This window comes from Schistocerca cancellata, chromosome 1, assembly GCF_023864275.1.
Source record: "Schistocerca cancellata isolate TAMUIC-IGC-003103 chromosome 1, iqSchCanc2.1, whole genome shotgun sequence".
In the NCBI taxonomy this organism is placed as follows: Eukaryota; Metazoa; Arthropoda; class Insecta; order Orthoptera; family Acrididae; genus Schistocerca; species Schistocerca cancellata.
The window spans coordinates 649,237,892-649,526,249 of record NC_064626.1 but is presented as its reverse complement, the minus strand read 5'-3'; positions in this window follow the sequence as shown (position 1 = coordinate 649,526,249).

Here is a 288,358-nt window from a genome sequence, read left to right as displayed (position 1 = left end):
ACAATCTTTGCATTAGTCAGGATAACAAATGATGTACAATTATAACAGATAAGTAAACACAATTGAAAGGAGCATTTAAATCGTTAAGACACCATTACAGACAACTAGTAACATTTGGCTGGAAAAAACAAGGGCGATGCCAATTATACATGGTTAAGCACACAAGACTTAAAATGCGAAGTAGATTGTGAAAACTTTTAAAAGGTTAAAGTAGAATTTAAATAAAAGGTAGTTGTGGTTAAGTTCTGTTAAAACAATTTTCTGCGTTGACGCTCCTTAAGTTATCACACTAACTTAAAAAAAAAAGTTATTAAGGGCCCCCAGACTAGATAATAAGATAAAAACACTAAACACGGTACTTAGCTGATAGTAACTGACCGAGGGAAAGGTATTTCGTTTGCAGCAAATATCAGTAAAATGTTATCAATCGCAATGACGTTTAAATGATGCCCGCATCTCGTGGTCGTGCGGTAGCGTTCTCGCTTCCCACGCCCGGGTTCCCGGGTTCGATTCCCGGCGGGGTCAGGGATTTTCTCTGCCTCGTGATGGCTGGGTGTTGTGTGCTGTCTTTAGGTTAGTTAGGTTCAAGTAGTTCTAAGTTCTAGGGGACTGATGACCATAGATGTTAAGTCCCATAGTGCTCAGAGCCATTTTTTTTGTTTAAATGATAAACATAGAAGCACATTGACCAGAGCAAGCAGAAGAGGTAAATTTTCAATGTCAGATCCCAATGTCAGATCAATGTGAGATCCCAAGCGATGACAGAGACAAGTTTAACTTAAAGCTGTCACCGTACAATTTTTCTTTATGATCATCCTGCAGTAACGGATTTGTATCCTTCAACCCGATGAGCCAGATTAAGGTTAACTTCCTTCACAAGGCACTTCACCAACAGCCAGGCCTGGACCTCAGGAATACACCGGAAAGTATTTTAGAAAGGCCCCCTGAAGTACTTCACCGCTCGGCCACGTTATTGAGTAATATGGTGAAGTATCGCCGCCTGTCTATCACCGGCGATAACGTCACGACTCACTCCAGCACTCGATTCAACGGCTTATATCAGTGCCGTGCGTACCGCCCCCTGGGGACGTTGAAAGTAAACATATCCCCACCGGGCCGGCCGGAGTGGCCGTGCGGTTCTAGGCGCTACAGTCTGGAACCGAGCGACCGCTACGGTCGAATCCTGCCTCGGGAATGGATGTGTGTGATGTCCTTAGGTTAGTTACGTTTAATTAGTTCTACGTTATAGGCAACTGATGACCTCAGAAGTTAAGTCGCATAGTGCTCAGAGCCATTTGAACCATTTGAACCCCACCGGCTAAGAAAAGATACACTGACACATATTATGCACCTCGCGCATTCGTACGTTTCAGTTACATCTTACTGAAGTGAACTTGCGGGTTTTGCTAGTGGTACGAGTCTTCGTAGATCTAAAGATAGCAGACTCTGAGGCGTAATGCGATATCCTCCTTCTGACGTCGTTTTGCTGATTCGATCGCAAGAGCCATTTGCTAGGCCAGGCCGAACTGTGACGCAACACGCCTAATTACAGGCAGTTGGAATTAAACTGTCATCGCTGGTAGCAGTGGTCGTGAGAGGTGGGAGAAGAACAGAATGAGAAACACGTCACGTCACGGCTACCAAAGAGGTTGAGAAAAAAAAAGCGTGACTTACTGAGAAACGAAAAGAGAAAACAACGTATCTGCGACAAGAGATCAGTGTGCTTGAGAGCTACATACAAGGCGGCCGAGGAAGAATGGTCAATATTTAGCGATATCACAGGAACGATCATTCGAAACAATAGACATTGGCTCTGAAATGCGCTATGAGCAGTTGTTCAGTAGAAAAGACGTCTTTCACTGTAGCGAAGATGAACAAGTGCTCATAGCACTTAAGATATGCACTGCACTTTAGAGCCATTGTTTACTGGACTTTTTCTTATTTTGGTCCTACTGCCACCCCCAAACTTAAGGAAGCAAAGAGCTTGCAGTAGATGAGGTTTGTTTTACGGTAGTACTCTTGATTCTTAAGTTAAACACAGGTTTAGAGCCCGTGTTTACTAGATTATTTTGTTTAGAATGATCGTTCCTGTCATATGCCTGGATATTGACCACTCATCCTAAGATATCCCGTATTGGTGTATATGTAAGTTTTCGAGGGAAAAGCCACGAAGTTGACAAAAGAAAGTCTTTTATCTTTTCTCAAGTACAGCAAGATGCTAAATTATGGGCAGAATGCAAGGTAGCCTGTTCTAGAAGCGTACATCATCTTTGAAGAAGATCGGACTCTTTTTTTTATTGTTCGGCACACATGTCATAGTACAGTAAATAAGAGAGACTGTCTATTACAAAATATTCTTTGTAAATAGTGCTGTACAGCGTCAATGTGTTCAAAAAGCAGCATCATTTAACCACCAGGAGTGTTCATTTACGGACAACTAGCTTCGTTCAAATAATTGTTCTTTGGTGCATGATGCCACACATATACCATACTTTACAATTTATCTTGCGAGTTTGATAGGTAATTGTTCTTTGATGAGTGACACTGGAGTGCGTTCTGTAATGTTATAAAGCGAATTTTTACGGATAACTTTATTTTATAATGTTAATGTAAATTAGTTTGTGATAAATGTTCATCTGATAATCGACTTTGTTTATGAACTTGAGGCAACAACTTCGACTGTAATCGTATTGTTCCGACACTACGAAGGCTAATAGTAGATCCCAGCATAAGACGAATGTACTTTCATCTAGAACAACAGCACTTTTTCCGTCCGTGGACTTGCAGACTGCTGTTTGCGATAAGGTATAGGAAACAAGGTTTCCTCTGCCAAAGTTTTCCTCCGACAATGCGGGCAAAAGTTCTCGAGGACAACTCACGATAACATCAAGGCTTCCTTCGCAACAAACAGCACTGGCTGCTCTTTCGTTGCTGACCGTACCGACGGCAGGGCCCTCCCTCCTCCCCTTCTTTTCTGCCTATGATAAGGAAGCGTCCACTCCTCGTGAGGCCGCACACGCTGCGCCTTTTATCCCTAAGTTGTGATTTAATAGATCTTTTTAACCAACTAAATGTGTGTGAATCCCTAAGGGGCCAAACTGCTGAGGTCATCGGCCGCTAGACATACACATTACTTAAACTAACTTAGACTACCTTATGATAAGAACAACACTCACACCCATGCCCGAGGGAGGACTCGAACCTCCGGCGGGAGGGGCCGCGCAATCCGTGATATGGCGCCTCAAACCGTGCGGACACACCTGGCGGCTAATAGACCTTTATTAGTACTACTTGCATTGATCGCTTGATGAAAAAGAACGGTGTGGTCGATATCATTCACGATAAAACTCGTTAACCAGGGAAGCTGACGTCAGCTACACATTACGGAGCCGCGTGAAGTGTGAGCGTTTGGCGATTGTCTCCTACTGACAGTAGGGTAGCTATTTTCGCGAACATGTTTGATGAAAACAATACCTTTTGGACTCTACATTCAAGAAATTACCAAGCGTTGCAACTTACCGGACAGGCAGATGAGGGTCTTTTAGTTCTTATATCGCACACTGACAGATATAAAGGAACGGGTGAAAGTTTCGGGTTGGTAATCTCATTGGTTTTACTCACCTAAAAGTATAAATACAGTACATGGTACAGGTTACGGAATGTTAATCGTGCATCAATGAAACACTACTGATTGGCTGGAGAGACTTTCATGCGTATAAACTAATACCATCGCTCATTTACGATATCTTGCGTCCATTCTCTTCATCAACACATCGAGTCTCGTCCCTATTTCTACTTGACGCTGTGGCGCTTCTGTAATACACTACGACACGGATTCCTGAGAAGTCGGTTATACACTAGCCATGTCACCTGGAATAGATTGAAGCTCTGATACGGTTGTTAATATCACCCGAAACGTAGTGTAGATAGCTGATGATCTCTGTCACACAAACCAATACATAAAATCAGTACTCACTTATGTTATATTCACTACATCAGTTTATTTGTGAGCCAGATAACGCTAATAGGTAACCTGTTGTTGAAAACATTAACATAGTCTTTCCTAATAGCCGACTTCATAGCGAATCACTTTAAAGCGAAACACCTTGTAACTTTCCTGACCCTTGATATTTTCTCCATATTCGGTTATATGCATGGATGATTGTGTGTGAAATCCCACCAAGACACTCACGTGGTCTTCAGCCGATATTGTATGTCATGACATTGAATTGTCGTGTATGTACCAGTCTGGTAGTTTGGATACAGTGCAGTGGTGTAGGTCGACGTGTAAATTTTAAACAATGACGGAAAATGTGTTTAAGGAGTGTCCGTGATCACAATGCGAACGTAGTTGCATGATTTGTTGATATATCAACCAATAACACAACGCAAGAGTAGTGATTACGAAAAGTTACTACGAGGAGCCGGAGATGAGTATCCCGTCTTTCCATTGACAATTGGTTTCAAACACGACAGCAGTTGCATACGATACGTATTGGGGGTCTGGGCGCACAGGCTCACGAGGGTATTGCCTGCCATGACTGTGAGAAGGGTGCAGCGGAACATGTTATTACGCTCTGTTGGGGCATATCTAACCACTCCTGGGTTTTTTATTATTGGTCGTAATGGGGCTGTGTCCATTAGATATTAAGATCCGGGAACAGGTAGCTTGGTACTGGGTAACTAAAGGGAAAATTGAAACAACTAGGGATATCATGGGGGTAAAGGTAGGTGATAAATTTGCAATCAGAAGAAGGGGTTGGGGAGGAGCTATGGCAAGAATCTCGGGAAAATGGAGAAACGGGCAGAAGGGTATTTCGTCTGCTGCCCAATATCAGGGAAAGATTAGAGATGGGGTACTTGAAGCCAAGGCAGGGGTCTGCTGCACTTCCTCACAGGCCACGGACCATATCAAATGTTCAAATGTGTGTGAAATCTTATGGGACTTAACTGCTAAGGTCATCAGTCTCTAAGCTTACACACTACTTAACCTAAATTATCCTAAGGACAAACAAATACACCCATACCCGAGGGAGGACTCGAAACTCCGCCGGGACCAGCTGCACAGTCCATGACTGCAGCGCCTGAGACCGCTCGGCTAATCCCGCGCGGCCGTGGACCATATCCAACAAATCTATGTCGATTTGGTAAGCGGACTACAACAGCGTGCGACTGTGGTGCTCAAGACGGCACATTGCCCATTGTACGATGACGTGGCGAATGAACTGAGAGTTCAACTACCCAATAGCAATACCTATGCCTTAATACGATGTGCTGACACCTTTCAAGTATTAAACTGTTTGGCTAACGAGGTATCACTACAAGATTACGAGGGAATTTATTAGGAACCAAAATGGTTAGTAAATAAATAATCGATAAAGGCCAAGGTGTACCTGCCCAATACCGCTGGGCGCGGAATGGCCGATCGCCGTCACGACCAAGATCCGCCGCGCTCCAGTACCAGGTAGGCAAGTGTATCAGAATTCCCTAACTGTTACAGCACTTACGACCTGACAGTAGATATTGATAGTAGTATAAGCTAGAACATAGACAACTAAATATACTAACAAGACTAGGGTCTGCAGCGATTTTAAGTAACTCGGCCAGCCCTGTGCCAGGGGCACACCTGTAACTCTGCAGAGTAGATTAACATTAGTGTAGCTTAATAGAGTAGGTTAAACTTGTCCACAGAATTGTGCCATTAAAAAATTAATTAAGTAGAAGCTGCATTCTTTGTCATTGTATTAACTAAAGACCCACTAATTAATTAAGGTGGTGGATTATTATTGTATAGTTATTATTGAATTGTATTAATAAAGAATTTTAAAAATAAAAATAAAAATACCTGAACAAACTTGTAGGCACCATTCTTCGTCAACTGAGGCCGCTATCAGGGGTAGAGATATTATACGCTATTAGAGAGATTTCTTCTGAGAGGTAACCAATTTTTGTCCTGTTTGCTTACTGTTTCTGTTCCAGTGTAGGATTTGCTCTGTAACAGCTGGAGCTATTTCATCAAAACGTTTTCCACGCAAGGCGTAGTATTATTGGAGAATTTCTGTGGCTGTATGCATCCATAACTCTTGGACTCGCATTTGTGGGAGTGGAGAAGTGGACACACATGATCTTAACTCTGGGAGGCCTGAAGCAGTTTACCCGAACTTAGCACAAGTGCCACGTTTCTGTGGTCTGTTATCTGATTGGTATGGTGCGGCTCCCCACATATTGCTCTCATATGCCAGGCTCTAAATATCAAAGTAGCATTTACGCACAACTTCCTCTTCAAAGGAAGCACTTGAGAGTTCAGACCTCGAAAAACGGACGGCTCCAGTATGTCAATATCGATAATTTTTGAGACGTGCGTATGGGGCCTGAAAATGGCATATTGAACTGGCGAAAACTGTGGCGAAATTAAAATAACTTCTCAATTTGCACGGCTGTTTGGCGAATTTTTCTGTCCGACGTCCACAACTGACCAACAAAGTCGTGAATTACTTGTTGGATATTTTCCAATTGGCGTCTTCCTTTATGGTTTTTACAGTCTAAAATTCTCTCTACTATACTGGAAGTTATACGCTCATGTCTTAAGACATGTCCTATTGCCACCTGCCTCTTTCTTGGTTGATTTATCATCATTCCATTTGAGTATCAATAGACAGTTAGAATCTCTAGCTTTACGGTTATTTCACAGTGCACGATTCACTTTCATAATATACTTTGTTCGAAAAGTACATACTCAGAAATATCTTCTCAAATTAAGGCCTGTGTGTAACATTAGTAGACTTCTTTGGGCAGATATACCCTCTCTGCCTTTGCGAGTGAGTTTTTTACTTCCTCTTTGCTTCGTACGACGTCTGTTATTTTCTTCACAAAGTAGCAGAATTTATTTCCTCCATCTGTTAGTTAAAAATTTTGATAGCTTTCGCTATTCTGATTTGCGCTACTTCTCATTACTTTCTTAAGCTGAAGCCCGCATCTCGTGGTCGTGCGGTAGCTTTCTCGCTTCCCACGCCCGGGTTCCGGGTTCGATTCCCGGCGGGATCAGGGATTTTCTCTGCCTCGTGATGGCTGGGTGTTGTGTGCTGTCCTTAGGTTAGTTCGGTTTAAGTAGTTCTAAGTTCTAGGGGACTTATGACCACAGTAGTTGAGTCCCATAGTGCTCAGAGCCATTTGAACCATTTGAATCTTAAGCTGAAGAGTCAAAGGAACTGGTACACCTACTTAATATCGTGTAGGGCCTCCGCGAGCATGCAGAAGTGCAACAACACGACGTGGCATGGACTCGACTAACTAATGAAGCAAGGCTGTTCATGAATCCGTTAGAGTACGAGGGGTTGGAAATCTCTTCTGAACAGCACATTACAAGGAATACCAGGTACGCTCCGTAATGTTCATGGTTGCGAAGTTTGGTGGCCAGCGGAAGTGTTTAAACTTAGAAAAGTGTTCCTGCAGCCACTCGGTAGCAATTCTGAACGTGTGGGGTGTCGCATTGTCCTGATGGAACTGCTCAAGTCCGTCGAAATGCGCAATGATCATGAATGGATGCAGGTGATCAGACAGGATGCTTACGTACGTGTCACTTGTCAGAGTCGTATCTAGACGTATCAAGGGTACCATATGGCTGCAGCTGCACACGCCCCAGATCTTTACACAACCTCGCCAACTTGAACAGTACCCTGCTGACATGCAGGGTCCATGGATTAATGAGGTTGTCTCCATACCCGTTCATGTTCATTCGCTCGATAAAATTTTAAACGAGCCTCGTCCGACCAAGCAACAAGTTTCCATTCATAAACAGTCCAATGTTGTGTTTACGGACCCAGGCAAGGCGTAAAGCTTTGTGTGGTGCAATCATTAAGGGTACAACACGAGTGAGCCTTTAGCTCCAAAATCCCATACCAGTGACGTTTCGTTGAATGGTTCGCACGCTCACACTTGTTGAAGGCCCAGCACTGAAACCTGCAGCAATTTGCAGAAGGGTTGCACTTCTGTCACGTTGAAACATTCTCTTCAGTCCTCGTTCTTGCAGGATCTTTCTCCGGCAGCAGCGATGTCGGAGATTTGATGTTTTACCAGATTCCTGATATTCACGGCACACTTGTGAAATGGTCATACGGGAAAGTGTTCACTTCATCGATACCTCGAAGATGCTGTTTCTCAGCGTTGTGCGTCTACAGTAACACTAGATTCAAACTCACTTAAAACTTAACAACCTGCCATTGTAGCAGCAGTAACTGATCTAACACCTGCGTCAGACACTTGTTCTTCTAAATAGGCGTTGCCGACCGAAGCGCCGTATGCTGTCTGTTTACATATCCCGTATCTGAATGAGCATGCGTGTACTTTCCTCTGGCGCTTCAGTGTATTTCTTTGGTTTATCTTCAGTTCATATTCTCTGCTCATTAAACTGTTCTTTCCATAGAGATTGTCGTGTTAACCTGCCGTGTAATTCTTCCTCTTATTCACTGAGGATAACAAAGCTTATGATATCCTTTGAGACTGAATTTCAATACCATCCTTGATTTTTTAATTACGGTCATTGCTTGTTTTCTTTCTGAACTGTAAGGGGTAAGAGATTACATCTTCGACTTACACCCATTTTCAACCGAGTACTTCTTTCTTGTTCCGATCTTTTTGTTTGCGTGATTCTTGATGTTGTATATTTTGTGTATCCTGATAACTTCTATATATATTCCTACGAGTTTCGAATGCCTTGTATAACTTTGTAATGTGTAACTACTTGCCTACGTGTTTCTTCTGTTATTACGAAATATGATGCCTGAACTGCTTCTCTGGAGACTTTGCTTTGGGGAATGTCAAACTGATCGTCTTCTAACAAATCCTCAAATTTCTTTTCCACTCTTTTGTATGTTATTCTCGTCAAAAACTTGAATGTATGAGACATTAATGTGATTTTGCTATAGCTATCATATTTATCTGCCCTTGATATCTTCGGGATTGTGGGGATGGAATTTTTGTGAAAGTGAAACGTTATGTCTCCAGGGTCATAGATCCCACACACCAGTGCATAGTTGTTTAGTTATCACTTCCCCCAACGATTTTAGAAATTCCAAAGGAATATTATCTTACTGACAGGAAAAATACACTGTTGAAGTAGCCCACTTAATCACCATGGGAGGTGGAGTGCAGGTGAAACGAACAAATAGTCGAAAATATTAATTAAGTTCAAAATTTTGGAACAGCTGCAAGTAGGACATAACTGTGCTTTATTGACATTTATCACTCGCCAGACACGAATATCTTCAGAAATTTAGTAGCTAATGGCCGCTTGATCAATATATCTTTCGGCTGTGTATAGTGCCAAGCTATATGCGGTTAGTGGCTGTTTCATAATTTTAAATCGTAAGGGTCGCTTTTCCTCCTGAAGGAGATGGCTGCGCTCGCTGAAAATCCACGGTTAGTAGCGAATATGCAGATCCTGGGGTCGATGGGCAACCTACTGACGTTGAACAGCTTGGTGGCGAGAGTCGTGTGTACTAAAATATATTAATAAAATGTCATTATTATGTAGATACTACAGCTCAGTTTAGTATAGTTGAGAGAAAAAATATTCCGCCTCCCTGGATGAGTGGTCAGTGCGTGTGACTGCTAATGCAGTGCGCCAGGGCTCAATTCCTCGGCGGGTGGAAGATTTTCTCTACTCGGGGACTGGGTGTTGTGTTGTCCTTATCATCATTTCATCATCATCGACACGCAAGTCACCCATTGTGGCAAACTAAAAGACTTGCAACTCGGTGCCCGAACTTCTCCACGTGGGGACTCCCGGCAATCTTCTGACTGGTTTGACGCAGTCCACCGTGAATTCTTCTCCTGTTTCAGCTTCTTCAGCTCAGAATTGCACTTGCAGCCTACGTCCTCAGTTATTTACTGGATGTATTCCAATCTCTGTCTCCTCTACAGTTCTACACTCTACAATCTCCTCTAGAACCACAGAAAATAATCCCTGTTGTTTTGACACACGTCCTACCATCCTGTACCTTATCTTGTCAATGTTTTTCATACGTTCCTTTTATCGGCGATTCCGCAGTGAACCTTTCCATTCCTTGCCTTACAAATTCACCTAATTTTCATCATTCTTCTGTAGCAACACATCAAATACTTTCACTCTCTTCCGTTCCCATTTTAACACAGCCCATGTTTCAGTACCATACAACACTGTACTCCATGTTGTCAGTAGTTTTCGCCTGAAACCCTCATACTGGAATATGAGTTAGTTCGCTGTCTGTTTCATCTGCTTATTGGTTACGAATTTTGACGTTTAAGTCTCTCTCATTTCTGCCATTTCTACTACTTTGATCTTTCTTCAGTCTCAATCCATGTTCTGTACTAGTTTCACTGTTGATTCCATTCAGCGTTGGTCAGATAGTGAGTGATAAAATACCCACCGGGATGTAGGGCTGTGGCTGCGGTGGCGGCGAGGTGCTAGGTGGCGGTGTGGCAGCTGCTGGGACCTGCAGCCGGGGCGGCGCAGTGGGAGCGGCTGCCTGCGCCCGGAGCCCTCAGTGAGCGCGCTGGGCCGCGCTGCGGTGCGGTGCCGCCGCCTAATTGAGGTGCGCCGGTCGCTTCCATTAGGCGCCACTCGTGTAATTGGCCGACCGGCCGGCAGGCGGCGCGTCCGCTGCGGTCCGGGGGGAAGTCTGCGCGACAGGGCCGCCAGCGCCACCTTCCGGCAGCCTAACGCACTCCTGTCGCCAAACACTATTACCTGACGTCGCAGTACCCAATTAACACATGCTTCTGAGTAACTAGAGGACGGTCATGTTCTCGCTCAAGTTTTACTGCTTATTAATTACGTATAAAATGTAGGGTATTAGAACTGTAATACTATGACGGTGTCACTCAACAAATGTTAAAATCTGATGGGGAGCACATTTTCGAATTAAAATTTGTACCATGGCGAGGACTTGAACGTGGATCTGCTTGTCACTAGGCAGATGTGCTAACCGCTACACAACCATGACACTCAGATAGCTCTGAGCACTATGGGACTTAACTTCTGAGGTCATCAGTCTCCTAGAACTTAGAACTACTTAAACCTAACTAACCTAAAGACATCACACACATCCATGCCCGAGACCGGATTCGAACCTGCGACCGTAGTGGTGGCGCGGTTCCAGACTGTAGCGCCTAGAACCGTTCGGCAACTCCGGGCGGCGACACTCAGATACCTGCCTCCACCACCCTACTCCAAAACCCTCGCTAACTCAAACCTCAAATCATTTCCACTTCTTAAATTGTAAGTATTTTGGAGGCTCTCCTGTCGCCTAAACCTGAGGTACAGGCAGGATTTTTTCATTATTTACAAAGCTGGGGCGCTATTCCATTACTGGAGAGCCTCGGCAATACCAACGATTTAAAAATGGGCTGAAGATGTGAACGCAGGTTTGTATTACGGAGGGCACTGGCCTAGGCTAGTTCATGCAGCTCTTCGAGTCACAATACAGCTGTGGTATTGTGGTTAGCAATCTGCCGACTAAGAAGAAGACCTATTTTAACGTCCCAGCATTGCAACAAATTTTAAATGATTACTTCAGTTTGTATACTTGTTGAAAATGTCGAAATGGCTGGAAGTTTACAACATACTTCTATTTGCAGCTCAATGTGTATATATAAAAAAAAATACTCTGCAGCAGGGTTGCGATTCAGAAATCGCATTCTAATGTAGGTTCATCTTTAGAAGAACATGTTATTCCTTGCTTGACGAAGAAGAAACGTCTACTAGCTCATGTCGAAACTGGATAACACGTCAGTCAGTATGTTACTGCTGTTTCACGAACATGGAGTGAGTGGACGGAGCGGGGATGTACTCAGCGCTATGTAGTCTCAACTGCCCCATGTGGTTAGCTCCCAAGAAGAAAGATATATTGTTCATTTCTCAGTGCAGGCTCCTACAACGTCGTCAGTTCACTCGAGTCAGGAATTGGTCTTACATGTATATGAAGAGTTATCCACTCTGGAAGTGTTACGGCGACTGGAGCACCCCACATTGCGAGCACAGCGGCCATTTTGGTGGCTGCCCTACGAGGTAGCAGAGACGTGTTGATAAAGTTTCTACCAACAACAACAGTGGAAGAAGGAGTACAACTGTGGAGACTTACTATGTATGATAAATGCCACATTTCTTCTTAGATGTTCTGATAATGAGCTAATCTCGAAATGCAAAGACAAATGCGAATTACTGAACACTAAGGGGAAAAAGTTAGTGACTTATCAGCAGTATTACAAGTTTTAAAAGAATTGTTAGACGATGATCACAATCCTGCTACGTGACTTCATGTCACACATAAAGAAAAGGAAACACGATCACCTCTCGTTGTTATTGCCGGTAATTTATAGACATTATACTTCTTATTTGTTACGGTCGGTGGCTCTGTTTTGTCTTCTAGTTTCTCAAAAATGTTCAAATGTGTGTGAAATCTTATGGGACTTAACTGCTAAGGTCATCAATCCCTAAACTTACACACTACTTCACCTAAATTATCCTAAGGACAAACACACACACCCATGCCCGAGGAAGGAATCGAACCTCCGCCGGGTCCAGCCGCACAGTCCGTGACTGCAGCGCCCCAGACCGCTCGGCTAATCCCGCGCGGCTCTCGTTCCTCGTCACCTTATCTTTCAATAAGGCAACCCCAATACTGCATGTTGCCCGTGCTCTCCCAAACTACTTTGATAAGGAGGGTGTTTTCCAGATCTCAGCCAACATGAGTTGCCGCAGTACTGGTCGAGAAAATGCTATGTCGCTAACCGCCAGCTGTTAAGTTATCTGTAATATAACATAAATTGTAGAGTGCAGCAACCTATCTTACTTTTTCAGATTTTACTACGCAAATCCAGATTTCGGCTAGTAGCTAGCCATTCTCAATGCACTATTTTCTATTCTCAATGTATGTAAGTCCCTGTTGTTCGAGCGTCAGCCACAATTCTTTGAACAGTGATAAACTGAAATGAAATGATGTACTCATACGTCTCAATCAAGCCAATATCTCTTCGATACTCGATTACATCTTGTTCCCGAAGACGGTACTTCTGCGTTGTATTCTCCTCGCTCTGTCTACCCCCAAAGCACAAATGCAGAAAAACGTACTCTTCCTACTGTACTGTACACGTACACACGTTAAAGTTCGTTATTTGCTACCCTTCTCGGAGCTGCAATTTTAATGGCTTATGTATTCCACAAGCCACCGAAAAAAGTACGAAAGTGGTTCTTTGTACCAATACCCAACATTATGACAGCCTCGTTTCATTTGCGATTCTATTAACGTGTGATTATCGAGACATTTCCGGTTAGAATTACAGACGTATGTAACGATGGTTTACAGCTGAACTCTAAATTCTGTTTCTGCAGACGTCATAGCCTAAATGTAAAAGCGGGTGGTTGCCGAAACTGAACAGTCTCTTAAACTTCTCTTCAGAATTTTCTGTTAAGACGTATGTGTAAAATAAATGTGTATTGCACTGCAATTGAATGCAACTTGCGCCAAGATTTCTGCATTGGGGATCGCTCGAACACATGAAATCAGGTGGCTAACGTTGGGAACGCTGCAAATTTCAAACGTCAAAGTGACGGAAATCGTAGAAAACCGTGTCTATTATCATGTGACTGTTTCCCTTGCGAATATACCCCGCTAAATTAACGAATATGCATTTCATTCGCAAACATATTGTACAATAACGCATGGATTCTTACAAACTGAATGACATGTAAAAATACTCTCTTTTAATAGACTCAGTAATTAGTCACAAGTGATTACTAGTTTCGATCGCTTATGATCTTGAAATGAAATTTAGACTTGTGAAAATTCTATTATTTTTGTAAAGAAAGCAGTCAGAATCTGTAAAATGTCTGAGTTCTTTTATAAATAAATTTGACTTAAAAGGACCCGTGATTAATCAGATATGAAGATATGCATTAAGTGACGAAAACTGTAAGATGGAATCAAAGAGTTTCCGTTCGAAGCCCACACTGAACTCATGCCTGCAATATGTGGGTGCTTATATACCCGCGCCGGTGTCACACTTAGTTGCACGCACGCTGCAGGAACGCTCACATACGAAAACTTTCTGATCGCCCTTTAGAGCAATCATTTGTGACTGCAACTGGGGCTGTTAAACTAAATATTTTTAAAAATATACAGTTGCAGCAACTCTCATGACAATGCATATCCTAGTTTTTCGAATGACGTATTAAATACAGCGTGGTGACGCGATGTTACCTTCAAATTTTCAAGGAACAACAGTCTGAAAGTGAAATGTCACAAATGGAGACTTTGTAGTGCAGAGTTAATTAGAAGTTCGTTCTTTAATGATTTATTGTGTTTTAATTTACAATTCGTCTTAAAAAATATAATTCCTATCTTCATGGGATTTTATAGGTCTAGTTGATAGATGAAGTTTTGCTAAGGAGAGCCGCACATAATATATTGGTTATCATAATTAGATATTAATAGAAAATTGTTCGCCCTGTTTACTTTTGTTTGCAGTCCATGTTTATGGACAATATGCTAAACGTCGATAGTTTAAAACAGCTGTATGTGGGATAGAGCTGAAGGAAGCATATGGCGTTTGTTGCTTTTATGTCATAATACATACATTAGGAAGAGGTCAATGCTACATATGAAACTTTCACGATTCCCACTTCTCTTTCAAATCACACAGAAAAGTCATCTTTCACTAGATAGTACACAATGTTTTCTTAATTACCTGTCATAAAATGCTTTAAAGGCCGGGGATGGATGACTCCTATGGTAGGTGATCAGAATCTGTTGTTAGTGTTAAGAAGTCGGTAGTTCTACTCCCGGGAAGGGGTAGCAGTGTGGCGTAGAGTGGTTGTTTTCTTGACTATATGTCAGCCTGCTACCAGACGTCATCGAATGTACATATCTTTTATTATTGAACACACTACCAGAATCTTAACATCACTCTGCAATGGCCTTTGATGAACGCGGCTGGTATGGAGGCGCTGAAGAAAGCAGGCGGCCTGTGGCAACGCCAGCCGATCTGCAGGAAGGACGGTGCGAGGTGCTTGTGGCGAGTACCGACAGGAAGCTGCACCGGAAGGCGCGGAATACCAACGTGGACCCCATAGAGCAGGCTGTTCCAACCGAGCTCCAGGGAACCGGAGCACTCCGGAGCGCTCACGGCGGCAGCTCGGAGCCCGCGAGAGGGGGAAAGCGAAGTCACTGCCCCCTGGCCGCATGCAGCCGCAACTGACGCAATAATCCGTGTTCAATGACAGCTATGATTAGCTGTGGGAGCCCTGTACCTCTATTGGAGGATACCTTTCTATTCATTGAGAGGGATGGTCGTCCGCAGTGTCTTGTATGTCATAAAGTAATTAATTCTGCGAAGAGGCACAATATACAACGACATTATACACGTCTTCACGCAGTGCACTACGATCAGGTAGAAGGCGTTGCACGCAGAGAACTGGTGGCCAGGCTTAAGAACGACATACCAGGAGACGTTAAGTTTAAAAACGGTTTCGTAATACGGAGGGTATCAAAAAATGCAACATAGTTCGTGATCTGTAATGCGTTTATAATTTTCAGGTGAATGAGAGCGGAGAAAACACTACTGAGTCTGCAATTCGAGCAAGCTGCAGGGTGGCTCACATCATTGCGACGAGTGGCAACCCGTTTTCGGTGGGACCACTCGTAAAATCGTGCATGGTAGCCGTTTCAGAATGTTTGTTTCCAAGGGAGGTGCAGGCAATTGAAGGGGTTTTCCTGTCGAAGCAAACAATGTCTCGTCGAATCCTAGACATGGCAGCGGATTTAGAGACACAGCTCAGGAAAAAGGCGGAGAGCTTTGTTGCATTTTCGCTAGTGCTTGACGAAAGCACCGACATATCGGACTGTGCTCAGCTTGCAGTTTTTGTGCGTGGAGCTGCAAGTAACTGAAGAACTCTTGGATGTGGTACCACTCGATTACACCGCAACAGGACGTGACATTTTTGAAGCTGTTTGTGAATCAGTGGACAATATGAATTTGCCGTGGAATAGGCTCCATTCTGTAGCGACAGACGGTGCACCACAAACGATCGGGTGTGACCAAGGTTATGCTTCTCGTTTGAAAAATAAACTTGGGGACGAATTCGGGAAAGACATTTTGACTCTTCATTGTTTTACTCACCAAGAGGCACTGTGAGCTGAAACAATAGAGCTAGGTGGCGTAATGAAAGATGTCGTGAAGTGTGTGAATTTTGTGCGGCGTCACGGTATGAATCATCGCCAATTCAAAGGATTCCTGAAAGATGTGGAAGCGGAGTAAGGGGATATACCTTACCACAGTACAGTTCGTTGGCTGAGTCGGGGAAAATTTCTTGATGTTTTCTTTGCCATTCGTGAGGAAATAACCCTTTTTCTCGAAATGAAAGGGGAAGAAATGCGTTTTCTGAAAGATACAAAATGGATATCAGAGCTGGCGTTCCTAGCTGACATAACTATGCATCCAAATAATGTAAATCTGTCATTGCAGGGCAAAGGGCAGCTAATAGTTGACATGCACGACCAGATCAAAGCGTTCATGCAAAAGTTACGTTTATTTGAGAGGCATATGAATAATGGACATTTAACGTTCTTCAATCGTCTTGCTTCTTTAAAACTACCTGAAGGTACTACTTTCGGCGATTACCAAGCAAAGTTAAAGCAGCTCATCACGTCGTTTGAAACACGATTCCGAGACCTCACTAGTTTTGAAATGGAACTTAAGGTGTTCAGCATTCCTTTTTTAGTTTCCCCCGATGACTTGTCATCATCCTTCATTTGGAGATTATTGATTAGCAAAATTCAACTTTGTTGAAAGACAGGTGCTACAACACGTTGGATTTGTCATGATGGTATCGTTCATTACAGCAAAAAACATTTCCCAAGCTTCACAACAATGCTGCTCAGATCATGGGCATGTTTGGATCTACGTATTGTTGTGAGCAGCTTTTCTCAGCAATGAAAAGAGTAAAAAGTAAGGAACGATCGTTTCTTCAGGATGCAACAATGAAGGCCATCCTCCGCATTACCGCTGTGAACACTTTGACGCCTGATATTTTCGATCTTGTAATGAAAAGAAAAGTCAAGCTACAGAGGCCCAATAAATTTAGTATGCAATTTCTTATAAAACAGTTGTTTCTTATTTATTTCCTGAACATCGTATTTCCTGGTGTAGCATGTCACCACGTCTTAGGAGCTAAAAGTATGAGGTTGTCGATCTTGTAAGACGCAACTGGCACATCAAAACGCTTGCCTTGCCGCCTGCCTCAGCCTGCCGTGCCACCTGCCGGCGTGCGGGCCCACTTGAATGGTCACAGCGAGCGACACGGCTCCCTGGAGCAGGGAGCGCTCCGCGGCTCACAACGGAGCCGACGAGCTGGAACAGCCTGCCAGACGGCTCTCAGCAGTAGTGCCTGCAGGCGGAGATGGACAGTGACAGCATGTCCACACAGGCGAAGGTGACTGAAGGATTGCCCGTCAAAATCTTGGACGGTAGTCCTGCATGTTATCACGTTGGAAGTGGCTGGAAGTAGACCCAGAAGTAGCCCACTGTCTGGAAGGCGCGAAGTCCACAACATTGGACTCGGAGCAGGCAGCAGGCCAAGTCTCATGGTGGCAGCTCGTAGATCCATGTCGACTGGTAGACTGACGTGGATCTCTGCACTAAATTTGAGGCTGTCAAACTCAATGCATCTGTCTAAATATGAGGGGTGTTATATGGCCTTGGTGTGTGCTTGTTTTGCCAAGACACCAATTTACGGAATGATGCTGTAACCTCCCACTCACTTATCGACCTTAATGACGGTGAAAAATTAAACTGCGTGTACCTAATGGAAATTTGGGAAAAGCAATCGTCACTGAAGTTAATCTGTCGGTAAAGAAGGAGGAAAGGGTTACATCTAAATGAAAGGAAAAATGCAAATGCAATTGGTGGAAATTAATTTTGAAAAGGGGTAAAGTTAATAAAGAAAGTAGATGTGCGGCCGTTACGTTAACAACTAACTGGCATTAATTAGATAGCTGCAGTCACAGGTAAGCTAAAATATGGTAACAAAACTCCCACTCTTAATTTGTGCTTGTGTAATCTAAATATTGTAGCCAGCTATGAATACTTTAACTGAACTTTGAAATTAAAGCAGTGAAATGGAATGATATTACTTTGATGCTGGCGTTTGAATTTCAATGACACTCGGGTTCATTCCAGAAAAGGAAGGAACCCTGCTTGGTAATGCAATTGGGACAATGAGCAACGAAGGTTCATCCTAAGTTGCTGTATTTTGCTAATGGAATAGTTTGAAAAGCTGAGGTCTGCCATACAGTTCTAAAACTTTACGTGCTTCCGTTCTTCCTTGTAGGTTGATTGAAGGTCTGAAGTCGTCGGTCGAGGAGGTGGCGACAGTCACTCATTGTCGGCCGTCGCTGTCGCAGAAGCTGGATGTTGGCGCGCCTTCTTCTCGACATGGTCACCAGGCGAAACGGGCTGTTGATGTGCGCCAGTCAATGCTTCCCGTCTGCGACACCGTGTCAGAAACTATCATAGCAAGTCGAGCGCAATTAATATGCTGCCAAACCCCGAAAGCGCGGCAACTCGCGGGAACGTCACACAACACACCTGCTCCACCGCCCTACTCCGGCCAGACTCCCCCTGCCCGCGCTCCACGCGGCAGGGTTAACACTCCCCAAGATCCTAAGCACTTTGGTTCTCCACACGACCTATCGATGTAATCGTTCGATAGCATAGTTTTCCCTAGGCAAGACCAGCGTAAAAATACAAATAATATTTACAAAACAAAGCAATTATACATCGACGTATATATACACTCCTGGAAATGGAAAAAAGGAACACATTGACACCGGTGTGTCAGACCCACCATACTTGCTCCGGACACTGCGAGAGGGCTGTACAAGCAATGATACACGCACGGCACAGCGGACACACCAGGAACCGCGGTGTTGGCCGTCGAATGGCGCTAGCTGCGCAGCATTTGTGCACCGCCGCCGTCAGTGTCAGCCAGTTTGCCGTGGCATACGGAGCTCCATCGCAGTCTTTAACACTGGTACCATGCCGCGACAGCGTGGACGTGAACCGTATGTGCAGTTGACGGACTTTGAGCGAGGGCGTATAGTGGGCATGCGGGAGGCCGGGTGGACGTACCGCCGAATTGCTCAACACGTGGGGCGTGAGGTCTCCACAGTACATCGATGTTGTCGCCGGTGGTCGGCGGAAGGTGCACGTGCCCGTCGACCTGGGACCGGACGGCAGCGACGCACGGATGCACGCCAATACCGTAGGATCCTACGCAGTGCCGTAGGGGACCGCACCGCCACTTCCCAGCAAATTAGGGACACTGTTGCTCCTGGGGTATCGGCGAGGACCATTCGCAACCGTTTCCATGAAGCTGGGCTATGGTCCCGCACACCGTTAGGCCGTCTTCCGCTCACGCCCCAACATCGTGCAGCCCGCCTCCAGTGGTGTCGCGACAGGCGTGAATGGAGGGACGAATGGAGACGTGTCGTCTTCAGCGATGAGAGTCGCTTCTGCCTTGGTGCCAATGATGGTCGTATGCGTGTTTGGCGCCGTGCAGGTGAGCGCCACAATCAGGACTGCATACGACCGAGGCACACAGGGCCAACACCCGGCATCATGGTGTGGGGAGCGATCTCCTACACTGGCCGTACACCACTGGTGATCGTCGAGGGGACACTGAATAGTGCACGGTACATCCAAACCGTCATCGAACCCATCGTTCTACCATTCCTAGACCGGCAAGGGAACTTGCTGTTCCAACAGGACAATGCACGTCCGCATGTATCCCGTGCCACCCAACGTGCTCTAGAAGGTGTAAGTCAACTACCCTGGCCAGCAAGATCTCCGGATCTGTCCCCCATTGAGCATGTTTGGGACTGGATGAAGCGTCGTCTCACGCGGTGTGCACGTCCAGCACGAACGCTGGTCCAACTGAGGCGCCAGGTGGAAATGGCATGGCAAGCCGTTCCACAGGACTACATCCAGCATCTCTACGATCGATCGTCTCCATGGGAGAATAGCAGCCTGCATTGCTGCGAAAGGTGGATATACACTGTACTAGTGCCGACATTGTGCATGCTCTGTTGCCTGTGTCTATGTGCCTGTGGTTCTGTCAGTGTGATCATGTGATGTATCTGACCCCAGGAATGTGTCAATAAAGTTTCCCCTTCCTGGGACAATGAATTCACGGTGTTCTTATTTCAATTTCCAGGAGTATATATATATATATATATATATATATATATATATATATATATATATATATATATATAAACAATTACAATATATAATGACACAGAAATGTCATATCTTCAGGTAACAAAATAAGGGAAAATTTATATTACAATAGATGGAAATAGGAGGATATGCATTTCCGGCGTTACAATGCCTAAACAAAGCCTATAGCTCGGGTGTGAAGTACGTATGCAGACTGTCGTGCTGCAACGGCTTTCTACTGTCTCAGTGTTATTACGACGCTGGTCCCTCACCTGGCCCAGCAATGTGATAATCGCCCGACGTCATGGTGACAGTTTCTTTCACTTCAGCCAGTAGCCCCTAACGTAACTGTGTTTCTTTGGGTCCAGCCTGATCTGCTTCCATGTCCTCTTTCATCAGCGTGGCAGCATTGTTATTTTACTCAGTCGCACAAAGAATTAGCTATGGCGCTACAGTACACAAAGGGCGATACAAATGTTTCCGTTAGGAAGCTGTACAGTCCGGAATCGGTGTGCCAATCAAGCAAGATCACCGCAGGCCCCGAGGCAATCATCCCACCGACCCATCAGGTTGAAGACACCCGTTTCGTAAAACGCCATGAAGAAGACCGAAACTGCATCCTGCACATCGTCCGACAGGGATCTTCGACCCTTAAAAGCCCTCAAGGGACCGGGGGACGTACGTACCGTGAAGCAGCTGCGGCCCTTGCGTGCGAGACACATGCTGCCCCACAGACTTGCTTCATTCTCCGATGGATGTCTACTGGTGTTTGTCATTCAGCATCCAAGAAAAGGATAACGTATCGTGGTACTGTTTGGGACTATTTCGTAAAAACATTGCCATAGTTCACGCTTGCGTATTTACCACACGGACTTCGGAAAGACACGAACGCCACGCTAACCCGTTTCCTACATGACAGTGTTTATACACCCACATCGAAGTCGCGCTACTTTGCACAAGCGCTGCAGCAACGGCCTGAGACGGAAACTTTTCGATCGCCCCGTATTCTAGCTCTCAGGTGTACTGATGTTAATGACAACAGAATAATGGTAAAGATTAAATGAATAGATAAAGTACGATATTAAGAGGCACTTGGAAGAACTGACCAGGAAAAATGTTTGTAGAAAACAAATAATCGGACGAAATAAAATGGTGATAGTCGCCAACAAAAGTTACAGTGGAGCAACAGTGAGAAATAAAGATGTACGTAATGCTAGAGATATTATATAGTATCGAATATCTTAGGTGTAGAGAAAAAGAAAATATTCGAAGTTTTTAAAATTTGACTTTGTGCAAAGATACTGAAAATTATGTGCACTGATATGATAAGAAGCGACGAGGTGCTCCGAAAAATCGAAGAAAGGAATGTGAGCAAAGCACTGACTGGAAGGGGCACGACGATAGGGCACGTGTTAAGACACCAGGAAACACCTTCCTTGGTGACGGAGGGAGCAGAAGAGAGCAAAACGTCTAGGGGAAGACAGAAATTTTAATGTAACCCACAAATAATTGAAGTAGATGGGCGTAAATGCTACTCTGAAATGAAGATGTCGGAACAGGAATTGCGAGCCACATGAATCCGGCCACAATGTTGATGGGCACCCTTTCACTTCCAAAAGAAGACTATGTGCAGAAATGAGGTAAACACAAGAAGCGTTTATTCCATTCTCACAAGTATTTACAAACGCCAAATTCATAACAATATCCAGACCTATAGTTCGTAATGAAATTCAGCATCTATTATGAGGGAAGGCTGCTACCGCTGGGCCACCTAAAGAAAATATAACAAACACTTAAGTCATAAATATTCACAGTTAAGGAATATGTGAAAAATAAAAACATTTGTCATCGGCTTAGGCTTTCTTCATTAGGCCAGGCAATTTCCCTAAATAGGATATAGGTAATAGCTGTTAAACACTATTCACACCCAATTATGTGTCATTTAAATTCTTTCATTTTTAAGTTTTTTTAACTGGTGTCTAGAACCGAATAACTTATATTCGAAATCAAGAAGCCTAAAAGTAGAAACGTCACCATCGAGAAGAAAAAAGACTGATTATCAAAACACTCACAAACTGGGGTGCGGATAGAAGTTGAAGTAATGAATTTATATTGGTGCCAAGGTTATCACTTGAACCTGGCTGTCCTGCTTACTACGCAGATGTAACCAACCTGGCATTGTAGCTAACGCAGCTGCACAAATAACCCTAGCCCAGTACCCATCATACAACAAACTTCAATCCACGCTTCAGCCCACCTTGATTTTTCCCCCTCTTAGATCGTCAGTTTTGTCGAGGCTCTCTGATACTGGAATAACGCCCTGGCTGTGTGAGTAATGTGGAAATCCTGCCCGTACCATACGTGTAGGTGATCTGTTGATCTGATGAATTAAATTTTCCTAAAAAGGTATTGAATCACAACTTGATCTTCGATAATGATAGTAGCTGAGGGAATGAATTAAAATTTGTGTCGAGGTCAGGACTTGATCCCAGGTCTCCTGCTTCTTAGGCAGATGTGTTATCTACTACGCCACTCGGGCACAACCCAATACACTCCCTTACACAAATTTCAATTTCCACACCAACCCACCTTGATTTTTTCCGCTCTTAAATCCTTAAGGAGGACATTGGACTAGGTAATCGATGCAGCTGTGTTAGCCACAGTACCAGGGTGGTGTAATGAATTGTATATCTGCCGAATAAGCAGGAAACCGGGGTTCAAGTTCTAACATAGACCAAAATTTTAATTCATTACTTCAGCTATCACTATCGAAGATAAAGTTGAGATTCAGTATGTCTCCAGAAAAATGAATCCCACTTGCAACCTATTAGAAAACGTATAATTTAAACCATTACCTAAATTTTGTTTATAGTAGCCTACTTTGGCGAAGAGTTAGACAAAATTAACTGTTGCCTTATTAAAGCAACTCACTGTGCATCGCTTAACTACACCTATGTCCCGCACGCTAAAATTAACTTTATATTGTGAATGTGATAAAATGGCGTGAATTGCTCGTACTTTCCAGTGATGGATACAGAAGTTTAATCACTGTTACCACATCACTACGACGTTTCATTCATTAATACTAGTCAATTACAAGAACGCAGAGCAAATTTTTTCTTTTTTCACAGATGTTTCATCTTCGTGGAAGAACTCACCACTATGATGGCGAAACTTTTGCAAAACACGGGGTGCTGGTAATGACCGCCAGACTGTTCCTATTGTCAAAGTCCACAGAGAAATCGTGCTGGCCTATCGGCGCTTCGGTCCATGGACAGCAACCTTCCCCTACATCAAATCAGTAATAAAACTGATCGCTCGATTTAAAAAAAAAAACTGATTTGTACATCGTAAGTGGACCGATATACTAAGTAAAGGCTACAAAAAAAAAAAAAAAAAAAAAAACTCTTTAAATGGACTGAGGTGACAAAAGTCATGGGATACAATTAATATCGTGTCGGACCTCCATCTTCCCGGCGTAGTGTAGCAACTCGACTAGACGTAGACTCAACAAGTCATTGGAAGGCACCTGGAGAAATATTAAACCATGCTGCCTCAGTAGCCGTCCCTAATTGTGAAACTGTTCCGTTGCAGGATTTTGTGCTGGAACGGACCTCTCGATTTAACTCATCTAACCAGGTCACGGTTTTCCAGTCGTGTAGGGTCCAACCGATATGGTTGCGATCCCAAGAGAGGCGTTCCAGGTGATGTCGTGCTGTTAGAAAAGGCATTCGCATCGTTCGGCTGCTGCCCTAGTCCATAAACGCCAAATTTCCCTGCACTGTCCTAACGTATACGTTCGTCTTATTCCCACAGCGATTTCTGAGGTTATTTCACTCGGTGTTGCTTGTATATTAGTACTGACAACTCTACGCAAACGCCGTCGCCTTCAATAGTCAAGTGATGGTCGTCGGTCACTGCTTTGTCCGTGTTGAGACTACTATGCCAGAAACTGGTACTCTCGGCGCAGTCTTAAACTGTGGATCTCGGAATATTGAATTCCCTAAGAAGTTCCTAGACGGAATGTCCGATGTGTTTATCTCCAACTACCATTCCGCCTTCATAGTCTGTTAATTTCTATCGTGCAGCAATAATGACATCGGGAACCTTTTCACGTGGATCACCAGATTAGAAATGACAGCTCCGCCAACAAACTACTCTTTTACATCTCGTGTACGCGATCCTACCGCCTTCTGTATGTGTACATATCGCTATCCCATGACTTTTGTCTCCTCGTGGCATTAATGACACTAGGATAATATAATACAAATCAGCCGCACCAGATACTTATGTCGAGCAGATACCAGGAGTACATAGCTGCTCGAACGAAGGCGCGGCCTGTGCGTGGAGGGTGTGGCGGGGGGCCGGCCGTGGCTGCTGTTTTTGCTGGCGGTGCGTCGCCCAGGCCGCACCATTGTGCGCTCGCACGAGGCGGCGCGGCGCGTCGGCTTTTGTGAGGTGTGGGGCCATTAATATGTTTCCGGCCACCAACACCCCCGTCCCTATTTACCCACTGACGATGATTGATTTTTAAGCGGTATCACAAATTAGTGCGGAAACTCTCTCGATTGAAAATGTTCCGTATCGCGCCGTGCGCCTGTGTGTCGTACGCCGGAAGGCAGCTATCGCTTTAGCATTTTTTCACCGCCACAGGAACTAAAACATGTAGTATAAGTTTTAAAGAAATAATCTCTGATTAAATTTATCATCTGATTAAAATTTATCACGCGATTAATTTATTTTCCATTTAAACAGTTCGGCTACTTCCCGCGCATAAAGTTATTTATCAAAGAACAACAATAAAACATTTTGTGAACGTGTATGTGTCTGTGGATTACTGAAACATTTTTATGTCTGGCTGCCTAACGAGATAGAGTTTTGCACTGCGGTTGCATCGTGCAAAATAAAAGAGAGGCAGGAATGAGAGAGGGATGTAGCCTATTTCCGACGTTATTCAGTATGTACATTGAACAAGTAGTGGAGGAAACCAAGGAGAAATCGGGAAACGGAATTAAAATTCAGTGCAAAGAAACAATAAATAAGGTTGTCGATGAAAGAGTTGACGAAGGACTTGGAAGATCAGTAGAACGGAATGGCTAGTGTCTTGAAAAGAGGTTATGAGAGGGTTACCAATAAAACATTGGTAAAGGAATGTAGGCGGATTAAATCAGACTATGGGTCGGTTGTTCAACTTCTGAATGAATCCAGTAACAGCAACCGAGGATAGGTTAACCACGGTATAATTTGGAGTGCTCATTCTACGGCGCTATTTTATCCCCTGGTTAGTTATTGCTGGAATATTGTTAATGTACAGTTAAGTTGGCAACAACAGTGGAGCACGCCGCATACTTTCGCACACTTCATTCATATTTATTTTGTCGTCTTCTATAGAAATAGCTTGATGAACATGAGCGATAGGCATTGCAAATCGCTTGTGAATACTCTGAGATCTACCTAAGCTCGTAATGTAGTTCTATGCACGGAAAAGGAAGCAGAGGCTACAGACTGAGCCTATTGCATGAAATGACGCTGATTGGTTCTTACATAAAAGAGCAAATGTTTTGAGGAAACTTAGCTAATAAATCGATTATCAGGAGTCTCGCAAGTACAACTATGATAATTACTACGCCCTCCAAACTGGTATAACCATGTAAATATTTACGTGAGTTTTGACTATAACAAAGTCATTATTGAAAAATGTGATTGCTGCTGCTATCTGCCTAATAAGAGAGACAAGAAGAAACTACCAGTACCTTTGATCACGATGTCAACGTGAGGTGGCATGGACTCCACGAGACGCCAGAAGAGTTCATCCTAATTTACGCCCCCCCAAAATGTCGCAAAAGGTTCGTCGTAGGAGGGGCACCTAAGTCAAAATGGCTATGAGCACTATGCGACTCAACTTCTGAGGTCATCAGTCGCCTAGAACTTAGAACTAATTAAACCTAACTAACCTAAGGACATCACACACATCCATGCCCGAGGCAGGATTCGAACCTGCGACCGTAGCGGTCGCCCGGCTCCAGATTGTAGCGCCAGAACCGCACGGCCACTCCGACTGGCCACCTAAGTCCAAACCATGCATATAGTGCACGCCCACGTACATAATGGACTCAGCAGAATTGAGTCATACTCCATATCAATGGAGTATTCCTTAATCCATTTTGATAAACTCACTACCTTACGTGGTTACCAAAATATAACGCAACTCACCAGTCAGACGACTTGGGTTCACGCTCCTAAGGTCCAGTAGCAGCCGGCCGCTATGGCCGAGCGGTTCTAGGCGCTTCAGACTGGAACCGCGGACCTGCCTCGGGCATGGATGTGTGTGATGTCCTTAGGTTAGTTAGGTTTAAGCAGTTCCAAGTTATAGGGGACTGATGATCTCAGAAGTTAAGTCCCATAGTGCTCAGAGCCATTTGAACCATTTGGTCCAGTAGCGATGCTGTGGCGCTTGGCTAATTTTGAGATCTGTGACGTGTGTTGAACAGAGGTAGATATGGAGAGCATGGGGTTGGATGGGTTGTGTACCCCGTACCGGGGAGGTACTTACGTCTAGAGAAGCCCATCGATTAGTGGTTCAAATGGCTCTGAGCACTATGGGACTCAACTGCTGTGGTCATCAGTCCCCTAGAACTTAGAACTACTTAAACCTAACTAAACTAAGGACATCACACACACCCATGCCCGAGGCAGGATTCGAACCTGCGACCGTAGCAGCAGCGCGGCTCCGGACTGGAGCGCCTAGAACCGCATGGCCACCGCGGCCGGCTCCATCGATTAGTATTACAAAGATTTACTGCACCAGTGCCAGTCTCCTCTCTGTTATATCTCCACCATAGCCTATGTGGAACACCGTCCTCAACATGCTACTGCAGGTAAGTCTGGTATGGTTGTTCACTCACCTCATCCGCCTCTCCCTCCGCCCCCCTTCCCCTTCCCCACCATCAGAGTCAAGGTTTTCATCGGCATCTTTTGCAGACTGCGTGTAATGTTTTGTATAATTGCGTTTATGTTATAATTACACTGGTGGAACTGAAATACGTTACAGCACGAACAACCTTATCGAACGCTACGAAAGTTATACTCCAATCATGAATGTATTTGGAAACTGCATAAGCGGGACCACCACAACTATTCAATTTACAGAAAAGAAATGAAAATTTGTGCTGGGCTGGGACACGAACCCGAATTTCCTGCTTTACGTGAGCGTTCGCCTTAACGGCTTCGGTTGCCTAACCACGCTTCACGGACAGACCCAAACTTCGATGTGTGCCAGTGATTGCTAGCTATAGTGCCCGTACAGTTCTGCGATTCCCACACGGAGAGAGAGCCATTTACTTTTCTCATCAGAGTGCAGTGTCTTTATTTGACACTGTAAAGTTCGATGCAGTATTCCTTTTGACGTACATGCATGAGTGGCCAAAGGAAAACTGCATCGAACTTTATAGACACTGTCAATAACATAGACACGGTTAATAAAATTCTTATGAGCTGTTGACCGCTTTGTCAATGTGTAAAATTGTACAACGTTTCGGCCTCTTTTACAAACGACCTTCCTCAGAGCTAGATTGTTGAGTGAGAGAGACTCACAGTGATAGACTAGCTCAACACAAAGCCCTGAGGAACGCCATTTGCAATAGTGGTCACAACGTCAGACAATTACATATATTGACAATGCAGTCAACATCCCAGAAGAATTTTATTTACAGACACTATTAAATACAGATACTACTCTAATGTGTTATAGTACAGTATTTTCATGCGTTTAAAATACGTTCGTTAACGAATTTTTCTCTAAGCGAACATTTTCACCACTGAAAAAAGGCGTTCCTGCAGCTTAAGAATCGTGTGAGTACATGATGGACTGTGCGGCTGGTCCTGGCGGAGGTTCGAGTCCTCCCTCGGGCATGGGTGTGTGTGTGTTTGTCCTTACGATAATTTGGGTCAAGTAGTGTGTAAGCTTGGACTGACGACCTTAGCAGTTAAGTCCCATAAGATTTCACACACATTTGAACACTTTTGAGTACATGATGGCTGTTAGGTGTGTCTTGCGTTACTGGAACTTTTCAGCTGGAGATTACAACACAACACGCATAGAGGATGAGCATGTGCGGCTTATAGTCTTCTTTAGGACCTTAATAAATGTCGAATGATTGACACATATCGGAGAGACACGAGGAATGATAAACGCTTATGAAGAAAATCAAAGTAATAATAGCGAAAATTCTTTTATAGTTGTAATACGTGGGAACAAATCAATGACGTAGGGCTGGGGCTATGTGCCGGAAGCAGTGTAGCAGCATTCGGTCTACACCGAGCCTCTACACAAGGAAACGTCAGGCATGATGTTTCACGCAGAACCCTAACACGTTTGAAAGGAAAATGTGTTGTCACACCTGTCTCCAGTGCTACCGCTGGCTGGGCCACTGTCACGGCACCTATCTATGCCGCCGTGTCAAGGGAAGCTGCAATAATCATTGCTGTGCTGACAGACTGTCGTCGTACCGTGTGGATACTTGTCTTGCTGCCACCCAGAGCATTTCCCTTCCCTAGGCGCGTGAAGTGTCTGTACTATTCTTCATGGCTGAGCGAAATCGACGTCTGTTCTATCGGGTGATAGTCGCGTGTTCAGCATACTCCTCCTGAAACGTCGATACCATATTTTCATACCAGTAGCGGGATCCTTACTGACGCCAGGAAAGCGCGAGATGATAAACTGCATTCTCGGTAATGCACGATCATGCTGCTATCGAAATGCTGATAAGTGGTACTAGACATTTCTCCTTATTACACACGGCATAAAATAGTCTGCTTACCTTAACGAACATCAATAAGTGTTTTCTTTATAGGAAACCAGTGCACAATCATTCCTTATGTACAGAATTTGCAAGGTGTTTAAAAGTCTTTGCATCAAACGTCTAAGGGTGATATATCACGTACTTTTGAATTACTTAGCCCTTATAAGACAGCAGGGCGTAGTCACTCTGCAGCGTGCGTTTGTGGTGCCTGTAATCCAGTCACCTGCTAAATATGAAAGGGGGTATGCCAAGAAAAATCAAAATTTCTTATTCGCTCCTAAGATACTACCAATTTCGGACAAATCTCGGTCAGTGATACTAAAAGGATGCCCAGTGTAGCCAGAAAGCATCGGCGAACGTTTCGACTAACGTATGTTGCTCCCTGTAATGTGATCTATCACTACTAGACGTTTGATGCAAAGACTTTGAAACACCTGTATGTGGTATTACTCCTATCTATTCTGCGCAATTCCACTGAAGTGCTATTTGCTTATCTAATACCAGCTATGGAACAGCCCCTTGAAGGTGTTCCATTATTGATTGGCAGAAAAATTAGAAGCGATGTGCCAAATTTTTATTCGCCTAGAATGCGTTGGGCAACGAAACAGTCATATGTTTTCATCCTGAAGTAAAGATGACGCTGACGCGCGAAACGAAATGGGGAAGTTGAATTGGAGTCCAATAGAAACTCAATCTCTTTACGAGATGCGGGAAGAATGAACAAGAGGCTGTTGCTGGAGTGCGTGCAGTAGACATTGCGCTGCGGGCAGCCTAACCTGCAGGTGCGGCGTCAGCGGCGGCGGCGGCTGCGCGGAAATCGATATGGCGGTGCGCGACACGCTGCGGCCCGCATCCCTGTACACACGGCACCGCCGGTCTGGGCCGAGGACTCGCCGCAGGCCAAACAGCTAGCTGACACTGTACTCGCTGCTGTCGGCTTAAGTACCTGGGAAATGGGTACCGTAAACGACGACGAGGCCGAAACAAGGTAGCGGGGTAGTGGGCAGAGGGCTGCGAGTCAAGCAGCGTTTCCCAGATAGCCACAGGTCGGCAAGGTGCTTCGACAGTAAAATGATAGCCTACGCACGCCAAGTGCGTGGAACTGTACAATTTAAAATTTTCCCAGTTACTTATGTATAATAAACAGAGCAGCTACTAATTAATTTAGTTGAAGATCATCGTTTCAGCTGAATGTTCAAAGCTAGCAAACTTAAAATTTCTACCCGTGGCTGGTTGTCTTAGATGTGAACTATTTGTGATATTTGTGGGGTAGCATGTGCACTGATTCAGCTAATCTAAAAGTAATGTCATTAATTCGTTAAGTGTCAAAGTTGTACTGCAGTACTACATAGTGATGGTAGACACGTGGTACTGTAAGAAGGTATGCTATCGATAACTCAGCTTCCAGTACAGCACTTGTGGCTGCCGCATCGCGGTCGCGAAGTGGGACCGAGGCAGTTCCAGATAAGTTTCACAGTCTGACGATAATTTATGGATTTGTAGTTTTAGCTTGACGATGTCCACTATGGACAAACTGTAGTTACTGTTATTCTGAAGAAGGTTGTGTTATTCCGAGTGAAACTTGGGTAAATTTCTAGGTAAACGGTGCAACTGAGGCTGTTGATTATTAAAATTACAATTAATATTTATACAGTTGCTGACAGGGCCGCGAAATGTTGGAGACATCATGGATTCATTTATTTACTTATATTTTTCAAGATACACTATTTTCTAAATGACATTTCATGTCCTACTGTGTTAATGTACATTAAGAAAGAGTTCACTGTTGTATTAAAATTAGACTATGGAACTATACATTACTGATACTTACTTGCTCAAGAATGGCGTCTGCATTTCTTCCTTGTCTTTTAACGTGGAGAATGAGATTGCGATTCACTTTCTGCTGCTCAGTAACATTCAAATGCTTTGAGAATTGCCACTAATGTGGTTTACCCAGCATGAGGTAACACAAAAGTTAATTTTCTTGGGGAGCTGGTACGCACACAACAATCTCATTTCACTGCCTTGTGACTGCTGGGAGTAAAGAAGCCAAAATTACTTTCTTCTCTTGGTGGAGGACTCTCATACAAGTTCATTACATTGAGAAAATATGCTGCTGTGGTAGAAAGAGGAACTTAAATGAAATTACTTTTTACAATGTTTCCTCCGCAAACGTTTTAAGGAAGAGTGATTTGAAACCTTCTGTATATTACTTCTGCGTTCTATCAGAGCATCTGACTAATACTTTTCATGGCTACAAGGCCTTGTAAATATTACTTAAATTACAGAAATTAATATTCCTGATATTGACTGCCAGTAAGGTCAAGAGAGAGAGGAAAGAATATGGAGTTCCTCGAACGAATGTTATAAACCAACATCACCCAGGCTATCAAAAGAGCATAAAAACGAAAGCTATGGTAACGTAGATACCGAGGAACAAACACAGGTGATTCATCGATGCTGGGTGACTACTTATGGGCAACGACCGTCTGTTATGGAAGAATTCCCAGTAGCTTCATATTTTACAGGAATATGTCACCTATTTCATACAGACTGTTTATAATCCCAACAGAGAAACACGTTACAAATTAATTGAACACAGTCTCTCTCCATGAGCTGAAGAGGAATAGTGCAGTTTGTGAGACATTATGAATTGTTGCCAGCGTAGGCTTCTAGCTCTTAACGATCGCAATTTTAATTACCTACCAAAAATAAACAACATGAAACCCGGTAGTCAAGGGAAGGCAGGATTCGCTTACGATTGTAGACGGGGCCGTAATCAGTTACTGTTGGTTGCCTTTTATAGTTACACACATTTATTTTTAAAACAGTAATTCCGGACTCAACAATAACTGAAAAAACCGCACGTTATTAATGAAGCAATAAAAAACTGTGTAAATAATAGCTTTTTCAGTGCGTTACAGTTTAGCAAATCACCATAAAATACAGATAAAGATAATGTATCTTCTTTAAAAAAAAGAAAAAAAAAGAAAAAAAAACAAGCCACTGTGATCACAGCTGAAGCCCTTCACACCAAGAATGCCAATAAATTATGAATGTTTAACAACTTACAGGTATTGAAATATTAAAAAGTAAGTGGCCACCAACACAGCCGAAGGTATCAGACGCCAGGAATGGCAGTAAACAAGATTTTACGACTTACTGCTAAAATACAAATATCGAATTACTTTTTAAAGCAAATGACAACAATCACGGCTGAAGGCCTTTCACGCCAGGAAAGGTAAATGTATAAAAACTTTAGAAACCTGCTGTAAAACAGTAAATACAAGCAAGAAACAAGCAACAGACCACCAAACCTGTGAAATAAAATGATGGTAACCTTGCAGAACAACCCTTACACTGATAGATTTATTCCAGAAGGTGGCCGGAACTATTAACTAGACATACATAACCTTTAATGTAGGCATTTCAAGGCATGGTAATAAATAATACAATAATAAAACACAAGGACCAGGAGCCACCGACGGTGCTCCAGGACTCGGCCTCCGAGAAAGTCCGGCAACAAACACTTTCGCGATCGTTGAGATAGGCAGCCAAGGATTGCATTCACTTCACAAGATGGTAACTCAGACTAGTGGCAGTCTAACGAATGACTAATGATAATCTTGCTGAAGCTACCTGACGTCCAATAAACCAAATGCAAGAATGAAACAACACGTCACTACCACCAGACTAGAAGAATCACAAACGGCCTAAAATCAAGAAAGCTATGAAAATTACATGCCTTGCCGGACAGCAGCGGCAAGGCGAGGAAACGTACACTGCCGTTACATACACTAACCCCCAGGGCAAGTAACCGGGATGTTAGCGGCCACCAGCTAAGAAAAATTACCGCTGGTTTAACTTAACAAATTGTAACAAGTTGAACGCAGTAAATAGTAATAGGACGTCGAGGAAAGCTAATCAGACCCGCTTTCCCCAAGCACTTCACTCGCTGCTCTTCGCCTCGGTGACACTACAAACAGCAACACGAACCCAAGTCACTGGAGAGTCTTGAGATGTCACAATGGTGGAGGTTTCTCTACTTGAACTGAAATGCACTCATCTTAAAGCCTGCAGGATCCGGTTTACGACGAGGTCGTGCACCCTCGTCACCACAGCCCTTCCATCCGGCAGTCCATGCATGCCGCCAGCGGTCCTGCCATGTTTTTTCGCACTGCGTGGACCTGGCTCCTCCTGAGTCCTCAACCGAACTGCCAGACTCACAGGACCCTGAAAAACAACGACGTCGCCCCGAAGATAGGGCAACAGTTACTACATATCGATAACCGCCGCTGCTGCCAATAGCGGACAGGAAACGCTTTGCGAAACAAGTGGCGCCAGTCAAGACGAGAAGAAGACCAACAACCGCAACCAACTAAAGGGTACGGTCTGGCCTCCAACAGAGGGCGGAAACCTACAAATACACCAACGCGAGCCGCAGCACGTCTCACAACATATATGTGTTTATTTTTATCGTAAAGCATTTTTCAAGAAGGATCGTATTAAATTTTAATGCAACACTGGAGTATGCGGACGGCTGGTATAAAAGCAGTGGTATCCCTCAGTGGAGTGTCCAAATTTTTTGGCATTAGCACGAATTTAGCGAAAATTTAATTGTCCTTTATTTCCCTGGCAAACTCTGTCCAAATATCTCATCAAATCTGTTGATTGTTCTCAGCAATCCAGCTATGTAAGTAACGTTATCTCAGACATCCTTATTCCTGGAGAGACACTATGGTAAAGAGCACGAGTCGTCACCCAATGGCTCACGGGGTGCAGGATCCGATCCGCAATTAGTTTCAGTACAGCCCGCGAAAGAAATTCGTGAGAGAAAGTAAATCACTCCCATTCTACTACGTTCGGGACGCATATTTGGACATTTCAGCCTTCGCTCGGCTTGCCTCCAGTTTACAGCTCATGACGCAGACCATTAAGTTTCGCTTACTCCGCTCATGCACAATGCCATTTCGCCGCCGTTGGATAGGTAGTGTGAGCGTGAAGTTGTGATCCGTGTACTCATGTGCATGTGGAGAGTGGGAGAAACAGCTCACTACCTTAAAGGCGTGCAGGGAGAAGTATTTTTGGCTCTGGATCAGAGCTGTCAACACACACATGTTATTTACTGCTTATTTTCTATCTTTGTGCTACTGACTGACTGACAGCAAACGTTGATCGTAGTCGACATTGGCACGAAAATTAGCGACTACGCGCGGGATGTGCGATTTGAATATAAAGGAGTAGTGTTCATGATACGTAAATAAGTGTGAACATTAACATCATGGACTCTATAACTAAGGAGCGCTACTGTAGGAGCACGTGACGCGACCCTAAGTAAGTATGTAAGTGAAATAGGCTAGCTGGTCACCAAAGGATGCCCGTGCCCCTGGATGAGAGGCGTGGCCCGGCCCCTGCACTGGGTGTTAAACTCGTCTTTCGACCAATGCCTAGATGTCCGTCGGCTGACCACGGCTTTCAACACAGCCGTAGCAGAACTACTATTCCTATAAGAGCGCCCAAAACTGGCGCCGGCAGTACGTTACAGCTGTGTCGTTTAATCTTCGAGGAAGGGATTTTACACGTTACAGAGTGAAGACGTAGTCTGTACCCCCTGGTGAAGAATTACTAAGACACTCCATGGGGTTACGAATAGGAGTCTGAACTTGCAAACGCAGAAATTGGATAGATTTTCTTGAAGCAAGACATTATAAGTAACTATAGATAAAAGATCCAGTTCTAAACTGTTTCCATTATTTACGAGACAGCAACATACTATCAAACGCCAACGTTTGTTTGCCCTTCGACAAATAAATATTGATGAAAATGCCCAAAAAGTGAAAAAAGATCCAGATCATCTCACCACTGCCTCTGAATTTCCATGTCGTCACAATTAATTTTGGTTTAACAGGCATCTACTATGTTCAAGTACGCTCTGTGAGCTACATATGTCGTAGCATGACTCATTATGCTGAAAAATGTGCCTTATTTAAATGTGCCTGATTTTTATAAATCCGATAAGGCTAACGCAGATATGGTTCCTTTGAAAGGTGAGACATGACGTAATGGTGGACGTTCCGAATTAGTAAGCGGAGGTGAGTGTGTGGCTGTCTAGCCCAGCGCAGCGGTTACAAACTTCAGTGTCGATGGCTAGGGACACTGAGCAAGCGAACCAGCAATAGCCAAGCGTGCTTCGGTCTGTGCAACCAGTGGCGTTCCCGGGCATTTGATGTCCAAAACAAACAACAAATCGTAACAGAAACCAATAGAATACCGCAGAGAGTAGTAACATTAAACATTGCGTACATATCAAATATTAGGGTAATGCTTTTATTCTACTACTATGCAGACTTTAAGGTATAATTAATGTGTTAATTTATAAACTTGGTATGGCAACCTCTAACGAATGGATCATAATCAGTGGCAAGAAAGGATCTATGATTGGACACCAACTGGATGAATGAAAAGTGGAAGACCGCCTGGAAGACGGATGCAAAACGGCGATGAATTCTAGGAGCCTTCAGAGCGACTATAGGACCGACAGGAAACTATTTGAAATAGAGCCTGAAGACTCTTGAGAGGAACATCCGGTACATAAAGTTATAAGTATAAATATAACAATATTCGCTGCTAGCTGTACAGCCATTGTACTGATATACAATAATCGTCATAAGGTCTGAATACAAGCTTTAAATTCGTGTGCGGGTCCTGTGATCTCACCCCAGAATTCGCTGTCTGCATACCCTCGCAGACTTGACTCATCAGTTTCCTGAGCTCCCCATTTAACTGAACACTCCTCACTTGAGTCTGTTGTCGGGTACAAGTGGATTATACCAGCGTAGAAAGGAGCACGAGTACAGAAATTTGCAAGTATAGCCAAGAACTCACGGCTACATAAGCAACCGTTGTGCGTGACGATTATTGCGTATCAATACAATGACTGTACAGTTAGCAGTGAATATTGTTATATTTATACATATAATTTTACTGGACGGCAGCGCGGAGTGTCCCCGCGGTTAGTGGCGCCATGTCACGGATCGGCAGGCCACTCCCGTCGGAGGTTCGAGTCCTCCCTCTGGCATGGATGTGTGTGTTGTCTTTAGCGTAAGTTAGTTTGTGTGTAAGTCTTGGGACCGATGACCTCTGGACTTTGGTCCCATAGGAATTCACACATTTGAACTTTTTTTTTTTTTTTTTTTTTTTTTTTACACCGGACGATCCTCTCAAGAGTCGTTAGACGCAATTTCTTTAGTGTTTCCTCAGATATCTGAAATTCCATTTATGTAATGTATAGTAGGAGTCAGCCCAAAGAAATGCTGCTCATCACTTCTTTCATGCGAGGCCAAGTGTTGTTCCCGTTACAAACAAAACCATTTTGAAAGCGGAATTTTACGATCCCACTCGATAGAGCAATCCCAAATTCGTCTAGTGATGTATTCCTTCAACGACATGGATTGACAGGGACAGTAACGAAATAACGAGCAAGGGGCAGAGCGGTGCTGTTTCTGTTGGGGTACTAGCTATTCTTCTTGTTTTACTGCTCCTGTTCTAACATATCGATTAAACTAAAATCGCACTGAACTAATTTGGGACTGATGGGTCGAATGGACACACAAAATGCCGCTTTAAAAAGATTTTGTTTATAGGGGCAAACAGAGTGAAATTCCCTCGCACGAGAGACATGATGAGCAGTATTTATTTAGCATGACTCCAGCTACACATTGCGGAAACCAAATGGTAAATAGTAGAGATCTGCTGAAACACCAAAGACCATGTGCCTGTAAAATTTATGTTAAAATTTAATTCTTTATTCGGAGTAGGTCTGACAACAACACAGACATATACACGCTTACAAGAGATTACACAAGAAAAGTAGACACGAGACTGAAGTGTATTCCCTAACTGGTGGTTTATTATTTAAATATATGTAAAGTTGTCTGCGAAAATGTTTCAGAGGTGAATGATAAGCTACGCAACTCGCTATTAGGCCATAAACGCAAATTTCATTGACCAAAAGAACACAAAAATAGCGCGCCTTTCGTCGCAAGGACATAACAGTAACCTTGGTTGTGCCCCATTTTCGTTTAATGGAGTACATACACTGATCAGCCAGCACATTATAACCACCTAGTTAATCGCCAGTGTGTCCACGTTTGGCACAGATAACAGCAGCGATACGTCGTGCCATGGAAGCAATGAGGCCTTGGTAGTGGTCGCTGGAGGGAGATGATACCGCAGCTGCACATACAAGCTACCTACGTAAATCCTGGGGAGGGGGGGCGATGAGCTCTTATGCCATGTTGAACCACACCATAGATGTGTTCGGTCGGATTCAGATCTGGCGACTTGGGCGGCCAGCACATCAACTGGAACTCACCTCTGTGTTCCGCGAAACACTCCATCCCGTACCTCGCCTTCTGACATGGCACATTATCTTGTTGAAAAATGCCAGTACCGTCGGGAAACGTGATCGTCATGAAGGGGTATACATGGTCTGAAATTAGTGCACGATACTCCTTGGCCGTCATGATACCCTGCACGAGCTCCATTGGACCCATGGACGCCCACGTTAATGTTCCCCAGAGCATAATGGAGCCGCCACCAGCTTATCTCCGTGCCGCTGTACAGATATCAAGACGTTCCCCTCGAAGACGACGGGTTCGCGCCCACCCGTCGGCACGATGAAGAAGATATCGTGATTTATCAGACCTGCAACACTCTGCCACTGTACCAACGACCAATGTCGAAGGTGACGTGCCCATTTCAGCCATACGTGACGATGCCGTGGTGGTCACATTGCTACAGACACCCATTTAGGAGTGTTCGGTGCATTATGTGTTCAGACTCACTTCTAATCAGCACAGCTTTAAAGTCTGATGTCAGTTCCGCCACAGTTCGCCGCCTGTCCTGTTTTACCAGTCTGTCCAGTCTACGAGGTCCGACATTTGTAATGACGGGTAGCAGCCCAAGCCCAGCACGTATACATGTGGTTTCACTTGGTTTCCCCCGAGTTGAAGACACTCATCACAGCAGTCCTCGAACACCCGACAAGTCGTTCAGTTTCCGAAATGCTTTTCCCTAATCTCCAGACTATATCTGCCCTCTGTCAAATTGAGATAGATCACGCTCCTTCCACATTCTACACACGGCTAGAATGCTCACTGATACTACATGCGCCGTGCTTGTGTCTGGCTAGCAGTCATTCCTCTTCATGCGACGCTGCTATCGCCTGAACGATAGTAGGTCGGCTGTCATAATGTTCTAGCTGTGTGTCTTCTCACGGTGAAGGAATAAGAAAGAGGTATCCTACTTTTTTGTTAGCTATGGACGAACTATGCTGATTGTTCTCCTGAAGCGTAGACTATGCATCGAACTCTTTCCACACATCACTCTTTATCTTAAGGAACATATTTGAAATTGTATACACTATGTCACCTAATTTTCGTCTTACACCGTCCACAGTCTCGAAAACACAATTTCTTCAGAGTCTATCTGTTGCCTCCAAAGGGACATTTCGCCTTGCCATTGCTGCTTTACGACAGCGGCACCATCCACTGTTCTTTCTTACTTGGTCACGACTGGTCTTACACTCCTGCGCGCTTTGCTAAGAGAGAACGAGTAGGAAGCAACCGCAGCAACCTGTAGCAGGAAGGATCTCCAAATATATGCAAATGAAACCTGTGGAAAGATCAGGAATTATCGTGTGAAAATGAATGACATTATGTTTAGCATTATTGATTTCTATTAAATTAATCAAAGTATACTAACTTCCCATGAGAGAATTTAATAAATGAGTACTGAAACCGAACGATAAACGCAAACACCGTCGTGTTTGGCATCGATGGATCCTGCTTCGAGAGCAGTAGATCCTGGTGCCAGCAGTTTTAGTGCAGGTTATAAGATGTAGGTATTATCTATTTTTTCTGTTTCTGAACTGTAAAAATACGGGATTTAGAGACAGAGTAGGAGCACAGAGTGAGGACGGTGGGTGAATCACGGCTTACCTGTGAGAGATTCGCGTGTTATTTCAGTCGGAAAGTTTAGTGGAAGTTACGGAAACTGATTCCGAGCCGCGGGGACACCGCACCACTAAACTTCGAGCAATCCCCAGCGGAAATGCCACTTTCAGACTAAGTAAAAATCTACGCCACGGAAGTTTGCATTATTTCTGTGGTATGTCGCTGTGGATGCGCAGAAATTTCGTGCATTGGCACCGAACTTTCTGTTTAATGGTCATAACTTTTAACTTTACTGATTTGTAGCGATACCTTTCAGCTTAATTAGCAATGCTGGAATCTGAAGAATTATTTGTCAAAAGATTCCTGCTTCAGTGTGCAATGTAACCCTGCTCTCGCGCAGTCTTACGCTTAACTGAAGACCCATGTTCCCCCCCCCCCCCCTCTGTGCAATAGAATGGCGATATTTACTGCCTAATTCTGGTGATTAAACGGAACATCAAAAATATCTCGTGTGTCGCCTGGGGTTGCTTAGTAGCCACTTATTATATTTAGCAGTCATAATTTTCAGTAGGTACTGGGAATGAAGAAGCTTGCACAGGATAGAGTAGCATGGAGAGCTGCATCAAACCAGTCTCAGGACTGAAGACCACAACAACAGGCGTTAGAAGCAGAGACTTTGAACCTGAGTGGAACACATTGCTACTACATGCGGTCACGACCCTAGAAAATTCCTTTTCCTCCTCTTTCTTACCCAGCACCACAAGCCAGTGACAGCTTTATTTCTACCATTCTAAATGAAGTTTTTATGCGTTTCTGTTATCGTTTTATGCGCCAGCTGCACTACATTCGCCTCGCGCCTGTCATCCTCAGTTGAGATGTAACGGATTAACAATATTTGTTAAAGAAGTCTGCCCATGTTCAAGTGGATTTTGATGATAGCAGTCAATTCTTTTCATAGCTTCATCAGAACGAAAATTTTGTTCCATTCTGGTGTTTCCAGATCGCCAAACCGCCCTGTCAGTGGAAGTGCTGTAAATCCTATCTCGTAGTGCCTGACTTTGTGGGGCTCTATATTTGCGTCCTACTGAGACTCAATGAACTACCTCCACTGACTCCCTTCGACTGGAGATAAGTTTACGCTGATGCATTTTCCCTGTACGTATATTTCTTTAGCTGGATTGTTTGGCATCACACAGAACCTGTGCCGTTGACTCACGGACGAGTCGTAGATACTATTATCTGTGTAGTCAACCAGTTTCTGTCACCAGACTCGGGTGGAAGAGGTATATGCAGCACGTTCGTGAGTAAGACATAAAAAAAAATCAAGGATATTGAATCGTTGCATGATACAGACAGTGCTATGTCCTATAGGAACAGGTTATTTTTCTTTCCTTGAGGCATAATACAGTTTTTGAAATTCGTGGATAAGTTCCAGTTTTTGAAATTCGTAGATAAGTTTTCTTTAATGATTACTTTCAATAAATTGTTTTTCGTCGTTCTCTTTTTAGTACTATCTATGAAAAGCTGGTAATGCACGAAATAACGTCTGGAATTATTAATTTCATATGAAGAGGATACTGATCTTTGGTATAATATTGTGATTAGCTACTTCATACGCACTTATCACGACAGTGTCAACATTAAAGTAAGATTATTTCGTATTAGAGCAATCATTATACCACTGTTCTTTCAAAACTGAGGCATCCCACTCGTCACTACAATAGCCGTACATACTCCTGCGAGAAGTGAATCGATAGTTTCCAAAAATTGTTCTTCCGTGTTATGTGTACAAAAAGTACGATAAGTGCCACTGTTGCTATGATTCAGTAATCTGCTGGGGATCTAAACATGGTTACTACTTCAGCAGTTCTTGGCGGCTAATGTTTATCTGATTTTACAACTATACCATTCATAGAACGCGAGCTCACGTACGGTAGTAAGTCGTCACTCATTACTCAGAACCAACTTAGTTGTAGGTCTGAGTAGAGTAATGACACTGAAAGGAAACACACAAATACGTAGAAAATAATCCACTTTCAGGCACAATCACAACCATTTCGATACGAATTTCGCATTGAAATTCTTGCGACTGTCCCGAACAATAAATTATTTTTTGAACAAGCAATTAGTGACATTTCCACTACGACTGAAATGCTGTTTTTCCAAAATGTATTTATTCTTCATTCTTGGAACGATAGAGACCTACACGATTGTGTCACCAGATGAAAAGCCCTGAGAACTGAAAAACAGGTGGACAGGAGAGCAAAAAATAGTAACATGTAAAACGTGAGCCACATTGCGACATCCGCAGCAGAAAGCAACAGGAGAAATAGAACAAAGAACAGATTTTCACACTGTGAAATTCTTCCTTCGCATTATCTGTAAGTACGCAGAACAGGAAAGCAAAAAACAAATAAATAAATCGAACATATAAGGTTTATCTGAAGGACGGACTACTCACCTAGCAATAGAAAGGTTGTAAATTGAAAATTGTTGATAGCGTTACTGGAATGGACTGGGTAATAATCAATAAGGAAGTTCGTTTTTCCAGTGTTAGGAAACCCAGTACACTGTCCTCGAAGAAGCCTTCGAACCTTTGAGCGCGGTTTTATAATAAATGGAAAAAGAAAAAGAAAAAAGACTTTGATAAGTCTCTCACACATAGCGCTCTCGCGTCAGGAGAGTCTGTGCATTTCCTGGAAGAGATACAGTAAAAGTTTTAATCTTGTATTTGTGATTTAGATATGTACCTTTATTGGATATCAACGTTGAACTATTACGTAACGAACTGATGACCCGTAATCATGTAAAATTATTAATGGATTTTTCAACATCCACTGCAATGAATAATGCCTGGATGTGTGCCTTATAGGACTTTGGGAGATCGTATAGTCTAATGGCTTACTGTAACTAGCCAAATTTAACCTGAAGAGGCGATTGATTATCGCGAAATCGGTTGTACGTTGATTCCAGAACAAACGAAGATTAGCAGCTACAAGTGGTCTGTACCGTTTTATAGAGTGTTTTAACACAAAAATAAAAAAAATTAACTATTATATATCTGAATTTAGTAAGACAGTTACTCGCAAACGGAAGTGCATGTGTCACGGCCTCGCATGCTAATAAGTTTAAAGTAATTACGTACAATGCACGCACACATAATTCAAGAAAACAACGAAGCAGCAACTTTCATTACCAAGTTTGCTGAACGTGAGTAATCTAAATTATAAACAGTTAACAACTTTTGCAATTAAATGCGGTGCGCCAAGCTAAGAGCGAAAAGGGCTTGCGGGCTTCGGATGCGGCTGCAGCTGATGAAAGCCACCCTGGAAGAAGTTTCAGAAGCCCCTCGCAGCGGGGGCCGCCGCCAAGTTGCCAGCAGAGCGAGGCCCGGCGTGGCGGGCGCGGTCACTGCGTCCCTACACCGTATAACGTCCTCGGCCGCCAAGCGTGGGCTAGGCGCGAGACTCCCATCGATTAAGCACTACGTCAACGAACGTCACATTATGACCCTATCCGCGCAGTGGATGGGGATAATTCCACTCGACAGAGCACGGAAAAAAAATTTTCTCTTTTTGATGAAGTTCGTTTTGACATTAGTGATTCTCCACGTTCAGGATGAGGTTTGAGGAACATGGTGCAAAAGAATTAATCCACAACTATGCACTTCGCTGTACTCGAGAAATAGGAAATGTGTTGAACTGTAATCGTTCCACCATCGTGCGACATTTGCATGTGTAAGGTGGCAACGGCCTTGCACCTTACATGAGTCCATTTAACGTGACACTTTAGGTTTTGTTGGAGTAATACTCTAAATTACGGTGTAGTAAATCTATGTGAAAACGCATCGGCACCCGAGAATTCCGCGATTTTGTAATTATAAGATTTTGCGGAAAGGCAGTACGCGAGACAGAGCTTGGCCACCTCCCCGCCTAGCCGCCGAAGGCCACAACCTAACGGTATGAATGGCGGACTGGGGGATTTCTGTAATCCGTTTAGAGAGGCCACAGTGGTCCCCAACCTCTGAAGGACGTGCGGCTGTGGGTGTTCAAGTGTTTACCAAAACAGAGCAGATAGTTGGACGGGCTTTCCTGTGCGTGCTCTCGCCTATGTCCCACTAATTTTACGCCTTCGAGTAACTCAAGTCGGGCAGGCCAGGAGTTTCGAATAACAAACTTTCAATGCAAGAATCTGTGTTCGCTGTGACGGGCAATCTTGCCAGGACAATCTCGAGTGGTCTCTTGGAGGAAAACTTCCAGTAAACGTGTTACTGCCCACAGCTGTGGTTCTTCCCAGCCGGCGAGGGTGGAGTTTACTTGTGAAATTCTGTAGAAATAAAAGAATGGTGGAAAAGAGTTCTATTCCCAGGCCGTACATTGGTCAGCACTGGCAAACTGGGTCTTTTGAGAGCTTCTAGTGATGTGATTCGCTCGGTAAAAGTGGAGGTGAGAAAAGAAAGGTGAAGAGTGATCTTGCTAGACTCTCGGTAGAGGTCTTCCGTTCTGGGCTCTCGTACTGAGAGGACGTTAGCCAAGTCGTCTCCCGTCTTGGTCTTTCGTTCTGAGTGGACGTTAGCATCGCCAGCTCTTTACTGCCGCGAAGGTCGTTGCAAATAGAGAAGTTTATGGACAGCAGTCTGTTGTCCGAGTACGGTAGGAGTGTACTTTCCGAGACGCCACGCGCCAACCGCACAGCCGCGCCGTCGCCGTCGAAGACCGCCGCTGCAACAGAAACATTACTGTGAGATCGCTCCCGCTTCGGCCTGTGTTAGGTTAAATAGTTGGATCACGGGCAATTGCTGTTTCCACAGAGGTTTCACGGTACTTTGGGGTGTAGTGGTTCTTCGTATTTTGCGTTTTGTGTCGATGTCAGTCGGTCAGCCAAGTTATAAGAGATCGCGTTTTGGACCAATTTTAACACAGTTCACTGCCAATGCCAGTCAGGAGGATAATTTGTAAATTGTTCATTGTGTTTTATTCAGCAGTGATCTGAAGGTTATAATAAAATTATTGTCATTCAGCAGAGCCTTTACTTTCAGTAGTTGATCCTGAATTCACCCTTTTGCTTTATTTTATTTTTGTGTATGTGTTTGACGTCACTGAACACCCTAAGTGTTCGTGATGTTTGGAAGTAAAAGCAGGTGTGATTTATCGTCAAAGCTACCACCGCAGATTAATTAGGGGTGACAGGGCCACATTTAAATCTAGCGTTATCGATTTTTGCGTACAGTTCCACTCACAATTTCTCTGTGGTTGTTTGTCAGGGGCGAACACACGCAAAAATTGGACAAGCAACGGGTGGGGTGTTACATATGCACTGGTGAAAGTTCAAAAATCGGATGTATGAGTACCGCAAGCTCTAAGCCAAAATCATAAAAATCAGCATCTCTTACTGCTCTTGGCTCGTGAACAACTCCGATCATTCCTATATTGTATCGTTACTAATGAAAGGAAGGATGTCTTCATGCTAACATACGGGAAAGAAAAGATCGCTTGAGCCCAAGCAAAGTAGCAGCTCCCCGCACAGAGACTTACGAGCATCGACAAGAAGATAATGTTATGCATCGATAATGTTATGCAGCGACCGTGTGCTGTACTACGAATTGGTTCCGAGGAGTGACCACCACGCTGACATATATTGTCAACAAATGAGAAGTTTTGCAGACGCAATCCAGGAACAACGATCAGCCAGACTGCGCAAAGTAATGCAACTGCGCTATAACGCCCGCCCAAATACTGTGTGACTGACAAAAAATAGTCTACAGGTTTACAGAAGTTGAATTGGAAAGTCATTTCTGTCCCACATTACTCACCTGATCTCGGGCCCTCAGATTGTCACCTTTTTTACTCTGTATCCAACAACCTTCACGAAGTTTCTTTTCCGGATGAAAATACGCTCCCGACACGGTTCGACGAGTTCTTCGCCTCAAACCCACGAGATTCATACAGTTGTGGAATCGAAAAGTTAGCCCAGCGTTGGCAGTCTGTTGTAAATAGCGAATGAGAATATGTTATTGATGACTAAAGTCTGTGTTATGTGTATGTGTTGTGTTTATTAAACTAATGCACCAATTCAGTACACAATACAGAGGTAACTCAGGAGAGCATAGTGCAGTTTTTGCAAGAGCTAAGTATATTGTTAGCTTGCCAGTGTTGCGAAAAATTAACTCAAGGAAATCTACTTTATTTCAATTTCAGGCTCATTATTCTCCTTTAAAATTGCTGTTGTGGTCTTCATTCCGAAGACCGGTTTGATGCAGCTCTCCACACTACTTTATCTTGTGCAATCATTTCCTACTCCAGCACAAATGCTTTTGAATATATTTACTATGTTCATTTCTTCTTCTACCTCTACAACTTTTTACCCTCGCATTTCCTCCCAGTGCTAAACTGGTGATCCCTTCTTGTCTCACAACGCGTCCTATCCATCGACCCCTTCTTCTAGTCAAGTCACGCCCCAAATTTCTTTTCTCCCCAATTGTATGCAGTACCTCCTGATTCCTTAATGATCTAATCATCCATTCCTCAGCCGTCTCCTGCAGCACGTTTTAAAAGCCTCTGTGCTTGTTTGCCGGAGCTGCTTATCGTCCACACTTCACTTCCATACAAGGCTGCTCTCCAGACAAATATCTTTAGAAATACTTCCTAACACTTAATTATATACCCGATGTTAACAAATTTCTTTCCATTACGAGTCTACAGTTTATATCCTCTCTACTTCGCCCATCATCATTTATTCTGCTGCCAAAATAGCAAACCTCATCCACTAGTTTAGGTGTCTCGTCTCCAAGACCAGTTCTCTCAACATCATCCGATTTAATTTGACTCCACTCCATTATCCTTGTTTTGCTTCTGTTGGTGTTCATGTTATACCCTTTCAAGACATCGTACATTCCGATCAATTGCTCTTCCGTCTTTTGCTGACTCTGACAGATTTACAATGCCGCCGGGAAACCTCAAAGTTTTCATTTCTTCTCCCTGGACTTAAATTCCTATTCCAAATTTTTGTTTCGTTTCCTTTGGTGTCTGCCTAAAGTACATAAAATATAACGTCGAGAATAGGCTACAAGCCCGTCCCACTCATTTATCAACCGCTGCATCCGCTTCATATACCTCGACTCTTTAAAAGTGCCATCATGTTTCTGTAAAGTTCTATACAATCTTTCGTTCCCTGCTACCTTCAGAATTCGAAAATGGTGAAACATTTCGATATGTTCCAGTTCTACAAATATTATAAGTCGTAGAGTCAGTATTGCCCAGTGTGTTCCTGTATTTCTCCGGCATCCAAACTGATTTTCATCGAGGTCTTCTACCTCTGTAAATAATTCGTGTTAGTACTTTGCAATCATTCTTCTGGAAATAATTCGTGTTAGTACTTTGCAACCATAACGTATGAAACTGAAAGTTCGGCAATATTCACCCTGTCAACACCTGATTTCTTTTGAAATGTAATTACTACACCCTCCTTGAGTCTGAGCATATTCCGCCTCTCTCGTACATTTGGCAGACCAGACGGAACAGTATTGTTATGGCTGGCTCTGGTACTTCTTAGCGAATGTCGTCTAATCGGGGGCCTTATTTCGACAGAGATCTGTCAGTGCTGTGTCAAATTCTTCTTGCAGTGTCCTATCTCCTAGCTCACCTTCATCTACAGCCTCCTCTCTTTCTATAAGATTGCCTTCAAACACATTTTCCTTTTAAGGCCTTCTATTATTAATTCCTACTATAATTTCCGTTTCCCTTCTTTGCTTAGTGCAAGATGTCTGTTTGAACTCCATATTCGTACAGCTGCTCTTTTTTCTCTAAACGCCCCTTTAATTTTCCTATAGGCGGTATATATAATTCCCCTAGTTATATATGCTTCTGTATCCTTACAATCGTCCTCTAGCCATTCCTTCTTGGACATTTTACACTTTCTGTCAATCTCATTTATAGACGTTTATATTTCCTCCAACTTGCTAGGTTTGCTGCAGTTTTATACTTCATCCTAGCATCAATTGAACTCAATATTCCTGTGATGTCCAAGCATTTCCACTATGCCTCGTCTTTTTACCTATTTCATCCTCTGCTGCTTTCACTATGTCATCTCTCAAGGATACCCATTCGTCTTATACTGTATTCGTTTTCCTGCGTCATTCAATATTTGCCTAATGCTGCCTTTGAAACTCTCAACAACCAGCAACCAGTGGTTCTTTCAACTTATTCAGGCCTATTTACTTAATTTCCTACCCTGTCGCTGTTTCTTCGGTTTTAATCTGCAATGCATAACAATTAAACTGTGGTATGGGTCCACATCTGTCCCTGGATGCATTATATATATATATATATATATATATATATATATATATATATATATATATATATATATATATATATATATATATATATAAAAGCTTATGTTTGCAATATTTACACCTGTTACGCAAAATAATTATGTACTCGTCAGTAGATACACACTGCTGGAAATGATAAGTGTGACACTATGGAGCACATACATTGAAGAGCCAAAGAAACTCGTACACCTGCCTAATACCGTGTAGAGACACCGCGAGCACGCAGAAGCGAACTCGACTAATGTCTGAAGTAGTACTGGACGGAACTGATACCATGAATCCTGCAGGACGGTCCATAAATCCGTGAGAGTGCGAGGTGATGGAAGTCTCTTCTGAACAGCACGTTGCAAGGCATCCCAGATATGCTGAATATTGTTCACGATTCAAATACCTCTGAGCACTATAAGACTTAACATCTGAGGCCATCAGCCCTCTAGACTGAGAACTACTTAAACCTAACTGACCTAAGGACATCACACACACTCATGCCCGCGCAGGATTCTAACCTGCGACCGTAGCAGCAGCTCGGTTCCGGACTTAAGCGCCTAGAACCGCTGTTCACGTCTGGGGGGGGGGGGGGTTGGATGGTCAGCGGAAGTGTTTAAACTCAGAAAAGCGTTCCTGGAACCACTCTGCAGCAAGTGTGGATTTGTGGTGTTGCAGTGTCCTGTTGGAGTTGTTCAGGTTCGTAGGAATGGACAATGGACATGAATGGATGCAGATGATCAGACAGGATGTAAACAGGCTTACGAACGTGTCATCTATCAAAGTCGTTTCTAGATGTATCAGGGATCCCATATCAGTCCAACTGCACATTACAGAGCCTTCACCAGCTTGAACAATCCGCTGCTAGAATGTAGGGCACATTGATTGATGAGGTTCTATCAATACCCATACACGTTCATTGGTATAATTTGAAACAAGACTCATCCGACAAGGTAACATGCCGGTGCTGACGGGCCCAGGCGAGGCGTAAAGCTTTCTGCCGTGCAGTCATCCAGGGTTCGCGAGTGGGCTTTCAGCTCCGAAAGCCCGTATCGATGATCTTTCGTTGAATGGTTCACACGCTAATACTTGTTGATGACCCAGCATTATAAATCTGCAGCAATTTGCGGAAAGGTTGTGCTTCTGTCACGTTGACGATTCTCTTCAGTCGTCGTTGGTTCAGTTCTTGCAGGATCTTTTTCCGGCCGATTTCGGAGATTTGATGTTTTACCGGATTCTTGATATTCACGGCACACTCGTGAAATGGTCGTACGGGAAAATCCCCTCTTCATCGCTACCTTGGAGGTGCTGTGTCCTATCGCTGGTGCGCCGACAATAATTCCACGTTGAGACTCACTTAAATCTTGATAACCTGCCATTGCAGCAGCAGTAACCAATCTAACAATTGCGCCAGACACTTGTTGCCTTATGTATGCATTGCTGACCGCAGCTCCGTATTCTGTCTGATTACATATCTCTGTAGTTGAATACGCAAGCCTGTACCAGTTTCTTTGCCGCTTCAGTGTATATCTTCGTAGAGGTGTTTATCACATTATTGGTTTTAAATTATTAAAATTCCGTTCCATTTTTAACGGATGTCGATTATCATTATCAGTATGAATTGGGAACCCTACGGCCACGTATACATTCCCGTTTTCTTTGTGACATGGAGTCAAAAAGCCTCTGAATATCAACTCGGCGAATTTCTTACCATGCATGAAACATGCTGTGTGTCATGGCGATTGCTGGTTGAATCGAGCAGACGAGTCCTTAGGGTTTTTTGGTGTGAAGTACAGCAGTGTCCTGCTGGAATATGCCTTTTGATACTGTTATCGTGCACAGTATGATAACACGGTTTACCGTTTTTGTCGTGTAGTGGAGAGCCTCACTTCACCACACCACGACTCCAGGAGTTGGAAAAGTATCACCCTTCTTCTTGTCTATGTTTCCCATACGTTCCTTTCTTCGTCGCTTCTGAGGAGAATCTCGCTGTTCCTTACCTTATCTGTCCACCTAATGTTCAACATTCTATTGTAGCACCACATCTGATATAGTTCGATTATCTTCCCCTCCTGCTTCTCAGTAGTACATAATTCACTACAGTACACTCTTGGTCTCCAAATATAAATTATCCAAAATTTCTTCTTCAAATTATACTTAATGTTTGATATCAGCAGACATCTCTTGGCTATGAATGCCCTTTTTGCTTGTGTGAATCCGCTTATCATGTCTTCCTTGCATCGTCTATCATATGTTATTTTACCTCCAAGGTAGTAGAATTCCTTAATATCGTCTCCTATGTGGTCACGATTGTGTCATCAGTAAACTATGAAACGTCCCCTTAGAACAATTTCTAAATTACAATTTCTAAATTACCTCTTACACTATTTGCTTTTCAAACAGCTGAGCAAAACTGAACGTACTCAAACATTCACTAAAGTGACACACAATATTTTTAGCCCAACGCAATCTGACTTTCAAAAATCCTTACAAAAGAATGGCCCTGACTGACATTAACCTATACGTTTCACAAATCACTTACCTCACAAAAATCTTGGCTACTCGAACTACTGCAATACAGCGAGCGCCACTACTGCCAGCTAAATAAAAGATTCAAACTACGGAAGGCACTAACTACTGATAGGCATAGTTAGCAAATGAAAGATTTTTATAGAGAACAAACAATGTATTTACCTTAAAAGTCATCAAAAGTCATAATAAATATCTAGCAGTTCATTACATCCAGTCTTACAAATTTCAAAATTCCGCCATTTCTCTCATCATTTCCCCATTTCTCTCTGGCGGCTCACCTCCAACTGCGCAACGCTACGAGCTGTTCACATCCAGCTGCCCAACACTACAATGGCAGACAACAATGCAAACTAGCCACAGACTGCACACAGCACAGCCAGTGATTTTCATACAGAGCGCTACGTAACGTTGCCAATAAGAAAACATAAACAGCCTACTTACATAGCCCCCATGCTCCCCACAAAAAATTTTACTAATTACAATAACAAAGAAATCAAATGCACACACTTATTGATACAATGTTGGTCAAAAGCTAAAATTTTCTCACAGTCCATAAAGACAGTTCTGATCATCCATCACAGTAAAATTTCAGTGTTTGTTTTTCTTCAAAGTCTGAGCAATAAAAGAAAATGCACACGGAAGTAGTGGATTTCCATGCAGTCTTGAACAAGTAGTGTTGTCCTTCCAACGGAAAGACAGTGCTGACTCTTGACATACAGACAGGTAATGGGCCACAACAGAGCAAACCCACAGCAGAGTCAGTCCAAGTTCAAGAATATTGGTAAGTAGGTCATCACAGAGCAGACCCACTGTAGTCCTGGTAGAGAGTATGGTATTGGTGGGCCACCAGAGGTGCAGACCCACTGCAGTCCTTGTAGAAATAATGGTATTGGCGAGTCAGCAAAGGTGTAGACCCACTGTAGTCCTTGTAGAAATAATGGTATTGGTGAGTCATAAAAGGTGTAGACCCACTGTAGTCCTTGCAGAGACGGCCAGCAGCCATCTGTTGCGACTCTGCAGGTGCACAATCACCATCAGAGAGTCTTGCAGAGAATATAGCAAGTCCATAAGCCACCTCTTGTACACTCACGAACTTTTTGGAATTGTCCTTAGAACCAGCAATGCTGTTATCCAGTCCCTTGCTGAATTATTAACACACGTGCAAACACTAACAGTCCCAACTTCTCACACGTTGTGCATTACTATGACCAACAGAAATGTGTGCAGTGAAATGAATGCTTACAAGTTACTTAATTTGATGAACTGGTGTCAATTACAATTTTATAACATAAGAATACAATAACAAAGGTACAAAATACATAACTAAAGAACATAACAATACAGATAACATTTGTAGTAATACAGGCTTTACAAAACAATAGAAATAAACATATACATTAGTGTTACAGGTATTATGACATAAGAAAATACATAAAAGATCTGAATAACTTTTAAAACATCAACTTCACACATGAGCATTTAAATAAAACAGAACAAATAATGTCTAAGCATTTTCACAAGGTAAATAACATATTATCCGAAAAATTCTACAACATAGCTCTCATCAGCTAAACACATAAAGACAGGAAAAACACAAATACCCAAGGGTACACAAACATATAGAGGGATGACACAAAAGGGAAAGGACAGGGTTTGTTTTACTGCAGTATTTTGCATGGAGATCTCCCTTCGTTCATCATTATTCCCAAAAAGTCCTATCTAGGCCTGCTTTCTGAATTCTGTTTACATCCTCTGTCAAAAAAAATTGTTTTTTTCCAATGTACACTACTTTTTTGGCCAAACCATTTTCTTATAGCTTCTCAATGCATTTCTTCCAATCCATCATAGTTAGTTTCTTATATAGTCTACCCCCTCTTAAGCTAACTTAAATCTACTGAGCTCAGATGCTAAACTAAGGGATGAGGCAATGCAGCAGTACAATACAATTAACACAAACATCAATGACAAAAAATTCAAATTGGCAAAGCAATTGCAATATTACAACTAATATAAGGCAGTGTGCAGCAAACAAGGAAAATAAATCCGTAGTAAAACTGGCTTAACAGAGTAATACAAAGTCAAATTCAGTAACACTATACCTGGCAAACAGCAGCAGCAAATGAAATAACTTATACCTAAACATGACAAAGCTCAAGCTGTTACACTAAAGACAAGAATGCAGATAAGGGAAGTGTCTGTTCACATCTTAATGTCTATATAATTAAAGTGGTGCACCACAAGAAGTTATTCTACCAAAAAAATTACCAAGTACTTGAAAAGAAAATTCCGTATGCAATTCCTGTGAAGGGAAATGTCTTTTTATGCTCCTTCGTTTTTTTTGAATAGATCATAAAATTATTTACTGCATCTGTAGGCAAAAAATATTTATATTAGTACATCTATTAAATTTTATTTTAACCAATGCTGCAGTACAGCTAGAAACTAGATATTAAACAGAATGAGTAAATAAATACATAAAGCAAGCCATATGGCATTTCTCTCAACTAGCAAGACAATAGCCGTGAAATGTTTCTCATCGTTTCATTAGGCATTTTAGTAAATATCATAAATTAAGAGCTCCACAGTATAATCATATTATGTTTTCAAGTTTGAGCGTGTCGTATTTGTGATGCTTTTCTACAAAGGAATGTCAATAGCGAGGATAATGGCCTCCCCCCTTTTTTTTCTACCTGTGCCTCTGAAAAGGCACACACCAGGTGTCTGACACAGCTGGGTGCCCACGACACATTACGTGCAGGTGGTCACTTAACTTTCTTACGGAAATATTTACGACAGCGGTTTCCGCTACAATGACAGTCTCATATAAAAATATTTCACAGGTCAAGAATTTCCGTTACAAAGCCATAGAAACAAAATCCTATTGATATAACAGTGTCCAAAAAATTTTCATCAGCATTGTGGTACATTCACGCAATTACACACATTTCATAACTCTTAAAGTATGATTCTTGGTTTCCAACATCCTTTTCCACAAATCAGAGTCCCTAACCACTACTCATTATTCCTTACCTAATTATACATATACATATTCGTTGACACTTCTTCAATATTTCATCATAAGAAATACATAGCATAATCAAATTCCTCATATACGGTAGCATCATCTTATTGATCATAAACATACCTCAACAGCATAATACACATCATCATCATAAAAATAACATCATAATACCTCAGTCAAATCTCAAAAACGTCGTAGCTTTCTGCAATAATTTCAAAACGTAAAGAAAATTCTCTGCTCATTTCAATAGTGTCATCTACCTCAAACATACTTTAAAAATCATGATCCCATACCAAATACATCATTCAAAGCTCTCATAGTATCACAATGGTTCCGAAAAAATATGAACAGTTCACAAAGTACAGACAAAATACAGTTTAATAAATGTGAAGTTATGCAACTGTGTAATTACGTAAACATCTGTCTCTGATGTAGTAAAAACAATGTTCATTTCTCAGTTAAATGATCAGATAGCTGTGTAATTATGTGTTAGAGAAATATGGTTACGATGTGTAAAGTTGTGTAAGCAAATACCATATTAGCTAGGGCTCCTTGTGCTTGCCAAACACATGATACACAAAGTAAGTGTGTACCCCCCTGAGGATTAGTGTAATTATACCCTCAGGTGTTACAGATTACAGCAATGGAATGAAATGTATCACGGAAAACCTTTGTATCATTGTACTTCAAATATCTTTAAAAATAAATGTTTTAAGAACAAAATTAATCTCTCAAATACGTGTACTGTAGCGCTATACTGTGCGACTTGTTGTAAGATAATCTCTGTGGAAGTCTCGTAGTTATCGTCCTCCGAAAGCTAAGTTCTGGAGAAATCAATGTACTTACCTCACGATAAACAAAAGTGAAATGCTTTGCGTATAGATATCTTAGTTATTACGCTTATTGCTGTGATGAAGAAAGTACTGTGCTGTAACGTGTTGTTGTGCTACGGAAAAGGCTGTCTCATTGTAGCTATACCACAAAAGTTACTACTAAAACATGTTTTACTTTCCAGAATAGTACAGAAAAACTGTGCAGATATAAAACAGATACACCGCAAAAGCAACAATGTAAATTGTGTCACACATTAGTAGTGTCGTGATATAATCGTGTAGTTATCAAAGAAACCAAATGCTAAGTCATCTTAAATCTCACCGAATGTACTTCAAATAAAGAGTATCTTTTCAAGTACCAAAATGTTGCATTAAAATCTCGTTAGCAGTACCGGTACATGTTCTAAGTATGTCAGCCTTATAGTCGTTACGTAATCGTGCAACTAACAAGCAAGAATGTACACACACAATAACACTGTGTCGTCTGTTCAGAATAACAATGCATTCGTAATTTCTGTTTAAATAAGTTATCTTGGTTCTTGATTGGATATTTAACTTCAAACTTTGTTGCCTGTTAACAGATTCTAAGTCTGACAAAGCATACCAGTAATGTAAAGTGAAAAGTTATATGGCAAAGACAAAGTTAAAAAGCAGATTATCTTTCAATAAACGGTTTTACATGTGAAATGTGGTGCAATCCTTTACTCTTCCAAGTACGCAGAGTTTCAACTTGAATGCAATTATCATGCGGTATACGTCGGTAAAGAATTCTGGAATTTTTCTCAAGGTTAGCGTCTATGTTATTTTTCCCTGAGCCAGCGGGCGCATATGGCTGCCTGCGGTGCGAGTCATTGTCTGTTTCTTTGTTGGCGCGCATCGTTACTGGGATTAGGAGACCTAACTTCTACAAATTCGCCTTGCCAAGAGGGCCCAGCCCTGTTAGAATCCCGCCAGTTCTGATGAAATTCACGTCTGTCGTTATGATTATATCGTCTGTCGTCATGTCGGTAGTTCCTGTAGTTTCTTTCTTGTCGGTTAAGTGGTGGAGAATATCACTGCACGGTGGAGCGTTGCGTCTGAAGTTATTCTGTCTCCCGTGATAATAAATAATTTGGTTCCCATATTGTCTGTTTCAAAAATGGCTCTGAGCACTATGGGACTAAATATCTGTGGTCATCAGTCCCCTAGAACTTAGAACTACTTAAACCTAACTAACCTAAGGACATCACACACATCCATGCCCGAGGCAGGATTCGAACCTGCGACCGTAGCAGTCGCGCGGATCCGGACTGAGTGCCTAGAACTGCTAGACCACCACGGCCGGCTATTGTCTGTTTCTCTGATTGTCTCTGTGATAGTCATTACCGCGGAGAGGTGATCTTTCCCTGTAATTATTACTGCTCTGCCAATGGTTGTCATATGGGTGGTGTCTATTTTGGTCACGATTTGTGTTGTGAGAATAGCCTTGTCTCGTCCAGATATTATTTCTTTCATTGCGGAATTGCGACATATGTGACCTGTAATTCTTATGTTGCTGTTTTTGCATTCCGCGATTGTCAGTGTCAATTTCTAGTTCTTGTAAGAGTCCCTGAAAAGCTTCAATGTCGTCTTTGCAACGTCCTGTCAAAATAATATGTCGTAAATGTTCAGGCAATTTGATTAAGAAAATGCGGATGAGTTCTGAGGGGCTGTATGGGTTTGACAGGTACTGATTCTTGTGCAACATTTCTTCAAAATATTTCACAAGACTGGAAAATTCAGATTGTTCGAAATGTTTCATCATTATGATGCTATGTTTTACTCGGTCTTGTGTAGCTTGAGACCAATATGCTGAGAGGAAGGCATGATAAAATTCTCCTTGACTGTGACAATCGTGAATGACCGATCGCATTCTTACAGCTGGTTCATTCTCTAAATAGCCACACATAAATTCTAATCTGTGTTCTAATGACCAGTTGGGAGGAAAACAATGAGAGCATTGATGAAGCCACGCTTGTGGATGAATGTCGTTGCCAGAATTCTTAAATGTTTTGAATTTACGTGTAGTAATAAACAGCTTATAATCAAAATCATGTCGGCGAATCGCATGTCGGTCATTGTTACTTCGTTTCAGCGGTTCCATCTCAAAATCCAATGCGCCTTGCGAATTTCTTTCATAATTTCCGAACTGCCCTGTGTTATTATTTTGTGGTTGTTCCGTATTTCTATGTCCCTCTTCCCATACTGGAGCACGAGTGTCCTCTGAAATATGTAATCCTTGTATTACCTGCGTCAAATGATCTTGTACTTCCTGGATTTCTCTTTTGTACTGTGTATTGATTTGATTTTGATTTTGTTTGAATTTTCTAATTTGTTCATACTCTTCTGTGTCAGTAAAGGCTACAGGTCTTGTGTCATTCAGATCATCATCTACCTTTGTAGATAAATTATTTAGCTGATCCGAAAGTTCAACAACTTTCTCTGATAATGAACTAATTTCCTCCATGTGTCATTCTGAATCTATTTTCAGAGTGTCTATTGTGTCCTTTAAGTTTTCTTGAGTTTTTGCAAGTTGCGTAACCGAATCGGTAGATGCAACTGAGTCAATTTTAGCTTGCAAGGTCTCATGATTTTCATGAACAATAGTTTGCAGTTCTTTTATGGCTGCTTCGTGATTCTGTAATGCATCTTCATGCCGCGAAAAAATAGGTTGGAAATGCTCACAAATTTGTGTTTTTACGTCATTACAGACTTTTTGACATTTCGATTCAATGTTATGTAACTCAGTAGTTAAATCTTCACGTGTTTGTTCAAGTGTGGTGTCTAACTTCCGAAGATTTTGTTCCATTGTGTCTAACTGTTGCTGTGTTTGTCTCTCGTATTGTTCCATTGTGTCTAACTTTCGAAGATTTTGTTCCATTGTGTCTAACTTTTGAAGCTTTTGCTGCGTTTGTCTCTGATTTTGTCCCATTGTGTCTAACTTTTGAAGCTTTTGTCCCATTTGTTGCATTAATTGTAATAACAATGCACTGGTGTCTGAAACATGTTCCTCAGTGCTTTTCGGCAGTGAATTTGCACCGGCAACATTCACATTTTGACAAGCGGAAAATGTGTCTTAACTCATTTGAGAAAACGGTGAGAACCCAAAACCCGAGTCTACAGTATTTGCAATATTGTGTTCTGTCATTCCCGATTCCTGAGGCGAGCTGTTGCCGACCGATCGATCGATAATGCTTCCCTGTTCACTAACTGTTTCACTGTCTACACCATTATTTGACGCCCGCTCCATTTCCCTATGCACAGTTACTAAATTACTACTTTGAAATTAGTTAATTCATTACTCGGCGGCGCTAACACACTGCTTTCGTATTCACTGTCATTTCTCAGTTAACTTTGGAGCCTAGTATTACGTTTTTCACACGCCATTATTGTCACAATACTTCACACGACAACACAGAAAAACACAATTTGAAGAGCAACAATAAGAGAACACATTAACATAGCACTGAAAATAATATCTCGTCAATTGCAAGCGCAGCTGCGAAATACTTGGTGCAAATCTACATGCATGCCACAACTATTTTACTGTACAACAATGAAAGGCTGCGACTACAAAGGAGATTCTCTCTACAACTACGCGCTAGCAATAAACAAAATCTACACTAATTACACAAACTACAAGAAAAAATCAGAAGATTCCAGTGAGGTATCCTCGGGTAAGGGTCGACATATGAAACGTCCCCTTAGAACAATTTCTAAATTACTGTGCTGATAAACCTCTTACACTATTTGCTTTTCAAACAGCTGAGCAAAACTGAACGTACTCAAACATTCACTAAAGTGACACACAATATTTTTAGCCCAACGCAATCTGACTTTCAAAAATCGCTAAGAATGGCCCTGACTGACATTATCCTATACGTTTCACAAATCACTTACCTCACAAAAATCTTGGCTACTCGAACTACTGCAATACAGCGAGCGCCACTACTGCCAGCTAAATAAAAGATTCAAACTACGGAAGGCACTAACTACTGATAGGCATAGTTAGCAAATGAAAGATTCTTATAGAGAACAAACAATGTATTTACCTTAATAGTCATCGAAAGTCATAATATATATAGCATTTCATTACATCCAGTCCTACAAATTTCAAAATTCCGCCATTGCTCTCCCCACATCCACCACTGCTGGCGGCTCACCTCCAACTGCGCAACGCTACGCGCTGTTCACATCCAGCTGGCCAACACTACAATGGCAGACAACAATGCAAACTAGCCACAGACTGCACACAGCACAGTCAGTGATTTTCATACAGAGCGCTACGTAACGTTGCCAGTTATGAAACATAAACAGCCTACTTACAACTAGACTAATAATGAGTGCACTCTAAAACGAAATTTGCTCTGAGGTGTGCAACTGGATTGTCAGCCTATCTTAGGCTGGTAACACTTTCCGCTCCCACGAGGTTCAGGGACGACGTACCACAAGCACAAGAAATATTTTCTGTCGCGACCGCGTTATACACTCCTGGAAATTGAAATAAGAACACCGTGAATTCATTGTCCTAGGAAGGGGAAACTTTATTGACACATTCCTGGGGTCAGATACATCACATGATCACACTGACAGAACCACAGGCACATAGACACAGGCAACAGAGCATGCACAATGTCGGCACTAGTACAGTGTATATCCACCTTTCGCAGCAATGCAGGCTGCTATTCTCCCATGGAAACGATCGTAGAGATGCTGGATGTAGTCCTGTGGAACGGCTTGCCATGCCATTTCCACCTGGCGCCTCAGTTGGACCAGCGTTCGTGCTGGACGTGCAGACCGCGTGAGACGACGCTTCATCCAGTCCCAAACATGCTCAATGGGGGACAGATCCGGAGATCTTGCTGGCCAGGGTAGTTGACTTACACCTTCTAGAGCACGTTGGGTGGCACGGGATACATGCGGACGTGCATTGTCCTGTTGGAACAGCAAGTTCCCTTGCCGGTCTAGGAATGGTAGAACGATGGGTTCGATGACGGTTTGGATGTACCGTGCACTATTCAGTGTCCCCTCGACGATCACCAGTGGTGTACGGCCAGTGTAGGAGATCGCTCCCCACACCATGATGCCGGGTGTTGGCCCTGTGTGCCTCGGTCGTATGCAGTCCTGATTGTGGCGCTCACCTGCACGGCGCCAAACACGCATACGACCATCATTGGCACCAAGGCAGAAGCGACTCTCATCGCTGAAGACGACACGTCTCCATTCGTCCCTCCATTCACGCCTGTCGCGACACCACTGGAGGCGGGTTGCACGATGTTGGGGCGTGAGCGGAAGACGGCCTAACGGTGTGCGGGACCGTTGCCCAGCTTCATGGAGACGGTTGCGAATGGTCCTCGCCGATACCCCAGGAGCAACAGTGTCCCTAATTTGCTGGGAAGTGGCGGTGCGGTCCCCTACGGCACTGCGTAGGATCCTACGGTCTTGGCGTGCATCCGTGCGTCGCTGCGGTCCGGTCCCAGGTCGACGGGCACGTGCACCTTCCGCCGACCACTGGCGACAACATCGATGTACTGTGGAGACCTCACGCCCCACGTGTTGAGCAATTCGGCGGTACGTCCACCCGGCCTCCCGCATGCCCACTATACGCCCTCGCTCAAAGTCCGTCAACTGCACATACGGTTCATGTCCACGCTGTCGCGGCATGCTACCAGTGTTAAAGACTGCGATGGAGCTCCGTATGCCACGGCAAACTGGCTGACACTGACGGCGGCGGTGCACAAATGCTGCGCAGCTAGCGCCATTCGACGGCCAACACCGCGGTTCCTGGTGTGTCCGCTGTGCCGTGCGTGTGATCATTGCTTGTACAGCCCTCTCGCAGTGTCCGGAGCAAGTATGGTGGGTCTGACACACCGGTGTCAATGTGTTCTTTTTTCCATTTCGAATAGTGTAGTTACAGGATGTCCTCACTGCAAGCCAGGCCCGCAAGCAATTCCCTACCAGCTCCTAGCTGCCTACAGGCTTAAGTGCGGATGTTCTGCAGGACTAGGAGCGCGTGGGGGACGCGAAAAACAGTGTAGCCGTTGTCGTAATGCGGAAACGGAGCGATGTATCTGACGTCCCAGAGGGCTTGATCACTGGTTACCGTGCGAACGGTGAAAACATTTCTGAAACGGCGAAGTTTGTAAGCTGTTCGTGTACCGCCATGGCTGAAGTACATCGAGCATGGGAAATGGGAGCAATCCAAAGCAAGCGCAGGTTCAATTGTGGTGGACCAAAGGCCGTAGACGACATGGGTGAAAGATGGCAGCGGAGATGTATAAAGGCGAACAGACCTGCAAGTATTGACCAACGTTGAGTTACCTAGATCAGCTAAAGATCTACCAACAGTGTCTCCTCAATGACCGTCCAGCGAGTGTTCCAGCATGTGGGCCTCCGCATCAGGCGCCTTGTTCATGCACACATGTTGATTGCTCTTCATCGGCGACGAAGAGTAGAACTAGCACGACAGTAACGCAACTGGACGTCCACTAAGTGGCGACAGTGCGTTTTCAGATGAATCACGTTTTATGCTCCCTCAGACAGTTGGCTGTTGGCGTGTGAGGCGTTAAATGTCTGAATTCAAACCCCTTGCAACAATCGCTGGATCACTGCGATCTGGGGGGAATGTTTTTGTGGCATTCCCTAGGTGATATCGTTATTCTGAAAGGCACGCTGGATCAACACCACTATGCATCTGTCCTTAGGGACCATATCCACCCCTACCTCCTGGAAAGATTTCAACTACCAGCAGGACAGGGCCACGTGTCACACAGCTTGTAGTGTACCTGCGTGAAAACCTGGACGACTGCATGAGTTTGCCATACTCCCCTGGCCACCAAAACCCCAGATTAAAACCCAGTCGATAATCTGTGGGACCGCTTCGATTGGACTGTTCACGCCATCGGCGCTGGAGTCGACATGTCTCCACAGCACAGCCCTATCGGTAATTTCCAGAACCTCTTTATCTCTCTTCTTGTACATCCCGCAGCGGTCAGAGGCGTAAAATTTGGTTATACATTATGTGATCAAAAGTATCCGGACAACCCCAAAACATACGTATTTCATATTAGGTGCATAGTGCTGCTTCCTACTGTCATGTACCCCATATCGGCGACCTCAATAGACATCGTATGAGAGCAGAATGGGGCGCTTCGCGGAACTCACGGAATTGGAACGTGGTCAGGTGATTGGGTGTCATTTGTGTTATACGTCTGCACGCGAGGTTTCCTCATTCCTAAACATCCCTAGGTTCACTGTTTTCGATGTGATGGTAAAGGAAAAACGTAAAGGGACACGTGCAGCACGAAAGCGTACAGACCGACCTCGTCTATTGACTGACAGAGACCGCCGACAGTCGAAGAGAGTCGTAATTTGTATTATGCAGACATCTAACCAGACTATCACACAGGAATCCCAATCTACATCAAGATCCGCTGCAAGTACTGTGATAGTTAGGCGGGAGGTGAGAAGACTTGTATTTAATGCTCAAGCGGCTGTTCGTAAGCCATAAATCACGCCGGTAAATGCCAAACAAAGCCTCACTTGGTGTAAGGAGCGTAAACATTGAAAGATTTAACACTGGAAAAACGTTGTGCGGGGTGACGAATCACGGTACACAATGTGGCGATCCGATGGCAGGGTGTGAGTATGGCGAGTACCAGGTGAACGTCGCCTCCCAGAGTGTAGAGTGCCAACAGTAAAATCCGTAGACGGTGGTGTTATGGTGTGGTCGTGTTTTTCAAAATATTCAAATATGTGTGAATTCCTAAGGGGCCAAACCGCTGAGGTCATCGGTAAACTAACTTAAGCTAACATATGCTAAGAAAGACACACACACCATGCCCGAGGCAGTACTAGAACCTCCGGCGGGAGAGGCCAAGAAATTAGTGACATGACGCCTCTAACCACGTGGCCACACCCCGCAGCGTATTTTTCATGCAGGGGGCTTGCACCCGTTGTTGTTTTGCGTGGCACTTTCACAGCACAGGCCTACATTGATGTTTTAATCACTTTCTTGCTTCCCATTGTTGAAGAGCAGTTCGGGGATGGCGATTGCATTTTTTAACACGATCAAACACCTTTTCTAATTGCACGACCTGTGGCGGAATGGTTACACGAAAATAACTTCTCTGTAGCGAACTGTCCTGGACAGACCCCTGACGTGAATGCTGTAGAACACCTTTGGGATGTTTTGGAACGCCGACTTCGTTGCACGCCTCACCGACCGACATCAATTCCTCTCCTCAGTGCAGCACTCCGTGGAGACTGAGCTGAATTCTTCAAAAAACCTTTCAGCACCTGATTGAACGCAACCCTGCGAGAGGGGATGCTGTGATCAGGGCTAAGTGTGGGCCAACACCATATTGTATTCCAGCATTACCGACGGAGGGCGCCACGAACTTGTAGGTCATTTTCAGCCAGGCGTCCGGATACTTTTGATCACGTAGTGTAAAGGCATTCGACAGGTGGTGACATTAATGTGGCTGGACGGTTTGTGCATGTTTTTGTAGCTGCCATTTCTTAGTTCCCGGTCGTTTTCTTAGAAATTCTGCACTCAGAAGTACCCAACGGTGACAGAATAGTATTCCTGTAATGTACAGCATTGAAGTGTTTATTATGTCATTAAGTACAACTTTTGGCATCATTTATGATGCTCGCTTCAATATAAAGGCCGAAACCACTTGTGGAATAAGACAAAGAACTTTTTAGCAACTGGAGCGGTTATTCGTCAGTTTCGTACACATCTCCGAAGCAGTAGCGCTCTCGAAACAAGGAGAAACTGATAATTCTATCTGACTGAAGATTATTTGTACAGATCAATGAATTAGTTGAAACACTTTAGGATAATCTAATTCCATTCACATAAGTTATCACATAATTTAAAGTTGCAGTGCGCATTTTGTTAAACTATAATGTATTTCTGTATTACAGGTATAACAACAGCCAAGATTTCCAAACACTACACTGTGATCACCAGACCAGCTACGCAGTTCTCTGTAATGACTCGACCACAAATATTTCTATGCGTAAGGGGCTGTAAGTGCTGGGAAAGGCAGTGGATGTATAACACAAATAAACGTGACGTATTGCTTGTTAATGGACGTAAATGACTAGTAACGTTTGTTTAGAGTTTTGTCAATCGATTGCTTGAAACAGTTTAATGACCTGTCTGCGCATATGGGATCGTGTTGAATGAAATTTGAATCGAAAACATGAAATTCATTGTACGAAAGGGAGTTTTCAAACCAATGTCCATTGGAAGGTAGAACGACTTTCGAAGTAACTAGGTAACAAAACGGGCACTGGACAAATCCTAATGTACTTTTTTCAGTCTCGCGCCGTTACAAGATAATAATAATAGATGAGATACAAAAGCTGAACCATCGTCACGGATTTGTCTAGTTAATGTGAGAATGCCACGGCGGTGGTCGTACAACTCCATTGGCTGATGCTATAAGAAGGAGTTGTGAATGATGGCGGCTGTGGAGAGGTGGGCGTGGAGGGAGGGGGGGGGGGTGTCAAAGTAACTGGGAGCCCAAGTTCTAAGAAGCGTCGAGTAACGTATTACTTCCTCACATATACATGTTACAAAATTACGCCGACAGTAAAATCAGAGAAATTAGGGCCTGTGAGCAGGTACCGTACTGCCGCGCACCACTTGCAGAGAAACGGTGGTGGGTGTACAGTGGGAGGAGACAGAGAGAATAACAGCATTTCACGACGTACCATCTTCCATAGTGTTATTACAGAGTGAAAATTCAGATGTAAAAGCGGTGCCACGAAAAAAAAGTGGTAGCGAGCTAGCGGGGCTGTTGTGATATATTCTTCAGCGTTCAACCTTCATTAGATCAGTGGCGCAGCGTGACGCTGTCGACCGAATCCCAGCGGTTTCCGCAGAGAGGCACATGTTAGTTCGTAAAATATAGCCGCCATAAATCGGAGAGGGACGGCCGCAGCTTGTGTCCCGTGCGCATGCGCGCAGCGCCCCGCTCGCTCTGTCACCGGCGGGACTAAAACTCTGTGCGGCAGCCGGCAGAAGGGCGGCCGACTCACTTTGTCCCGGGCCGGCGCGGCGCCTGTCATTTGTAGCTGAAGCGGGCCGGGGCAGCTCCACTCTCCTGACTGCAGAGTGGACGCACCGAGGGGGCAGCAAAAAGTGGCGCGCTTAAATTTACTGCCACTGCGTCAGCTGCGTGCCACGTTGTATTTCCAGATGTAAAATTTCGCTACGGGGACCTAATGAAAATTTCTCCTCGTGGTTAACGATCCACTTTTGTTTAGTTGATATGAAGGTATCTCGTAACTCAACTGCTTTTTAGGTCTATGCTCTTCGCCCAAATTTTTCTCTTTTTTTCTGTGGCTTCTATTCTAAATATATCCACCTACGACTATCGTAAGTGTTCAGAGACATACATCTACATCTATACTCCCAAACGACGTTATGGCATGTGGCGAGGAGTATGTCCAGTACCAATAATATTTTGCTTCCTCTTAACACGCACTATTCGCGAATGGAACATAGAATTACTGTTCAACAATTTCCGTACGAGCTCGAATTTCTCTGAAGTTTCTCTTAGTCGTTATTTCGCGAGACATATGACTTATCTTAGAAGAAAGATTAAGAAAAGGCAAACCTACGTTTCTAGCATTTGTAGACTTAGAGAAAGCTTTTGACAATGTTAACTGGAATACTCTCTTTCAAATTCTGAAGGTGGCAGGGGTAAAATACAGGGAGCGAAAGGCTATTTACAGTTTGTACAGAAACCAGATGGCAGTTATAAGAGTCGAGGGGCATGAAAGGGAAGCAGTGGTTGGGAAAGGAGTAAGACAGGGTTGTAGCCTCTCCCCGATGTTATTCAGTCTGTATATTGAGCAAGCAGTAAAGGAAACAAAAGAAAAATTCGGAGTAGGTATTAAAATTCATGGAGAAGAAGTAAGAACTTTGAGGTTCGCCGATGACATTGTAATTCTGTCAGAGACAGCAAAGGACTTGGAAGAACAGTTGAACGGAATGGACAGTGTCTTGAAAGGAGGATATAAGATGAACATCAACAAAAGCAAAACGAGGATAATGGAATGTAGTCAAATTAAGTCGGGTGATGCTGAGGGAATTAGATTAGGAAATGAGACACTTAAAGTAGTAAACGAGTTTTGCTATTTAGGGAGTAAAATAACCAATGATGGTCGAAGTAGAGAGGATATAAAATGTAGACTGGCAATGGCAAGGAAAGCGTTTCTCAAGAAGAGGAATTTGTTAACATCGAGTATAGATTTAAGTGTCAGGAAGTCGTTTCTGAAAGTGTGGCTACGAAGTCTTTCGCGACGTATTTCCTGTGGGCCAGTCTGTAAGAACCGTTGCCGACCGCTGCATCGAGCACCAACGCCACCTGAAATACAGGTATTTGGAAAAATCAGCGGTGGCTGAACATAGCCTGCTTAACAAGCATAAGATTTTATTTGAAGAAACCAGAGTAATAGCCCACACATCGAATTACTGGGACTCTGTGATCCGAGAAGCAGTCGAAATTAGACTTAGCGATAATAACTTTAACAGAGACAACGGCTATGCACTCAGCAACACTTGGAAGAGTGCACTGGATAAAGAAAAATCGCAGAGAAAAACTTCTCGCACTTTACCTCCTGATTTAAGGGATGGCGCTGCAAGCAACGCGGGATAGCAACTACGTCTATGGAAGTAGGGGGCACCACCTCGCTACGCGCCATATCGCTGACGTATTCCAGCCAATAAGAAGCCGTCATTGGCATATAAAAGTGGGAACCTCGCTAGTTCACGACAGTCAGTTTTAGCCCTGACGAAGACCATGGAGGCAGTGGTCGAAAGCTCGGAGATTTATCCTGATTTGACGCGGCATGTACACCGAGAAATTTTTACTCGTTTCTGAAAGTATTTGTATGGAGTGTAGCCATGTATGGAAGTGAAACATGGACGATAACTAGTTTGGACAAGAAGAGAATAGAAGCTTTCGAAATGTGGTGCTACAGAATAATGCTGAAAATAAGGTGGGTAGATCACGTAACTAATGAGGAGGTATTGAATAGGATTGGGGAGAAGAGAAGTTTGTGGCACAACTTGACTAGAAGAAGGGATCGGTTGGTAGGACATGTTTTGAGGCATCAAGGGATCACAAATGTAGCATTGGAGGGCAGTGTGGAGGGTAAAAATCGTAGAGGGAGACCAAGAGATGAACACACTAAGCAGATTCAGAAGGATGTAGGTTGCAGTAGATACTGGGAGATGAAGAAGCTAGCACAGGATAGAGTAGCATGGAGAGCTGCATCAAACCAGTCTCAGGACTGAAGACCACAACAACAACAACATGTGGGGAAAAAGTAATATAGTACGGCAATGTCCTTATATTTCGATGCAGTTTTCCTTTGCTTGCATGTGCGAAGGAACAAATACTGCTGACGATTATCAGCCGTATTCAATTATGAAATACATTCGTAAATTGCGAATACAATTGTATAACGCCTATACGATTTCGTGGTAACTTATGCTTCGAAGAGATAGTTTTGGCTGGAAAACAGGTTGTTTCATTTTGCCAATAACGGGTTTCTGCTTGATTAAGGTATTTTCAGACTGGCTGGCAGAACAGGACTTAAATACGTAGCCTGCCGTCCATGCAAGTGTCTTAGCAAACAAACACTGCTCTCAGTACTTTCCTTGTGTCTTTTCACTGCCCGATATACTCTACAAGGGCACTACGCAGCATTCTTAAAATATTGACAACGGTGTTTTCCTTCTAAGACATTTGTATGGACAGCACCTTATGTGTTTAACACCTGTTGTACCAGCCAGTTTGAAGATGCCTAGGTGAACAGGGCAAAACACGGTACTGATGCAATATAAAATGTTAAGCCCTGTTTTGTACCGAAGACTGTTTGCCTACTCAAAACAGAAACATAATAAAATTTGTGCCGGGCCGGGACTGTAATTCGGTGTCCCCTTTTACGCGAGCCGTCCCCTTAAGCGCCTCGACCATCTGAACACGCTTCCAGGACCGACCCAACCTCCCATATGTCGTACTGTCTACGTCCCATAGTGCTCGCATACAAAACGTATGATTCCTGCACAGGGAATGAAATTGTTTTGCTCGTCGTACTGCCTTGCTTTGGCATGAAATGCAGTAATGTAGTGTATGTACTTTACCGTGTCTGCATAGTTCGATACAATGTTCCTTTGCACATGCATACAAGTTCCGGTCCGACACAAGTTTTCATATGTTACACGTAATTCGCACAGCCCTTCGTATAACCTTTCGTATAGCCTTTCCGTCGAAAGTAATCTGTTACCAAACTCTTCTTCGAATGAGTACTGTCAGAATTTCGTCAGTAATCTTGTCCGTGATGCACAACGCCTCTCTTCCAGCAGCTCCTACTGGAGTTGGTGGAGCTGATCGTAACGATCTCGCGTTTAATAAACGTTCCTAAGTGAAACGTGTCGCTGTCCATTGGAACTTGTGCATCTCTTTTGTAATTCATTCTCACTAGAAGTCCCAGGCAGATTAAAATCACTTGGGAATCGGCCGAACCAGTGTTTCCTAACCCATTTCTTTAGTGGATGAATTGCATTTCTTTAATATTCTCACCGACCGGTGAGGCCGAGAGGTTCTAGGCACTTAAGTCTGGAACCGCGCGATCGCTACGGTCGCAAGTTCGAATCCTGCCTCGGGCATGGATGTGTGTGATGTCCTTAGGTTAGTTAGGTTTAAGTAGTTCTAAGTTCTAGGGGACTGATGACCTCAGATGTATAGTACTCAGAGCCATTTGAACCATCTTTATAAGATTCTCCAAATGAATCTCAACCAGTAGATCGATTTGTGTTGTCATCCTACATCATGTTGTTCAGGACGGTTACTCCTAGATATTTTACTGTTGTTACCATTTCTAGATATTTTTCGCCAATAGTGTGATCATATATTCGTGGATTTATTCCCCTATTTAAGTGCCATGCATTCCATTTACAAGGATTCGAAAAAAAATCTCGAAACACGGTGAGAAACGGATGATTGAACATGAACGCAGAGACTAGCCGAGCCTGCAGGTTGCTTTGTTGTATGTGACCACGAACGGAACCTATGCAGTGTGTGTCAGTCCACGTCAGAACAACGTTCTGTTTAGTTCTGAATCCATTAGCTCAGAGCTAAATGAATTCAGACGTGGGCCAATTCTTGGGGCTCCTACGGTGGATGCTTTCAGTGTTCGAGTGTCTGGTGTTTCAAGAGGCGCTGATCGAAGATTTACCACGTGCGTGGAAAACGGAAGAAAACGTCATCTGCCAAATCACAACATGGACGCAAGTGCGTGGCGGGACGGTTACTGAAGAGGACTGTGAGGAAAAATTAAGAGAACGACAGTTTCAAAAGTCGCTGCAGAACTGAATGTCGCACTCAAGAACCGTATAAACTGTAAAACAACACCAAGGGAGCTCCATAGCCAGGGAACTGAAGGGCGAGCTGAAATTCCAGAACTGCTCATCACTGATCCAAGTCCTCTTAACAGGAACACGTGGTGACGAAACGAGAAATCGTGGCCTATGGAGCAGTGGGCGGAAGACATTTGGTCGGGCGATTCTTCTTTCACAATGTTTTCAAACTCTAGCAAGACTGCGTCCGAAGAGCGTAAATGGTGGAGGTTCGATACTGATCCGGGAATCTAGTCGTGGACTACGGCTAGCGTCTTTCGTTAACACAAAAATGTTTCCGGTCCCGCGTTCGAAACACGCCACAGCTTAAATTTTTAATACGGATCATCAACATTGGTGGCCGCAGAGTTCCGACATAAGAAGGCACCCTCGTTCTACCAACTGCCTTGTCATAGAGGGCGGAGGACTGGGCAGAGGTTATGGGCACACTCTTGTCCTTGGGCTGGGAGACTGCCACTAAGGGCTGAAGAGTGAGGAATAATCAACGGCGACGGCAAAGGAAACCATTGCATTAAAGATACGTAATGTGTATCCACAAGGAAATGTGAACTGTACTGAAAAAGTGTCGTAATGCCCTCTCCATTCGCAAAAGACTGAAATGGAAAGAAGACAAGGACTTCTAGTCAGATGAGTGTGGAGTAGTACCAAGAGCAGCAGAAATGGTACAACGGAAGAAGGATTCGTTATGAATGGAAGATAGGACAGGCTGTGTCCCACTGTGAACAATTCGGATTGTTCTAATCACAATCGACACCAGTCCAGCATGAACAACGTTAGTTCAGATATACATGCTGATATCTAAGAGATAGAAAATGCATATAAGGAGATTTAACTGGTAATTTAGCACGTAAGGGGTGATGAATAATAGTAATGGGAGGCTGCAATGCGGTTGTAGGGAAAGTAGTAGAAGAAAGTGTTATGTGAGATATGGGCTTGGCACTAGGAATGAGAGAGGAGAAAGACTCGCTGAGTTCTGCAATAAAATTCAGTTAGTAATAGTGATAATCTGTTCAAGAATTACAAGAGGAGGACGTATACATGAAAAAGGTCAGGAGACGGGAAGATGTCAGATTTCATCATGGTCAGGCAGAGATTAAGAAATCAGATGCAGGATTGTAAAGCATACCCAAGAGCAGGTATAGACTTTGATCACAATTTATAAGTGATGAAAAGTATGCTGAAGAGACTAATCAGGATGAATCAGCACGAAAGGAAATTCAATATGGAAGTAGTAAGGAATGACGAGATACGCCTGAAGTTCTCTAAGGCGATAGATACAGCAATAAGGAATAGCTAAGTAGGAAGTACAGTTGAAGAGGAATGGATATCTCTAAAAAGGGCAATCACTGAAGTTGGAAGGAATAAAAACACAGATACAAAGAATATAACTGAGAAGAAACGATGGGTAGCAGAAGAAATATTTCAGTTGGTCAATGGAAGAAGGAAGTACAAAAAGTGTTCAGGGAAATTCAGAAATACAAAAATACGAACCGCTTAGGAATGAAACAAATAGGAAGTGCGGGGAAGATAAGGCGAAAAGTTTGCATAAGAATTTGAAGAAATCGAAAAAGAAATGACTATCGGAAAGATTAACTCAGCATACAGAAAAGAGAAAACAACCTTCGGTAAAATTAAAAGGAAGAGTGGTAACATAAAGAGTGCCATGGTAATTCCATAGCCAAATGCAGAGGAAAGGGAAAGAGTACATTGAAGGCCTGTATGTGAGGGAAGACTTCTCTGATGTGATAGAAGAAGAAACAGGAGTTGATTTAGAAGAGGTAGAGTAGTCAGTACGAGACTTTAAAAGAGCTTTATAAAAGTTAGGGTTAAACCAGGCGTAAGGCATAGATGACATTCCACCAGAATATCCAAAACTATTGGGGGAAGTGGCAACAAACCGACTGTTCACGTTGGTGTGTAGAAAGTATGAGTGTGACGATAACATACACACAATTCCGAAGATTGTAGGAGATGGTAAGTGAGAGAATTATCGCACAATCAGTTTAACAATTCACGCAGCCATGTTGCTGACAAGAGTAGTATACAGAATAGTGGAAAAGAAAATTGACGAGCTGTTAGATAATGATCAGTTCGGCTTTAGGATAGGCAAAAAGCACGATAGAGGCTGTTCTGACCTTATGGTTGATAGTACGAGGAAGACTAAAAAAAAATTAAGAAACGTTCATAGGATTCGTCGATCTGGAAAAACATTCGACAATGTCAAATGATGCAATATGTTCGAAGTTCTAAGCAAAAGAGGGTAAAACGAACTGGTAGTACCGTTCCATATTTTTCTCATTAAATTTCCGGTACTAGAGAATTAACAGCGAGAGGATTTTTACTCTGCAGAAATAAATCAGTTGGTAACAAGCAGGAGAGAATGGACCAAATGGAGTTTACTTATTTATTTATTGATTTTATTTAGTGTGTGCCACGTTTCCCTGCATCCTTTCCCTTGTGTGACCTGGGCTGCATGAATGAGAAATTATGTGAAGTAGCAGAAAGGTTTAGTCAGAGGTTGTAGCATTGCGTGAGTAGAGTGGTTCTTTAGTAGAGTGGTACCAACCCCTAAATGCGAACAAGTTTGGCAAAGACAAAGTGTGCAAGCCAGGTCAGAGAGATCGCGAAGGCACGAGAACAGGCTCTGTCACGTTGGCGAACCACCCCCTCCACCCCTGCTTTTGAACGTCCAACGGTTAGGCGAAGTGGCCCGCAGGCAACTCGTTCCTGGGTAGCGGCGCTGTGCACACGTTGAAGACTTAGCGCTCGATTTTATGCTAATATTATCAAAGGCATTATAATGTTTCAAATCTGTTTGTTACTAGGGTCCATATGTTGAAATCGCGTGAGATTACCACGAAACCCCTCCCCCCCCCCCCCATAAGGGAGTTTACATTCGTAATTTGATTAAATTTCAGTAAGAACTTTGCGTTGTGCCTTAGTCAGGCACTTACCATGGGCCTTACGCTCAAGGTCGTATTATTGCTCTGAGCGTAACAGAAGTTAACTCATTTAATGTATTTTAATGTGGTGTTTCTTTCAGAGTGATATTTTGGGAGAGTTTTTTAATTTCTGATAATTTTTCTTTGTGTACTTGGTTTCCCGCCACATGGTCGGTTGGAGCCACCGCCACATTATTAAAGTGCAGTTTCGTTCCAAAAATGTACAGTAGCTTCATTACAGTTTCGTATAGCTCAATTCTGAAATAGTAAATCTGTGCCGTGAATAAGAACGCTGAATGACGAAATGTACGCATATTCACCTTGGCGCGAAACTGTGTCAACTGTCGTTAATAGAAAGGTGGGCCACATCAATAGATACAAGGTACGAGTAAATAATTATACGGTAGTGCGTGAGTGTGAGACAGGGAAGAAATAATCTTTTATGTCAGAATTTTTGCATTTCTGTTGGCTACCCCTACTTGGCCACGTGTGTAAACTAGTTTCAAGATGATAATTAGTACATGTTTCTTGTACCCCCCTCCCCACCCATAACTATTTGATTTGCTTAAAATCAAGTGCGTTACATAAAATGTACGGGTTAAACTTTTGTATCCATGGAAAAGTTCACATTTTAATGCCGGTTGATGGGATGGAGACTTGCAAAATTTTCCCGCCATATGACAGTAAATGTTCTTGCAGATCAGTAACGTGGTGTTGCTGTGGAACGCAGTATTGAACCAGAATTGACTACCCCTCTTCGACACACGTTTTAACGAAATTTTCAATATTTAGTCATATAGCCTTCCGCCCTGACCGAGTTCACTTGTAGTGTCTTTTGCTGGACGTGGCCTGCGTGACGTGTAGTAATTAAATGTAATATCAATAGAAGGTATGGCTTTAGGTATAATTGTGCGCCTGCATAAAATTCCACTGAAGCCAGGTGTGCGCTCCCCTCTCCCTTTCCATAATTATGTGGTGAAAGCAAATCCTGTTGTCTAGAGAGACCAGTTGTCATGTTGTATAATATGAGAGACCCTGCTGTTGAATACGAATTGGCAGTAACAATTCCAATTGATACACAGCTAATTGTTCAAATGCTATAGGTAGTCAAAAATATCAATTAATCTAGATCCTCTACTGATTATTTCTTCCTTCCGTCATTAACAACATAAAGTATAGGTGAAACCTAAAGTATCCCAACCTCCCTAGAAAATGGAAACTAGGATTGATAAAATATCCCTTAGAGATGACAGGCAAACCCCACAAATTAGTCCCTACCTCAGTTCATGCTGGGTCTACAAATAAAAATAAACAAAAGCTCTCTACTCCATATTAAGCTCTGCATAGGTGCCTTCTGTAGTGGGTATGAAGATTGCGTTATCCGTTGCCTTCAAACTTTTACCGGTTGGTTAAATCCACCCGCTAGAAATTATTAATGCCCCAGCAGTAGCTCGCAGGGACCTGTAATTTCGTGAAGCACGCCAGTTTTGTAAACCAGTGCTACAGTTGGTAACTTGCAGAAGGAGTAGGACATTATAAGCGACAGTAAGCAACCTACCCGGTCGAATTTTATCAGGACCATCAGGTAGGATGGTTTCATTGCAATGGTGAGACGTGTAATATCCAACATACATAAGAGCCATGAAGTAATAATAAGAGCGGCAACCGAAGAACAAAGGGCTCGGATTAAGAAGGGTGTAAGATAAGGATATTGTTTTTCGCACCTACAGTTCAGTCTGCACATCGGAGAAACAATAATGGAAATAGAAGAAAGGTTCAAGAGCTGAATTAAAATTCAAGGTGAAAGGATATAAATATAAGAGTTGTTGATGATATTGCTATTCTCAGTGCGGTGAAGAATTACAAGATCTGCTAAATGGATTGAACATTCTGAATGCATAAGATGGACTGAGACTAAATCGAAGAAAGACCAAAGTAGTGAGAATAAGCAGAAATGAGAACAACCAGAAACTTAACATCAGGGGGGATGGCCATGAAGTAGATGCACATACGGAATTTTGTTACCTAGGCAGCAAAATAACCCCTGACGGACGGAGCAAGGACGACATCAATAGCAAACTAGCACTGGCAAAAAGGACATTCCTGGCTAAGAGAAGTCTACTAGCATCAAACAGAGTCCTAAGTTTGTTCAAGAAATTTTCTGAAGATATACGTTTGGAGCACGGCATTGTAAGGCAGTGAAATATGGACTATGGGGAAACCGGAACAGAAGAGAATTGAAGCATTTTAAATGTGGGGCGATAGACGAATGTTGAAAATTAGTTGGACTGACAGGGTAAGGAATGAGGTTCTGGGCAGTTCTGGAGAGGAAATTAGAAGTGACAGGATGATAAGACGTCTGTTAAGGCATCACGGAACAACTTCCATGGAACTAGAGGGACGTGTAGAGGATACAAACTGTAGAGACAGAGACTGGAATAAATACAGCAATAGTTCAGGACGTAGATTGCAAGTGCTACTTTGAGATGAAGAGGTTGGCACATGAGAGGAATTCGTTCCGCGTCACACCAACAGACGAGTTGAAAAGACTTGGTATTCCAAGAGCCCAGTAGTTACTCTGCAAGATCTCTTTGCTGCCATGGCATATTTGACCATTTTGGCTTATCACATCCATCTCATGGTACAATTTTTGTTCACCAAAGGTGATTCTGTGTACCCGGTCGACAAGGGTCGTGGTCACACAGCTCGCATCACACAGGACTGGTTCTGTGAGCACGAGGATGATTTGTCGCATCTCCCCTGAGCACCACAGTCACCGGATCTCCTTGTTTTTGAGTCTCCGGGGTCTACTTTGGAGAGAAGGCAGCGTGATCGCTGTTCACTTCCTTCATCGGTACCTCAACTTGCCAGTATCTTGCAGGAAGAATTCCTCTGAAAAACGTACAGGACCTGTACGTATCTATTGCGACACTGCTGGAAGCTGTTTAGAATACCAAAGATTTGCGTACACCGTGTTATACAAGGTAACATGTTGTGATTGTAGAATTTTCGTATTATGATATTCCTTTCGAGTAATCTAGAAATCACCTCAAATCTATGGATTCCGTCCCGTTAAAAATAACATATTGCGTTCTGTCGCCTAAGAACTTCTGAATACAGTCAGGAATCTAGTGCGATAGGTGGTGAATTCGTCTATTGAAACCAACATGTATATCGAGGTGTTTTAATGTTTTTATATTTTTATTTATTAAGTTCTCTTTATCATACCACCAGTAGTATTCAAACAATATTTTTTGGTGAAAGAACTTTCATTTTAGAAATTAATAACACGCTCTCCAAGGCATCCTACATAATTAAAGCAATTTGTTAAAATAAAAGATGATAACTTGTAAACGAAGGACGAAAAAAAATGAATTCAAAGCAGTATACAGTCAGCTACTCTATCAGTTTTCACAGTGTCCGTGTACACGAGCATCAATGCGACACGTTTATAATAGTTTTCGCGACGAAACTTTGTCTCGAAACCTGGCAGAAAATCCAAAGGGAGTTTTGCCGTGTGTAAAGTATGCTAGCGGCAAGACACAATCAGTGCTTTCTCTGCGCGATAGCAGTGGAAATACTATCGACGACAGTACTGCCAAAGCAGCGTTACCGAAACACAGCCTTCCGAAATTCCTTCCCCAGAGAAGACGAAGTAAATGTTCCAGAATTCGAATCGAGAACAGCTGCCAAATTGGGTAACCTAGAAGCAACTTAAGTCACTTAATAAAAGCAAGTCTTCCGGTCCAGACTGCATACCAATTAGGTTCCTTTCAGAGTATGATTATGCAACAGTTCCATACTTAACAATCATATACAATCGCTCGATCGACGAATCGGTACCCAGTATTCAAGAAAGGTAGTGGGAGTAATCCACTAAATTACGGGCCCATATCATCAACGTCGATATGCAGCAGGATCTTGGAACATATAAATTGTGTTCGAACATTATGAATTGCCTGAAAGTGAACTATCTATTGGCACACAGTCAACAAGGATTTAGAAAACATCGTTCTTGTGAGACACAACGAGCACTTCACACACACGAAGTATAGAGTGCTATTGACAAGGGATTTCAAATTGATTCCGTATTTCTAGATTTCAAGAGGGCTTTTGACACTGCCCCACACAAACGGCTTGTAGTGACATTGCTTGCTTATGAAATGTTGTCTCAGTTATGTGATTGGATTCGTGATTTCCTGTCAGAAAGGTCACAGTTCGTAATAATGAAAGGGAGGCCGTCAAATAAAACAGAACTAATCTCTGGCGTTCCCCAAGGTAGTGTTTATTGGCACTCTGCTCTTCTTTATCTACATAAACGATTTAGAAGAGATTCTGAGCAGCCGCCTTATATATATTATTATCAAGTAAAGTCATCAGAAGATCAAAATAAATTGTAAAACGATTTAGAAAAGATACCAGTATGATGGAAAAATTTGCAAGTGACCCTAAATAACGAAATGTGTGAGGTCATCCAAATGAGTGCAAAAAAAAAAAAAAAAAAAAATCAGTTAAGTCTCGGTTATACGATAAGTCAGTTAAGGCCGCGCGGGGTAGCTGTGCGGTCTTAGGCGCCTTGTGAAGGTTCTTGCGGCTGCCCCCGTCGGAGGTTCGAGTCTTCCCTCGGACATGGATGCGTGTGTTATCCTTAGCGTAAGTTAGATTAAATATTGTGTAAGCTTAGAGACCGATGACCTTAGCAGTCTGGTCCCATAGGCTCTTACCACAAATTTTCAAAAAGTCAGTCAACTCTGAAGGTCGTAAATTCAATAAATACCTAGGAATACTACGAACAACTTAGAACACATAGCAAACGTTGTGGGAAAGGCAAACGAAAGACTGCGATTTATTGGCAGGACACTTGCAAGAAAATGCAACAGATCAACTAAAGCGACTGCCTACATTACGCTTGTCCGTCCACTTTTGGAGTACTGCTGCGCGATGTGAGATCCTTACCAGGTAGCATTAACGGAGTACGTCGACAAAGTTCAAAGAAGGGCAGCACGTTTTGTACTATCGCGAAATAGGGGAGAGAGTGTCACTGAGATAATACAGCATTTGGGGTGGACACCATTAAAATAAAGGCGTTTTTCGTTTCGGCTGAATCTTCTTACAAAATTTGAATCACCAACTTTGTCCCCCAACCCCGAATGCGAAAATATTTTGATGATGCCGATCTTCACAGGAAAAAATGACCATCGCAATAAAATAAAGGAGATCAGAGCACGCCCGGAAAGATATAGCCGTTGAAATGTTACATGAGGACGAGAGCGTCCAAAATATTGCACGAGTATAAACAACTGGACTCGTCTGAAAAAGAAAAGCAAGGAAAACAGGAAGCTTATACGAAGTCCCTGAAAAAATATTCTGACGGAGCAAGCTAATATGAGCCAGTGCCAGAAATGCACGCTGTAAATGATAGAACGAAACAGTACAGACAAAAAGAAAAAGAAATAAGAAATGGGCGGCTTCTAACTTACTGAATAATTGACACTGTCCCATGTAGTGCAAGAGAAGAATGTATACAGGTCCTGTAGGTGATGAATACAAGCGTGGAGCCACAAAAGGCAGCAGCCCAATTCGTCAACTAGTGATGATTAAGTTAACTTACGGCTAAATTTTGTTATCATTTTAATTATTTCCTTTCCGGAAACCGCTACTCGATTTCCTTTTGTTGTTCAAAATGGTTCAAATGGCTCTGAGCGCTATGGGACTTACCTTCTGAGGTCATCAGTCCCCTAGAACTTAGAACTAATTAAACCTAACTAACCTACGGACATCACACACATCCATGCCCAAGGCAGGATTTGAACCTGCGACCGTAGCAGTCACGCCGTTCCAGACTCTAGCGCCTAGAACCGCACGGCCACTTCGGCCGGATTTATTGTTTCAGTTATCAAAATTCGTTATCACTGCCAGTTAACCTATGTAGCTATTCATCACATTCACTCGCAAGCTCCTGGCTACAAGATTCTTGCTATCCCCCTATGCTCTGTCCTGTTAATTAATGCTCTCAGTCACTAGTTTCTCACTTGGGTACTTTATTCTGGAGCTCACGTCAGGGAAATAGCTGGGAGTTTCCATTGTGGGCTACGGAGCACGCCCTCCATCGCACCTAATATGTTAATTAGCCTCAGTTGGCGTCACACCCGCGCTAGGGCTGACGCGAGTAAAGGTGTTTAATGAACTTCAGCCGACTGCGAAAAATAATTATTCTAAGCCCCCTTGCGTGAAAGTTCTCTCCGTTTTCCCCGCCCGTGTGCCCTAAGCACAACTAAGCTAATTATGACTGCAATAATTAATGACTTAATTATGAGGTGCCGGCGCCGGGAGCCACAGCCGCATCACGAGGCAAGCTGCTGCGAGGAGACAACACGCGTGCGTGAGTGCGTGCGTGATGCGCTCCGCTGGTCTCGCATAACCCCCACAGTGAAGCTGTGCTACGCTGTGTTACAGTCGAGATAACCGTTAGGCCAGAAATGGAGTGTAAGTTACAGACAAGAATAATATACGGATGTTGGAAAAGAAAACTGAGGATTCTTCATTTGGGGATCAGTTTGGATTTAGGAAAGGCAAAATGGGAACAGGAGTTGACAATATTCAAGACTCTGTAATTGTATTTCACTGCCTAGATAAGGGTTTTAACATTGTAATATGGAGCAAGATATTCGAAATTCTGAGAAAAATATGAATAATCAATACGGGAATTAAGGTAAGATACAATTTGTGTAAAAGCCAAGATGAGACAATAAGAAGAGAAGGTCAATAACGAAGTGCTCGGGTTAAAAAGTGAGGGATACAGTCTTTCACTTCCACTGTTCAATATACATGTTTAAGATCCAATTACATAAAAGTGACCAAAAGAGGTTTACTAACATCAGACATTTGCTTAATTTGAGGAAAGAGGAAATTCGGAGACTAAAAGTTTGGGTACAGTATTCTATATTTTTACGAAAGTCAGTGGTGGGATGTGGAAAAAAAAACAGGATCTAAGAGTTTCTGATGTAGCCCTACTGAAAGATGTTGATAATTAGGTTAATTGATAAGACGAAAAATGAAGACGTTCTTCACAGAGCTGCTGAGGAAATGAGTATATGGAGAGCAGAGGCCAGAAGAAGGGACGGGATGATATGATATGTTGAGTAAGACATCGGTTACCTCCCTGCATCGTACTGGATGGAGCTGTAGAGGGTGGAAATTGTAGAAGGCAATGGAATACATCCAATTAATAGCTGGGAATCTTGGATGCTAGACTCTGAATTGAAGAGGTTGGCCTAAGAGAGTAATTCGTAAAGGGCTGCATGTATCCTGTCAGATGATAAATGACACGCCCTTCCCCACCCCACTCCATCCCACAAAAAAAAAAAGAAAAATATGTGTCGCCCACATTGCTAACCACGGCTGAGTTATGTGGCTGCAGTTGGACCTGAAATTTCATTCAGTATACAGTTAGAGGGACGCACTTCCGTTACCCGCCTCGTAAGCCGAAGTAGCTAATGCACCTTGACACGGAGGTGAGCCGGTTCGAATCCTGGTGATGGATTATTTCACTGCAAGTATTTGGCTTGGAAGGGGAGGACAGACGTTGGCGTATAGCTGCTGAATACCAGTATTCGCGTCACTGTACTGGATTAAATTGCAAACCCCTCCTCAGTGTCTCATCGATTCAGGTTATTTGAAACTCTTGATGGTGATCCCTTCGTCGGATGGCGATGTTAAGCTAAGCGGTCCCCTTGGAGTTCTTCGAGAGGAATAGGCTAGGCGCCGGCTCCGAGCTACAGCCTCTCCCTTCTCTCATCATCATCAAACAAAACAAACATAACACTACTCTACATACTCATCAATTGCACTCACCTGCCACAGTCTAAGACATACAGTGGAGACACTCACTGCTGTGAAAATTGTTGCCGTTGGACAATTAGAACCACACTGTCGCTCTTAGCGGCAACGAAATTAGCAGTAAGATTTATTTTTGTTTCCAGTTACTTTTCTATGTAATTAAAATAATATTTGACTGAAGAGGCCACGGTGTACTGTCGGTTCATAGTGTCGATCGGCATAATATTTCGACGATCAGACATGCCACCATCGTCAGGCGCGCTGACGAACTCATCTCGTGATGCTGATGCTGGCAGGCGGACCTTACCCTTAGTCCTTGGTTTTGGAGTATGTAGCAGCTAATTGTTGTTCCTTCTATTCTTCACTGTTCGTGGTGATGGCCTTTCAGTGGTGAAATGGCCTGAACCTGATCTGGATTTAAAAAAAAGTAAAATGCCTGCCAGTCAGACTGGCGTTAGTGATGCATAGTTGGATTCACATCATTGATAAGATTCGCTGACGACACTGCTATCATCAGTGAAAGTGAAGTAGGATCGCAGGATGTAGTGACTGTGAATAAAATGGAGAAAGACGAAAGCAATGAGATGTAGCACAAATGACACAGCGAAAACCTTAACATTACAACTTGGAGATAACGAAGTTAGACCCAGTTAAGGAATTCTGTTACCTAGGCAGCAAAATAAACGGTGAGGGACGGAGCAAGAAAGACATAAAAAGAAAACTAGCACTGGCGAAAAAGGCATTCCGGGCCAAGAGCAGTTTGCTAGTATCAAACATAGGTGATAAGATGAGGAAGAAATTAATGGGAGTGTAAGTTTTGGGGGCAGAGTTTTACGGTAGTGAGACATGGACTACGGGAAAACGAGACCGGAGAGAATTGAAGCATCTGAGATGTGATGGAAGAGAAGAATGCTGAAAATTACTTTGACCGCTAAGGTAAGAAATGAGGAGGTTCTCCAAAGGATCACAAGGACATATGGAAATGACTGATAAGAAGAAGGGACAAAATGACAGGACATCTGTTAAGGCATCAGGGAATAACTACCGTGACACTAGAGGGAGATGTAAATGGTAAAAACTGTCTAGCAAACAGTTGAGAAAGTAAGGTCCTTCGGAGGCTTTGATGTGTATGTCCGCCGACGTCAGGATCCTGTGGATTGTTGTTCTGGATGTACTTGACTGCTTTCTCTGTCAATTATTCCCAACCTCTGGGGTGAAGATGGGGCAGGAGTTAATGAGCTTGAGGTCTTGTCTCGTGGTCAACTGCTGCGACTTGAATTTCCAGTGCAACGGGTCACTCTCCCAGTGGAAAGGATAGAGTTGTTTTGGCAGTTGAGGAATGTTGGTATGGAAGAATGGACAGGGATAGTCATGTTGGGGATAGGAGTTGTCGCGGAGAGACATGGCGATCTCGTGAAACACCGCCCTCGTGCCTTTTCCGTCCAGAAGGTGCAGCCACATGAAGGATGGGCTGCCTGATTTTCTGCATCGGCCAAGGTGGTGACCGTCTGCGTTCCAGCGTCTGCCCCCATCCTGGTCTGGGCGGGCGCCTCCTCTTGTGTTGTGTGAAACGAGCGAGCGGGGGCGTCACACCTGACGGAGCGCCTCGTCCGACTTCGCCGTCAGAGCCGACCTCTCCTCCTCCACTGCGGCAACTGCGTCGTCCACGGCTTTCCGCAGCGTTGCGCGGAAAGTCACCATTGCCTTTCTAGTGGCACCGCAGCTTGTTTCCTCCTCTAAAACGTGTGATGGGGGGGAGGGGGTGGTTGGTTGGCGGGGGGGCGGTCGGCTGCAGTGTCGCATGGGTCCGCCGTCTCGTGTGTGGCGGCCTTGTCTTCTTGCCTTACTTCTTCTACTTCTTACCGCGCCCGCAGCTCTTAATGTATTTGCACAGCGTGAGTTGGCAGCTTAGGTGCCGCCACACGCATGTGGCAGCAACAGCTTTCGGTATGTCATTGTCGCATGTATCGTGCGCTGCCGCCCATTTCAGACATGCGACTGAGCCCCGGCAGGTCTTGGCTGCATGATCGTCGTCTGGTAGCGGTAGCACTGATCCTTCTTCGTCTTGATTTTCTTGCCCTTCTTATCGACGACGCCGTTCCCACCCAGCTTGAGCAGGAACTCGACCACAGCTGCAACTTTGGCCACTTTTCTGCGTCCAGACATGACGGCGAGGCGTAGGCGAGCGAGACGATAGACAGCAACAATGATGCGACCAGCAGCGAGTCGAGCAGCAGAATGCTGCAGTCCATCGCGTGATTCTGGAACAAACAGTGCTCTGCAGCCGCTGACTTGGTGTAACAGGACAGTCGAGTGTGCCTTTGGCATAATCGGCAACGATCTTCGAGCGTGAACTTTGTACTATAATTATTAATAAAGTCTGATTTGTAGCGTCAGCCGCCAATCGCTACACGTACATCTGGTGAACGGTGGCTCAATTTGAAAAAAATGGAAAACATAGTGCCGCGTTGGCCGCTGGGCGCCTGCGAGGCAGCATGATGCAACCCGCTTGGGACGGCTCGCCAGCGGGTACGCGCGCTGATAGTAAGACTACAGCGCGCGTACGCTATTTTGCTCCCGCTGGCGTCGCTGAGAATTCTAAGTCCCTTATCAGCGCTCTTATGTAATCAAGGTCAGGCGCTCCGTATATAACCGGCCAACGCAGACCAGCGGAATCATTCCGCTGTGAGCTATATCTGCAACAGCATTGAAGCACTATGCCTCGTCGACGTGTGTATCGTCAACGTCGCCATCGCATGCCAGTCCACAAACACATAATAAGCCTAGAGAATAAACTTGGCACAAATGGAACTGCACAGAGTGTCATCCTTAATGGACCGATTTTTTTCCGTGGATGTAGAGTTAATTTTAGACTTGGCGTTGCCACAGGGAGTACTGGAAGTGGATGGTTTACCCTCGCTATCGTCCGATGTGAGAATGCCTCTCTACCTGGGTTGGAATCATTCGCCGACTGAGATGTCATCGCATATAAGACCTGGCATTGTGTGCCCCGTACGTCTTTCCACATTGGCACATAATTTGATACACGCAGGCCTTCCGCAAACCATCTTTGACGCTTCCGAATAATTCTCGTGTTTTATTGCACGGGCAAAAAGACAGTTTCTTACTCAGTGATTCTTTAATATGCGTCCGATTTCTCCCGATAGTGGGCCAGTTTATAGCACAAAGGCAGTGGCTGCCACTTCCTCTGTGACTTTGCTGGAAAAGTACTTGATGGAAATACTAAGCCCTTAGGGGGGCAAATGCCCTCATCACATCCGCAATTCCGTGGATTTTGTGAAAGGCCTCGCCAACTTCTAGGTAAAAGACTCAGATATGCTGGTGAGTTTTGACGTCGTTTCGTTGTGCACCACGGTCCATGATGCCTCTAAGAGAGTCACTAGAGCTTATTGGTCAGAAATTTGACAATAAGACCAACTACTATTTCAAGTATGTCCTAACCTCCACGTACATTCTGTTTGATGGAGAACACTATGTACAAACGGAAGGTGTCGCAATGGGCAAATAATTCTCGCCTGTTTGCGTCATCCAAACGGAAACACGGGTATTTTTTTCCGTTATGTAGTTGACAGGTTCGCTATCCAGCCCCATGGAAGGGATAAATATGGATCTCTGTGACGATGCTGTGCTGAGTATATTTATATGTTTTGACGATGTCATTGCGGTCTTATCACATTAGGACATTGCGTAGAACAAATCTGAAGGCGGTCATTATTGACTGAAACCGGTCATCGTCAAAGGGATAAATATTGTGATCAAAGACTGGAATAAAAAAACATTTGGCAGTATTGGATCACTGTTAATTTTCGCGACTATGTCGCAGCTGGTGATGCAAAAAATCATTTAGAAAGGAAAACATTAGCCACCTTCAATCAGTCATTATTCATACTATTTAAAAACAGTCTAAGGTCACATAGTCTTCTTTATTAACTTAAGAACAACGCGTTTCGCCCGTATAAGGCATTATCAGGTTATCTGAAAATACAAGACGGTGGGACGACGATATTATAATGAGTCATGTGTGGTCCTATTGTGGACTACCATAAAAGAGTACTTTTCTTAAGAAATCAGAAAAAATTCTTAAAAGTCAGAAATTTTATACCAAAATTTTTAACATGAATTACATTACGTTTCTCTATATTATATTATTCGGTCGACTTTGTGAGCCTTTTATGCTTTTATAGTAGTCCAGAATAAGGCCACGCCAGGTTTGTTGTAATATCGTAGTCCCCTTACATTTTCAGATAATCTGATGATGTCATATCTGGGCGACACGCGTCATTCTTAAGTTAATAAAGAACATTCTGCAACCTACGACTGTTTTCTAAGCAATAGAAGGTTGCTGTACCATTGCGCCGAGACGGAATGGGATAATTTTCAATCATGATTCATTCATGCTAGAAATTAAACGGGCAAAGCTCTGTTGTTCTTCTGTGAGAGAGAAGTACAGATTATGCAGCAGACTCAGTTGGTCAGCACACCTGACGATGGTTACATGTCTGATTGTGCCCATTGGACACTACGAACCGGCAGTACATCCGTGGACTGCTCGGTCAACGAAGGCGCCGGGAGAAACTGAAGAATCACAACAAAGTAGTTATTATGTTTTATGCGTTCGTAGGATAAGTAACCGAACAAGAATGACTGATCATGAAATATATGTAAAAACTGCGAAATCTCACTGATTCAGAGGTAGGAGCTACAATATATGACGAAAAATATTCATATATTCGTATAGCTGTAGCTTACAGGCCGGCCAGTGTGGCCGAGCGGTTCTAGGCGCTTCAGTCTGGAACCGCGCGACCGCTACGGTCGCAGGTTCGAATCCTGCCTCGGGCATGGATGTGTGTGATGTCCTTAGGCTAGTTAGGTTTAAGTAGTTCTAAGCCTAGGGCACTGATGACCTCAGATGTTAAATCCCATAGTGCTCAGAGCCATTTGAGCCATTTTTTGCAGCTTACTCTAGTGATGCATGTGTGTATTGCCCTTAGCGTAAGTTAGTTTAAGTTATATTAAGTTGTGTGTCAGCCTGGCGACTGATGATCTCATTAGTTTGGTCCCATAGGAAGTTACCACAAATTTACAAAGTTGTTTTTTTCTCTGGTGAAAGCAACAGACTCTAAACAAATACTTCATGCCTGAGAACCATGTACTTTTGTTGTCCGATGATTGTGATACTCGCCGGCCGGAGTGACAATGCGGTTCTAGGCGCTGCAGTCTGGAGTCGAGCGACCACTACGGTCGCAGGTTCGAATCCTGCCTCGTGCATGGATGTGTGTGATGTCCATAGGTTAGTTAGGTTTAATTAGTTCTAAGTTCTAGGTGACTGATGACCTCAGAAGTTAAGTCGCATAGTGCTCGGAGCCATTTGAACCATATTGTGATACGTACTTTCCAAGAGACGTAACAATTTTGTGCGGAGTCTAATAATTTGCACGTTCGTACACTTCGCACGACTTTATGATACAGGAATATTCTTGTAAATGTGATTTTAATAACTCTCTGAAACTTCAGCTTAGGCCTAAGATAGACTATAAACATAAGAAATGTTCACAATCAGGTATCTACAAAATAATGGCTATGATAAATTTTATTTCTTACAAACGGCCAGAAATTTTTATATTAGATACAGGAAGTTCAGGCAAGAACATTATGCTGGAGATGATCACATACTGTGCCGCAGTTATACTTCACCAGAGTTTTGTTATGGTTTTGCATCGTTTAAGGGTTTAGGAAGAGAGGTACGTTCCTCCTTAGCCGTTTCTGAGTCATGAAGTTAGAGCTATTACCGTAACGCTGTTATTGATAAGTTTCTGCATTTTCTTGTCTTTTTTAGCCGCATCAGATGCTAATCTCATGGACCGAAACAGGTTATGAAATGGAGAAAAAATTCGTTTGTGATCAGACACTGCTTCGTATTCCACATGTTTATTGGTTGTGTCCACCTCTATAGGTCAGGGATCAACATAGAAGAATGCCATTGGCAGGCCTGGGTTACGTTCTCGTTCCAGTCGGGGATTTTCATGGCTTGGGAACTGGTTGCTGTGTTGTTTGCATCGTAATTTCATTCTAATGGACAAACTTGTCACCTAAGTTGTGTCAACTGAAAAGACATTCGCAGGCGACCGGACTCACTACAGGTGGTTCTTCGGACCTAGCCACACGCAATGTCATTATAATCACTGGATGTTCAAAAATGGTTCAAATGGCTCTGAGCGCTATGGGACTTAAAATCTGAGGTCATCAGTCCCCTAGAACTTAGAACTACTTAAACCTAACTAACCTAAGGGCATCAAACACATCCATGCCCGAGGCAGGATTCGAACCTGCGACAGTAGCGGTCGCGCGGTTCCAGACTCATTGGATGTCATGGAGCAGTTTGTAGCTGTCATCACGACGTAATACTGCTTACATAGAGGCCGATGGCTGATCAGGCCTGTCAGAGCTTTTACATGAAGCAGAGAATCTGGTAGGAAAGGAAAGTGATGTGTGAGAATTGGTTATTTCCAGCCACAGGAGACATTGTATTAATGCAATGGCGATAGATGAAAATTTGTGCCGGACCGGGATCTGAAGGCGGATTTACTGTTTCCTATGGGCTGCGGCCTTAACTGGTTCGACCATCCGGACACTGTCCCTGACCGAATCTAATCTCCAACTTCTCTCAGGCTGCAATCAATGCAGCGTTCCTCGTCCGTTAACACCCCCTCTCCCCCTCCCCTCCCATCGTCCAACAGACACTACGCAAATTTATGCATGTGTATCAGAGCTCCTGTTGCCTGCAGTGAGATGTTTACGTCGCATGTTGGGGGAACTCCTCTAGCACAGTCAGACTACCGGCGTGCTGTTTCTCTTCCTTATTTGGCCTTCGGCAGCTAACTGTCAATTTACCAGTTAAACAGGGCTGCAATTCGTGGCAACGAAGGCGACGGGAGTTTGTGGCCCTGATGTAGGACGGCTGTTTTTCCATCTCGACAGCTTATCATATACCGCTAAACATGGCTTTGTTTCGGTTCCAAGAAACAGCGAACGCTGATGTAGTATGCTGCCCAAGCCGCGCTTACCGATTGTGCACCGCAGTATTTCTACAGGCCAAAAGTAGTAGCATCAATGTAGGTTGCCAGCATTAAAACCCAAAACAGTAGAAGGTTTACCACGTATGTCGCAGTCACACGCCCAAAAGGGTGTAATAAAAATATATTAAAAATTATGTTGAGGAAGGTGAGTAGAACTTACTGTAATTACACTACTGGCCATTAAAATTGCTACACCAAGAAGAAATGCAGATGATTAACGGGTATTCATTGGACAAAAAGATTATACTACAACTGACATGTGATGACATTTTCACGCAATTTGGGTGCGTAGATCCTGAGAAATCTGTACCCAGAACAACCATCTCCGGCCGTAATAACGGCCTTGATACTCCTGGACATTGAGTCAAACAGAGCGTGGATGGCGTGTACAGGCACAGCTGCCCATGCAGCTTCAACACGATACCACAGTTCATCAAGAGTAGTGACTGGCGTATTCTGACGAGCCAGTTGCTCGGCCACCATTGACCAGACTTTTTCAATTGGTGAGAGATCTGGAGAATGAGCTGGCCAGGGCAGCAGTCGAACATTTTCTGTATCCAGAAAGGCCCGCACAGGACCTGCAACATGCGGTCGTGCATTATCCTGTTGAAAAATAGGGTTTCGCAGGGATCGAATGAAGGGTAAAGACACGGGTCGTAACACATCTGAAATGTAACGTCCACTGTTCAAACTGCCGTGAATGCGAGACGTGTAATCAATGGCACCCCATGCCATCGCCGGCCGGTGTGGCCGAGCGTTTCTAGGCGCTTCAGTCTGGGACCGCGCAACCGCTACGGTCGCAGGTTCGAATCCTGCCGTGGGCATGGATGTGTGTGATGTCGTTAGGTTAGTTAGGTTTAAGTAGTTCTAAGTTCTAGGGGACTGATGACATCAGATGTTAAGTCCCATAGTGCTCAGAGCCATTTGAACCATTTTTGAACCATACCATCACGCCGGGTGATACGCCAGTATAGCGATGACGAAGACACGCTTCCAGTGTGCATTCACTGCGATGTCGCCAAACACGGATGCGACCATCATGATGCTGTAAACAGAACCTGGATTCATCCGAAAAAATTACGTTTTGCCATTCGTGCACCAAGGTTCGTTGATGAGTACACTATCGCAGCCGCTCCTGTCTGTGATGCAGCGTCAAGGGTAACCGCAGCCATGGTCCCCGAGCCGATAGTCCATGCTGCTGCAAACGTCGTCGAACTGTTCGTGCAGATGGTTGTTGTCTTGCAAACGTCCCATTTGTTGACTCAGGGATCGAGACTTGGCTGCACGATCCCTTACAGCCAAGCGTATAAGATGCCTGTCATCTCGACTGCTAGTGATACGAGGCCGTTGGGATCCAGCACGGCGTTCTGTATTACCCTCCTGAACCCACCGATTCCATATTCTGCTAACAGTCATTGGATCTCGACCAAAGCGAGAAGCAACGTCGCGATACGATAAAACGCAATCGCGATAGGCTACAATACGACCTTCATCAAAGTCGGAAACGTGATGGTATTCATTTCTCCTCCTTACACGAGGCATCGCAACAACGCTTCACCAGGCAGCGCCGGTCAACTGCTATTTGTATGTGAGAAATCAGTTGGAAATTTTCCTCATGTCAGCACGTTGTAGGTGTCGCCATCGGCGCCAACCTTGTGTGAATGCTCTGAAAAGCTAATCATTTGCATATCACAGCATCTTCTTCCTCCCGGTTAAATTTCACGTCTGTAGCACTTCATCTTCGTGGTGTAGCAATTTTAATGGCCAGTAGTGTAGCAAGATAATACGAACAAACAACAGTTGATCGCCTTAAATGTCGCAAAATTTAAAGTAACGTCTTACTGATCCAGTTTATTCTTAGTAAACTGGGTCTGTTAAACAGGATATTCACGTGCCCCTTACAGTGCTAAACTTCTTGTGCCAGTTGGAGCCCCACTAGCCTACCTAACGTAAATTTCGCGCACGGAGGGCACGGCGCAGCGCGGTTCGCTGTGAGCCGCTATGCAGCCCTGGGGACTGACGCCGCAGGCGGTGCCCTCTTAATAGCGTTCCGTGCTCTGCAGCGTTAATCACACCCCCGTGGCCGGATGGCATGGCGCGCATACAAGGGGAGCTCCATTACCCGTGTCGATAATGGGTCTGTGGTCAAGGTCACACATCCTCCCCGCCGCACAGCAACGTCACGGGAGCACGCAACACGGCCCGTCTCGCGTGGAAGATGCTCGCCGGATGACCCACATAACTGCTTTCATGATGACCCTTTTTTTATGATTTCTCCTAAAACGAGGCCACAGTGAAGAATAATTACAGGATCTGTTTTACGTAATATGGACTGAGAGTAAACCGAGAATAGCGAGAAGCTTTACACCAAAACTGGTGATCACGAAGTAGACGAAGAAATTCTGCACCTAGGCAGCAAATCAAGGCATGATGGACGAAGCAACGACGTAAAAAGCAGACTAGCAGTGGCATGAAAGGCATTCTTGGCCAAAAGAAATCTACTAGTATCAAACGTACGCCTTAATTTGAGGCAGAAGGTCCTGAGAATGTACTTGTGGACCACAGAACAGCAGACAATCGAAGCATTTGAGATGTAGTGAATCAGATGAATGATGAAAGTTAGGTGGACTGGTAAGGAACTAGGAGGTTCTCCACAGAATCGACGAGGAAAGGAATGTATCGAGAACAGTGACAAGAAGAAGGCACTGGATGACTGGACATCTGCTAAAACATGGTACTAGAACATCCTGTAGACTCTGAAAACTGTAGAGATAGACGGAGATTGGAATAAATCCAGCAAATAATTGAGGACGTAGGTTTCAAGTGCTGCTCTCGTATTTCCAGCGATTCCTCGGATTTTCTTGTTGAATTCATTTCGCAAGACGCAAGTGCACGAACGTAGTATGTTTCCCTCCCTTACTCTGGAACTCTCGGAATTTCAATAGCAAACCTCTCTTGTAGCGTGTGCCGCACGCTCTCACATAAACGATTCAGTGACGAAAGGCGACGCTCTTCGTTGGATCATCTTTATCTCTGCTGCAAATCTTACTTGGTCAGGGTCCCAGCCTCATGAAAAAACTCAAGAATCGGTCGAACAGCTGTCTTTGTAAGCCGCTGTTTTGGAGGAATTTACTACCCTATCAGTGAACCAAAGCCTGGCGTCTACTTCGGTTACAATTTTCTTTATGTAGTCATTCCACTCTAAAGTGCACTCAGTGGTTAGTCCTAGAGTTTTTACAGTAACCGTTGTTTCAAGTGATTTGTCGCCAATTGTGTTACCGTACAGTAGTGGATTTCTTCTCCTGTCATTACTGAGTACGCCACGTTTATTTACTTTCAGCTGAAGCTGCCAGTCCGTGCGTCAGTCATGGATTATCTGCAGTTATTCCTGCAACGCACTGCAGTCCTTCGCCATTGCTACCATCTTACAGTTGATAGGGTCACGTAGCTTACGATTTTGTCTACTATGTCATTGATGTATAAGGGGCGGTCAAACTAAAACCGAACACACTCCATATTACACAGTCTGCGCTTCAAGTGTCCCACTGTTGCTCCATTTCGATACTGTCATCGCTCTGGTAGGGAAACGTAATAGTGCCACATCACAGGTGGACGCAGTTGTTGGGTTATGATCTTCATTGTTGGTGGACTGATCTAGGGTGTTCGTGCAGCTTTCATACGTACAGCGCCTACGAAGCGACTGCCCTTTAGACAGCTGTGTAGCAATATGTCCTTCATTCCTCGCACGCTCGCTGTACAGACGCTGACTAATACTTAGAAAAAAGTTCCTCGGGCGTGGAACCACAATCGGATGAGGGTTGCTCTTCAGTGATTTAGTTCGGAGATACTCCAGCTTCCTCCATACGTCCTTGCTCTTTCCCCGTGTGATTTTTACATGTTTAGCTACCTGAAGAAACACAGGCGTGGATATCAGGAAGTGCAAGAGTGTCTGCGGTGTGAATCCATCAAGTGGACGACCACGTCCTATAGCACAGGAATTGTTCATGTCGTCTCCCAGCGCGAAAAATGTCTTAGTAAGTGTGGTCATTACTTCTGAATGGACCAATTCCATGGTCCTGGTGTGGCAGATGTTCGATTTTCACTTGACTGCCCTTCATGCGTTGTAAACAGGTAAGTTAATATCATACTTTCTTGGACTTTACTGCATTTCCGTCTGTCGCTTTTGCTAAGAGCGACTTTCTATGTGCAGTGATGTCGTTAAATCAGACATAACTCCGGTACGATACTCGGTAATTTGTATTCTGTTAAGGCGGCGTCATTAGAGCTATACGATAAGGCTTACTTGCTGAGCTGTCACCAAAAACCTTCAGGCTCTTGTTCTCGAGTTATGCCATTCAGTTGAAGAAACTCTCCTGTCCAGATGCTCACTGCGCTTGATAAAGTCGAAATACATGATAAAATTAAGATCAAAGCATTCAATTGTATCTACCGAGACTGTTTCACCGACTAGGAGTACGGCACATATTTTGTATTCGTCCGTCTCACAGATGAGAGAATCTGTAGATAAATAAGTGAGCGTGGGACTGAAAAACCAAATAGCTCGATAGAGGAAAGGCCACAAGACTCGACGGGCTGCCCATTGTATTCTATATGCAATATGCGAAGGAAGTCATGCCTCTTCAAATCAATTAACCGTTGGTGGCTGTATCAACGAAGCGTGCCGTTAGTTCGGAAGAAGATGCTGGTCGTACCAGTGTATAGAAAAGAACTGTAGGCCTGTCTTAGAGATATAAATTTCTACCAGAATTAAAGAGTAAGTATCGAGCGCGCTTGTGATTTTTATGGAGACCGAACGATCCATAATCAGGAATTAGCAAGCTCTGACAATGTGAAATCCAGCTTTCTCTAGCCATTTACGAGGTGCACACAGCAGTAAACAGCGGTGCTCAGGCTTTTCGTGCAGCACCATTCAGAAAATTTAGAGAATCGGCATTTGAGACTGACTGCAGAACAAATCTGCTACCATGTCCATTATAATTATCCGGGCTGTTATGCCGTGGTCGGTTGATGAATTCTGTGGTGATTCCCAACGTTGCTACCGCCAACATACGGGGTGGTTATAATTAAACTCTCACTACTTGAGAGGCAAATTTGGAAGTTTGTGGTGAGTTCCTATGGGACCAAACTGCTGAGGTCATCGGCCCCTAAGCTTACACACTACGTAATATAACTTAAAGTAACTTAAGCTAAGGACAACACACACACAGCCTTGCCCGAGGGAGGACTCGAACCACCGACGAAGGGAGCCGCGCGAACCGTGGCAAGGTGCCCCAGACCACACGCCTACCCCACGCGGCCCTTGAGAGGCCTCCCTCCCTCTCCCCATTAAGAAAAAGTGTTCGTAGGACAATGAAACTTTGTGGCATTATTTGTAAGGTCATGTGGAAGAGGAGTAAAGAATAAACCACTGAATTAAACACGTTTTAATTTTCACGTGAGAGGGTAACATTTGTTAATTGAGTACCTTTTTTACTTTCCAGGTTACAAATGTTGCTCAATGGGATGACCATCTGCATCCACAGCGGCCTGTAACCGCACTAGAGACGTCGTTTTACGATTTTTGGCAGCACTCTTCGAACTGAGAACCATGAAATTTTCAGCTGTCGTGACACGGCTCGTAAACTCCTTCAACATTGCACATTGTGTCCAGTATTCTCAGCTATGGCACACTAACTTCTTCAACAGCATGTGGTGCAATTGGGACTCGGCCTCTCTCAGAGCATTTCCCAAATCGCCAGTTAATTCGAACTGCCTAATCATGTTCTTCAAGACGGTGCGGAAAGAGAAACTCGCCATTTTCCTTTAAGGTGTTGATACTCGCGAAGAACAGCAGCACTATTGCTGTTGTTTTTATAAAACAGCTTTACAAGTTAAGCCTTGCTCAGCTTGTCCAGATCAATGTTGACCATCTCCAACTAGAGCGCTTTATGTGTTTCAGACGTACGCCACTTAAAGGAAAGACATGCCACTAACAGTATTAGCAACACAAACCCTGCAAAGCATAGTGGGAACATCATTCGTATAAGGCTGGCTACCCAGTAAATAGTTTTCGTCTACACTGACACAAGAAGCGAAAGTTTAATTATAGCCACCCGTACGTTTCGCATAAGGACCATGAAGATAAGATATTAGAAATTAGGTTTTGTAACGAGGCGTACAGACACCCGTTTTTCCCTTGTTCTCTTTGCGTGTGGAATAGGAAAGGAAATGACTAGTCGTGGTACAAGCTCCCCTCCGCCATGGAGCGTATGGTTGCTTGCAGAATGTGTACGTAGGTGTACATGCCTTCTTTATCGACACAGTTCTATACGGTCATCCTATAAGCAAGTGCATATGGAATATCCGAACAGATAACTGTCTGGCGAAAGGAATTCACTATGGCGCAGCTGACGGATGAACATTGTTAGAACCGAGAATAGTTCAAAAAATGGCTCCAAGCACTATGGGACTTAACATCTGTGGTCATAAGTCACCTGGACTACTTAAACCTAACTAACCTAAGGACAACACACACATCCATGCCCGAGGCAGGATTCGAACCTGCGTCTGTAGCAGGAGCGCAGTTCCGGACTGAAGCACCTAGAGCCGCTCGGCCACAGCGGCCAGCTCCGAGAATTGTGCCTGGTGCCCTTCAGCGTAGTGTCCCACACTATCACGATACACACTATGTCATCAAAAGTACCCGGACACCTGGTGCCCCCCGTCGGTAATACTGGAATGTAAGATGGTGTTGGTCCACCCTTAGCCTTGATGACAACTTGCACTCTCGCAGGGATACATTCAATCAGGTGCTGGAAGGTTTCTTGGGGAATGGCAGCCCATTCTTCACGGAGTGCTGCAATGAGGAGAGGTATCGATATCGATCGGTGAAGCCTGGCACGAAGCTAATGTTCCAAAACATCCCAAAGATGTTCTGTAGGATTCAGGTCACTTCTCTGTGCAGGCTAGTCCATTTACAGGGATGTTATTGTCGTGTAACCACTCCGGCACAGGACGTACATTATGAACAGGTCCTCGATCGTGTTGAAAGATGCCATCACCATCCCCGAATTGATCTTCAACTGTGGGAAGCAGGAATTTGCTTAAAACTTCAGTACAGGCCTGTGCTGTGATAGTGCCACGCAAAACAACGAAAAGTGAAAAACCCCTCCATGAGAAACACAACCATACCATAACACCACCGATTACGAATTTTACTACTGGCACTACACTCGCTGGCAGATGACGTTCACCGGGCATTCGCCATACCCACACCCTGCCATCGGATCGCCACATCGTGTACCGTGATTAGTAACTCCACACAACGTTTTGCCACTGTTCAGTCCTTCTATGTTTACGTTCCTTACACCAACCCAGGTGTCGTTTGTCATTTACCGGCGTGATTTGTCGCTTATGAGCAGCCGCTCGACCATGAAATCCAAGTTATCTCACCTCCCGCCTAACTGTAATTGGACTTGCAGTGGATACTGATGCAGTTTGGAATTCCTGTGTGACGCTCTCAATAGATGTCTACATATTACACATTACGAGCCTCTCAACTGTCGGCGGTCTCTGTCAGTCAACAGATGAGGTCGGTCTGTACGCTTTCGTGCTGTACCTGTCTCTTCACGTTTTCACGTCACTATCACATCGGAAACAGTGGACCCAGGAATGTTTAGGAGTGTAAATCTCGTATAAAGACGTGTGACGGAAGTGACACCCAATCCGCTCTCTCACGATGTCTAATGACTACTGAGGTCCCTGATATGGAGTATCTGGCAGTAGGTAGTAGCACAAAGCACCTAATATGAAAAACGTATGTTTTGAGGGTATCCGGATACTTTTGATCACATATTGTATATTAATGACGTAACAGATAACATATATATTCTATGAGGCTCTCTGCCTACGACGCTATGTTTTACAGAAATGTAACAGCCGTAGAAACTTGTTAGTGATCGCAGTTAGATTTACAGATCATTAGTGTCCATAGAAAAGCTTGATGGCTGATTTAATGTAATGTTATGTGCGTTAGTGTTACAAATGAACCTACGCAATTTGATTACGTGACTGGCTATCGGACACAGAATCAGCCATAACCTTCACGTATCTGAGCGTTTCTTTCAGGAGTGATTTTTCCGCAAAATCTGTGGAGGAATCAGAAGCCACATTCAAGTTTGTTGGAAGGCTCATTAACACTGTTACTCGGTCTGGGGCCCTTGCAAAGATAGAATAGATCGAAAAGATTAAAAGAAGAGCTGCAGAATTCGCCACTGGTTCGTTTATCCAGCTGGAAAGAATTTATTGTGAAATGGGTTCTCAGCCCGTACGAATTATTTAATGGCGTCATTTTCCGTTTATGGGAATAACTGTAGACGAATAAAAACGTTTAAAGCCGTAAGGGAAAATTATGCCACAGGACTAGAGAAGAAGACGTTAAAAGCGTTGCGCATGTGGAGAGTCTGACAGAATCGCAAGAACCAACACTGTAAAACCCGGCCAACTCGATAATGATCACCATGCTTAAGTTGGAGAAACACGGACTCATACCGAAGAGCACCGATTATACATATTCTAGTGGAACAGAAGGGGAAGATAGTGGATATGGGATACTGTGTACTGGCTGTGACACGCCGAGTAGTAATTTACCTACTACAGACGTCGTAGACACGGCTGGAGACAGGTCTGGCAAATTTCTATGAAATTACACGAATATTTCTTAGTCGACATGGGTGTTGGTAAGCATAAGTACTGCCTCTGCTGTGCCTTTTGGATCCGACGATGGCGATGGAATATCGACAGTCCAGTCAGCAGAATGGTGCTGCTGGCACGCCCTATGCCTTTGTCGGTAACCAACCGCTCATATCCAGCCGCCTAAAATCGAGCCGCCGCGGCTTTCGAGAGCCACTTCCGGTGGTGCCTGTAGCCTTTAATCTCTCCTGCCTTCATTCATCTGATTACAGACTTCTGCTTTTGACTGGGTTTTGGACTTGCTTTTACTAGCCGTTGGCGTCTTTTCTTGTATTTGTAGCGTTAAGTTAGTTCACTGTTGTAATGGGACTAGTTCTGTATTTCGTTATTGTGCGTGTACTGAATTCAGTAAATGTGTCGTGCCGTGATAAAAATTTGTCCGGTTTCGTACAAAATTCAGAAATGACAAATAGCCCAATTGTATAGCCGCGCGGGATAGCCGCGCGGTTTTTGGTGCGCTTTGCCACGGTCCGTGCGGCTTCCCTCGTGGAAGGCTCGAATCCTCTCTCGGACACGGGTGTGTGTGTGTGTGTGTTGTCCTTAGCGTAAGTCAGTTGAAGTTCGATTAAGTAGTGTGTAAGTCTAGGGACCACTGACCTCAACAGTTTGGTCCCATAGGAACTTACGACAAATTTCCTATTTCATTTGCATTTTTGCAGCGTCTAAAGCATCGGTCGTCAAACATCTTTGCTTAAGAGCCATTACGTTCATTGTACGGCGACATTTCTGGCGCCAAATAAAGAGAGGTGTGGGGGAGTAGCCACTCAAAGACAAATTCAGTTTTCAGCAATCCTTGGTCATTGTTACCAGCTTATCACTTACATTTTGAGTCTGCATATGATAAGCTACCACGCCAAATTTTTTAAGTGTGAAAGAAAATGATATATTTGAGCTAATTTGGAGGCTTACTTAGTGACCAATTTTAAGTACTAAGAGGGTACTGTGCCCTTTGGCATCTCAATAGGGTACGTTGTTTGTTTGTCTGATTTCCGGATTTTCCAGGCTTCTCAACGTCCTTCTGTCCGAGAGCATTCCAAGAGGCTCCAGCAGGCCGTTATCACTCAGACTTTTGTATTAGGTTAAATATAACAGGCCAGAGACGGTTGTAAAGAAATTTAAATTAATTCAAAACTGTTACGAAGGGCTAGAGTGACTGATGCATATGAAAAGGGTTTAGAAAACAGTTTTATCTACTATATTATACGTGTCTTTCTTTTTAAAGTAACCGACTGTTACTGGTATGAACACCTTGACAACTTTTTCCGACGGGTACCGCGGACACTTTTCTTGATCGGAAGCACAATCGCCATTAGTGATGCACAGAAGAAATTATCAAACTGATATAAATAACAAGGAACTACTTATGTAAGCCAAAATACGTTGTTTACACAATGATACTGTAGAAAATTACTACTCTACATACAGGTGAGGTACCAAAAATAATACAAAGAACATACCTCACATCAAACAACTCAAAAACAAAACAAGTTTCCTCTGTTTCACAACAAGACAGTGTATATCGGAACAAGTGTGGCCACTTCTCAGTAGGCAGCAACACTGTTGAAGGCAAAAAATATGCAACGGCCACTCCTCCCATCTTGCTCTCTTTACCACACCTTCCCCTAACGATATTGCTCTTCAATGGTAACCTACATTAGTAGGTACCTTATGTTAATTAAAAACAGTAGCTGCAGTATGAGAAACGATCAAAAAATTTTACTGAATGTTCCGAATGCAATTTTCTTTTACTGATCTCATTGTATTGCAACAGCCCTAATCTGATTTCATATTATTTGCTACAGACATGTACCACATTTGAAGATGACCGTCATTCACGTGTCCATTATACTTCCGTTTGGTATTTGTATCCTAGCAGCTGATCTTTACTAATGGTGCACACTCGTAAGTTCGAGTTAGCAGTATTGAAAGGCAAACAATAAAATATCCCCCATCTCACCTCATATAACCTGGCAGTGGTCGCTCTTGTTCGACGACTACTACTCCAAAGTTATCTTTACCACACGATTCACATAAACGGATAAAGACGGGTACAGACACACCGACAAAACATGTTTAACTAAACATTGGACTGCTGTCCAAGTGACATCTGACTTGAGACCTGCATCAGCACTCAACATAGTCTATTGTTCAATTCACCAATGTACAGGCAAATTGCGCAGGATGGTATGAGTATTTCAGATTGTGGAAGCTCGATTCAAAGAACCGGAATATATTCAAAGTGTTGCGTAAAACTCCACCGCATTGATTTGTTCAAAATGGTTCTGAGCACTATGGGACTCAACTGCTGAGGTCATTAGTCCCCTAGAACTTAGAACTAGTTAAACCTAACTAACCTAAGGACATCACAAACATCCCTGCCCGAGGCAGGAGTCGAACCTGCGACCGTAGCGGCCTTGCGGTTCCAGACTGCAGCGCCTTTAACCGCACGGCCACTTCGGCCGGCCATTGATTTGTGGTATTATAAATATATCATACGAGCTGGAGCAATTGGATCATTTTCCTGAAAGATAAAGATGTTCTGCTTATGAAGGAGCCGAGTGCATGTACACTAACGACGCTCTAAGTGCTGTTAGAGTCATCAAGCCATTTCAAATAAAAATATTGGCCGATACACACTACAGATGCGTCTTCATTGAAAACGGAGGGTTGAAGATGGAGTAGCTGTACCGAAAAAAGGAGTCCTTACACAGTAAGGTGAAAGTTAGCAAGATTAATAAACATAAAAGGACAATGTGCTCGTACATATAGTGATCAGAATGGTGGAATTCAATAAATCCTACCCAGGTAGGATCAATAGATGTGATTATATCCAAAGAAGAGCGGTGCGTTTTGGCACTGCTTTCCCAAACACTAGAGTCAAATGCTAAAAGAGAGGCGTTGTGCTAGGCTGGTGGCAGCATTGGTGAATTATGAGAACATACAATCAAGGAAGAGCCATACATCTCACGAAATGACCGTTGGTGAAACATTTGGGAAGTTCACATGCATCATTTGCCGATGGTTCAAACGATAAATTTACAACGACAATGGTAACAGAAGGTGACTCCCAAATTATAGACGCTGTTGTAAATGGAGACGTAGAAGTCAGTGTAATCACCCCAGTCATAGTAGAGCGGTGGTCACATTACTTTGTCTTGTCACTGTGAACTTCATCCTCTCACTGATTCCACACGTACACTTTTCTGTCGCACTAACAGCCGTTGTACAATGTAAAAACTGATTATTCCCATTTCGGTGTCATATTGCTTGTTTCGGTATCAACAAGATACTTCATCACTTGTGTTCACTTTTTCATTAGACACACCACACACGTGTACACACACACACACGTTGTTGTTGTTGTCTTCAGTCCAGAGACTGGTTTGATGAAGCTCTTCATGCTACTCTACCTGAGCAAACTTGTTCATTTCCAACTAACTACTGCAACCTACATCCTTCTGAATCTGCATAGTGTATTCATCTCTTGATCTCCCTCTACGATTTTTACCCTACATGTTATCCTCCAATACTAAATTGGTCATCCCTTGATGCCTCAGAACATGTCCTACCAACCGATCAATTCATCTAGTCAAGCTTTACCACAAATTCCTCTTCTCCCCAATTCTGTTCATTACCTCCTCATTAGTTACGTGATCTACCCATCTAATTTTGAGCATTCTTCTGTAGCACCACATTTCGAAAGCTTCTATTCTCTTCTTGTCTAAACTAGTTATCGTCCATGTTTCGCTTCCATACTTGGCTACATTCCATACAGATACATTCAGAAAAGACTTTCCGACACTTAAATCTATGTTCGATGTTAACAAATTCCTCCTCTTCAGAAACGCATTCCTTGCCATTGCCGGTCTACATTTTATATCCTTTCTACTTCGACCGTCATCAGTTCTTTTGCTCCCCAAAGAGCAAAACTCATCTACCACTTTAAGTACCTTATTTCCTAATCTGATGTCCTCAGCATCACCTGATTTAATTCGACTACATTCCATTATCCTCGTTTTCCTTTTGTTGATGTCCATCTTAAATCCTCCTTTCAAGACACTGTCCATTCCGTTCAACTGCTCTTCCATTTGCTTTGATGTGTCTGACAGTATTACAATGTCATCGGCAAACCTCCAAGTTTTGATTTCTTCTCCATGTATTTTAATTCCTACGCCAAATTTTTCTTTTGTTTCCTTTATAGCTTGCTCAGTATACAGATTCAACAAAAAATGGGATAGGCTACAACCCTGTGTCACTCCCTTCCCAACCACTGCTTCTCTTTCGTGCTCTCGACTCTTATAACTGCCATCTGGTTTCTGTACAAATTATAAATAGCCTTTCGTTCCCTGTATTTGACCCCTGCCACCTACAGAATTTGAAAGACAGTATTCCAGCCAACATTGTCAAACGCTTTCTCTAAATCTACAAATAGTAGAAACGTAGGTTTGCGTTTGCTAAATCTATTATCTTAGATACGTCGTAGGGTTAGTATTTCCTCACGTGTTCCAACATTTCTACGGAATCCAAACTGATCTCCCCCGAGGTCGGCTTCTACCAGTTTTTCCATTCTTTCGTAAAGAATTCGTGTTAGTATTTCTCAGCCGTGTCTTATTAAAATGACAGTTCTATAATTTTCACACCTGTGAACACCTGCTTTCTTTGGGATTTGGGATTGGAATTATTATATTCTTCTTGAAGTCTGAGCATATTTCCCGTGTCTCATACATCTTGCTCACCAGATGGTAGAGTTATGTCAACACAAACACGTACACGCTTTATAAGCCTCAGATAATATTCCCATATGGCTGAACGGCATATTCATCATGTTACACATCTTTTGAACTCAACCTGTCTTCCTGTAGAACATACTGTACCACTCTTATGCAGTGATCTACCCAGTATATTGTAGACAAAGATGCAGATGGGCAGTTCCTACTATGCGGAGAGAGATGCACCGAGGTGACGGAAGTCGTAGGATAGCTCCTAATATCGTGTCGGGCCTCATTTTGCCAGGCGTAGTGCAGTAGATTGACGCCGTGTGGACTCAAGTCATTGGAAGTCCCCTGGAGAAAAAATGGCCAGCCTGCCTCTGTAGCCGTCCATAACTGCGAAAGTGTTGCCGGTGCAGGATTTTTTGCACTAACTGACTTCTCGATTATGTTCCATAAATACTCGATAGGATTCATGTCGGGCGATCTGGCTGGCCAAATTAGTCTCTCGAATTGTCCAGAATATTCTTCAAACCAATTCTGAACGACTGTGTCCCTCTGACACGGCACGCATTGTGATCCATACAAATTCCACCGTTGTTTGGCAATATGCAGACCATGAATGGCAGCAAGTGGCCTCCAAGCAGTCGAACATCAATTACAGTCAACGATCGGTTCAACTGGGCCAGAGGACCCAGTCCATTCCATGTAAACACAGCCCACACCGTTAAGGTACCGCCACCAGCTTGCACTCTGTCATGGCTTCGTGGTGTCTGCGCCGCACTCGAGCCCTATCATCAGGTCTCGCCAACTGAAATCGGAACTCGTAGGACCACGCCACGATTTTCAGTCCTCTAGGGTCAAACTGGTCTGGTCACGAGCTGACACTGGAGGCGACGTCGTGCTGTTAGCGAAGGCATTCGCGTCGGTGGTCTGCTGCCATAGTCCATTAAGTACAAATTTCACCGCACTGTCCTAACGGAAATGTTTGTCGTACGTCCCACATTGAGTTCTGAGTCATTTCACAAAGTGTTGCTTGTCGTTTAGCCTTCTCAACTCTTGCGGAAACGCAGCTGTTCTCGGTCGTTAAGTGAAGGCTGTCGGTCACTGCGTTGTCCATGGTGAGAGGTAACGTCTGAAATTTGGTATTCTCGGCAAATTGTAGACACTGTGAATATTGAATTCCCTAACGATTTCCGAAATGAAATGCCCCATCCGTCTAACTCAAAATACCATACAGCGCTGAAAGTCCGTTACTTCCAGTCATGCGGCCATAATCACGTTGGAAACATTTTCACATGAATCACCTGTGTACACGGCTCTGCCCTGTGTACGCGATACTTCAGTCATATTTGTTTATGCATATCACTATCCCGTGCCTTAGGTGACCTCGTTGTAGTGTTAGGTCCCTGTTTCACAAAACATGTTTCTTGCTGCCGCCTCTCATTCTCTCTCTCTCTTTCTTTCTTTCGGGAAATTGGAACAAGGACTATGGGACCAAACTGCTGAGGTCATCGGTCCCTAGGCTCACGCAATACTTAATCTAAATTAAACTAACTTACGCTAAGGAGAACACACACACACCCACGCCCGAAGGAGGACTGGAACATCCGACGGGGGGAGCCGCACGGACCGTGACAAGACGCCTCACAGCGCACGGCTACCCCGCGCGACTTTCTTTCAGGAAATAGGTAATGTTGGGTATACTCCAACAGCACACATATTTCCTTCAACAAAGGATACATTTGGAATTCTGCTTGATGTGCTACACTCGTGATCAAGCGTAGAGAGCACTATGATGACGAAAGGTCGATGACCACACGTTCATCAAAATAAAAATCATTAAACGTTCCACGTAGGTCACATCTGAACGGAACGAAAAGAAACGGTAGACTAGCGGCACTGTGTAGCTCTTTGGCTTAGTCAGTTACCTCCCTACAATAACAAAAGTGATTTTTTACTTTAAGTTAAACTCTCCTGTCACCATTACCGGAGCAACTACATGCTTCCGACGTGCTGTAACTGTTTCTAACGAAACTTGCTGAACGAACGTACTGAAACAGGCGAGTTGGTTACAAATAAGAAACAGTTAGGAGAATTTTAACGTAATTTTTACATTTTTTGAGCACAAATGAAGTTTGAGGCAGCCTTTCGATTACGAGAGAGCCACTAATCCCGTAGTGTATAAATAATCTTGGCACACACGGGAAAATATCTCATTTGAATAAGTATAAAAGAGGGAGAGAAGTTCGTTTACTCCTGTACGTTGCATTTTAAAACGGAATGACAATATGGAAATAGACAAAATAACTAACATGCTTATGTAGGAAACAGAGAAACTCGGATTTCAAATGCGCAGCACGAAAAACTTCTAGTAGCAGTCGCTGTCTAGTCATGAGCTTTCAAAAGATTTTTTGCGAGGGAAGGCATATACTTAGATGCTTACCAGCTTAACGACAGCACGTTGGTAGGCCGCTCGTAGCGACGACCCCAGGCATGTGTGGCCTCAACTCTGGCATCAGTCGATACCATCATCTCGCGACGTGATTGACTCTGACGTAATGGAGGTCAGAGCATGCAGCTGCCTAGCACGGTGGGAGACTGCTGCGCCAATTTTCACATCAACAAAGGACTAAGAGGCCACAGTAAGTGAATGAGACGTGACAAAGTAACGAAAAATGAGGCGGAGCGTGCTATCTCCGGCTATTTCATAATCTAGCTAGTGTACTTCCACAGCTAGTAACGTAGTTTGCGTGGCCAATCTACATTCATCCTCATAAATTAAGGATAATGCTGATACATGGTGAAACAACGCTCTGGTGGGCGGTTTGCGGGTTTAAATCAACTCGGGGTATGACCATGCAGTGCATTTGACCTGCGGTCGTCGCACAATGGCGCTAGCAGAAGTCCAGATACGCAGAGGTGTGTTGGTGCATGTCAGGATACGGCGCAGCAAACTAGTGTCCAGACGTTTTCAGACGTGCTAATGGTGACTGTGTGTTGAAAAATGGCTCAAAGAACACATATTGAAGACTTTATGAGGGGTAGAATACTAGGGCGACTGGAGGTTGGTCAAACACAGCAGGTCGTAGCACGGGCCCTCCGTGTGCATCAGAGTGTGATCTCAAGATTATGGTAACGATTCCAGCAGACAGGAAACGTGTCCAGGCGCTACAGTACGGGACGTCCACAGTGTACAACACCATCAGTGCCCGCAGACGGCCACGGAGTACTGCAGATAGCCTTCCATGGGACCTTACTGCAGCCACTGGAACAGTTGTCTCCAGACACACAGTCTACAGACGACTGAACAGACATGGTTTATTCGCCCAGAGACCTGCAAGGTGCATTCCTCTGACTCCTCGTCACAGGAGAGCCCGTGAAGCCTGGTATCAAGAACACAGTACACGATCATTGGAACAGTGGTCCCAGGTTAAGTTCACGGAAGAGTCCAGTTATAGTCTGAACAATGATTCTCGCCAGGTTTTCATCTGGTGTGAACCAGGAACCAGATACCAACCCCTTGAAGTCCTTGAAACGGACCTGTATGGAGGTCGGGGTTTGGTGGTGTGGGGTGGGATTATGATTGGTGCACATACACCCCTGCATCTCTTTCACAGAGGAACCGTAACAGATCAGGTGTATCGGGACGACATTTTGCCTTTTCAGGGGTGTGGTGGGTCCCACCGTCCTCCTGATGATAACGCACGGCGCCACCGAGCTGTCATCGTGGAGGAGTGCCTTGAAACAGAAGATATTAGGCGATTGGAGTGGACTGCCTGTTCTCCAGACCTAAACCCCATAGAGCACGTCTGAGATGCTCTCGGTCGACGTATCACTGCACGTCTTCAAACCCCTAGGACACTTCAGGAGCTCCGACAGGCACTGGTGCAAGAATGGGAGGCTATACCCCAGCAGCCGCTCGACCACCTGATCCAGAGTATGACAACCCGCTGTGCGGCCTGTGTACCTGTGCATGGTGATCATATCCCATATTGATTTCTGATTTCGGGGTACATTCGGAGGAAACAGTTGCCTTTTGTAGCACATGTGTTTCTGGACGGTTTCCTCAACTTATCACCAATACAATGGACTTACATGCCTGTGTCGTGTGTGTTCCCTATGTGCCTATGCTATTAGCGCCAGTTTTGTGTAGTGCCACGTTGTGTGGAACCACATTCTGCAATTATCCTTAATTTATGAGCATGAGTGTAGTAGATGTGTACATGTACAGACAAAAAAGACTACAATATCAGAGAAATTGGAAGATATATTCAAGAGAAAGAGCTTCACAAACTGAGCAAGTCAGTAACACGTTGCTCCACCTCTGGCCCTTATATAAGAAGTTTTTCTTTTTGGCGTTGATTGACAGAGATCTTGGATGTCCTCCCGAGGGATATCTTGCCCAATTCTGCCCAAATGGAGCTTTAGATCGTCAAGCTTACAATTTGGTTGGAAGGCCCTGTCCACAATTCTCCAAACGTTCTCCTGTGGGGGGAGATCCGGTGACCTTGATGGCCAAGGTAGAGTTTGGCAAGCACGAAGACAAGCAGAAAATACTCTCGCCGTATTCGGGCAGGCAGTGACTTGCTGAAATGTAAGCCTAGGATACTTGCCGTGAAGAGGAACAGAAAATCGTCTTCGTAAGGCTGTGCTATAAGGGTGCTGCGGATCAGAGTAGTCTTGCTACGAAATGAAATATCACCTGAGAGCATCAGACCTGATTACCGAACCATATAACGGGCGACTGTGATGTTGGAATCTCACTGGTGTCTGGGGCGTATCCACACATCTTAGGCCTGGAATCTTATTGACTGGAGCAGAATCTTCAGTAATGAGTCCCACTTCGAACTGAGCCCCGACGAACAACGCAGACGTGTCTGGTGACGAGCAGTGGGATATCAGTCTGACTGTTGCCCGCCATATGGTCCGACAACCAGAAGTGATGTTGTGTGGTGCCATTTATTTCCATAGGTAGGATCCTTTGTTTGTGATCCGCGGTTCTCTTATACCAAAGCGACACTTTGATGATATTCTACGCTTCGCTTTGTTACCTTTCATGGCGAGCTATCCTGCGCTTACGTTTCTGCACGTTAATGCCCGCCCGCACACGGCGAGAGTTTGTCATCGTACTTGCTAATTCCTACCTTGGCCAGCAAGGTAGATATTGAGAGCTTGGGGACCATTGTGGCAGGGCGCTCCAGTCATCTCGAGAGTCTGACAATCTGTCGCGCCAATTGGACGGACTCTGGCACAATATATACATCACGTCAACAAGTTACTGACTTGCTAAATCTGCAAAGCACTTACTCTTCGATAAATCAATCAGTTTTCCTTAAATTGTAGTTATTTGTATATCTGTATATATCATTCATATCTACTAACGTCCGTACCATTCGGATAATTCCGTATTGATGTGTCGCGCTTGCTTTTTTTGTCTTAGACCGTTTTTAATCACATGATTATTCTATCACTATCTCACTGTCTTATCCTTCGACGACTCAAAGTTGTTATTTACAGAATTTTCGCCTCATAAGTTATTGGGAGATAACTGCGTATTTATTTGTGTACTTCCTTAATAAACATGTAATCGGCTTCTGTTAGCAGTCGTTCTTTTCGGTATTGCAACAGCAGTCAGAATCTGTGATCGGAATTTAGTTGTACTGGTTTTATGTATGGGCTGGATGTTATGGTTGACTTGGCCTTGCCAATGTGAGCGTGAATCAAGCTGGAAAAGCCTTACCGGCTGGTGGGGAACTGGGCACAAATTTTCTTGCTACTACATATTACCTGCCTCCTTATATGCACGTCCTTCTATAGAGACTAAAATGAGCTGGAATAAATGGCCGGCGATACTGTGTCGAAACCGCCTGGCCGTGACAGTGGCTTCATTACGCGCATTGCCACCAGCCAAATACCGGGCGGCGATTTTCTGGAGCGCTAGAGTGCGCGGGCAGCCGCGGCGGGCGTTGGCGCGGCTTAGCGACCAAGTGGGTGCGCATAAATCCGCATTAGACGTACGGACGTAACCGCTGTCGCGCGGCGCGCTGCCATAAATCCGGCACGGCTTAAATAATCGGCCGCGAGGCGTGCGGTGCGGACTGCCACCACCACAATTTGTCGCGGTCCGTGTCCGCCGCCTGGCTACTCGTGGTCGCTGGGACTCCCAGCGGGCGAGAGGCGACGCTGCTACTTCGTCACGGCGGGGCAGATGGCGACCACGTGACTCTCCGGCAAACTTGGGGCCGGTTCATTCCGTGCGCGGACCCCCTCTGGAACTTCTAAAGACTTTTGTTCTTGTCCTATAAAAGGACTACACCGTAACTGTCCCTGCAGTTTATCTCGGTACTACCAGGATTGTAAAAGTGAAGTCGCTGCCAGGGTGTCACACTTGGTGTCACTTAACGTCACTTCGGCATCTTGTGTGTCGATTTGACTTACCGATTTGAAGCCACACTTACATTTCAGGAAAATTCGATGTAGCCTCTGGAACTGAATCCAGAAACTCTACAGCAGTACCCATCTGAAATGCGGTAGGGAGCTGGCGCTGAGTGGCAGCATAGTGGCCCATAACTTTACTAATAAATTTAATAACATGCGGTATCGGTTCTTTAGGACTTGATCGAAAGGACAGACACCACTTTGATCCAGAAGACATTATAAATGAAGATACAAAGTAATTACAACACTGGCTTCAAGCGGGCATTGGTTGAAATCAATAGCGTAAGTTGAAAATTTTAGCCCGACCGGGATTCGAACTCGGGTCTCCTGTTTACTATGCAGATGCTCCGGCCATCTTTTTAGACCTATCTCCTTGTCTAACTAATCTCCAAATATAAAATCAAATTCTGAACTTATCCACACACTATTAACGTAGTGCCTTGGTTCAAAATGGTTCAAATGGCTCTGAGCGCTATGCGATTTAACTTCTGAGGTTATCAGTCGCCTAGAACTTAGAACTAATTAAACCTAACTAACCTAAAGACATCACACACATCCATGCTCGAGGCAGGATTCGAACCTGCGACCGTAGCGGTCACTCGGTTCCAGACTGTAGCGCCCAGAACCGCACGGCCACTCCAGCCGGCCTAGTGCCTTGTCCATTAGCCTCATTGCAGCATTTTGCCGATTCCCGTATAAGAGCTCAAGCATGGTATGCATCCGCACTGGAGTCGAGAATACCGGCCGTTGTGGCAGAGTGGTTCTAGGCGCTTCAGTCCGGAACCGCTCCACTGTTACACTCGCAGGTTCGACTTCTGCCTCGGGCATGGATGTGTGTGATGTCCTTAGGTTAGTTAGGTTTAAGTAGTTCTAAGTCACTGCGTTTCCCCCTGGCGCCGAAAAATCCTCTAACTCTACCACCGTCAGTGATGCTGCCGACCAGAGGGAACCTTCGATATTGAATCGCGTTACGATGCATCCGCACGGTGCAACATCGATGATGGGAACTCAGCCATGGAAGTTGTCACTGGCCGTTATAACCCTCTTGGAACAATGTGCCTTTTGTTTGTCATCGGGTATTTCATCGCAATCTTCAGTTTCTCTCTGGTTCGCATCGTTTCACACTCACTGCCACACCTCTCTGGGGCGCTGCCGATATTTAATTCTCTCTTCGAAATCATCTGCGTCATCCTTCATCACATTTATCGCCTGTCAATGCCTGTGTTGCCGTTTACAACTTCAACGCTTTTGGTAGGGATATTCAAGTAACATAACTGTCATCTAATGCTATGGTCACATTTTATTGTGCGGTATCCGCCCTCTGCTATATATATATATATATATATATATATATATATATATATATATATATATATATATATATATATATATAGATTCTAACCAATGCTTCCTAACATCCACCATAATCTTACAAATACGAAGTGTTCGAAGTGAAATATCATGCTATCTCTGTATACAAAAGGCAATGTCCTGACTAACTGACTGACTGGCTCACCATCGTCCAGCCCAATTCACTAAGGATAAAAACTTCAAATTTAGAGAAGGTGTGGATATTTTACTGTAGGCATCGTTCAGGAAGGTATTTTTCGAAAGTAATCCTAAGAGGGTGAAATACGGGATGAATTTTTTCTTTTTTATGTCGCTATTAAGGAAATTTTGAGGCTGGACCTACGAAAATTGACATTTGGTTTCTCGATCTGAAATAGAGGAAGACGTGTTTCAGCATTTTTGGAAATTTGACGCTATGGGGTGAAATAGTGGGTGAAAGCTGTTTTTGAAAATATATCATTATTAAAGAGCTACTGTAGTATTTTTAAAGCTACGTCTATGAAAATTGGTATTTAACTTCTCAGTTACGTATACAAAAAATACGTATTTCAGTGTTTTTGAAAATTGAGCCCCCAACGAAATGGTTATGCCTGTTTTGTAATTAATATCGAAGATCTACCTATCATCGAGTATAATAAAGCTCTGAAGCGCCTTTACACACGGTACTTCCTTGAAGAATATGGAAAGAAGGTTCAGATGGTTCTGAGCACTGTGGGACTTAACTTCTGAGGTCTTCAGTAACCTACAACTTAGAACTAATTAAACCAAACTAAGGACATCACACTCATCCATGCCCTAGGCAGGATTCGAAGCTGCGACCGTAGCGGTCGCGCGGTTCCAGACTGTAGCGCCTAGAACCGCTCGGGCACTCCGGCCGGCCTGGATAGAAGGGATCCCTTTGAGATATACCTGCGTTCCATAAGACTACGTTCCTTTTTTTTCACTTTATTTGCAAATTTCCAATGAAGCAAAAGTGTAGATGCACCCAAATCGAAATACAGGGTGCTACAAAATGATACCGGCAAACTTCAAGAGCTTTTAGACAGTGTCGTGAGGAAAAATTTCCGGTATCATCCGTCCGCAGCTCGTGGTCGAGTCGCACACTATTCTCCGTGTCCTCACAGCGCTGGCCTAGCCGCCGCCGTGCGCGGAGCTTGCCGCGAGTGGGGCACGTCGTCGGTCGGGTGTGAGTACAACGTAGCCATCCTGTTATGGAAGCTCGGATTCGGAAGTCTACGTTGAAATTTTCGTTTCCGTTTGGATACGAAGGCCGAAACTTTATAAAATCGACGAATGGTTGTTCGAAAAGATAGGATTACAAGATGATGATGTTTACGGTTTGGCATATGATTTCCTTGGTAATGCAGTGTATGTTAAACTAAGAGACGTTGAAACATGTACCTGGATTATGACAAAAGCAGGCGGTTTAGCGAATTTTCTTCATTCCAATGGTGAATCTAGTTCAATTGCGATCAGTTATCCTGGTTTAGGGTTGCGATCTGTGCTCGTATTCAACCTTTCATTTGATCTTAAGTTCGATCTCATTAAACAAGCACCGCGCGACCGCTACGGTTGCAGGTTCGAATCCTGCCTCGGGCATGGACGTGTGTGATGTCCTTAGGTTAGTTAAGTTTAAGTAGTTCTAAGTACTAGGGGACTGGTGACCTCAGATGTTAAGTCCCGTAGTGATCAGAACCATTTGAACCATTAAACAAGCGTTAACGCCTTATGAACCGGTTTTTCAGTTTACTGGTGAAAAATGGACGGGCTACAAACATTTTAATGGTATACGAAATGATCTTCATAAGCATATCCCGCCGTATATTATGGTTCAAGGCTTCAGTACCTTAGTTGTTTATGATGGCCAACCAAGGACCTGCGTAGTATGTGGATCCACAGATCATTCTTATGCAACCTGTCCCCTTGTCAAATCTTTACGGAGGGAAAACCAGGCACTCACATCCGCGGGCGATGTGCGACATCAACAAAAATTGTCGTACGCGGGGACCTTGTCAGCCCTATCACAGAAAACTATCACGTCAGGGAGAAAATGAAGGAAATCAGGATTCAACTGCACGTAGCGTATTGGCAAATGAACAGAGTTTAACGATTACCCTGCCCAAATGTTCGAATCAGGTCTCTCCAGGAGAGACTAATATCCAGACCTTAGACGGTAGCAAGACAACAGGAAAAGAAATTACTATGCCTGTTATACATCCTGTAGTACCACTAGGTTTCAGTTCCGATAATGTTCCAATGTTGTCAGTAGGTAGTGACATGCTAGTAGACGAGGACACAAAACCATACACCCAACATTCAGCGACCGATCTGATCACCCAGTATCAAGTAAGTAAAATTCAAAAAAGTTGTCTAAACAAACGAAACTTTGCTCTACAATACAAAGGCAGGAAGAGATACAGGAATTAGAAAAGAAAAGAACACGCACTAGAGACATACTTAATAAATCTCAGACAGGGGAAACGGCGGTGGCTGATGCAATTAGGGTAATGACTCCCATGCGGAATGAGGGCATTCATATGCAATTACATTATCTCGTGAATACAACCGTGTTAGCATCTTCCGAGTCTCAACCAGTTCCGAGCACGCTTTTGTCGGAAGATACTGAGCAGTACTAAACAGTTACATGCAGACTTACAAGCTGGCTACAATTAATGTCTCTCGGGTAAGCACGGCGGTAGAGTTACAATCTTTGAAATATTATCTTTATCTCGCTGACATAGATGTTGCCATGTTACAAGAGGTTGTCACAACTAAAGTAGCAGACGTAACAGGTTACGAAGCCATCATCAACATCGGAAATGAAGGAGGAACAGCGGTTTTATTCAAAGAGGGTATCGCGCGTCGAGCTCGAGCTATTTTAGAGGCTGGTCGAGGTCTAACTGTCCAACTTCATGACCTCATTTTAACTAACGTATTGGGATCTAATGAAAGACGTCACAGAAGTAACTTTCGTGGGAACTGTTAAAGAACGTTGGAGCTGCTGCCATGTTCGCCGGAGATTTGAACTGTGTGCGGCGCCGTGAATTCCAGACGCCCAATTTTAATTTGTCCAGAGTTGAATCCACTCTATACTGGATATACTTATGTCAGTAGCACGTCAGCAAACAGGTTAGATAGAATCAGTTACCAAAGAATTCATGAGGAATATTGATGTTTGTGAGATATGGCCTATAAACTTCTTTGACCATTGTGCATACCATATTTCATTCAGGTATATCCGACAACAATCGTGTGTGTACATGGGGTACGGCAACTTAACGTATCACTATGGCAGGATGTTGAACTTACGCAACATATTAGACAGACTTTGCCTACGCTCCTAAACGAGGTATCGGGAGCGGATCATTTGGTGGACCGAATATGCAAAACCCGTATTTCGTAAATGCGTTGTACAGTACTGAAAAGCCCAAGCGTATTGGCGCAAGCAAACGACGGAATACTATTTCTCCTGTTTGAGAGACCTTTATCAACAACCAGATGACCTTTCGGCTGACATACTCAAACTGAAACGCTTTAAGTCGAAAATAACAGCCCTAGCCCTGCAGCGTCTGGATGGGGTGCGTACGCGAGCTCGAGGCAAGGGCGGTCTTATGCAGGATCGTACGTCGTTATACCATGTAATAAGGGAGACACGTAGGGGAAACAGAAACATAACCGCGCTGCGAACGATGACGGAGGAAGGTACACTACTCAGGACGCCAAGAAACAATATGTGGCGAAGTATTATAGGAATCTTCATCAAGCACTCCGTCTTCAGGCCACAAATGGCCCATCGGGACCATCCGACCGCCGTGTCATCCTCTGCTAAGGATGCGAATAGGAGGGGTGTGTGGTACAGCACACCGGTCTCCCAGTCGTTACGATGGTTTTGTTTGACCGAAGCCGCTACTATACGGTCGAGTATCTCTTCAATTGGCATCACGATGCTGAGTGCACCCCGAAAAATGTCAACAGCGGATGGCGGCTCGGATGGTCACCCATCCAAGTGCCAGCCACGCCCGTCAGCGCTTAACTTCGGTGATCTGAGGGGAACCGGTGTATCCACTGCGGCAAGGCCGTTGCTACTTAAGAATCTCTATGCTGAACCGGAAATAGATAGACGGGAATATGTGAGGAGGATAATGCCAGTCTACTTGAACATATAACACAGGACGAAATACAAACAATAACTAACGACGCTCAAGAGGAACAAGTCAGCTGGTCCCGATGGGGTCCGCGTCGAATTTTATGTATGCGTTTTGGATGTAGTTGGGAATGAGCTCACAGATACAGTATGTACAATGAGTTATTAACTAACCATGCATACCCTCCTCTGTTGACGGAGGGAATGATTGTACTCATTCCTAAACAACCAAGCAGCAAGTGGATTCACGATTTAAGACCACCCACCTTACTCAACTCTGACTAAGATTCTCACTCGCATCCTGAATAGAAGGATGAAGGCACTCCTGCAAAATGTCATAGGTCCTTACCAAACGAATGCAATAAAGGGTTGATCAATGTTAGATACCTTACGTGAGTATAGGGATGTCGTAAACCTTACTTGGTTAAGCGACAGTAGTCTTTCCTTATTGGTTTCAGATTTTGATGAAGCCTTTCATAGGATCAATCATGGCTTCTTTTTCAGCACCATGCAGTAAATGGGTTTCGATGACCACTTTATAACTGTCGTACGTAAATGTACCAAAGTTGGTTTTTCAAGGGTTAACTGGAAACATTTCCAGTTTAACAATCAGTGCGTCAACGATGTCCACTGTCTATGACATTACATGCGATCGCGGTGGAACCGTTGCTTTCGGCAATGCACCAGAAATTGAGGGGACTACAGGTCTTCAATATTAAGGCAGTTTTTCAAGGTTATGCTGACGACATAAGCGTTATTGTAAATTCGAATAATGAGGTTGCTGAAGTGCGACGTCTGGTACACCAGTGCTCACGATCCTCTGGTGCAAAATTGAATCTTCAGAAATTCAAAACAATGCATCTCGGTTCTTCCACTAGTGCAATAGGTGCGCACTGCTTGGATGTAACTGAAGAGAGACTCCAACTCGGATTGTGGTTAAGGGCGAATCCCAAGCTCATGGCTGTGAACAAATGAGAGCCTTGCTGAAGGACCATAACATGCGATCGTTAAACCGATTGCAGAAAGTTCAGTTTATAAATACATACATACTAAGCAAAATATATCATGTCGCAGCAGCCTTACTGATACCGCACATCACCGCACGAAAAATACTAGCTGGAGCGTGTTGGTATGTGTGGAAACAAAATCTCTTCCATGTATCCTTCCACACGGCGACCTTGCAGAGGTACAACGGGGGAACTGGAATTAAAGACGTTAAATCTAGATATGACGCAGTGTTTCTAACTAAGTTTTTAAATTTATACATGCCGGTAAGACAGGTATTACGAAATTTCTATTCCTCTCGTTAGATCCAGGGGACAAAAACGCTTCTGTTAATGCAGCACATATCGATGCTAGCCTAAATTAAGTCCGAATTTTGTATCCCGCCTGGAAGGCGGCGCGTGGATCTGCTCCTGCAAACTGAAGGGTAGGCCGAAATGAAGAAAGCGAGTGGGAGCAGGAGGGGACAAGCACTTCGGTACTGCGATTAAAATATTAGATGTTTACTATAGGCAAAAACAACTTAATAAATGGTTACATAACTTTGCGTACATCCCGTCGTTTGTAGTGAAAGTAGAGAACAAACAATATATTTTCCTTAATAATGTTCAAAAGTCATCATCTATATATCAGTTCATGATATCCAATATCACAAATTTACTCTTTCTGATGGACACACGTCCAGATCGTCCGCTCTCAAAATTCTGCCATCTCTCTGCCCAAACCCACCACTGCTGGCGGCGCACCTCCAACTGTGCAACGCTACGCGCTGTTCACATCCAACTGCCCAACACTACAATAGCGAATATTCCAACAATGCCAACCAGCCACAGACTGCACACAGCACAGCCAGTGATTTTCATACAGAGCGCTACGTGACGTTACCAACATGACAACCTAAGCAGCCTACTCACAGTAGTACAGGGTCTCAATAGCAAGCCAACACACACTGTAGTTTCAGCGATGTTCCAGGCCGTCTGCTCTCGATGAAATGGGCTGAATCTGCAGCGGCGCTCGTAGATCTCAACAGCGCCTGCTAGAGAGCGCTGTCGTCGGTGTCTCGTAGTAGTGCCAACCTACGCCGTGGCATCGTAGCTATCGATGCCACACGAAAGTACTGTGTCGATTGAAGCTATATAAGAGTTCCACCAGTACAAACCTACACTAGAATTGTCTATGACTATATTAGCAGAAATCGTCTTCAACAACCCATTTCAGTGTAAAATATCCTGCTAAACACTGGATGAATATTTGGAAAAATACCAACAGTAAAATTCTTCCAACTAGAGTCAGTGCCGTATGTTACGACGTCGTAAACGAAAACATACCGAAACCGGAACGATTATGGAAAATCAAATTGAGACTATCTCCATACTGCGACAAATGTCAGCTTGTAGAAGTTGTAGCGCACATGTCCCTATTTGGAAATAAAATCAGAATTTGGAACTGGACTAGGAAGAAATTAGCACTTACCAACAGAGCCACAAAAAGTCATACACCGATAACTGAAGCTTTGCAACACGACTGGAAATGTTATCCGCCCGCAAAGAATAACAGTAATTGATGCTCTCTGGGGCAGTCTGTGTTTTACGTGTTAACAAACAAAACTTCGAACTTAGAAGAGTACATGTTTTATATTGCAGAAGAACATTTTAAGTTGAAGAATAACAAATATGAGGAATGGTTTTAAAAAATTTTATCTGTTGCTTTATGTGAGCTACAAAGAGGAGGACAGTTTTATTTATTTAGAAGCAGGATACTTATTCTTTCCTTCCTATTCCTGGAATCCTTTTTTGCTGGTGCTAAAATAAGAACTGTTCGAATTTAAAAAAAAAAACATCAGGCTCCGGCTTGAAAAATATATGGTTCCCATACAGACATTATAAGTCACCAGTGCATAATAACTTAAATTGTGAAATGTTTTTGAATGAATGTTTGTTATAGATTTTTCCGTCACCTTTTTGGCTGTTACGAGTTACGTCCTACAAGGTGATCACACCATTAAGAGTGGCAATCCATTATTTATTAGCGTGGCTCCCTCTGGATCACGGGGTCCCGTGGTCCCGGGGTCCCGGGGTCCCGGGTTCGATTCCCGGCCGGGTTGGGGATTTTCTCTGCCCAGGAACTGGTTGTTTGTGTTGTCCTCCTCATTTCATTATCATTTGTGCACGTGGTGAGATTGGACTGTGTAAAGATTCGGACTTTTTACGGGTCGTCAGCCGATGTCATTCAATGACGCTACCAGAGCGTCGAAGTTATAGGCACCTGTGCCTGTCTCTAGGGCACTTCTTCGGCAGCAAACGTGACTTTCTACGCTGACAGACCGTAGGTGGACTATCTCGCAATGTTATTTGTTGTGAAGTGACTGTGATTGCTACGATCGACATTGGAGAAGATGGTGTTAGCTGCTGTGTTCTATGAATGCAGCTCTGTTGCTTCTATGGGTAATGGCTTCGGACACGTGTTTACAAAAATGATTCAAATGGCTCTGAGCACTATGGGACTGAACTTAGAACTACTTAACTAACCTAAGGACATCACACACATCCATGCCGGGAGCAGGATTCGAACCTGCGACCGCAGCGGTCGCGCGGTTCCAGACTGTAGCGCCTAGAACCACTCGGCCACACAGGCCGGCACACGTGTTTACATTCGCAGTTCTTTTCTCTCCTGCGTGCAGGAAAACACTGCAGATTTTATAGTGTTCAGAAGGAATATAAACTACTGATGGAAACCTGTGTCCGAAACTGTCATCCACCGAATTAACAGAGTGTCGCATTCATGAGACTCCAGGGCTGTCTATGCAGCAGCTGACTGTATCTTCTCCACTGTCAATCGTGGCAGTCAGTCGCAAAACAAGCAACACTGCGAGATATTCCGCTTACGGTCCGTCAGAGTACGAAGTTAAGTTTGTTGACGAAGGAGAGGCGTAACGGCGGATCCCGGCGCTTATAATTTCGAAGCGCCATAGCGACGTTGCTTCACGTTTCCCGAAAAGAGTTCCCATCCTCACTTTGTTCCACACGATACTCTCTACAACCCCTCAAAGTCTGTTGGTACAGTTGTATAATGGTGCCGACATATCGTTTCGTTCAGAAATGTTTGGTTAAAAGTGTATGAAAATATTTAATGACATCATGGCCCGCAGTAAGATTTGGTCTGGTATTGAGTTCCAGTTCTCAATACGTAATTATTGTGAAAATTTGCACCCCACTGGAACTCAAAACTGCGGCCTTTATTTTCACGGGCAAGTTCTGTAGCGACTGTGTTAGCTACCCAAGCCCCTCTCACAGTTTCACTTCAACGGGACAGGTCTTGAGACGTGCCTGGATAGCTCATTCGATGAAGAATGTGCCAGCGAAAAGGCAAAGGTCCAATTTTCGAGTCCTGGTCCAATTAATCTCCTAGGAACTCTAAGCTCAGTGCCCACTCCTCTGCCTAGTAAAATTAATTCTGGAGGTATCTACTCTGCCTCTCCAGTATCCCTAATTCTGATCACCTGACGGACGGTAACGGACGAAGAACTATTGCCGCACTACACTACCAAAGTAACCGTCCAACCCGTTGTCTTATTTATGGCTGAATCACTACGTTCAGAGGACGAACACTTCTACTCGTATATTCGCGTAAATTCTTTCTGACGTCGTCAGTGGAATTTCCAAATTGCGTGATGGACTCTGCATTCTTGGGTCGGGTATTCGGGGTTGTCTGAGGTGGAGCCCGCGTGGCGCGGACCAATTTCGCCGGCGGGGGCCGAAGTGTGTGATTTATGTGGTGGCTGGGTGCAGGTGCTGATGAATGGGCTGCCGCCCTGCCGCCCTGCCGCCCTGCCGGCGCAGTCCTTGACACCCAGCGCTCTCAGACTCTGCTGCTGTGCGTTCCACCACCTCAGTGAACGTAGAGTGCCACTGCGCGGGAAGTCCATCCTCGCTTGAGTAGCCAATTACACATTCATCGTGCACTTTTAATACGTTTTACCGTGGATCATAATTTTCCAACCTAAACAGCGAATTGACCTACAACTGAAAAAAATTACAGTAGATACATTTTTTTCGTAATTGAACATACTTGCCAATATGAGGCGATCAGCACCACTTACTTTTCTTTTGTATAGCGCGGTTTTTAAATCCCAAGATTGCAGTTTTAGATGTCGAGATAAGACACGAAAATCCATACATACTGACACATGCACGTATGTATGTGTGTGTGTGTGTGTGTGTGTGTGTGTGTGTGTGTGTGTGTGTGTGTGTACGCATGCATGCATGCAGGTTCCACATCTCCTCCAAAATCAGTGAACTGATTTCGATCGAACTTGGTACAGATACAGCTTACTGTCCGCAAATCATCGCTAGGGGGACAACATCTACCGATCTATCAACGGGTTGGAGGTGAAAAGGAAAACACCACAGTAGCCCACGACGCGCACATACACGTACGTTAGTCATCCATTATTTGAGAATGAGAGCATTTATAGACTTCGAACAAACTTAACATATATTTTAAAACCGTTATCAAACTTTTTCTCCCTGAGGACCCCCACAAAATGATGAAAGGAAAAAAGTTTGTCGTTTACTACATTTTCGCTATTCACATAATGAAACTGTTCCATGATGTACGACGTTTTAATTTATTACTTCATTACTGCTAACTCCGTAGACTCACTTAGCGATTTTGGATAGGACGAGAATTTTCACAGATGCTCACTGGATCTTTGCTGAGATATGACGATGGTAGCTGTTGCATGCTTCGCGCATAGACCTTTCTACTGACTTGTGAGTCTCTACTAATCTTTGCCAGTCGTCATTTGGATGTTCTGTTTTGAACTGAGAGTGAAACAGGCTTTGCTTCCTCAGCACTTTTCAAGTTTATCTGTTAAAACATGATGCATCTCTTTCGTCATTAATCGACTGTCTTGGCACATACTAATCCAGCCCACGATTTACAATCCGTTTCAGCTTTGCCCATAGTTCCTCTACGTTCATCATTCTGAAGCTAAATCAATTTACGTGCCACTGACCGTAGAATTTCTTTAAACGACTCTTAAACTATCACAGCTGAATCGTGTGACCGGTAAAAGCATGTAACATATGATTTGCCTATACCTATTGCAATGGACCGTATAACTTCTCGGTCACACTCAAATTTGACCTTAATCGGGTTATCTTTGTCAGCTGCAATGAACATTCCCCTTCTTATGGCGTCTAATCTGCCTTTCCGATATTGTTTCCATGATTCGGGACTTTGTACTTCGGCTTTCGGGCAGCAGTCGGTTCCAGAAACAATATGAGCGTGAGAACATCCCTAAGTGGCAGTCAGTTCTGGAACTTTATTACGTATTCTTCGACAGTTTACTGATAACCTACATATATTCCATAAAAGTCTGTCATGTGAGACCCAAAGCAAGCTTTCCTCGGATGACACCCTGAAAGCCATGAATCAAAGTGATGAGGTAGTATTTCTTAACTTCCACAAAGCTATTGACTCAGTGCCACATCTGTGCTTTCTATAGAAAGTACGACCGTATGGGGTATCAACTAAAATTTGAACTGAGGATTTCTTGACAGAGAGGAGACACTTTGTCTCAGATGGAGAGAAGAACTACTTTCAGGTTTGTTTGGACCCTTGATGTTCATTTTGTATACTAAGGCTCTTGCAGACAAGATTAATAGTATCCTCAGACGTTTCCATATGATGCTGTTATATACACACACCAAAAAAGGTTTTGCATCACCTCGGTTCCAGGAATTCCGGAACGTGTACAGAAAATGGTAACAGAGATCTACTTCAACATCAGTTCCGCCCTTTTTATTGCTCACGAAAACCACACATTGCATGTTGTACCACCATACAGTGAGACTTTCATAGTTGGTGGTTCAGATTGCTGTACACACCGTTACCTCTAATACCCAGTAGTACGCCATCTTGCATTGATGCACGCCTGTATTCATCGTGGCATACTATCCACAAGGTCATCCAGCAAATGTAGACTCAGATCACAACTCAGTAATTATGAAGAGTAGGCTGAATTTTAAAAGAACCATCCGGAAGATTTATAGTGTTAGGAATTTAGATGTTGAAACACTGAGGAATGGTGAGGTGCACTTGAAGTTACGTGCGGACGTAAATACTGTGATGCTTAATACCACAAAAAGAAGGTCAGTTGAAGAGGACTGGACATCTCTAAAAACGAAAAATCACATAAATTGAACACAAAATGTAGCGGGGAAGATAACTGCAAAGAAACATCGGGTTACAGAGAAAGTGCTTCAAGTGATCGACGAAAGAAGGAAGTCAGAAAAACATTTAATGAAATTCAGGAATAGAGAAATATAAGTCAATCACGAATCGGAAACACAGAATCAGTACATAGAAAATTCAAAACAATTTCCGGAAAAATTAAAAGAATAGGTGTTACTGCAGGAGAAATGCCGCTGTTTAGTGTTGATGAGAGAGCGGATAGGTGGAAAGAAGATACTGAAGTCCTCTGCGAGCGGGAGGAACTGACTGCTGACGTGATGGATGAAGAAATGGAAGCGGAAAGACAGAGGGGAATCAGATTTAGGATTTACCGACGTAGAAAAGTTCTTCGAGACTGAGAAATGGGGCCAGATTTTCGTAATTCTTATAAAAATTTGTGTAATTTGCAAGGAAAAACATTTAGTTTACAATATGAATTGCAAGGATGAACAATAAGAATGATAGGCTAAGGAAGAAGTGCTCGGACTGAAAAGGATATAAGAGATTCTCTGCTGATGTTCTATCTGTATAACAAAGGAGTGATGGCAAGATTGGGACTAAAACTGAGGTGAATAAGTGCCAGGTGAATAAGTGCCTATGATAAAATTTGTAGATGACATTGCTATCTTCAATCGGAGAAGCATAACGGGACATTCTGAATATGAACTGAGAGTAAACCGAATAAAGACTGAAGTAATGAAGACTAGCAGAAATGAGATTAGTGAGAAATTTAACATCAAAATTGGGGCCGGTGAGTATAAAGTGCTCCTCTCATGGCTCAAATGTTGAAATGGCTCTGAGCACTATAGGACTTAACAGCGGAGGTCATGAGTCCCCTAGAACTCAGAACTACTTAAACCGAACTAACCTAAGGACGTCAGACACATCCATGCCCGAAGCAGGATTCTAGCCTGCGACCGTAGCGGTCGCGCGGTTCCACACTGAAGCGCCTGGAACCGCTCGGCCACTCCGGCCGGCTGCTGTTCTGAGATGAAGAGGGTGCTACAGGACAGGAAGTCATCGCGAGCCACATGAACCCGATGACACCTCGCTTGCCACCTCCAATATTATAATCGGCTGTGAGTCATATTGCCTCCACGATACAGATCTGAAACCCGCGTTGCTGTGAGCTATCTCTCGACAGTATATTTGAGAGTAAATATGCGGTTTGTCTGTGTCCTGCAATATTCTCCACACAGCATCTGCCACAGAGCGAGTACAACCACATCCATAATATCTGAAATGTCTCTTACGATCTACGGCTGACGTAACTTAATATGCATATAAAACACATAAACGACGCAGAACAAAGAAAACAAGGTTAATCGGCATCCAAGTTGCTCTCCACACAATATTTCTAAAAACAAATGCGATGACATCTAGACACGTGGACCTCTGCTGCAAACGATACTAAATCGTGTCTGGCAAAAGTTGGCGACGTAAGTTAAGCACGTGGGAGATAAGTTTGTGGTTCGCGGAAATCGTAAATCAGCATCTTTCTTTCGAAATAAAAAGATGCAGTGCCACATTTCGCAAGCGACATAAATAACTTTTGGCCCGTAAATCTGGAGAGCTGGTTGCAGCTGACGTGCTGGCGCTCCTCCAGAGCGACTGGAAGAGTGACGCGCTCCAGCGGCAGACTGCCTCCGCCCTCGCGCCCGCGAGCGCTGCAGCGGCAGGGCGCTGGCTCAGGTCACAGCTGCACGGAAAAGCCGCACCGCAGTTCCTGGCCTGAGCTCCGTGGTCGACTGTTCCGCAATTCACATTTGCTCCATATATTGCACACAAATAGGGGTAAACACCAATACACATAAATTAAACTTAATGGTAAATGTCATGATTTAAGTAAGGATAGAGAAGGAAGATTAGGCTTCAGGTACTCCCAAATATCACAAATTTTCTGAAATACTCGACTCAAAAGCATCCAGCGTCGCCTTCTGCATCGGCATACTTTCTTCTACTCGCATCCTGTGCTATTCACACGGTTTCACAACTCCTTCCCTGCCTAGTGCACTTTCTAACACTACCTAAACCGGGAAACCGAATTCTAGCGTCCAATACCATACCCTTTTATTTCTAATTGATATTACCGGTTATGCCATTGCATCCATATTCCAGCTTTCACCCACTTCTGTGTCCATCCTCTCGTTACGGACTTTGAACCACCTTCCACCAACTAACCATGAAATCCGTAGCGACATATTCCTTCATGATTACCAATAATTATTAAAAATTCATCGGCACAACGTAAACCCTTGATTCTACGCCCCCCCAACCACTTCTGTATATTATATTATCATAACCATAACAGCAAACAAGATCAATGCATTCATCTCCACCAGTTTATATATATTGTAGAAATAAGCTCCTTGTTAAAAATAATTCATGTAATGAAGAAACTAAACTTTCGTACTTAAAATAGAAATGAAGAGTAGCAGTCGAAATAGCAGATTTATTTTACACACATCATAAAAAAAAGACTTTTGCATCACTTTGCTTCCGAGAGTTCCGGAAAATTGGAATAGAGTTGAACATATAAATCATTCCTGCCCTTTTTATTGCTCATGAACCACACATTGCATGTTGTACCACTATACAGGGGGACCTTCAGAGCTAGTGGTTCAGATTACCGAACACACCGGTACCTCTAATACCCAGTAGCATGTCCTCTTGCACTGATGTATGCCTGTATTCGTCATGATATACACTCCTGGAAATTGAAATAAGAACACCGTGAATTCATTGTCCCAGGAAGGGGAAACTTTATTGACACATTCCTGGGGTCAGATACATCACATGATCACACTGACAGAACCACAGGCACATAGACACAGGCAACAGAACATGCACAATGTCGGCACTAGTACAGTGTATATCCACCTTTCGCAGCAATGCAGGCTGCTATTCTCCCATGGAGACGATCGTAGAGATGCTGGATGTAGTCCTGTGGAACGGCTTGCCATGCCATTTCCACCTGGCGCCTCAGTTGGACCAGCGTTCGTGCTGGACGTGCAGACCGCGTGAGACGACGCTTCATCCAGTCCCAAACATGCTCAATGGGGGACAGATCCGGAGATCTTGCTGACCAGGGTAGTTGACTTACACCTTCTAGAGCACGTTGGGTGGCACGGGATACATGCGGACGTGCATTGTCCTGTTGGAACAGCAAGTTCCCTTGCCGGTCTAGGAATGGTAGAACGATGGGTTCGATGACGGTTTGGATGTACCGTGCACTATTCAGTGTCCTCTCGACGATCACCAGTGGTGTACAGCCAGTGTAGGAGATCGCTCCCCACACCATGATGCCGGGTGTTGGCCCTGTGTGCCTCGGTCGTATGCAGTCCTGATTGTGGCGCTCACCTGCACGGCGCCAAACACGCATACGACCATCATTGGCACCAAGGCAGAAGCGACTCTCATCGCCGAAGACGACACGTCTCCATTCGTCCCTCCATTCACGCCTGTCGCGACACCACTGGAGGCGGGCTGCACGATGTTGGGCCGGCCGGAGTGGCCGAGCGGTTCTAGGCGCTACAGTTTGGAACCGCGCGACCGCTACGGTCGCAGGTTCGAATCCTGCCTCGGGCATGGATGTTTGTGATGTCCTTAGGTTAGTTAGGTTTAAGTAGTTCTACGTTCTAGGGGACTGATGACCTCAGCAGTTAAGTCCCATAGTGCTCAGAGCCATTTGAACCATTTTTTGCACGATGTTGGGGCGTGAGCGGAAGACGGCCTAACGGTGTACGGGACCGTAGCCCAGCTTCATGGAGACGGTTGCGAATGGTCCTCGCCGATACCCCAGGAGCAACAGTGTCCCTAATTTGCTGGGCAGTGGCGGTGCGGTCCCCTACGGCACTGCGTAGGATCCTACGGTCTTGGCGTGCATCCGTGCGTCGCTGCGGTCCGGTCCCAGGTCGACGAGCACGTGCACCTTCCGCCGACCACTGGCGGCAACATCGATGTACTGTGGAGACCTCACGCCCCACGTGTTGAGCAATTCGGCGGTACGTCCACCCGGCCTCCCGCATGCCCACTATACGCCCTCGCTCAAAGTCCGTCAACTGCACATACGGTTCACGTCCACGCTGTCGCGGCATGCTACCAGTGTTAAAGACTGCGATGGAGCTCCGTATGCCACGGCAAACTGGCTGACACTGACGGCGGCGGTGCACAAATGCTGCGCAGCTAGCGCCATTCGACGGCCAACACCGCGGTTCGTGGTGTGTCCGCTGTGCCGTGCGTGTGATCATTGCTTGTACAGCCCTCTCGCAGTGTCCGGAGCAAGTATGGTGGGTCTGACACACCGGTGTCAATGTGTTCTTTTTTCCATTTCCAGGAGTGTACTATCCACAAAGTTCATCAAGGCACTGTTGGTCCAGACTGTCCCACTCCTCAACGGCGATTCGGCGTAGATCCCTCAGAGTGGTTGGTGGGTCACGTCATCCATAAACAGCTCTTTGCAATCTATCCCTGGCATTTCCATAGCGTTCATGTCTGGATAACATGCTGGCCGCTCTAGTCGAGTGACGTCATTATCCTGAAGGAAGTCATTGTCAAGATGTGCACGATGGGGGCGCGAATTGTAGTCCATGAAGACGAATGCCTCGCCAATATGCTGCCGATATCGTTGCACTGTCGGTTGGAGTATGGCATCACGTATCATACAGCCATTACGGCGCCTTCCATGACCGCCAGCGGCGTACGTCGGCCCCACATAATGTCACCCCAAAACAACAGGTAACCTCCACCTTGCTGCACTCGCTGAACATTGTGTCTAAGGCGTTCAGCTTGACCGGGTTGCCTCCAAACACGTCTCCGACGATTGTCTGGTTGAAGGCATATGTGAGACTCATCGGTGAAGAGAACGTGGTCGATTCGGCATGTTGTTGGGCCCATCTGTATCGCGCTGTGTGGTGCAAAGATGGACCTCGCCGTGGACGTCGGGAGTAAAGTTGCGCATCACGTAGCGTATTCCGCACAGTTTAAGTCGTAACACGAAATCCTGTAGCTGCACGAAAAGCATTATTCAACACGGTGGCGTTGCTTTCAGAGTTCAAAATGGTTTAAATGGCTCAGAGCACTATGAGACTTAACTCCTGAGTCATCAGTCCCCTAGAACTTAGAACTCCTTAAACCTAACTAACCTAAGGACATCACACACATCCATGCCCGAGGCAGGATTCGAACCTGCGACCGTAGCGTCGGCCGGTTCCAGACTGTAGCGCCTAGAACCGCTCGGCCACACCAGCCGGCTCCTTCAGACTTCCTCTGAACCACAGTCCGTAGGTGAGCGAAGCATATCATAGACAGTTTCTGTCTCTCAGAATCTCTTCCATGTCCGAACAACATCGCACTGGTTCGCTCCGCGAGGCCTGGTCACTTTCCTTGTTGAGAGCCCTTCCTAGCACAAAGTAACAATGCAGACGCGTTCGAACCGTGGTATTGACCGTCTAGGCCAGGTTGTACTACAGGCAAATATGAGCTTTGTACCTCCTTCCTGGTGGAGTGACTGAAACATCGGCTGTCGGAGCCACTCCGTGTAATAGGTGCTGCCCATGAATGGATGTTCATATCTTTGGGCGGGTTTTGTGACATCTCTGAACAGTCAAAGGGACTGTGTGTGTGATACAGTATCCACAGTCCACTCTATCTTCAAGAGTTCTGGGAACCGGGGTGATCAAAACTTTTTTTGATGTGTGTATATCTAATGTCCATAAGCAATTTCGATCATTACAACCTCCTTGAGATCAGCGCTCTAAAATATACAATATAACAATAAAATCGATTATGTGTGACATACACGCAGTAATTTTAAATTTGAATATGAAAGCAACACTATTTAGAGTCAAAAATATGTATTGACTACGACATGAGCCACTGCGGAGAGCTGGTGTGTAATGCTAACTGGTATCTGTCACGAACTACTGTCCATCACTTTACAGTAGCTTTAGGTATCCTTAGTGCACTTGCAGCAGATACCCCAGATCCATTAACTAAGTCGGCATCAACACTTTCCTTTCATTGAAACCCATAGATCTTAATACTGCGTTATATCACGTGTGACAGAGGACTCAGTAGGGTGATGTACGAGGGGCAACACTTCTTTTCTTGGCCAATTTAGATTGAAAAATGAGGAATTTGTGATGGGACGTTGTGAAATATTCCTGGTTCAGCCAATATAGGTGGCGGTGTTACACGTAGTCTTCAAAATGGCGTATGTAACCAAGGTGTGATCTAAGCAATGAGCTGTCATTGAATATCTGTTGGCGGAAAGCCAGAGCATCGCAAATATTCGTTGGTGCTTCAGAATGTCTACAGTGCCCTGGCAGTGAACAATAGTACGGTGAGTCGTCTGTCATCACCACAACAAGGTCGCCCAAATCTCTCCCGCCGGCCGGCTGCACACGGCTGTGACTCCTGCAATGTGGGAACACCCTTGTTCGAGGTCATCTGTGGATCACAGTCAAACACCAGCTTCAGGCTGTTCAACTGGACGTCTCTGCTGGTAGTGCTGACGCACTAGTCCACCAGTCGGGGTACTCAGAGCTGTGAGCCCTCTGGATTCCTCACCGCATAACAAAAGACAGTAAAGAGCAACGAAGGACCATCTATGCTAAATTGCTTACGCGTTATGAGGCTGACCGTGACAATTTTTTGTTGAACATCGTCGCAGGCGATGAAACATGGGTTCATCACTTCGAACGGGAAAAATGACAATCTATGGAGTGGCGCCACACCACCTCACCTCCGAAGAAGAAGCTGAAAGCCGCATCCTCAGACAGTAAAAATCATCGCGAAGGTTTCTGGGACGCTGAAGCGGTTATTCTGTTTAATGTCCTCCCTCATGGTACAGCGATTAGCTCTAAACTGAACGAAACACTTCATCGTGTTCGTCAGTACAAAAATGCAAACGAACTTCTCCCTCTCCATAACAATGCAAGGCCTCACACAAGTCTGTGCCCCCTAGAGTTTAGTGAGCACCTCCTCATCCACCCTACAGCACGGTTTTCGTACCTTCCAACTGCCATCTGTTTGACCCAATGAAGCATGCAGTCTACGGGAAGCAGTGAATAGATCATGGTGAGGATTTTGATGCAGCAAGACGTTGGCTCCCGCGTCAACTATTAGTGTTCTACCAAGCGGGCATACAGGCCCTCCAAGTAAGGTGGGGTGAGGACGTTGCATTGAACGGAGATTATGCTGCAAAATGGGGTTTTGTTGCCAAAATAATGGTAAATACTGAATAAAATCAGCCTGTTCTCAGAAAAATGTGCTGCATTAGGCCTACTTATTGAATGCCCCTCGTAATCACACGAACATATAGTAAAGGACAATATCAAAGTTCGAAATGTGAAGTGTTCACATTAATTTGCGCAACCTCGGCATCAGGAAGTTTAAGTGTATATTACACGACCGAATTTCTTGTTTGAATCAAATAATCCTGGAATGTTAGTGATTGTATGTAGATTGAAGGTGGTGTTGGGGGAGGGGGGTGCAGCTGAAATGTATTAGCAACATTGGGACATTATTCCGAATCAATGACGATAATTGAAAATGTATACCGGACCGGGTTTCAAGCCGGGGATCACCTGCTTACTATTGTAGCCACGTTAACCACTGCGCCACACGGACGCAGGTGATATCAGTATCTCGGTACGCCTCCCGGCCGACCCACACTGCCATCTAACGCCACCCATCCGCTGTCCCTGTCCTCCACGATCTCCACTCAGATTCCCACAGGAGGCCGAACGTACTTGTGCATCCTCACTGAAGAAGATGGATTCGTTGCCAATAGAGGCAAATGAGTTAAATATATGCGTGATGTCTGTCCTTCGGATATGTCTGAAAGAACAGACACCACACATTCGTGTAACAGAAAGTGAGTTAACCGCAGAGCTCCTGGCTTTTAATTCCTTTTCTTACCTCCCTAGAGACCTGGGGGTTAGAACAGGCCTGAGATATTCCTGCCTGTCGTAAGAGGCGACACTACGCAGTGTCGTTTTCTGCACCGATGATGACTATTCAATTCCTCACACCTCACATCCAGCATGTTAGCCAGTCCGTTGTGGTGGGGCCGCCATATACCCAGTTGGTTGTAGCCCCTGACTACACAGAGATCACTCTGCTGATGCCTGCGCTGTTAACTCCCCACGTAAGCCAAGGAGTAGATGCCCAGCACCCTGGGGCATCGGGACACCCGGCATTGGCCATCCCTCCAGGTGGCCTTTGCTGTTGCTGGGTGGCGCCCATGGGGACGGCCCCTCGTTGGAGTAGGTGTTATCAGAGCGGATGACGTTTGATGAAGCGTACCACGTCATCACTTGTTGATGATCAAACGCCAGCAGTATCTAAGCATTCCAAGTCTCAGTACAATCCAAGGAAGTATGATCCTAAATTATTCCCCTCCATGGCCACGCCATGGGAGGAACGCAAGGCTAAGGACAGCAGTGAACCTTATTCACTTCAGTACCTTGTATGCTGGTCGGGACTCCTTTGTCTCGAAGAAGCCTCAGTTTTTTGTAATTTAGAGGGCAAGTTTGGGGAGGTGATGGGCTTGTCCAAAATTCGTGCCAGGTCAGTCTTGATAAAAACGGCATCCTCTGCCCAGTAATGGGCATTACTCGCTTGTGACAAGCTGGGGGATAATTCCGTTACCATCATGCCTCATAAGAGCTTAAATATGGTCCAGGGTATTATTTTCAACAGACTTTCTTTTGCAGTCTGACGATGAGCTGTGGGTCAACTTAGAGTAACAAGGAGTTCATTTCGTCTGGCACGTCCATCATGGTCCGAGTGATAATCAGGTTGCCACCAGTGCCTTCGTCTGGGCCTTTGAGGGTGAGAAGGTCAAGGTGATGGTCTACTGCCAGATGTCAAGCCTTATATCCCTCCCTGAATGTGGCACTTTAAGTGCTGGAAGTTCGGCCATACAGCTTGAAACGTCCCCTTTGAAAAATTATACGGGACTGTGCTTAAACTGACACACAATATTTTTTTGCGCAACGCAATCTGACTTTCAGAAATCCCTACAAAGGAATGGCCCTGACTAACATTAACCTGTACCTTTCACAAATCACTTACCTCACCAAAAATCTTCGTTACTTGAACTACTGCAATACAGCGAGCGCCACTACTGCCAGCTAAATAAAAGATTCAAACTACTGAAGGCACTAACTACTGATATGCATAGTTAGCAAATGAAAGTTTTTAAAAGAGAACAAACAATGTATTTACCTTAATAATCATAATATATATGCCATCCAGTCTTACAAATTTCAAATCTCCGCCATTTCTCTCCCCACATCCACCACTGCTGGCAGTTCACCTCCTACTGCGCAACGCTATGTGCTGTTCACATCCAGCTGCCACTGCCCAACACTACAATGGCAACAGCAGCAGCAAATGAAATAACTTATACCTAAACATGACATAGCTCAAGCAGAAAAAATATTACAGTAAAAATGGCCATGTTTAATACCTATGTCACATCTTAACACTAGAGTGATGCATCACAAAAACTTACTCTACCAAAAAAATTACCAAGTAGTTGAAAAGAAAACTATGTATGCAGTTCCTGTGAAGGGAAATGTCTTTGTGCTCCCCCATTTTTGGGAAATGTATTACAAAATTAGTATTTACGGGATCTGTTGACAGAAAATATTTATATTAGTACAGCTATAAAATTCTATTTTAACCAATGCTGCAGTGCAGCTAGAAACTAGATATTAAAAAAAATGAAAATATGTACAAAGGAAGGCATGAAACATCATTCATTAGTCATATGGCATTTCATAAAGTAGTAAAAAAAATCTCTCAACACTCTTAGAAAGATACTTGTCATAATCAGGTGTGCAGATGGAAGAATGTTTCCAAGTAATGAGCGTGTCGTATTTGCGATGCTTTCTACAAAGGAATGTCAATAGCGAGGATAATGACCTCCCTTTTTTTTCTACCTGTGCCTCTGAAAAGGCACACCCTAATGGCTTGTTCTCCAGGCGTCTGACACAGCTGGGTGCCCACAACGCATTATGTGCAGGTGGTCACTTAACTTTCTTACGGAAATATTTACGACAGCAGTTTCCGCTACAGTGACAGTCTCATATACAAAATTTCATGGCAAATGTGTAGAAGCAAAATCTTATGAATATAGCAGTGTCCAAAAAATTTTCGCCGGCATTGTGATACATTCACGTATTTAACACATTTCATAACTCTTAAAGTACAATTCTTGGTTTCCAACATCCTTTTCCACAAGTCAGAGTCCCTAACCACTATTCATTACTCCTTACCTTATTACACATATATATATATTCGTCGACACGTCAATCTTGAGACGACACTTCAATATTTCATCATAATAAATACATAGCATAATCAAATTCCTCATATAGCATCAGCTTATTGATCATAAACATACCACAACAGCATAATACACATAGTCATCATAATAATAACATCATAACACCTCAGTCAACTCTCAAAATCGTCGTAGCTTCCTCCAATAATTTCAAAACCTAAAAAAATTCTCTGCTCATGTCAAAAGTGTCATCTGCCTCAAATGTACTTTAAAAATCGTGATCCCATACCAAATATATCATTCAAAGCTCTCATAATATCACAATGGGTCCAAAAAAATATGAACAGTTCACCAAGTACAGACAAAATATAATTTCGTAAGTGTGAAGTTATCCAACGGTGTAATTATGTAAACATCTGTCACTGCTGTAGTAAAAAAGTTTGTCTCTCTCAGCAAAATAATCAGATAGCTGTGTAATTTGTGTTAGAGAAATATGGTACCGATGTGTAAAGTTGTATAAGCAAATACCATATTAGCTAGGGCTCCTTGTGCTTGCCAAACACATGGTACACAAAGTAGGCATGTACCCCCCTGAGGATTAATGTAATTATACCCTCAGGTGTTACAGATTACAGCAATGGAATGAAATGTATCACAGAACCAAGTTTCAGAGTGTCCATTTGTGTTGAAATCGTATCTACTGTGTCCTTTAAGTGTTCTTGAGTTTTTGCAAGTTGCGTAACCGAATCGGCAGATGCAACTGAGTCAATTTTAGCTTGCAAGGTGTCGTGATTTTCATGAACAATAGTTTGGAGTTCTTTTATGGCTGCTTCGTGATTCTGTAATGCATTTTCATGCCGCGAAAAAATAGGTTGAAAATGCTCACAAATTTGTTTTTTTACATCATTACAGACTTTTTGACATTTCGATTCAATGTTATGTAACTCAGTAGTTAAATCTTCACGTGTTTGTTCAAGCTTATGTTCCACTGAGTCTAACTTTTGAAGCTTTTGTTCCATTGTGTCTAACTTTGGAAGATTTTGTTCCATTGTGTCTAACTTTTGAAGCCTTTGCTGTGTTTGTCTCTGATTTTGTTCCATTTGTTGCATTAGCTGTGATAACAATGCATTAGTGTCTGGAATCTGTTCCTCTACGCTTTTCGGCAGTGCATTTGCACCGGCAACATTCACATTTTGACAAGCAGAAAATGTGTCTTGACTTATTTGAAAAAACGGTGAGGACGCACAGGCTGAATCTACAGTATTTGCGAAATTGTGTCCTGTCATTTCGGATTCGTAAGGCGAGCTGTTGCCGACCGATCGATCGATAATGCTTCCCTGTTCACTGCCTGTTTCACTGTCTACACCATTATTTGCCGCCCGCTCCATTTCCCTATGCACAATTACCAAATTACTACTTCGAATGTCTGTTAATTCTTTACACAGTGGTGCTGATAAGCTACGCTCGTCGTCACTATTATTTCTCAGTTTACTTTGGAGCCTAGTGTTACGTTTTTCACACGCCATTATTGTCACAATATTTCACACGACAACACAGAAAAACACTATTTGAAGAGCAAAAATAGGGGAACACATTAACATGGCACTGAAAATAATATCTAGTTAATTGCAAGCGCAGCTGCGAAATACTTGGTGCAAATCTACATGCATGACACAACTGTTTTACTGTACAACAATGAAAGACTGCAACTACAAAGGAGATTCTCTCTACAATTACGCACTAGCAATAAACAAAATCTACACTAATTACACAAACTACAAGAAAAAATCAAAAGATTCCAGTGTGGTATCCTGGCAGGGTCGCCATATGGAACGTCCCCTTTGAAAAATTATTCGGGACTGTGCTTAAACTGACACACAATATTTTTTTGCGCAACGCAATCTGACTTTCAGAAATCCCTACAAAGGAATGGCCCTGACTAACATTAACCTGTACCTTTCACAAATCACTTACCTCACCAAAAATCTTCGTTACTCGAACTACTGCAATACAGCAAGCACCACTACTGCCAGCTAAATAAAAGATTCAAACTACTGAAGGCACTAACTACTGATAGGCATAGTTAGCAAATGAAAGATTTTAATAGAGAACAAACAATGTATTTACCTTAATAATCATAATATATATGCCATCCAGTCTTACAAATTTCAAATCTCCGCCATTTCTCTCCCCACATCCACCACTGCTGGTGGCTCACCTCCTACTGCGCAACGCTATGTGCTGTTCACATCCAGCTGCCGCTGCCCAACACTACAATGGCAGACAACAATGCAAACTAGCCACAGACTGCACACAGCACAGCCAATGATTTTCATACAGAGCGCTACGTAACGTTGCCAAAAAGAAAACATAAACAGCCTACTTACATAGCCTACTTACAAGCTTCTCACTGTACTTGCAGCATCACATGTTGAGATTGTGGACGTCCATCCCATCCCCCTACCTCCCATCTGTGTCATCGTGGGAGAGCATCATTCCCTTGCTCACCAGACTGCAGGATTTTACAGTGAGAAAGGAAAATTATGGAATACAAGACCTTGGACCGACTGACCTACACTGAGGCCAAGACGAAATTTGAGCACCTACATCCTGTGGCTATGACCTCCTCTTATGCCACCGCTATGAGAACAGCTGCAGCCCCATCGGTTCTGTGAGTTCTAGTCGGCTCTCAGAGCCAGAAGGCTTCACCTGCTACCTTGATGGTGGAGGACAATTACCTCCCAGTTGCTCCTGCACCACCTATCTTGGGAGCACTGTCTCCCCAACCTTGGGAGACACCAGTCCCCACTTTTCATCTGAAGAAGCCTAAGTCTTCTTCGGCTCCTCCCTTAGGTCACTCCCTTCTGCTAGTGGGAAAGACGACACCCGCCAATGGCTGAATGCCGAAAGTAGCTGGTCATAGGACGTCATGATCATCCTCAATCCTGGAGACTGAATCAGTTAAGCCCCCCCCCCCCCCAGCCAGAGAAAACCAAGGATCAGTGAGAGAAATCCAGAAATAAGACCCCCCCTCAAACCAAGAGAATTGTGGTGTCACCCACACCACCGCTGCCAACAAGCTCTGCATCTGAGGATGAGATGAAGATTGTGGCATCTGCTAGGACCTAGGTCTCGCCAGACCCTCAGACGGAATGGATACAGCCTGTTCAGAAAATAAATCAGTGTCAGAAGGCGACCCTGAGGCGTAGACTGTCTCACTGAGTGTTTCTTGTCTTTATAGTCTCACGATCACGTCATCCTCCAGTGGAATTATGGTGGTTTTTTCCACCATCTGGCTTATTAATGGCAATTGTTAAAAGTTACACTTGATTTCTGCATTGCCCTCCAGGAAACCTGGTTTCTGGAAATGCAGACCCCTGCCCTTCGCAGCTACAGGGGATATTACAAGACCTGTAGCGAATATAATAGAGAGAGGTTGAGTTTGCGTTTATGTCCTGCACTCTGTATGTAGTGAACCTGTGCCCCTTCAAACTCCTCTTGAAGCTGTGGCTGTCAGAATACAGACGGCACAGGAAATAACTGCAACATGTATCTCTCTCCAGATGGTGCGGTACCGTTGAACATAGTGGCTTCGCTGATTAATCAACTCCCTATACCTTTCCTACTTTTGGGAGATTTTAACACCTGTAACTCGTTGTCAGGTAGCACCAAGCTTACTGGCGATGTCAGAGATGTCGAACATTTACTGTCCCAATTCGACCTCTGCCTCTTAAATACTGGGGCTACCACAGATTTCTATGTGACTCATGGTAGTTACATGGCCATTGATTTATCAATCTGCAGCTTAGGACTTCTCCTTTCTATCCACTGGAGAGCACATGACGACTTATGTGGTAGTGACCACTTCCCCATCTTCCTGTCACTCCACTGGCTTCATGCCCACGGACGCCTACCCAGATGGGCTTTGAACAACGCAGACTGGGTAGCCCTCACCACTGCTGTCACCGCTGAATCTCCCTCAAGTGGTGCCATCGATGTTGTGATTGAGCAGGTCACTACAACGATAGTTTCTGCGGCGCAAAACGCGATCCTTCGTTCTCTAGGGTGCCCCCAGAGAAAGACAGTCCCTTGGTCGTCTTTGGAAGTCGCTGAGGCAATTAAAGAGCGTCGGCGAGCTCCACAGCGATATAAGCGCACCCTTCCCTAGAGCTCCTAACAGCCTTCAAGCGGCTCCATGCTCGTGTTCGCCTGCTTATAAAACAACAGAAACAGGACTGTTTGGAGAGGTACGTGTCGACCATTGGATGCCATACGTCACCTATCCAAGTCTGAACGAAGATAAGACGTCTTTTTGAGCACCAGACCCCAACAGGTGTCCCTTGCGTTATCATCAATGGCGTGCTCTCTACCGACGCAAACGCGATTGGCGAGCACTTTGCTGAGCAATATGCTCGATCCTCTCCATCAGAGAACTACCCTCCAGCTTTTCGCACCCTCAAACAACGGTTGGAAAGGATAGTCCTCTCGTTCACAAAGGCCACAGTGAACCCTGTAACGCCCCATTTACAGAGTGGGAGCTCCTCAGCACCATTGCATATTGCCCCAACACAGCTCCTGGGCCGGATCAGATGATTAAACATCTCTCGTCTGACTACAAGTGATAACTCCTCGTCATCTTCAACCGGATCTGGTGCGATGGCGTCTTTCAGTCTCAATGGCGGGAGACCACCATTACTCCGGTGCTGAAACCCGGTAAAGATCGGCTTGATGTGGACTGATATCGGCCCATCAGCCTCACCAACCTTCTCTGTAAGCTGCTGGAATGTACGGTGCGTCAGCAGTTGGGTTGGGTCCTGGAGTCACGTGGCCTACTGGCTCCATGTCAGGGCGGCTTCTGTCAGGCTCGCTCTACCACTGATTATCTTGTGTCCCTCGAGTCTGCCATGCGAAAAGCCTTTTTCAGACGCCAACACCTGGTTGCCGTCTTTTTTGACTTACGTAAGGCATACGACATGACCTGGTGACATTATATCCTTGCCACATGGTATGAGAGGGGTCTCTGGGGCCTACTCCAGATTTTTATACAAAACCTCCTGTCGGTCCGTACTTTCCGTGTCAAAGTTGGTGCCTCCCATAGTTTCCCCCTTATTCAGGACAATCGCTTTCCGCAGGGGTCCTTATTGAGTGTACCTCTCTTTTTGGTGGCCATTAATGGCCTAACAGCAGCTGTGTGGACGTCGGTCTCCCCTTCTCTGTATGTGGATGATTTCTGCATTTCAAATTGCTCCTCCAGTACTGGAGTTTGTGAGAGGCGCCTACAGTAGCCATTCACAAGGCGCAGTCATGGGCTCTAGCCCACGGCTTCCAATTTTCAGCCGTAAGTCGTGTGTAATGCACTTCTGTCGGCGTCGTACCATTCATCCGAAATCTGAACTTTGTCTTAAGATTGATCCAGTCACTGTAGTGGAGACGTCTCGATTCTTAGGACTCGTTTTCGACGCACGATTGAATTGGCTACCTCACCTTCTTCAGCTTAAGCGGAAGTGCTGGCAGCACCTCAATGCTCTCCGCGGCCTGAGCGACACCAACTGGGCTGCAGATCGCTCTACGCTGCTGTAGCTGTACGGAGCCCTTGTTCAATCCCGCCTTGACTACGGGAGTCTGGTTTACGGTCCGGCGGCGCCCTCAGCGTTGCGTTTACACGACCCAGTGCACCACTGTGACGTTCGCCTAGCGACGGGAGGTTTTAGAACGAGTCCGGTGACCAGTTGAGCAGTGTCCTTGTGGAGGCCGGAGTCCCTCCGCTGCGGATCCGACGTGAGCAACTGCTCACCAGTTATGTTGCACACATTCGTAGTTCTCCTGAGCATCCGAATTACCATCTCCTTTTCCCACCTGCAGCAGTTTATCTCCCACACCGGCGACCCAGGTCAGGGCTCACGATTGCGGTTCGTGTGCTATCCTTTCTCTCCAAACTGGAGTCCTTCCCTTTACCACCCCTACTTGTGGTCCATTCACGTACAACGCCATGGTGTGCACCTCGGCCGAAGCTTCGTCTAGACCTTTCGCATGGCCCTGAGGACTCCATTAACGCCGCCGCTCTCCACTGTCACTTTCACTCGCTTATTGACGTGTTCCGGGGCTCTGAAGTTGTTTACACCGACGGCTCGACTGCTGTTGGTAATATTGACTTCGCCTGTGTCCACAGAGACCATATTGAACAGCCTTCCTTGCGCACTACCTGTAGTGTATTCACTACAGAGCTTGTGGCCGTATTTCGTCCACTTCAGTACGTCCGTTCCTGTCTCTGGCGAATCGTTTCTTCTGTGTTCTGACTCCCTGAGCAACTTACAAGCCATAGACCAGTGATACCCTCGCCATTCTTTGGTAGCGAACATCCAGGAGTCCATCTCTGCCCTGGAACAGTCCAGTCGTTCACTGGTGTTTGTGTGGACCCCAGGATACATTGGAATCCCAGACAACGAAATTGCTGTTAGGCTGGCCAAACAGGCTACGCAGAAACCGCTCCTGGTGATGGGCATCTCTGAAACTGACCTGCGATCTGTATTATGCAACGAGGTTTTTCGGCTTGGGGTGACGTAATGATATAACAGTATGCACAACGAACTGCGTGTCAATAAGGAGACTGCGAATGTGTGGAAGTCTTCCCTGTGGGCTTCTCGCAGGGAATCAGTTTTCCTTTGTTGGCTCTACATTGGCCATACATGGCTCACACAGGGTTACCTCCTCCGTCGCGAGAACCCACCTCAGTTTCGCTGTGGCTCCCAAATGACAATCGTCCACCTCTTGCTAGACTGCCCACTTTTATCCACTCTGCGGCGTACTTTTAACTTTCCCAGCACCCTACCTTCGGTTTTGGGTGACAATGCCTCAACAGCAGGTTAGTTTTATGTTTTATTCGTGAGGGTTGGTTTCATCATTTGATATGAGTTTTAGCGCATGTCCTTTGTCCCTCTGTGTCCTCGACCCTAGTGCTTTTAGGGTGGAGGTTTTAATGTGTTGCAGAGTGGCTGGCTTCTCCTTCTTTATTCTCATGGTCAGCCATCTATGGTCATCTGCTTTCTTGTTTTTACTCTCTTCTCCCTGTTTCTTGCGTGTCTCTGTGGTTTCTTTGTCCTGTTTTGTCCACCGTAGTGTGTGTTGTCCTTCTGTCGTTCTTCTGGTTCTTCCTCTCTCCTGCTATTGTGTTGTACATCTTTCTTACTTTCTTCTCTCCCATGAGTAATTATTCTACTGGGAACAAGGGACCGATGACCTCGCAGTTTGGTTCCTTTCCCCACCTTTTAAACCAACCAACCAACCAATCCTTTTTTTAGTATCGTCTGTGTAACGTCAGCGCCATAGCTTTGTGTGCTTTGAGAGTAGTTTGGGATATGGTTTGGTTGTGACGGGGGTTATGACGGACCATCCGCGTGACGAAAAACAAATTAGACAATATTTTCAAGCAGTATATTTGGCTCCTGTTTACTAGATGCCAAATAACAAAACTGCTTATCTTGTAAAATACACAATGCTTTTTTACTGTTGAAAAAATTTTCGTTAAGCGAGTTTTATATATACGTGTTCTTATTTATGTGTAGTATTGGATTTTTATATTTCTGGGTATTGTATATATCTTTTAGCTTTCAGGTATTTCGTCTTTCGACAAAATAAATAGAAGACATATAATCCATTACTGTAATAAGAGTGGGCTTGGTGAGAAAACTCCCCGTGTTAGGAAACGAGTTCACAGTCTTCTGTTTCTTGGCTTGCACAGCCTACTGCATCCTATGAACTTGTAGACTCCACACACTGCAGTCAGTGAATCATCGATCTCAAGGACCCACTCGCATACTTGCTTGGTGGCTGATTTACACGTAGTACGTGATGCACAAACAAATAGTATATTTTGACCTAAAATTCGTTCGTTAAAAGTGGGCCTTGTGCTTCACCTACCTGTCTCCCGGTCACCTACGAGGCGCCGTCGAGGCTGTGTCTGTATAAGCTGCAGAGTGCACTTGGCCAATTCGTTGGCTAGATAATCGCCTTCCCGTCTGCTGGACCTGTAACTGCCCTTTGCTACTGGCGGCTGAGAAAGGCATTATCGCCGCACACTTTCACTGACTGAACGTGAAAAAGCAGTCGCTCCGGTCCGGGAGACTCTTTCTGCGTCGATTATCACGCGTGTGCGACGTAACATTTAAGCTACTTCCTGGCCAGATGCGGCTTCCAAAAAAGTGCGGGTGGAAAAATGTCAGTATGTAGAATGTAGGAGTGGCCGCCCAGCTCGACACAGCACGTACCACCTCTGTCTGGCCGAGTGGCTGCCGCTAATGGTGGAGCAGGGGGTGCGCGACGTAATTGCTAAGCGGCGTCGACGTGAACCTACACTCTGGCTGCTCTCGCAATTAACCGCACGACGCTTCCCCACAGATAGCTCACAGTACACCTCTGGAGTCAGATGCCGCTCTCTTGCTGCTCATGAACAGGACACAAACAGCACCATGCGTGACAGAACGCCGCAGTACCGCGACGCCAATCAGCTTACCGCCAAACAACTTTATTTTGTGCCATCAGTTTTCTGACCACTAATCTTTTAGAAGATTTGTCGTGGAGAACAGCGGCTTTTTTCCTAGGACTTTAAAATGATCACAGTCCCGACCGAAGAAAACCTTTATCTTTTTGGTTATCGATTTGTGTAAGTTTTTTGAACGGAACAAGTGTTACGACTCCACGAGCATCAACTGCTGAATAGTGAACGGATCAGCTGTTACGGCTCTAAGAACGTCATCTGCTCTTCAGTTAACGTTCGTGGAGTCGCAGCACTTGTTCCTTTCATCATCTCCGCCTACAATCAAGGTATAAGGGCTGAAGATGGTCAAAAAATGACCGAATCCAGTAACAGAAAAATAAAGGTTTTTTGCGGTCGAGACAGTTTGTATTTATTTTAAAGTTTTCTGATCAGTTTCATACGGCCCACATCTAATTTCCCTTCTCTGCAATCCTCGTAATCTTAGAGATCGCAACTATTTGTTGGATATATTCCAATATTTGTTTTCCCCTTCGTTATTACATTCTGCAGCTCCCTGAAGTATAGCGGAAGTTGATCCTCCGCATCTTAATAGTATGATCTATACGTTACTCTTCTCGCCGAGTCTGCTTTTATCTCCACATTGCTTATCAGTCCACCTATTTGTCAACATTCACCTAATATTCAACATGCTTCAATAGCACCACCTCTCAGGCACTTCTTTCCCCTTCTTCTTCGATTTTCCCAGAATCCATGTTTTAATAAAATTCAATTCTGTATTCGAAACTAACAATTTCCTAAATTTCTTACTTAAATCAAGGCCCTTGTTTGATCCTTAAATTTATTTTTGCCAAAAATGCACTATTTTCCTGTTCTAGTGTCCTCCTTATTCTCCGTTGTTTCTTTCGCAATTTGTTCAAAAATGGCTCTGAGCACTACGCGACTTAACTTCTGAGGTCATCAGTCGCCCAGAACTTAGAACTAATTAAACCTAACTAACCTAAGGACTTCACACACATCCATGCCCGAGGCAGGATTCGAACCTGAGACCGTAGCGGTCGCTCGGTTTCAGACAGCAGCGCCTAGAACCGCACGGCCATACCGGCCGGCCGTAATTTGTTATTTTACTTTATAAGTAGCAGTATTCATTCGCTAGATCTGCCTCGTGATCATCACGTTTCATCGGAAGTTTACTTCCGAAATTCTTCATTACCTTCGTTTTTCTTCGGCTTTACTCTTAACCTGTATCCTGTCCTCAAGAGACCGTTTATTCATCCCGTCCAGTAATTTCTCTTGACTTTCATGGAGGATAAGTATGTCACGAATGAATGTTGTCATTAATATAATTCCAGTCTGAACATAACCCCACTCCTGATTCTTTCTTTTGTTTCCGGCACGCCAGTTTAGATATCTAATCTATACAGCAGAGCCAAAGATGGCATGTCTTACACCGTTTTTAATGAGATCACTTCCATTTAGATCTAGAAGACAAATAAAAATAAGTAGATTACAACAAAATTAAAATATAGTGAAATATAGAAAACTATAGTTATTTTATTGCTTTCTACTAATATCGGCCCATTGCTTCCATAAATTTTCAGTGATGTCATATTGACATTACAGTTTTCCAAGTAATGTATTGTGTCTTAACGTAGAAAACTACACTGGAGTAACCGAAGTTTCGGTCACGGTTGAGTGACCCCCTCCTATTCTGCTTGCTTTCTGCAGTATAGTTAATGACATTATGACGCGGTACGATACTGAGATATCTTTTATGTCAACTGACTCTAGCCACGGAGGCCTACGCAACGATGCCGTATTGCTTGAAATAAGACAGTCTCGGTTGCAAAATCCATTTTATTGACAGGAAATGACGAATTTGTCATTTTCGTGCATCGTCAGATTGGCCTCAGGGGTGGAAAACTACAATAGTGAGACATTTTACGTTAAATAAGAAAATAGAGTTAATATAAAAACACAAAACAAACAAAATTCCAGGCTCTGCAGCCGTCTCTTCGACTAAAAATATAGTGAACTTCCTCAAAACATAATGTGGAAAACCAACACTCGTCCATTGATGCTCATAAATGGCATTAGGATAAAATATTTTTATGAGGAACTAACATCCCGTCGTCGTGGGATGAATAAAAGCACTACGGAACATGGAACCGGGAATACAATGCCAAGTATAACTACAGTGTCTGCTGGAGAGGAAAACTGCGACAAACCAAGAAAAATCTTACGTAACACGGAGTCAACCGCGTGCCGTCGTACACAGCACGGAGCGTTGCGTACAGCTGACAAATAGCAGATACTGTGGTCGAGAACAGGATAAGCCAGCCCTCCAAGCCAGCCACACAAACGTAGAGCCATAGAGGCAAGATTGAAAGACCGTAGTGGCAGACATCAAAATCAGATGGCGTCGGCTCATCAACCTGCTTACAAAAAGGCATTGTATCGGTAAATTACGTATGCGGAAGACAAACTTGGTAAAACATTGAATTATTAAAATTCAATTTAGTGCAAGAGTATTAATAAAATAGGTCAAAAACACGAATTTAGTAGTGAATGGAACCATTTTTACTTTTTCTTACTGCTTTTCTTTTACTATTGCAAATTCGGCATTTGTGCTATTTTCAAGAATAAGACATTTTACATGTAAGTTGACGGTTTGACACAGACTGACCACTCAAAAGATTTCGCGTTTCCAAAGTTCTGTCAGGCGAATACTTTCGTATGCTGATAAGGTGGTCTAAGGCGCGGCAGTCATGGACTGTGCGGCTGGTCCCGGCGGAGGTTCGAGTCCTCCCTCGGGCATGGGTGTGTGTGTGTTTGTCATTAGGATAATTTAGGTTAAGTAGTGTTTACGCTTAGGGACTGATGACCTTAGCAGTTAAGTCCCATAAGATTTAACACACATTTGAACATTTGAGATAAGGTGGGTGAAAAGTTTTGTACGCAGATGTAGCTATATTGCAGGTTATCGGTGACCACCACAATTTATCCTGCAACCGTGCTGACAATTTTTGCTGCACACTTTTTTGTCTTATGCGCTAAATCAAAACATAAAAAATGTTTACCTTCCTTCAGCTATCCAAATATACAGGTTAAATGCCCAAAGGTGGAGATGACCATAAAAATGACTGTGACTTGCCGTGGAATTTGGTTTTGTTATCTGAAACGTCACCGTGAGCGCAGCTACCAAGCAACAGTCCCATATAACGGATTTGCGAACTTTTACGCTGGGTCAGCCGATACGTAACGAGGTACATGGGTCATACAAGTGTCAGTTGAATCTCATCGGGAACGGTTTCCAGCAGAATATCTTTTCGATTGCCTCAACAGCTACATACCGCTGAGGCATACAGTTGTCAGTTGAATTGCATTGTAAAATGTTACAAGCTGAACCTCTATGTAGCAGGGGTTTACTGGTCCCAGTTAGACTTCAAAGGAAAATGTTAAAAGGGGGAATACCTTTTTCGCTGGCTCAACCATTACTTAATGTGTTAGAAGAGTGAGGGGTCTTCTTTATTTCTTTTTAGTCGTCTGTCTTCAACTGGTTTGATTTGGCCCGCCACGAATTTCTCTCCTATGCCAACCTCTTCATCTCAGGATGACACTCGCAACTTACTTCCTCACTAATTTTCAGGATGTATTCCAGTTTCTGTCTTCCTCTACGGTTTTTACGCTATACAGCTTCTTCTTGTACAATGGAAGTCGTTCCCTGATGTTTAATAGATGTTCTATCATCTTGTCCCTTCTCACTGTCAGTGTTTTCCACATATTCGCCTCCTCTCCGATCCTGCACAGAACCTTCTCATTCCTTACATTAACAGTCCACCTATTTTACAACATTCGTCTGTGGCATCACATCTCAAATGTTTCGATTCTCTTCTTTTCCCGTTTCGTCACAGTCTATGTTTCAACACAATGCAATGCTGTGCTCCAAATGCACTTTCTCAGAAATATCTTCCTCAAATTAAGGCCTATGTTTGAAACTAGTAGACTTCTCTGGGCCAGGAATGCCCTTTTCGCCATTGCTAGCCTCGTTTTAATGTCGTCCTTTCTCCGTCTGTCATGGGTTATCTTGCTGCCTAGGTAGCAGAATTCCTTAACTTCATCTACTTCGTGACACTCAGTCCTGATTTTAATTTCTCGCTTTTCTCATTTCTGCTACTTCTCGTTACTTAAGAATTTCTTCGATTTACTCTCAATCCATATTATGTACTCTTTAGACTGTTCACTTCATTCAGTAGATCCTGTAAGTCTTCTTCACTTTCACTGATGACAGCACTGTCATCAGAGAGTCTTACCATTGACATCTTTTCGCCTTGAATTTTAAGCCCACTCTTGAACCTTTCTGGCCGAGTGGTTCTAAGCGCTTCAGTCTGGAAGCGCGCTACCGCTACGGCCGCAGGTTCGAATCCTACCTCGGGCATGGACGTGTGTGATGTCCTTAGGTTAGTTAGGTTTTAGTAGTTCTAAGTTCTAGAGGACTGATGACCTTAGAAGTTAAGTCCCATAGTGCTCAGAGCCAATTGAACCATTTTTGAACCTTTCTTTTATCCACCATTCCATCTTCGACGTACAGATTGAACATATGGGGCCGAAGTCCGCAGCTCGTCGTCGTGCGGTAGCGTTCTCGCTTCCCATGCCCGGGTTCCCGGGTTCGATTCCCGGCGGGGTCAGGGATTTTCTCTGCCTCGTGATGACTGGGTGTTGTGTGCTGTCCTTAGGTTAGTTCGGTTTAAGTAGTTCTAAGTTCTAGGGGACTGATGAGCATAGATGTTAAGTCCCATAGTGCTCAGAGCCATTTAGAGCCAAAGACAACACCGTATTTCATCAGAACACTTCGTTCTTGGGCTTCCATTGTTAGTATTCCCTCTTGGTTCTTATAGAAGTTATATATTACCCGGCTGTCTCTAAATATTCGAGGGTTGGAAATTAAATAGTAGCAAATATTTATTCACAACAGATACAAAAGAGTTACATGTTTGCACCTGTTACTGTCCTTCAAAGTAGACGCCAGCGTTTTGTAGATCCCGTTGCCAGCGATGTGGAAGGCACACTATACCGTTAGCAGAGCCTGTTCTGTTGCTGCTGCGAATGGAGCGGTCTAGTTATGATAATTCTCGTGTACAACTGTGATGGTGTTATCTTAACACACTACGTTCCTCCACGGCAGACCGTCAATGCACAGTGTTACTTTTCTTTTTTGGAGCATCACCTGCGACCAGCTTTGCGAAAGAAGCGGTGACACTTTCTGCGCAACGCACTCATCATTTTGCACGACAATGCGCTTGATCATACAGCGCAAGCTGTGGCTGCTTTATCTGGTCGATGGGACTGGGAAGTACTGTACCATTCGCCACACTCCGCGAAGTTAAGTCCTTGTGACTTTGATTTGATTCCGAAGACGAAGGAACCACTTCGCGGCATTCGTTTCAGAACTGTTCCAGAGATTCGATAGGCAGTAGACCGCTCTATTCCCAGCATCAACAGAACAGGCTCTGCTAACGGTATACTACGCCTTCCACATCGCTGGCAACGGATTCTACACAACGCTGGTGATTACTTTGAAGGACAGTAACAGGTGCAAACATGTAACTCTGCCGACCGGGGAGGCCGAGAGGTTCTAGCCGCTACATTCTGGAACCGTGCGACCGCTACGGTCGCAGGTTCGAATCTTGCCTCGGGCATAGATGTGTGTTATATCTTTAGGTTAATTAGGTTGAAATAGTTTTAAGTTCTAGGGGACTGATGTCCTCAGAAATTAAGTCCCATAGTGGTCAGAGCCATTTGAACCATGTTACTCTTTTGTATCGGTTGTGAATAAATAGCTGCCACTATATAAGTTCCAACCCTCATACTTTATGCTTATTTTACTCAGAATTTCGGACATCTTTCTGCATTTGACATTGTGGGACGTTTTTTCTGTCAACATATCCTATGAACGTGTCTTGCTTTTTGTTAAGTGTTGTTTCCGTTATCAACCGCTGCATCAGAACTGAGTTTCTGGTGCCCTTACCTTTCCTAAAGTCAAACTGATCGTCATCTAACACACGCTCTATTCGTTTCCATTCTTCGTTATATTCTTCTTGCCAGCAACTTGGATGCATGAGCTTTTAAGCTGATTGTGTGACAATTCCCGCACTTGTTGGCTCTTGCAATTTTCGAAACTGTGTGGATGATGTGATCCGGAAAGTCAGGTGGTATGTCGCCAGACACATACATTCTACGCACCAACATAAATTGTCGCTTTGTTGCCAGCTCCACCAATGATTTTTTGAATTCTAATGGACTGTTATCTTTCCCTTTTGCTTTATTTGATTTTAAGGCTTCGAAACACCTTTCAGATTCTAATACTGGATCCACCTAGCTAGTCTCTCACCTGGATTTAATAGTGGAATTGAAATAGCACTCTTCATGTTGCTACGTATGGATTTAAGTTCACCGATGGTTGTTTTGATTTTTATGTTCGCTGAGCTAGTCCCTCCAGTAATCATTTCGATTCTATTTCTTAAAATTTTCATGCGGCCACTTTGCCTTAGCTTCCCTGTACTTCCTGTTCATTTCATTCAGGGGTCATATAGGTGTCAACTGGACGTCACCCGGAAATAATGCATGCTGAATATCTTTTTGGCTGAACTTCTACATAACGCGGTTCACGGGTCATGTAGGTGGCAACTGGGAAATGTTGCACGCTCAATATTTCCATTGGATCAAAGACTACGTAACACGGTACAGGGCTTCTACAGGTGTCAATTGGACATCGTTAGGCTGTGTTGCAGCCTTAGTCTTAAGTTTTCCTGAACCGCTGCTTGGTACTTTGCAGGGGTCATACAGGTGCCAGAGAGCTATCGTTGGGAAGTGTTGCAGGCTGAATATTCGGGCAGAGTGTGGGCCCTGGGGCTCGGCTAATATGCGCCGCTATCAATAAGGAGCGGCGCTGGCCTGGGGTGGGGAGAGTGCTGAGTGCGCGGCCATTGAGGGCGGCTGTAATTTGGCGTCCGTGGCTGCGGGCTCTATAAATCCAGCGGCGCTGGGTGTCGTCCAGCGAGACGCCACAGCTCCACGGCCCCCGACGCCACCGATCGATGCGCCCCACGCTCCGCCGGCGCCCGCCGCCACCTCCGCCGCCTCCGCCGCCCCCACTACCGCATTATGAGCCGCCTTGCTCTCCGCATTAATTGCTGCCGCCGCAGGGCACGTGACACGGGTCGCTTCCCGACAGTGCTGCGCTGACCTCCGAGTACACTGGCGCTAAGTTCCACCACAGGCTGCAAGGATGGCTATGGCACAGAGTTCCAAGAACGTCGCAGCTGAAACTAGTGTCTGCGGCACCACGATGGTGTGTTAAGGAACTGTTACTATTCATCTTTTGTGCAAATGAACGGTGGATAAAGCTTCACGTTAGAGCAGTTGCGAATCCGAAACCTTGCTCTTACAGACTGTCCTATCTAGCCTGGAGTCAGCCCCCCTCCCTACTAACCCACACAGCTCTGCTGTGCCAGTATTTCTCTCCAGCTTCCAAACTGAAAAGTTCCTCTGCATACCTTGGAATACTAGCACTCGCGGAAGAAAAAAAGTTCAGAATTTTTAGGGAAGGGTTGTTGCCGCAGGCAGAGCTGTGAGGGTGGATTATGACTCGTACCTGGGTAGTTCACTCAGTAAGAGCGAAAGGTAAGGTCTCGTGTACCAGTCCTGATCCGACACACTGTTTCAGTTGCCAGGACATGTTACAAAGAGACCATAAGCCATTGCAGACTGAAAGCCGCGCGGTATTAGCCGAGCGGTTTAAGGCGCTGCAGTCACCGACTGTGCCGCTGGTCCCGGCGGAGGTTCGAGTCCTTCCTCGGGCATGGGTGTGTGTGGTTTGTCCTTAGGATAATTTAGGTTAAGTAGTGTGTAAGCTTGTAAGCTTAGGGACTGATGACCTTAGCATTTAAGTCCCATAAGATTTCACACACATTTGAACATTTTTTTTTAATAAATGCATGATATCCAAACCCAGATCTGCAACTGCTTTGATCATTTTGGCACTAATAATGTCAGGTCCCGTAAGATTTCACATACATTTGAACTTTTTTTTTTTTTTTTTTTTTTTGCAAACTTAAAGATTCGTTATGAGTATTCGCAGATATTGTCAGAATTTCTATCAGGTCGCCTACAGGGATGTCACAGAGCCAAAATTTTGCAGCGAAATTCACGGGGTGGGCAAAATAAAACTGACCCAGAAAATATTTGGTGCACGTTAATACAGAAAACCCACCTTACATTGTCTGCTCAAATAATAATGTTATAATTTAAGTTCAAAATGGTTCAAATGGCTCTGAGCACTATGGGACTTAACATCTATGGCCATGAGCCCCTAGAACTTAGAACTACTTAAACCTAACTAACCTAAGGACAGCACACAAACACCCAGTCATCACGAGGCAGAGAAAATCCCTGGCTCCGCCGGGAATCTAACCCGGGATCCCGGGCGCGGGAACGCTACCACACGACCACGAGCTGCGGACATATATAATTTAAGTTGTGCACCACCATGGTAAGACATGCAGAAAGTCGTCCCTGTTGTTAGATCTCGTATCTACCATTCGGGGGGGAAATGTAGAGTTTTGCGGCACTTTGACTGCACAAATTTCAGTGTTGTACAGGACAGAGAACAGAAGTTTAATTTGTTTTCTTACCCCGTTTTCAAATGATGGCATTCTCTTTTTAGTTTCTGCAGTCTTTTTCTGAACTTAAAATAATTACTACGGAAAATTAAGGTTTTCCCAAATGTGAAAATATGCTCCAAGGTATAACATTGTGTTGCTTTAAATCGGCATTACCAGAAGGTGTAGCCTCATCCAATTATCAAAATTTGCTGTTATGAAAAGAAACGAGGGAGTAATGAGTTGTTTGGAAAGTTTTTCAGTATTTCTTTCGTAAAATGTCACAGAGTTTGTATTTGAAAATATCTGAGCAGCAGAATGCGGTTCAAAGTCAACGAGTCTACTACTCACGAACAAGTGCAGAGCTGCGGCTTGCGGCGAAGATAGCATCGACGACGCAGATGGCCACCTTACGACTCCAACGACAATGCTGGCAGTTGTTTACAAATTTCGATGCTCTCTAATTGTAATGCTCGTTCATCAAATTTTGAACCCATTTTCAATACCATAACAAGAACGAAGAGTGAATACAAAGACATCCAGTGGGAGTAGCACTCCAGAGACTGTCAAGGATATTGCGTAGCGCTGACCACAGACGGCACAGTATATCCGGACAGCGCAAAATATTGCAAACCTTTTTTATGTTCCTAATATTATTACTCAATCTCTCAATCTCACGCCTAAGAGTTCAATATTATTGCGTTTCAGCAAATATTGCGCAATATTATTGACTGTTTGGATGCGATGCTCTCTAATTGTAATGCTCGTTCGTCAAATTTTGAACCCATTTTCAGTACCATAACAATAAGGAAGAATGAATAGAAAGACATCCAGTGGGAGTAGCACTCCAGAGACTGTCAAGGATATTGCGTAGCACTGACAACAAACGGCACAGTATATCCAGACAGCGCAAAATATTGGAAACGTTTTTTATGTTCCTAATATTATTACTCAATCTCTCAATCTCACGCCTAAGAGTTCAATATTATTGCGCTTCAGCAAATATTGCGCAATATTATTGACTGTCTGGATGCCGCTTTAGTCGTTGTTGGTTGGTAACCGGACTAACATCAGTCCGAATCGGGGTTAGATTCGGGAGTGTTTGAGTTAAACGCTACAGTCGTTGAAGAGCTTTCCATGAGATTATTATCGGCTTGTTTAAAAGATATTTACGGCGACCTGTGATAACTCTGATCTCACACTTTGTCCGGGGAAAAGCATTACGAGATTGGTGTGTAAACTTAGAATTTTCTGAGGCAGCAGTGATGGCTGCGGTATATTGCAGTTTAGGAGTTGTTTTTTTTTTTTGTTGGTTATTATGCCAAAACAGTTACTGAACGAAGTTTAGTTTGCAGAATACTCGTTTGTAGGCGAGCCGTTTCTCGTTTAGACTGGAGATATTCCACTTTGTTGTACTAGATTAGGCACGTTATCACGTGAAGTCTTTATTTGAATCTGAAGATAGGGAAAGCACGCACTAAGGAAACAGTGCCTCTGTGTTGGTGTATTAGTGGCTCTGAAGGTGAATCCAATCACTTAGGAAATTGGGCGATATTGTGTTAGGGATATTCTGCTACTTCAGCGTGAGCGTCGATGTATTTTAGATAAGGTGAAATATACCGAGAACTAATCTAAGGTAGTAGAAGATTTGCACGCACGGTCTCTTATTCAGTAGCTTTTCCTATAAAACCATAAATTACAAAGCAATGACTGTCGTTACTGAGGAGACACTAGTTGTGTTTCCCATCGTGCGAGAGCTACCTTTCCTTTTGCCTTGTACCCGTACGTGAAAGGAGATAGGCAATAAAGACAGAACAGTGTCTATTTTAAAAAGAAAAATAGTGTCCCAAGTCTCATTTACCCGATATTTAATATTCAAGGATATTTTAGAAGTAAAGTTCAGTTTTATAGCAAACGAATGGTTTGCATATTTCATGAAGTAAAGAGGTAAAAGGAAGTCAAGGATTAGATAAAAGAAAGTCTGCAACGTTATAAAAAACCAAGTTATTAGTATCCAAAGGCACAAGAATATTAGTTCAGATTTGTTAGTTTCCATATAAAGAAAGTATTTCATGTTTCTTAAGTTAAAAAAGAGAGAAAGTATCTCCAAGTTTTTATTTAAAAGGAAAGATAATTAATTTTTTAAACAAAGATAATCTTTTTATTGTTGAAAGGGTGAGAATTTTGAAACGAATTAGTAGGTTGGTATTCAAGTTAAGCAACGATATTGTTGTAGCGTGGTGTGCTAAAAACAGAAGTTATCTCTGAGTAATACTGTCAGTTAAACAAGAGAGTAAACCATACCTCTGAATGTGCGGCGTAAAGTAAATGTTATTTAAAAGTTCGGACAAGCACACTACTTTTAGCGGGTTTACTGACGAATAAGATACAACCCTGTCGGCTTTGACCAATGACTTAATGTGTGATGTTATTTTATTCATGCCGCAGATTGTAGTTATGAATGTTAAATGATTTCTCTGGATTCCTTCGTTACGCGCGTATATTAAAAATCGGATATATATTGTTCTGTTTTCATATAGTAATTTGTTTTCGGTATCTTTTGTCGAAGAAAGTATTCGTGATTTATAAGATTCTTATTTCTAACGCAATTGCTTTTCGTATGTACGAGTCACTTGTTTGTACAGCGAAAATGCTCCTTGACAGAATGACTGACTAAATCTACTGTAAGATTTTTACAATCATTGGACGTTATTGCAGAATTTTGCAAGTGCAGTGTTTATGGTAGGGGAAGGCGGGGCACGATGGGGAAGCTAACTTTAAACCCTTACAAAAGGGACAAAACTAAACAAATTCAAGTACGTTTGATTATCATTTGTTTACTTAACCATTGAATTACAATAGGATGCAAAGAAATCTACAAACTTGTTACATTTAGTTAGAAATATCTCGATTTGAGACATAAACTATCAATTCCCCGTCTTGCCCCATATGCGGGGTAAGATGGGGAACTACCATGAATTCATCTCTAAAGCTTAAATAAGGACTGGAATAACGAAATCATGTGACGATAAGGTTTCGAAACATGGTTATGCGAATTGTAGAATCAGGTATTACGTTTTATTTAGGCCTCTTCCTTTCACATAGTACACAAGTGTGGACAGTCTCGTCATCATCACTTTCTATCTCTGCACAAGCGTCGTGGGCCCAGCGTCCGCAGCTATTACACCGTATCCAGCTTCCTTCAGAGAAGTCATAGCAGTATAAACATTCTTCACTCTCTTCCTCGTTGTCCTTCGACCTCAGTTTACTATCCCTTGAGCATGAAGGGGTGGTTAAGACGTCAGTAACGCTAGTCACTTTTTCGTTGTCATTATGTCCTTTTGGTGGTATCCCAGATTCATTAAACGTCTTTGAGAAGAGTTTTCGTTTACATGCAGAACGTTTGAGGAATCCTTTTCGTTTAATTTCTTCAGATAGTTCACTCCTAGCAGGAGATTCGGTTAAAACAACAGGTTTTCCACGCCTGTTAGATGGTTTCCTTTTGGTTTTTTTTATCAACCTTTGGAAAAGCTAACACCATTTCTGGGCTGGTAACCTGAAAGTTAGATGAAACAGAGGCTTCATCGTCAGTTGTTAATTGTTCAGGTGTTTTACGTCTTGACAACATCTCTGGTATTTGGTCTTCCGTTTCTGTACCTTCAAATGTGTGAGCTTGATGAATGTCTGTAGTTGAACAGGGAAGGTAATCACTTTCTTGAAACACATTTCTGTTTACACGCCAAATACCTGTTTTCCGAAACCCGTTCATGCTGTGAACATTGTAGCTGAACGAATGAAGGCTTTACCGAATAAACTTACAATCTGATGCAGCGTAACAACTTTTCCAGGATGAGTGCGAAGCCACGATCTCACTTCATCTTCGTAAAATTTACTGAGAGGTTTCATAAATGCCACGTCCAATGGTTGAAGAGGGTGTGAGCAGTGTGGTCGCAAACACAGCAAGACAACTCCATTTTCGCGGGCCACATCTATCAGTTCTAAATTCTTGGTGTGCGTTTTGTGGCCGTCCAATGTGAGTAGTATTGGTCTTCCCTTTGACGCTCCAGTAAATGCAATAAACTTCTTAAATCAAGTAAAAAATAGTTCTTTCGTTATCCAACCAGTTTCTTGGACTTCTGCCGAGGCACCAGGGGGCAGGCCAGTCTCAAACGCTTGTTGCATTCGTTTTCGAGGATAAATTGACATAGGTGGTACGTAGCACCCCGACGCTGAAATACAGATTTCTGCAGTCACTGTCTGGCCTCTTTCTGCTGAAGTAACTGCTCCCACCTGTTTGCGCCCTTTCAAAGCAACCACCTTTGTGTGACCTTTTGGAATGACTGTTAAACCAGTCTCATCACAATTGAAAATTCTGTCTCCCATAAACTTGAATTTGTCTACTTGACTTTCTAACATCGAAAAATCAATCTACAGCAACTATATTAAACCCCATTGCTCGTGCGATTGATGTGACCTCTGGTTTTCGTATTGTTAAGGAAGGATTTCGTGCAAGAAATCCATTTAACCAATCTCTTCCAGCAGATTTGGCTCCAATATTTAATGGATGTTTGATGTTTCGTTCAGCTAGGTGAAAAGCAAGTCCACAATGGTCTTTAAGTGTTAGTCCAAAATACTGTCTTTCCATATGTGTTAAGTAGTTAAAAGTTAAGTTCTGTTAAGTACTTCCTCTTGTTCTGGGGTAAACACACTAATGATTGGTCCTAACCTTTTCACAACTGTATAGCCAGGATTAGCACGTTTCTTTGCCACATCTCCTTCAATCGTTGTCTGTGGCACGTTGAACTGTCCAGCAGCCCTGAAATAACCCATATGACCTTCTATAACAGCATTTACAACGCCTACCATTGACTCCAATGACCAATCTTGCCTAGACGTTTGTCGCCGATATTTGCGAACCATCTGAAATAAAACACGTGGAACGTACTATTGAGTCAGATCGTTCCTGGCAATCTGTATTATATAGTAAATACAATATTTCCAATAGTCAGTCGTTAAAGCATAGCAAGAATACTGACTTTGCACGTTTTCTGTATTTTTATTCACTATATAGCCAAAGGAATACTTTGTAATTAATTAGGGAACGTTGGAGTAATGAATACCATTCTACTTATAATTGTATTCAACTTATAATGTACGTGTTCAAACCCTGCAGCGAGGCAAACACATGAGACGATAAGAACGTAATGGTTGGATAAATAGTAGGGCCAAGACGGGGAAGTTCCCCATCTTGCCCCACCCCGTCTTGCCCCCTACCATGCTGTCAGGTTATGTTACGCCTACATGAACACTGTTTAGTGAACATTGACTACTGACACAGCCGTTTACTGTTAATAAGACGTACTATTCCGTGCTATATATACAGTCTGGACAAATGTTCACGAAACACATGTTTTAGGACCTCGAGAAGTGTAAAACATTGCAAATCAGTATAACAATTGTACGTGCCTTGCAAAACTCACAGAAACCGCCGCGAAACTAAGGTTCAGCAGTGTCACCATACTGGGACCTGTGTATTGATGATGTTGACGTAGCTATCCACAGATGGCAACACTCTAACTGTAGCTTATAGCCCTTACCCCACCTCCCCGTCTTGCCCCACCTTCCCCTAATTATATGGTGTAGAAAAGGGTTGAATCTTCAAGAAATTCCGCTAATACATGTGGTGATGCATAGAAAATAATATGTGGAGGTCTATACGCATAGTGACGTGATCCGAAAGATCAAGGCTGAATTTAAAAGTAATAGTCATGTTAACTTACAATTTTTCCTATGAATATTTTCTGAATCTGTCATTCACGAAATAGGGATTGCGTGTGGTACCGTAGTTGACTTGTTATCATTTTGTTGAGAAGTCTTCGGGGAATTTATAAAGTAAAGTGGATCGCTGGGGGGAGGGGGCGGGGCAAGGTAACAGTTGAAGTAAACGAGTCACATTTTAGAAGGAAGAAGTATGAAAGGGGGCATGAGGTCGTTGAACTTTGGATTTTTGAAGTAGCAGTTCCTTGAGAGGATTGTGCCGATTTTCTATTTAGGGTCGTTCCAAATCGTACGAAAGGAGCGTTAACATCTTTAATTGAAAATTATGTGGAAGAAGGTTCAATTATAATATTGAATGGGTTTGCTTCCCACAGACGGTTGGATGAAAAGACTTATCGTCATTTTGTTGTAAATCACATTTAGAGATTACAACACGGGAGCATGTACCAGTACTATCGAGGGGTATTGGAGGGGGGAGGGGGCTGTAAAATCTGTTGTTGGGCGAGGAAAGAGGAGGATTTCAGTGTTGTATGGCCATTTGGATGAATACTGTTGGAGGAAGATTATTCCTAAAGGTTATTGTATATTTCTAGCATTTATGAAAATAGTCAGACAGTGTTCAAGCCTTGTTTTGTTAGTTAGGTGTGGGTGGCTTTCATTTTCTTTTTCTTGTTTTATGCTGGTTTTTTCTGTTACTGTACTGTGGGTTTGGTACGTTTTTGGTTTCTCCAGGGGGCGGCTTTCCTGTCGTTTTAGTATTTTTTGGTTACAATGTTGGTGCGAGGGGTGGTTGCTGGGCCTTGTGACGGTGGGTTTATGTGATTGACGTGTGATATTATTTTTTTATTATTTTAAATTTTTGCGTGTTGTTGGGGGCGGATGGTAGGGAAGAATTGATTTGGATGGTGCCTATTTTGTGGTTGGCAGTTTGTGTTCCTTATTAATTTTTTGATTACTTATTCTGGTTTTTGCTTATTTCGTTATAGTTTGACCTCCTAACATTATTATTTCTTGATATGTTCTTATTTTGTTATTTTTGTCAGCCCCCGATCTTTCACTTCTTTTGATGTTCATATATGGTAAGTTCCTTATTATGTAGTCATTTTATGATCTCCATTTCGATTTTCTTGCTGTACTTCTGTTAATTTTATTTTTATTTCTGAGGTAAAAGTTCAATGGTACATTATTTTCAAGCTATTGTAGCTGCTATGAGTTACGTGTAGTATACCTGTAGTTATCGCTTCCAAAGTTTGTAATTTTTGCGTTTTGATTTTTTGAGTTGCAGTGCTATTTCTAAAGATTTTAATTTTTGGAAATGTTTTTTTTACTGTTTTCCAAACACTGTTCTTTGAAATAGATTAGTAATTTTGTCCTATGTAGGTGAATTCTTTTGTGGAGTCCAAGGTACGCAAGTTCTGCGTTTTTACAATGTGTCTTCGCAGCCGTTTTTCACTATTTCCATTGTTTCTTTCCTCTTTGTCTTTCGTTACCAACAATTTATTTATTGCCGTAGTACAGAAAGTAACAGCGAAATACAAATCCTACAACATGCTACTGCACTTAATTACTGCAAAGACGTTGAAAAATAATGATTTGTGGAATTGGTAACCATAACCAACCTATATTGATATATTATTTAATGTGGAAAACTTGGAAATGATAACTGGAATTTAGGTATATAGGTAAATTGTAGTTATCGATTCCAGATATTCTACTTACTCTACGAACTACCACGAGGAAGTTATTATAAAGGAATTGGTAAACATAATTGACCACTAGTATAGGTCAATTCTAGATACCTATTCTACCCATGCGATAGTTCACTAACGAGATTGTTTTTTAAGCGGGCTTGTCAAATGTAATAAGATTGTTGCCCTCGTAACTGCTCTATGAACTTCTGAGGAAAAACTAGTAATATTGGAATCGGTAACTATAATTAACTTCACAGATAGGTCAATTCTAACTATCGATTCCAATATTAGTTACATTTTATGGATTTTCCTGACTTGTGTACCTGCTTTTTTTAAGGGTTTGTGGTGTTGGTTTCTCCATATTTCATGTTAGTAATTCGTATTTGTTACCAGTCGCTTTATTTTCCGTTGTTTTGCTGTAATTTAGTTTCTCCCCGCCCAAAATACCAACCTTACTGCGCTTCTCCCGTTTGAATGAATAATTAATATTAAAATTAACGAAATTTTATAATAGTACAATTTCACCAAGAGCTGCACTGTAATGCAGTTTAATATTCTCTGTGTCCCTCCGCTTGGATAACTTACAATGATAATTCTAATCAGACACACACACCCATGCTAGAGGGAGGACTCGAACCTCCGACGGGGAGAGCCATGCGGACCGTGACACGGCGCCCTAGACCGCACGGCTACCACACGCGGATAACATCTGGGAAGAAAGAGATAGGGCTTCAATAAATTTCAATTAAAAATCATTATTTTAGTAAAAAATGTTTAAAATCACGCATTTTCAAACGTACAAAAATCTATTAAATAATTTCTCCTAGCCCCATGCAGATTCCTAAAACCATACAGTAGTCCTGAAAATTTGTGCTTGTGAAATTTTAATAGCTATCAGAATATTTATAGTATTTGAAACGAGAGATGTGGGACGCATGCAATAGAACTGACGCATAAACAGTTGACCTTAGTCGCTATCAATTTTATTGCACTTCAAATGATATGAACTGTTCCGCGATTTTTCTCAATGACAGCTACTCTCTACATTCCTTACCATTATCTACTGCATGCGCCCCACGTCTTCTGTTTTGAGTTTTAGATGTGTTGTCATAGCTATTAAAAATTCACAAGCCCAACTTTCTAGGACTATCCCTGTGGAGCGAGCGTTATGAATCTGTATGGGGCTAGGAGAGATTGTTTAATACTTTTCGGTCCTTTTTAAGAACGTGGAATGTTAGAATTTTTTAAATAAGTAGTTATTTTCTGTCTTTTAGTCTTGTGTGTGCCAAATTTTTCAATTGATTTCTATGAGCTAACGAGAGAGACACGAGGTAACTATCAGATTTAGTTCAGTTTCTCTACAACTATGTCAAACAATACATCGTTTCCCCCTAAGTACATCTTATGAAAAGACAAAAAATGTGAAATTTAGAGAGAATTGATCTCACTCGGGGGCTAGCAGCAACAGTTCTTAACTGCAAAACTCTTGCAAGTGGAACAGGAGAACAGGGAAAGAGCGCTATTACAGCAGGTACTGTCCGCCACTCATCAGAAAAGAAAGCGAGTTAATATTTCACTGTCATTCTGTTCTGAACTAAGCTGAAAGTTTCAAGTCTATATCGTATTAGGAACTTAGTTTAAAATCAGTTGCAAAATTTGGGCCGAAAAGGCAAAAAGACCAAAAAACCAAGTACCCTCTGCTACACAGCAGACTCAAAAGTGAGTTAATACTGCAATGTCCTCCAGCTCCGAGCTGTGGTGAAAATGCCAAGTGTCCAGCTTATTGTGAGGTAAGTTTAAAATCAATTCAAAAATTTGTACCGAACAAACACACAGGAAATTGATCTCATAAGAACGTGTTCAATAGTGTCTGTTCATTTATAAATACATAAATTTACAGTGCAGCACCAGATATTAAACTTTAAAACCAACCCAAAATCTATATTGTAATATATATGAAGATGGTATCTGTTGTTTTGACATGTCAGAAAGAACAGATACCATCTTCACATATAGTTAAGGCTAACCGGCCATTGAACTTCTCCTTCTGTGCTGTATGCACACGCATTGCCCGAACCCTTAAGGGACTCGCTAATATTGTCTGCCGCGAGTAATGAGTATAATGGGCAGGGGCGCTGCGAATGTAGTGTGTGGACATTAAGTTGGGAATGTGGATCTCAAGGGGAGGTTGCAAGGGATAAATCCCTGCAGTCTCACTATCCTCTGTGTCCTCGGTGGTCCGGTCTCGGCACACATTTTCAACTTTTTTTTCGGACATGTCCGACAGAACAGATACCAACTTCATATAATGTGTGAAGTAGTGGTGGAGAGAACTGACACAATGAATCCTGCAGAGCTGTCCATAAATCCGTAAGAGCACGAGGGGGTTGTGGTCTCTTCTGAACAGCACTTTACAAAGCATGCCAGGTAAGCTCAGCAATGTTCATGTCTGTGGGAGTCTGGTGGCCAGCGCAAGTGTTTAATCTCAGAAGAGTGTTCCTGGAGCCAGTCTGTAGCAGTTCTGGACGCGTGGGGTGTCGCACTGTTCTTGTCCATCGGAATGCATAATGGAAATGAATGGATGCAGGTGATCAGACACGATGCTTACGTACGTTTCACTGGTCGTAGTCGTATCTAAACGTATCAGGGGCCCATCTCAATCCAGCTGCACATGACACACGCAATCACAGAGCCTCTACCAGCTTGAATAGTCCCCAGCTGACACGCAGGATCAATGGATTCATGAGGTTGTCACCATACCCGTACACGTCCATTCATTCGATACAATTTGAAACGGGATTCGTCCGAACAGACAACATGTTTCCATTCATCAACAGTCCAATGTCGGTGTTGACGCTCCCAGGCGAAGCTCAAATGGCTCTGAGCACTATGGGACTTAACATCTGAGGTCATCAGTCCCCTATACTTAGAACTACTTCAACATAACTAACCTAAGGACATCACACACACATCCATGCCCGAGGCAGGATTCGAACCTGCGACCGTAGCAGCATCGCGGTTCCGGACTGAAGCGCCTAGAACCGCTCGGCCACAACGGCCGGCTCCAGGCGAGGCGTAAAGCTTTGTGTCGTGCATTCATCAAGGGCACACGAGTGGGCCCTAGACTCCGAAACCCCAAATCGATAATGTTTCGTTGATTGGTTCGCAAGATGACGCTTGTTGATGGCCCAGCATTGAAATCTGCAGCCATTTGAAGAAGGAGTTGGTATGGGACCAAACCGCTGAGGTCATCAGTCCCTAGGCATACACACTACATAATCTAACTTAAACAAACTTACGCTAAGGACAACATACGCACCCATGCCCGAGGGAGGACTCAAACCTCCGACGGAAGCAGCTTCGCGGACCGTTTCACGGCGCTCCTAGACAGTGCGGCTACCCCGCACGGCTTTGAAGAAGGCTTGAACTTCTGTCACGTTGAACGATTCTCTTCAGCCGTCGTTGGTCCCATTCCTACCGGATCATTTTCCTGCGCAACGATGTTGGAGATTTGGTGTTTTACCGGATTCCTGATATTCACAGTACACTAGTGAAAAGGTCTTACGAGACAATCCCCGCTTCATCGCTCCCTCAGAGAGGCTGTGTCCCATCGCTCTTCTACCGTCTACAACACTACGTTCAAACTCACTTAAATCTTGATAACCTGCTATTGCAACAGTAGTAACCGATCTAACAACTGTGCCAGACTCCTGTGTTATATCCGGATTTTAACGCTTTATAATATTTATTACATTAAACTTATAGTTATAAATGATGTGTCAAATGAAAGAGTAATTCAACAATTTTACCAAGAACCTTATAAATGCTCAATGTGAGCACTATTTGTCACACGGCACACATCAAGTCTACAGCCGAGTTGTTCCCAAACGTTGATAAGTGTGTCTTCAGTGATTGTAGCAACAGCTGCTTCAATCTGGTTTCTTAATTCAGGGAGGTCTACTGATAACGGAGGCAAGTACACACCATCCTTGATGAAGCCCCATACTAAAAAATCGCATGGCCGGGTGAACGTGAAGGCCATGTAAAACAGGTCCTGTCATTGTGCCCCTTGCGGCCTGTCAAGCGCTTGGGCTATAGACAAATGGTGCTCACATTGAACATTTGTAAGGTTCTTGGTAAAACTGTTTGAGTTGCTCTTTCATTTGACATATAATTTATAGCTGTAGGTTTAATGTAATAAATATTATAAAACGTTAAAACCCGGATATTCATTTATAAGCACCCTGTATACGCGTTGTCGACCGCAGCGCCGCATTCTGCCTGTTTACATATCTCTGTATTTGAATACGCCTGCCTATACCAGTTTCTATGGCCCTTCAATGTGTATCTATGTGCTGTATAAGGTCCAACTTTTCTGCTTTGGAAGACCATTGGTACTGGGTGAACCCGAGCAACGTGTCACTGCCTTCGTAACAGTTCATTCAGTCCAGTGTACTTGTTTATTTTCTCCAAGCGTTTTCGAAGTAAATTTTCGTTTGAAATTAATATATCAAAAAGTCAAGTCCATTGATATACGATGTGTTAATTTTGCTCGTTAGCAATACAACTCCAACTATTAATTAAAAAGGATTCTCATTTTTAGTATTGTGAATTAAGTTACGTCCAGTACACGTAATGGGCAATACTTTCGCAAATAAGTCATGCCTGATACTATATTTTGTTTTCTGTCATTTATTTGTAGCCATCTCTGGCGTTACTGGGGTATTTCGGGCATGTGGAACAGCTAATGTGAACAGATAAAAGAATTTATGCCGCTTACTTCACATAAAACCACTTGATCTTCTATGGTAATTATGCGAACATCATTTCTGGAACTACTTCCACTGCCACTAGATTCATTCGTGGTTGTCCTCGCTAGGCTATCATTCACGTCAGTTGTGCCATTCCCGCATTACCGGATTCATTTTCTGTCAATATTGATATTATTAGCTTCTTCGTGTCTGAGAGGTAGTGTGTGTCCGACGCAACTAAAACAAACTTGATTTTCATTAGAATTTTTTTTCTTCAGACGAGTTCTTTGAATTTGTTGCTATCTGTATTACTAGTGTTCTTGGGATTTTGCTCTGTTCTGTGATGACTTTCATTGATGGTTGCAGATTTTAGTCATTAGCACTCGGCAATTTCAGTGTAGTACTTTAACATCAGTATAACTAAAGGGCACATTGTTTCCTTAGAGTTCAGACTGACGTTCAGGATGTTCATAACACCCCGTGAAAATTTACTGGTGATCTTTTTGCTCCTCTGACTGTAATCAATGATTTTCGCCTGGATAATTTAGAGACAATGGTCGGTGTCGTAAGTCAGTCGGATTCGTAAGCCTATATTGGTTAAGTAGATGTATCACCTTTGAGCTGGTGACAGGTTTGTTGCAGTATCTCATTTTCATCTTTCTTTCTGTTTAAGCACTGCATCAGTCTTGTAAATGTGACTAATATTTATTAACTTTATATTAATTGCGTATCAGACATCACAAGTAACTCAGATGTTATGATCGAAAGACTGTGAATACTGGAAGTTAGCTTCCTGAAAATGTGAGAGAACAGCTTCTACAAAATTACAAAATGGAAAAGTCAGCTTTGTTGATAATTCAGTTCTACATTTAGAAATATACGGTCTGTAAGCGCATTAGAGGCTCAGTCTATTACAAGTTCTGCCATAGTTCCAGAGCGCCATTAAAATTATGTAGCTATATTAAACAATAATAATAGCAATAATTATATTGATGACATGCAGTCCTATATCAATATGAAGTTTTTTTATACTGTTTATTAAAAAACGAGAATCACAAGAGGTAATCATTTGATTGTCACTATTAAATAAATAATAAAAAAATCCTTGCAGTCACAGATGCTCTGTGTTTGACAGTTAGGTCATCCTTGGTAAAGTTTTTAGTCCTGCACCGTTCGGAACCAAACTCAATCGTAATCTTCCTCATAAAATGTTAAAACGTCAAAAACCATGGTGCAGCCGGGCACATTTTGCAGCCGAGCACGATCTCGGTTCTCCTCATCAGGAAAAGTTAAAAGTTAAAAGTTTAAAACCATGGTTTCATCGGGGCATTAAGCGAGATGGCGCAGTGGCAGACATTGAAATCGCACTCGGGACAACGGCGGTCCAAAACTCCCGTCGGTTACCCAGATTTACGCTTTCTGTGTTTTCAACAAGAACCGAATGCTTAGTACACAGTCTATTTCCTCATTCCACTCTTCACCAGTACGAGTCTGCGATTCTTCTCTGATGACTTAATCGTCAACAGGATGTTACCCCCGCCACACATCCTTCCTACGTTAAAAAAAATATTTGTACCTCACGACGGATTATTTTCACTCTCGGGGGCCATTTGTAAGTGATATCGGCTGTATCTGAAAGATCAGGCCATGGATCACACAAAGAAGCCTATCATATACACAAGATGTTACACAATTCCTATTACAGGCTTGTAGGAGTCATAATGGACTTATTACATAAAGTTTCAGTCAAGAACCCATGTCCGGAAAGCGACAATTTGGACGTAAAATAAGTTTGAATATCACATCACTTGCAATGCTCCTGCATTACCGTACGCACGTAGCGCAGCCAACGAGCTCTGAACTGTGAGCTCATAGGAGCCCATGAATCAGGCCGTGTTTCCCGTACTTATCCTCGAATTATCTTGGACGTGAAGACTGACGTTCTCTTCAAAGTGGAGAGCATGATGCGTTCATATAATACCACAGTCTGTCTTACGAACTGCGAACGTGCCAGTTTGTGGCAGCTGTTGGTGTAGTCGGACGAAAATGTTACGTTGTCATAAACACAAAATGGATTGACGACGGTACTCTTTTCTCTCTTCGTGTGCGTACCGTGAAGCGAGAGATTTGAAAATGGCCCGATGTTCAAACTTATTTTATCTCCTAAAGGTACATTTCGGAACATGGGTTCCTCATCAAAATTTTATCTACTACGTCCTTTCTACAAACCCTAGAAGCGTTTAACTATGATCGTCAAATATAGCAAACTTAATTTCATAGCAGGTCGCAGGAAATTCATAAGCGGAACACTTGAACAGAATTTTGCACTGACATCTTCAACTTTAAGCAATTATTCGTGTCACAAGTTCTCACTCACTTATCTCAAACGGTTCAAGTGCCCTAGTAATTAATCTGTGACGTAAATCGTCTTGTGAAAGTTAATTTAACTTGGTAGCTTGGACCCATTTAACTTGTAGGCACGCAGGTGCTCCTAATCCTGCCTCTGGGATTCCCTCGCCACGCAGTCGCGTGATTTACCCTCAGCAGGGCCAGCACCTGACGTTCGTTGGCTCGGAGAAAACCTCGAGTGATTGATGGACTTCTCCTGCCACTCGCCTCTGTGCAATATATCACTCTCGCCTGTCTACACAAGGAGAAATTAACTCGGTAAACATAAAATTGTATTGAAGTTGAGGCGGAAGATGTATCGCATTCCTATCACCTTTAACTTGTAATTCAAGACGATGGTTCAAAGAAAGGCAGCCATAATTTTTCATTATCCTTAATTTTCTAAAGGAACTGATCCCTGACTTCTCTTTTTTAATCAATTATACAAGATTTATCAAAAGGAATCATCCTATTTTAAAAAATCATAATTAATTTGTTATTTGAGATACGTGCTTGAACAACGTCGTATTGGAAATAGCAAAATCTCGAGTTTTACATGGTTCCCGCTAGGTATCAGCTATGTGCGCCCACTTCAGTTCTAGTAAAAATGGTGTCGGGACAAGATTTTTCTTTGCCGAGAACACTGTTACAGGTAGCACATATCTCGATATACTTGAGAACTCTCTTTTCTCACAGTTGGAAACTATTCGAACGACTTGATTTACCAACAGGATGGAGCACCGCCACACTGGAAGTGCGGGAATTTTTCAATGAAAGAATTAATGAACGACGGATCTGTCACACTGGACCAAATGATGCAGCCTTACATTACTGGCCTCCAAAGTCACCTGACCTGACTCTATGTGATTATATCTTGTGGGGGTTTATTACTGGCCTCCAAAGTCACTTTACCTGACTCTATGTGATTATATCTTGTGGGGGTTTATTACTGGCCTCCAAAGTCACTTGACCCGTATGTGCTTATTTTTTGTGGGGGTTTGTGAGAGATCCTGTTTATGTTCCTCCGTTACCAACAACAATGAATGAATTGAGACATTGCATAGAAGAAGCTGTGGAAGCTGTAACTCAAGACATGCTCTTTCCAGTGTCGGAACAACTTGTGTACTGCATTGACATATGCCGTACATCTCAAGAGGGCATATTGAACACCTATGAAAAGGTATGAAAAAAAAAGTTTTGCGTTTCCCCTTTGTCAAAAAACAAAATTCATTATATATGTTTATTAGTTTCAGAAATATATTCGGCCAATTCGGATGATTCTTTTTCATACACCCAGTTTTGTTACACACAGTGATCGTAATAATCTGCGATTCATATTCCAAAACCTGCAAAGTGTTTGCTACATGGAACAGTGGATGAACGGATGCTCAGACATTTAAGAAATGCAGGCCGTAAATCACCGTCTGGGCATCCCACGTTTAATTTTTCGCTTTTGGTGAAGACCCATATGGTTCTTTAAATTAGCTACGACTGTATATGGTTACCGTCGTTCCCTGACAGAGATGATGGTGTGTCTGTCTGATACGATAGGACCTTAATCTCTACAATACGGTAAGGCGATCATTCTATCTCCACTACGCAGATTATAATGCACTAGTTGTCGAAAATGCATTACGTAACAGAACGTGTTTCAGGGCAAAATTATCCCTTTATTAAGTTCTATAAAACAAGGAATACACATATCATTACTTTCCATCGCTGTACATACCAACACACAAGCAATGTTAATCTATCTATATTTCTCTGTAGTATTACATGCCTTAAAATTAATACGTCATTAGGCACATTCAGAACTAATAAGCAAGCAGCAAATAACAAATATGTGTTGTCAAGCACGTGAGACTCTTCCTTGCACATCTCATGGTCGCACGTAACACTCTCGTTGAGCTTCGTTTATTAAAGACAGTCAACTGCTACTTATGTACCAAAGAATTTATTGTCTTCTTATGTATGTTTCAAGCCACCAATAATGCAACTATCAACAGTAAAATCTTTGATGTGTCATGTCATAGATAATCCCGAAACATTATTACATTTTTGTTGCAATGTTTGCATCTATTGAGAATTACCAACAGGAAAAAATAGGACTTGTTTGGTGGCTATCTTTTTAACAAGAACATCGCTAAAGTGGACCCTTTGATTTCCCACTGGACACTTATTTCCTTTAGTTTAACATGTTAACACGTTCATCTCTTAAAGAGAAAAATATCTTTATTTACAACAAATTTGACAGCAGTGAGTTTTTTCCTTCTAAACATAATGCTTCCTAACGAACAGTGCTCATTCTTAAGGTTCTGTGCTACCGTCGATGAACCTTTCTGCTAGCTATTAAGTTCTTTGAATCTTATTTGAAGTTTCTGCCTGTCTGACCTACATGTTTCATTCCAAACTCTTGATATTTTATTAAATAAATTTCCGCTTTTCCCATGCAGCTTCCACTTGTGCAAATCTAACGTTTCGGCCTTCAGCCGGGAATGCAACTTTAACTTCTTTGTTGTTGGATCATCTCGCCAGTTTACACGACATAATTCCCCAATTTGGCATGACCATATTTCTGACCGTTGCATTAACCCTATCTGTTAAAGCGGCAATATAACACTTTTCTATCATAGAGTCTTTATAGTTTTTATCTTAGTTCCCACGGGTTAAAGGGATTGCATTAGCCTCGCAAACTTGCTTTGTTTGTGGGGATGGTATGAAACCCTATCAATTACTGCACCAGTGAAAGTGGTTTTCTTATACATTCCAATCTCTAGATTCTTAGTCTTGTTCTCGATCATCAAATTAAGGAAATTTAAAATTCCCTGTTGTTCATGCTCTAATGTAAATGCGTCGTGTTGAGGTCACCCGTCATTTCATCATTTCATCCTCGTATCATTGAAACATAATAAGTATGTTGTCAACGTGTCTTCTTTACATAAGTAGGTTATAACTCCACTTAAAATTTTTCCTTCAAAATCTGTTTCACATGCATTCCATATATGCCTGCCATCTGACCTGCTAACGCACATCACATTGTTAAAGCATTTTCTTGCATGTAAGACAAATTAAACTTAAAATAACTGTACAATAAGACAAAATTACTCTATTTTTACGTAAGATATCTGTCGATGCTCACGTATCATATAGAAAGCATCCGCTGTATAATTATCTTTACTTCACGTCCCCTCCTCGCATTTATGAGGGGCATCATTTGTGGCTCAACTTTATGCCATTTTATCCAACTGTCGGGGTTCATTACTGTATGGTTTCCTACATACTTTTAGAAAAAAAAAAGTAGTTGAAACTTTCTGGCGTATTAAAACTATGTTTCTAACCGAGATTGGAACTCGGGGGCCTTTTCCTTTTGCGTGTATCTCAAACTCACTTCCCGTAACTGTGCTATTTGGGCTGTTGAATCGCATTTTGGCACTCACGAATGATTCCATCTGATGATCTCATGAGATTTTTCTTACGGTCACCTTCCGCAATGCTCGACCGTTCTTGCCCGTCAGTACGGGAGGTCTGCCCGGTCCTGGTTTTGCCGTGTTTGTTCCTCCAGATACCACTGAGCTCTCACGCCCGACCCACTGCCACTTACTGCTTCTGCGCAGACAACCCAACTCTCCGCCTCCATTTATACTGGTGGATCCGTCTCTCGTGACATCTAGTGGTCAGTTCTGTATTACATAAGGGTGTCCAGATATTTTTGGTCAGGCAGAGTATGTTACTGTATTTAACGATACATATTAATGACACGTATTTTCCTTGTTTTATAGAACTTGATCATGGGATAATGTAGACCCGAAATATGTTGTGTGAAATAAAACAGACAATTTCGACAATGGTGCCTAATAATCTCATTACTGATTCCTGGTACCATTCTGGAGTGGCTACGCAATAGATAGTTATTCTTAGTCCGACGCCAGTTCTTTCCCTCAAATGTACTTCTCTTCTGTCCCCACCGACACCTGTTTATCTATTCTTGTTGGTGTTTCACCAACATATGTCTCTCCTAATGGATTTCTGTTCATCCCACCAGCTCATCAAGTTGTTCTTTGACTAGTTCTATTTCCCATTCCCGAGTAGTATCACATTTTATCCCACCAACCCAAAAAATTCTGTGCTACATGTGTGTAGATTTGTTACCTTTTTATTAAATTATGACATTATTTGGTAATAATGAGTCTTTCTGTTTGAAGAATAGTGTACCTGCTTTCACCATTCCGGAAATTTCCTCTCACCACAGCAGACGACCCTCAGTTCTTCAGACGATGCAACCTGTAATGGGACACCCTCCTCTAGCATTACTTCTCTCTTTATCTTTCATGGCATTATTGTGTTATTTGTTCTGTCGACTTCATTAACCACCAATACCGATTTTCTTATTCCACCAAGTAGAACATTTTTAATCATTATCGAAGTATAGAACTGATTTTGCTCTCTTTGTGTTTTTATTTATATTCTGAAACCGAGGCTCACTTTTCTTGTTGCTTCCCCAGATACAGACTTGCTACCATGAATCTGACAGCTTCACTTTCAAATTTGTACATCATCATGAATATCATCGTTGTCATAAGCATTATCATCTTCATCATAAAGTTTTCTGCTTATTGACAGTTTATTGACATCATTGCTTTCATCGTCTATTCCTATTCGAGGTCAATTGTCTCGCAGTTTGGTGTCCTCCTATTTTCACTTTATCCAGCGTTTTTATTCTTTTCATTCTTATTTTCTTCTATACTTCCACTGAAACTTCGATATCTGTTTTAAAAATTATGTTTCGTCACAATATATGTATCAAGCTGTATACTTTCCAGTTATTAACCAGGGTCAGACTATTCTTTGTTCCCTTACCCTTCTTTTTCGCTTCATTATTCTTCAGTTTGTCCACTTATGTCATTTTCTCCGTCCTCCTCACATCTTACATTTCTGGTGTTTCAATTTTTTCTTTTAAATTTTCTTCAGTGTCTAGCTTTTACACCACTACAGAAAGAGACTCCACATGAAGCATTCAACTGACCTTTTCTTGAACTGCAACCCAATTTCCTCTGGAAGCTTGATTTTCCATTGTAATTCTTGATCATATTTCTGCTTCACTAGTCCAGTCAAATAGGATGCTTCCAAATATCTGCAGACTTTTATTATTACACTGTTTCCCCTTGTATGATCATATTGTTTCTGATTCTTCAATCTATGTTAACCTTACTAGTTTTAATCAAGTTTTGTTGTTTTCTGACTCTTCAAGAAAACCACCAATAAACATTTGAAAATCCTGATTGGAAAAACTGAAATAATAGTTTTCCAACATCTGTTTATTACTGTGAACAAAATACTGAACTCTAATTAATCCTAGAGTAAGAACTGTGATCATAACAGCGGCTTTCATGGACTGGAAAATATCTGTGAAAGAAAAATTCACTAAAACGTCGAAGAAACTGATGATGGGTCTAGACTAAGAGGTCTCCATAATAATTGACAGGTTGGAAAAGGGTAAATTGGTGAGTGGGTCTCATTACGCCAATTCGTTGGGTCAGTTTCATAGTAAGTTGAACCAGAACCGAAGTAGATTCTCGGGCAGTATGTGCTCTTGTTCTAGCACAAAAACCTGCTAGTACACAGGCAGTTGCCATGTGAAAATCGGCTGACTTTTCAAATTGTTCTGCAAATATTCTCATTTTTGACTAACCTGTTTCTTGACTTTATAAACAGTACTGGTACCTGTATAGTTAACAAGTATAACGGAAAGTTCTAAGAGTCTCCGTTTTTTAAAAACCATAACAAAAGTTATTAATTTCGTTGGGCCAACGTCAATGCAGTCTATGTTCAGACACAGACTTTAGTTAAAAAATTTTAACTATGTTTTTATTTACCAGTAGTATCAATCCAGTTTCGTAAATACGGGGTGTTAAAATAATTATGCCTTATTTTGAGAGGTGGTAGCAAAAAAAGGAAAAAAAGACAAAAATATTGAGTAAATACAGGCTCTAGAAAAAGCTCTTTGGTGTTACGAATGACCTACAGAGTGCAGTACAGAAAATGAGGACACTTATATATGCTATTGTTCATGGGTAAAATACAAGTGTTAGTGTGGCTAGGGTAAACGATATTTTCAGTTCTGCATAAGTGAAGCTCATACATTGGTTACAGTGGAATCAGTCTGTGATTTGTTTATTTTAGTATTATCGTTGTACTTACCAGATTAATGGAAACCTATTGTTATTTCAGACGGGAAATTGCATAAACGATTTTCCGTTATGGTCTGGCTAATGCGAGCTACTATCGAGGCGTTTCCCGTTTGTAACAATAAGCTTCCGTTATGCTGGTGAATGCAGAGATAAACCTACACTGTAAGTTTTCTTTTCACAAACTTATCAAAACGGAAACTGCTTCCAATTAGATCTACTGTATGCCCAGCATGTATCGAGAACTGTGAATACCGTTTACAGTAACAACACACACAATTTTTACTGTTGCAACGTAACCTTCTACTATCGATGATATTGTTAAAACTCGACCCGGTAGGAAGATTACCGTCGGTTATCATGTCCTACATCTCCTGCAAGTTACCCTCTGTAGTACTGATTTAACAAATTCGTGTGGTCCACGAAATTACAGGCCCCTGCGAGCTATTGCCGGGCATTAATGATTTCTAGCGGTAAGGTTTAACCAACCGATAAAAATTTGAAGGCAACAGATAACGCAGTCTTTTAGAACCGCTACAGAAGGCACCTACACAGAGCTTAATAGGCGATATATAGCTTTTATGTCCTTTCATTTGTCGATCCAGCATGCGACTGGGGTAGTGACTAACTTTAGGTTTCTCCTATTCTTAATGACTGAGGGAGGAAATAATCGGTTGAGGGTATAGATTAATTGATATTTATTTAATACTAATGTCATTTCAACAACTAGCTGTGTATCTGTTGGAATATACATCATCACAACTGGTCTCTCAAATGAAAATGATTCACTTTCGCCACGTAATTATCGAAAGGGAGAGGGGAGCGCAGACCTCGCTCAAATGGATTTCTATGCAGGCACATAATTATACCTAATCCTATGCTTAGTTGCTATAGGTCACGCACAAGAAGTTCAGCAAAGACACTACAAGCGAACTCGGTTAGGGCGGAAGAGTATCTGCCTAAATATTTCAGTTTCCATTAAAACGTAAGCTGAAGAGAGAGTAGCAACTGGTACACGTGACTATGACTGCCTACTTTGTTCTAATCTTGCGTTCAAAAAAACACCGTGTTAGTGAGCTGGTGGGAAGAACATTTACTATCATATGGCGGGAAAATGTTGCAAGTCTTTATCCCATCAATTGGCATTAAAATGTGAACATTCCTAGGTGCAAGAGTTTAATCCGTATATTTTATGTGACGCTCGACATAGAAGGCAAATTAAATAGTTATGGGAGCCTCAAGAAACATTAACTAATTATCACATTAATACTATTCAACACACGTGGCCAAGTTGTGGTAGCCAACAGAAATGCAAGAATACGGGCATACAAAACTTTTCCTTCCCTATCTTACACTCCCCCACTGCCGCATGGTTATTCACTCGTCTAATATTCATTTTCAGACCGAAACTGCACCATTGTGGTGGTTGCTCCAACCGACGACGGGGCGGGAAAGCAAGTACACAAAGAAAACATACGAAAAACAAATAAATCCCCCTAAATATTACTGTAAAAGAAAGACCACATTAAAATACGCTAAATGAGTTAACTTTTGTTAGGCAAAGAGCAATAATACGACCGTGAGATTAAGGCCCATGGTGCGTGCTTGACCAAGGCACAAACGCAAGGTTCTTACTGAAATATAACTAAATTACGAAAATAAAGTCCCTTACGGGGGTTTAGTGATAATCTCATAACATATTTCTGCAACTTCACATAATTTCTCATTCATAGAGTCCAGGTTGCATAAGGGAAAGGATGCAGACAAACGTGGCACACACGAAATAAGAATCAATGAATAAATGAATAAACACTGCTTCATCCATTCTCATCTGTTTGTTACCCACTGATTTACTTCTACCGAGTAAAAACACTCTCGCTATAATTCTCCGGTACCGGAATTTGTTGAGAAAAATATGGAACGGGACAACAAGTTTCGTTTCACTGTATGTTATAAACGTGGACAATATCAGAAAAAATTGTGTTCATTTTTTATTGCATGCTGTAGGTCGTTCATAATAGCAAAGATCTTGCAGAAGAATTGTTTTTCACTGTGGCGAAGATGAACAAGTGGTCGTAGCTCTTAAGGCGCACATTTTAGAGTCCATGTTTTCTGGACTGGCCCTTTTTTCCCACGCTGCCATCTCTCAAACTGTGAAATACTTTTTTAACGCTCTCCACAGATACAAGTAAGAACAAGTCACAGTCTGACCTTTTTCGTGGCAAGTGAGTCATGAGTAACAATAATATAAATGACTGACTAGAATTATTTTGTGTAACAAAAAAGAAGTACTTTTACAGAAGCGTAATGGCATTAAATCTGTTGATTACGAACTTAATGACCATTCATCTTAAAAAAACTGGCCAGTCTTTCGCAACCGCTTGTTGACGCATTGCCTGTTGCCATTCGTCGCAGGATCTTTGGCCGACGTTTCTCGCTGCCAACAGCAGTGGAGGGAGCATTTCTGTAAACTCTAGCCAATCATGCTGACGAATCGTCAGAAAAATCACTAAACAAACGTCGGTTGAAGACCCTGTGTCGATAGCCAACAGGCTATTTATGAGTGATGTAATATATTAATTTCCCCATATTTCTGTTTATTTCAGGTAATACCAACCAACATGTGGCTGTTGGCTTGTCACGTGGATTCACTTACGATATGTCTTCTTAGCGGCCACCGCTATCATACGACGCTGCCACAACGGTAACATATCTTAATTACTCACTTATTTTAGTTTATTCAAGACATATGTGTAGCACACATTGTAATCAGTTGTGTCGATTCAGGCTGCGCTGGTTTCTATATGTTATTACATAAAACTCGATAACAGGCTGTAATCATTGTAGTAGAAAATAGAATTGTGTTTTTTGCTTGTTTCCTCTTCCACATCGAAACAATATTTTGTTTTAATAAATTAAAAGCCATTATTTACCGTAGAGAACAGCAGATGAATGTCGCTGCTTGAAAGGATTAACCAAACACACGTAGATTTGGAAAACAGCGAAATATTTGGGTAAATTTCTAGGAAAGAACGATAAAAAACGTCATATAGCGCCATTATTGATAGAAATTCCATTTCAGAGTTTTTCTCCAATGGTTTCAAACCGTTGACTTGTAAGGTCTTTTGATAGCAACCATCTAAAATTCCCACCATTGCGTATAGTATTTATCACTGATTAAAAGTAAGTCATAGTGTTCTTATATATTTTCGTTTGACAATAGTGGCATCAGAACCGAAGCAGATGGAAGCGATGAGAAGTTAAGGCGACACTACATAAATTTGGTTTCGTAAATTTAAATCTTGCTGTGGAAACACTGAAGATAAAGCAGGCGTAGTTGTTAATTCGAAGTGACTTCAAGGAAAAAGCTCTGTCGGAGATACTTTGAAAATGCTTTTTCTTCCATTAGTAACTGCTTCCCTTGTACCTTTCGGTTTTATTGTGTCGAAGATCACTTTGTACACCGTCCAACTGCTCCCATACACCATGTGAACAAAAGTATCTGGCCACCCACAAAAACAAACGTTTCTCGTATTAGGTGCACTGCGTTGCCACCTACTGCCAGACACTCCATATCAGCGACCTCAGTAGTCATTAGTCATCGTGAGAGAGCAGAATGGGGCGCTCCGCGGAATTCACGGATTTCCAACGTGGTCAGGTTATTGAGTGCCACTTGTGTCATAAGTCTCTACGCGAGATTTCCACACTCCTAAACATCCCTAGGTCCACTGTTTCCGATGTGATAGTGAATTTGAAACGTCAAGGGACACGCACAGCACAAAAGCGTACAGCCCGACGTCGTCTGTTGACTGACAGAGACTGCCGACAGTTGAAGGAGGTCTTAATGTGTAATAGGCAAACATCTATCCAGATCATCACACAGGAATTCCAAACTGCGTCAGGATCCACTTGAAGTAGTATGAAAGTTAGGCGGGACGTGAGAAAACTTGGATTTCATGGTCGAACGGTTGTTCGCAAGCCACACATCACGCCGGTAAATGCCTAACGACGCCTCGCTTGGCGTAAAGAGCGTACACTTTGGACGATTGAACAGTGTAAAAACGTTGTGTGGAGTGACGCATCACGGTACACAATGTGTCGATCCGATGGCAGGGTGTGGGTATGGCGAATTCCCGGTGAAAGTCAGCTGCCAGCGTGTGTAGTGCCAACAGTAAAATTCGGAGGCTGTCGTGTTATGGTGTGGTCATGCTTTTCGTGCAAGGAGCTTGCACCCCTTGTCGTTTCGCGTGGCACTATCACAGCGCAGACCTACATTGATGTTTAAAGCACCTTCTTGCTTCCCACTGTTGAGCAATTCGAAGATGGCGATTGCATCTTTTAACACGATCGAGCATCAGTTCATAAAGCACGGTAGTTGCGGAGTGGTTACACGACGGTGACATTCCTGTAATGGACTGGACTGCATAGAGTCCTGACCTGAATCCTATAGAACACCTTTGGGATGTTTCGGAACGCCGACTTCGTGCCAGGCCTCACCGACCGACATCGATACCTCACCTCAGTGCAGCACTGCGTGAAGAATGGGCTGCCATTCCCCAAGAAATCTTCCAGCAGCTGATTGAACGTATGGCTGCGATAGTGGAAGCTGTCATCAAGGCTAAGGGTGGGCCAACACTGTATTGAATTCCAGCATTACCGATGGAGGGCGCCACGAACTTGTAAGTCATTTTCAGCCAGGTGTCCCCTATACTTTTGATCGTGTTGTGTATAATAATCTTGTAACACTCCTTCCCTCCTGTGGTTCTTTACTTAATCGAACCGCCATGCATGACGTCATTTATCCCGAACTGTGAGTTGTAGAGAGATATAATTTTGCATGACCATATAGTGATATACTTGAATACTACCTGAAATATTTTTTTGCGAAATAAGTTGGTAGAAAATAATTGGTAAATTAAAAGTTCATGCCTGTTGCTGGAGTTATACCGCATGAACAGCGAAAATGTGGTGAAATTTTTCTTTTCAGTATTTTGTGCGGGAGAAAAAATTTCTAAACGATATCAAATTACTTGTAAAGTTTGTGGGAAGTCGCAAGTGCTCTGATGCTCAAATGTTGGATGAATGTAGCCTGGGCAATATGCGCTTCATGAATTACACTGGCTTAAAATGTGTATATAATTTTAACTTTCATACTTTATTCTTTGTTTTAATTTGTAATTTGAAGTTACACTCCTTAATTAGTAGATTATGAAAGAATTTTAATAGTTTAAATTTGATCCGTAATTACGTGAGATACTGAAAATAAGTTCTTTCTTTGCCCCTGCAAGCCATTAGATAGGCGCCCTGTATTTGAAATCGTTCGCCGAACACCGTTTTAGCCTCTTAGTAATAAAGACGGGATGAAAGTAACTGAAACAGTACGGAAGATGGGAGACTTTTTAATATCAACTTTAAGGTCAACGTCGAAACGAATTCATACTAGCTATTGCAAGTGATGCCTCATTTTTCGTGGAACCTCGTAAAAAGAGTAGCAAGATTAAACCACATTAATTTACGAGTTTCTTTTTCAGTATGCTTGAAATGCATGCTGCTAGCAGTGCTGTGTACTGATCTCTGATTTAGTCAGGTTTGTGCACCCAGACCGTCTCCAGAGCCTGCCCGGTAAACTCTACATGAGACCCACCTATTTCGATTTTGATCACACAGTTAAACAACTTTCCAACGATTCTAATGTAATTATACAATGAAAGATTGCACGACCAGTAGTCTTAGACGATGATGATTCTTCCGGTACTGTGTGGTCGTGGAACATGAAAATTTGTTGTTCCTGACGTTTCATCCAAGAACTGCACTGCACTGCACTGCACTGCACTGCACTATTCTTGGTTCCGCAGACTCAGGAAGACTCACCTGGAAGATTCAGCAGCGTATAATGTAATTAAATAACGTCACCGAAAGTTCATTTAATGAAAATACTGCTAGGTCCCCTCAAACGAAGAAGTAATGTTTTAGTGCTTTTTGCGTACGGGAAATTGGTCCACTCACATTTCTGTGATATCTTCTTCTGCATCCCACGCCTTCCCCGTTGGAAAACGAATGATGTCCTCTGCTAACGAAGCTGTAGTAGAAACTAGCCGCACTAACACATCCAAACGTTTATATAGGCTGCATCGAATTGAAAGGTCTCTGTTGGATTCCTTTCATGTTTAATTTCTTAAATCTGTTGCCATTTATGGAATAAATTCCTCTTCTAAATGTACTGTGGCGTTTCTGACTATCTGGGAGGAGACTGAGCAGTGGAACGTGTTACTTTTACACATAAACAAGAACGATCTGTCACACTACTACACTTTAAAGCACAGTTTATATGTAATTCTTATATGTAATTCATGTCACACAGTCTCATATGGAACCTACATCCGCTTTCTTTTATATACTGTATATGATAAGATACTGTCATTCCCCTTCCTTTTGTGTGAGAGGATGAATGAGCATATGTATTTCTAGTTGCATGCTTGAGGGTAGCAGACAAGGCTGTCTGCTAGAGAACAGTAGGACCAACGTCGGAACAGGTAGCTACGCTTCCTAAAAGCAAAGAGGTTTCCATCCTTAGTATGGTCCTGTCCGTCCGTTGTCATGTTGGTATAGGAAGCTGCCCCTCTGGCCACTTCCGTTGGTCTTTGTGAGCCACCCTCAGGAAGCAGTAGGGCAGTAGGGCAGTTGCAGGGTGGCCGTGGCGAGCGTCTGAAGTGGTAAGATCTCCGGCTAAGCGCGTGTCTGTTAAGTCCGTAGGACAATGGATTTCTTAAGTTCAGCCTAACTGAAAATTTAATCACTTTTATTTCGGGTTTAGGTCTAAAATATCCGATGTTATCTTAAATTGCAGCGCAGTGTAATTATCGTGTGAAATTCAGATTATTTTGCGGTAGTTGCTTTGTTACTACTTTGTGAGTAAAGTGGAACCACGTGTTGATCAGTAACTCTAACTAAGTTCATCAATCTTAAATCCGAATGTGCGTGAGATTATAACGTCTCGTCTTGAGAATATTTTTTTAATATAGCAACTTTTCTTTATGCTTTTCCTTATGTTCAACCCACGTGGGGTGTACTTTGCGAGACCACTACCACGTGCTTATATAACTGTTTGACCCATCAGGTGAATAGTAAGACGTTAGTAACCAGTTCAAGGTTTTTCTTTTGTCAATTGCTTTTCGATCTAATTTATTTTAATTATCAAAATTATTGTGGAGTTGTACGCTTTGTGTAAACCAAGTTGACCACGTGAAGCATGTGGTGTAATCATCAAAGTAGCCCTCAGCTTTTCTTTTTGCGAAGACTTCACAAAGAGTTAATATGAATTTAGTATACCAGTGTGTGGTAATTACATGACGGACAGGATTGTGGTATGAACGTAATTTCTTTGGGTAAAAACTGAATCTGTTGGTTGTGGTTAATTTCTTCTTGCTTATGTTTCAATGTTCTTCGTGTGTTATTTTATGAATGGAGTGTTGTATGCAGTTTTCCAAATCTTGGCTCCATATTTTATGTGTTCCGTAAGATTACAATCTCACATTTTTCAATCGTAAATAAGGCACCAGCTCAGTTATAACTCACGTATAATATGCTGAAATTTCAATGAACAATCTTAAAATAAATTTCCAAATATAAACTGATTTCTCTCTTTTTATTTAAATTCTCCTTTTATATATATATATTACCGGTTTTGTATGACTATTAAAAGATTATCATGAATGTTAGTCTGGTTGGTAAACCTAGACTAAATATCTGATGAAACAGTTGCCCAGTAATCCACCGTTAACGTCCCCAGACAGATCACGGCTTTTAACCCACTTTCATTGTCAATTAGCACCGATTTCAGCATACAAAATTAAAGTAACAATATTACAGATTTCAGGATACCAAAATAAAGTAACAACATTACAGAATGTTTCCTACTACTTAAATGAACGGAAGTCTTTGTACGAAAATTCCAATATATTGTCACTTTTTTGATAAAAATATCCTACCAAGTCCGATCTAATTCCAAGTCGAAATTACGACATTCACACGAAACCAGTCATTCTCAATAGCCACTTTATGGTAACTAACATTCAGCTGGTACCGGAAAATTAACGTCTGGATTGTCTATGAAATAGAACACTAGCTCAATATTCCACATACCGATTACTTTGAACTATCAGTTCTCGCTTTTGTGTAATACACCAGGTGGATTTTAGTTATTCAGAAAGGTCACAGTTCACACAAAAAGTCTGAAATTTGCACTTTCTTTCTTGTCTTTCGTCCGTGTATGCTTAACGACCATTCAGGATCTAAATGAACCCTTAAGTCCTCAAAATAAAAACATATTTTCAGAGCTCCATATAAAACGTCCGATTGTCATGGTGTCTGAGAGACGAATCCCTTCTAGACCCCACAAAGCAATTCCCTAGCCCACAAAATGCGTGCGAATGCTCTCACTTCTGATTGGCGGATATTCATCGTAGCAATCAGCTAGCAGATCTAAACCTCGCAGTTCAGCGTCTTTTAATGTGCATTAGTCACAAAATTAACATATTTTTGGTGCAATTTATTAAATTAACCAATTTTAGGGAAACTCATAAGTGGCAAAATAACCCCGTATTTACAATAATGAATTAGCAGAATATGTGTCACATTTCCCAAGTGCGATTAACTTGCGAATGACAAGTCACAAATCTCCTTTGGTGTTTATGACTCACGATGTCCGAATATAAACCTCACGCTACCATATACTCAGTTAATAGAAATACACATGCCCCATCAATCACTGCTCTCCCTTCATTTAATTAATTAATAGGAATCACCATAGCAGCAGAAGATAAAAATATTTACGAAAAATTCGATGTTTGAACCGTTCAAGTTTTCATCGCCTGTATGATAGTGGCGCCTCTCGTCTGGAGTGGTAACTAGTAGCATATAGCTGGATCATATGAATACAGATTTGTCACGAAGTGGCTGTAACTCATCAGTACCTGCGTGTAGCTATTTGGTATTGTCAGGCTTCTATAGGAACAATGTATGGCGTTACGGCACAGTGGGTGAAATACTGGACATGAAAATGCTGCTGCAATTGCGGTGTTCTGAACAAATACGAATGTATGATAGTGTTTCAGTACGGAATCTGGCGAGGTTTAGGCACAATATAAACGATATTTTGTGCGATTTTTAGCCATGGACTTACTTGGGGAGAAGCCTCAAAGAACAGCAGTAGTGATAGTGAACGGAAGAAGCTACAGATTCTTTTGTCAGCTTGGAAGCTGTGGGCCACAGCACACAAAATTCCTGCGTATACTATCACTCAGATACATGTGGTAAGGACCCTCAGATCCATTGAGAGAACATAGGGCTCAGCAATGGTACGCGTACTGAAAGGTGCTCTTGCAAATTGTGGCTGATGACACAGTTACATCTACATAAATTATACCGAAGATTTGGTGGCACTCGGAGAGTTCGTAAGAGGTATGATACCACTGCTTGGCAGTTTTAATTTCATTCCTCATCTGTTTCTTTCAGTAAGTAATGTGTTCATTCAAGTTCACGATAACTGGATCAGTGCTTTAAGTCATGTCCATTGATAGCAATTAAACTGAATTGTGTGCCTAAACCAACCTGCACACTGCATCCTATGTGTATAAGACAATATACTTAGTGATCGCTGTGAAACGGTAGAACTCACTCAAATTAAACATTGTTTTATCCAACTTCTAACAGTTTCAAGTTTCCTTGTCAATCTCTTTCAATCCAATATCAATTACTCCACTTAGTTTGATTAATTCGTTTCCGACAAATATTACACAGTACGAACAATTCAGTTCTTTAGTTATTTCACCCGGAAGACTTTTCCCGATATTTACATTTTACACACGTTCTCCAGAGAAATTAGTTTGTCGTGTGGTACTAATTGTTCCCAGACAAGAATCTCTCCACCATTTTCAAAACCATTAACAGCTCACTATTCTATTTCCTTTCGCTCCACATAATTCATTTCTATGAATATTCGACCATGAGAATGACTCAAACACTTGTCCTTATCACTTTAGAAGGTCGTTACATTTCAGAGATAAGCTTTTGATCGCCTTTATTGGGCGCAGCTCGACTATCACTCCTGATCACTAACGACCGACTCACTTACTCCGACTTCTCGAAAGCGCACGTTGTCTGCCTGGAATTCCCTGACCGCCGGTGGCTAACTGTAACTTACACAACCGAGAAAAATCAGCGATATCGTGGCCACTGAAAATAAGCTGCTAATACGGGACATTAGAAATAGTATCAATAATGCCACACTTACATACTACAGGTATACACACACACACACACACACACACACACACACACACGCTTACGGTTCCTGTCTTTCGACAAGATTTGTGGTAGCTCCTCCCACATTCTCGACGTCAGTGGTATGAATCTGAATAACTGGACTTCGAAGGTTGGTAGTAGCAGCGAGACGCGTGGGACATTCAATTTCGTGAGTCGTTAGGGAATTCAATATTCCGAGATCCACAATGTCAAAAATGTACTGAGAATGACATATTTAAGTTATTACCTCCCATAACCGACAACACAGTGTCCGAAGGCCTTTACTTAACGACCTGAGTAGTGACGTTCGCGTGAAGTATCAGTACTAACAGAAATCAATGTGAGACGTACGACGAACGTACCCGTTAGGACAGCGTAACGAAGTTTGGTGTTAACGCGCTTTGGCAGCATACGACCGTCACGAGTGCGTTTGCTAACAGCACGGCATCGCCTGCAGCACCTCTCCTGGGCTCGTAATCACATCGGTTGGACCCTAGAATACTGAAAAGTGTGTACATAATACAGCGGCAGTTCTTATTTCTGGGAAGAATTTTATTTACTTGTCAATTTCTATCCCCTTCGAAACAGACCCCATTACACGCTATACATGTATGCCAGCACTATATCTAAGTCCTGAAACAATTTAGTAACTCGATGATTTTATGATCTCACCTAAACCTGTGAAACGATGGCACTTTCGAGGTTTTATTTATTTTAAGGATTACAGTAATGTCACGTAGAGACACGTGTGACGAATATGGAGGTTTCAGAATAATTACAATAACCGTGTTTAGTATCGAGGACCGTAGTGTGAGCGGGTGCATTATCTTGTTACAAAGGCCGTGAATTTTTTCGTCCAAATCGAAACTGTTTTTTTTTTTTTTTTTTTTTTTTTGGACTGCGCAACACAGCCGGCCGTCGTGACCGAGCGGTTCTAGGCGCTTGCGCTTCAGTCTGGAGCCGCACGACAGCTACGGTCGCAGTGTCGAATCCTGCCTCGGGCATGGATGTGTGTGATGTCCTTAGGTTAGTTAGGCTTAAGTAGTTCTAAGTTCTAGGGGACTGATGACCTCAGATGCTAAGTCCCATAGTGCTCAGAGCCATTTTTTTTTTGTTACCCACAAACGACGATGAACTTGTAAGTACCAACAGTTGTTGATTGTTCGACCTTGACGCAAGAACTCTTGGTCGGGTTATGCAGTTAAAATGGAAGAACGCGACATGTACAATCTTCCTATTTGTCCGCACTTGTCTTGTTTTTTTTATCTTGGCGACCCAGAATGCTTCCAACAGGACGGCTGAGCGTTAGTTTCGACGTCATGTCTGTCCACGTATGTTTCATCACCTGCTAAAATACGTTTCCACAGTTTTACACCGTTGTCGGCTTCATCTAGCGACTCCTGACCAACTTGCATTTACCACTGTTTTCGTTCAAAATTCAACAGTTTTAGAACAAATTTGGCTGTGACACATTCATGTCCTAAAACATCCGAAAAAAATTAATAGTATAAGCCACCGGGTATGAAACATCAGCAACACCATCTTCATGATTCGGTGACCGTTTATAACCATTTCTATCTCTTTCTTACCGATATCGTCGATTGATGATGTGCTGAGGTTTCCATGGCCTTCTTCGAAACCCTTTTACCATTCGTAAATCAATGTTTTGCGTATACTAGGCTCACCAAAAAACAACATTTAATATTTTTAATACTTCACTGCGTTTTGTTTCGACCTTGTAGGAAAATTTATTATAAATTCTCTGATCTATTTCCACACAGAAAAATAATCGCTGATACTACCAAAACAAATGCACCTTTTTTATTTTATTACAAAAGTTTTGCTAACCAGGTAATTAATTTCAGACAGCTATGCCATCTTCAGACATGAGTGAAGCCAATACATTACATAATTCATGTCATTGCGTATATAGATGGTATAGTCACGTTAATTCGTCATAGAAGCTTCGTCGCAAAATATAATTTTTTTTGGGTTGCATGGATACCATTATGCCAGACATGTTGACACATTAATTTTAGATTCTATGACAAAGCTTGCATGGCTGATAAATGTGGCTGTGCCATCTACGAGTATATACACAAGGACACGAGTTAGTAATGTATTGGATTCACTCATGTTTAAAGGTGGTCATAGACAACCGATATTAATTACCTGGTTTATAAAATTTTGTAATTCGTTTATTTACGACAAAACCAGTATTTCCTGAATCACTGTGAAACATTATTTCCTATTTGTCGCAACTCGTACAACCGTTTTGACGCTTGACAAGAAACTACATATGCAATAATATGGCTGTACAAATACTTTACAGGTCTTCTGAACCATACAATGACAAAAACCTCCAGAGAATCGCACTAGTAAAACAGGAAAAATAACTAAATTTCCGCTACTTTTTGAATATACCTCGCAGAAAAATTTCGAAGCGCACACGCGATTTCCTTCTCCTGTCAACCAAGTTACAGTTTCAGTTTCAGCGGAATTCACAATTTACCAGATACGATGTGGGCGTCAGGATGAATTTGTATTGCAAAGGAACGCTGGGACAAAAGTTAATTAAAGTTTGGAACCCCTCCGGTCTGGAGGCGGCCGGTTCAGCGAGGTGCCAGGAGGTGGTTGGCGCGCGCTTTGCGGCGAGGCCGTATATTTCACGCCACTCTGCGCCGTTATTGATTATAAGCGAGCGGTGTGAATATTATCCGCCGCCTACAAAGAGGCCGCGCAGGTATTAAATCTTCAGCGGGACGAGCCGCCGCAGCCGCCGACGACGCCGCCCACGCACTTAGCGAGCAGAGCGGTAATTTTCTGTGGCGCCAGATTTCACAGCCTTCCTTCGGCGTTCACATTAAACGTCACTGGCGCGCACTGACCTCTCACCCAATGCGGCGATCGCCGTTTCAAAACAGTCAAATGAACATCACTCGCAGCAACTTTATTCGTCCGGTGTATTCGCCCGTACTGCACAGACAGTCTTGTCACAAAGTGCCACCTGAGATTGGGTTGATATATACGGGAACCGGGTGTTGACTGACAAGTTTATAGGGCAGCTACCAATCAGAAAGTAAGCTCAGCCACATCTTCCATTCTATACACTGTTAGCGCCTCGCTCTAATTGGCTGTTACCACTGTCAGATTATGCAGTGCTCGCAGTCGGTAATGTAACGACTGTGATTCGTTTCTGTCATCTGCATTATTTCCCTGTACGGCGTGTGTAGTTTAGACCACTTTCAAGCGAGAGTTCATGCATCCACGCCAATCAGCCAGAGCTTTATGACCACCGACCTACTTATCGATATAAACCCGTCCAGGCGATGTAAGCGACACCCGAAGAAATGACACAAGCACGGTGCATTCAGCATTAGTGAGCGTGCTGTCCATGTGTGTAATGCGGAAGGTGACCGAACTATCTCAGTTTGACGGAGTGCGACTGTGATAGACCGGAGGTACGGCACCAGCGCTTCGGAAACTGTACAGTTTGTCGGATGGTCGAGGTCGAGTAGTACTGTGATGAGTCTCTTCAACACGTGGGGAAACCAAGGTTGGACGGCCACCTCTCATTACAGATGTCGGACGTCGTAGGCTGAACAGACTGGTAAAATAGGACAGGTGGAACTAACATCACACTTTAGGATTGGAAATTTGTGGTTAGGTCTTATGGAACCAAACTGCTGACATCACAGGTCCCTAAGCTTACACACTTCTTAATCTAACTTAAACTAATTTATGCTAAGGACGACACACACGCCCATGCCCGAGGGAGGACTCGAACCTCCGAACGTCCAAGGGGGGGAAGCCGCTCGGACCGTGAAAAGACGCCATAGACCACGCGGATACTCCATGTGGCCGTCATACTTTAACCCTGGGCGGAGTACAAGAATGTCTGAAGGATTACCGAAGTGACTGATTCCACCCGTCTGCTTTAACCCATGACGTCATCAATATGGTGGAAATGGCTAATCTAAGCTTCTCCAATATAGCGCCTGTAATGTCACTACATACATACGGCAACAAACAAGAAAATACGTACAAATAAGAAAATAACATCTCCATTCAAAAATACAATCAAACTAACGAAGCCGCCACGGGAAATGAGGGGTTTTAGGGAGGGTACAAGCTAAATATAACAGTAAAAGAAAGACACACCACGATCCGAAAACACAAAAATGACGCACAAAAATAAATTTCAAAATCTACAGGTATCAGACACTTCCCTTGACCTATATAGGTCAACCGCAGCTGATGATACCAAAACACCAACGACGAATACAAAAACTACGAAAACTGGAATCAGACATTTCCCTTGACCCCCGCTGATGATACCAAAACACCTGCATATAAAACTATGAAAATTAGAATCAGTCATTTCCCTTGACCTACGTAGGTTAACCATAACTATTGATACGAAAAAACCACCCTCTACAACTACGAAAAACGAAAACAAAACCACAACACCTCAAAAATTCAAGAGTTAAACACTCCTCCGTAAATTAAAATCACATTCAGTACACAATAAGTACACTGAAACTCAACAAGACGACACTTACAAACACAAGCAACTCATAAACATCGAGTCGTAATGACGTAACACACCACAACACCCTTACGTCATGGGTCAAAGACACGGGAGAAATCGGACGCTTCCGTGAACACACAGTGCAGCAAACACTTTTAACGATGGGCTCCCGCAGGCGACGACCGATACATGTGGCAATTTTGACACCATCTCACCGGCAACTACGACTGAAATTGGTGCGTGATCATCGGCGCTGGACGTTGGTGCAGTGGCAGAGCTCTGCATGTTCTGATGAATCCATGAGAGGGCGCGGATCCGTCGTTTTCCAGGGGAACTGCTCGTAGACACCTATAATGCAGAGTAGAGACATGTTGGCGGCGGCTCCATTCTTCTCTGGGGAACATTCATGTGGCCATCCATGAGTCCACAGGAGCTCGTACAAGGCACCATGACTGCCAAGGCATAAAGCACCCTGGTTGCAGACCACGTGCGCCCTTCGTAACGGTCATTTTTCCCAGCTGCAGTGGCATTTTCCAGCAAGATAATGCCCCATGTCACAAGGCCTAGAGTGTGATGGAGTGGTTTGAGGAACTGGGTGGTGAGTTAGAATTGATGTGCGTGACCCCCAACAGGCCAGAACCGAACCCGATCGAACACATCACGGATGTGATTGAATGTGGCGATAACGATCATCACCTCCCCCCCCCCCCCCAAAAAAAAAAATCCCCGAAATTCACGGGAATTAGCTGACTTGTGTGTATAGATGTGGTATCAGCTACCTACAGCGACCTAATAAGGCCTCATTGCTTCTGTGCCACGACGCGTCGCCGCTGTTATCCGTGCCAAAGTTGGACGTATGGGCTTTTATGGGCTTTTAGGTAGGTGTACATAATGTTGTGGCTGATCAGTGTACTTGCAGTGAACCGCTTGCTACCGCCGATCTACGGCTCGCTGCTATGCAGGAAGCAAAATAAAACATAAATTGGAAACTTGTGTTACGTTCCTGTAGGACGGAACTGGTGAGGTCAACGGTCCCTAGGCTTATACACTACTTAATCTAACTTAAACTAACTTACGCTAAGGGCAACACACACACACACACACACCATGCCCGAGAGAGGACTCGAACCTCCATCTGGGGGAGCCGCGCGAACCGTGGCAAGGCGATCAAGACCTCGCTTACCCAGTGCGGCAAAATAAGTCATAACGGGTGGAGCAAGGAGGACATAGAAAGGAGATTATCAATGGCAAAAAGGGCATTCGTGGCCAAGGGAAGACTTCTAGTATATAACACAGGCTTTAATTTGAGGCGGAATGTTTAGATCACAGTATCGTATGATAGTGAAACGTGGTTTGTGGGCAAACTGGAACAGACGATACTCGAAACGTCTGAGGTGTGGCGCTACAGAAGAATGTTGAAAATCAGGTAGACTGATAAGGTGAGGAATGAGGAGGTTCTCCGTAGAATCAGCGAGGAAAGGAATTTATGGAAAACACTGACAAGAAGAAGGGAGAGGATGGCAGGGCATCTGTTAAGACTAGAGTGAGTCGTGGTGTCTCATTTCACCATTGATAACTTTTAGCTGGCGTCATCATGGCACAAGGATGCTTTCCTTGTGCCGTTATCGCTGTCTCGCCTTGTATCCGAAGGGTTCGCTAGGTTCGTGTCCAGAGAGGGGGGCAATCGAAGAGCGCGGCGCAGGCAGTTGACGGGTAGTTTTCGCACAGTTTGGAGCCGGGGCAGCAGGAATGCTTGGAGCAACGGACACGCGGTGCGGATCGGCACGGCGTCTCTGCCGGGTCGTCGTTCACTCTTCTTCGCCAAGATTGGGCAGAAGGCAAAGGTCTGGTTCGCTTATGTTGTGAGCAACTACACTGGTGTCCAAAATTAATGCAACAAACGGAAATTTTGCAAGGTTGCGTTTATTTTGCCACAGTATAGTATAAACAGGTGATAATAAAGTAGAAACAGTGTAAAAAATACGGAATATAACGGTAGACATAAATGTTCTTAGCTTTTTCAACTTAACGGATTTGCACGCAGTTTCCGACAACTGGTTAATGTGCTCAGCATGGCGTGTGACAGGCTTCGGAGCGACTGATCATGCTGCGAATGAGGTCATCAATTTCATGTTGCGTCAATGATGCCCATTATTCCTGCAGAGTTGCTGCAAGTCTTGGAGAATGGTTGGTGGATGCTGACGTGACCCAACCTGTCTCCCTAGTGTATCCCACACACGTTCCATGGAATTCAAATAGGGAGAGCGAGCAGGCCACGGGATGCGTGCAATATCTTTCGTTTCCGAGAGAACATCAACCACCTGTGCTCTAAGGGGTCGAGCAATATGAAGTCTGGGTCCACAGCACCTCGCAACGACCACGTATGATGTCCGAGGATCTCGTCACGATATCTGACAGCAGTTAAACTTTGCCGGTTCACCTGCACAATTTTATGAAGAGGTGTTTGAGTGGTCAACATAAGGTCTGCCCACACCGTTGGATCCTCCTCGATATCGATCTCCTTCCACAATGTCTGATACTCAAAATCATGTTCCACTTTCCCTCCAGACGCGAAACCGTCGGGAATCTCTCTCCAGATAAAATTGGATGTCATTTGTGAAAAGAACATTTGCCCACTGTTCGACCAATTAGGTGGCTTGTTGATGACTCCACTCTAGACGTTTACTCCTGTGAAAATGTGTCAGAGGTACACATACAGTAGATCTCCGACAATAAAGGCCACTCCGCCGAAACCTTCTGTGCACCGTTTGCCTGGATATAATATGTACAGTGTGAGGTCTGAGGTCAGACGCCATTTGTCGTGCAGTACTAAGACAGTACTGTCGTGCCCTTACAGCCAAATAACCGTCCTCTGTCTCTGATGTCAATGTTGTCGAACCTGACCTGGTCTCTGGGTTACAGCTTCGATCTCTAAAACTGTCGCCATATCTACTTGATCGAGAAGTAGCGACTCCGGTCTCGGAAACTGACATACGGGCGGGGGAGCGGTGTGCTGACGACATGCCCCTCCATACCCGCATCTTTTGGAGAGGAATTCGCGGAGGGCTGCATCAAAACAGACTGATGACTCGAATATGTATAACAGAGGGTGGCTGGGACCCTGAGTCGACTGCAAAATAGATTCTTTGTTGTAAAAATGTGCAACAGTACCTTGAAAGAAAAATTCTTGCACATAATTACGTCTATCAACACCGACTTTAATAACAAGAAGGTTTCACTCCAAGCTATAGCTACTGAGAGGCATTGTCTGTTAGTAACATAGGAAAATCAGTTTTCGCTCTCTTGAGTGTAGTGAAAAGAACTTTGTGTAAATCCAGTTTCCCATATTTTTCGACATAACTGCCTTCAAGGAATTTCACTGAATTAAATTTAAATGTTTATTTGACACCGCAAACGGTCGTCAAACCACAGTCACTAAAACATGAAGTTTTTAAAAGGTTGCATAACTAGTACGTCCAAAGTAGTTACATAACCTTTTAAAAATTTCATTGTTTTAGTGATTCTGGCTTGACGGCTGTTTGTGGAGTCAAATAAAAATTTTAAATTTTCAATGTCTCAGGAGGGATGGGGAAGAGCAATGAGATTTTCTTCTCTTATGGTAACAAGGGATAAAAATTCATGCTGTACACAGGGCGTTTCACAATTACAATTACAGATTTCTAGGCGTTGTAGAGGCGACGTAATGAAATTTAATAAATGTAGTAAATTTTTGGCAGAGGAACCCATGTCCGGAAATGTGCCGTTTGCATAACTTTCAAATCTTCTACTTCTTGGTAACCACACAAACTGAGAAGAGGTTGCCGGCATCAGTAACTGTTGTAATTATGGTAATTGTTGGACAGTTGGGCAGACAGAGGACAGCTTGGATATCCCAGGAGGGGAGTTACGCAATGTTGAAAGCGAGAAACGTGACGCTCCCATTAAACGCTTTGTGGTTTTCAATCACAAATTGAGTGCTGTTCAATTTGGTACCGAGACGTGTGGTAATTATGGAGCAAGCAGGTAGTATTAGATCTTTAGATGGGTATTTTTGGTACGACGACAGGCAGGGTGAGTGATGAAGCGGAAATATTTGAAGAATTCACGTAGTTTCCAGAATGAATTTTTAACTTTGGAGCGGAGTGTGCGCTATTTTATAACTTCCTGATAGATTAATACTTTGCCCTGGAGCGCGATTCAAACCCAAAACAGTTCGTTGGTAATGCTCTTACAAATATGGCTAAGCAGTCTTTAGAGAAGGACGTTTGGAATAAAAAAATCTAAGTTTACTTGCTGCGTTAAATCCGGATAAAATTCCAAGAAAGACGACCATGATGCAGGCAGCCAGCGAAAGACCAGAATTTTATTCGAATTTAAAGTGCAAGTAAATTTAGAACTTTTTATCCAATATCCTACTGAATAAACGACATATCCTGTACACCGAAAATGACAGACACGAAGAAAATAGTGTTGGCAAAGTGTTCAAAGGTTGTTTTAGCTGAGAAAGCCTAAAGCACTCTACTTGGAACGAAGCTGGTTGTCACATAACACAGAAGTTAGTGAAGCAGTGTGGGGCTAGATGGTCGCGCCAGCGCTTGGTGATTTAGCACGCCGCGTAAAAGAGCGGAACAATTTCGTACTTAAGTCTCACTCAGCACCTTGATTCTGGAAGACATCTCGCGAAAAGTTGCACGGGAGGAGAGCTGGATTACTCTTTGAAAGAAGAGTGCAGGGATGGAATGCTAATGAGGCCCCCACTTGGGGTGGCGCTTAACTCTGAAGAACTTTGAGGTCGTCCTGCCAGGCACCTGGCTGACAAGAGCTGCGCCTCCCCAGGCGTTCCCGCTAACGGCCGGCTTTGCACACCCAATAACAAGCATCCAGCCTAGTAGTTTCTATAATCGTAGCAGCGTCTTATAATCTTGACGTGAAAGCAATGTTTCATCACGTGTCGCAGTCGGCTCTCAGTCTTCCGGGAAGTGGATGGTTCTTCATTGGATGATTAAAGTTCACAGGAAGGCGCAGAAAGTGTTGACAACCTTAGGTACATTTGCCCTCATACAATACTGCCACAATTCATTTCTTCACGCGCACATTCAAATGGAAGTAGGTCTTGTTCATAACAATTGATCGATCGCCAAGTACGGCTCTGCAGAGGTGACGTGGCATATGTTCGCCTAACACTTGTGGCCATCCTGTGCGGCGATTGACGCTTGCGGAAACTTTGCCTCTGCTATACTGAAGATCACCATACTCACTTTGACCTCGAAAACCCGAATTCTTGCGGACTTTCCTATACGCGACGACCCTTTCGTTTGCAACGATTGTAGCCCCATATCACAGTTGTTTAACTAGCCACGTCTGCCACGTTCAATAAACACGTCTACCACTTTCAATAAATGCGTGTCTGCTCAGGTATCTACATTCCCCTCATACTCCGTGTCTAGCTGCAACATAAGGGAGTCGCAGACTGGTCATCTTCAAAGGGGACAACCAATTCCGTGACTTTTGGCCTCTCAGTTTACTAACATTGGAGACAATTTCTCTAATACTCCCTTCTGAGTGCAGGAAACAAGAACGTTAACGTTAAACTGATATGTTTAACCTGATATATAGGTATGCAATTAGGAAATTTTTTGATTCCTTCATGTTGGAGCAATAATTACATCTAATTTACAGACACTTGTAGTGAAGTCTTCGTACGCAAGCTGACAGCAACGGGTAGCACATTCAGCGCAGGCAGTGTCTTAAGGATAAATAATGCAAAGAGGAAGTTGATGAAGAGTAGTAGGAAAGTGTCCGACCACCCGGTTAGCATCAGAATTGGAAACGACACAACGATGAAAGAGATGAAAGAGTTCCTCTGTCTAGTAAGTAATATTACACAGAATGGGCGAAGCAAGGTAGATATCAGAAGTAGAACCGCACAGGCAAAGAAAGCTTTCTGCAGTATAAGGGCTGTACTAGTTATCAGGTATTGGTATATCCGTATATCAAAACTGAGGTAGAAGCTCCTGTAATTAAACATCTAGAGCACAGTGTAATACGGATGTGAAAGGCGAACAATCGAAAACACAAGTAAAGAAAAAAGAAAAGCGTTTGAAAAGTGGAACTATCGCAGAACGACGCAAAATTAGTGGACAAATGAAGAAGTACTGAAGGGAATGCGTAAGGGTAGAAGTCTATGGAAGAAGCTTACCTGAAGAAGAGTTACTGGATGATCTGTTACAGCATCATGGAATATTTAACTTGCCGCCAGAAGGAACAGTAGAGGGAGAAAAACAGAACAGGTGAACAAAGAGTATGTTGGATACGGTAGCTACGCAGATGTTAAGAAAAGAAACGAAAAGCTGGAGATTATCTTACTTTACAACAGCATTTGTTAACAGCCATATATTGTCCCATAAGGCTCAACTGATGTCAGTAAATATGCTTGTGCAGTCAATATCACAATAGTATTACGCCCAGAAATAATCATATTTACAAATGAGCACAGCAGAAATAATAATAATAATAATAATAATAATAACAATAATGTTCTGCCAGTCGTAAAAGGCGACGAAAAGAACAAACCACTAATAGAGCTAACTCCCCTTTTAGTGTGATTACTTGGTTCAGGACAGAACTAAAGAAGCCTCAGACAAGCGCCATCATGGACGGGGGCGACGCTTGAACCCTATGCCCGCCCACAATGGTAACGACACTGCTAGCCAACTGGAAAATGATTTCAATCCAAATAGAGGTGTTTTGCAGGATATGCTTCCTGCAACCACCCTAGAAGGAAAACAAAGACAGAGGATGAGATGGTCAGATGAAGTTAATCGACACCTCATGTTCTGTTATTACCAAGCAACAAACCTAGGTACCAACACAACTGGATACAGATCACAAGTATACACAACATTTATTACCAGATACCCAGAATTAAAATTTTTAACAGAACAACGACTAGCTGATCAGATCCGTGTAATAATCAAAAATAACAGGATACCCCAGTCAGAATTAGAAAACATCAAACAACAAGTACAACAAATACTAGAACAAAATAATGTGCACTCAGAAGAAGAAGAAAATACAGTAATGGACTCAAACATCCCAGAGCAAACAAACAAAGAACAACACGCATCAATTAATCAATCAGAGGAAAACGACATCTTAAGACAGCCACCAGAACAAGCACAAATAGAACACGAAGTGACACAAAAATTAGATATAGAAGAAAACTTTCAGATGACATATATAGAATACAAAGACACAAATACAGACATTAGAACATTCTTGCATAGACCACCAAATAACCCACAAGTCGAAACAACAATAACAACTATCAACACAATCATACACAACAAAACAAATGAAAATACAACTATGGAAGAGTTACAACTACTGGTTTATGTAGGAGTACTCACTACACTAAATATACACACTAGGCAGAGATCAGAACCAACCAACACACAGAAGAAACCCACAAAACCAGCATGGCAACACAGGCTACAGATCAGAATAGAAAAACTGAGAAAAGACATCGGACAGCTAACACAATTTATAAGAAATAAAATATCAGACAAAAAACGAAAAATGTTAGGTAAAATCTCGCAACAAGAAGCAATAGAGCAATTAGATGAAAAGAAGCAGAAATTACAAGCATTGGCCAAACGAATTAGAAGATACAAAAAAAGTGAAAATAGAAGGAAACAAAACCAAACATTCAACACAAACCAAAAGAAATTTTACCAGACAATAGATAACACACACATTAAAATAGACAATCCACCAAACATAACAGACATGGAACACTTCTGGAGCAACATATGGTCAAACCCAGTACAACATAACAGGCATGCATGGTGGATACAAGTAGAAACTGACTCATAGAAGATGATACCACAAATGCCTGAAGTGATAATTTTGCAACATGAAGCGACCCGAGCAATTAATTCTACGCACAATTGGAAAGCCCCTACAAATATAAAATAGAAAATTTCTAGCTAAAGAAGTTCACCTCAACACATTCACATCTAACTAAATTATTTAACAGTTACATTGCGGACCCATACACATTCCCTGATACACTTACACATGGAATAAACTATCTGAAACCTAAAGATCAAGCAGACACAGCAAACCCAGCAAAATATTGACCCATAACATGCCTACCAACAATATACAAAATATTAACTTCAGTCATTACACAGAAATTAATGACACATAAAACACAGAACAAAATTATAAATGAAGAACAAAAAGGCTGCTGCAAAGGAGCACGAGGATGTAAAGAGCAACTGATAATAGATACAGAGGTGACATATCAAGCTAAAACTAATCAAAGGTCACTACACTACGCATACATTGATTACCAAAAAGCTTTTGATAGTGTACCCCACTCATGGTTACTACAGATATTGGAAATATACAAAGTAGATCCTAAATTGATACAGTTCCTAAACATAGTTATGAAAAACTGGAAAACCACACTTAATATCCAAACAAACTCTAATAATATCACATCATAGCCAATACAGATTAAGCATGGAATATACCAAGGAGACTCATTAAGTCCTGTCTGGTTCTGTCTTGCTCTGAACCCACTATCCGACATGCTAAATAATACAAATTATGGATATAATATTACTGGAACATACACACACAAAATCACACATTTGCTGTACATGGATGATCTAAAACTACTGGCAGCAACCAATCAACAACTCAACCAATTACTAAAGATAACAGAAATATTCAGCAATGATATAAATATGGCTTTTGGAACAGACAAATGTAAGTAAAATAGCAGAGTCAAGGGAAAACACACGAAACAAGAAGATTACTTATTGGATAACCACAGTGACTGCATAGAAGCAATGGAAAAAACAGATGCCTATAAATATCTAGGATACAGACAAAAATAGGAATAGATAACGCCAATATTAAAGAAAAACTAAAAGAAAAATATAGACAAAGACTAACAAAAATACTGAAAACAGAATTGACAGCAACAAACAAGACAAAAGCTATAAATACTTATGCTATACCAATATTGACCTATTCATTTGGAGTAGTGAAATGGAGTACACAGAACTAGAAGGACTCAATACACTTACATGATCACAATGCCACGAATATAGAATACATCACATACATTCAGCAACAGAAAGATTCACATTAAGCAGAAAGGAAGGAGGATTTATCGACATAAAAAACCTACAGTATGGACAGGTAGACAATTTAAGAAAATTCTTTCTAGAACGAGCAGAAACTAGCAAAATACACAAAATACACAAAGCAATCACTCATATACATCGGTTAGACCATTGCAATTTCATAACCACTTCTACAACCCTTTAGATCACATAACATCAACAGATACGAAGAAAGTAAATTGGAAAAAAAACACTACATGGCAAGCACCCGTATCACCTAACACAGCCACACATCGATCAAGACGCATCCAACACATGACTAAGAAAAGGCAATATATACAGTGAGACGGAAGGATTCATGATAGCAATACAGGATCAAACAATAAACGCCAGATATTACAGCAAGCATATTATTAAAGATCCCAATACCACAACAGATAAATGCAGACTATGCAAACAACAAATAGAAACGGTAGATCACATCACAAGTGGATGTACAATTCTAGCAAATACAGAATACCCCAGAAGACATGACAATGTAGCAAAAATAATACATCATCAGCTTGCCTTACAACATAAACTTATAAAACAACACGTTCCCACATACAAGTATGCACCACAAAATGTACTGGAGAATGATGAATACAAATTATACTGGAACACAACCATTATAACAGATAAAACAACACCACATAACAAACCTGACATCATACTCACCAATAAAAAGAAGAAATTAACACAACTAATCGAAATATCAATACCCAATGCAACAAATATACAAAAGAAAACAGGAGAAAAAATAGAAAAATACATCCAACTAGCTGAGGAAGTCAAGGACATGTGGCATCAGGATAACGTTGACATTATACCAATTATACTATCAACCACAGGAGTCATACCACATAATATCCACCAGTACATCAATGCAATACACCTACATCCAAACTTATATATACAACTACAGAAATCGGTAATTATTGATACATGTTCAATTACCCGAAAGTTCCTAAATGCAATATAACATACACTGTACAGTGAAAAGGAAGTGACACTTGATCAAGGTCCGCGTCACTTTACATTTTTAACCAGACTTAACGTCTGAGAAAGTAAAGAAACAATAATAATAAACCCACGTTTAGGCCTGGGAAAAGAATAGGCCCCGGTATGTTCTGCCAGTCGTAAAAGGCGACGAATGGAACAAATCACTAATAGAGCTAACCCCCCTTTTAGGCAAATGATTTAAATCCAAATAGAGGTGTTTTGCAGGAAATGCGTCCTGCAACCACCCTAGAAGGAAAACAAAGACAGAGGATGAGATGGTCAGATGAAGTTAATCGACACCTCATGTTCTGTTATTACCAAGCAACAAACTTAGGAACCAACACAACTGGATACAGATCACAAGTATACACAACATTTATTACCAGATACCCAGAATTAAAATTTTTTACAGAACAACGAGTGGTTCATGGTGTGGGTTCCTGTAGTCATGTCCTAGTTCATGAACCACGGACAACGTATGTGTGGCCAAGTAAGTGGTCCCGACAGTCAGGATACCAGTTACTTTGGAATAAGGCTGGGCATCTCAGACATATTCTGAGTCGTGGTCACCTTTGTGCTCATACGGCAAAGACTACCAAATCCACCGGTTACTCCCTCAGCCGTTAGGGGTAAAACCCAATGGGACTCGGGGCAAGTAAGGCTAGCAACCTGCTTCCCTGGTACTTTAAATATGATGCTGGCAACAATCAGAGCGAAATGCCTCGGACCTTTGGAGGTGACGGAGTCCCACCTCTAACTGACAAACCAGGGACTCCTAAGATGCGACTTGGCAAACAAACGGTAATGAGGTGGGGAGCTATTAATATCAATGGGGGCTACTCTGGGAAGAAGTTAGAGCTGGCAGAGGCTACAAGTAAGATGGGGCTGGACGTTTTAGCTGTTAGTGACATTCGGGTAAGGGGTGAGAAAGAAGAGGAAGTCTACCTGTCAGGAGTCAAAGCAGGAATAGCACAATGGGTTGTAGGGCCTTACATCAGGAAAGAAATGGAACCCAGCGTAGTTGCAATAAGGTATGTAAACGAACGACTGATGTGGATAGATTTGACAGTGTCTAGCAAGAAAATTAGGATTGTGTCAGTATATTCGCATTGTGAAGGGACAGATCAGGATAAGATGGATAGTTTTTATGAGGCACACAGTGATGTAGTTGTTAGAGTAAAGGACAAGGACAGTGTTCTGCTCATGGGTGATTTTAACACCAGGATTGGAAATCGAACAGAAGGGTACGAAAAGGTTATGGGTAAATTTGGAGAGGATATGGAGGCCAACAGGAACGGGAAACAACTCTTGGATTTCTGTGCCAGTATGGGCTTAGTAATCACAAACTCCTTTTTTAAACATAAGAACATTCACTGGTATACTTGGGAAGGCAGGGGAACCAGATCTGTCATTGACTATATAATAACAGATCAGGAATTCAGGAAGGCTGTGAGGGACACACGTGTATTCAGGGGATTCTTTGATGACACTGATCATTATTTAATCTGCAGTGAAATTGGGATTGTGAGGCCGAAATTGCAGGAGGTCAGGTCCATATGTAGAAGGATAAGAGTGGAGAAACTTCAGGATAAGGAAATCAGGCACAAGTACATAACAGCGATCTCAGAAAGGTACCAGTTAGTTGAATGTAGTCAATTACAGTCATTAGTAAAGGAATGGACAAGGTACAGGGACACAGTACTAGAAGTGGCTAAAGAATGTCTTGGAACAGTAGTGAGTAAAAGTAGGATGAAGCAAACAGCTTGGTGGAATGATACAGTCAAGGCAGCCTGTAAAAGGAAAAAGAAGGCGTATCAAAAATGGCTACATACCAGAACCCAGGTAGACAGAGAAAGTTATGTTGAAGAAAGAAACAAAGCCAAACAGATAATTGCAGCATCCAAGAAGAAATCGTGGGAAGACTTTGGAAACAGGTTGGAGACTATGAATCAAGCTGCTGGAAAACCATTCTGCAGTGTAATTAGCAGTCTTCGAAAGGGAGGTAAGATGGAAATGACAAGAATTTTGGACAGGTCAGGAAAACTGCTGGTGAATCCTGTGGATGCCTTGGGTAGATGGAGGGAATATTTTGAAGAGTTGCTCAATGTAGGTGAAAATGCGATCAGTAATGTTTTAGATTTCGAGGTAGAATGGGATAGGAATGATGATGGAAATAGGATCACATTTGAGGAAGTGGAAAAAATGGTCAATAGATTGCAGTGCAATAAAGCGGCTGGGGTGGATGAAATTAAGTCGGAACTCATCAAATACAGTGGAATGTCAGGTCTTAAATGGCTACACAGGATAATTGAAATGGCGTGGAAGTCGGGACAGGTTCCATCAGACTGGACAAAAGCAGTAATCACACCAATCTTTAAACATGGAAACAGAAAAGATTGTAACAACTATAGAGGTATCTCTTTAATCAGCGTTGTGGGTAAAATCTTCGCAGGTATTGTTGAAAGGAAAGTGCGAGTATTAGTTGAGGACCAATTGGATGAAAATCAGTGTGGGTTTAGGCCTCTTAGAGGTTGTCAGGACCAGATCTTTAGCTTACGGCAAATAATGGAGAAGTGTTATGAGTGGAACAGGGAATTGTATCTATGCTTTATAGATCTAGAAAAGGCATATGACCGGGTTCCTAGGAGGAAGTTATTGTCTGTTCTACAAGATTATGGAATAGGAGGCAAACTTTTGCAAGCAATTGAAGTTCTTTACATGGATAGTCAGGCAGCAGTTAGAGTTGACGCTAAATTGAGTTCATGGTTCAGAGTAGTTTCAGGGGTAAGACAAGGCTGCAACCTGTCTCCACTGTTGTTCATATTATTTATGGATCATATGTTGAAAACAATAGACTGGCTGGGTGAGATTAAGATATGTGAACACAAAATAAGCAGTCTTGCAAATGCGGATGACTTAGTTGTGATGGCAGATTCGATTGAAAGTTTGCAAAGTAATATTTCAGAGCTAGATCAGAAATGTAAGGACTATGGTATGAAGATTAGCATCTCCAAATCGAAAGTAATGTCAGTGGGAAAGAAATATAAACGGATTGAGTGCCAAATAGGAGGAACAAAGTTAGAACAGGTGGACGGTTTCAAGTACTTAGGATGCATATTCTCACAGGATGGCAACATAGTGAAAGAACTGGAAGCGAGGTGTAGCAAAGCTAATGCAGTGAGCGCTCAGCTACGACCTACTCTCTTCTGCAAGAAGGAAGTCAGTACCAAGACTAAGTTATCTGTGCACCGTGCAATCTTTCGACCAACTTTGTTGTATGGGAGCGAAAGCTGGGTGGATTCAGGTTACCTTATTAACAAGGTTGAGGTTATGGATATGAAAGTAGCTAGGATGATTGCAGGTACTAGTAGATGGGAACAATGGCAGGAGGGTGTCCACAATGAGGAAATCAAAGAAAAACTGGGAATGAACTCTATAGATGTAGCAGTCAGGGCGAACAAGCTTAGATGGTGGGGTCATGTTACACGCATGGGAGAAGCAAGGTTACCCAAGAGACTCATGGATTCAGCAGTAGAGGGTAGGAGGAGTCGAGGCAGACCGAGGAAAAGGTACCTGGATTCGGTTAAGAATGATTTTGAAGTTATAGGTTTAACATCAGAAGAGGCACCAATGTTAGCACTGAATAGGGGATCATGGAGGAACTGTATAAGGGGGGCTATGCTCCAGACTGAACGCTGAAAGGCATAATCAGTCTTAAATGATGATGATGATGATGATGATGATGATGACAGAACAACGACTAGCTGATCAGATCCGTGTAATTATCAAAAATAACAGGATACCCCAGTCAGAATTTAAAACATCAAACAACAAGTACAACAAATACAGGAACAAAATAATGTGCAATCAGAAGAGGAAGAAAATATGGTAATGGCCTCGAACATTCCAGAGCAAACAAACAAAGAACAACACGCATCAATTAATCAATCAGAGGAAAACGACATCTTAAGACAGCCACCAGAACAAGCACAAATAGAACACGAAGTGACACACATATTAGATATAGAAGAAAAATTTCAGCTGACATATATAGAATACAAAGACACAAATACAGACATTAGACTATTCTTGCATGGCCACAAGTCGAAACAACAATAACAACTATCAACACAATCATACACAACAAAATAAATGAAAATACAAATATGGAAGAGTTACAACTACTGGTTTATGTAGGAGCACTCACTACACTAAATATACACACTAGGCAGAGATCAGAACCAACCAAAACACAGAAGAAACCCACAAAACCAGCATGGCAACACAGGCTACAGATCAGAATAGAAAAACAGAGGAAAGACATCGGACAGCTAACACAATTTATTAGAAATGAAATATCAGACAAAAACGAAAAAGGTTAGGTGAAATTTCACAACAACAAGCAATAGAGCAATTAGACGAAAAGAAGCAGAAATTACAAGCATTGGCCAAACGACTTAGAAGATACAAAAAAAGTGAAAATTGAAGGAAATAAAACCAAACATTCGACACAAACGAAAAGAAATTTTTTGAGACTATAGATAACACACAAATTAAAATAGACAATCCACCAAACATAACAGACATGGAACACTGCTGGAGGAACATATGGTCAAACACGGTACAACATAACAGACATGCATCGTGGATACAAGCAGAAACGGACACATACAATATGATACCACAAATGCCTGAAGTGATAATTTTGCAACATGAAGTCACCCGAGCAATTAATTTTATGCACAATTGGAAAGCCCCTGGAAAAGATAAAATAGCAAATTTCTAGCTAAAGAAGTTCACCTCAACACATTCACATCTAACTAAATTATTTAACAGTTGCATTGCAGACCCATACACAGTACCTGATACACTTACACAAGGAATAATTTATCTGAAACCTAAAGATCAAGCAGACACAGCAAACCCGGCAAAATATCGCCCCATAACACGCCTACCAACAATCTTCAAAATATTAACTTCAGTCATTACACAGAAATTAATGACACATACAACAAGGAACAAAATTATAAATGAAGAACAAAAAGACTGCTGCAGAGGAGCACAAGGATGTAAAGAGCAACTGATAATAGATGCAGAGGTAAAATATCAAGCTAAAACTAAAGAAAGGTCGCTACACTACGCATACATTGATTACCATAAAGCTTTTGATAGTGTACCCCATTCATGGTTACTACAGATATTGGAAATATACAAAATAGATCCTAAATTGATACAGTTCCTTAATATAGTAATGAAAAATTGGAAAACCACACTTAATATCCGAATAAATTCAAATAATATCATATCACAGCCAATACAGATTAAGCGTGGAATATACCAAGGAGACTCATTAAGTCCTTTCTGGTTCTGCCTTCCTCTGAACCCACTATCCAACATGATAAATAATACAAATTATGGATATAATATTATTGGAACATACACACACAAAATCACACATTTGCTATACATGGATGATCTAAAACTACTGGCAGCAACGAATAAACAACTCAACCAATTACTAAAGATAACAGAACTATTCAGCAATGACATAAATATGGCTTTTGGAACAGACAAATGTAAGAGATATAGCATACTCAAGGGAAAACACACTAAACAAGAAGATTACTTATTGGATAACCACAGTGACTGCATAGAAGCAATGGAAAAAACAGATGCCTATAAATATCTAGGATAGAGACTAAAAATAGGATTAGATAATACAAAACTTAAAGAAGAACTAAAAGAAAAATATAGACAAAGACTAACAAAAATACTGAAAACAGAATTGACAGCAACAAACAAGACAAATGCTATAAATACTTATGCTATACCAATATTGACCTATTCATTTGGAGTAGTGAAATGGAGTACACAGAACTAGAAGCGCTCAATGCACTTACATGATCACAATGCCACAAATATAGAATACATTACATACATTCAGCAACAGAAAGATTCACATTAAGCAGAAAGGAAGGAGGAAGGGGATTTATCGACATAAAAAAACCTACATTATGGACAGGTAGACAATTTAAGAAAATTCTTTCTAGAACGAGCAGAAACTAGCAAAATACACAAAGCAATCACTCATATATATACATCGGTTGGACCATTGCAATTTCATAACCACTTCTACAACCCTTTAGATCACATAACATCAACAGATACGAAGAAAGTAAATTGGAAAAAAAACACTACATGGCAAGCACCCGTATCACCTAACACAGCCACACATCGATCAAGACGCATCCAACACATGGCTAAGAAAAGGCAATATATACAGTGAGACGGAAGGATTCATGATTGCAATACAGGATCAAACAATAAACACCAGCTATTGCAGCAAGCGTATTATTAAAGATCCCAATACCACAAAAGATAAATGCAGACTATGCAAACAACAAATCGAAACAGTAGATCACATCACAAGCGGATGTACACTACTAGCAAATACAGAATACCCCAGAAGACATGACAATGTAGCAAAAATAATACATCAACAACTAGCCATACAACATAAACTAATAAAACAACACATTCCCACATACAAGTATGCACCGCAAAATGTACTGGAGAATGATGAGTACAAATTATACTGGAACAGAACCATTATAACAGATAAAACAACACCATATAACAAACCTGACATCATTCTCACCAATAAAAAGAAGAAATTAACACAACTAATCGAAATATCCATACCCAATACAACAAATATACAGAATAAAGCAGGAGACAAAATTGAAAAATACATCCAACTGGCTGGGGAAGTCAAGGACATGTGACATCAGGATAACGTTGACGTTATACCAATTATACTATCAACCACAGGAGTCATACCACACAATATCCACCAGTACATCAACGCAATACAGTTACATCCAAACTTATATATATATATATATATACAACTACAGAAATCTGTAATTATTGATAAATGTTCCATTACCCAAAAGTTCCTAAATGCAATGTAACATATACAGTACAGTTAAAAGGAGGTCACGCTTGATCAAGGTCCGACTTCCTTCCCCGTCCTTCCCTAATCCGATGAGACCGATGACCTCGCTGTCTGGTCTCACAACGCAACCCCTCCACATAATTTGTTATGGCTGCACTGGGGTACAACAAAATTCAAATCATGCCAATATGTTTATCAGTTTCACAAATCACCACTTCCTGCATGAAACGAGGATTCAGTTCTCGTTAGTACGTACACGCCCAGTTGCGAGTTAACGGGCTTAGAAACGCATTTTGTCTGCTAAGCTGAGCGAGCTCAGGCCTACCTTCGTGAAGTAAGCGCCGCAGCCTGTTTGCTCGTGGGCCTCGCGTTTCCGTCCTATGAAGTCATTACGGGCTGATATTCTGAGTCATTACGGGCTGATATTCTGAATGTTGTCATTCCTGTTCATTCATTTTGGATCACTGTCCGAATAAGATTAGTGTTTCTAAATATTGTGCGGACCTTGATTTGTTAGGGCCAGTTACAGTACCGCCAGAACATAATATCATCATTCAGGATTTGATGTTGCTTTTCAGAATCAATTATCAGGTCAGTTTAGGCAAAGTTCAATTCAGATTTAATTTCTTACGCAGACAGTGTTATTACCAGAGTGCAGTGTTACACAGTGAAGAGCCAAAGAATTAGGTATGCCTGCCTAATATCGTGTAGGACCTCGAGAGCACGCAGAAGTGCCACAACACGACGTGGCATCGACACGACTAATGTCTGGAGTAGCACTGGAGAGAACTGACATCATGAATCCTGGAGGACTGTCCATAAATCCGTAAGAGTATGAGGGGATTGAGATCTCTTCTGAACAGCACGTTGCAAGGCATTCCAGATATGCTCAATATGCCTCACACCATTACAGGGCCTCCAAGAGCTTGAACAGTCCCCTGCTGACATTCAGGGTCCATGAATTCATGAGGTTGTCTCCATACCCGTAGACGTCCATCCGCTGGGTACAATTTGGAACGAGACTCGTCCGACCAGGCAACATGTTTCCAGTCATCAACAGTCCAATGTCGGTGTTGACGGGTCCAGGTGAGACGTACAGCTCTGTGTCGTGTTGGACACGAATGGGCCTTTGGCTCCGAAAGCCCATATCGATAATGTTTCGTTGAATGGCTCACACGCTGACACTTGTTGATGGCCCATCATAGAAATCTGGAGCAATTTGCGGAATGGTTGCAGTTCTGTCACACTGAAAGATTCTCTTCAGTCGTCGTTGGTCCTGTCCTTGTAGGATCTTTTTCCAGCGGCAGCGTTGTCGGAAATTTGATATTTTACCGAATTTATGATATTCATAGTACACTCGTGAAATGGTTGTACGGAAAATTCCCTACGTCATCGCTATCTCGGAGATGCTGTGTCCCATCGCTCGTGCGCCGACTATAACACCACGTATAAATTCACTTAAATCTTGATAAGGTGCCATTGTACCAGCACTAACCGATCTAACAACTGCGCCAGACACTTACTGTTTTATATAGGCGTAGTCGAACGCGGCGCCGTATTCTGTCTGTTTACGTATCTCTGTATTTGAATACGCATGCCTATACCAGTTTCTTCGGCGCTTCAGTGTATTTGCTTGTGCATTACTCTGTGTTTGGAATTTTGTTTAGAAGGATTGCGTTCATAAATTCAAAAGGTCTTTTTATAGAAACATTTTGGTGAGTTATTCATCAGAATTTGATTATTAATTATGTGGCTCATTTTTATTCTGTTACCTTTGTGTGCTGGAATTGTATTGTGAAGTCTTGCATTGTATAACCGCTCACTTCAGCACAATATGAAGTTTCAGAGTATAGCATGTATAGTTTACAGGTTTGGTTTTTCGATTACTTTGGCAAACTTAATTAAAAATACCGTTTCAGATTGGGAGACTGATTTTATCAGATAGCGTTTTCGTAACTAAACCACTTGTATTGTCCGGGACGACAACACGGACACACCAAGGATAGGAAACCAGACCAGTCCATAGTTAGTTCGCAACTAACGCCATATTTTAATTACATTCACAGCGTTGCAACACACAGTTTCCTTACGCCCCTGAGAGACTATGTGATTTTGCATAAGCTGCCCGGCCCCACTTATTCCTTTGTCTTCATCACCTGTCGGCCACCAACGAACTCTGCCTGTGGCGACTACTTGGGCCAACATCAGCGAGCTCAAAACGAGCGCGGCCAGCAGCCACACACAGCCCGACGTGGCTTCCACACTTGCCACGGCGCTGACCTCCAGGTGACGTTGACCGCAGATTTGCCCACCGCTGAACTCTGCTGGCGGAGCGGCGCTGCTGCTGGCCACACGCCGCCGAAGCGCCCTCTCGTGTGACTCCCGAGCACCAGGCCCACCCTGCCGTGAGCTGCTTGGCTCTTGTGATTCGAAGCTTGCTGCAAAATTCAATTTCACAGCACAGTTGCGAAATAACTTAGAGTAATAAAAATGCATCGTTGCATTTGGATAGCTAAACCACAAGCGACATGTTAGATTCCTTTTCTCTTACATTTTTGCAGCCGTAATTAAGGCCGGCTGCTGTGGTCGAGCGGTTCTAGGCGCTTCAGTCCGGAACCGCGCTGCTACTACGGTCGCAGGTTCGAATCCTGCCTCGGGCATGGATGTGTGTGATGTACTTAGGTTACTTAGGTTTAAGTAGTTCTTAGTCCAGGGGACTGATGACCTCAGATGTTAGGTCCCATAATGCTCAGAGTTCTCTGAACCGTAATTAAAATGTTGACCAAGTAGTGATGAAAAGTATTACAGTACTGTTATGAAGTGTAAATGTATCTCTATTGTGGGAGTGCCAATGATCTGTGCTTATTCTACGTGCATTGTTGTGTTTACATTATTGTAGACGAATCTGGACAGAAAAGGAGAGCAATTATAAATGCAGCGCCTACACGTCGTCTACTACTCTCAAATAGCATTTAGAAGACCATTGCTCTCAGTGTTTCCATTTGAGAGCAGATGATCATCGTTAAAACAGTCACATGCTCTCTCTCCTGACTGTATTGTAGAGAGAACTTGGACTAAAGTCAGAGTCTAGACGCAACATCTGGTGATCGACATCAATACGATACCACCTCTTTTCCACTTTCTGGCTAGACAGAGGTGATGAAAATATTTGACCTCTTCAGGACTCGATCCGCCTACTTCCTGAGTGAGCACCACCTTACAAACATGCAATAGCGACATTGGCAGCGTTGCAGAGCTGACGACGTTCAGCTGTTTAATTACAAGTGCTTTGCAGTGTAGGCGAGAGTGGCTTGATACAACGTCGAGGCACGATTTTTTATTGCACCATCATATTTTTAGAGCAACATTTTGCGCTGGTAAGCCACTGTTGCCTTCGGACAGCTGTTGCTTATTTGTCTCGGCTTGATTATTAATTATCCTCTGAGGCGAGAGGGCTTTTTGCCCCTCGTCCCTCTTTTTTCCTTTTTTTCAGAAAACGCTCGACGTCCCCATATTGCAGACGCCCCGCAAGATAAATGCTTCATTACGGTAGCGTCAGAGAGCTGTGGCCGAGATTTTAATCCTCTGGCGTTAAAATCGGGCAGATAGATTCTGCCCATCGAAAACAGGCTGGAAAATAAATTTAAAGCTGATATTGCAACTTTGGTCTCACTCTTTCACCGTAATTCGGGCTACAGAAACACGTACGTCATTCATTCCAAATGAGAAATAAAATAAACCAATAACTTAATTAAATGGTTTTTAAGCTCAGCGCTATTCAGTTCAAGAAATTATCGCTAGTATGTTTTTTGTGTTATCATTTCCTGTTCTCACACAGATTCTCTCAATGCTGTGTTTTCAAGTACCGATACGCAATCACATTGACAGTCTACCGCCCTTTTCCATTGATAAAAGTTTCCTTTGCGTCCTCCCCTCTCCCCCCTCCCAACAATGTTACTGAGTCCTTTTGCCACTGGTTCTGGCGCATGATTCACACGTTCATTACGCTGGTCTCCAGATAAGTTTCAAAACTGTCTCTCATATTACGTATCATACTTAACACCAGCAGAGCTTTGTTTATGAAACAAGTTCCCAACGTCAACGCTTATTTGCTCTTGCTGTCGCTTTATTCAGTCTTGGTTTTGAGCTGGAAAGGAAGTAAGTTTCATACACCAATAATCGACGATGACGTAATGAGGAAAGGCACAAGTACGGCATTTAGTAACTTGCAGCTACTTTCCAGCGTCATTTCCTACAGATATTTGCACTTGTTTACAGTTTAACTAACAAATGACAATTTAATAATGAAACGAGGTTATTTTTATGTACAGTTTCTACTATCCCAACGTACATTTTGAAGTAACAACTTCATAATCAGGGCATCAGGTTTTATGTAACCACCTTCACTGCAATATGGACACCGCAGAAACTCGAATGAGAACTACGCTGTATTATTAATCTAAGACGATGTGGCGGAATATTCACAGAATTACACAAGAACAGATTCCCACTGAAATCTGTAGCACAACAATCACGTTACACAACACTACTTTGATTTTGTTTTGTTTTTCGACAACGAATCCATAGTAATCAATGCCTGGAATTTATTTCTTTAATTCCATTCTGCGATCGCAAGACATTGTCATCGAAGTATTGAGTTTGGTTTAGATCTGATTAAAACAGACGCAGCCATAAATAACTCTAATACGTTTAAACGAGAGTGGTATCTTCAATAGATACAAACAAAAGTAGCTTACAAGCAGTACGGCATAGGACCGACATGTTGATATTTATTGAATATATTCCAGACACTGTGTTCCCCTACAGCTTTTTCCCTCTACAGCTCCCTTTAGTACCATGGAAATTATTCTCGGATGTCCTACTATATTGTCCTTTCTTCTTGTCAATGTTTTCTACGAGTGCTTCTCCTCCCCTATTCCGCGGAAAACCTCCTCATTCCTTGCCTTGTTAGTTCACACAATTTCCAACATGATTCTAAAACTCTGTATCTGAAATGCTTCGATTCTCTTCTTTTTCTGGTTTTCCCACAGCCCTTGTTTCACAGCCACACAGTTCCGTTCTCCAACTCTACGCTACCAGTAAGTTCTTCCTCAAATTAAGAACGATGTTTGATACCAGCAGACATTCTGCGACCAGGAATGCCCGCTTTGCCTGCGCTAGGGTGTTCTTATATCGTCCTTATTTCGCCCGTCATGTTTTACTTTGCTTCTAAGGCGGAAAAACAGTTGGTCTACTTCGTGGTCCCAGCTTTGAAAGTTTAACGTTAGTCTAATTTTTATCTTCTTTCGGGTCTTCAGGTTTTCGTCTAAATCTACATACATATTCCGCAGCCACCGTATGATGAGTGGCGGAGGGTACCTTACACTACTACCAGTCATTTGCTAGCCTCACTACTAGCTATTTCCTTTACTCTCATTCCATATCGCGTGTTCATTAGACTGTTCATTCCATCAACAGGTTGTACAGTTCTTCTGTACATTCAGTGACGCCATCCATGTAATCAGCGAATCCTATCATTAATATCTTCTCACTCTGAATTTTTATCCCAGTTGTGTACTTTTTTCAATTCTGGTTTTGCTTCTTGCATATGCAAACTGAACTTGCTTTATTCCGTGGGAACAAAGACGGGTTTTGACGCGAACTGTTTCATGCCGATTTAGATTTATTTCTATATATACATATACATCTACTTTTTGCTTTATTTTCCTATTTCGTGCTGTTATGAATATTGCACACAAAATGTATCGGATATTAACGAAAAGGCCATGACTTCACGCCGGTGTTACCGCGTTACCCAAGGCACAGAATGGATATCACTGTACTGTATAGATTGCCTATCCTGAAACACGCTTATACAAAATAGGCACGATTCGATGCGCGTCGAAATATATGAAACAATTTGTGCTGAACGCAAACGATGAATTCTTTCGGAGAGAGCGACTGATGCATTCCGTGCCACAGATGAGTAAAGAGCTAAAATTGAAACGTAACTAAGATTGAAAGTATTTGTTCAATAGGGTGTGTAGGTTTCACTGAAACAACACGAGTGATATGAAAGATAATAGAGTAGTTGCTGTCCAGACTTGTTTACTTTTCTTCCCTGAGTAGGTTCTATACATAACCAGTATGTTCTGGATTCTCAGGAGAGTATTGATATTCTATGCAGTCTACATTTCTTTAAAAATTACTTCTAATATATATTGTTAAATACCTACAGGTATAGCCAACGGTTTTGCTAACAGAAAAAATATAGAAATGAAATAGAACAAGTAGCGTGCAGGTGAAGGGAACATGAAACTCACCGTTACAGGACCCTCCGTTCCTATTCTGTTACAACGGTTTTGAAACTGCTCAAGGCAGCTACCTGTGCAGTACCATACACCCATGTCTCTTCCTATGCTTAACTATCGCCAAATAATCCAAGGTGGTTCAGCAGAATTCGAGCCTTCGAACTACAATTGGAATCTCTATGTATAATATTTTAGTATTCTGTTTAAACAACCGTGAGCCCAAATCATCGTCATTACCATCATCATCGTCATCATCATAACCTCTATCAGAATTTAGTACGATGGATTTTTCTCATTGTAAGCGTACGCTTCCGCTGCCGTTATCACAGTCAATAAAATCCTTCTGCTTTTGTGACCACATTGGCAATGTGTAAAATTCTCCGACGTTTCAGCCTGTGTTGCAAATGGTATTTTCAGGGTGATTTTGCTAGCACGTTAGCAAAACCACTCTTAGGACGGCCATTTGCAACAGAGGCCGAAACGACGGAGAATTTTACACATTGACAATGTGGCCACACAACCCGATGAATTTTGGTGACAGCTTTTCTCATTGTTTACTTGTTGAACTCATTCTCGCAGTTATATTGCTGCTCTTATTTTTGCACGTATACGCCCCAGAACTCTTCCATTTTGTTTACATTACCCCGTGATTCGGCATCGATATTGCCCTCTTTGCAACTGTGAAATTGATACTGCAGTGCTCCTGATATTCTATTGATAGCAAAGTTAAGTAACTATGTCCAAGCTATCCAGCGGGTTCCCCATTTCTATCCGTAATAAATGACAAAGAAGCACACATATACAGATGACCCTTTTCCTCCGCAATGCAGAGAACTGTAGCTCGTCTCCCTAGTCTTGGTAGAGGGACGGGGCAAGGAACATGTACGATAACAAAGGGTACCATTCTCTTAAAAGGAGAATCCATGCACGATCGTAGTATATCTCTGGCACTTGGGACGTGTGGCATCACCTTACGGGTGTCATAGCAATGGAATTGCAAGTTTCTGTAAGACGTCGACAGCGGTCGCGTGGGGTATTTCTGTAACAGAAGAAAGGGGGCGTGGCGGCATACATGACCATAACTTTAAAATTTGGTACATGTAGGTCATTTTTCATTTGAAACCCTACAATATATATATATATATATATATCAATGTAACCAGGAAAGACCATAGCATTTAATGAAGTCATAAAAATTCCGATTTTTTCACCACTTATAAGTAACCTGTGTCCTTAACCTATTGTCTGCTAAAACGATCCTTCCTTTTGATTGACAAGCACTTAACCTGTTGTTCCCCCACCCCTTCCCACTCCGCACCCCCATCAAGAAACCTCACTACTCGCTGCTAGAGGTACACTTTCAGGTCTGAGTTATTGGATAGCTCCTCTCACTCTTATCCGTTTGATTGACTACTTAATTTAATTGATCAATTAATTAACCTCTCCCCCTCTGATAAACCCCATCCCCTCCAACCCTTCCTCCTGGAAATTGGCGGGAAAGAGACCCAGCTGATCGGTCATTTGGAGGGAATTCGATTGTAGTGTATGTTTAAACAATTTGGACAATATGTAGAATATTGTTTAGTTATTTATGGCAATATATGGAATTTAGTTTATTTATTTAGTTAAAGAATTTGTCCAGAAATAGATTGCTGTATGTGGAACATTGTTTAAACCATATACAAAATCTGTGGAATATCGTTTATTTAAACAATTTAGGGGATTCAGGGCAGTGTATGTAATATAGTTATTATTATTTGTTTATTTAAAGAATTTTTCAGGAAATCGATCACCACCCCCGCCACCCCATTCCCGCCCCCTCACCGCCTTCCGTCTCCCACTTCCCTCCTCTACCTGGAAATTGGTGGCTCTGCAGTGAAGAGAAAGGATCTCATGAATGGAATTTTGAGGGTATATATTTTTTTTATAAAAAAATCAGTTTTCATAGCTTGGGTTTCTCTTGCTCATTATTCTCTGCTGTTTGGAAAGAGAAGTAATTACATCATTCGCATTTCTTTTTTTATTCCGATTGAGCAAGGAATACCGTCATGAAACACACATCACACTTAATTACACAGTTAAGAGTCTTTTGATCGCCAAGCACGGACCACACGCCGTCCCCACACACACTCTTAGGAGTCGGGATGCACTTTCGGCCCCCGCGAAGTGACGACGCTGCCGTCAGTTGCCGAACCACGCGCAGGTGTCAGTTCGGGTCTCGCAAGGATGAGGAGGCGGTATCCCTTTCATACATGACACCTGAGAAATACCTATCGAAATACATATTCACCTAGGCATCGTTGCTGGCGTGATGACACAGAGCCGCGGGTGCAGCGCTGAGAAAGATGTTTGCATAGTGGATCACCCTCACCGAGATGACTGTATAGCGGCTCACCCTTGCAGGCGCAGCTAAGAGGTTCTCATTGTTATACTGACATTTCAAGTCTATGTAAACAAAAGCCAAGTCTACCTCTCGGATAAACTAAAGTGCTGCAGAAATTGTTAACCATTGCTTTTGTAGGATCTTTCGTGATGCCTCAGCCTGTCTGATTGAAAATTCTTGTGCAAACAGGATCTGTTTATGAAAATAGCCCAAATAACACCGAAAGCATTCTTCGTGATGATCCTAATGGGACAGCCCGTCTCTTACTGAATTTGCCCTTCAAACTGCTGCTGCTGCCAGTGTGGGAGCACTGTCCATCTTTTTTCTCTGCAGACGATACTTTCAGATGCAAGAAACTATTTTTTACAGCTCGCTATTAAACGCTGCAAAAGTGGTCTACAGATCGTCAAATACATCCCACATACTCACCGTGCCACAGTGCAGCGCCCATAGAGGAAATTGCCACTGTAAACACGGCCCATGACCGCAGTCGCATAAGCACGTGTCAGCCAGAGAGTTGGCAGCTGGCCATGGACGAGCGTCCACCCCATGAGGACCTAAGTGGTAGGAGGTCGAATGCTATCAACACTCCCAGCGCAAACACTCGTCGTATTGACTCTTCTCAAATTTCCGCAGAGTATACACGCGACACACGCGTTCCCGAAGGCAACTCTTTGCAAACTGGGTATTTGTTCACTATTCACCCACCCAGGGGGAGCTGCGAGCCAAATTACTATAAACCAGAAACTTTCTCAGACTCTTTGAACCAGTGTACAAAGGATGGGCACGCCCCAGCTCTGAGATGCTGTTTCTGGCCCCGGCCTGAGATGTGCTTTCTACGGCCATCTCCTGACTCACAAGGATATTGGGAACCAGACACATATTTATCAGTCTAGCTACAATTAAATATTAGGCTTGCTGGTGTAGTCTGACACCGGAAATGTACTGGATATGCCTCCTCTTTACGACCGTGGTTCTGGAACAAATCTCAGTATCTAAGGTGCACATAATTTTCCATGTAAAAAAAATTTCATTCCCCTTACGGGCATTGATGTGCTGAATCTATACCTCCCGCACGATAGGACACGCAGTAGAGTCCACCAGACTCTCGTACATATACCACGAGGAATGTTATACAATGGCTGGGTCGGTTCCCCTCGGCACAAACGTGACCCGACCTATTTGATTGCTTGCTTGCTTTCTACACCCATCTCCAGGCTATGGGATTACAAGAACACACGTATTTTGACATGCTTTGCCAGAAATTATGCCATTTACGCGATACCTCTCGATATCAAGCACACAGCAATATCGCTTGCATAGCAGTATCGCCCGCACAGTATAATTCCAAAGATATAGACTCGAAATTATTTCTCTAGTAACTCTAAACATTAGCTAGGTGGAGTGTGCTGTAAACCATTGAGTAACTAGAAACTTATCCCGTCTGCGAAGACCTTTGCGTGAAAACTCGAAAAAAAATAGAGGAAACTGATATTTCCACTCACAAATACCGATATCCGTGATGTAACAGATTCCAAATCATTCTTATAATTTACAAAGACAACTAAGGTGTTTCTCATGTCTAAAAAGACAGCAAATGTGTCTTCCGCCCGTCTTTCACCTGCTAGATGCACACACCACAATCGATGTTCCCTAAACTAAATAAAGGGGCGAAATATGTGGAAGCAGTCAACCGGACAATTTGCATGGGAGAGAATAATGGTCCAGCGCAAACACAAGTCTATATTGAATCTTCTCAGATTTCCACGGGGTTACGAAAGCTATCCAACACATACTAAGTATTAATTCGCTCGTCTAGAGGACGACACAGTCAAGTCAGCTACATTCCTGCATCCCAACAGGTCTCTCCATTCGGACAGCTCCTACCATTAGCTGGAAACATGAATCATTCCCACCACAGGCCTCCGGCGCAGACAGAATAATCCTATTAAACTGGGCACGTATATATTTTATCACTGTACTTACAATTAAATATTACAATCGCAGTCTCAATTGGACGCCATTCTACAATGAGCGAAGTATAGGAAATACACCCTGCTGATGGCTGTGGCTCTGGAAAGGGAAATATCTGTACCATTCTTATGAATTGACATACTTTCCCCTTTGCTGTCACAGTATTCCACATCAAATCCATACATTCCTTATGGCTGGACATAGTCGTTCCCTTTGCACATGTCGGAACACACACACACATTCCAAGCCTGATGCTCAAGGTGAACCTATCACGCATCCCCTACTACTACGGATAGTACTCCGCCAATAACTGATTTCTGGCGATACGAAATAATACTGACCGAGGATCAGCGATGGGTGGATATGTCTCATAAGTTTATCTTGCGAGTGGTACCACTATGTCTTAGAAAAAGAGATGTAATCGTCTGACAGACCGCCAGATGTTTAAAAAAACAAGATCGCAGCAACTACTATATATTACTGTCGCAAGCGGTCTTCATCCTACAGGTGCACACAAGTATCCACGTTAAAAACTATACAGGCTATATAAATCGAGGTATGGCGTTACCTCCGAATGAAATGGTTTTTACAGGCAAATATCGCGACACTGAATGTAGACGGTGATCGCCAGAGGTTATAGTATCCGACCAACAGTGCGGTTACGCATCACTGACGTTGCACCCTTGTAATAAACTTACCGAATTTAGAAAGTGATTCGGATAAGGAGTGTGGTATGAAACCGGTATTTGCAACTCCCTCATGTCGCCACTAGATGTTTCTCCAGGATTTGTAACGCATTCTGTCTTGATGCCACATCAGAGGTTCAGTGGTATATCCACTGAGTTATAGGTGATGGTTGATCGAGAAAGATCACAAGTAATAGATGGTGTGCTGATTGAGGTCGTAATAAATGTACACTAGCGTTTCATATAGGTAAGAAGAGGGTTCGCTACGCTTTCAACTACCTAGTTTCAACTACTTCTCAAAGTCATCCAACCACTCACTTCCACATCCGAAATACAGGCACATACATCAACGTATGTAGGAAATGTCTTAGGAATTTGGTACGTTAGTGAATAAGATAGGTAAATATCCTCTTACAAAAATTTTTGCATATACATTTACACACAAAAAACAACTCTTTCCCAATTTTTGTTAGGTGTAGCTTTAATGATGTCCAATTTAATTTTTAACTAATGACTCAAATCAACAACTGAATCGTCTATTTCTTTCTCCAACCAGTAATTTGAGAAGAACAGAGAAGGTATATTTTCGAATTCCAATACATATCTAATTTTCTTCCTGTAAAATACTTCTTTTATGGCTTTAACTATTAGTTCTGTTCCTTCCTGCAGTTCTTCTGGGCGACAGCAATCGGGGATTTTAATTTTTCCTTGTATCTCCTCCATGACGCTATTGTTAATGCGTTCCACGTCTCCCTGTGTGTACGTCAGCAACTCTTCTGCTCCACATTCTTGCGGGATTTCTGTATAGGACTTTATGTTTACAGCTTTTGGAAACGAGTGTCCTTTAAATGTAGTTATTCCATCAGTTTTAAACTCGGCCAATGGCTGTTCTGTTGCTAGGTGGACAACATCCAGCTCGCCACACTTAGGTAGAATATAACCATCCTTTCTAAGCTAATCCAAATGGAAATAGAGCGTAATAAACACATTTTTCTTGTATCCCTTAACATATTAAACGTTTCGATTCCACTGATTTGGGCCAGTACTCCTTATGGTGAGAAGATTATCACAAAACTGGAATGTGTTGGTCGTGTCCAGAAGAAGATGGGCACCAGGTTGAGGCAGTTGAAACAAAGTTTGAGTGACAAGAAACTTTCTGATGGTGAAACCATAAGAGGCAGGATGACAGACAAAATGATTGATGAACTACAGCAGTATTTGGGATGGCAATTGAAATAATACTGAGGATTTGTTGAAAATAAGGCAGGCAGGATGGGCTACCTTCTTCCACAGACTGTCAGCTGATGAAAAACCAGTACACCACCTTTGCCCTCCTGGACCTAATTCATGGTGCAATTGCCACAATGTCCAGTACTCAAACAGATCATACATCCATAAACATTCCATCCCAGCAGCAGCAGTTATGGATATCATAAAACTTATTTACAGAGACCTGGCAAATCCTGAATTACTGAGAAAGTGCCTGCATGGTCAGATTCAAAATCCCAATGAGTCATTCAGTAATCTTATATGGACTCGCTTACCAAAAAAGTTTTTGTTGTAACGAAGACACTTAAGTTGGGGGGGGGGGGTCAGTGATGCTGTTATTGCTTTAAATGATGGCAACAATGGTAGGGTGAAAGTGCTACAGAATATGGCAACTAATCCTGGAGCAAACTGCATCAGAGAACTAGAACGGATCGGCAAGGTTCGCATTGATGAAGCAGAGTATGCAGCACAGTTGGCCACTAAGGAGTCCAGAAAGAAGAAAAGAAGAAAAACTTGGAAAAAGATCAAGAGGATGATATACAGTATGGTGCAGGGTGCTTCTGAGTGCCTAAAAATAAAAAAAAAATTAAACATACATGAAGTGAGTTACAGACTTCTGAATCTACAGAAAATTTACATTTTCTGTTGTATTTTTTCCTAAATCTAGAAACCACTTCGAGTAGAGTATTCAAATTTTCAGGGAGTAATAACATATTTATTCTGAGGCTATTGAAATAAAAGAAGAACATAATGCCATGCATAATTGTAATTACTTAGGATAAGGTACAAAAAAGTACACAAAATCTTAACTGTATAATTAAAAATTGTATTTCCGAAAGCATTGGCTGAAATGCAATTATTGTAGTTCAGTTGACTCAAAACATAGTTTAATGTCCTGTAAAAGTTTCATGTCAAAGGCTACTATGGTTCCTGAAATTCAGGGAAGCCTAGTCACTAAATTTAACATCGTCGGAATAGGGCGTTCCAACTCCCCTTAAGAACCTCTACATCTACATCTACATCTATACTCCGCGAGCCACCTTACGGTGTGTGGCGGAGGGTACTTATTGTACCACTATCTGATCCCCCCTTCCCTGTTCCATTCACGAATTGTGCGTGGGAAGAACGACTGCCTGTAAGTCTCCGTATTTGCTCTAATTTCTCGGATCTTTTCGTTGTGATCATTACGCGAGATATATGTGGGCGGTAGTAATATGTTGCCCATCTCTTCCCGGAATGTGCTCTCTCGTAATTTCGATAATAAACCTCTCCGTATTGCGTAACGCCTTTCTTGAAGTGTCCGCCACTGGAGCTTGTTCAGCATCTCCGTAACGCTCTCGCGCTGACTAAATGTCCCCATGAAGAATCGCGCTGCTTTTCGCTGGATCATGTCTATCTCTTCTATTAGTTCTTCTACGTAGTTTACAGGTAGATAATTAAAACTGTACGCAGACAGAGCATAACCTATAAGCTTTTCTCGGTCTTGAGAGTTCGGCAGACTTACTTGCACATCAGCCAATTTTTGGGTGTTCTTATTACCCCAGTAGACAAACTGCAGAACGTAGTTAAACACCACACAGCCACTGTTCTGTAAATTATTAAATAACTGAGACCACATGGACGCAATAGGCAGAGAGTAAAGTGAAGCACATTGTAAATACTGTTTTTTGGTGCCTACACTTAAACAGCTTTGCACTGGGTCGAACACACCATCCATTCTGTAGTTATCTATAGTAGCCTCCAGCCTGGTAATGCCAAGCTCCTTAGCCAAAGTAGACATAAAAGTTTCCAATAGTCGCGTGTCTGGACACTGTATAATGTGTGTAATATGGTTACTAGTAACTTTGTTTATTCATGGACTTGTGATTAGACATATAAATTTGTTATGTACCTTTACTCTACAATTGGAGCTCATCCAGGTTAAACAGTCTATTTCAGCTGTCTTATCATTGTCCACAATCACATTGCTGCTTGCCTGATGGTCTCCTTCTATGCAGAAGTCGTGGGTTGATATTAGGTAGTCGCACATCTCCATTTTATTAAAAATTCCGGCAAAATCTTGCGTTATGTCTAAATCCAGAAGGTAATTATCTCCTAGAAGTAGCTGCTGCGATATTCCAGGCAACTCTTCCATTAGAATTTAACGTCGGCTAATTCCACTTTATATCGTATAGCCACAGGATTTTTACATTTCTTCGAAATGGTCTCCAGTGCTTCCTTGCCAATTCTATTGAATATTCTTCTTTCTGACACACTGTCGCTTGCATGTACGAGAAATGGTAGCTTCGCCTTGACACCACGTCTTGCAGTGACGAACTTTGAGAATTTACTACGTAGATAATAGTTATATGAGCCACACATCTCCTTCCTTAACGTTACAGTTCGTCCCTTCTCTAACTGCTCCTGCCAGGCCACTTGATCACATATTTTAACTACCATAATGTTATAGCAAAACGGTTCTGTAATAGGAGTAAGCACATTTAAATTCTTCTTGCTAAGGAGCGTACGATTTTCGATGTAATTTATGTTGCTAATGTCAGAAACAAGACTGTCTAGGTTTTCCAGTAGTAACCATAAACCAAAGTGCTCGGCGATTGGTCTCGTCCCGCTCCTTAATTGCTGAGGCATGTTAAGCACTTTGGAGGAATCCTTGTCGACACTTTGAACTACAACAGAACACCGATTGGTTGCGGCTGTCATGCATCCTTTTATACTCTAAATATCCACGGTGGCGGCACTTTCTGTCACTTGATCTCCCGGGCATACATTCCTTCTATCTGAATTGTGCTATTTTGTGTGCAAGGTGTCCGTGGAAGAGAAGGCGACTGCTCCTACATGGAAGCGACAGTGTGACAGCAAAAGGAATATTGGATAAAATCGGCAAGGAAACACTGGAAACCATTTCTCACAAATGTAAATCCTGTGGCTATACCATATAAAGTGGAAATAGCCGATGTTAAACTGGATGTTCTAATGGAAGACTTGTGTGGAATATTGCAGCAGCTTCTTGTAGACGATTATTACTTTTCTGATTTAGACATAACGCAAGATTTTGCCGGAATTTTTAATAAAATGGAGATGTGCGACTACCTAATGTCAACCCACGACTTCTGCATGGAAGGAGACCGGAGACCTTCAGTGATGCAGCAATATGTCAAGCGGATGAACGTGTACGTGTAAAGAGACAATCTCATGAATCCATGGACCCCGCTTGTCAGCTGGGGACTATTGAAGGTAGTAAAGGTGTGGGTCATGTGCAGTTAAGGTGATATGGGGTGCCTGATACGTCTAGACACGAGTCTGACAGGTGACAGTTAGGTAGACATCCTTTTTGATCACCTGCATCCATTCATGTCCATGCGAACGGACTTGGGCATTTCCAGCAGGACAATGCGATACCGCACAGGTCCAGAACTGCTACAGAGTCGCTCCAGGAACACTCTTTCGAGTTTAAACACTTCCACTGGCCACCAAACTCCCCAAACATGACCATTATTGAGCATATCTGAAATGCCTTGCAACTTGCTGCTCAGAAGAGATCTCCATCCCCTCGTACTCTTACGGATTTATGGACAGCCCTGCAGGATTCATGGTGTCAGTTCCGTCCAGCACTACTTCAGACATTAGTCGAGTCCATGCCACGTCGTATTTCTGCTCTTCTGCTTGTTCGCGGGTGTCCTACTCGATATTAGGCAGGTGTACCAGTTTCTTTGGTTCTTCAGTGTAAAAACGAAATGCCTTAGCGCTGCTGTTATGGGTGTGGTGTCACCGCCAGACACCACACTTGCTAGGTGGTAGCTTTTAAATCGGCCGCGGTCCGCTAGTATACGTCGGACCCGCGTGTCGCCACTGTCAGTAATTGCAGACCGAGCCCCGCCACACGGCAGGTCTAGAGACAGATCCTAGCACTCAGCCCAGTTGTACAGCCGACGTTGCTAGCCATGGTTCACTGAGAATTACGCTCTCATTTGCCGAGACGATAGTTAGCATAGCCTTCAGCTACATTTGCTACGACCTAGCAAGGCGCCGTATTCAATTTATATTGAGATTCTATTAATGTATCATCAAGAGCGATGTTCTACAAATGTGGATTAAAGTTAAGTATTCCAAAAGCTACGTACTTTTCTTTATAGCATTCATTACGTACCCTGTTTCAGACCTCACGCCAGCCTGCGTGAGTTTAAGCGCGTGCCTTGCGGCTTCCTCTCATTGTGTCTAGGCTGTCTTGTCTAAACACAACAATGGTCAATTGGAAATTTCGGTTTTTTATTGATTCATTAGTGAAAAATAAAAAGAAAATCCTGTTATAATCGTGACCAAATAAATACCAAAAAATACCGGTTATTCAAACAAAAATATTGGCATCAGTTATATCCGGTCGGTTTCCCCCATCAGCGTACCTAAGCTGCTTGTCGCTGCCTTACAGTTTCAGAAACAACACTGAGTAGCGCTGCGCACTGGAGCGTCCCGCCGCCGCGCCGTGTAGTAGCGCAGCTACCGCGCGAGACGCGCCGCCCACACGCCGCGTGTCGCCACCGGCGCCAGCCGACCGCGGGCCGTCCGCAGCTAACGGCGGTCCAGCTGCCGCCACCGCAAAGCCCGCGCGACACGCGACACGCATTTGCAGTTACCCGACGCCGGCGCCGGATTTCATTTGCGGTCGGCGTCGCAACGCCGGCGGCCGGCGCCGCTACACCTCTGCGTCGCAGCGTCACGTGCTGATTCTGTGACAGATTCAATTCCATCGCCCGTGTGGCGTTTGTCTGCCTCCGTTCCTACTCCGCTGATGCTTGTGCAGCCTCGCGCAGGTACGCTGTTTCATCCGGCGCTCGGTGTAGATGTTTCTTAGACTACTGCACATTAAAATTGCTACACCAAGAAGAACTGCAGATGATAAACCGGTATTCATTGGACAAATATATTATACTAGAACGGACATGTGATTACATTTTCACACAATTTGGGTGCATTAATCCTGACAAATCAGTTCTCAGAACAACCACTTCTGTCCGTAATAACGGCCTTGATACGCCTGGGCATTGAGTCAACAGAGCTTGGATGGCGTGTACAGGTACAGCTGCCCATGCAGCTTCAACACGATACCACAGTTCATCAAGAATACTGATTGGCGTATTGTGACGAGCCAGTTGCTCGGCTAAAATTGACCAAACGTTTTCAGTTGGGGAGACATCTGGAGAATGTCATGGCCAGGGCAGCAGTCGAACATATTTTGTATCCAGAAAGGCCCGTACAGGGCCTGCAACACGCGGTCGTGCATTATCCTGCTGAAAAGTAGGGTTTCGCAGGGATCGAATGAAGGGTAGAGCCACGGGTCGTAACACATCTGAAATGTCACGTCCACTTTTCAAAGTGCCGTCAATGCGAACAAGAGGTGACCGAGACGTGTAACCAATGGCACCCCATACCATCACGCCGGGTAATGCGCCAGTATGGCGATGACGAATACAGGCTTCTAATGTGCGTCCACCGCGAGGTCACCAAACACGGATGCGACCATCATGATGCTGTAAAGAGAACCTGGATTCATCTCAAAAAATGACGTTTTGACATTCGTGCACCCAGTTTCGTCGTTGAGTGCACAATCACAGGCGCTCCTGTCTGTGATGCAGCGTCAAGGGTAACCGATGCCATGGTCTCTGAACTGATAGTCCATGCTGCTGCAAACGACGTTGAACTGTTCATGCAGATAGTTGTTGCCTGTCATCTCGACTGCTAGTGATACGGGGCCATTGGGATTCAGCACAGCGTTCCGTATTACCCTCCTGAACTCACCGATTCCATATTCTACTAAAAGTCATTGGATCTTGACCAGTGCGAGCAGCAATGTCGCGATACGATAAACCGCAATCCGAACTTTATCAAAGTTGGAAACGTGATGGTACGCATTTCTCCTTCTTACACGAGGCATCACAACAACGTTTCACCAGGCAACGCCGGTCAACTGCTGTTTGTGTATGAGTAATCGGTTGGAAACTTTCGTCATGTCGGCACGTTGCAGGTGTCACCACCGGCGTCAGTCTTGTGTGAATGCTCTGAAAAGCTAATAATTTGCATATCACAGCATCTTCTTCCTGTCGGTTAAATTTCGCGTCTGTAGCACGTCAAAGTCGAGGTGTAGCAATTTTAATGGCCAGTAATGTGTATCGAATACACCGAGTCATCATATAATTCCACGATTGCTGAATAGTTGTCGAAAGTTGCCATATACATCAAATATATCGGATTATGTGTACTGAGCCATTTAATGTGGAATGATCGCATTAGAAATGTGATGTCATCCAAAAGTATCGAAATAATGCCGATAAATTTGCATTGTACGTTAAATCATACTAATTTAATGACTGTCGATTAAACTAAACGCCTAGGGATTACATCTGTGGAAAATTTATCTAGAACCATCACAAAAATTACTGTGGGGAAGAGGAACCAAAGATTGCGATTCATTGGAACGACAATTAGAAAATGCAAGAAATCTATATTGACGGAAAACATCGTAACACCAAATAATAGGCCTAATTACTGAAGCGTAAAAAAATTTCGGGGACAGGTTTGTCTATGTTACATATGTAAGTGATTAATATTGCAATAACACAATTTAATGTAAGTTCTGGTTCATTAATAACGGGTGTAATAGCCAGAATGTTGAGTGCAAGCATTCAAACGTGCATGCATTGTTTTGTACTGGTGCCGAATGTCGGTTTGTGGGGTGGAGTTCCACGCCTATTAAACTTGGTCAGTCAATACAGGAACGGTTGATGCTGTTTGTGGATGACGCTGGAGCTGCACCTGAGACAAATCTGATGATTGGTCAGGCCCTTTGGAAAACACCCAATGGAATGCTGTTCATAAATGACAGCACAACGGTTCCAGTCACCAAATTGTCGAAATTTTCGGCAGAGTGCGCGAAATAGCCAAGAGAGTGCTTTTGCTGTCATACGAAATCTCACCCCGGACCATAACCCCAGGTCTAGGTTCAGTGTGTGTAGCACACAGACGGATTTGGTTGCAAGCCCTCAACTGGCGTCCTTCTGGCCAACACATCACTGGTACCAAGCCAGGCCACATTTCACTATGAAACGCAACAGACCTTCTCTCTGCTCTCTCATGATCTCTCGCTTAACACCACTGAAGTCGAAAACGGCGGTCGTTTGGAGTCACTGGAATGCAGGCTACATGTCGTCTGCTGCTGCAGTTGCAGTACAGTGCACCAGAACCATACTCCCTCTCGCTAGCGCCACGTAGCCGTCCCGCACCTGGTCTTCTTACGACTGTACAATCTCTGACCACCTCTGCCACTAGTCATGTCTGCCTTCCTTGCAAGTCTTTCTGCAATGTCGCTGGAGATAACACGACCTCATTCAAACTCAGTGCTCACGACCGTCACAGCGTATATCTAAAGTACACATGATCTGCGTCCTCATCATGGCGATACTAGTGCTACTCTTATGCGACTGGTGTGAAATATGAATAAACATCATCTTCTAGACGTAGAAACAGGCCTATCAATTTTCATTTATGTTGCACAACTCCTTCTTGTTGCGAAATTTTTTCCGTCAGTGTTCAAGGAGAATGCATACACGATGCTTATGCACCCTCTATTGCTCCGCGGTAGGGATCGTTTTTACATGGGATTGACGGCGGGTGCAGGAAAAGATCAAACCACGGCTTCTCGTTTTGTATTACCGTGAATTATGATATGCAAGTTGGAATGGTAATCAATAAAACAAAGGCGGTTTTCGAAGCGGCGAAATCTTTTCACGACATTTCTACCACCAACTTTCAACTCCGATTGCCGTCTGCTTAGGGAGAAATGACCATCGTAATCACATGAGAGAAATCAGAGTTCGCAAGAAATGATGTAGTTGTTCATTTGTCTCTCGTGCTGTTATAGAGTGGAACGGTTGAGAAATACTGAAAATAATTCTATACACTCACTGTAAAGCATTTAAGGTTGAACCGCAGAGTGGTCGTGTAGAAATGTATGTAGACAGACTAACTGTAGGAAAGGCAGTTGGCGCATTAACATTCGCGTGAAGAAATATCAGAAAATGTGCACCCAAGAAGAGGCAGCTTACAATACCTTCGTTCGACCGATATTTGAGTGTTGCTCTCCAGTCTCGGATCCTTTCCACACAGAATCGGTAGACGCAAAAGTGAAGATCCAAAGAAGAGCATTAGGATCTCTTCGCAGAATCGTTTAGTATGCGTTAAAACGTAGCGGAAGATGCTTAGAGAACTTCAGTGGCACGCATTACGAGAGAGGCGTTGTACTTCACAGCGGTTTTCTATTAAAATTCGGAGAGCGTATGTTCCTAGCAGTGCCAACCAATACTCTGCTTTATCCATGTATATCTTGCGGAAAGAGCAAAAAGATTAAATTAGACAGATTTGAGCTCCACCGATGTTTACCCACTACAGCTCTTCCGACGCTCATTTCACGAATGGAGCTGACAAGGGGTTGGGGTTGCGGAGTGACGACTCAAAGATCCCTCCGCCACAGACCATAAGGTTGCACGCCGAATATACATGTAGTTGTGAGTTTCAATGGTACGGACTGCTCATCTACAAAAGATGTAGGCTGAACAATAATCCTGGCAGTGTACAAACAGCTATATCTTTTACTCGATTTGTAATGTGAGCCATGTGGCCATAAATGATCAGCGGTTCCGTAAATAGACTCAGACCTGGTGGTCAAGGAAGGCAGGATTCGCTTACGATTGTGGACGGGACAGTAATCAGTAACTACTGGTTGGCTTTTCTTTTAATCACACACAATTTATTTAAAGTAAACATAAAATTAAATAATGGCAATAACTGTGTTTCACGGCTAAAGGCCTTAATGGCAATAAATTAAGTATTGATTAAACTTGCTGCAGTTTGCAATTACAGTGATCAAGGTCTTAAAACTCGCCGCAAAAATACAATTGCCAAATGAAATTTTTAAGACATGTAGCGACACTCACGACTGATGGCCTTAATGGCAATAAATTAGGAATTGTTTCACAGCTGAAGTGCTTAATGGCAACAAATTAAGAATTGTTTAACTTGTTGCAACATACAAACTACAGTTATTAAAATATTGAAAACAAATTACCAAGTTATTAAGGGTTATCTGCTAAAATTCAATTGCCACATCAGAATTTTAAGACAAGTAGCGACAGTCACGGCTTAAGGCCTTTAACGCCAAGAATGGCAATTTTTTAAAAAAAGATTTAACAAACATACTGTCAAACAGCAAGGCAATAGCAAAGTTAATTTAAAAGACAGGCAACTGATCACCAAACAGATGCGACAAAATGATAGTAAACTTGGTAGCACAATCGTTTAAACTAGCTGTAACGCCAAGAATGGCAATTATATTTTTAAAAATTTAGAAACGTACAATAAAACAGCAAATATAATAACAAGGGTAATTCAAAAGGACAAGCAACTGATCACCAAACAGGTGAGGCAAATGATGGTAACTTGGTAATACAGTAATAAAATACAGGGCGATTCAAAAAGAATACCACAACTTTAGGAATTTAAAACTCTGCAACGACAAAAGGCAGAGCTAAGCACTGTCTGTCGGCGAATTAAGGGAGCTATGAAGTTACATTTAGTTGTACATTTGTTCGCTTGAGGCGCTGTTGACTAGGCGTCAGCGTCAGTTGATGCTAAGATGGCGACCGCTCAACAGAAAGGTTTTTGTGTTATTGATTACGGCAGAAGTGAATCGACGACAGTTGTTCAGCGTGCATTTCGAACGAAGTATGGTGTTAAACCTCCTGATAGGTTGTGTATTAAACGTTGGTATAAACAGTTTACAGAGAATGGGTGTTTGTGCAAAGGGAAAAGTTCTGGACGGCCGAGAACGAGTGATGAAAATGTAGCACGCATCCAGCAAGCATTTGCTCGCAGCCCAGGAAAATCGACTCGCAGAGCTAGCAGAGAGCTGCAAATTCCACAATCAACTGTATGGAGAGTCCTACGAAAAAGGTTAGTTATGAAACCTGAACGTCAACTACCCGAGGCGATGGATCGGCCGCCAGGCAGCCCGTGACAGAGCACTTCATCACTGGCCTCCAAGAAGCCCTGATCTTACCCCCTGCGATTTTTTCTTATGGGGGTATGTTAAGGATATGGTGTTTCGGCCACCTCTCCCAGCCACCATTGATGATTTGAAACGAGAAATAACAGCAGCTATCCAAACTGTTACGCCTGATATGCTACAGAGAGTGTGGAACGAGTTGGAGTATCGGGTTGATATTGCTCGAGTGTCTGGAGGGGGCCATATTGAACATCTCTGAACTTGTTTTTGAGTGAAAAAAAACCTTTTTAAATACTCTTTGTAATGATGTATAACAGAAGGTTATATTATGTTTCTTTCATTAAATACACATTTTTAAAGTTGTGGTATTCTTTTTGAATCACCCTGTACTATCACAACAATAAAACACAAGGGCTAGTCACAGAAGATGCTCCAGGAATCGACCTTCTAAGTAGGTCAGGCCAAAAACACTTTCTCGAGCGATGAGAGAGGCAGCCAAGAGTTGCATCCACTTCACAAGATGGTAACTCAGACTAGTTGCAGACTAACGAATGACTGATGATAATATGCTGAAGCAACCTAACGTCCGATAACCAATGCCACGATGGAACACCACGCCGAAGCCCGAGCCCATGGTCAGCACTACGTCCTCAGAATGATATGTTTAGAGCGTCCAAAAGGAGAAAGGAACCACTACTACCAGAGTAGAAGAAACATCAACCGATCTACAAATCAAGGAAACTGTCAAAATTACACGCCTTACCGGACAGCAGCAGCAAGGCGAGGAAACGTACAGTGCCGTTACATACACTAGATTCCAGGGCAGGTCGCTGAGGCATTAACGGCCACCAGGCAGGAAAAATGCCGTTGGTTGAACTTAACAAATAGTAACACATAGAACGCAGCTATTAGTAACAAGAAGTCGAGGAAAACTAATTAGATCCGCTTTGCCCAAGCACTCCAGTCACTCTTCATCTCGGTGACACTGCGAGCAGCAACACGAACCCAAGTCACTGGAGAGTCGCGAGATCTCACAGTGGTGGAGGTTTCACTGCTAGGATTAAAATTCACTCAACTTAAGGCTTGTTGGATCCGGTTGACGACTAGGTGGTGTACCCTTGCGACTGCAGCCCTTCCATCCAGCAGTGCACGCGTGCCGCCAGCGGTCCCGGCGTGTTGTCGCACTGCCTTCTTGGCTCTTCCAGCGTCCCCGAGCGAACTGCTCACGCACACGACCCGGAAGAACAACGATGTCACCCCAAATATAGGGCCACAGTTACTACATATCATTAACGCCACTGCTGCCACTAGCGGACCGGAAACACTCGCGAAACCAAGTGGCGACAGTCAACACAAGAAGAATACAAACAACCGCAACCATGTCAACTAAACGATACAGTCTGGCTTCCAACAGAGGACGGAAACCTACAACAGCACCAAGGCGAGCCTTAGCACGACTCATACACAGTGGTACACAAAAAAAGACTAAACTAACTTTCGCATGACTTGTCACTGGCAAGTAAAATAGGCCAATGAAACTAGACGCATGCGCAGAAACACCTGCTACAGTATACTACGGATGGTACCTGTAATAAATATGCAACGTGATTAACAGAAATGACACATATAAAGACAATAATTACGTTTGATGGTCCACTGGACATTATAAAAGTCTGGGCGTGATCCTCAGTAAGGTGTGTAATCACCGCGGGCGGCGATCCATGCTCTTCAACGTGCTTCCATCAGCGTCTAAGTTTGGTAAGGTGTCCTTGTGGTAGGGCATTGCATTTCCCCACCAGCGCAGTTGACAACGGGCTGGTAAGTGTGGACGTACTGCAATACATGTCCCTAACGCATCCCACAAGCGTAAAATTTTGAGTCACAGGAACAGGCAGGCCAGACCATTCCCTGATTATCTTCTAGTTCCAAGAGCTCCTCACTTGCTCTGTCCGATGTGATCGCCCATTGTCATACACAGATAAGCAGTGAGGGACGTGTGCAGCCCTGTAAAGACGCAAATAAGGATGAAGTACAGTGTCACACTAGGGCTAACGGCTGAGTGTACAGCTTCAAAGACATGGAGGTCGGTACGCCCATCCGACCTTTCCACGCCGTAATACCTAGACTACCAAACTGATCATGTTTGACTGTGTGCCTGCCAGTATTGTGTGTTCCCACCTCTCGCCATATGAAGGTACGTACAACACTGTAGGACATGACGGTTTTGGTGCTCCAGGTATGAGGCTGCATTGGCGTACTGACCTCCAAATATTTTAACACGGTACTCCGACCGTTCAACTTTGTAGTTCCTTCCTCATATGCATCTTTTTGTACGTCTTTGAGGGAAGCATTCGGTTCTGTCTTCATCTTTATCGCGACCGGCTTGAACAGCGCAGGTGGAAGAGCTCTTAGAACGAGAGCACATTCGGCAAATGGACTGGCCCGCTCATTCCCATGAGGTGCGGGATGCGTTAGGAAGACGTACCGCAGCGCGTCCACATGTACCAACGGCCACCCAGCGGGCAGAGGAATAAAACGCCTTACCACAAGGCCTCTTAACTAATCTCACGGACACCTGGGGAGCACGTTGCAGAGTGTGCATACTCAATGATGGTGACACACCCTATTAAGAACCATGTTTCTCCTTCTGTAATACCCAGCGGACCACCATGAATCACAGTGACTTTAGTGTAATTACACGGAAGCGCCAGAGAAAGTGGTATAGACATGCGTATTCAGATACGTAGACATGTAAACACACAGGCGCTCGGAAACGCCTACATAAGACAACAAGAGTCTGACGCTGATGTCAGATGGGTTACTGTTGCCACAACGGCAGGTTATCAAGATTCAATTGAGTTTGAACGTGGTGCTGTAATCGGCGCACGAGCGATGGGGCACAGCATGTACGAGCTAGCGATGAGGTGTGGATTTTCCCGTGCGACCATTTCACGAGTGTACCGCGAATACCAGGAATCCTGTAAAACATCAAATCACCGACATCGCTGCGGCCGGGAAAAATTCTTGCAAGAACTGGATCAACGACGACTGAAGAGAATTGTTCAACGTGACAGAAGTGCAAACCTTCCGCAAATTGCTGTAGATTTCAATGCTGGACTATCAACAAGTGTCAGCGTGCGAACCATTCAACGAAACATCTTCTATATGGGCTTTCGGAGCCGAAGGCCCATTTGTGTACACTTGGTGACCACACGACGCAATGCTTTACGCCTCACCTTGACCCGTCAACGCAGACATTGGACTGTTGATAAATGGAAACATGTTCCCTGGTCGGACGAGTCTCATTTCAAATTGTATCTAGCGGATGGATGTGTACGGGAATGGAGACAACCGCATGAATCCATGGACCGTGCATGACAGCAAAGCACTGTTCAAGCTGGTGGAGACTCTGTAATGGTGAGGACGGGGGAGGGGGGGGGGCGGGCGTGTGCAGTTGGAGTGATACGTCTAAATACGACTCTGACTGGTGTCACATACGTAAGCATCCTGCCTGATCAGCTCGATCCATTCATGTCCATTGAGCATTCCGACGGACTTTAGCAATTCCAATAGGGCAATGCGACGCTCTGCACGTCCAGAATAGTTACAGAATGGCTCCAGGAACATTCCCCTGAGTCTAAACACTTCCATTGGTGACCAAACGCCCCAGACATGAACAATATTGAGCATATCTGGGATGCCTTGCAACGCACTATTCAGAAGAGATCCCCACCCCCTCGTATTCTTACGCATTTATGGACAACTTTGTAGGATTCATGGTGTCAGTTCCGTCCAGCAATACTTCAGACATTAGTCGAGTCCTTGCCACGTCGTGTTGCGGCACTTCTGAGTGCGCGCGAGGGCCTACAAGATATTAGGGAGTTGTACCAGTTTCTTTGGCTCTATTATCTCTGAACAAAGGCGTTATTTCGTCTCGTTGCCTATTTCTTTCAGTTACTTTTTGCACTATACTGAAAAGTTCTTTCTACTTTCGATCAGTGTTTCATACAGTTATATTAGTAGGCAGTGACACATCACACGAGAGTTACTCTCGTCCTTAAGTTGTGCTCATCAGAGCAGAGAACTGAGATTTCTCTTTCCGTGATATCCCGAGTGAAATGGACAACGGCGCCGATGTTGATACAGATCCGTACAGCTGTTTAGCGAACGAAGTACGACCTTATTGCGTATCGGGTCAGATTTGCGACGACAGTCCTAATAGTAATTTAGGTAGTTACAAGACAGCCTGTTCACAGTACGTATTAGTGATCTAGTGGGTAATGTCGGACGTTTCTTGAGTATGTTCCCGGACATGAAAAAACTTTAAATGCTGGAAGATCTGCAGAGAATCGACGATTACTGCAGGTAATTTCCAGTTAACTCTGAGTGGAAATAATGGTAATGCACTGCTAATGAGTAAACAAGAAGATCCACTTTGTTTCTATTACTCTATAGCCGACAGATGATTGCCGAAAGTAAAATGCGTAAAATGCCATTGATTAAGAGTCGGGAGGGACGCAAAGCGGAATAACAACAAACATAAATCAAATGGTTCAAATGGCTCTGAGCACTGTGGGACTCAACATCTGAGCTCATCAGTCCCCTGTAACTTAGAACTACTTAAACCAAACTAACCTAAGGACATCACACACATCCATGCCCGAGGCAGAATTCGAACGTGCGGCCGCAGCAGTCGCGCGGTTCCAGACTGTGGCGCCTAGAACCGCTCGGCCACTTCGGCCGGCAAACGTAAATCAAGTTGCAGGAAAAGCAGGTGTAAGGATGTGTGCATTAAAAGAATCTTAACGAAATATAAATAATCCACAAAATAGACTGCTGAGCCAAAACATTATGACCATCTTCTTAACAGCTTGCTTTTTCGTCTTTGGAACGAAACACACCACTGATTCTGTGTACCAGAGATCCGACTATAAGTTGATGAATTTGTGGAGGTATGTGGCATTAGATGTCTGCGCATAGGTCACGTAAGTCACGTAATTAACGGGCCGCTGGTTTGCGTTCGCGGTAATGGCACCCGATATTGGGGGGCGGACGGGTTAAATAGAATTTATATCAAGTGAATCTCGCAGCCGAGACACCAAAGTGAGTTTATTATAACGCTTCTGAAAACACGGTTCTGGCTTCGAGACTCAAATTGTTATGCTGCTAAAAAATGACATCGTCTTCGGGGAAAACATCTTAGCCTGAAGGGGTTCGCAGGAGAAAATGTCTCCTATAACATAATACTGCTCCAAGTAGCCTGTGTCCGTGGCGCGCTGTACGCTCCGAGCCACCGTTAATCTCGATGACGGCGTTGGTGGAAAGGTCACCGACCTAGTGTAGCAAAAAATGTGATTCCCCGAAGAGCCGATACCTTTGCATGGATAGACGCTCGAATCCCGATGATATCGTGCCCATTGAAATCGTAACTGACAATGTCGCTGGGTCAACATGTGAGATCGTGGGGATGGTCTGCTGCTGAGTTAGAAGTTCAACAACATACGATGAACAGTGTGCGCTGAAACACTTGTGCGTTTACCAGCATTGTGCTCTTTCAACAGAAGTGACACAGATCACCATCTATCCTTCTTCATAGAGCAGACAAGCCTCCCAACTCCACGTTCTGTGAAGAGTCCTGTACGTCTAATCAATCAATGCCTAGTGACAGTTTCACTGTCCTTCTACCTGTTTCCATAGATGCTCACGTCAGTTGCACGTTTACGTTCTACTAGCTTCGCCGTTTTCGAGATACTCTTTCACAGACTCTGACAAATAGTAATCTTCCCTTTCTCAAGGTCGCTTATTTCAAAGGATTTCCACATTTGCAGCCCATATCTTCGCTAGGGTGCACCCCGTCCGTGTCTGCTCCGCTTACATACTTTTGCTATCGCGTCACAGTGCCCGCAACGCCACCAGGTGGCATGCAACGTCGCGGTTGGCAGTGGTCATAATGGCTTGGCTGATCAATGTAATAGACAAACAAAACACCCGTTAGACTTGCTATTAAGAACATCTCATCAGATTTGGGCCCTCACCAGGTTGGGTTATTAGAAAAGACCGAGAGATCCAGTTTCACAGGTTCGCCTAGTATGGGCGATCGCGTTACGGAGATGTTCAACAAATTCTAGAGGTAGTTAGAAGATAGTGGGGTGCCAAAATTCTGAGAGCACTCAATTCCAAAATGAATCAGCAAAATTTGATTTCTTCCGCATACGTTTCGCACTGGCCACCAGGAGGAAATGGAGTATCTGTAACTAATACTGAGGCTTACCGATAGTCGTTCTTCCTATTCATTATCGGCGAATTAGATTGAGAGTAGTATGCCAAACCATGCGGTGGCTTACGACGTACAGACGAACCAAGATCTCTGGATATCTGTTGCTGTTCGCTTCAAGACACCAACCCTACCCGTTGAATCACGAGGATCCCGTGCCGAGACAGTTGCCGGCGTAGGAGACATCAACATCGAGCGCCACACTCTGCAAACCACTGCACAGTGCACAGCAGACGGTACTTCCCATTTTGCCAGCCCTGTATTAGGAATTTTCCCACTCCATTCCCGTGTGGAGTGCTGGAAGAATGGCTATCCAAATGCCTCTGTGTGGACAGTAGTGAATGTTGTTTCTTCCTCTCCGTCCCTACAGCAGCCATACGTTATGAGTCGTATGTTCACAGATTTATAATATATAGCTGGTTCTAGAAACTTTGTAGGTAGTTATTCTCAAGGCAGTTTGCGTCTACCTTCAAGAGTCAGCCAGTTCAGTTTATCCAGCATCTCTGTGACACTCTGCTACGGGTGAAACAAACCTTTGGTCACTGGTACTGCCGTTCTCTGCATAAGTTCAATATAACATGTTAGTCATACTAGGTACACTTTAGCAATACTCTACGACGAGCTTCACAAGTTATTTGTAAGCGATCTCCCTTTTTAGGCAGATTGCATTTCCCTAGTATTCTACCAAGCAGCCGAAGTCTTGCGACATGCTCTACCTACAGAAATCTTTACGCAAAATATCTTTGCCGGGAAGCCAGGCAGGAACTTCGGATGTTGAGAACAAAGTCGTTTCCTGAGGTCTAGCATAATTTTACAAACACTGAGTGCGAAATCATTGTTGTTGGGGTGGCTATTACGGATACTGCCATCCGAACTTTTCAACGACATCGTGCATCGTAGATGAAATTTCCATTTTCTTCCACATCGATAGCTCCGAATGGCACGTCTCATTTTAACTCGCTGCTAAACAAACAGAAAGAAACAACACCAGTCAGAGCAACTTTGGCTACGCGTGTGGGAAGGAGTTTTGCTATGGAGAGAGGGTGGGGCGCTGAGGTGGAGGAAGTTGGGAGACTACGTGAAAGGCGAGGGGAGGTGCTACATTTCAACGTGGAATCTGTATGACAAAATAAGAGAAAAGGAAGTTACGCATTATTGTAGCAGGCCAAGTAGCTCTTATTGAATGCTGTATAGATACCTGATACTGTTTTCCGACGTGGTCACCAAGTCTCTGAAAACAATGGTAGGAAAGTTCTATTAATCGAACAATTCGTTGACGATAGAGATCTTCTCCTTGATCTCGGTGTCGTTTGGGAACCGCTGTGGGACCGTTCTCATCATTGGAAAGTTTCTATCGCCTCACATATCAGGAATATTTTTTTTTTCACTTCGAGAAGTTCCTTCTCTCACTTACAGTGGTTTTCTTTAATAACTAATACTGAAGCATTCACATCTTCCATTTAGGAAAAGAAAGGAAACACGATAATAAAAAAGCGTGAAATTTAATAAAATACTGTCTTTATGTGTATGATTAGTAAAACAAATTGTAGAATAACATTATAACGTAAAGAAAGGCGTCTTTACTTTTTTTCGTTTGGTAATTTGAACGTGTTTTTCAAGTTATTCGCGCTTAAACGCAAGAATTTTGTTGAAAGGCGCAGTAAGATATTTAAATAAACGGCATCTTTGCAGGTAATACAACTTGATACACAGATTCTCTCTCTTGCTCTCTTGCGATGCTAGTTTAAGAACTAAGCCATGCCCTTCAGAAAGAGAAAGAATAATGGCGAAAGTAAGCCTGTGAGGGCGGACCGTGAATCGTGCTTTGGTAACTCAGTCGGTGGAGCTTTTGTCAGCGCAAGGCAAAGGTCACAGGTTAGAGTCTGTGTCCGGCTCACAGTTTTAGTCATCCAGCAAATTTCATGCTATGCAAACAAACTATGATAAGGTGTTAAATTCGGTATTCCCAGATTTGTGGTGAAGTCAGGAGTTTTTAGCTGCTACAATTCCGTGGGAGTACTTCTATGGAAAGGTCTATCCATTCCAGAAGAAAACGTTTCTCACCATTACTAAATATATTATCTTAGTTTATCTGAATATCTCAAAGTATCTCAGAATGGAAAGTCACTGGCGCCTTGTCTTTTATTACGTCGCTCACTAAGAATCTCACCGTACGACTTCGCGCTTTCAAACCAACACCCAGTTTCAGTTTTATCAAATAATAACGTAGTCTAACTTTTTGCATCGACATCTTCTTCAGTGATCGACACTTGTGAAGTAATCCATCGATGTTTCCTAAAGCACTTTCCGTACAGAGAAAGAGTAGCCACGCGTTGGTTTGTCTGACCTTTCGAAATCTTCTCAATGCTTTTCATTTCTCGCAATGCGTACAAATAATCAAACATTTGGTTCGTGTAACAACTGACATTTAACAATGTAAACTGGAGATTGGCGATACAACGGCTGGTTAGGAAAACTGAATGTTTTCTCGCATTTCCTGTGGCTTACATTTAACAATGTCAATTGGAAACTGCAGATACAACGACGGTTTAGGTAAACTGAATGTTTTCTCTCATTTCCTGTGGCTTCCAGTGGTATAACGTCAAGTGTATCACACATAAAGGTTCGATTCTGAAAAATGACTGTCATTTGCAGAATTTGTACTAATTTGTAGATAGTACTAGCTGTTGAAAATGAGAACTGGCGACAGACTCAGTATAAATAACTTTCTTACTTACCCAAAGTCAACGGTATTACCGATGCTGGGAGAATTCCTGCCTTACACTCGAAAGTCGATGATGAAATGTCATATCTGATCACTGAAACCATTTTTTGTATCTGACTAGCTGGTAGTAACGAAAGTGCGTCGTATTTAATGCTACATAGGTATTTCTACTAGACAACAGAACGCCCACAAGAAACTTTCAGTGGTACTTACTAACTGCTTGATTAAGAATTTAGGTTTCTCTTGTTGGTAGTCGTCGGATACAGAAATTCGACGCTCGAGATTTTATTGTTTTTATTTATTAAATGAGATGGATAATCTGTACTGCTTAAACGACGTGACCGTGTTCCCGACAGGGAGTATAAAATGAAATGTCTGCCATTGGTGGTCAGTTCTCTAATGAAATAAGTGGGACAGCAATTTTAGCATTTACTCAGTTGAAAGTATATTTTATAACCACAACTAATTGTTTAAACTGGTCTTATAAGAAACCTAATCACTTCGAAACACAATTTTCGCTATAAAATTCAAATATTATTTCTTGTGGTGTGGCGGTTTAGAAGTGTGCGCGAATCAGTTCAATTTATTGGTTTACTAAGATTTTGGTTTTAGAACATTCAGGAAAGAATTGTGACTACTTTACTTATTATTTGTTGCGACCTTACACTTACGTACCATTATTTGTAATTCATAACCATGATTAATTTCGACTTCTGACATGGGAGTCCACTTTGGGAGTGGAACCCATCTATCTAATTATTTCTGCTCTGCCGTGGCAAGTTGCCTGTAAAACTTCATTGTCGTGATGATTATCCATTACTATGGAATGAAAATAGAGCAGATGATCAATGTGCAAATCGTACTTCTCATACTAGAAGCAAATTAAGGAGCGTTACTACTGCTTCGCACGATTTCTGCTGAGCATAACACCAAAGTACAATGTCTGATGCCTTCATGGAAACAACATTTTCGTTGAAGAGAGTAGTCAGTGAATAACTGAAAATTTTTATTACGGTCGATTCGTTAGTAAATTACCCTGCAGGAAATATGCGTCATGGCCAAATGCAGGTATAAATCGTGCAGACAGTGCTATCGGAGGATACCCTCCTTTTAACCACGACCTCTCACAAACACTGAAATAGTTTTGTCTGTCACTACGTAATTTACACGTACGACGAGTTAGCACATGTAACGGCTTGTCAATAGAAAACAAAAAGAAACAGAAATAAAGCCTTAGAATGAGTATACCATCAGATATAACTTCCGCCTGCGTTGACGTGAATGTTCTCTAACATATAACAGCACTACGTGGAAAATTTTCAACAGCAGTAGCCAATGAACATAAGGCACCAAAAACATCAAACTAGTGGGCAGTCGTGCAATATCAGCCGGCTAAGATTTTGACTTTACTATGTAAGAGTGGCGTCTAATCGGGATATAGATACATTTTTCTCTTAAGACATGTTCTATTAATATCAGAAAGTAACAGTTTTTCTTTGTTATTTATAGTAATTACAACTAAAGTAAAAGATCTGCAATTACAGGGTTTGTAGAAAGTCCGTTGCTTTATCTGTCATTTCTTTCTGAAGAGATCTCCACCCCATCGTACCCTTACGGATTTACGGACAACCCTGTAGGATTCATGGTGATAGTTTGTAACCTCCCCCTCTCTTATCGACCTCAATGACAGTGAAAAATTAAACCGCGTGTACCTAATGGAAATTTGGGAAAAGCAATCGTCCCCGTAGTTAATCTGTCGGTAAAGAGGGAGGAAAGGGTTACATCTTTATGAAAGGAAAAAGGAAAATGAAACTCGTGGAAATTAATTTTGAAATGGGTAAAGTCAATAAAGAAAGTAAATGTGCGGCCGTTACGTTAACTATTGACTAGCGGTAATTAGATATTTGAGATTTGGGGGAAATTACGGTCGCCAGTCCTATGGACAATTACTATAGTAACTGAAAAAGAAAGGTTATTACACATATAATTAGCAATAGAAGCATGGCAACTGAAGGTTGACACGTGTAGTGTGAAAACTGAAAGTTTGTCAGGAGTGATAAATTTCGCTACACTCTGATTTAATTTAGCAAAAGAATTAATAAAACCGTAAAATTGAAAGTTAATTTAGTGACTGAAATTAATAGTGAGCTTTGTTTCTGAAGCACATCGAAATTCAGTAAAATACGGTTAGTCTTGGGCTACCTCAACAATCATTTCAAAAGCTACTTGAATCTACGCAATTTAGAAATAAGAGATTTAACTTTGAACTTGAATTAAATGATTCTGAACAATTAACAATAGTAAAATTTAGTACGTACCAAGGTGAGCTGCAGTCACAGATAAGCTAAAATACGGTAGCATAACTCGCACTCTTAATTTGTGATTGTGTAATCTAAATATTGTAGCCAGCTATGAATACTTTAACTGAACTTTGAAATTAAAGCAGTGAAATGGAATGACATTACTTTAATGCTGGCGTTTGAATTTCAACGACAATCGGGTTCATTCCGGAAAAGGAAGGGACCCTGCTTGGTAATGCAATTGCGACAATGAAAAAGAAAGGTTCATGCTAAGTTGCTGTATTTTTGTGATGCAACAGTTTGAAAAGCTGAGGTCTGCCATACAGTTCTAAAACTTTATGTGCTTCCAGTCTTCCTTGTTGTTTGATTGAAGGTTTGAAGCCGTCGATCGAGGAGGTGGCGACAGTCACTCATTGTCGGCCGTCGCTGTTGCAGAAGGTGGATGTTGGCGCGCCTTCTTCTCGACACGGTCACCAGGCGAAGCGGGCTCTTGATGTGCGCCAGCTAATGCTTCCCGTCCGCGACACCGTGTCAGAAACTATCATAGCAAGTCGAGTGCAATTACATGCTGCCAATCCCCGAAAGCGCGGCAACTCGAGGGAGCGTCACACAACACACCTGCTCAACCGCACTACTCCAGCCAGTCTCCCCTCTCCCCGCGCTCCACGCGACAGAGTTAACACTACCAAAGATCATAAACACCTTCGTTCTCCACACGACCTATCGATGTAATCGTTCGATAGCATAGTTTTCGCCAGGCCAGACCCAGCGTAAAAATACAAATAGTCTTTACACAACAAACCAATTATACATCGACATAAATGTATATATATATACAAATAGTAAAACAATTACAATATACAAAAACACAGAAACGTCATATCTTCAAGTAACAAAATAAGGAAAAAAATGTATAGTACAATAGATGGAAATAGGAGGATATGCATTTCCGGCGTTACACGTGCCCCACATTGTCTGAGGATGTTCGTGTAACCTAAACAGACTCAGGAAATGTCCCAAAAAGAAAAAAAAAAGCAGCGGAAATGCATATGCTAAAACATCAAGATATTTTAGCATTAGGCTGATTAACCATACCCCAATTTTTAGACCATAATAATTTAGTGGAGACACTCCTAATCTTATTCCACTCTGTCATCTTGCACAAAATAAAACAGGTTGACAACATATTAAAATTCATATAAAACTTTGAAAATGGTTTAGCTATTCTAAAATCATCAAAATTCCTAACAGTATCAAGAAATGGAATTCTATTTACAAAATTAACCAGAGTACATGCTCATAAGAAACAGGTATATCAAAATACGCAAATCAATAATTAATTACATAGAATACACATTTTATATAACACGAAATTGTTAAGGCTTTCGTGGCCACTTGTTGACAAACTGCCTATTTTCTTCTGTCTCCGGTTCTTCGGCCGACGTTCATCTAATGATTTTTTTGACGTTTCGCCAGCACGAGTGGCTGGCATTGTCAAAGCTTCACCCTCCATTGCCGGTGGTGAACTGGAGCCGAGCTCGCGGCCGCAGACTATATGTACCTGGTCGCCAACGTCCGAGGGATTCTCCACGGTCATTACCGATTTCGGTATTAATCATAACAATATCTTCTTTGATTTTATCAACTTTTGTGTTAACAACTCCAACATTGTTGTTAACAACATTAATAGCTTTCTTCTGATTGTCTAGCTTCCTGTCAATTTCTTCAGACAGAGCTTCTTGCTTGGCAGACTTAGTTTCTGTCTTGCTAGACTGAGCCTTGATTTCTGCCGATTGACTCTTGATTTCATTAATCAAAACATTCAATAAATCAGTTAAATTACCAGAAACTGCCGGTTTTACTTCTGTAGCTGGTTCCCCTATATATGTTCCCCTGTATTCGTCATCAAGGGGTACAGATTTGATTTTCGCTTCCGATTCCGAAACATTTTCTAAAGTTTGGAATTCCATTTCTGCTCTTTGTTGCGTTTCGGCGGTCGCGTCTTTCATGCTAGCCGCCTGCCCCTGAACGATGGGTTCCGCGGTGCGCGTTTTCCACTGTTCGACCGATTGTTCCGTACCCAAGTCTACCAAATTCTGGTAATTGTTGCCTTCACTCATTTTACAAATTTTCAATATAAATGCTAAATCTCAAATCTAATTAGGATTCCTCCCACTACTTATTCTCGCTGATGTAAAGACCTGTTCGTAACCAGTACTTTGTTACGAGATTTGCACAATGCAAAATTCGTGTCCAGAACATCCCCAAATTTGAAGATTGTCCTGTCACCAGGTCGCCACGTGTAACCTCCTCCTCACTTACCGACCTTAACGACAGTGAAAAATTAAACCGCATGTACCTAATGGAAATTTGGGAAAAGCAATCGTCCCCGTAGTTAATCTGTCGGTAAAGAGGGAGGAAAGGGTTACATCTTTATGAAAGGAAAAAGGCAAATGAAACTCGTGGAAAGTAATTTTGAAAAGGCGTAAAGTTAATAAAGAAAGTAAATGTGCGGCAGTTACGTTAACTATTAACTAGCGGCAATTAGATATTTGAGATTTGGGGGAAATTACGGTCGCCAGTCCTATGGACAATTACTATAGTAACTGAAAAAGAAAGGTTATTACACATATAATTAGCAATAGAAGCGTGGCAACTGAAAGTTGACACGTGTAGTGTGAAAACTGAAAGTTTGTCAGGAGTAATAAATTTCGCGACACTCTGACTTAATTTAGCAAAAGAATTAATAAAACCGGAAAATTGAAAGTTAATTTAGTGACTGAAATTAATAGTGAGATTTGTTTCTGAAGCACATCGAAATTCAGTAAAATACGGTTAGTCTAGGGCTACCTCAACAATCATTTCAAAAGCTACTTGAATCTACGCAATTTAGAAATAAGAGATTTAACTTTGAACTTGAATTAAATGATTCTGAACAATTAACAATAGTAAAATTTAGTACGTACCAAGCTGAGCTGCATCACAGATAAGCTAAAATACGGTAGCAAAACTCGCACTCTTAATTTGTGATTGTGTAATCTAAATATTGTAGCCAGCTATGAATACTTTAACTGAACTTTGAAATTAAAGCAGTGAAATGGAATGACATTACTTTAATGCTGGCGTTTGAATTTCAACGACAATCGGGTTCATTCCGGAAAAGGAAGGGACCCTGCTTGGTAATGCAATTGGGACAATGAAAAAGAAAGGTTCATGCTAAGTTGCTGTATTTTTGTGATGCAACAGTTTTAAAAGCTGAGGTCTGCCATACAGTTCTAAAACTTTATGTGCTTCCAGTCTTCCTTGTTGGTTGATTGAAGGTTTGAAGCCGTCGATCGAGGAGGTGGCGACAGTCACTCATTGTCGGCCGTCGCTGTTGCAGAAGGTGGATGTTGGCGCGCCTTCTTCTCGACACGGTCACCAGACGAAACGGGCTCTTGATGTGCCAGGTAATGCTTCCCGTCCGCGACACAATGTCAGAAACTATCATCGCAAGTCGAGCGTAATTACACGCTGCCAAACCCCGAAAGCGCGGCAACTCGAGGGAGCGTCACACAACACACCTGCTCAACCGCACTACTCCAGCCAGTCTCCCCTCTCCCCGCGCTCCACGCGACAGAGTTAACACTACCAAAGATCATAAACACCTTCGTTCTCCACACGACCTATCGATGTAATCGTTCGATAGCATAGTTTTCGCCAGGCCAGACCCAGCGTAAAAATACAAATAATCTTTACACAACAAACCAATTATACATCGACATAAATGCATATGTATACAAATAGTAAAACAATTACAATATACAAAGACACAGAAACGTCATATCTTCAGGTAACAAAATAAGGAAAAAAAATTATAGTACAATAGAAGGAAATAGGAGGATATGCATTTCCGGCGTTACAAGTTCCGTCCAGCACTACTTCAGACACTAGTCGAGTCCATGTCACGTCGTGTTGCGCACTTCTGCGTGATCGGCGTGGAGCGGGGGGAGGGGGGGCCCTGTTCGATATTAGATAGGTGGAGCAGTTTCTCTGAGTCTTAAGCGTAGTATCTCATTTGTTTGCGATCTTTGAGTAGCAGTTAGCTAAGCATTACTTAGCTGAAAGTGACAATAGGCTCCCACGCTTCGCTGTTCTGTTATTGTTTAATAAGTCTAAATGCAGTGTACCATTCACAACTGATATTTTCAGTTGTTAATGATGCACTGCACTCAGTCATATTCAATAACAACATAAGTATAGCAACCTACTGACAGCTTCAGCTAAGTAATGGGTAGCTCATTGTTTTGCAGTGATAACAGATAGATGAGAAACTACGCTGAAATAGCCCCTCCCCTCCCCCCGAGCACGTGGAAGTGCGGCAACAGACATGGGATGGACTCCACTAATGTCTGAAGTAGTGCTGGACCTGACTGACACCATGAATCCTGCAGCGCTGTCCATAAATCCGTAAGGATACGAGGAGGTGGAGATCTTGGAGAATAGCACGGCACGTTGCCAAGCATTCCAGATATTCTCAATAATGTTCATGCCAAGGGAATTTGCTGGCCGGCGGAAGTATTTAAGATCAGAGGAGTTTTCCTAGAACCACTTTGTAGCAATTCTGGACGTGTGTTGTGTCGCATTGTCCTGCTCGAATTAGCCCAGTCCATCGGAATGCACAATGGACATGAATGGACGCAGGTGATCAGACTGGATGCTTAGGTACGTGTCACCTGTCAGAGTCATATCTAGACGTATCAGGAGTCCCATATCACTCCAACTGGACACGCCACAACCATTTCAGAGCCACCACCAGCTTGGAGAGTCCCCTGCTAACATGCAGGATCCATAGATTCATGAGGTCGTCTCCATACCCGTACAATCCGTTTGCTCGATACAATTTGAAACGAGACTCGTCCGACCAGGGAACATGTTTCCAGTCATCAACATTCCAATGTCGGTGATGACAGGCTCAGGCGAGACGTAAAGCTTTGTGTCCGGCAGTCATCAAGGGTACACGAGAGGTCCTCCCGAAAACCCAACTCGATGATGTTTCACTGAATGGTTCGCACGCTGACATTTGTTGATGGCCTAGTACTGAAACATGCAGCAATTTTCGGAAGGGTTGCCCTTCTGTCACGTTGAACGATTCCCTTCAGTCGGGCCCGTTTTTGCAGGATCTTTTTCTGGCCGCAACTAAATCGGTGGTTTGATGTGTTAAAAGATTCCTGATATTGAAGGTACAGTGGTACGGGAAAATCCCCACATCATCACTACCTCGAAGATGCCTTGTCCTATCGCTCGTGCGCCGACTGCAACAACACATTCAAACTCACTTAAATTTTCATAAGCTGCCATTGTAGCAGCAGTAACCGATCTAACAAATGCTCGAAACTTGTCGTCTTACATAGGCGTTGCTGACAGCAGCGCCGTGTTCTGACTGATACATATCTCTGTATTGGAATGTGCATGCGTATAATAGTTTTTTGGCGCTTTAGTTATTTTCCTGATTCCACGCGTCCAACATGCACCCAACTTTCACACTTGGTACACAGCACGTAGTGTCCTGCAAATGACTCAAAACACATAATATACTTTCCAGTCTCTTCTATTGATCCATTATTTCAACTATTTTGCCTCATTGTAGTTGGCTTTGCATGGCCACTTCGAGTGTTCTATTTTTTTTTTTCCTTTTATGCTCCTCACTCATTTCCATTTCTAACTGTTGAAAATTCTTTAGTTGCCTCACTCTCGGTGACTGGCATAACTTTGCTTACAGCCATTTTCATGCTCTCGTCATTCCATTTTTAAATTTTACATTTAAAGCTGGAAAAAATAAGAGGACGAAAATATAATTCAGAAATTGAAAATTTTTCTGGTAGATACTGAAACGGGTGGCCGATACTACACGACCTTGTTAGACGTCTTTCCTTAGATAACATATACAACGGAAATATAGCAACTAAATTAATCACAAAAAAATATCTTCCGTGCGCCAATAGCTACAGCAACCACAATGAAGCAGTCGGAGCAGACAAAGCACTTAAGAGGGGAGAAAGACATCCGGCTCCAGTGCACACGGATAAACATGTTTCCTTTTGCCTACTGTACCCTTCTGCCATTTGTAAGCGGAAAGGGAAATCCCAGTAGGCCAGTACTGTAACCGGCCGAACAAGACTCTCCTCAACACCAGCAGTAAGCCATGCCTGACCAAACACAACGTAAACTTCAGTCAGGGCTAAACTTGTCAAGAGTTCGAAGTGAACCGCTGTACTTTGGTAGTACTCTTTAATATCACACTCATTTCAAGTACCTTTTCTGTAAAACTCTGAGGTCTCGGCTGAGTGCTGCCGGTGTAAACAATAGCAACGCTATCTTCTGCAGTCGCGGCGACAGCAGACTTGTCAGCAAACGCGCGCCATTGGTTTTACACGTCCCGCCCCACTGGGTCACTACACGGGCAGATGGAACCAGCCAGGCGTCTCTCCACTATCCGTTTTAGCTAAATTAGAACTTCTTTATGCGTTCCTCTTTGCCTTTCTCTCTGTTACCGGCGCTCTCTTTTGCTTTTTTTTTTTTTTTTTGTTCTTCATCTGCAGTGCCGGCACATTAACCTGATTTATTTGTGTGTAAAGAAGCCCCAGGGAAACTCAGAAAGTAATTCCGTTGCGTGAGAGCGAGCGAGGGAAAAAAGGGGGCCCTTTTCAGCGTGAGTACCTCTCAGCCCGCGGGCCGCCATCGGTGGCGCGTATTTTCGGCGCTCCTTTTTTCTCACGCCGCGCCGCGCCGGCCTGCCGGCCATACAGCAGCAGCACGGGGCCGTGGTTTACTCAGCATCGGTTCTTTATTCGCCGCTCGCAATCGTTTCCCATTAACGCCAGCAGCGGGGCCGAATCCATTAGTGGCCCCGCTGTAGCGGCCGGACGAGCCCTGCCCGGCCAGCTATTATAACTCTCCGGTCCGCTCTCATTACGGGTGTAAATTGCTCGCGGCGGCGCGCCCACTGCGCGTGCTGTCTTCGACAGTCGTTCGCTGCAGTCGATAGGAAGCAGGGGCGCCGACAGCGGGCTCCGTGTACCAACTCGCCGAGCGCGTGTACGTTTGTGTGCATTACAGACCCGCTGCCACACATGTGTACATGTAAAAATTACATCAAGTTATTCAGTCCACAGAATCTGAAACTCTTTTACGGACCCGCCATTAGCGCCGACCCCAGGACGACGATGGTTTAAATTACGCGTGTCAGGGGAAGCCGCAATAGTTTGTAGGCATGACCCTGCCGGCAGGGTGGCGAGATAGGCCTACGGCATGGGTGCAGGCATGGGCCACAAAAACTTAGCAGAAAACTGATCAGAAAATGTATCGAGAAAGAAATACAACTTCAGAATTAAGTGGGAGAGTGCCTAAGGTCTCCTAGCCTAGTGTTTCTACCATCTGCCTACGAGAAGCCTTTCCCTGCGCCCGATCCGGCCATAGTGGCCGTGCGGTTCTAGGCGCTACAGTCTGGAACCGAGCGACCGCTACGGTCGCAGGTTCGAATCCTGTCTTGGGCATCGATGTGTGTGATGTCCTTAGGTTAGTTAGGTTTAATTAGTTCTAAGTTCTAGGCGACTGATGACATCAGAAGTTAAGTCGCATAGTGCTCAGAGCCATTTTCCCTGCGCCCGTCGATGTAGGCCCGTGTTGTTGCCACAGTGTCGTCTCGTCCAAGTACTACTGCTAACGGACGTCTATCGCTAACATGTTTTATGTGGCAACAGTGCGCTTGATTCACAGAGGCGCCAGCTTCACTGCTCGTTCACATTCAGCAATGGCGTTCTTGCTGCTAGTGCCCTATTCCTACATCCTGAAGAGTAATACCTCCGGATTTTTTGTATGAAAATTCTTAAAAATTTTTATATAAAAAATGTTTGTTAACATTCCACACTTTTCGTCTTCATTTTAACTTATTTCTCAGCATACTCATCCGGCCGACGAACGCATTTCTATATACACTTGTGAGGCAAAACTTACGACCGCTGCACACTGCGACGTTGAATGCCGCCTGGTGGAGTTGCGGACAGATTGAAAGTACTCCCAAGTGAAAGTATTGAACCAAAATTGTATCCTGTTTTTATTTGTGAAAGTATCAATGATAAGATTGTTCCACATTAATTATTCAACAAACCTGCATCTGACTGCATCTACCAAATTGTTTCTTGCACTTGTAAGGTGTCAGGCAAATCCAACACCTTTGCCGGCCGCGGTGGCCGTGCGGTTCTAGGCGCTCCAGTCCGGAGCCGCGCTGCTGCTACGGTCGCAGGTTCGAATCCTGCCTCGGGCATGGATGTGTGTGATGTCCTTAGGTTAGTTAGGTTTAAGTAGTTCTAAGTTCTAGCGGACTGATGACCACAGCAGTTGAATCCCATAGTGCTCAGAGCCATTTGAACCATTTTGAACCAACACCTTCCATGAAAACCCTGACATGATAGCAAATCCGGCAGGATGTCACATAGCTCCGAATAAATCCTGACATTAAATTAACCAAAGTAATACGATCAACGAGTGAGCAAATGGAATACCACAGACTAACACAAGAACGCCTAAATGCACGTCATACCTTCCCACCATGAAACAGATGCAGTTCTGAGGGGAGAAACGAGAACATAAGCCGAGAGCAGAATCGTGTAGGCTAGGAGGCCCTACGATAAGGGGCGGACACCCACGTCGCCAGCTGAACGCCAGGACCACCCCCCCCAGCCCATGTTAAAAGATAGAGCCCTCCAGAAGAACAGTATAGATCTTACGATAACACTAAAAGCGCCACACCAGCTGCAAGTTTTAGCGTGAGACTATACGCGTCTCTGTTACGTAGCAAACATTAAAAACATTGCCCCACCATGAAAAGTATAACGTTTTTCATTGGATATACAAAATTTTTGTAGGCAGACCATGATTGGTCAGTTGAAAACGCAGCCAGATAGCTTTTCTTAAACCAACTTCAGTAAATTGTAGTAAGGAGAAGTTAAATAGAGTTGCTTCCGAGATGGCGAGGTGTGTGGAGCTGTTCCGCCCGCCGCCCCCTGACACTTCCTAGGCAACGACAAGGTAATGAACGCACGCGATGTCGCATAAGGCTTCACTCAGAACTGCAGAAGTCTCATCTGTTACACCCCCTTTTTACGTAATACTAGTGTCGATTGTCAATTTCAATTAAACTTCGTGGTATTCACATTTGCTATCATAAGTTAAAATCTTAAACGCGATAATTTTACTGCTCGTATACGCTCGTTGCGCGAAAGTGGTAGGGAGACACGACTTATAACAGACATACACCACGAAGAATGTTAGACACTCCTCCATTTTGCCAGTAACGTAACATCTATTTGACGCAGGAATCATGTTTAAAAGAATAATGCCGTTAGTATTGAGAAGCCACATCAGCCACGGTAATTTACGACAAGTTAAATAAGTAATTAAAGATAATTGAGGGTCACTGTAGACCATTTTGATAGTTTTCTCTTTTATGAAACTTGACTTAAACCTAGATTATAGATGTGATATGGCATAGGTCATCCTTCGATCCATTATAGAACTTGGAAACCAATTCAGGGAATATTCGTTCACTCGTTCACATTTTTGTTGAACGCAGTTGGTTTTTATCATCCTGTATTAAAATATTTCCTTTTATGAATAGTGCAATTTATGAACAATGTTTTGTGAGTAGAATAAAAATTCCAATGGTAAACTTAACTGCTTTTTCGATGTTCTTTTACTAGCTAACTAAAAATAGGGAAGCCTTGAACCCCTTCCACTAAGTTTAGTTAGTATTAAGGTTCTTTTACAGGGAGTGCAGTGGAGCTGACGCTGAAATCATTAAGTATGTGATTATATCATCGCTAGTCTCACTGAACTCTTCTGAACTCTACATGTCATGTGTGGTCTGGCGTCTCCTTACCAGCAACAGGTCCAAGGTTCAAACTAGTCAATTCCCTAAAAAACACGACTAGAACGTCGTTGCGCGAAAGTGGTAGGGAGACACGACTTATAACAGACAGACACCACGAAGAATGTTAGACACTCCTCCATTTTGCCAGTAACGTAACATCTATTTGACGCAGGAATCATGTTTAAAAGAATAATGCCGTTTGTCCAATGGCATTAAGATAGTACTGAAAATTTAACTTTTGGCCCTGATGTTTAGTTAGTGAAATTACATATTGCCTTGAATAATGCCAGTTGTGCAATGGCATAAAATTTGTTATTTGAAATAACTTTGCTCTGATAACTTTAGTTATACCAAAATCGATTTCAAACCATGAAGTGCACGTATATGTTTCATAGATGCCTCATTTTCTTTACGTTCTTTCATTGGTAGGTAACTTTACTTCACTACTCATTTTCATATTCAATACAAGCAAAGGATGTGGATTATGATTCACACTGTTAGATTTGAACACAGTGTTGATTTCAATATATATATATTGTTAAAATTTTAAGTCATACACAAAACCTACCATTTCCAACATTTTTGTAGCACGAATCACTCTTACAAAAAATTTTACAAAACACTTACTGCGTCAAACCTTGGACATACAAATCCTAACTCTGAACAATATCTAACAAAAACCATTTTGAAATCATTATATATCTTCTCTCATTTACGTGCTTAAGTTTGGTCAGGATAACTGCGCAGCGAGCGCGACCTACCTTAAAGCTGTCACCACATGTCTGCTTCCTCCGGGCACCTAGCTGCGACTCCAGAATTTTTTACTGCGCGCGTCCGGCTCTCGTAACCATCAAAGATCCTCCTACTCAAAGATATTATACTCATTCCACCTTGCGGTTGGCAACGACCGACTTTATTTTCTGGATCTACGCTGATCAGATCTTAGCACATACCTTTCAGGATGACGTGGGACAAAAGTATGTAAACGGAGAAAGCACGGACGGGGGATCACCCTAGCGAAAACATGGGCTCCAAATGAGGAAATCCATTGAGATAAGCGACTTTCACAAAGAACAGATGATTAATACGTAGAACGAATATTTCTAAAACGGCGAGGCTGGTCGCATGTTCAAAATGGCTCTGGGCACTATGGGACTCAACATCTTAGGTCATAAGTCCCCTAGAACTCAGAACTACTTAAACCTAACTAACCTAAGGACATCACACACACCCATGCTCGAGGCAGAATTCGAACCTACGACCGTAGCAATCCCGCGGTTCCGGACTGCAGTGCCAGAACCGCTAGACCACCGCGGCCGGCTGGTCGAATGTTCATGTGCCGCTGCCATGAGCATCTACAGAAAGGGGTACAGTGACAATGAACCTACCACTAGGCGCTAAATGGTAGCACATCAACTATTGTTCACAGAACGTGGGGTTCGGAGGCTTGTCTGATCTGTAAAGTGTGATAGATGCTTATTTGTGGCATCTCTGTCGAAAGAGCACAATGCTGATGCACTCAAAAGTGTTTCGGAGCACACCGTACGTCGTACATTGTCGAACATGGAGCTCCACAGCAGACAATACCCACGTGGTCCCATGTTGACCCAGCGACATCGTCAATTACGATCGAAAAAATGGTTCATATGGCTCTAAGCACTATGGGACTGAGGTCATCAGACCCCCTGGACTTAGAACTATTTGAACTTAACTAACCTAAGGACATCACACACATCCATGCCCGAGGCAGGATTCGAACTTGAGACCGTAGTAGCAGCGCGGTTCCGGACTGAAGAACCTAGAACCGCTCCGCCAAATTACCATCGAGGTGGCCACGGTACCATAGGGATTATACCGTCGATCAACGGAAACGTGTCGGATCTGCGGTTGAGCCACATTTTTGCTACACTAGGTCGACGGTCGTCTCCAGCAACGCCGTCATCGAGGTGGACGGCGGCCCGAAACTCGCAGCGCGCCACTGACTTGCGCTGGTTTTAGCAGTGTTGCGCAATGGGAGACATTCTCCTGCACTTGCGTGGCACCTGTGGTAGCAATCTAAGGAAAGATGACAGATGCGGCTCACCTGCATCGCTACATGTCTTGCCGACAGGGATGTCATCTTTCAACAGTATAATTGTCTGTGCACCCGTGGCCTACGGCTGCCAGCACGGTAGCTCAACGTTTTCGGTCAGAGGTCAGGTTGCCTTCTATAATAAAAAAATATGAGAAAAAGTAATCAACGATCGACTTGAAAGGATGTCGTGTGACGTCCGACAAACCAATCTCAACAAACAATACCGAACAAAATGAAGAGAAGTAAAAAAAAGACGGGGGGGGGGGGGTTGTCTTTGATTAGTAATCAAAACATCCGCGGTCCCGGTTTGGAAATCAGCCACCGCTTAAATTTTGATTAATAATCAGCGTTGGTGACGAAGACTTTCGGCATAAGAAGCCACCCTCATTCTACCAAAGGCCTCGTCGAAGATGGCAGAGGAGCGAACAGAAGTTCAGGGCACTCTCTTGTCTTCGGGATGGGAAAATTCCCATAAAGGTGCAATTATCAGCAGTGATCAACGGTATGAGGCTGCAGAAGGCAACGGAAACCACTGCATTACAGAAACATATAATGTGTCCACAGCACATGTGGCATGTAATTGAAAAATTGTTATGATGACCTCTCCATTGGTAAATAATTCCGGAATAGTACACGGGTCTTCGGAGGGGACTGCCAAATGAGAGGTGGCCATGAGAAGAAGAAGGAGTAAACATCGAGATCATAACGTTCTACGAGTCGAGGAGTGAAATGTCAGACGATTGAACGTGATAGGTAAGCTAGGAAATTTGAAAAGGGAGATGTAAAGGCTCAATCTAGATATAGTGGGGGTCAGTCAGATGAAATGGAAAGACGGCTAGGATTTCTGGTCAGCTGAGTATAGGCTAGTATCAACAGTAGCAAAAAATATTTTAACGAAAGTAGGATTCGTTGTGAATAGGGAGGTAGGGCAGAGGGTACATTACTGTGAACACTTCAGTGACACTGTTGTTTTTATCAGAATCGACAGCAAACCAACATCAACACCAATAATTCAGGTACACATGCCGACGTCGCAAGCTGAAGATGAAGAGGTAGAGAAAGTATATGAGGGTACTGAAAGAGTAATACAGTACGTAAAGGCAGATGAAAATCTAATAGTAATGGAGGAATGGAATGAAGTTGTAGGGGAAGCAGTAGAAGGAAAGGTATAGCAGAATAACGTGTTGGAGAAAGGAATGAGAGAGGAGAAAGACTAATTGAGTTCTGCAATAAATTTCTGTTCAAGTACCACAAAAGGAGGGGGTATGCTTGGAAAAGGCAGGGTGAAACGGAAATATTTCAGTTAGAATACATTATGGAGACTCCGAAATCAGACACCGGATTGTAAAGCGTACCCATGAGCAGATACGTAGTAGTATGAAATGTAGACTAAAGTTTAAGAGATTAGTCAGAAGAAATCAATGCGCAAGGAAGTGGGATACGTAAGCACTAAGGAATGACGAGATACGCTTGAAGTGCTCTAAGGCTGTGGATACTGCAATGAGGAATAGCTTAGTTGAAGGTACAATTGAAGAGGAATGGAGATATACAAAAGGGGCAATCACAGAAGCTGGAAACAAAGACGTAGGTACAAAGAAGGTGACTGCGAAGAAACCGAGGGTAACAAAAGAAATATTTCAGTTCATCTACGTCTACATGTACGTTATTACTCTGCTACTCACAATAAAGTGCCTGGCAGAGGCTTCAATGAACCACGTTCAACCTGTCTCTCTACCGTTGCACACTCGAAAGGTGCGCGGGAAAGAACTTAGAACTACTTAAACCTAACTAACCTAAGAACATCACACACATCCATGCCCGAGGCAGGATTCGAACTTGCGACCGTAGTAGTCGCGCGGTTCCGGACTGAGCGCCTTAACCGCGAGACCACCGCGGCCGGCTCGGGATTATACAGAGGATGATTGATGACACTGAACTCAAGGCGTTGGATTATTCCAGTTGTGGCAACGCTAGTGTATTATCTCTGCAGTGTCATGCCAAAGAGGAGTGTGATTCTTGTGTGGACAAACTCTTCGAATTTGAAACTTGATTACAGCGAAGTTAAGACAAATAGGTTACAATAGTCGAGCAGCTCCTTGTAAGTCACACACTTGTGTAGTCACTGCTAAGCGACGCTTGAGATGATGTAAAGAGCCACGCCACTGGACAGTGTATTAATTATAATTGGAAACGAGTGATATGGAGTGACGAATCACGGTATACCTACTGGCAGCCCATTGGAAGCGGCTGGGTTTGGCGAATAGCTTGAGAGCTTTAGACGCCAGGCCACAGTGAAGTATAGACAAATTGGTGTTACGATATTGGGGTTTCTATCGTGATTAGGTTGCGGTCCATTATTGGGTATAAGACGACGCTAAATGCGGATGTATATGAACACGTTTTGCTGTATTGTGTGCTGCGTGGAGCAGAGTGCGCTGTTCAGAGACGATGCATGTTTGTATGTGTACGACAGTGCAGCCTGTCGTATAACAGCATCTGTGAGACAATTGTTTGTGGACAATATTATTTCTGAAATGACGAGTTGCCCGGAGTCTCGATCTGACCCACCTTGGGGATGAATAAGAATGTCTACATATTTGAGTCCCCAGAGACCATCATTACCTTCTCTAGTTTCAGTTTGTGATTCGTAATGGGTTACCATTCCTCCACACACATTCAGATTCCTCATTCAACGCGTCCCCAGAAGAGTTCAAGCTGTCATAAAGGCGAAGGGTGGACTCACCTCGTATTAATGTCCACTAATATGTGTCCAGATACTTTTGACTAGATAGTGTACCTTTGGTGCTACCAAGTTTCAGTTGGTAGGATATGATCCGTAAATACGAGGAGCATTCAAAAAATAATGCAACCATTTTTTTTCTCTGTTAATTTCTGGGGAAAAATGCGAAATTTGTTGTGGGACATTGTACAATATTCCCTCTTGAGCCCCTATAAATTCAAGAATTGCTGACAGGTGGCGGCGCTATACGTAGCCTTAAAAATGGCGTAAGTAACGAAGGTGTTTTACAAGCAAAAAATGGTTCAAATTGCTCTGAGCACTATGGGACTTAACTTCTAAGGTCATCAGTTCCCTAGAACTACTTAAACCTAACTAACCTAAGGGCATCACACACATCCATGTCCAAGGCAGGATTCGAACCTGCGACGTAGCGGTCGCGCGGTTCCAGAACGTAGCGCCTAGAACCGCTCGGCCAGCACGGCCAGCACGGCCGTCGTTTTCCAAGCAAGGAACTGCCATTGAGTTTCTCTTGGCGGAAAGCTAGGGCTCGCAGATACTCATAGGTGCTTACAGAATGTCTACGGAGACCTGGAAATGAAGAAAAGCACGGTGAGTCGTTGGGCGAGGAGTTTTTCATCATCCCAACAAGGTCTTGCAAACCTGTCCGATCTCCCGCTAGCCGACCGACCGAGCACAGCTGTCATTCTTCTATGTTGGAAGCTGCGGACACTCATATTCGAGGTGTTCAACGGATCACAAACACCTCGCTTTTCAACTGGACGTCTGTGTTGGTAGAGCTGATCCTCTCGTCCAACAGTTTGGGTACTCAAAGGTGTGTGTTTGTGGGGTCCCTCGCCCTACAGCCGGGATCTCACACCTTGCGACTTCCATCTGTTCAGCCCGATGAGCGATGCACTTCACGGAGCACAGTACGTAAATTATGAGGAGGTTTTCGATGCAGCAAGACGTTGACTCCAACGTCGACCAATAGAGTGGTACCATATGAGCATACAGGCCCTCTCAGTAAGTTAGATTAATGCCGTCACACTGAATGGACATTATTTTGGAAACTAGGATTTTGTTGCCAAAAGAGTAGACAGTAATATGATATATTGTAATACTGAATAAAACCAACTGTGTCCAGAAAAAAATTGTTGCTTTACTTATTGAACATCCCTCGTAAAAAGGATTTCAAGAATAAGCTCTCAGTGGCTAATCAGTTACATTCTGGAGCAGTGATGGTTCATTTTTATTAAACCTATGTACAGGCCTGGGTTGAAAGAATTTCAGAAAGATCTTTTTAACAGTAGAGAAGTTGGGGGTAGCAATATTGACACTTCTGACGGGGGTGCAGGATCACCCCTTTACAGTTCTGCTTGTAGAAATGCAAGCTGAAGTTTCAGTTTCTAACATTGCCCCCTACAGAATGGGACGGCTGACATGTCACTAGGATTTCGTTAGTCATGTTACGCTTATGCACATGGCAATTTGCTCTTATTGTGCCCCTCTGACAGCAACACCACCATAGTAGAACGTGCGTGTAAAATGTTTTTTTACTCTATTGATAACCAAATAGTAGCAGGCATTAAAAGTACTTTCACGTACAAAATCAAGACAGATCCGTCTTTGTTGACGTCAGAAAAACGTTTACTTGCTAGTAACATTCACGTCTTCGTTGTTCTTTCATTGACGCCGTTTATGGTCTCCCATTTTTCTTTTATGGTACAGCGATAAAGACAAACATTCTAGTAAAGCACGGATGCAGTCATGTAATTCCCTGTGTAAGACAAGAAAATACTTAGTCGTCGAAAGCTCCGTATCTAAAGACTGGATAGTTGTGCAGGTTACACCAATACCTTAGAAAGAAAATAGGAACAATACACCTATTTACAGGCCAGTATCCGTAACTTGAACTTTCAGTTGTATTTTGAAACATATACTGTGTTCGAACATTATGAATTGCCTCGAAGAAAACGATCTGTTGACAAATAGACAATACAGATTCGTGAAATATCGCTCTTGTGGAACACAATTAGTTGTTGACTCTCACAAAGTAATGAATGATATGGGCAGGGGATGTCAGCATGATTCCATATTTTTAGGTTTCCAGAAGGCTTTTGTTACCGCTCAACAAAGAACTTCACATCAAATTGTGTACGAACAGAATATAATTTCCGATGTGCAACTGGATTCGTGATTTCCTGACAGAAAGGTCACAGTTCGTAAGTCGTCGACGAAGTTCCCCAAGGAAGGTTCCTGAACATATAAGAACAAAATTAGCTCAAAAAAAAAATGGCCCTGAGCACTATGGGCTTAACAGCTGTGGTCATCAGTCCCCTAGAACTTAGAACTACTTAAACCTAACTAACCTAAGGACATCACACACATCCATGCCCGAGGCAGGATTCGAACCTAGCAGTCGCGCGGTTCCGGACTGAACGCCTAGAACCGCTGGGCCATCGCGGCCGGCAACAACGTTAGCTGCCGTCTTAGGTTGTCTGCAGATGATGATTTCATTTACCGTCTCGTAAAATCGTCAGATGATTTGTAGAATTATTTACACAAGATATCTATATGGAGCTAAAAGTGAAAATTGACTATAAATAATGAAAAGTGTGATTTCATCCACCTGAGTACCAAAAGGAAACCGTTAAATTTCGGTTATATGGTAAATGACAAAAATCTAGAGAATGTGAATTCAACTAAATATTTGGAGTTCGAACAGCGAATAACTTAAGTTTGAACGATCACATAGGTAACGTTGTGGGCAAATCAAACCAAAGACTGCGATTTATTGGCAGAATACTGAGAAAACTCAACAGGTCTACTAAAGAGTCTGCTTACATCACGCTTCTCCGACCTCTCCGTTCCTCTTCCGGAGTTTGGCTGCACGCAGTGGGATCAGAATGAGATAGGACTGACGAGGAATATCGAAGAAACACGCCTCATTTTGTATTTTAGCGTAGCAGGGGGGGAGAGTGCACCGGATATGACACGGGATATGGGATGGTAGACATTAAAACAAAGGCGTTTCCCTTGAGGCAGGATCTACTCATGAAGTTTCAATCACCAACTTTCTCCATCGAATGCGAAAATATTTTGTTGTTGCCCACCTACATTGGGAGAAATGATCATCATATTGAAACAAGAGAAATCAGAGTCCACACGGAGAGAGATCATGTGTTTGTTTCTTCCAGGCGTTCCAGTGGAACGGTAGACAAATAGGTTGAAGGCGGCTCGAAGAACACTCTATCAGGAGCTTAACTGTATATTGGTGGTATAATCTTGTAGATCTAGGTGTTGAAACCCTACCATTGGCAATGTTTAACTGAGTAAAACGAAACGTGTATCATTACAAACACACATATCGATGACTGCGTACAGAGTACTAATATCGTCGTTCATAGTCTCCCGTTCTCCTCTAACAACAGTTTCCGGTTTCCATCTATCGATAATCTCCCGTTTTTCTCCATCGATAGGGAAACTACTCATGCTACGGCCACACAAAATGAGAAACTCACTGGTATGGTACTGGATGTATCAGAACACGAAAGCTGCGAGGTTATTTGATATACACTGATAACCCAAAACATTATGACCACTGCCCGCCGCGGCCTTGGAAACCACCTGGTGCCGTGAGGCGGTATCAGAAATACGTAAGAGGAGCGGGGACGCAACGGAGATCACCCTAACGAAAATATAAGCTCCAAATGGGGAATTCATTGCGATAAGCGATTTTGACAAAGGGCAGATTACTATTACGCAGAGCCTGTGAACGAATATCTCGAAGACGGTGAAACTGGTCGAAAGGTCACGTGCTACTGTCGTGAGCATCTACGGGAAAAGGTGGATGCTCACAACAGTAGCAAGTACGCTTTCGACTTGCTACGGTAAGAGGTAGAAGGATGGTGAAACTACCACTAGGCGCTAAATGATTAGACGCCCACGTCTCTTCACAGAACGTGGGGTTTGGAGGCTTTCCAGCTTTGTAAAGTATCATAGATGATCATCAGTGGAATCTCTGTCGAAAGAGCACAACGGTGGTGCACTCAAAAGTGTTTCGGAGCACACCCTTCACCGTAGTCTGTTTAAAATGGAGCTCTGCAGCAGATCACACCTGTTCACATGCGGATCCTACGACATCGTCAGTATAGTTGGAGTAGGCATGAGGCCATCGGGATTTGACCGGGCGTCACTTTCACATTTTTGTTGCACTAAGTCGAAGGTCGTCTGCACAGAAGTGTCATCGAGGCGAACGGTGGCTCTAAACGTGCAGCAGGCCGCGGACGCAGGCTAGTGGGAGCAAACTAAAAACAGGTTCTCTCTCCCAGTCTCGACAAGATTTCCAGAAGATTTTTCTCAGCTATAAGTTCCTCGCACGTTATTCCAGCTAGGAACTCGTAACCTTCACACCAGTCCCTAAGGGATTTACTGAAAAGAATCGAGCTCTACAACGGACTGAATCTCGGCTCCCACACCCTAGGAATGGGAATAAATTGTAGCCCAGAGGCTGCTACGTCTAGACATACCTTAACAGTTGCTGAGACATTAGCGTGTAAGTTTCCTTTCTTTTCTTGTGAGTATGTGTATCTTCTGCCTGGTTGGATGAAGCCAACCACGAATTCCTCTCCTGTGCCAATCTGTTCATCGCGAGTAGCATCTGTACCCAACGTCCTTAATTAGTGGTGGTTATATTCCAATCTCTGTCTTACCGCCGGCCGGAGTGGCCGTGCGGTTCTAGGCGCTACAGTCTGGAGCCGAGCGACCGCTACGGTCGCAGGTTCGAATCCTACCTCGGGCATGGAAGTGTGTGATGTCCTTAGGTTAGTTAGGTTTAATTAGTTCTAAGTTCTAGGCGACTGATGACCTCAGAAGTTAAGTCGCATAGTGCTCAGAGCCATTTGAACCATCTCTGTCTTACCCTAGAGTCTTTATCCTCCACGGCTCCTTCTATGGCCATGGAGTTATTCCCTAGTGTCTTAACGAATGTCCTACAATTCTGTCCCTTCTTGTTGGTGTCCTCCTTATGCTCCTTTCCTCTCCGATTCTGGTGAGAACCTCCTCATTATGTATCTAATCAGTCCACATACTTATACAGTCCCGCATGTCAAACGCTTCAGTTGTCTTGTTTCACGGTGTTCCCGTACTGATGATTCACTAGCGTATAATACAGAGATCCGAAGTATAATGCTGTAGTTCAAACGTGTATTCTCAGAAATTTCTTCTTCCAGTTGAGGTCTATGTTTCATATTAGCAGACATCATTAAACCAGTAATGCTATCTTTGTCAGTCTTTAGCGTGTGTTCATCAGACTGCTCATTCCATTGAGCAAGTCCTGCAAACCTTCCTCAATTTCACTGAGGATATTTGGGTCGTCAGCGAATCTCATCATTAATCTCCTTTTACCTTGAATTTTAATCCTACCCTTGAACCTTTCTTTTATCTACGTCATCGCTGCCTCTATGTACGGGTTGAACAGTAGGATGGAAGACTGCATTTTTGCCGTACACACTTTTTAATGCAGAAATCCGTACTTGGTTTTCTATTATTATTGTTCCCTCTTGGGTATTGTAGATATTATATATTATACGTCTTGCTCTACAGTTTACACCTACTTCTCTCAGAATTTCGAATGTATTGCACCATTTTACACATTCGAACGCATTTTTAGGTTCTATGAATATGTCTTGATTTTGAGTCTTGCTTCCAGTAGGAAACTGAAAACAGTGGCAAGTGCCAGTTCTAACCAATGATACTGAGTTTCCATTTTTTTATCAGAAAATGCCAGAACTGGTGATTCTGTCTTCAATATATACAACAATCATCAGCCCCGTCCGGCAATCTCAGCACACTAGGTTCTGGATAAAAGCTATCGAGTTCTACATTCAACCGGATCTCAAACAAATGGTTCAAATGGCTCTAAGCACTATGGGACTTAACATCTGAGGTCATCAGTCCCCTAGACTTAGAACTACTTAAACTTAACTAACCTAAGTATATTACACACTTCCATGCAAGAGGCAGGATTCGAACCTACGACCACGACGACTTGCGACCGTAGTAGTAGCGCGGTTCCGGACTGAAGCACCTAGAGCCGCTCGGCCACAGCGGCCGGCGGATCTCAAAGAGCGTACAGTGATTACACTTCTAGGTACTGAAAGGTAAAAAAATAAATGCACTTGTGTTTAGCGAGAAATGTCAAAATGCACTAGGCAGTGGTCAGCTAGCGTCGTCTGCCGCCATCTGATAACAGTATGAGGTTGCGTCTCCTATTGCATTTCGGCAGTGAATAAACGTCCAATTTCACCAAAAAAGGCAGAAAAGGCCTCTCGGAGTGTCAAAGGTGTTGCTGTGCTCCTAAGCCATGAGCATTAAAGTTTGGAAAAGCAACTGCTAATGATGGGTCGTATTCGGATGGGCAATTATTGTACAAGTGTAACAACAGATAAATGCAATTTTGGGTAATAAGTACTTGTTCATTAGCGGGGTTGGTCACACAGATGGATTATTAACAATAGGTTAACAGCGGGCTTGTTAATCTGTCGATCACAGAGAGATGAGTAAACCACATTTTTTTGTTGAGTTCTCATAGATACTAGGGCTCTTTATTCGTTTATTGAGATCAAAACGAAAATTAATTAAGAGGTACATATTTCAATAATTTTTTATGTGATACAATTTAATACATCAAACAATACGCAGGACAAAGCCGCAATGCATGTAGCAATAATGAGATTCCTTTTTTCACTGTTTCGTTAACTATCAGTCCAAGGCTGTAAAAAAAAAGAAAACAAAGAAAAAACGCAAAATATACTCCACCCAGTAGCCGAAATGAGTAAACAATTTTATCTGTAACAGGGTAAGGTATAGTTATGGTACTCACATGTAGTCTGAAGTGAAGAATGAAAAATTGTACTGAGGCTGGGATTCGAACTGAGGTCTACTGTTCACTAGGAAAATGCGCTAACCATTACGTCATCATGGCATCGTAGCTTTTCACAACTGCACGGACTACCCTAAAAGTCACTGTGCCATTGTGCCAGGGTGGCGTACTGATTAGCGCATCTGCCTAGAAGTATGCCCTATTTTTTAGATACAGTTGATCGCAGTAAACTGCTTCTGTCTGTAATTAGGTGCGCATAAATTTGTAGTTCCTCAAGCGTGTCGAGTCTATATCCCTTAACTTCATGATGTAGTAGCTCTATGTCACGTAAAGGTTTTGGTGTATGAGCCATTTGCACCAGATGTTCCGTAAAGGCTGACCCCCGTGTTCCTACGCCCTTTATTGGAAGATACTTCGAAGGCTTCCAACCTATACTAGGTTTACAATAATTCATAATGTATGTGAACTCACAGTTTCTGTAATAATAGATCCTTTCCTACAGATGTTCATACGAGACTTTTTGGTCAGTTTAGAAAGTTCTGTAATAGAATGTAAAACGTAGTCATGCTGGATACTGTAATTAACTTACAATAGTAAAATATAAAATTAATTCATAGCAAAAGGGTTATCTGACGCGTGCGTAATAAGAGACGAGTTTGACTCTATACATTTCGTGCATCGCGCCGCCCTCTGTGAGGCTGACCGCGAAGCCCTCGCGGTCCGCAGTCTCTAGTCACACGACGAGGCCCATACAACGGGCTTAAAGTGATTTTCTACACTTGGTTTAATAGAACTGACAAAACCTTATGGTTATGCATAAAGTTTTATGAAGTTGACTTAGGACATGGCCTGTTTTAGGCAAACATTTACATAATAATTTATGTAAGTACTATACGTGGCGTCCTGTAGGATGACCATATCTAATATAATTTGCTAGCGCATTATAATATTAACTTTTTGCAGGTTCTGAAGAAGACGTTATTAATAACGTTGAAACCTAGGTAAACGATAAAGTTAACCTGCAACTGTAGGCTGTATATTCTTTTATAAACAATTTCAGTTGCTGTCGCTGCAAGAAAAAATGTTAAAAATTATCATCAATATCATCATCGTCATCATCATCCTCTTCTTCATTTTTCTTCGTCTTCTTCTTTCCTCTCCTTCTTTGTTCTACTTTTTTCTCTTTCCTTTTGCTCTTTCTTACTTCTTTCACATGTCACAAAACTGCGTTCCCACACAGATGGAGCCCAGGGCTTGTGTCTTGCATGCCCTATAAGTTACACTGCTGAATAAGCTACTAATTATGGTTTTAGTGTACAGCTCAAGACCCAAAAACGGCGCGCGTATCGTCCATTCTGCACTAGTATTAAATGAAGAAAAGAAGATAAAATAGTCCGTAAACGACGAGGTGCTTAGAGGTGAAAAACATTTCTGAAAGAGAAATTACGAGGAAGGAACCAGGCGTGTCCTTTTGAAAGAACCATCATCCTAGCAAAATTCAAATGGCTCTAAGCACTATGGGACTTAACATCTGAGGCCATCAGTCCCCTAGACTTAGAACTACGTAAACCTAATTAACCTAAGGACATCACACACATCCATGGCCGAAACAGGATTTGAACCTGCAACCGTAGTAGCCGCGTGGTTCCGGACTGAAGCGCCTAGAACCGCTCGGTCACAGCAGCTGGCCTATCGTCCTAGCAGTCGCCTTGTTCAATCTAAGAAAAGAGGGGAAACCTAGACAGACAGGAATTTGAATACGGCTCATACCGAAGGATAGTCCTGTTACAAGGTGTCAGTTATTGAACTACATGAAATAAAATCATCATAACTTGTAAACGGTTTGCGTTAGGACTTTCAAACTGGACGGATGGCCTCGGGGCTTTATGGGAATTAGTATTCACATGCGCACGCGAAATCCAATTTGCATGTGGATGGGCTCGTCAATAAGCAAAATTGCCGAGTTTAGGGACTGAGAATCGGCATTTCGCGATCGAGAAATTTCCTCACATTCTACAGGTGACTGTGTGGTGTGCAATGTCCAGTCACACAATAATCGGTGCGATATTCCTTGATGCCACGGTGACTGTCGAACGGGATGTGAAGGTTTTGGAAGATTATTTCATTTCCATTGTCGAAAGTGACTCTGATTTCGAAAAGATGTGGTTCATGTAAGAAGGAGCTGGACTCCATCGAAGCAGAAGTGGGTTTGATGTCCTGGAGGAGCACTTTGAGGACCGCATTCTGACTCAGGGGAACACAGAGACCATTAGCATAGCCCTCGAATGGCCGCCATATCTCCGGATCTAAACACATGCGACTGCTTTTTGTGGGGCTATATTAAAGGCAAGGTGTACAACAATAACCCCAAATCCATTGCTCAGCTGAAAACAGCTATTCAGGAGGTCGCCGACAGCACCGATGTTCCGACACATCAGCGGGTCATGGAGAATTTCGCTATTCGTCTGCGCCACATCATCGCCAATGAAGACAAGCGTACCGAACATGTTATAACCTAAATCCGAAAATATGTAGTGTGTCCACTCAGTAGTTTGCAAGTAATTTACGTTTTTTCATATAGTTCAACAATTGTCACCTTGAACTAGCGCTTGATGCTACCGTCATCGGTGAACATTTCAAACGGGTGAAATCAATTTCAAAAAGTTTTCTGCAGTTCTGTAAATGTCTCCTAAAGTGTATTGCGTCCAAAGTGTGCAACACTGGAAGCGATTAGAGAATTTTAGTTTGTCTGTTTCTGTGTTTCTCTTCTAAGATACACTGCGGCACTAAATTTGAGATTCTTGGATTATAAATGAATTTATTTACTTGCACTTCGCGATAAGCAATGCAATGTACACTTTCGCGATCAAAGTCGGTTTAACAAAAAATAATCATATAAAGTTAAATACCAACCTTAGAAATAATACCAACGTTTTAACATACTGGTGTGGTCCTCTTTGATTCGAAGAATCTGATATTGACATTCGCTGCTACTTGCGTATTGATTCCAATTTCGGTTATATCACAACCGACGTCGCTACTCCAAAAGATCACTAGACAGTTTAAGAGTGTGATGGTAGAGGGAAGGGGGAGGGTAGGACAAAGTAAGTCATTTGCTTGTAACCGAGTACGGCGTTTTCCTTTAGGAAGGTATTAGTGATGGATAGCAGTTCTACTTCTGCTGCTTATTTATCCTGTCGCGCTGCATCTTGAACAGCTAGTGACAAGAAAACGAACGCAGCCCGCTGGGCTGAGATCACTGTCAGCCAGGTTGTTGGTAGGGTCCACTCATCTTCCTCTGCATGCACTTCGCTCTAGGGGTGTAAAGTCCATTTTTCATAGCTATTGCAATATTCACAAACTTTCGGGCTCCGCGGAGGTTTCCATAAATGCTATCCTTACTACTTATATTTACGAGGTGTGAGTGCGGCGATGCCCATGTCGATGAAGCCGGACAGTGGAAAGCACACGCATGTCCGGGCACGAAAAGGTTATGCACTGGGACGGCACGGTAAATCGGCAGCAGTCGAGCATTTCCCAGCCGATCAGTATTCTAGATACCAGCTTGCTTAACAGGCAGCAGTAACAAGTAAGAGAACATTTAGAGAGAGTTAAACGTTCTAACAAAATCAACAGCGTTTGGCAAGATAGCGAAGTCCAAGTTGCCTGTGAACAAACTCCAACGTGGTCCATGTGTTACCAGGCAGTAAATCGACATTGTGCTGGTGTAACTGAACAATTAAGCTGCTGACACCGCTTTCGTCACAGACACGTCAGTTGCCTGTTATTATAACCCAAGTAGAAAGAGCATCTTAAAGAAACAGCAGGTTCATTGCCTTGTAGACAATCTGCATTAGTCGGCTTAAAGATAGCTTTTCATTTTATAAACTCCATTAACTCAGAATGGCGTTATGTAGTGGCCAAATAAATTATATTCAAATATGTATATGTTAAGGTCAAAATAACATAGAATAGTCCTTTCTCAGAACATTATTTTCTTATTTATTATCATATCGATTGGCTACTGTCATTTCGGAGACGAAGACTGCTTAACTAAAGAGTACAATGACACAAAGACTGCCCACAAGTAACAGTATTCATTCTTCGTTCTAGGTATCTATAGTGACACATATTCACCAGGATCCTTACTTTCGTCAAAAGGACTATTCATTAACGAGAGATCTAACATTTGCAGATGACATTTCCTTATATGAACTCTGACACGACGCCAGTGTTATAATCAGATGGAATGTTTGGGGCCAGCCGGAGTGGCCGAGCGGTTCTAGGCACTACAGTCTAGAACCGAGCGACCGCTACCGTCGCAGGTTCGAATCCTGCCTCGGGCATGGATTTATGTGATGTCCTTAGGTTAGTTACGTTTAAGTAGCTCTACGTTCTAGGGGACTGATAACCTCAGAAGTTAAGTCCTATAGTACTCAGAGCCATTTTTTAATGTGTGTGACAAAGCCGTCAGTGCACATCATTTTACTACCGCTGTCGTATATCTGTGTCGTAAAAATTTGCTGTACAAGATGCGTCTCTCATCGCCTCAACATAATCCTCAGCCTTCCACGTTCTACTGCATCTGTTACACAGCACCTAGCGCACAAACTCAAGATTAGCGGCTGAGATTTGTTACATCTGATTAAGCATCCTGCGAGGTACAAGTTCAGCCAAAAGAGCCGAATTCACGAGATGAGTTTCTTTCTCTAAGGAGGCAACTGCGTAACAGGCGTAGCTAATAGGTTTTACTCGTAGCGTTCCTCAATACTCGGGCATTACGTCAAAGAAATTTCACAGGTTACATATGATTAAGCCGCCTATGCGGAATTCAGGTAAGTGCTACACCAAATCACTGATACAGCAGGAAATTAATTGACAGAGACATCCATTTTCATAAGCAAAAGGTATGAACAAATAATGATATTTTTCCCGCTGACTGCAGAGGAATTTGGTTAAAGCTATGGTACAGGGGTCAGTGAAAACACGATCCACAAAGATGGAATAGAGCTCTGTTTTCATGACAGCACTACGCACAAAAGGCAATATTCACAACGGGTACTAATAACGGTGCAAACAACGCCAACATTGACCTTTTACTAAAGGAAGAAAGATCCGTAGGTTGCTTCTGTTTACTAACGTGTCAGTCCTGAGTTATGTTTGAGTAGTTCAAAAATATTGAGGCTTTAAAGACCATTGTTGAGATATTGACTGTTGGCTTCTGCTTCGGGTTCTTCGGCAAATGTATATTTGGCGATTTTTCTGACGTTTCATCAGCACGTGTGGATGGTATTGTCAATGCTTCAGCCTTCATTTCTAGAGATGAAGTTTTGACAGTGCCATTCACTGGTACTGGTGAAACGTCAGAAAAATAATCAAACAAACGACGACCGAAGAATCCTAAAAAGAAGCCAACATGTAGATTGAGCAGTAGTTGTAATTCACGTTCCGTAATCAATGAGGATGCTCGTGAATCCCCTTGCCTTGTTTGTAAAGACGCGACGAAAATAAGATTTTATTTAGATGGTCCTACGTATTGCTTGCCTGAAGAAATGACTTTAGTTGCAATATCCTTCTTGTTTTAATTTTTGATTTTTATCGTGGTATTGCCGGCCGCTGTGGCCGAGCGTTTCTAGGCGCTTCAATTCGGAACTACGCTGTTGCTACGGTCGCAGGTTCGAATCCTGCCTCTGGCATGGGTGTGTGTGATGTCCTTAGGTTAGTTAGGTTTAAGAAGTTCTAAGTCTAGGGGACTGAGGACCTCAGATGTTAAGTCCCGTAGTGCTTAGAGCCATTTGAACCATTTTATTGTCGTATTGACGCTTTAATTAGAGAAATAATTGTCTTTCCAGCAGAGAGGAGTCATTTTGTCGTTTTTACAATTTATCCTAAACTGAAAACAAAAAGCCTTACACGACTTCCACGATACATACCGTAACATAAAGAAATGGCACGAAGACGTCGTATTCAGCAATAAATAAGTAAATAAGCCATCGACCATTTACGAAAATGAGAAAAATAAGGTACATGAACCGTATATACAAAATATATTTGACAAATAACAAACAATATGTAAGATGCTCTTCAACGATTAGGAAAAGTAAACATGTTAAATTTTTTTTGTTTGACACCAAAACTGAAATGCTTATCACAAACATTTCAAAGTTAACATACCGAAGACCATAAAGTAATTGGAATGTTACAAAAACAGTTTACAAAACTTACTCATACAGACCACATCACTGCACAGAAACTATATTGAAGGCAGGCTCTAGACAGCATTCGTGTAGATGATGAGTGAAGTAAATAACTAAGAAAATTAAGAAATTTAGAAATTAAATGTGGAGATAATCGGATGGACTTCATATTACTCATGTGGACCTGATATTGGTCTGATAGTGGTCGTTTTATAACTGAAGCCATTAACCACTAGTAAATAGCAAATTAATTTGATTTGCACTAATGCATTTTATTCTTATTTAAATTGCTAAGAAATTCATCGGTAGAGTAGAAAGAGCTGGTCACCAACAGATCTCTGAGGTTCCTCTTAATCTGTACTTTAACAGTAGAAAATCATTTCATGGTTGTTAGTAATGCACTAAAACCTGTGATCCCGAATAATGAACAGTTTTCCTGCCAACTGGAGTGACATTAAGTATTTATGGAGATTGATTTTATTCTTGATATTAGTTCCGGGAATCAGTCCATACACGGTCTAGAGCAAAAAGGTGAAGCATTATACATGCACTTTAAAAGCAGATAACATCCGAATGTGTGTGTGTGCGTGTGTGTGTGTGTGTGTGTGTGTGTGTGTGTGTGAGAGAGAGAGAGAGAGAGAGAGAGAGAGAGAGAAAGAGAGAGAGAGAGAGAGAGAGAGAGAGAGAGAGAGAAGAGTACGAGTATATTTCAGCAAATAGATTTCCTATTTAAACACAGTCCCTTAACTATCAGTAACTGAGAACAACGCATCAGTTCGTCAAGAAGACAGAATAAATAATAGCACATTAAATTAAATGTTGTATATAAGACGCCTACATACGAGAGGATAATACATCATCAAATAAAATAGAAGCTCGTCAGAACGGATAGTTAAGATCATTAAACTTGCAATAAACTTGACGGGAAATCGGTGGGTCGTTAGTACTTCACAACTTCAGCAGCATAAACGTTAATGTCCCATGAAACCAGTAACGAGTCTCTTAAATACGCCACATTAAATTTAAAAACGGGAGCTTCGTAACCGAGCTCACTCTCCTCCCGGTGCCTGTGTTATTTTCAGTTTCTAATGGTGTTGCGCTAAGCGCGGCCCTCGACTTCTGGGCTTCGTTCGTACTTGGGCGTGATTGAGTGAAACATACATTAGTGATCTGACTTCTGTTGGCTACTTGTTCATTAGTTTTCTATTTTATACTTACATGTAGTTAATAACAGAGATGATAACTTGCAACCAGCAGAATTATTTATGCATAAAGTATCTTCCACTGAACCCAAAAAATTTCGTACTGTCATTTCGTTACACAGTCCACGTTGTAACAGTGTTGGACGTCCTTTTGCTTCGCGTAGTGGAGCAACTCGACTTGAAGCCGTTGGAGGTCTCCTTCAGAAGTATTTAGCCATGCTGCTTCGATAGCCGTCCATAAATCAGGAGTGTTGCTGATGCAGGATATTTTGTGCGAACTAACCTTTCAATTATGTCCCACAAATATTTGATGGAATACATGTCGGGCATTCTGGATGACAAAATCGTTCGCGAAAGTGTCCTTAATGTTCTTCAGATCAATCGCGAACTACCGTGGCCCAGTGAATCGGGGCATTGTCATCCACAAAAATTTCGTCACTGCTTGGGAATATGAAATCCATAAAATGGTCTCCAAGTAGTCGAATAATCATTTCTAGTCAATGATCGGTTCATTTGGACCAGAGGACCCAGTCGATCCCATGCAAATACAGCCCCACCCTTATGGAGCCACAACCAGCTTGCACAGTGCCTTGTTGACTACCTGGGACGAGGACTTAATTGAGTCTATGCCACACTCGAAGCCTGCCATCAGCTCTTACCGACTGCAGTCGGAACTCATCTGACCAGGCCACGATTTTCCAGTCGTCTAGTGCCGAAACGATATTATCAGGAGGCCAGGGGAGATGCTGCAGGCGAAACCACGCTGTTAGCAAAGGTACTCGTGTCGGTTGTCTGCTGCCATAGCCCATTAACACCATATTTCACCACGCTGTGCTAACGGATGTGTTCCTCGTATGTTCCAGATTCATTTCTGTGACTATTTCACGCAGTGTTGCTTGTCTGTTAGCACTGACAACTGTACCCAAACCCCGTTGCTCTCGGTCGTTAAGTGAAGCCGTTGTCCCTGCCAGAAATTTGGTATTCTCGGCACAGTCTTGTCACTGTGGATCTCGAAATACTGAATTCTCTATCGATTTTAGAAATGGAAGTGGCCAATGCGTCTAGCCACAAGTAGTATTCCGCGTTCAAAGCCTGTTACTTCATATCATGCGGCATAATCACGTCGGAAATCTTTTCACGTGAATCACCTAAGTTAAAACAACATCTCTGTTAATTCACTTTTATATCTTGTGCACGCGTTTCTATCGCTATATGTACATATTGCTATCACATGAATATCATCACCTCAGGATATACACTAATGGCCATGAAAATTTCTACACCAAGAAGAAATGTAGATGATAAACGGGTATTCATTGGACAGATACAGGGTGTTTCAAAAATGACCGGTATATTTGAAACGGCAATAAAAACTAAACGAGCAGCGATAGAAATACACCGTTTGTTGCAATATGCTTGGGACAACAGTACATTTTCAGGCGGACAAACTTTCGAAATTACAGTAGTTACAATTTTCAACAACAGATGGCGCTGCGGTCTGGGAAACTCTGTAGTACGATATTTTCCACATATCCACCATGCGTAGCAATAATATGGCGTAGTCTCTGAATGAAATTACCCGAAATCTTTGACAACGTGTCTGGCGGAATGGCTTCACATGCAGATGAGATGTACTGCTTCAGCTGTTCAATTGTTTCTGGATTCTGGCGGTACACCTGATCTTTCAAGTGTCCCCACAGAAAGAAGTCCCAGGGGTTCATGTCTGGCGAATAGGGAGGCCAATCCACGCCGCCTCCTGTATGTTCCGGATAGCCCAAAGCAATCACACGATCATCGAAATATTCATTCAGGAAATTAAAGACGTCGGCCGTGCGATGTGGCCGGGCACCATCTTGCATAAAACACGAGGTGTTCGCAGCGTCGTCTAAGGCAGTTTGTACCGCCACAAATTCACGAAGAATGTCCAGATAGGGTGATGCAGTAATCGTTTCGGATCTGAAAAATGGGCCAATGATTCCTTTGGAAGAAATGGCGGCCCAGACCAGTACTTTTTGAGGATGCAGGGACGATGGGACTGCAACATGGGGCTTTTCGGTTCCCCATATGCGCCAGTTCTGTTTATTGACGAAGCCGTCCAGGTAAAAATAAGCTTCGTCAGTAAACCAAATGCTGCCCACATGCATATCGCCGTCATCAATCCTGTGCACTATATCGTTAGCGAATGTCTCTCGTGCAGCAATGGTAGCGGCGCTGAGGGGTTCCCGCGTTTGAATTTTGTATGGATAGAGGTGTAAACTCTGGCCCATGAGACGATACGTGGACGTTGGCGTCATTTGGACCGCAGCTGCAACACGGCGAACGGAAACCCGAGGACGCTGTTGGATCACCTGCTGCAAAAGCTGCGCGTTGCCCTCTGTGGTTGCCGTACACGGTCGCCCTACCTTTCCAGCACGTTCATCCGTCACGTTCCCAGTCCGTTGAAATTTTTCAAACAGATCCTTTATTGTATCGCTTTTCGGTCCTTTGGTTACATTAAACCTCCGTTGAAAACTTCGTCTTGCTGCAACAACACTGTGTTCTAGGCGGTGGAATTCCAACACCAGAAAAATCATCTGTTCTAAGGAATAAACCATGTTGTCTACAGCACACTTGCACGTTGTGAACAGCACACGCTTACAGCAGAAAGACGACGTACAGAATGGCGCACCCACAGACTGCGTTGTCTTCTATATCTTTCACATCACTTGCAGCGCCATCTGTTGTTGAAAATTGTAACTACTGTAATTTCGAAAGTTTGTCCGCCTGAAAATGTACTGTTGTCCCAAGCATATTGCAACAAACGGTGTATTTCTATCGCTGCTCGTTTAGTTTTTATTGCCGTTTCAAATATACCGGTCATTTTTGAAACACCCTGTATATTATACTAGAACTGACATATGATAACATTTTCACGCAATCTGGGTGCACAGATCCTGAGAAATCAGTACCCAGAACAACCACCTTTGGCAGTAATAACGGCATTGATACGCCTGGGGATTGAGTCAAACAGAGCTTGAATGGCCTGTACAGGTACAGCTGCCCATGCAGCTTCAACACCACAGTTCATCAAGAGTAGTGACTGGCGTATTGTGACGAGCCAGTTGCACGGCCACTATTGACTAGATGTTTTCAATTGGTGAGAGATCTGGAGAATGTGCTGGCCAGGGCAGCAGTCGAACATTTTCTGTATCTAGAAAGGCCCGTACAGGACCTGCAAGTTGCGCTCGTGCATTATCCTGCTGAAATGTAGGATTTCGCACGGATCGAATGAAGGGTACAGCCACGGGTCATAACACATCGGAATTGTAACGTCCACTGTTCAAAGTGCCGTGAATGCGAACAAGATGTGTAACCAATGGCACCTCATACCATCACGCCGGGTGATACGCCAGTATGGCGATAACGAATACACGCTTCCAATGTGCGTTCACCGCGATGGTCACCAAACACGGATGCGACCATCATGATGCTGTAAACAGAACCTGGATTCATCCGAAAAAATGACGTTTTGCCATTCGTGCACGCAGGTTCGTCGTTGAGTACACCATAGCAAGCGGTCGTGTCTGTAATGCAACGTCAAGGGTAATCGCAGCGATGGTTTCCGAGCTGATATCCCATGCTGCTGGAAACGTCGTCTAACTGTTAATGCAGGTGGTTGTTGTCTTGCAAACGTCTCCATCTGTTGACTCAGGGATAGAGACGTGGCTGCACGATCCGTTACAGCCATGCGGATAAGATGCCTGTCATCTCGACTGCTAGTGATACGAAGCCGCTGGGATCTAGCACGGCGTTCCCTATTACCCTCCTGAACCCACCAATTACATATTCCGCTAACAGTCATTGGATCTCGACCAACGCGAGCAGAAATGTCGCGGTACGATAAACCGCCATCGCTATAGGCTACAATCCGAACTTTATCAATGTCGGAAACGTGATGTTACGCATTTCTCCTTCTTACACGAGGTATCACGACAACATTTCACCAGGCAACGCCGGTCACTTGCTGTTTGTGTATAAGAATTCGGTTGGAAACTTTCCTCATGTCAGCACGTTGTAGGTGTCCTCGTGTGAATGCTCTGAAAAGCTAATCATTTGCATATCGCAGCATCCTCTTCCTGTCGGTTAAATTTCGCGTCTGTAGCACGTCATCTTCCTGGTGTAGCAATTTTAATGGCCCGTAGTGTACATAGTTACTTCCAATGGACCCAAAACAACTCTGCTTTCGTTTTGTTGTACGGTGCTCGGAAGAGTTCTCGGCGGTTGTACTAAGGTGATGGAGGAAGTCGATCTATTACTGGTTATCCGAGCACTTCATACACTTGCAGAAAGTACTCTTCGTAAGCTGAACTTACAAAGGGTGACACCACATGCTTTAATAATTGCACAAGGCACCATTACCAATTTGCAGAAGAAGTGGTCCATTCGCATCGGTGAATCTGATAATTTGCATTTTCAGTGGCCCTTTCACATCAATTACGTTTAGTGCAATAGCATAATATCACATGCAGTCGCTTTTTGTGTAAACTATTGTTATGTAATAGTGTTTCACGTGTGGACTCCAACTATTGGCAGGATTGTTCTCTCTCTAACGCAGGAAGGCATGTGCCGGATGATGGGTTGCATAGCATCATCAGTACAGTTGTTGAATCAGAGGATCTAGATCAACGAAAACATTCTTTATTGAGACAATGATACAGTGGGTTTTGACCCCTCATGCTCACTGGTTACCTCAGTATAGCACAAGTCACAGTATCTGGCAGCGGCACAATGTGAACATTGGACAGGAGTGGTGTCTCGGCGAAGTGACAGCGGCTGATGCCGGCCTTGCATACGTGAGGCTGACATCAGCAGACAGCAGACGCATGTGTGCTGGACAGCTGGCTGATCCAGCCATCACTCAGGCTCGTGGCATGCTGGAACTCTGCGCACTCAGGCCTCTTTGGAGAGACTCAGACACCAAACGAATTCGCTCTGGAGGTGGCCCCCTCTCGGTGGCTCCACCTCAAGCACCGGAAACGCCAGATCTAGAAGCGGCTCATAGACCAGCAGCGATTACATGAAATGCCTACACACAGATGAAGTTGATTGGCTCACATGGCGGGCACCATGTCTCGACATCGGCAGCACTGGAAAATACACTCCTGGAAAGTGAAATAAGAACACCGTGAATTCATTGTCCCAGGCAGGGGAAACTTTATTGACACATTCCTGGGGTCAGATACATCACATGATCACACCGACAGAACCACAGGCACATAGACACAGGCAACAGAGCATGCACAATGTCGGCACTAGTACAGTGTATATCCACCTTCCGCAGCAATGCAGGCTGCTATTCTCCCATGGAGACGATCGTAGAGATGCTGGATGTAGTCCTGTGGAACGGCTTGCCATGCCATTTCCAACTGGCGCCTCAGTTGGACCAGCGTTCGTGCTGGACGTGCAGACCGCGTGAGACGACGCTTCATCCAGTCCCAAACATGCTCAATGAGGGACAGATCCGGAGATCTTGGTGGCCAGGGTAGTTGACTTACACCTTCTAGAGCACGTTGGGTGGCACGGGATACATGCGGACGTGCATTGTCCTGTTGGAACAGCAAGTTCCCTTGCCGGTCTAGGAATGGTAGAACGATGGGTTCGATGACGGTTTGGATGTACCGTACACTATTCAGTGTCCCCTCGACGATCACCAGTGGTGTACGGCCAGTGTAGGAGATCGCTCCCCATACCATGGTGCCGGGTGTTGGCCCTGTGTGCCTCGGTCGTATGCAGTCCTGATTGTGGCGCTCACCTGCACGGCGCCAAACACGCATACGACCATCATTGGCACCAAGGCAGAAGCGACTCTCATCGCTGAAGACGACACGTCTCCATTCGTCCCTCCATTCACGCCTGTCGCGACACCACTGGAGGCGGGCTGCACGATGTTGGGGCGTGAGCGGAAGACGGCCTAACGGTGTGCGGGACCGTAGCCCAGCTTCATGGAGACGGTTGCGAATGGTCCTCGCCGATACCCCAGGAGCTACAGTGTCCCTAATTTGCTGGGAAGTGGCGGTGCGGTCCCCTACGGCACTGCGTAGGATCCTACGGTCCTGGCGTGCATCCGTGCGTCGCTGCGGTCCGGTCCCAGGTCGACGGGCACGTGCACCTTCCGCCAACCACTGGCGACAACATCGATGTACTGTGGAGACCTCACGCGCAACGTGTTGAGCAATTCGGCGGTACGTCCACCCGGCCTCCCGCATGCCCACTATACGCCCTCGCTCAAAGTCCGTCAACTGCACATACGGTTCACGTCCACGCTGTCGCGGCATGCTACCAGTGTTAAAGACTGCGATGGAGCTCCGTATGCCACGGCAAACTGGCTGACACTGACGGCGGCGGTGCACAAATGCTGCGCAGCTAGCGCCATTCGACGGCCAACACCGCGGTTCCTGGTGTGTCCGCTGTGCCGTGCGTGTGATCATTGCTTGTACAGCCCTCTCGCAGTGTCCGGAGCAAGTATGGTGGGTCTGACACACCGGTGTCAATGTGTTCTTTTTTCCATTTCCAGGAGTGTAATATACAGAAACGGTCTGAGCGACGAGTATTTACTGTCGCTCTGACCAGCTTTGTAGTGAGAGGGCCCCGTCTTTGATGTTTTAGATGACGAAGCAGGTGGCGCAGCGCTAAGGCACGGCATGAGATAATCCAGCTCACTACTGCAGGTCTTGTAACAATCCGGCACGCAATATTCCAGCACCGGCTGCCGGATTTCGTAGGCAGCTACCTTGAATGTGTCGTAAGATAAGGCTGCACCCATGATGTTTGCTTCGTAATCAAAACATCCCGAGTTCTAAATGCTTAAATTTTGATTAATAGCCAGCATTGGCGCCTGAAGACTTCCAGCATAAGAAGTCACCCTAATTCTGCCAACGGCCTTGTCATAGGGCGCACAGGAGCGGACGGAAGTTCAGGGCACTCTCTTCTCCTTGAGGTGGGAAACTGCCCATAAAGGCGGAGAAATCAGCAATGATCAACGGCATGAGGATGCAGAAGGCAACAGAAACCACTCCATTAAAGACACATAAAATATTCCCAGAGCACATGCGGCCTCTAATTGAAAAAGTGTCATGATGATCTGTCCATTGGCAACAGATTCCGGAATAGTCCTCCATTAGAATCTCCATGAAGGGAGTTCCAGGGATGAGGTGACCATGAAAAAAAAACTGAATAACCAACGGAAGGATAACGTTCTACGAGTCGGAGCGTGGAATGTCAAAAGCTTGAACGTGGTGGGTGAGCCGTGCATGGCTCCTGTTCGTGCCATATCTCATTTGACATCCTGTTTTTACTGTACTACTACTTTGTTATTTTAAATTCAATTACTGGTGTCACTGAGTTGCTGCCTTGCCTAGCGTATTATCTTTGCTGATTGCTATCACTTCCCGGTTGTCGTGTGTTCGGAGTTAGTTCGGATCTGCCAGTGAGTTGGAACGCGCCTGCAGTGCAGTTCGGACCTGGCAGTCGTAGAGTTGGGACGCGGCGGAAGTCGGTCGAGTTGGAGCTGCAGTGAGGCTTTGATGGCCATGACTCGCCCGACCGTTGCCGGCACACATGACTTTAAATGGTGACGATCTTGGCTGATCGTCGGTTGGTCGTCTTACCGGACGATGTGTATTTGCTCGCCAGTCGCTTTTGGGTTGGTGGTGTAGGTCTCAACTCGTGGTTCAGCCGTGTCACTGATCAGTCACTGTTTTTAGCATTGGTTGCTTTCTTCGTCCTAGTACTTGTGATGTTTGTGATGTTGACTGCTCATTTATTTTAGTGCTGTCTCCGTACTGATGTGTAGCAGTCGGCCGGTTGGCGTGGAGCAAAGGAGAAATCTCAGTGGGTCGTAGTTTGGCTGGGCCCGCTGACGGTCTCTACGCAGTGTCGGAGTGTGTGAGGCTGTACCCATTGCTACGAGGTCCGTGGTTCACAGAGCCTGGACACGAAAGTTGAGTTTGTATTTAATTTACCAGCAAGGGAAGACTGTTCACATTGTGCTGTTTGCCTCTCGTTATTGGCTGTTGGGACATTACCGCGATCAAAAACGTATGTGCTTGAGTTGGCAAAGGTTTAGCCACCATCCAGTGGAGTCTAACCGTATTTGTTTACTTGCAATTGAAGTGCACCAGCGGAATTTTCTGCCTTGTGGCCGTTAACGTTCCGGTTACCTGACCTGGCCGTTGACGTAAATTTAGGCAGTGCCCTTTCCTTGTCGTGTTGTCGCTATCCTGCACGGTGTATAGTTGCTGACTTGCGGTTTTTGACCTCATGTGACTACTACGAGGAAGAAAGGTACCTTTTTGTGTGCCACGATAGCGTTGATATTCGAATGATGTCGCTAAGGTATACCTCAATTCAGTGGTAAACTCCCACACTGAGAAATATTTTTGTGATAAAGTGGCTTTGCGCTCAAGAACGTGAGTTCAAATGACCCTTCAAAGCATGTTGTCAGACTCAACAGCATCCGCAGACATCTCGCTGCACACCTGGACGTCTCTGTTGGTAGTGCTGACACACTCGTCCACCAGTTGCGGTACTTAAAGGTGTGTGCCCGCTGAATTCCCCGACGACTAAATGAAGACCACGACGAACGACAAAGGACCATCTATGCGGAATTGCTTGCGCGTTACGAGGCTGATTGTGTCAATTTTTTGTCGAACATCATCACAGGTGATGAACCATGGGTTCTCCACTGTGAACCGGAAACAAAACGGCAATATATGAAGTGGCACGACACCACTTCTCCTCCGAAGAAAAAGTTCAAAGTCGCATCCTCAGAAAGTAAAATCAGGGCGACGGTCTTCTGGGCCCACGAAGGCGTTATTGCCGGCCGGGGAGGCCAAGCGGTTCAAGGCGCTACGGTCTGGAACCGAGCGACCGCTACGGTCGCAGGTTCGAATCCTGCCTCGGGCATGGATGTGTGTGATGTCCTTAGGTTGGTTAGGTTTAAGTAGTTCTAAGTTCTAAGGGACTGATGACCTAAGATGTTAAGTCCCATAGTGCTCAGAGCCATTTGAACCATTTGAAGGCGTTATTCTGCTGTCTATTCTGCTGTATGTCCTCCCTCACGGTGCAACGATCAACTCTGAGGGGTATTATTCTACCCTGAAGAAACCACTTCATCGTGTTCATCACCACAAAAATACAAAAGAAGTTATCCTTCTGCATGACAACGCAAGGTCTGACTTAATTCTGTGTAAGTAAGAGGAACTCACCAAACTTCATTGGACTGTTCGTTCTCATCCACCCTACATCTCAGATCTCGCAGCTACCGACTTCCATCTCTTTGGCTCAATGAAGGATGCGCTCCTCGGGATGCAGTAGGTGGAATGATGGGAAGGTTATTGGCTCTGACGTAGACCACTAGAATGGGCATACATGTCCTCCTGGTAAGATGGCGTAAGGCCGTAGCATTGAAAGGAGATTATATTGAAAAACATGGTTTTATAGCCAAACCTGAGTGGGGAATAATATGGTGTATTGGAATCCTGAATAAAACCAACCTTCTTTCAGAAAAAAAGTGTTACATTATTTACAAAGCTCACCTCGTAGGAAGAGCCACGTCTAATGGTGTAGTATACACAGTAAAATTTGAGACTGGTGAGCTCGCTACTGTAGCGCTCTTTGACTTGAGCTCGGCTCGTTGCATGCAGTTTGTACGTGGCGGCCGCGCCGCGTGCGGTTCGTGAGGGCGAGCAAGCAAATTCCGGCGCATTAGCCGCGCTACTGTATTGGAATCCTGAATAAAACCAACCTTCTTTCAGAAAAAAAGTGTTACATTATTTACAAAGCTCACCTCGTAGGAAGAGCCACGTCTAATGGTGTAGTATACACAGTAAAATTTGAGACTGGTGAGCTTGCTACTGTAGCGCTCCTTGACTTGAGCTCGGCTCGTTGCATGCAGTTTGTACGTGGCGGCCGCGCCGCGTGCGGTTCGTGAGGGCGAGCAAGCAAATTCCGGCGCATTAGCCGCGCTACTGCCGCCGTGGCTGGTGGCGGGCATCAGCAGTGCGGGCACGCGCAGCCCTAATGGGCTCCCGGGCTCGCTTACCTGGCCGGATCCCCGCTGCCGCCACTGCTACTGCCGCTGGCTCCGCTACTGCGGTAGGCGCCGCTGCCAGCCACCGGCAACACACAACAACTTGTGGGGAGACGCCCCGCGCCGCGCCGTCGCCTGGATACGACTGCCACCTTCTGCTGCATCTAGAATGCTCTCCTCTGCATTCTAGGCGCTCAGTCCGGAACCGCGCGACTGCTACGGTCGCAGGTTCGAATCCTGCCTCGGGCATGGATGTGTGTGATGTCCTTAGGTTAGTTAGGTTTAAGTAGTTCTAAGTTCTGGGGGACTGATGACCAGAGATGTTAAGTCCCATAGAGCTCAGAGCCATTTGAACCATTTGAACCATCTCCTCTGCAGAGTTGCTCTGTCTCTACGACAACATTCACTTCTATTTAAACCCTTATAAACAGCATGAAACGACCATACAGTCATGGAAATAAGTATTCACACAGTAGCTGGTGACAAACTACGATGGTGTGTGGGGGTAGTAAATCACCCACAGCGCCGATACGAATAAGTACGATGCTGTAGCGTCAGATAAACATGTTCTTAGTGATGAAGCTTCCCGTATGCCATGACTCTATTGTGGGAAAATAAAATATGTTACACTCTGCACGGTCTACGACTGTACACAGTTTGTATGTCAGTATGACATCCACGCTGTCATTTGACAACCCATGAAGTGAGTGAAAAGTATGCCTATCGAAAAGACAGACCCTGCACTGTTAGTGAAAATGTTTTGTGCGAACGGCAGCAATTACGCAGTGCTTCATTGAGAGAGTACTCCGACAGAACGGTCTGAGGAGTGGCCCGATGTCATTAAATTGTTTAAAGAGAATGATAATGAAATTCGGAAACACGGGTGAGATTGGTGTGGCACCTGGAAGAGGAAGGCGTCAAGAGGAAGGCGTCCTAGAAGCTACTAATGAGGTTGCTCTTGCTGTACCTGGCCGTACAGCACCTTCCCCGTGCAGTACCAGTGCTCGTGGAGCGTCACCAGAACTGCCTATCCCACGGACAACACTACGAGCGTTTTGCGGTCTATTTTACAATGCTACCCGTACAAGATCCAGATGGTACAGTAGCTGCAACTTAAAGACCCGCAGCAACGTTCTGAATTTTCTTATCACGGATCAAAGTTGATGATGTGTGGCCGGCCAATATTGTATGGAAGGACGTGGCATTTTTACAGCGCAGGATTCAGTCAATACACAGAACGGTCGATTTTGGGCTACTATTAAACAGCGTGTTATCCACGAAGAGCTACTGCACTCGCCGTCTGTGACTCTGTGGTGTGGGTTCACAAGTAGCTTTACTCTCCGTCCGTTCTTCATTGAAGAAAATACACCCAGACTGCCAGTCAGGTGTATGGGATTCCTGCTTTGGAAGAGCGCTACTATGTGGAAATCACAGTTCTCATTCAAGATAGGGGAACACCTCATATCGTTCACCCAGTGAAAGATCTGTTTCATGCAGCCTTGCGTGAACGTGCTATCCACAGGGGGTTTCCAGATACATGGCCTGCAAGAACATTTGATCTGCATCGATGTGACTTTTGGCTCTGTGGATAAATATACAGCGGACTACTTTCAACCAAACAAACGGCTGACGCAGTCCCGATGTGCATGCCACACTTGTGAAGTCGTGTGGCGGCCGTGAAGCAACATCACGTCGGACGTGGGTACCGTGGAATAGCAGAAGGGGCCACAAGGGGAAGGAAACGACCATTGAGCAACGAAACACAGTTGTCGCCCAATATCTTCAACACAAGTCGTATGCCGAAATTGGGAACATCATAGGACGAAGTCGAGCGACTGTGCCATCTATCATTAAGCGATATAAGGACAGACATGTAGTAATAAACAGTGAACGACACGGTCGTCCACAGAAGCTTACAACAAGAGAGACCAGAATGCTACTAAGAATCATCAAGAGCCGGCCGGAGTGGCCGAGCGGTTCTAGGCGCTGCAGTCTGGAACCGCACGACCGCTACGGTCGCAGGTTCGAATCCTGCCTCGAGCATGGATGTGTGTGATGTCCTTAGGTTAGTTAGGTTTAAGTAGTTCTAAGTTCTAGGGGACTCATGACCTTAGAAGTTAAGTCCCAAGTGCTCAGAGCCATTTGAAGCCAATCATCAAGAAAAACCCGAAAACGACAGCGTCGGCACTATCAGCGTATGTACATGACCACTTCTGAAAGGACATCACTCCAAGGGCAGTTCGTACCATTCTCAGTCGTTCGGGCTACAGAGCCAGGGTCCCGAGACGAAAGCCTTACATCAGCAAAAAGAACAGGAAGTGGCGAATGGAATTCTCGAAACAGCATGTATCCAAGACAGCAGACTTCTGGGATACTGTATTGTTTAGTGATGAAAGCAATGTTAATATCGTGCACAATGATGGTAGGATCTTGGTCTGGAGAAGACCGAATAGAGACCTTTTACCGAAACAACATTCAACCCACGGTGAAGCACGGAGGTGGTGGAGTGACGGTATGGGGCTGTATGTCAGCCTCCGGTGTCGAAAAATTAGTGTTTGTGGAAGGTACCTTGGACAGATTTGTGTATATGATCATTCTCAAACAGAAATTACAACAGAGTGTTGACGCCTTGGGTCTTCCTAGAATTTATTACTTCCAACTGGACAATGATCCCAAACATACGGCGCAAATTGTCCGGCTGTGGTTGTTCTACAACACTCCACTCACTCTTAAAACACCAGCTCAGAGTCTGGACCTGAATCCCATCAAACACTTGTGGAGTGAGCTGTAAACACGAGTGAAAAAACACGACATCCGTAGTAAGGCCTCTTTGAAAGAGACTCTCTTAGAAAATTGGTCCATTCCACTGAGGTTGCGAGAAGCAATACATCGGAAGGGTATGCATACGAAGTATTAAACATGTTCTGGCTTTGTTAGAAGTGTCATTTTCTGTTGGTGTATGAATACTTAATTCCCAGCGCAGTAGAGCACGTGGCAGACGTTTTTGTATTTTGTTCTGTAAAGGCTTGTCCATTCTCGTTCTATATAACAGCATAGCTGTATTGGCGACTGACCAATGTGTATAGTGCATATCCAATTGGTGTTTTTGGTTTCGTATTGTCAATGAAGGCAGTTTACTTTTTCACTCTCTAGTGTATGAATACTTATTTCCATTAATGTACGTCAATGGTGGCGTTCCAAGTTATCGGAAAAATAATTCACTCATTTGTGTCTGCAAGGAAGTTCGTCGAACAGAAGCTCGTAAATATACAGGCTATGTCGGCAAAGTAAGAATGATTTTTTCTGACAACGCAAAAACTTGCAGTGTTGTGATATTTTATTTATTTTGCTCATCCGTCTTCTGAGTGTTTTGAAGCGGCTTGCCAAGAATTACTCAATTATTTGCTGGATATACCATGGAAGCAATTCCCTGGTGTCTTAACAGATGAACTAGCATCGTGTCTCTTCTCAAGTGCTTAGATTTTCTTCTGCTCCCATTTTCCTTCAGTCCATGTTCACTACCATACACTGCTCTGCTCCAAAGGAACTTTCTCAGAAATTTCTTCTCTTGTCCAGGAATGCCATTTTTGCCAGTACTAGTCTGCTTTTGATGTTCTCCTTGCTCCATTCCTTATGGATTATTTTGCTGCGTAGGTAGCAGAATTCCTTAGCTTCATCTACTTCATGACCAACAAGCCTGTTGTTAACTTTCTCGCTATTTTCATTTCTACGGCTTCTCATTACCTTCGTCTTTCTTCTATTTATTCACAATTCATATTCTGTACTCATTAGATCGTTCATTCGATTCTGAAGATCCTGTAATTCTTCTGCACTTTCACTGAGGATAGCAATGTCATCAGCGAGTCTTATCGTTGATATCTTTCCACCTTGAACTTTAATTCCACTCTTGAACCTGACAGGTGGAAGAAAAATTGGTGAAAGGTCTCGGATAGGCAACGTGTTCCATGTCAGTTGCCTGTTGCTTGTTGGACAGTGCAGATTGCTTTTAGTCTGCACCTGTGTTCGAGTGGAACGGCAGGAGATCAGAATACCAAGATTCATTACATCAAAACGACAAAATGCAGAATGGCACACAAATGCTTCCCCAGAGCCCAAAAAAGCATGGTTGACGAAATCCCGGGTACAGGCATTGTCCACTCGGAATTTGTACCACGGGGAGAAACTGTCAACCGCCAATTTTGCTTGAATCTCTTTGCATGGCTCCGAGACATGGCGCTTCGCGTCAGGAAGGAGATCAGAGGAAACTGGCGACTCCATGACAACAATGCTCCGCCTTGTTAGCAAATACCTGGCCAGGCACGGTGTGGCAACGCTGCCGCAGCCTCAAAGAGTCCCGATCTGACACCAGCACTCTTTGTTTCCTCGAATAAAGAGAATCTTAAGGGGCCATCATTCTGGGACGGTAAATACCGTGAAAGCCACCGCGACAAGGTGTCTGAAGGAAGTTCCCGTCGATGTGTTCCAGGTAGTATATCAGAACTGGCAGAATTGCTGGAAAAAGTATGTTGACGCCCTACGGCGCTATAATGAAGAACACTAAAAATTTATACTTTTATTTCCAATAAATTGTTCTTTACGGATGTATTGGACTTATTTTCCAGGCACACACTGTAGACACATATTATTGGTGTCAGATTGTTGTGAAAATTACACCTTTTATGCTCGCATATTATGACATTCAGTACTACATATTTCCTTTTTTCTCGTTTTTACGATTTATATGGATGAGAAAGATGACGAAATTTTGAACAATGTTTACCAAAATTATGAAGTCGATTGTTGAGAGTGACGAAATAGCTGGCATTACTGCATATCAGCTTCACTGAAAGACAAATATTTTTCTTCAAGTAACTAAAGGCGCGAAAGATATGCTGCCATCGTATATCGGAGAAAACATCATATTACAAAACCTATTTTTGGTAGCTATTCTCTAAAGACAGAAGCGAACGTAAAACCTTTACAAGTTTAGTGTATGAAATGTTACAGATTCGTAGAGCTACACCTAATAGTTGTAATTCCTAAGTGTTTAAAATCGGTAATTACAATTTCCCAATGAATTAACGACAAAATACTGCGATCAACAGTAAAGAGTGCTGATGTAAGGAGTAAATGTGTGACTAAAATGGTTCAAATGGCTCTGAGCACTATGAGATTTAACATCTGAGGTCATCAGTCCCCTAGAACTTAGAACTACTTAAACCTAACTAACCTAAGGACATCACACACATCCATGCCCGAGGCAGGATTCGAACCTGCGACGGTAGCAGCAGCGCGGTTCCGGAGTGAAGCGCCTAGAACCGCTCGGTCACAGCGGCCGGCATGTGTGCCTATAAACAGCCATTAAAGCTCTCATGAATGAGCAGTATAAACAAACTGATAACGTAAGGTTATTAGATCACCTAATTGCACCTATGTTTTTCAGGGATGCACCCAGACATGCATAGACGAACGTCAACTCAAGAAAAAATTCTCAGTTTCAAGGTCAGGTCTCGAATCCATTGTCTCTGATAAAGCGTCTTCGTATCTTGGCCACCCGGCCTTCACAAGCCGTAGCGACATTTGATTAAGGTCAGACCTAAAGCAACAAGAATTTCTGAATAATTCTTCCTTCCTTCTGACACAGCTACCGTTCCTATTGACAATAATATGTTTTCTTTCCCCCTCCCCCCCCCCCCAACCCCCGGCATCAGTACAAGAACAGCAAGCAGAAATCACATTGCGGGCAGTCCTTCGCAATTGCTCACTGGGAACATTATGTTTGAAAGTCGTCGCTCTGACTGATGAACGCTGGCTTTCTGTTAGAAATGCTGGCAGGAAGTACGGGTTTCCACCTACTACAGCAAAGGCATGGTGGAGGAATTATGTTGAAAGAGGCACTACCCAACAGTGTTTCTGCTCCAGGCAGAGCCGATTATTTCCCTTTCTAAATGCGAAGCAGTTGCCACGAGAGACTAACGTCCTCGGTTACAGTGACACAGCTCACCGAAGGCTGAGGGAAACTAGACACCATGCATAAAGATCCGCTGTGAAACAGGAGCCCACAAAGGAAAATGTGTTATATCAGATGGCATTCATGGAGCTACTACATCTGGACGCGGCGTCGACAAATATGAAGCTGGAGTTGGATTGAGGTTATTCCTGACAACAGGCAGTACGCCCATATCGCGAAGAATGGGATGCTTCCTTCAGTACGAATAGTATACAGTAAATGTCGCCACCTAGTCAGCTTGTGCGTCGATGCTGAGGACAACAGACGCACAGGGCCCTGACCAGAGAAAATGTCCGACCCGACCGGGAATAGGACCGGGGGCTCCTTGATCGAGAGTCAGCAGTGCTAACCGTAGGCCCACGACTTGCTGACACCGCGAAGGTGAACTTACATTACAGGAAGGTCATTTTGCTGTGCATTATTCCACATTCATTCAGCAAAAGATGTCCATCATGGACATCAACGTCATGGACTTACTACAACAGGCTCCTGATATGAACCCAATAGAGAAGATGTAGGATGATATAGCACTAACGCTGTCACATAACTGGCCACGACACCATCAGCTACGTCAGACACCTTTTGAGACTGTGTTCTTAAAGTCTGCAAGGATGTTGTCTCTTCTTGCAGTAAGTCCGACTCTTCATAGTATCCATGCTATAATGCAGGATTAAAGTTATAATAAATGGGGATTTCTGGACAAAATATTACAGCACTGAAAACATTTTCTTTTCTTTTTGGTTCTTCCTCTCAATTTTGTGTCAGAGAGAGCCAACTGAAAATCATCGAGCCCAAGATAACAAAATATGAGTTAGTTTTCCTTTTAAGCCACCTTTTTAATTGAAATATTCCTTTAAATGTGTTTTCTGAATATCATACTTCCCTTTCGTTTGATCTCTGCCTATTTACGTAGGAAGTAATGAATTATGAGGGAATTTTTTAAAAGCTATTGTTTGTTATTTCAAATTCATCAATGTCTTGTCCTTTACTGCTGTCTCCAGCATCCTCCAAAAAATACGCCAAAGAATTATTTTAATATTTATTCACCTTTCATTTCCCCTACCACCTCTCTCTCTCTCTCTCTCTCTCTCTCTCTCTCTCTCTCTCTCTCTCCCTGTCTCTCTCTAACGAGTAGGATGCTTCCATTTGTATTATACAGCGAGTAATGATGGGGCTCCGTTTTTGTTGGCTGTCCTGGACATGATGTGACTGTTTCCAGTGATGTTATGAGAACTTTTACGATGTTTACTGTGAGAGAGTTACCTGAGCTTTGATCAGGTCGCAGCACATTATAGAGTAGTACTTTTAGGGACAAAAGTGAGACAAGACTGGTGTAAAAACCCACGTTTGTAGAAAGATGCCGAACAAACTGCAGCTACAGTGCCGACTGAAAATGCATGGATCTTTTTTCAGGGACTGCTGGCAATTGATGAGTCAATTGCTGTCCCTCGTCTCGGATAGAAGAAGGCTTCTAGTGGCCAAAAAACCGCAGATTTATTTTCGGGATTCGAACCGGAAACTTCAACGGCAAGTGCTCTAGCCGCGAAAGGCAAACGTCCCGAGTTCGAGTCTCAGTCCAGCACACAGTTATAATCTGCCAGGAATTTACATATCAGCCTGCACTCAGCTGCTGAGTGAAAGTTTCATTCAAGAATATGTTCTGTTTCTGTGAGTATGCGATATCTGAAGGCGAGTGTTGTTATTTAGAGCAGAAGTGCTCAGCTTGACACTGGAAGGTCCTTTGTTGATAGGTGATTAGCTGTTTTGTGTATGGAGGCAGAAGATGATGATATAACTAAGAGAAGGCAGTCTTATGGTGCATACTACAATGACTTTTCATGTTTTCCCATGCCGATGTCACCTGAGAGGTCGCTAGTTTTCACGTCTGTTGGTCTGGCTTTGCCTGCCCAATTTTTTTTTCAGTTAAAAAAAAGCTGTATCTGATGAGTTCCTTCTGCAGACAAGTAAATGTGTTCCAGACGTTATTGAACCTACATAGTAGTTTATAGGCTTTATGACAGTTTTTGGATATGTTGAAAGCTTCGAGGATTGAGATAAAACAATAAGTGATACCTTATTTCGCAAACTGCCTCACAACATAGCAGTATGTTCTAGCAATTGCACTTCGATGATTTACATATAAATATTCTGATGGCCTACAGAAGTCATTAATATCAAACCATCACACATTAACTTGAAAAAAAAAAAAAAAAAAAAGACTGCACTGGCTGCTGCGAAGCATTGGTTTCCAAATGCTCAACTATACGAATCTTTTGTTGGTATTTCCATCTCTTTTTGTCATAAGCGTGCTGCAGACTAAACGGTTTATTCATCAATAACATTTTCACCTTCAAGAACAAAGCATCAGCAATGACTGTTTTTTAATCACAATAGGTAGAATTTACTTTGCGTTCTCTGTTTATTATGGATTGAATGACAGTTTTACTTTATAATGATGTATTAAAGACTGTGATTTCAGCGTATTGTGCCCCTTTTTACACTATCTTTCTTTATACCTTTGTAGCCGCCTTTTTCTGTACGTTTGAATTGTTTCTTTACCTGGGTCCGTTGAATGATGGTTACAAGTAAGGTGCCTCTCGGTTTCGAATCCGATGTTTGGGAGCGAAGCATCGTGTCCTAGGCTGAAGGCGAGGTAGAACTTTCTTCGAACAGTTGAAGCCATTATATCATCATCTTCCACGCGCCGAAGAGAAAGGCAAGTTAAAACGTCCCCTTTGAAGAATTGCACATGACTGTGCTCAAACTGACACACAATATTTTTTTTTTAGCGCAACGCAATCTGACTTTCAAAAATCCCAACAAAATAATGTCCCTGACTAACATTAACCTATACGTTTCACAAATCACTTACCTCACCAAAAATCTTCGGTACTCGAACTACTGCAATACGGCGAGCGCCACTACTGCCAGCTAAATAACAGATTCAAACTACGGAAGGCACTAACTACTAGTAGGCATAGTTAGCAAATGAAATATTTGAATAGAGAACAAACATTGTATTTACCTTAATAGTCATAATATATATAGCAGTTCATAACATCCATTCTTACAAATATCAAAACTCCGCCATTTCTCTCCCCACATCCACCACTGCTGGCGGCTCACCTCCAACTGCGCAACGCTACGCGCTGTTCACATCCAGCTGCCGCTGCCCAACACTACAATGGCAGACAACAATGCAAACTAGCTACAGACTGCACACAGCACAGCCAGTGATTTTCATACCGAGCGCTACGTAACGTTGCCGATAAGAAAACATAAACAGCCTACTTACATAGCCCCCATGCTCCCCTCAAAAAATTTTGCAAATTGTTTTGGGCAGTGGCCAATAATGATTTGAAAAAATTTTTCATAATTACAATAACAAATATATCAAATGCACACACTTATTTATACAATGTTGGTCAAAAGCTAAAATTTTCTCACAGTCCATAAAGATAGTCCAGATTGTTCATCAAGGTAAAATTTCAGTGTTTTTTTTTTCAAAGTCTGAGCAGTAAAAGACAATGCACACGGAAGTAGTGGATTTCCATGCACTCTTGAAGAAGCAGTGTTGTCCTTCCAACTGAAAGACAGGGCTGACTCTTGACATGCTGACAGGTAATGGGCCACAACAGAGCAAACCCACAGCAGAGTCATTCGACGTTTTGAAGAAGATTGGTAGGTAGGTCATCACAGAGCAGACCCACTGTAGTCCTGGTAGAGAGTATGGTATTGGTGGGCCACCAGAGGTGCAGACCCACTGCAGTCCTTGTAGAAATTGTGGACGGGCCCACTGTAGTCCTGGTAGAGATTGTGGTATTGGTGGGCCACCAGAGGTGCAGACCCACTGTAGTCCTTGCAGAAATAATGGTATTGGTGGGTCATCAGAGATGCAGACCCAATGTAGTCCTTGTAGAGATGGCCAGCAGCCATCTGTTGTGACTGTGCAGGTGCACAATCACCATTCAAGAGTCTTGCAGTTAATATAGCAAGTCTAGAATCACCACTTGTGCACTCACAAAGTTTTTGGAATTGTCCTTAGAACCAGCAATGCTGTTACCCATTCCCTTGCTGAATTATTAACACACGTGCAAACACTAACAGTCCCAACTTCTCACATATTGTTCATAAACTACGACCAACAGAAAAGTGTGCAGTGAAATGTACCTAACAAGTTAATAAGATGATGAACTGGTATCAATTACAATTTTATAACATAAGAATACAATTACAAAGGTACAAAATACACCATTAAAGAACATAACAATACAGATAACATTTGTAGTACAGGCTTTACAACAGAATAGAAATAAACATATACATCAGTGTTACAGGAATTATGACATGAGTACATACATAAAAGATCAGAATAACATGCGAAACATCAACTTCACACATGAGCATTAAAACAAAACAGAATAAATAATGTCTAAACATCTTTACAAAGTAAATAACATATCATTAATGCCAATTATATTTGAGGATAACAGTATTCCTCATCATAGTGAATATAGCTTAGTATTAGAAGAAGAAAAAAAATCTATGAAACTACACAGAGACAGGAAGAAAACAAATACACTAGGGTACACAAACACATAGTGGGATAACACAAAAGGAAAGGACAGGGTTCGTTTTCAGTGTAACATTTGGTACTGCAGTCCAACCCAAAACTTCATTCCATAGATCGTTCATCTTATTTCAACCTTTGCTTCCACCAAAAAAATCCTATCCAAACATGCTTTCTGTATTTTTCTCATATAACCTCTCAGTGCATTTCTTCAAATTCATCGCAACTCATTCTCTTATATAGTCTACCCCTTCTTAAGCTAACTTAAATCTACTGAGCTCAGATGCTAAACTAAGGGACGAGGCAATGCAGCAGCACAAAACAATTAATACGAACAGCAATGACAAAAAATTCAAATTGGCAAAGTAAGCAACAATATTACAACTAATATGCAATGAGCAACAAACAAGAAAAATAAAGCAGTAGTAAACTGGCTTAGCAGAGTAACACAAAGTCAAATTCACTAACACTATGCCTGGCAAACAGCAGTAACTTATACCTAAACATGACATAGCTCAAGCAGAAAAACTATTACAGTAAAAACAACAATGCAGATAAGGGAAATGTATATTCACATCTTAATGTCTATGTAATTAAAGTGGTGCACCACAACTTATTCTACGAAAAATATTACCAAGTAGTTGAAAAGAAAATTATGTATGCAAGTCCTGTGAAGGGAAATGTCTTTTTGTGCTCTTTCGTTTTTTTTAAGTTATTGTTTACTGGATCTGTAGGCATAAAATATCTATATTAGTACATTCATAAAATTTTATTTTAAACAATGCTGCAGTGCAGCTAGAAACTAGATATTAAAGAAAATGAGCAAATAAATACATAAAGCAAACCATATGGCATTTCTCTCAACTAGAAAGACAGTAGTCATAATCAGGTGTATAGACATAAAAATATTTCTCGTCATTTCATTAGGCATTGCAGTAAATATCATAAATTAAGAGCTCCACAGTGTTATCATGTTTTCAAGTTTGAGGGTGTCGTATTTACGAGGCTTTCTACAAAGGAATGTCAACAGCGAAGATAATGGCCTCCCTTTTTTTTTCTACCTGTGCCTCTGGAAAGGCACACCCTAATGGCTTTTTCTCCAGGTGTCTGACACAGCTGGGTGCCCATGACGCATTACGTGCAGGTGGTCACTTAACTTTCTTACAGAAATATTTACGACAGCAGTTTCCGCTACAGTGACAGTCGCATATAAAAATATTTCACAGGTCAAGAATTTGCGTTACAAATCTGTAGAAACAAAATCCTATAAATATAACAGTGTCCAAAAAATTTTCGCCGGCATTGTGATACATTCACGCATTTACACACATTTCATAACTCTTAAACCATGATTCTTGATTTCCAACAACCTTTTTCACAAACCGGAGTCCCTAAACACTACTCATTATTCCTTACCTTATTCGTCAACACTTCTTCAATATTTCATCATAACAGATACATAGCTTAATCAAATAATTCATATAGCATCAGCTTATTGATCATAAACATACCGCAACAGCATAATACACATAGTCATCGTAATAATAACATCATAACACCTCAGTCAACTCTCACAATCGTCGTAGCTTCCACCAATAATTAAAAAAAATTCTCTGCTCATGTCAAAAGTGAAATCTGCCTCAAACGTACTTTAAAAACCGTGATCCCATACCAAATATATCATTCAAAGCTCTCATGATATCACAATGGTTCCGAAAAAATATGAACAGTTCACACAGTACAGACAAAATACAGTTTCATAAGTGTGAAGTTACCCAACTGTGTAATTGTGTAAACATGTGTCACTGACGCAGTAAAAAAATGTGTATCTCTCAGTTAAATGATCAGATAGCTGTGTAATTTGTGTGTTAGAGAAATATGGTACTGATGTATAAAGTGGTATAAGCAAATACCATATTAGCTAGGGCTCCTTGTGCTTGCCAAACACATGGTACACAAAGTAAGTGTGTACCCCATGAGGATTAATGTAATTATACCCTCAGGTGTTACAGATTACAGCAATGGAATGAAATGTATCACGGAAAACTTTCTTTGTAATTCAAAAATCTTTAAAAATAAATGTTTTAAGTACAAAATTAATCACTCAAATACGTGTCCTGTAGCGGTAAATGTGCGTCTTGCTGTAAGATAATCTCTGTGGAAGTGTCGTAGTTATTGTCCTCCGGAAGCTAAGTTCTGCAGAAGTCCATGTACTTACCTCATGATAAACAAAAGTGAAATGCTTTTCGTATAGATATCTTAGTTATTACGCTTATTGTTGTGATGAAGAAATTACTGTGCTGTAACGTACTGTTGTGCTACAGAAAAGGCTGTCTCATTGTAGTTATACCACAAAAGTTACTATTAAACATGTTTTACTTTCCAGAAGAATTCAGAAAAACTGTGCAGATATAAAACAGATACACCACAAAAGCAACATTGTAAATTGTCACTCATCAGCAGCGTCGTGATAAAATCGTGTAGCTGTCACATAAACTAACCACTGTGTCATCTGGTATCTCTCAGAAAGTACTTTAATTCCAGAATGTATTTCAAGTACACCAAAATGTTGCATTAAAATCTCATTAGCAGTTCTGGTAAATGTTCTAAGTATGTGTGCCTTATAGTCGTTATGTTATCATGCAACTAACAAGCAAGAATGTACACACACAATAACACTGTGTCGTCTGTTCACAATAACAGTGCATTCGTAATTTCTGTTTAAATAACTTCTCTTGGTTCTTGACTGGATATTTAACTTCAAACATTGTTGCATGGTAACAGTTTCTAAAGCATTCTAGTAACGTGAAGTGAAACGTTTTATTGCAAAGACAAAGTTAAAAAGCAGATTGTCTGTCAATAAATGGTTTCACATTTGAAATGTGGTGTAGCCCATTGCTCTTCTCAGTACGCAGAGTTTCAACTTGAATGCAAATATCATGTGGTATTCGTCCGTAAAGAATACTGGAATTTTGCTCAAGGTTAGCGTCAATGTTATTTTTCCCTGAGCCAGCGGGCGCAAGTGGCTGCCTGCGGTGCGAGTCATTGTCTGTTTCTTTGTTGGCGCGCGTCGTTATTGGGATTAGGAGACCTAACTTCTACAAATTCACGTTGTCGAAAGTGCCCTGCTCTGTTTGAATCCCGCCAGTTCTGATGAAATTCAGGTCTGTCGTTATGATTACCTCGTCTGTCGTCATGTCGGTAGATTTCATAATTTCTTTCTTGTCGGTCTTGTGGTGGAAAATTTCTTCCAGAGTCGTAACTGCGCGCTGGACCGTTGCGTCTAAAGTTATTCTGTCTCCCTTGATAATAATTGTTTTGGTTCCCATATTGTCTGTTTCTAAGGTAATCTCTGTCATATTCATTACTACGGAAATGCGATCTTTCTCTGTAACTATTATTACTCTGCCAGTGGTTGTCATATGGATGGTGTCTTTTTGGTCACAATTTGCGTTGTAAGAATAACCTTGTCGTATATTATTTCTGTCATCACGGAATTGTGACGGATGTGATCTGTAATTGTTTTGCTCCTGTTTTCGCGTTCCACGATTGTCAGTATCAATTTCCAGTTCTTGTAACAGTCCCTGAAAAGCTTCAATGTCGTCTTTGCAACGTCCTGCTAAAATGATATGTCATAAATATTCAGGCAGTTTGATTAAGCAAATGCGGATGAGTTCTGAGAGGCTGTATGGGTTTGAAAGATACTGATTCTTGTGCAACATGTCTTCAAAATGTTTCACAAGACTGGAAAATTCAGATTGTTCGAAATGTTTCATCATTATGATGCTATGTTTTACTCGGTCTTGTGTAGCTTGAGACCAATATGCTGAGAGGAACGCATGGTAAAACTCTCCTTCACTGTGACAATCGTGAATGACCGATCGCATTCTTACAGCTGGTTCATTCTCCAAGTAGCCACACATAAATTCTAACCTGTGCTCCAATGACCAGTTGGGAGGGAAACAATGAGAGAATTGATGGAGCCATGCTTGTGGATGAATGTCGTTGGCAGAATTCTTAAATGTTTTGAATTTATGTGTAGTAATGAACAGCTTATAGTCAAAATCATCATGTCAGCGAGTCACATGTCGGTCATTGTTACGTCGTTTCGGCGGTTCCATCTCAAAATTCGGTGTACCTTGCCAATTTCTTTCATAGTTTCCGAAGTGCCCTGAGTTATTAGTTTGTGGCTGTTCCGTATTTCTATGTCCCTCTTCCCGTATTGGAGCGCGAGTGGCCTCTGAAATACGTAATTCTTGTATTACCTGTGTCAGCTGATCTTGTACTTCCCCGATTTCTCTTTGGTGTTGCGTATTAATTTGATTCTGATTTTGTTTGAATTTCCTAATTTGTTCGCACTCTTCTGTGTCAGTGATGGCTACAGGTCGTGTGTCATTCAGATCATCATCTACCTTTGTAGATAAGTTAGTGACCTGATCCGAAAGTTCGGCTACTTTCTCTGATAGTGAACACATTTCCTCAGTGTGTTTTTCTGAACCAAGTTTCAGAGTGTCCATTTGTGTTGAAATTGAATCTACTGTGTCCTTTAAGTTTTTCTGAGTTTTTGCAAGTTGTGTAACCGAATCGGTAGATACAACTGAGTCAATTTTAGCCCACAAGGTCTCATGATTTTCATGAACAATGGTTTGCAGTTCTTTTATGGCTGCTTCTTGATTCTGTAATGCATTTTCATGCCACGAAAAAATAGGTTGAAAATGCTCACAGATTTTTGTTTTTACGTCATTACAGACTTTTTGACATTTCGATTCAATGTTATGTAACTCAGTAGTTAAATCTTCACGTGTTTGTTCAAGTGTGGTGTCTAACTTCCGAATATTTTGTTCCATTGTGTCTAACTTTTGAAGATTTTGTTCCATTGTGTCTAACTTTTGAAGCTTTTGCTGTGTTTGTCTCTGATTTTGTTCCATTGTGCCTAACTTTAGAAGATTTTGTCCCATTTGTTGCATTAATTGTAATAACAATGCATTAGTGTCTGGAATTTGTTCCTCTACGCTTTTCGGCAGTGCATTTGCACCACCAACATTCACATTTTGACAAGCAGAAAATGTGTCTTGACTTATTTGAGAAAATGGTAGGGACGCAAAACCTGAATCTACAGTATTTGTAAAATTGTGTCCTGTCATTTTGGATTCCTGAGGCGAGCTGTTGCCGAGCGATCGATCGATAATGCTTCCCTGTTCACTAATTGTTTCACTGCTTACGCCATTGTTTGCCGCCCGCTCCATTTCCCTATGCACAATTACCAAATTACTATGTTGAACATTAGTTAATTCATTACACGGTGGCGCTAACACACTGCTTTCGTCTTCACTGTCATTTCTCAGTTTACTTTGGAGCCTAGTATTACGTTTTTCACACGACATTGTTGTCACAATATTTCACAAGACAACACAGAAAAACACAATTTGAAGAGCCAAAATAGGGGAACACATTAACATAGCACTGAAAATAATATCTAGTTAATTGCAAGCACAGCTGCAAAATACTTGGTGCAAATCTACATGCATGCCACAACTGTTTTACTGTACAAGAATGAAAAACTACAACTACAAAGGAAATTCTCTCTACAATTACGTGCTAGCAATATACAAAATCTACACTAATTACACAAACTACAAGAAAAAATCAAAAGATTCCAGTGAGGTATCCTGGCAGGGTCGCCATATGAAACGTCCCCTTTGAAGAATTGTACATGACCGTGCTTAAACTGACACACAGTATTTTTTTTTAGCGCAACGCAATCTGACTTTCAAAAATCCCAACAAAATAATGGCCCTGACTAAGATTAACCTATACGTTTCACAAA